This window comes from Emys orbicularis, chromosome 12 (genome assembly GCF_028017835.1).
Source record: "Emys orbicularis isolate rEmyOrb1 chromosome 12, rEmyOrb1.hap1, whole genome shotgun sequence".
NCBI classification, from domain to species: domain Eukaryota; kingdom Metazoa; phylum Chordata; order Testudines; family Emydidae; genus Emys; species Emys orbicularis.
In genome coordinates, this window is record NC_088694.1 from 621,684 (window position 1) to 871,080 (window position 249,397).

A 249,397-nucleotide genomic window follows, 5' to 3' on the forward strand; every position below is an offset into this window, starting at 1 on the left:
AACGGGGGTTGGGTTCATGAAATGTTACAGGGGGTTCTCAGGGAAAAATTCCCTAATGGTGGACAGAGCTGTCCCTAGGAACCCCGGGCAGCAAGGGACCAGCAGCCCGGAGCCCCTGGACTTCCAAGAGCTAAGCAGATCAAAGCAAGCCTATCTATTACACTGAGATTTAAACTTCAAGACTCCTTGTAAGAAATGGAAAGGGAGGTGGATATTTTTTGCTGTTTTAAAAATTTAATAGGCAGCTAGTGGTGTTTTTTAAATTATTATGAAGAACAAGTTTAAGCTTTGTTGTAATGTGCGTTGTTTGCCTGGACTGCTCAAGCCCCGAATGCTCGTGTAGGAGGAACTCCTTGAGTCGGCTTCTTAAATATCTTCATGCTGTTTCACATCTGATACTCCTTGATGAAACATAGGAGCCTTGTTTTATAACAGGCTTATTCAAAGTGATACAAGCTACGAAAGTGAGATCTTGGAAGAATGTTGCCATTTTCATAATGTAATAAAAATACTGTAATGATAAATAATAATTAATAATAGTGTGTAATAAGCATGTCATAAAAACAAATTTTATATTTCCAAGATCACTGCTTTTATAATTTATACTCAGGTAAAGGAGAAAATACCTGGAAATATTCATTTTTAGGAGGGGGTTCGCGAGACTTGACATTTTATTGAAAGGGGTTCACAGGTTGTTAAAGTTTGGGAACTACTGCCTTAGAGTATTGAGGCTGTCCTGATCATTCAGGGCTCTCCCTGGGGTGTTAGATTCTCTCTGTGAGATTGCAGGGATACACCAGCTGAATAGACTTGTCATGTGAATGGAGATGGTTCTGTAAGTGACATGGCCTGTGTTCTGCTTCCATCCCACTCACCCAGAGTAGTTCAGTCCCACCCGTTTAGAGGAAAGGGCAGTAGTTGACTTGCGTGGCTCGGTAACTATACCCCTCGGGGCTCCTTTAGGATGCCTGTGTGACGAAGTGGGACTGTTCTTAATGTTTCCCCTAATACTGTGTGGGTGCCTCGGTTTCCCCTATGCATTCCCCTGTGCATTTCTTAAGCCTCTAGGTGGTGGAATAAAGGCCAGTGTGCATAAATCACCGACCCTCTGAGACAGAGGGTCGTTGATTTATGCACACTGGAGGGTCAGTGATTTATGCACACTGGCCTTTATCCCATCACCTAGAGGCTTAAGAAATGCACAGGGGAATGCATAGGGGAAACTGAGGCACCCACCCAGTATTAGGGGAAACATTAAGAACAGTCCCACTTCATCACAGCCTGTTCAGATGGGCCTGCAGAGAATTCACCATTTTCTTTTCTCTTTCCAGCTCCATTGTCAAGACAGTCTCTCGGGGCGCCTTCGGGATCGTCTATGACCAGCCAGGCCAGCCTTCCAAGCTCTCAAACTCATCAGAGCACTCAGCCCCTGGTCTCTGCCACCTCTGCTCCAGTGTCTTCCACTAATCCCCAACAGGAGCTGCAGGCAAAAATCCTCAGCCTCTTCAACAGTGGGGCTGCGGCTGCAGCGGCAGCAGCTGCTGTAGCAAACAGCAGCTCTGCAGCTTCCACAGCCGCTTCAGGTGGCACTCAGAACCAAAACTATGCGAATGTAGCCAGCAATCAAGCTCGGGCAGTGCAGCTCAGTGCTGCAAGCTTAAACCAGTCTCAGCAGAGAACACAGGTCCCTGGTCCACAGCTTCCTGCCCTCCCAGGCTCCACAAGGAACACCGGCCCAAGACCTGGAGCATCTCAGCCAGCCCAGGTACATTATGGTCAGCACCAAAATCGTCTGCCTACCCCTAGCAACATAGCTGTTCAAAGGCCCGTATCCTCTTCAGGTATCAACTTTGATAACCCCAGTGTGCAGAAAGCCTTGGACACCCTAATCCAGAGTGGCCCTGCGCTCTCCCATCTGGTGAGCCAGACAGTGGCCCAGGGGCGAGCAGGACCCCCAGCCCCGCAACCCATGGGCTCCTACCAGCGACACTATTAACATCTAGCTGCAGAGCCAATTTCCCTTCCCTTCGCCATTACCATACTCGTAGCTGTTTTGAGTCTTTTGTCCTAGACCCAGGGCAAATGCCCTTGAAGATGCATGTCCTCTCCCTCTCTGGGTCCTTTGCTGTCCCTAGGCCACTTCTGCCTCTGCAGTGGCTAGAGCACTCACTCCAGTAGGATTGCTGTTGAGTGTGTTGCTAGTGCCCCTCTTCCCCTTGGTTTGGGTTAGCTGGCTTTGGAGACGAGCTCTGCTCTGTCAGCGACAAAGGAGTTCAGAAGCTTCTGTGGGTAGTTGAATTTTGGCCTCGATGGAAGTTGCTGCTATTCCAGCCCACCTGCGTTTCCCGCTCTTGGTGGTTGCCACTACAAGTAATGTTTGCACAGCATGTTACACCATGCCTGCAGTCTGTAGTCAAGTCTGGAGAGAATTTCACAAGGAGCTTATCAGAACAAAGTGGCTTCTTGAACTGGGTTTGTCTGAGACTGATTCCCCTCCCCCTTACAAGCATCTCTTGCAGGGGTGTGAACTCTAGGATGGTTCTGGATTGGGTGGCTAGTGGTTAGACCTTCCTCAGAGGTTTGGGTGGGCGGTATTTGTGTGTGGTTTAAAAAAAACAAACCATATGAGCCAGATATGGGGAGAGCTCCCTGGTGGTGCTGCAGCAGCTAAACTCAGGGAGCATGAGCAAGACTTGATCCCCCAGGTAAAGCTGGGCAGTGAGTGCAGTGTGGAACTCCCACAGCAGGGACTAAGGCTTCCTGGCTTAGTGAGGCCAGCAAGGATCTGCTTGCCATACCCAGGAGTGAGGAGCTTTCCAGCTTTTGTTCTGGGTACAGTGGCAAATCCAAACACCAAAACTTCCTACTCAGGCCAGGATAGGGAACTAAAAGACTCTGTCAATTCTCCTGGACTCAGCAGCCAAGTTTACAAGCAGTTTATTACATGTGACACAAGTTTTTGTTTGGTGTGGGGCAGTTGACTACTGTAACTTTATCAACAGCCCAACCACAGAAGCCCTAGTCTGTGTGCAGCTCCCCCTCCCAGAATTGGGTACAGCAGACTCCCTGGTGGGGGGTGGGGTCTCTACGCCCTGCTGGAGCTTTGCAGACTCCATTTTATTGCTGGTTAGGTTGGGTTCTGTCGCAGGTCGGGGAGGCAGTGCTGAGAGGGCTCCTATGTTTTTTATAAGTTTCCAAACATTTTAGTAGCAGCACTGGATGCTTTTGTGGAAAATCAGGCGGAGATTCCTGATCCAGTTTTTAACCAGTGATGCGTGTTGTTAGGGCATGTGGCTTCTCTGGCTAGATCATATCTAGTGCAAAAGGGAATGCATAGCCTCTTTAAAGCCTCTGGGGCTTCCTGGGGGAGGGCAGGAAGAAACTGTTTAGAAAACAAAGTTCCTGGAGCAGCAACTCTCTCTGTCCTGAATGGTTTGTGTTCTGGAGCGTTTTTCTTTCTGTGCTGTTAACAAGAGGACATTACTTTTTAATAAAATTGGCAGGAAAAAATATGATGTTGCGTGTTTGACACTAACCAGCTTGAGCATTAAATTGAAATAGATCTTCCCTAGGAGTTGCCAGTGGTCTGTTTCCTCAGTTAACCTGCTTTATGGCTTGTCTACATGGGGAATTCACAGGGAAGCTAGTGAGGGTGTAGACTGAAAACCAATAGCTATTCCTCACTTGTTCTCAGGTGGATGATCTTATTCTGCACTGAGTGCCTTTCTGTAATGTAGCTTGATGCACTATTAGCATGGAATAACAATATCCACACAGGGAGCTTTCTGGGCTTTTTCCTCTGCATCGACAAGCCTGCAGACACTGGCCAGTGCCAGATGCCAGTGAGAAAGTGTGAAAGCCCTTTCTTGCACCTGACTCTGTAATCCTATTGCATGGGGCATGGGAGGTTATGGGCTTGTCTCAATTCTCCTACTTAGGACTTCAAAGTGCTTTTCAAGCATTTATCCTCACACCATCCTTGTGAACTCCTGAATTCACATTGCCAATCTGTAGAAACCATTGGTCTGTGCCCACTTCTCAGCAGAGTATGAATGGGTGTGTCAGCAGTCTGGAGGCCCCCAGTGCACTGCTTGGGACCTGAACAGAGGGCATTGGAAGATGGGAGGCTAGTGATACCAGTGAGTCTCATTTCAAATGTCCAAAAGTTCTCTCTCCAGGCTGCTGTTCCTGCGAGCCCCTCTGGTTCCTGCTACCAGGCATGCAGCTGCCAAATGGAAAGCTAGTGAAGTGTTGGTCATGTGCTGCAGCACCCACAAACAAGTGGAAATTCCCCACTACAAGTGGTGAAGGGTGTAATAAAATCATTTTATTGCATTTTGTGCAGACAGGAGTCTAAAAAATTAATACAATAAAAGCTGTAAAGCATTAATGGGAGCATTCAACAAGTGAGGAGCCACTCCTCTGTTAATATCCACAGAGAACACAGGGGGGCGATATTGAGGCGGCCCAATACAGAATACTGAAACACTGGCACAGAAATTAAATGCAAGCCTATTACTCTTTTCTTTTGGTTTGCAACCTATTTTATTTACAGAGTTTAAACTTCTTTGCATTGCTCTGCACACAGATTCTTTAAAACACAAAGCATACTAGGTCACTACATGTCTATTGAAATATTGCACTTGGAATAAAAGTCATTGGAATGGATGTAAAACATCTAGGTACAGTGACTATAAAGTTTATTTAATGAATTGACTTTGTTGTGGTAACATTCATAACAAATATATTGCACATGTAGCACAGAAAAGTGTTTTGCAACCAACAAAACCTCAAACCTCTGGATCCTTCCACGTGTCAATCCTGCTATGCAGTGGAGAGCCTTGACTCTTATAGTGCAACTATTGTACCCTAAGCAGTATCCATAGTCACCTGAACCGCAGGAAGGATGAACACCATTGCCCAGTGCAGCCTCTGCCTACATCTGTAAACATGCTCTCAAAGGGTTTGTAACCTGGACCAGGGAATGCTTGGACTGGGCCTCACCCACCGGCTTGCACTGGGAGGCCAGGTAGCGGGCTGGGGAGTGGAGGTTGCCCCCGTTTTAACTTGTGAGGAACTAAAGAGCTTTCCTCTGCTCTGGCTAGAGTAATTAGAGTGGTTCCCTGAGCAGGGGGCCGAGCCTTGCACCCAGAGTGCCTGCTCTGCTGGAGGGGGAGGGGCTGTACTCATCCTTGCAGCTGCATACAAGGGCTCTCTGTAAAACAAGCCTCATGGGTCAAGACCTTCCTGCCCGCTCTGAAAACCCTGAACTGTCTCCACATGTGCCAGAAAGAGACTCAGGTTTCTACCACAGGACACTGTATCTTTACCAAGACAGAACAGTGGAAGGGTGCTCCAGAGGGAGCTGCACACTCACAGAGGCCAAACGTGCAGGGGCAGAGCTGGGTTTGTAAACTAACATGCAGTGCTCTCTCCAGCCCCGGGCATGGGGGACGTGCTGAGGAAACCAGCACCCTCTGCTTGCCCCCGAGGAGTTTGGCCAGGCAGTGCTTTTGAGAGGCAACAATGCACATGTGTGTTCAGAGCTGTAGCACTGGTCTTGCTGCGCCAGGGCCGGGGATGGGGGCTCCTTCGCCGTTCACTGTCTCAAGGGGGTCACTTGCCAAGGGGACTGTGTGCTACCCCCCAGCACTGGTGGGGTGACGGCTTTCCAGGGTGAGGGAGGGAGAGGGCCCTGGCTGCCATTGCTGTTATGAGCAGTGGATGTAGCCCTGCTCTGAGTGGGTCTAATGGATGCTTTGCTTAAAAGGGTGCCGGCAGCCTGTCTGCACTAGGGTTTCCAATGCCACAAGGCAATGCAGGGATGGGGGCAGGGTGTGACATGCCCACGGGTGAGCTCAGTGCTGCCGGCGGTTAGTGCTAGAGGAATCATGAGACAAGAACTGTTCAGTCCTGATTAAAGGGAAAGAGCCAGGACTGAAGATCATCTGCGCTGAGGGAGGGGGGACAGCACTGGGGATGGAAAGGAGAGGAAGGCGGGCTGGGGGGCAGCTTGGGGGCCTGCAGGCAGCAGCAAAAGCCAAAGGAGAGTTTTGCAAGTAACATCTATGACTTCCAGCCCTGGGCTCAGGCTGTGCTCTTGGGAACCTTGCTGCTACTGAATGCTTTGAGAACCAAGCCGTGGGCCTGGCTTATGGGGTTTTCTCACAGCAGCCACTAACTAGCCCAAGCTCTTGCGGTGAGAAGCAGCCATGAGCCCCTGACCCAAGCTTAAGGAAACCCTCCTCCAAGCAGACACCTGCCTGTTCATTTAAATGCAGCGTCCTTGGGGCTGAAGCACTCAGCAGAGCTGCTGGTCAGTAATTGTCCAGGGTTGGGCCGGGCTCCTGCATCACCCCCTTCCAGCCAGGAGCTGGGCCCAGTGCTCGTGCTCTGGGAATAGTTCGGCTTCACCTTGGCCTCGATTCCCCATTAACAGCGCGTGGGCACAGCAGCAGGCACACATCCTCTGCCAGGGGTTGAAGCTGGGGCTGCTGCACAGAATAATGCTGCCTTACGCAGAGCTGCATTTTCCCAAGCAGTGTGGCTGCCACTGGGGATGAGCCGGAACTGCTGCTGGGGGGCGGGGGGGGGGGGGGAGCCGGTGCTCAAGGGGCATAGCAACAAATGCAGATGTGAGGGCTAGTCCAACACCAAACCTGGCCTAGGCGAGCAGATGCTGGATTGTGAGCAGGGAGCTTCAGCCCAAATCACTTCCTGCTCCAGTGCCCCTCCCCTCATTCCCCATGGGGCCAGTGCTGGGGCGTGATGCCAAGGGCCCACTGGAGGAGGATTTAGGGCAGGTGCCCACAGAAGACCTTGTTCCCTCTGTCGCAGCTTCAGTGGGAAGGAAGTTGAGGGCTGGCACCTCTGTGGGAGCAGCTGCCGGGGGCATTCACGCCCAGAGGCTTGAGCCTATTGCCAGGGAGCGCTGGGCACTGGATGCTCTTCCCTAGAGCGCATTGAGCAAGGGCAGCAGGATAGGAAAGGAAGGGGGCCTACGGGGAGCCAGCGCTGTCTGTGAGAAGGGGCCCAGCTGCCTTCTCCAAGGGGAGTCATTGTACAAGACGTTAGCCCTTTACTGGCATCAAGCCATGGGCCTCTGAACCATCTTCCACCTGCAGAAGGCACAGGGCTGCCCCCGTGGCAATCGGCACGGGCCCATTCCCAGGGCTGCAATGGAGACTAAGAGGTGGGTCTGGGGCTCAGCTCTGGGCCACACGTCTGAGCAGTAAAGCTGCTCCCTCTCGGCTGGGGGAGAGGCCGGCGCAGCACGGAGAAGGCCCGCCGGAGCAGGCTGCACTCAGATTGGAAGCTCAAATCTGCTGTGAAACAAGTTCAGAAAATTCTGTAACTTCTTTTCCCTGAAAAGACTAAGCAGCAAAATTCAAAGAGAATGACCCCCTGAGCTGGCCTTCCCCATGGGATGCGCTATAGGCCAGAGATGCTGCAGCCTTCACCCCCCCGCATGTGAACGACGAGGAAAAGCCGCCCTCTCCGGGGGAGCAGCCTCAGCAAAACCTCTTGGAGCTCATGGGCCTGGGCCCCAGACTGAGCCTAAAAGCCGGAGCCAGAATTCACTGGCGCTAGCGACTCCTTGCATCTCTCAGCATAGATATAGATCTCTAGATATAGACTTCATCTGGGGCTAGGAACATAAATATGATCACTTTAAAAATACACATACAGTATTATGTACATTATATACAGCAGGGCAGGCGCCCAGGCTGGGCGAGCCCTCTGCCCTCCCGGCCTCCACGTCCGCTGTGGTTCCTAGAACTATTCACATTGGTTAAAAGCACCTCAGTTTCTCAGTAAAGTGAGAGATGCTGAGGGGGGAGGAGGGACTGGGACCAAGGTTTGACATGTCTAAACAAGCCCACAGCCATGGGCAGAGCTGCTCATGGGCCCATGTGACCTGGGGAGGCTGCATCCCAGACGGGGACTGTCAGTGACCTGCTGCTGGTACAGGGGTGGGCTGGGGTGGGGGGGTGAGATTGAGCTGATTTGCATATTTATAAACTTTGAATACCTATGGTCTTTACCCAGCAGCCCCTAAAGCAGCAACATGGCTTGGAGGAGGTTGCCATGGGGGAGGGGACGCAGGGGGCACAAGGCTGCAGGAGGGTCACAGGGAGGCTGTTCATGCCCATGCCGTGGGCGCTGGGCTCACGCCCGGTCCCATGCATGGTGTGGGGGGAGGGACACAGGCCTCCCGCCTGGAGCTGCTGTGCGGCGTGGCTGTGCATGGCACTAGCCAGACGTGCGCCCCTGCGTTCCCAGGGCTGTGCAACGCGTGCGAACAGCATGCAGTGAGCGCGCTGCCCCAGCCCAGCTCAGGCCCCACACCCTGGAGCAGGTGAGTCAGGGTGGTGCAGCCACGTGGGCCTGTGCTGAGCGGGGGGTGGGGGGAGGAGAAAAACTTTGTCCATGTCCCCAGTGACACTCCCCCTGCCCCCTGTCGGGATGCAGCCCCTGGCCAGGCCAGGCCCCTCTCACGCAGCCGGTGGATCCAGGGCACCTCACGACAACGGCAGCGTGGCGCTGTCCTTCGCTCCGACGCGCTGCAGGACCTGCCTCCTCCCTGCCCAGCCCTGCAGCACTCACCTGTCCAAACCAGCACTAGGGGGGCCGCAGAGTGTGGCTGTGGTTTCCAGGGATGGGCAGCAGGAGGGGCTGCGCTTTGCTGAGCCCACCTTGGCGAGAGGCCTGTGGCTGGCACTGCAGGCGCCTGGGAGCGGTGGGGCGAGGCGAGCATGTGGGTGGCCTTGCCCAGGCGAACGGGTTCCAAAGGACACGTCAGCAGGCGGGAGAGGGCAGCAAACGTGTCCCACAAACCTCCATGTGTCCAACTATAGCAGAGCGAGGGGAGGGAGCCTAGTCCTAAGGGGCCAAGGCACCCACGCCAGCCATCCGGGGGCTCCGCGGAAGCACTGACTGAGAGCCTGGCCAGCCCCCCTTCCTGCCCCACACGGAGGCCAGCGGTGGTGGTAACGCTCCAGGCCCTGGGGCTCAGGCTCAGAGCTACTGTCTCTATTTATATATAAACACCCACCGCAGGGCTGTGCTGGCGCGATGAGGAACAGCGGCGCTGGTGCTGGTTGCTCCTGGAGTATCCGGGGCTGCAGTTCGAATGGAGCGAGTGGGGGGGGCGTGGTGAAGTTTCTGAGCACCAAGCACAAGCAGAACCACCCTCCTGCCCCCCCCGGAGCCAGGTGCAAAGAGGTCGGTGGGGGTCTCTCAGGGTGCAAAAAAACTTCTTCAGCTCAGCAGTTGGCGTTTCAGGAGTAGATGGTGATGACTTCCCGGCCCCCGCCGCGCACCAGCATGACCCGGTCCAGGTGCTCCGTCAGCACCTCCAGGAACTCCATGTCTGCAGGGACGTGGCTGTCAAGGCGGAAACCAGACCCAGCTCCGGGCACGGCTCAGCAGGCACCATCTAGGGGACCAGATGGCCCGATTTTATAGGGACAGTCCCGATATTTGGGGTTTTTTTAAATGGATGCCTATTACCCCCCACCCCCCCGTCCCGATTGTTCACACTGTCTGTCTGGTCACCCTAGCACCATGGCTGGGCCCACCGGAGACCGAGGGGATGGGGCAGACACAGGGCCTGCCCGGCTGGCTTGGCCTAGCCACCTGGCGGCTGCAGCAGCTGAAGGGGCAGGACCTGGGCTCAGGGAAGCACTGGGCTAATGACCTGGGCTGGCTGCCCCGCCCCTCAGGGCATGCCCAGACCCTGGCACAGGAGGCACCTCAGGCTGAGCTTCAAGCACTGGGTGGTGGGCAGGGGCGGCTCTATGTATTTTGCCGCCCCAAGCACGGCAGACAGGCTGCCTTCGGCGGCATGCCTGGGGGAGGTCTCCAGTCCCGCGGATTCAGCAGCATGCCTGCGGGAGGTCCGCCGGTCCCGCACCTTTGGCGTACCCGCTGCCGAATTGCCGCCGAAGCCGCGGGACCGGCGGACCTCCCGCAGGCATACCGCCGAAGGCTGCCTGACTGCCGCCCTCACGGTGACAGGCAGGCCCCCCCCTGCGGCTTGCCGCCCCAGACACACGTTTGGAGCGCTGGTGCCTGGAGTCGCTCCCGGTGGTGGGGGCTCTGCATGCGCAACCCCGCCCCCCCTCAGGCCAGCAGAGGCACCTGCCCTACCCAGAGCACCTGGACCACTGATTGGCTGAGTTAGCTCAGCTGTCACAGGCCTCCACCAATCAGCTATGCCACACCTGCCAGTGCCCGGGCCCCCACAGCGCAGGGCCAGGGACCGGGACAGCCAGGTGCCACTGGAGCTGGTGCTGACCGAAACTGATGGGTGTGTGGGGGGGTGCACGCACACCCACAGCTGTGTGTGTGTGTGTCTGTGTCGCTGTGCGCGCACCCACGGCTGTGTGTCTGTGTCGCTGTGTGCGCACCCACGGCTGTGTGTGTGTGTGTTTCTGTCACTGTGCGCGCACCACAGCCGTCTGTGTGTGTCTGTGTCGCTGTGCGTGCACCCACGGCTGTGTGTGTGTGTGTTTCTGTCACTGTGCGCGCACCACAGCCGTCTGTGTGTGTCTGTGTCACTGTGTGCGCACCCACGGCTGTGTGTGTGTGTTTGTGTCACTGTGCGCGCACCACAGCCGTCTGTGTGTGTCTGTGTCGCTGTGCGTGCACCCACGGCTGTGTGTGTGTGTGTTTCTGTCACTGTGCGCGCACCACAGCCGTCTATATGTGTCTGTGTCGCTGTGCGCGCACCACAGCCGTCTGTGTGTGTCTGTGTCGCTGTGTGTGCACCCACGGCTGTGTGTGTGTGCTTGTGTCGCTGTGCGCGCACCACAGCCGTCTGTGTGTGTCTGTGTCACTGTGTGCGCACCCACGGCTGTGTGTGTGTGTGTGTGTCGCTGTGCGCGCACCACAGCTGTCTGTGTCACTGTGTGCGCACCCACGGCTGTCTGTGTGTGTCTGTGTGACAAAGTGGGGGGTTTTCTTGTTTTCTGTGGAGTTTCAATGGTTTGCATGCAGAGGGGGTGGGACTCAGTTTCCCTGGGTGTTACTGGTTTAACGAGGTGAGGGGAGAGGGAGTGTGTTTTGCAGAGGACCGGAGAGAGGACTTGGGGATCCGGCCGATGGCCGGGAGGATGGATACCCCAGCGACCGGTGACCTGGCGACGCAGGAGACGCAGCCAGTTCTGGCCAGTGGGAGGACAATGGGCTGCAGAGTGAGGAGCCAGTGACCTGACCAGCTGGTTCCAGCCAGAGGACAGAAGCGAGGAGACGAGGCCCCGGTTTACGACCCTGTTACCTGGAGAGAAGACAATGGACAGAGGCCGGGCTTGAGGCCGGTGATCTCAGATGCCCAGCTGGGAAGCAGGGGGGCTCGGGGCTGGAGAGAGGGAGCAGGCAGAGCCCACCTGGATGCAGAGAGACTGGGATGTGCTGGGTTGAGGGAGGCCAGGCCTGAGGGTCAGAGAGTTTCCTGTGCTGTGTTCAACTCTCAATAAACCCTCCTGTTTTATGCTGGCTGAGTGTCACTCCGGTCTAGAGAACAGGGTTGCGTCAACCCCTTCGGGGGTGGAGGCCCCGGGGGTCCAGAGCGATTGGACTCCCTGAGGGGGCCCAAGGGAAAAGACAGACATGCTAAGGCTCAGTGAGGTGCGGCTCCAGGAGGTGGAGGGGCCTGACCCCGAGAGAGAGTGGACCCCCGAGAAGGGCTGTCGCACTGACAGGGGCACCCCCCCACGGACCGCACGGGGCCAAGAGTGGGCACGATCTGTGAGTCCGTGACAACGTGGTGTTAGAAGTGGGATGTTTCGTGGATGCACCCTGTAGACGTGGGCTGCGAGCGCCGGCTCTTTGCAGTGAGTGGTGGCCAGCGATAGAACGAGGGTATTGAACGGAAGCAGCCTGGAAATGGCCTAGAACCAGCTCCGTAAGAGCGACCTGGCACGTCTGTGCAGGGAGAGGGGGCTGAGCGTGGGGAGGCTCACTAAGGAGCGGCTGATTGCTCAGCTTGTAGAGAATGACCCGTCTGAGGCGCAGGCTCCAGACCCCAGGGGGGCTCCCGGGGTGCCCAGAGAGCCGGGGAGTAGCCGTGGGGGCAGTCTGTATAGCGACCGGGAGTGGGTCAGACCTGACTCCCCGGTCAGTACAGGGAGACCCCAGTCAGGTTCCTCCCTAGAGGAGCTGCGGAGATTGGAGCTGCAGCTGAAAGTAAAGGAGCTGGAGCTAGAGGAGCGGAGGCTGGTGGACAGAGAGAGAGAACGAGCGGACCGTGTAGAACAGCGGAAGCACGAGTTGGAGTTGGAGGAGAGACGGGTCAAGAGGGCCTGCCGGGGGGTAAGTGAGGAAGGGCCCCGAGATGCCAGTGGTGTGGGGAATCTAGACATCAAACTGCTGCCCTAGTTCGAGGAGGGGGGGATATTGATGCCTACCTCACAGCCTTTGAGAAGGCTTGTGAACTGAACCAGATTGACCCCGCAGACAGGCTTCACTGTCTGACCCCCCTGCTGGGTCCCAAAGCCATACAGGCGTTCAGCCAAATGGATGGTGTTGAGACGGGGGACTACGACCTGTTCAAACAGGCTTTGCTGCTGAAGTTTGAACTGACCCCCAAGGCATACAGGAAACGGTTCCGGGGTGTGCGCAAGGCCTCAGGTGTCTCTTACAAGGAGGTCACCAACCTGCTGGGGGAATATCTCCGCAAGTGGGGGAAGGGCGCAGGGGCCACTACTGCAGAGGACGTGTATAACCTGGTGGGGTTGGAGCAGCTGTAAGACATCTGCCCTCCGGACCTTAAGATGTGGCTAGTGGACCGGAAGCCCAAAGATCTGCGCCGTGCAGGGGCGCTGGCAGATGAGTTCGTGGACAGTAGATCGGGGGCAGGGGGGAGACCCACATCAGGGACTCATAAGGGGAGTCATCCAGAGACCTCTCAAAGGTGGGACTCCAGGAAGCCCAACTCAGGGGTGCCCGGGAATGCCGGGGCGGGGCGACCCCCCTCGTGGGACTTGAGGGACCTGAGATGTAATTACTGTGGCCAAAAGGGGCACAAGATGGCACAGTGCCTGAAGATGAAGGAAATGGCAGCCAAGCAGAACCTGCGGGGTGTTAACTGGGTGGAAGCCCACCGAGAGGGGGCACCGCCGGGCCCAGGGGCTGCAGTCGAGAGGGCTGTGCCAGGGGGAGGGGACCGCCAGGCCAGGAGGGGAAGGCGGGGCCCCAGGTCCAGAGCACCCGTACCCAATCCGCCGGGTGAGCGTGGGACAGGCCCCGGGGGCCAATCGCCACATCATCCCCATTGAGGTGGTGGGAAGACGCGTCCAGGGGTTCTGGGACACGGGTGCAGAGGTGACGCTGGAGCGGTCCAAGGTGGTGGACCCAGACCAGCTAGTGCCCGATGCCTACCTGACCCTGAGGGGAGTGTTTGGGCCCCCCGTCAAGGTGCCTGTAGCAAGGATACACCTGAAATGGGGGGCTAAGGAGGGACCCAAAGAGGTCGGGGTGCACGACCACCTGCCTACCGAGGTGCTAATGGGTAATGACTTGGAGAACTGGCCGGATGGCACTCATAGCGCCCTGGTCCTTACCCGGAGCCGGAGCCAGAGCCAGCGAGGGGCGCGGGACCTCCCGAGGGGGGGGCTGAAGCGCCGAGGGTAGGGCTCGACAGGGCTGGGCTGGAGCCTCCGTCCCAGGGTGGGGAAACTGAGGCGCCACCAGCTAGGGCTGTATCCTCAGACCCAGCAGCTGAATTCCAAACGGAGCTGCAGGTGGATCCCTCCTTGGAGAAACTGAGGGCCCTGGCTAGCCACGACAGTGCAGGATCCCAGGGGGAGGACTGCCGGGAGCGATTCCTGTGGGAGAGGGGATTCCTGTACCGGGAATGGACTGGTTCAGGGCGAACTGAATCTTGGAAAGTCGGGAGGCAGCTGGTGGTTCCCCAGAGGTACCGCCACAAACTGTTGTTCTTGGCCCACGATATCCCCCTTTCGGGGCATCAGGGCATCCGGCGCCCCAGGCAGAGGCTGCTGCAGAACTTTTACTGGCCCGGGGTCTTTGACGCGGTCCAACAGTATTGCAGGACCTGTGACTCCTGCCAGAGGGTGGGAAGGGATAAGTGTAAAGCCCTGCTGAGACCTTTGCCTATCATAGAGGAGCCTTTCCAGAAGGTGGCCGTGGACATAGTGGGGCCCTTCAGCAGGGTGACCCGGTCAGGGAAGAAATACATCCTGGTGGTGGTAGATTTTGCTACGCGCTACCCCGAGGCGGTGGCCTTGTCCTCTATTGAGGCAGACACCGTGGCAGACGCGCTGCTGACCATCTTCAGCAGAGTGGGGTTCCCCAAGGAGGTCCTTACAGACCAGGGGTCTAACTTCATGTCAACCCTGCTCCAGTGCTTGTGGGAGAAGTGTGGGGTCCGACACACCTGGGCCTCAGCCTACCACCCTCAGTCCAACAGGCTGGTGGAGAGGTTCAATGGGACCCTAAAGAGGATGCTGAAAACCTTTATGGACCAGCACCCGCAGGACTGGGACAAGTATTTACCCCACCTGCTGTTCGCATATAGGGAAGTGCCCCAGGAATCCACAGGGTTCTCCCCGTTCGAGTTGCTGTACGGAAGGAGGGTGAGGGGTCCCCTGGACTTGATGAGGGCCGAGAGGGAGGGGAAGACCTCTCCCAATGGAGAATCAGTGGTGGAGTATGTACTGACTTTCCGGGAAAAGCTCGTGGAGCTCATGGGCTTGGCTAGGGGGAACCTAGCAAGGGCCCAAAGGAAGCAGAAGGTCTGATACGACCGCTCAGCCCGTGGCCGCTCATATGCTACCGGGGATCAGGTGATGCTCCTCATCCCCGTGAGGAAGAACAAGCTGCAAGCGGCCTGGGACGGCCCCTTCACGGTCATCAGACAGGTAAACGAGGTGAACTATGTGGTGGAACTGTCCAACCGGGCTCACAGCCACCGGGTGTATCACGTCAACATGATGAAGCCGTACTGGGACAGGGAGAAGTTGGTGCTGGCTGTGTGGGGGCAGTGGGAGGAGAAAGGAGAGGACCCCCTGGTGGGACTCCTCCCTGAGGCTGGGGCTTACCCCTCGCTAGAATCAATTCCCCTCTCAGACCAGCTAACCCCTGCCCAGCAGGCAGAGATCAGAGAGGTGCTGCATTCATACGGGCAGCTGTTCTCCAGCCGGCCTGGGCTCACTAACCTGGCTGTCCACCGGGTGCAGACGGGAACCAACCCTCCCATCAGGTGTTCCCCATTCAGGGTCACTGGGAAAACAGCCCAGGACCTGGAGAGAGAGGTCGGGGACATGCTGGCTTTAGGGGTGATCCAGCCGTCCGCCAGCCCCTGGGCCTCGCCCGTGGTGCTGGTCCCCAAGAAGGACGGGTCGATCCGGTTCTGTGTGGACTATCGGAAGCTCAATGCCATTACCGTGTCCGATGCCTACCCCATGCCTAGGACCGATGAGATCCTAGACAAGTTGGGGGGTGCCCGGCACCTCACTACCATGGATCTTACCAAAGGCTACTGGCAGGTGCCTTTGGACCCGGAGGCCAGGGCGAAGTCCACCTTCACCACCCCAATAGGGCTCTTCGAGTTCCTGGTCCTGCCTTTCGGCCTGAAGGGGGCACCTGCCACCTTCCAGCGCCTGGTGGATCAGTTACTAAGGGGGATGGAGGGCTTTGCTCTAGCATATATTGATGATATCTGTGTCTTTAGCCAGGTAAAGAGGGTGCTGGGTCACCTCCAGGATGCAGGACTGACCATAAAAGCTGAAAAGTGCAAGGTGGGGATGGCAGAGGTTTTATACCTGGGCCACAAGGTTGGGGGTGGCCACCTGAAGCCGGAGCCGGCCAAAGTGGAGGCAATCAAGGCCTGGCCCGCCCCCCAGACTAAGAAGCCGGTCCAGGCTTTCATTGGGATGGCGGGGTACTACCGGAGGTTTGTGCCCCACTTTAGCTCCCTGGCAGCTCCCCTCACGGAGCTGTGTCGAAAGGGAAAGCCGGACAAGGTGGTCTGGACTGAGCAGTGCCAGAGGGCTCTCTGTGTGCTGAAGGGGGCACTTATCCAGGGCCCGGTGCTGGGAAACCCGGATTTTAACAAACCCTTCCTGGTGTTCACTGACGCCTCGGACACAGGGCTGGGGGCGGTACTGATGCAAACTGATACCAAGGGGGAGAGACACCCCATTGTGTACCTGAGCAAGAAGCTGCTGCCCCGGGAGCAGCACTATGCGGCCATAGAGAAGGAATGCCTGGCCATGGTGTGGGCCCTTAACAAACTGCAGCCGTATCTATTTGGGCGGCGCCTCACCGTGTACACCGACCATTCGCCCCAATGTGGCTGCACCGAATGAAAGGGGCTAATGCCAAGCTCCTGAGGTGGGCCCTGCTCCTCCAGGGTTATGACATGGAGGTGGCCCATGTGAGGGGGAGTGCCAATGTTATAGCAGATGCTTTATCGCGGGGCGGGGACCCTGAACTTCCCCAGGTCACTGGCTAAGTGACCCTGCTCCGTTCAGCCTCGAAGCAGGGAGAGATGTGACGAAGTGGGGGGTTTTCTTGTTTTCTGTGGAGTTTCTGCGAGCACCCACGGCTGTGTGTGTGTGTGTCTGTGTCGCTGTGCGCGCACCCACGGCTGTCTGTGTATGGTCTGTTCCTGGCGGGCACATGGCACTGCTCTTCCTGTGCCGATGACCCTGCCTCCCAGCAGGGGGTGTGGTGCTAACGGCTGAGCCGGGCACTGGTCCTGAAATGCCCAGGGGTGGGTGTTTCCCATGCAGGCGGCGGGCAGGGGCCACCTGGGCCCAGCCACAGCCCTGTTGGCCCAGCCTGTCTCACCAGCCTAGCGAGGCTGGAGTGGGGGAGGGTGGGAGAAGCTGCCAGGTGGTGGGAGTGGGCACCACTGCCATGTTTTGATGGCGCTACCCCAGCTGCTGGCGGGTGGGAGGAGGCATCGGGCAGGGCAGGGAGGTGCCACTGGGGCAGCCCCTCATCCCTAGCACCCCCTGCCCGCCCACACCTGGGCTCCCCCTTCAGCCGCACTCAGCCAGTGCCTTAGGGCCCCACAGCCCAGAGCCAGCAACACCCACGGCAGGAAGATGGGGACCCCTGGCAGGGGGCCTACAGGGCACGTGGCTGGGTTTGCGGCTGACAGCGGCCAGCAAAGGATACAGTTCTCATCCCCCTTCCGGTTGCGGGGTGGACCTGGCATGTTCAGTAAGACCAGCTTGGCGTTCTGTGACTTCTTGACGATGACCTCGTTAAGCTTGACGGCTGTGTGCATCCGCCGCACATTGGACTGGTTCCTGGAGGAGAAACGGGCGGGCAGGCTTAGGGGGCGGGGCAGGGCCCAGGCCCTTAGAGCTGGTGGTGGTGTGGGGGGGCACAGAAAGCTCCACCCACACAGCTGTGTCAGATGGGGGAGGGGCACAGAAAGCCCCACCCACACAGCTGTCAGATGGGGAGGGGCACAGAAAGCCCCGCCCACATAGCTGTGTCAGATGGGGGAGGGGCACAGAAAGCCCCACCCACACAGCTGTCAGATGGGGGAGGGGCCTTCCAAGAACAAGCAACTCCTGCACGTCTCAAGAGGTGCCTGAGGCAGCGCTGGCCCCTGGCTGCCCCCGCCAATGGGGCAAGCTTGGGGCGCTGGCCAGTCCTGGGGCTCTGACCAGGCTCAGCCAGACAGGTTCAGTCTCTTCCCCCTGTTGGCAGAAAATGCTGTGTGGGGCAGGCGAGGACCCCCGGCAGGGGGCGATGTGTGGGGCAGGCGAGGACCCCGGGCAGGGGGCGATGTGTGGGGCAGGCGAGGACCCCGGGCAGGGGGCGATGTGTGGGGCAGGCGAGGACCCCGGGCAGGGGGCGATGTGTGGGGCAGGCGAGGACCCCGGGCAGGGGGCGATGTGTGGGGCAGGCGAGGACCCCCGGCAGGGGGCGATGTGTGGGGCAGGCGAGGACCCCCGGCAGGGGGCGATGTGTGGGGCAGGCGAGGACCCCGGGCAGGGGGCGATGTGTGGGGCAGGCGAGGACCCCCGGCAGGGGGCGATGTGTGGGGCAGGCGAGGACCCCCGGCAGGGGGCGATGTGTGGGGCAGGCGAGGACCCCGGGCAGGGGGCGGTGTGTGGGGCAGGCGAGGACCCCCGGCAGGGGGCGATGTGTGGGGCAGGCGAGGACCCCCGGCAGGGGGCGATGTGTGGGGCAGGCGAGGACCCCCGGCAGGGGGCGATGTGTGGGGCAGGCGAGGACCCCCGGCAGGGGGCGATGTGTGGGGCAGGCGAGGACCCCGGGCAGGGGGCGGTGTGTGGGGCAGGCGAGGACCCCCGGCAGGGGGCGATGTGTGGGGCAGGCGAGGACCCCCGGCAGGGGGCGATGTGTGGGGCAGGCGAGGACCCCAGGCAGGGGGCGATGTGTGGGGCAGGCGAGGACCCCCGGCAGGGGGCGATGTGTGGGGCAGGCGAGGACCCCGGGCAGGGGGTGGTGTGTGGGGCAGGCGAGGACCCCCGTCAGGGGGCAATGTAGGGCGCAGACCCCGCACTGGAGTGGCAGGATCCCGCAGCCCCCACCTGCTCCCCTTCGTGCTGGGACATGGAACACACACACACACAACTCAGACTTACAGGTTCTCCCACTCCCTGCGGCAGCACAGGGGAAAGAGAGAGAGAGCTCGTCAGCACCGCGTTGCCTCGCCCCGGCCTCCACCTCCTGGAGCACATGCTCCTGTTCACTGCTCAGCTCCCATGTCTGCCAGCCTCCCCCTTCCCAGCAGCCCTGGGCACAGCGCCGTGCTGGTCTCCACCAGCTCCACACCCGCCCTGCGCAGCCCAGATCTGCCAGGAGCAGGGCCGGCTCCAGGCACCAGCTCAGGAAGCAGGTGCTTGGGGCGCCAATGGAAAGGGGCGGCACATCCGGGTCTTCGGCGGCAATTCGGCAGCGGGTCCCTCAGTCCCTCTCGGAGTGAAGGACCCACCGCCGAAGTGCCGCCGATCGTGGCTTTTTCTTTCTTTCTTTTTTTTTTTTTTGGCTTCACCGCTTGGGGCTGTAAAAAAGCTGGAGCCGGCCCTGGCCTTGAGCTCCCCGGCCTCCGTCCGCCAGCTCTCAGGCTCGGCTCTAGTGCGGACACAGGCAGGCCCATGCCAACGCTGCCTGGGACAGGCCCGCTGGGCAGGCTGCCTGGCTCAGCTGGGGACCAGTGTCTGACGGGGGGTGCAGTGCAGGAGCCTGGGGGCCACCCCGGGGGCAACTTACGGCTTCATGTTGAAGAAGTCCTTGATGCTTTCGGGGCTGATGGGGCTCTTGCTCTTGTTCTTCTCCGCAACAGACTTTTCCTTGGTCCAGGTGAGATGCACCTTCTCAGGGGCCGTCTCCGCCTCGTCACCGGGTGACTGGGGGCTGCTGGCGAAGGCCGTGGCGTTCTTATCGTGGATGAGCTGCACCTGCACAGAGGGAGTGGGTGAGAGCGGTGTGATGTTATTAGTATAATATAATCTCTCATTGAAAGGTGACAGGGCCAGAAAGAGTTAATTAACTCACAGACTGACCTGACTCATGGGTGAACCTTAAGGACTGGTTAGGAAGATATGTAAATGAATAGAGCTTTGAAATGCAAGTCTGCATTGTTAGATATCTCAAGGGTAGATGTTTGCTCAGGTCTTGTGATGTAAGCAAACAAGTCTTGTCTATTGCTATAGCTTTAATTCAAAGATCAAAAAAGGAATATTAACATTTAGGATGATACTTGAGTGAAATAGTATTATTGTCTATATGTCTCTTTGAAGGTTGTGGTAACCTGTATCTGAACTGTTTAATGGATAAATTACCCTGTGCTAATTGCCGGAATGTTTGGGAGAAGGAGAGTTAAGCCTATTGTTTTCTCAGGCAGAAAGGCTGCTGGAAATGTATAAGAACCCTGGGACATGATCCTACTTCATCTCAGATCTGCTTTGGGTTTCAAGAGGGGGAAACTTTAAGCCACAAGGATTGAGATCCCCAGTCATTGACTGGAGCCACCCTGAATATGGACTTTGGACTATAACCTATGGACTATATCTAAAAGGACTTTTGGCAACTACAAAATCACCTCTGCTATGTATCTGAACCTCAAGAATTAAATTCAAGTCTGTCTGTATATTGATCTTTAAACCAACTCTCTCTCTTTTTTCTTTTTTAAGAAATTTTAGATTAGTTTATAAGAATTGGCTATAAGCGTGTATTTTGGGTAAGATCTAAGTTATAATTGAACCTGGGTATGTGGCTGATCCTTTGGGATCCTTTTCTTTTATATGATGAGATAAGATTCTCAGTAATCATCATCATATCTGACAGGTGTGTCAGGATGGAGGCCTGAGGCTGGGTACTTTAAGGGAACTGCATTGTTTGGACTTCTAAGTGACCAGTGAGGTACTATAGAAGCTGTTTTGTGCTGGCTTGGTAAATCTAAGTATTGGAATAACCACCAGCTTTGGGGGTTTGTCTGCCCTGTTTTGTTTGCAGTTCACCCTGATTGAGTGACCCCAGCTGGCTCCCACGGGCAGCACCGTCAGAAGTGGGGAGGGGTCTTCCCAGCCCCCCATCCTGCCATACCCCTGGGCCCCAGGCCCATGTCACTTGGCCCTGCCAGCCCAGACCCCGCAGTACTCAGCCCCACCACGCAGTTCACTGCCTCCATAGTGCCCCCTGGCCCCCCAGCACTTGGCCCCCTTTCAGGTGCTCGCTCCCCATAACCCCCCAGTTCTGCAGCGTCAGACCCCCAGCTCCCCATCCTGTGGGGCTCGGCCCCCCAACATGCAGCCTTACCTCCTCCTCCGGCTTCTCCTCGCTGTCGCCCACCTGCTCCTCCGGGACGCTCAGCCGCAGCCGGGGGTTGGCAGGGTTCTTGCGCCGGATGGAGCCGCGGGACTCGTCCGTGATGCTCTGGATCTGCGTGGGGAGGGATGGAGATGGGAGGTCACTGAGCAAACCCAGCTTGCCACGGGCCAGAGACCAGGGGTCCCTGCAGGGGGATCCAGCTGGGATCTCGGTGGGGAGCAGACTCAGCACAGAGCCCACTCGAGCTACTCTGTCCCTGCCCCACCCGGTGATGGGGAGCACTGGGGGGGGGGGGGGGAGGCACAGCCGAGGGCAACTCAAGGCTGGCCGGAGGGAAAAGAGTTCAGGTCTGGTTTGGTGGGGCAGGGGGTCACTGCTGGGGAGCTCAGGGCTGGCTGGGGGGGGTCACTGCTGGGGGGAGCTCAGGGCTGGCCGGGGCGGGGGGGGGTGTCACTGCTGCTGGGAGCTCAGGACTGGCTGGGGGGAGCTCAGGGCTGGCCAGGGGGGGTCACTGCTGGGGGGAGCTCAGGGCTGGCTGGGGGGGTGTCACTGCTGCGGGGAGCTCAGGGCTGGCCGCGGGGATCACTGCTGGGGAGCTCAGGACTGGCCGGGGGGAGCTCAGGGCTGGCCAGGGGGGTTCACTACTGGGGGGAGCTCAGGGCTGGCTGGGGTGGTGTCACTGCTGCAGGGAGCTCAGGGCTGGCCGCGGGGGTCACTGCTGGGGAGCTCAGGGCTGGCTGGGGGGAGCTCAGGGCTGGCCAGGGGGGGTCACTGCTGGGGGGAGCCACTGCTGGGGGGAGCTCAGGGCTGGCTGGGGGGGTGTCACTGCTGCAGGGAGCTCAGGGCTGGCCGCGGGGGTCACTGCTGGGGAGCTCAGGGCTGGCTGGGGTGGTGTCACTGCTGCAGGGAGCTCAGGGCTGGCCGCGGGGGTCACTGCTGGGGAGCTCAGGGCTGGCTGGGGGGAGCTCAGGGCTGGCCAGGGGGGGTCACTGCTGGGGGGAGCCACTGCTGGGGGGAGCTCAGGGCTGGCTGGGGAGAGCTCAGGGCTGGCCAGGGGGGGTGTCACTGCTGCGGGGAGCTCAGGGCTGGCCGCGGGGATCACTGCTGGGGAGCTCAGGACTGGCCGGGGGGAGCTCAGGGCTGGCCAGGGGGGGTCACTGCTGGGGGGAGCTCAGGGCTGGCTGGGGGGGTGTCACTGCTGCAGGGAGCTCAGGGCTGGCCGCGGGGGTCACTGCTGGGGAGCTCAGGGCTGGCTGGGGGGAGCTCAGGGCTGGCCAGGGGGGGTCACTGCTGGGGGGAGCTCAGGGCTGGCTGGGGGGGTGTCACTGCTGCAGGGAGCTCAGGGCTGGCTGCGGGGGTCACTGCTGGGGGGAGCTCAGGGCTGGCTGCGGGGGTCACTGCTGGGGAGCTCAGGGCTGGCTGGGGGGAGCTCAGGGCTGGCCGGGGGGGTCACTGCTGGGGGAAGCTCAGGGCTGGCCGGGGGGGGTCACTGCTGGGGGGAGCTCAGGGCTGGCTGGGGGGGTGTCACTGCTGCAGGGAGCTCAGGGCTGGCCGCGGGGGTCACTGCTCAGGGGTCTCAGGCCCAGCCCCAGCTGCGGAGCCTGCACCACGGTTACTAGCAGCCCCCCATGGCTCAAAGGGCCCAGCTGGCTCGGCAAAGCTGCTGCCCCCGGGGCACAGGCCCCAGCGTTCTGGGGGGGAACCAGCCCAGGGCAGAGGCAACGCCCAGGGAGCCCAGTTACCTCTCGCTCCCGCTCGGTCTTGGTGAGGTGCATCTGCTTGAGGATCTCCGAGCGCTGCTCCATCACCAGGGTCTTCTCGTAGGTGTAGGCCGAGATGTCGCTCTCATGCTGCAGGGACAGGACGCACCATCACCCAGGGAGGGAGCTCGGCAGCCCTGGGTCCCACATGGGCAAGTGCCCCCCGTTACCCAGGAAACACCTGGCTGGCCCTTCCCCTGCAGCCCCTTGGGGACCCCAGTGCTGGGCCTGGGCAGCTCTGCACCCACCTCTCAGGGCAGTGACTACGCACAAGGCCCAAGCCAGCAGCCAGCCACAAGGCCAGGGAGCCGGGCTAGGGAGGGGCTGGGCCGTGCGAGGGCTCTCACCATCTCCACCACCTCCACCTCGGCCGTGATGCGCAGGTGGTACAGGAATGTCGTCAGGTCCTTCTTCATCTGGATGCTGTTATCGTCCATCTGCGCCACCGTGAAGATGCGCATCTTACATTTACGCCAAACCTGCCAGGGGAGACGGAGCGCTGGCAGCTTGCCCTGCATGGAACCCTTCTAATTCCAGCCTGGCCGGTCCAGCAAACAGGGGGAACCGGCCCTCGATCTCAGCCCGGTCGGCTCACCACAGGGGGAACCGGTCCCCAATCCAAGCCTGGCTGGCCCACTGTGACGACATGGGGCAGTTTCTTGTTTTCCTTGTTTCCTATGGGGGATTCACTTGGTTTTCCTATGGTTGGCACACAGAGGGGGTGGGACTCAGTTTCCCTGGGTGTTACGGGTTTAACGAGGTGATGGGAGAGGGAGTTTGTTGGTACACAGGATCAGCAAGGGAACTTGGGACCCCAGCCACTGGTGGGGAGAATGGATACCCCAGCGATGGGTGACTGGCGACCTGGTGACCCGGAGGCCCAGCTCAGGAGTCGCAGCCGGTTCTGGCCAGTGGGGGGACAATGGGCTGTAAAGAGAGGACCCCGGTGACCTGACCAGCCAGTTCCAGCCAGAGGGGGCCAGAGGAGGGCTGAGAAGAGAGGAGGCCCAGGCGACCCGGTGTACGACCCTGTTTACCTGGAGAGAAGACAATGGACAGAGGCGGGGCCTGGGGCCGGTGATCTCAGAAGCCCAGCTGGGAAGCAGGGGGGGGCTCTGGGCTGGAGAGGGGGAGCAGGCAGAGCCCACCTGGATGCAGGGGAGACTGGGAAGTGCTGTGCTGAGGGAGGCCAGGTCTGAGGCCAGGAGAGTTTCCTGTGCTGGGTTCAGACGCTCAATAAACCCTCCTGTGTTACGCTGGCTGAGAGTCACTCCGGGCTAGAGAACAGGGTTGCATCGTCCCCTTCGGGGGGTGGAGACCCCGGGGGGTCCAGAGCGAGGGGACTCCCTGAGGGGGCCCACGGCAGAGACAGACGTGCTAAGGCTCAGAGAGGTGGAGGGGCCTAACCCCGAGAGAGAGTGGACCCCTGAGAAGGGCTGTCTCACTGAAAGGGCCCCCTCCCCACGGACCGCACGGGGCCAGGAGTGGGCACGATCTGTGAGTCCGTGACTCCCACCAAAGGGGGGAACCGGCCCCCAATCCCAGCCTGGCCGGCCCACCAAAGGGAGTGTGTGACAAATGTGGGAATCGTCTGTAATATCGATATGAACTGTCGATGGGCCACGTGTACGGATCACCTTGCCGCTGCTCCCCAGCGGGTACAGAAGGGTTACAGTGCGGCTTCTGGGGCTGCACAGGGTCTTGTAATTGTCTGGGGGGGGGGGGCGGGGAGGTATGAATGGGTCATTAAGGACTGCCTGGAACCCACCCATCCCAATGGGAACCCTGCAGAGACAATGGGATACTGAAAGCACCAGCCAGGACTTGCAGCAATAAAAAGATTAGCCAAAGGAACTAGCCAGACAATGGTGTAGCCCCCCCCACCCCCCCACCCAGCAGAGCAGAGTAGGGAGAGCGAGTGTTAAAGGAGGCACAGCTGACTGCAGGGCTGGGGAACGCTGACCAGGCCAGGAACTGGGGCCCACCCCAGGCCGGGGTCTTAGAGATGCCAAAGACAAGAGTGGCAGTAGCAGCAGTCACGGGGCATCCCCACAGCCCAGTTCCCCAGCTCTGGCACTGAGCGTGAAGGTCCTTCAGCTGGCGCAACAGAAACTGGCCGACTGTGAGAACCAGCGCAAACAAGAGGGAGCAGGGAAAGCAGCAGCAACAGCATGGCCTGGGTCTGGAGCCGAGGCGGAGCGTGAGGTCCTCCACCGGTAGTACATGGGGAGGGACCATGGGACGCCAGTTCTGCAGGGAGCCTAGATACCAATGTGGGGGGGGAGACGTTGATCCCTACCACAGGGCCTGGCACAAGGCTTGCTGTTTGCATCAGGCTGGGCGGCCCAGCGCTACTCTCACCCCGGCACTGCCTCCCAAGCGATAGAGCCGCACAGAATTGACCCCGGGCACTAGGAACAGGTCAAAGAGACTCCACTGCGCAAGTTCAGCCTGATGCCGGCGGCTTCTCGGAAAAGATTTTGGGGTGTGCACCAGGCCCGGGGGGGAATGTGGAAGTTACCGCAGTGCTGGGAGACTCTCTCCGTGATGGTGCAGATGTCACTACAAAGGGGTCGCTGTGTTAGTCTGGATCAGCAAAAACAACGAGGAGTCCTTGGGGCACCTTAGAGACTACCACATTTATTTGGGCATAAGCTTTCGTGGGTAAAAAACCTCACTTCTTCAGATGCATGGACTTTAAATGGGACCACCAAAGAGTTACCTTGGTGATGGCCCAGCCCAGGGGAATGCCTGTGTCTCTGTGCGGGTGCGATGGGCAGCGTCTGCTCTCAACCCTCTTGTGCTGGGGCAGCCCATTCACAGGGTGTGCGCTGAGCAAAAGCTTTATTATCCCTGTACAGCAGGCTGGGAAATGGGTCCAGGGACACTGGAACAAGGGTCTGCGGTGACTCTTGCATGGCCCGATGTGCTAGAACTGGCTCAGTTTGTGCCCAGTGAATATGTAATCACGAGGGCAGTGTCGGGACCGTGGGTCACGGGCCTGGAGCAAGGATCTACCTGAGCTGGGGAGGCCCAGGAGGGGCACAAAGGGGATGGGGGGGCAGGATCAGCTCCCTGCAGTGCTGCTGATGGGAAAAGCTTCCCGACTGGCCAGACGCTGCTCAAGTGTCCTGGTCCTTCCCAGAGCCAGAGTCCTCCTGCCCCCCCGCCCAAGTCCTGACCTCAAATGATGGGGCTAGCAAGCTGCTGCCTGTGGCTTGGGGGAATGTGCTTGTTGGGGCAGGGCTGAGACTCTGTCGACAGGTGGGGAAACTGAGTCACAGCCAAGCAGTACTGGGCCTCAGATCCCAGCCAGTGAGGATGGACAGGTCACACTCCTTACCCAGCAGCTGAATTTCAGAACAGGAGGGCCCTGGCTGGCCATGGCGCTGTCACCCTCTTGAGGACGGCAGGGGAAGATTCCCGTGTGAGAGGGATTCCTGTGCCAGGAACGGGGTCCCCAGGGAACGCTGACCCTGGGGGCATCAGGAGGCAGCTGATGGCTCCGCAGTGGTGCTGCCGCAGGCTCATACCATCCTTCGCTCAGGGGATCAGGGGAGCCAGTGCCCCCGGCTAGACTGCCGCAGAACGTGGACTGGCTGGAGCTTTTACTGCCCGCCTGTGATCCCTGTCCAGGCGAAGGGTAAAGCAGTCCTAGGGTTGCCAACCCTCCAGGATTGACCGGGAGTCTCCAGGAATTAAAGATTATGTCCTGTGATGAAACCTCCAGGAATACATCCAACCAAAATTGGCAACTCTACCAGCCCTGAGACGCTCCGAGCAGGACCTCTTCAGAGGGTGGCTGTGAACATTGTGGGGCCCCTTAGCTGGGCAACCCAGTCGGAAGACGGGTAGTTTGGTAGTGGTGGATTTCGCTACCCCACGGCGCTGGTGGCTGTCCTCCAGCTATGCCGCTGCTGACCATTTTCAGCCAAGTGGGGTTCCCAGCAAGGCCTGACAGAAAAAGGGTCTAATTTCATGTCAGCCCTGCTCCAGGGCTTGTGGGGGAAATGTGGGGCCTGCATCACCTGGGCCTCGGCACATCCCCCTCAGTCCAACAGCTGGTGGGAAGGTGTAATGGGACCCTGATCATGATGCTGAGGACGTTTATGGAACAGCATCTGCAGGACTGGGACAAATGCTCTCCCTCCCTGCTGTTCACTTATAGGGACGTGCCCCAGGAATCTACAGGGTTCGCCCCTTTAACTGCTGTATGGGGGAAGAGTGAGGGACCCCCGGACTTGCTGGGCTGAGTGGGAGGGGAAAGGCTCCCTCCGTGGAGACTCAGTGGTGGAGTACGTGCTGTCCTTTCGGGAAAGTTTTGCCAGGGAGAACCTAGCCAGGGCCCAAGGGAAGCCGGAGGGCTGGTATGACTGCACAGCGCATGCCTGCTCCTATGGCATCACAGGGAACCAGCTCATGGAGCTTATCCCCGCGTGGGGGAACAAGCTCCGAGCTGCCTGGGACGGGACCTTTAAGGTCATCACCCAGCTGAACGAGGTGAACAATGCCTAGGCCAGACGAGATTCTAGCCAAGTTGGGGGCGGGGGCGGGGGGGGCATTACCTCACTACTATGGATCTCACCAGGCGACTGGCAGGTGCCTTTGCACCCAGATGCTAGGCTGAAATCTGCCTTCACTACCCCTATAGGGCTCTTTGAGCTCCTGGTCCTACCCTTCGGCCTCAAGGGGGCGCCTGCCAGCTGTCAGCACCGGGGGGGGGGGGGCAGTTATTGGTGGGGAGGATTTTGCCCTGGTGTACATGGATAATATGTGTCTTTAGCTAGACCTGGGAGGAACCTGTGTCCCAGCGACGAGGGTGCTGGGCCGCCTGGAGGATTCAGGACTGACTATTGTGACGAAGTGGGGGATTTTCTTATCTTTTCGTGGTTTTCCAGTGGTTCGCATGCAGAGGGAGTGGGACTCAGTGTCCCTGGGTGTTACTGCTTTAACGAGGTGAGGGGAGAGGGAGTTTGTGGTTACAGCGGAGGGGAGAGGGAACTTGGGACCCCAGCCGATGGCCTGGAGGAGGGACACCCCAGCGACTGGTGACCTGACGACCCAGAGACCCAGCTCAGGAGTCACAGACGGTTCTGGCCAGTGGGAGGGCAATGGGCTGTGACGAGAGGACCCCATGACCTAACCAGCCGGTTCCAGCCAGAGGAGGGAGGGCGGAGAGGAGAGGAGGCCCAGGTGACCCTGTTTACCTGGAAAGAAGACAATGGACAGAGGTGGGGCATGGGGCCGGTGATCTCAGATGCCCAGCTGGGAAGCAGGGGGGCTCGGGGCTGGAGAGAGGAAGCAGGCAGGGGGCCGACCGGGATGCAGGGAAGACGGGGAATGTGCTGTGCTGAGGGAGGCCAGGCCTCAGGGTCAGAGAGTTTCCTGTGCTGGGTTCAGACACTCAATAAACCCTCCTGTGTTACGCTGGCTGAGAGTTGCGCCAGGCTAGAGAACAGGGTTGCATCAACCCCTTTGGGGGGTGGGGGCCCCGGAGGTCCAGAGCGAGGGGACTTCCTGAGGGGGCCCACAGCAGAGACAGACGTGCTAAGGCTCAGAGAGGTGCGGCTCCAGGAGGTGGAGGGGCCTGACCCTGAGATAGAGTGGACCCCCGAGAAGGGCTGTCGCACTGAAAGGGGCACCCCCCACGGACCGCACAGGGCCACGAGTGGGCACGATCTGTGAGTCCGTGACAACTATAAAGGTCGGAGAGTGTAAAGAGGGGGTGGCCAAGGTGTTGTACCTGGGTCACAGGGTGGGGAGCGGCTGTATATGGCCAGAACTGGCCAAGTGGTACTACCGGAAAGTTATACCCCCAGCTGCTCACCGCTCCCAGCGCCGCAGCGTCCAGAAAGGGTCAGCCGGACAGCATGGGCTCTCTGCACGGGAAGGGGCCCTAAGCCAGGACCCAGTTTGTGTGAACTCAGTACCAGACAAACCCTTCCTGGGGTCCGGTGACACAGGGCTGCGCGCGGTGCAGCTGCAAGCCAATGCCAAGGGGGAGACACACCCCACTGATACCTGACCAAGACACCCCTCCCCAGGGACCGGAACGGGCCACAATTGAGAGCAGGCCTGGCCACTGGGTGGGCTCCTAGCTCCAGCTGTGTCTATGGGGACGGGGCTTTACCTGAGCCCTCGCCTCTGGCGTGGCTGCAGCTGCTGGAAAGGGCTACGTCTGCCCTGCCAGGGTTCTGTTAATGGGACTGCAAATGTTCTCGCTGATCCTGTGCCACCAAAGGAGCATCCGCACTGTGCCAGGCCGGGGGAAGCAGAAAGACACGGGCACCGCCAAGGACTGAGCACCCGTGGGTCAGAGGTAGCGCTCAGCATGGGCTGCAGCAGGACACTGGAGGCTGTGCTGGAACGGGGCTCGCAAAGACCCCGCAGCTCCCACCTGGGCCTGACAGAGACCGGGTGGGGGAGGTCACAGCTTTCATTGGCCCTTTGCTTCTCTGTGCCGCACACGGGACTTCCCAGCACCGTGGCCAGGGATAATAACCCAGCTGCCTCGGGCTGAGTCCTGGATCCCCGAGGGGGTGAAAGTCTCTGACCAGGGCTCTGCACAATGGGGCTCCCTGGCAGACCTCACGGCGTCAAACCGGAGGGCTGGAGCCAGAGGCGTTGAAGCCACATGGCCGACCCTTGTGGAACAGTGTGACCCCGTTGGGTGCTGCCAGGAGATGGTCGACAGGCCGCAGAGTAGCACAGATCCTGTGAATCATGATGGGGCACCCAGCCCCCCAACCCCAGCCCAGCCCGCCCAATCCCAGCCTGGCTGACATGCCAAAGGGGGGAACACCCCCCCGATCCCAGCCCGGCTCACCCAATCCCAGTCTGGCTGACATGCCAAAGGGGAAACACCCCCCTCCCCGATCCCAGCCCGGCTCCCCACCCTGATCTCAGCCCCCCCAATCAAAGCCTGGCTGTCATGTCAAAGGAGGGAAAATCCTCCCCCTGAGCCCAGCCCGGCTGGCATGTAAAAAGGGGGACACTCCCCCGATCCCAGCCCTCCTCCCCCCTCCGGTCCCAGCCCAACCCCCCCTTCCACAGTACCTTATGGTGCCGCAGCAGGAAGGGCAGCAGCATCAGCATCCCCCCGTCGTGGACGATCCACCAGACGTCAATGTGGCCCTCGGAGAACCGCTCTTGGTTTCCCGGGAACATGGCAACATTCTTGGTGACCAGCAGGGCCAGGTGGCCGGCCGTGGTCTCCCGCACCAGCTCTGTGGGGAAGGGCAGTGGGTCAGGGCAGGGGCAGTGCAGAGACCAGCCCCCTCCCAGCAGCGTGAGGGGCTGCTGACCCACCAGTGCGACGTCCTCCTGGCCCCCACCAGGAGCGCCAGGCGCATCCCAGAGCACTGCATCCCCAGGGAGCACGGCAGGGGCTTCTGGGCTTCATCCGCCGTCCCTCTGCACAGTGCCCAGCATTTCCCGGGGGGGCCTGCTGCCAACGGGGAGAGGCCGCCAGTGCCCTGGGCCAGGCTGGGGCAGCTCAGCGCCAGCTGGGGGCTGCATCCAGCTGCTGCCTTGCTCCCACGCGCCCGGTACGAGGAGCAGGTGGACCCATGGCGGGGTGATCACGCCTGGCATGCACATGCATGCATCCAGCTGCTGCCTTGCCCCCACGCGCCCAGTACGAGGAGCAGGTGGACCCATGGCGGGGTGATCACGCCTGGCATGCACACGCATGCACAATCCACCGCTTCCTCCCAGCCTGCAGGCAACACCGCGGGGGGAGCTTCTGGGTGGCTTTGCTTTTGCTCATTTGGGGGTCTGTGGGTGTGCGCAGGTGTGTGCGGCTGTGTGTGCACACAGACCTTACTGAGGGGAGCGGTGTCTCAGAGTGGAGCTCTGCATTGAGCGCTGGAGGCAGTAGGGCTGGAGTCTCTTCTCTCCTGTGGCAGTGAGTTCCACAGGCCAGCTATGACCCCCATGAAGGTTCTGCCTCCCGCACTCCCCTCTTGGTCAATAGCTTCCTGGTCCCAGTGGGATGTGGCTGTCATGGGACGTCGAGGGAGCCGGGGCAGAGCCCAGCATGGCAGTGGCCCAATGCGAAGCAGGGCCTAGATGGCTGAGCGGCTCGGGGTCCCCAAGGAGAGGAACGAGCCAGTGCGTTCGCACAGGAGCACAGCTGGCGGCCACGGGAGTGATCCCAGGAACGAGACTGACCCCTCTGCTATTAGCGTGAAATGAAGAGGGGCCCCACAGTAACCCTCTGCAGTTACAGCAAGGACTGGGCTGGCTCTCAACAGTGTCCCACTTCCTGCTTTGGCCCACGCAGCGGCACCAGAACCAGAACCTCGCCCTCCCGGCCCAAAGCCCTGCTGCTGCCCTCCCCCGACCCACAGCCCTGCTACGCCAGCCCTGCCGCGGTCCCCCCCATCCCGACCCACAGCCCTGCTGCTGCCCCCCCCCAACCCACAGCCCTGCTACGCCAGCCCTGCCCCCATCCCAACCCACAGCCCTGCCGCTGTCCCCCCTCAGCCCGACCCACAGCCCTGCTGCTGCCCCCCCCGACCCACAGCCCTGCTATGCCAGCCCTGCCTCCATCCCAACCCACAGCCCTGCCGCTGTCCCCCCTCAGCCCGACCCACAGCCCTGCTGCTGCCCCCCCCGACCCACAGCCCTGCTATGCCAGCCCTGCCCCCATCCCAACCCACAGCCCTGCCGCTGCCCCCCCGACCCACAGCCCTGCTACGCCAGCCCTGCCCCCATCCCAACCCACAGCCCTGCCGCTGTCCCCACCATCCCGGCCCACAGCCCTGCCGCTGCCCCCCCCCCCCCAGCCCACAGCCCTGCTACGCCAGCCCTGCCCCCATCTCAACCCACAGCCCTGCCGCTGTCCCCCCCATCCCGACCCACAGCCCTGCCTCTGCCCCTCCCTCCCGACCCACAGCCCTGCTACGCCAGCCCTGCCCCCATCCCAACCCACAGCCCTGCTACGCCAGCCCTGCCGCGGTCCCCCCCCATCCCGACCCACAGCCCTGCTGCTGCCCCACCCCGACCCACAGCCCTGCTATGCCAGCCCTGCCCCCATCCCAACCCACAGCCCTGCCTCTGCCCCTCCCTCCCAACCCACAGCCCTGCTACGCCAGCCCTGCCGCGGTCCCCCCCATCCCGACCCACAGCCCTGCTAGGCCAGCCCTGCCGATGTCCCCTCCCATCCCGACCCACAGCCCTGCCGCTGCCCCCCCCCGACCCACAGCCCTTCTACGCCAGCCCTGCCCCCATCCCAACCCACAGCCCTGCCGCTGTCCCCCCCCATCACGACCCACAGCCCTGCTGCTGCCCCCCCCGACCCACAGCCCTGCTAGGCCAGCCCTGCCCCCTCCCCCCCCGGCCCACAGCCCTGCTATGCCAGCCCTGCCGCGGTCCCCCCCCCCATCCCGACCCACAGCCCTGCCTCTGCCCTTCCCTCCCGACCCACAACCCTGCTACGCCAGCCCTGCCGCGGTCCCCCCCAATCCCGACCCACAGCCCTGCTGCTGCCCCCCCCGACCCACAGCCCTGCTACGCCAGCCCTGCCGCTGTCCCCCGCCCTCCCGACCCACAGCCCTGCTAGGCCAGCCCTGCCCCGGTCCCAACCCACAGCCCTGCCTCTGCCCCTCCCTCCTGACCCACAGTCCTGCCACTGTCCCCCCCATCCCGACCCACAGTCCTGCCATTGTCCCCCGCATCCCGACCCACAGCCCTGCCGCTGTCCCCCCCGACCCACAGCCCTGCTACGCCAGCCCTGCCTCTGCCCCTCTCTCCCGACCCACAACCCTGCTAGACCAGCCCTGCCCCGCCCTCCCGACCCACAGCCCTGCCACTGCCCCACCGACCCACAGCTCTGCTACGCCAGCCCTGCCGCTGTCCCCCCCCCCATCCCAACCCACAGCCCTGCTACGCCAGCCCTTCCCCCCCATCCTGACCCACAGCCCCGCCACTGCCTCCCCCAACCCACAGCCCTGCTACGCCAGTCCTGCCCGCCCCTTCCGACCCACAGCCCTGCCGCTGCCCTTCCGTCCCGACTCACAGCCCTGCCGCTGCCCCCCCTCTCTCCCTCCCCACAGCCTCCTGGGCTAATTGAGGGTTTACACAGCACCAGGCACTGCTGGTTTGTCCCCTCCCCTCCTGCTCCCCCAAGCTCCAGATCCGCACGTGCCGGACCGGGCGGTGGCCGTGAACCCTGCTCAGAGTCACGGGCCCCCAGGCTGGCTCATACCAATGAAGTTCCTCCAGGTCTGGTGATCTTCCTTCTGCCGCCAGTTGCGTGGCCACCCCACCAGCACCGTGTTGTGCTGCAGGCCACCAAGCCCGCTGGACTGGATGAGGTGGGATACGCCATCCCGCAGGTTGGACGAGATCACGACCTGGCAAAAGCCTTTCACCTTCTCCGCTTCCATCAGGCGGCGCAGGGACTGCCCCGGGGAGAGACAGGGAGGGGAATTAGCGACAGCAGAACAGCACAGCGTCCCGGGGCCGTCCCAGGAGCAGCGGGGACACCGCAGATGCCAGCTGCACCCAGAACCCTCCATGAGCAGGGTCCCCTCCCCGGGTCCCCTGGAGCCATGGGCCTGGGCAGCAGGCGAAGCAGGCAGAGGTGTGGGCAGAGGGAGGGCAGCGTGCTGGGTAGAGGGCACATGCCAGAAGTTCACAAATCCCCCGTCAGCCAGGAGCATGGGGGCGCAGCCTTGGCACTGCCAGGCAGCATGCTGAGTTAGCGCGTGCCACCCTCACTCTCTGTGCAGCGCTGAGGGGCGTCCCTGTTGCAGGCCCGACGGGCAGGGAGCGCAGCCCTTAGAATTATTTACTCACAAAAATTATAACATGTCACCAAGAGGAGAAATTGTTTGATTACAAGCTCCTAATCTTATTAGGGGGAAGCCCAGCCGTGCGCTCCCCCGGCAACCCAGCGAGCAGGGCACGGAGCAGACATTTCATGCTGCCACTGGACACATCCCCTCCCCCTTTGCTGAGCCCCACGGCTTGCCCCGCCCCCCTCCCCCAGTTCACATCTCCTCCCCCATCTCTACACCCCGGCTCTCCCCCCCATGCACATCCCCTCCCCACACGCTACGCCCCAGCTCCCCCCGTGCACATCCCCTCCCCACACTCTACATCCCGGCTCCCCCCCCCCGTTCACATCCCCTTCCCCCACTCTATGCCCCAGCTCCCCCCATGCACATCCCCGGCATTCTGGTGATGCACATGTCCGCTGCCCCCCCCCCCGACCCACAGCCCTGCTACGCCAGCCCTTCCCCCTCATCCTGACCCACAGCCCTGCCGCTGCCCCCCCAACCCACAGCCCTGCTACACCAGTCCAGCCCGCCCCTTCCGACCCACAGCCCTGCCGCTGTCCTTCCGTCCCGACCCACAGCCTCCTGGGCTTATTGAGGGAGGGCAGCGTGCTGGGTAGAGGGCACATGCCAGAAGTTCACAAATCCCCCGTCAGCCAGGAGCATGGGGTCGCAGCCTTGGCACTGCCAGGCAGCGTGCTGAGTTAGCGCGTGCCACCCTCACTCTCTGTGCAGCGCTGAGTGGCGTCCCTGTTGCAGGCCCGACGGGCAGGGAGCGCAGCCCTTAGAATTATTTACTCACAAAAATTATAACATGTCACCAAGAGGAGAAATTGTTTGATTACAAGCAGGCTGGGGTCAGTGAGACCTGGCTCAGTGCGGACGCCGGAGTCCCAGGGCTGTGCTCCGCTGGGGCCGTCCGGTGCCAGCTGCTGTGAGCCAGCTGCGACCCATGGCAGCTGGCAAACCCGACAGTAGTGCCAAGCGGGGGGCGGGGGCAGGCCAGGCTGCTGCGGGTGTGGGGAGGGGGATCTGGGGGCTTTGCGAGGCCCTGGGAGGGAATGTGCAGCCAGGAAGTGTCCCAAGAGGAGGCTCTGCTCCCAGGCCAGCGCACCATGGCACGGAGCTCCTGTGTGGGCTGCAGGCCCTTGGGCGGGAGTAGCCCGGAGATGGGGGCGCCGGTGACTGAGGAAGGGAAGCGGCACCGGGGGCGGGTGTGACGTTGTGCGGTCTATATGATTTTATATAAATATGCTAACGAGTGAATATAATGTAACTGGAATATGCTTCATGCAAAAGGTCTCTTGTAAGGTATCATTACAAAGCTTATCATCTACTGAGTGTGATCATCCTATTTGTATGAATGTATCATTCTTGAATCTGAAGCTAGAAATATGAAGTATAACTCTGAGGTCCTATTGTAATTATGCAAAGTGTGGGCCATTAATGGTGGTTTGGAATCTTGATGACTCCCATTAACCAGGACAATTGACTGGATGCTCTGTTTGCAGGCCGGCCTTCCTGTGAGTCAGGCTGGAGGAATGAAGGCTTGGGGTCTTACAGTGACATGTGATCATGTCACCTGAACTGGAATCCATCTTTAACCTGGTGTCTTTCCATTGAGAAGGAGGGGTGGGAACCCAGAGAGGAACAAAGGATTCCTGCCTTGTGCAAAAGATATATAAAGGGGTGGAACAGAACAAAGAGGAGGGGCCATCATGAAGAATCCCCTAGCTACCACCTGAGCTGGAACAAGAGCTGTATGAGGGGAAAGAATTGTGCCCAGGCCTGGAAGGTGTCCAGTCCAGGGCCGGTGCAACCCATTCGGGACTATTTAGAAAAACTGGACGTGCACAAGTCCATGGGGCCGGATGCGCTGCATCCGAGGGTGCTAAAGGAGTTGGCGGATGAGATTGCAGAGCCATTAGCCATTATTTTTGAAAACTCATGGCGATCGGGGGAGGTCCCGGATGACTGGAAAAAGGCTAATGTAGTGCCCATCTTTAAAAAAGGGAAGAAGGAGGATCCGGGGAACTACAGGCCAGTCAGCCTCACCTCAGTCCCTGGAAAAATCATGGAGCAGGTCCTCAAGGAATCAATTATGAAACACTTAGAGGAGAGGAAAGTGATCAGGAACAGTCAGCATGGATTCACCAAGGGGAAGTCGTGCCTGACTAACCTAATTGCCTTCTATGAGGAGATAACTGGCTCTGTGGATGAGGGGAAAGCAGTGGATGTGTTATTCCTTGACTTTAGCAAAGCTTTTGATACGGTCTCCCACAGTATTCTTGCCGCCAAGTTAAAGAAGTATGGGCTGGATGAATGGACTGTAAGGTGGATAGAAAGCTGGCTAGATCGTTGGGCTCAACGGGTAGTGATCAATGGCTCCATGTCTAGTTGGCAGCCGGTTTCAAGCGGAGTGCCCCAAGGGTCAGTCCTGGGGCCGGTTTTGTTTAATATCTTTATTAATGATCTGGAGGATGGTGTGGACTGCACACTCAGCAAGTTTGCAGATGACACTAAACTGGGAGGCGTGGTAGATACACTGGAGGGTAGGGATCGGATACAGAGGGACCTAGACAAATTAGAGGATTGGGCCAAAAAAACCCTGATGAGGTTCAACAAGGACAAGTGCAGAGTCCTGCACTTAGGACGGAAGAATCCCATGCACTGCTACAGACTAGGGACCGAATGGCTAGGTAGCAGTTCTGCAGAAAAGGACCTAGGGGTCACAGTGGACGAGAAGCTGGATATGAGTCAACAGTGTGCTCTTGTTGCCAAGAAGGCTAACGGCATTTTGGGCTGTATAAGTAGGGGCATTGCCAGCAGATCGAGGAATGTGATCGTTCCCCTTTATTCGACATTGGTGAGGCCTCATCTGGAGTACTGTGTCCAGTTTTGGGCCCCACACTATAAGAAGGATGTGGAAAAATTGGAAAGAGTCCAGCAGAGGGCAACAAAAATGATTAGGGGTCTGGAGCACATGACTTATGAGGAGAGGCTGAGGGAACTGGGATTGTTTAGTCTCCAGAAGAGAAGAATGAGGGGGGATTTGATAGCTGCTTTCAACTACCTGAGGGGGGGTTCCAAAGAGGATGGAGCTCGGCTGTTCTCAGTGGTGGCAGATGACAGAACAAGGAGCAATGGTCTCAAGTTGCAGTGGGGGAGGTCTAGGTTGGATATTAGGAAACACTATTTCACTAGGAGGGTGGTGAAGCACTGGAATGCGTTACCTAGGGAGGTGGTGGAGTCTCCTTCCTTGGAGGTTTTTAAGGCCTGGCTTGACAAAGCCCTGGCTGGGATGATTTAGTTGGGAATTGGTCCTGCTTTGAGCAGGGGGTTGGACTAGATGACCTCCTGAGGTCCCTTCCAACCCTGATATTCTATGATTCTATGATTAGGTGACCTAGGCGGTCGCCTAGGGCGCTACAATTTGGGGGGCGGCGACCGCGGCGGTATTTCGGCGGCGGGACCTTCCGCCGCCTCTGTGGGAGGTGGCATTTCAGGGCGGGACCTTCCGCCGCCTAGGGCAGCAGAAAAGCTGGCGGCGCTCCTGGTCCAGTCTGAGGAAAAAACTTACTGAAGCATCTCTGAGAGTGAGATTATCTGTATTCAGTTTGATTAGACATAGATTTGCGTGTTTTATTTTATTTTGCTTGGTGATTTACTTTGTTCTGTCTGTTACTACTTGGAACCACTTAAATCCTACTTTCTGTATTTAATAAAATCACTTTTTACTTATTAATTAACCCAGAGCATGTATTAATACCTGGGTAGGCAAACAGCTGTGCATATCTCTCTATCAGTGTTATAGAGGGCGAACAATTTATGAGTTTACCCTGCATAAGCTTTATACAGAGTAAAACGGATTTATTTCGGTTTGGACCCCATTGGGAGTTGGGCATCTGAGTGTTAAAGACAAGAACACTTCTGTTAGCTGCTTTCAGTCAAGCCTACAGCTGTTAGGGGATGTGGTTCAGACCTGGATCTGGCACAGCCAGGCAGGGCACTGAAGTCCCAAGCTGCCAGGGCAGGAAAGCAGGGGCAGGAGTAGGTTTGCACATCAGGTGGCAGCTCCCAAGGGGGTTTCTGTGACCCAACCCATCACAGCGGGGGTCTTACTGCTGGTGCTGCCCTCACCTCCTCCGCCCGCTGGGCCTGCAGGTGATTATCCAGGAAGGTCCCTTCCAGCACAGAGCCCACGATCGTCAGCCCCTTGCCGGCCTTGAGCTGTGAGGTGAGAGACAGGAGCTGCGGGTGCACCACGTTCTGCTCCTGATCCACTCGGACCAGAACCAGCAGCTGAGGCCTGGGAAGGGAACACCCTGGGGTTAAACACTGGCCATGCTCAGCCCCCACACCCTGTACCACACCCGCCCCAGGGGATCAATGAGCCTCCATCCAGTGCCTGCCATGCGCCCCGGTCACACAAACCTTACGGCCCCTAGGGGCAGGGCGCCCCCATCCGTCTGCACCCCGGAGCTCAAACCCTCTGCCCCATGCACCCCTCCCCCTCCCGCCGCCAGTCCCAAGCCGCACCGACCCCGCCCAGGCCCCAGGATGTGAGCTCCTGGGCAGGGCTCTCCTCTGGAGCTTCCTAAGTGCCCGTCCTGCCCACCGCCCACTCCCTGCTCTTCGCCCCATTACTGGTAGAGGCAGCTCCAGCCCCTCGGCCGCCCCGCACTCACCTCCAGTTCTTGGTGTGCGGGGGTCCCTCCTCCAGCCGAAGCAAAGCGTAGCGTGCCGCGCTGAGCGACAGCCCTCGGATGCCATCGCCCCACTCCTTCTCCGCTCTGCCAGGGGAGGGACAGGGGCACTCAGCGCCGGGCAGGAGTGGAGGCCAGCCCACGCTCTGGGGGCCAGCTCCCCTCTGAGGGCAGCTGGGGGGTCCTGGGGCAGGCTGCGAAGGGCCACTGGAAGGCCCTAAGCACTAGAGCGCTAGTTTCCTGTCCCAGGGTGCCACCAGCTCTCTCCACGGCAGCTGGGCTTAGAGGGGGGAGCCAGAGGGGCACCAGGAAAGGCAGAGAGCAGGGGGGGCGCTCAGGCCTGCTCCCTAGGAGGGGGGACCCGCTGGGAGCTGGGTGGCTGCTGATTGACTGAAGCTCAGACAATCCAACAGCCTGACAGAGCCTGTGGCGGCTTGTGATCTGGGCAAAGCCCTGCCCTGCTGCGCCCCATCTCCCACTTCACTTGGGGCCAGCGTCAGAGCTCCTGCCGTGGGCCTATGGGGAGGGGTCTGGGGACCTCCCTGAGCGCCCGGTAGCAGAGCTGGGACTAGCAACCAGGGCTCAGGGCTCCCAGGGCTTGGCTCTTTTCCAGCCCAGGCGCCTGCTGTTTCCCAGCACGATGGAGCTTAGCGGGCGCTGGGTTTACCACGCTGCCGGCAGGGCTCTGGGGAACTCCTGCCCTGCCCTGCCGCGGGCTCCGTTCAGCCCTGTCGTGGCGGATGCCTGAGCCCAGGAGCAGCTCCCCCGCCCCGCATGCCCCGAGTCCGGGGTGCCGCACTCACCCCCTGTATTCGATGTACTTGTAGATGAGGCCGGCGATTAGCATGGCCACGAGAGCGTAGTACCAGGAGCAGATGAACATCAGGGCCAGGCAGAGGCTCATGCCCAGGAAGGAGAGTGTCCTGGGGAGCGAAGGGAGCTCTCAGCCCAGCCCCACGACACCAGCCTTCCAGCACGCAGAGTCCTGCCCCGGCACCTCCCCAACCAGCGCCCCAACCTGCCTCTGAGGTACTCCATGGCCCTGGCAGCCCCCGACGCCAGCCCCGGCCTGCCAGGAGGGACCTTAGGGGAAGGGACGCTGCTCCGGCTGGGAGTCTGGCTGCCTGGGCAAAGCGCAGGTCCCGCTAGCCCTGCCCAAGCCAGGCCCCAGAGCAGCCAGAGCCGGCCCAGGTGAGACCGGCCTCAGCTACCATTGCTCCTCCGGCCTCCATCAGCGCAGGACCCAGGGGGGCAGGAGCCGCCTGCCCTTCCCTACTGTTCAGGTGATCCAGCCCCTGGGAACCAACCTCCCCACTGCACACATGGGGAAACTGAGGCTCCGAGTGGGCCAGGCCTGTTCCACATCGCCCAGTGGGAGCAGCATCCTGAACTCATGCTCCCGCTCCCCTGCATGAAGCAGCAGGGCCCATTCCTGGACAGCAGCAGCGCCTGTCAGGAAGGGCAGGGCCCCGGGACAGGATCCTCCTGCAGGCCAACACCCACCAGTGGTAATATCGGAACCGGGGCCGCCAGTTGGGTGTCCTCAGCAGCGTCTGCACCGCGCACGCCAAGTTGACAAACATGTAGCACATCAGGAAAAACCTGCAGGCGAGAAACAGAGACAGTGCCTGAGCCTTTCACCCCAGAGCCAGTGGCAGCCTGGCCCCGGGAACCCCAGGGATGGGTGCGGGGAGGTACCATGCCCGCGCACTGGCTGTCCCAGGGGGCCCTCGGGGATCCCAGCTGCTGCCAGGCTCTCTGGAGGAAACGGCAGCTGGCAGAATGGTGGCCAAGAGACAGGGGCCGCATCCCACGTGGGACTGTCCTCTCCTGCCAGCGAGGGGCGCTCTCGCCAGTGCCGGAGCAGGCACATCTCCCTGGCACCCCCAGGCGCAGCGCTCCTTCAGCCAGGGCCTGGGCAAGCCCAGGCAGTGCCATACAGGCACAGGCATCACACAGCTAATCCCGACGGCACCGGCCGCAGGACAGGGGGCCGCACCCTGAGTGGGGGGAGTGTCCTGGCTGGCCCAGTCTCGGGGGGGCGGGGGGCGCAGCCAGAGCGCGCTGCCTACATGGAGAGGATGGGGGCGACCTCGTCCAGGGAGGCGATGAGGATCCCGATCTCGCAGATGCAGGCAGTGAGGAGCAGCGCCCAGGTGGGCTCCCCGTTGGCTTTGCCGTGGCCGAAGACCTGGGTGGAGAGCGAAAGAGACGAGCGTTAGGGTGCCTGGGAGGGGAGGGGATGACCCTGCCCATTTCCCATCTAACGCCCACCGGGAGGCCCTGGCATGGGGCAGGCACCCCTAGCAGCTGGCACAGAGGGGCCCCTGCTGGTGGCGTCTGCCCCACAGCCAAGGAGACAGAACGCCCCAGCTACCCCGGGGCAGGGCCAGGCTGCCCTACTTGGGCACCGGGCAGTCAGCCCCAGGGCTGCCGCAGGGACGCCGCACTCAGCTCCGGGGACGGGCACGAGACGCGGGGGCTGGCACAGGCCCACCCCTGCAGGACGCACGTGTTCACGGGGACGTGGCTCTCTCTGGGCGCCAGGGCCTGACAAGTATAGAGCGAGGCAGAGGCAGAGGCAGAGCCCCTGCCGAGGAGCCCGCACGCACTGGCACGGGTGGGAGGTGACAGCGCAGGTCAGGGACAGACAAGCGAGGGGCCACGAGAGGAGACGGAGATGGAGACAGGGCATGGACTGGGGGGCCCAGTGGTCGGTGGGTGCCTTGGCTGCGTGTGGGGACCTGGGGCAGTAGCTATGCAGGTGTCTTGTGGGTGTAGCCATGGCAAGGCCTGACCTATGGCTGTGGAGCAGGCCCTCCAGGCTGAAAGCAGGAGGCTCTGGGCCTGGCTCTGGGAGGCCACAGCCCGCAGGGGATGGCACAGCCTGGTTGGCCCAGCCATGCAAACTTCTCCCGGCCCTGGGCAACTCTGGCAACAGCCAGGCCCGGTGCAGGTGCCACCCATCCCCCCCACACATTGCCCCAGCTTAACCTGTGCCTGCCTGGGGGGCTGGGGGCTCGCCCCCTCCACTGGCCACCCCAGCACTCAGAGCCCTTCTCTGCTTCCCGCCCTGCCCCCTGCATTCGAACACCCGATCGTACTGAACAGAGCGCGGGGCAGCGCTTTGGTCACTGCCCATCCCCCATACATAGGGCCCCCCCCGACATTTCCACTCCATTTCCACTCCTAGCTACACCACTGGCTGTGCGGCTCAGGCAGCACCTGGGGGTTGAGGTGCCATGGGGAGGATGGGGGCTGAGGCAGAGCCAGGGGTCGAGGTACTATGGGGCAACAGGGGCTGAGGCTGAGCCTGGGGGTCGGGGTGCCATAGGGCAATGGGGGATGAGGCAGAGCGTGGGGGTCGGGGTGCCATGGGGAGGTGGGGCGGAGCCGGGGGTCGGGGTGCCATGGGGCAGAGCCTGGGGGTTGGGGTGCCATGGGGCGACGGGGGTTGGCACGGCATACTTCCCAGCACCACACGGTTCTGATGCCCGTCGACTGGCAGCACTGCTGGGCTCCTGCTGGGGACAGACCAGGCCATATGGCCGATGCTGCTCTCCGCTTCCCAGGGAAGCTGGTGCCCTGTTAACGGGGCGCAGGGGTGGAAGGGACCTGAACGCAGACAGCTCCACCCAGCACACTGGAAACGGCTGGGACGCTCCCAGGGCAGTTCCCTGTCCAGCCGCAGGAGCAAGGCCCCCCAAGGAGGCACCAGGTTGTCCCTGCCCCCCTGGGCATCCCCCGTGCAGCCCCACGCTGTCCCGCAGTGGGGGCCGTGTCTGAGAGGAGGGGTCCCGGGGAGGCAGAGCCGTGTGAGCAGGGAGCTAGAGGACACGTCTGCTTGCATTAGCAGGAGAGGCTGGGTTCCTCAAGCGAATGCTCAGAATATGGCTGGCAGGGCGAGGGAGCGAGTTTAAAATTAGCCTCTTCTTCCCTGGGGGGAGCTGTCGGTTTGGATTTGGAGAGATGAGGTTCTGGGAACACATCTTCAGCGAGCAGATGAAATATTAACCAGCACAACGACAGCGCGCTGGGCACAGGCTGATCTTCCCCAGCACGCTCCTCTCCTGCCTCTCCAACCTGCCAGAGCTCTGCGGCTCCCAACCTGCCGGGCCTCCCGCCCCAGGACTCCCGGCCAAAGCCCGGGCAGCTGCCAGGGCCCGGGCCAGGAGCAGGCACAGGGAGCAAAGCGGGAGCCAGGCTCTGTCTCCTCAGCCGCAGAGATCAGTAGCTCTGGTTCTGCCTGGCCAGGGAAATGTCAGGTGCCAATGGGCAGAGGCTCCCACACCAGCCCAGTGCGGGAGCGGCCATGCCGTGTGGATGGGGAGCTGGTATCTCTGCGAGCAGGGGTGGGTTGCCCCATCCAGGGCTGGCTTTAAGCCAATTCACCCGATTCCCTGGAATTGGGCCCCGCACCCGCGCCTAAGGGGGCCCCGCTCCGGGGGTCTTCGGCGGCATTTCGGCAGCGGGGGGTCCTTCAGTGCCGCGGAAAACCCGGAGCGGACCCCCCGCCACCAACTATTCCAGTCGGGCCCCGCGGGTCATAAAGCCGTCCCTGGCCCCATCACTGATCTCCCTCCCAGGCTGTTACGTCAAAGCCAGTTCCAGCAAGATCCAAGCCAGGGCCGAATCCCAGCACCGCGTCCCTGGACAGACCTCCAAGCTCACCCAGGTCACAGCAGCTGGGAGGCAGGAGCTGCCCTGCAAGTGGGCCCAATCCCCAGCTGCCAGGCAGCTATTGCACACAAGACCGGGCCTGCTGCACTAAAGTCTCGTGCAAATGGGCCACGGTGCAAGCTGGGACACAGATGTGCTGCGCAGACGCTGCCAGACCATGCTGGCTGCTGCTCGGCTGGGCACACTGGATCGCCAGAGAGCCAGCTGGGGGCTCAGCCAGCCGGGGGCTCGCTCAGGGATCCGGCCTCGGAGCAGCACTTCCTTTGTCACAAACCGTGTCAGCAGCCCAGCCGCCCTGCAGAGACCCGGCCCACGCCGGCGGAGGCACATCTGAGCTCAGCCCCTCAAGAGGGATTCAGACAAGGTGAAGGTGACTTTGCTCCTGCGGGAGCCAAGAACCTGCCGGTTCCCTGTGCAGCTACGTTTCCACTCCCAAGCTTCCGACAAGGCCCCAGTACGACAAAGTGGGAATTTTCTGTCATATTTTTATGAACCCTGTGTGTGCCTCAGTTTCCCCTGTGTTGTTACCGGGGTGGGGGAAGGACTGTTGCTCTCAGGGCAGGCTAAGAGACATAGGTATGAATGATGTCTAGCTGTCTGAGCTTGAATGAGTCATTAAAAAGGACTGGATGAGGCTGATCCCATATTAATGGAGAATGGCAAACCCAATCACCAGGACATGGCCACCTAGGGCCCTCGGCCCAGAGGGAGACGGGTCCTCACCTCTCAGCAGCACCGGGGGCGCGGGGGGGGGGGGGCTCACAGTGCCCCTCGGCCCAGAGGGAGACGGGTTCCCACCTCTCAGCAGCACCAGGGCCGGGGGGGGGGGCCTCACAGTGCCCCTCGGCCCAGAGGGAGACGGGTCCCCACCTCTCAGCAGCACCGGGGCCGGGGGGGGGGGGGGGGGCTCACAGTGCCCCTCGGCCCAGAGGGAGACGGGTCCCCACCTCTCAGCAGCACCGGGATCCCGCAGGGCCGGGGGAGGGGTGGGGGGCTCACAGTGGCCCTCGGCCCAGAGGGAGACAGGTCCCCACCTCTCAGCAGCACCGGGGCCGGGGGGGGGGGGGGGCTCACAGTGCCCCTCAGCCCAGAGGGAGACGGGTTCCCACCTCTCAGCAGGGAAGCTGGGCAGACCCCAGCTCGAGAACACGGGACGGGGATGAAGCGAGGAGGGGCTCAGCGTCGGCTGCCGGAAGGAGTCGGGGCTCTCACCTGGGAAGTGACCCAGCAGCTCCGACAGAGACCCAGAGCCTGAGCACGGAGGTCTCTCCAGCGTGCCTGGGCTTGGGGCTCACCAGAACAGTCTGTGCTTCAGCCTCCCTCTCTCTGGGCCACCCTACGGCCTCCCTGTGCCGTGTCCAGGGGACAACAAACCCGCCTGTTGTGCCAGCGCGGTGCGAGTGTCACTGAAAGGCGGGGCGAGGTGCGGTCACCCCGGCAGGGCGCACGAGTCTCTGCCAGGGGCTGGCTCAGTGGGACTGGCTGAGCGGAGCTCACGGCGCCAAGCAGGAGGGCAGGAGCCTGGAGGTCCTGTCTAAGGAGGTGGGGAGGCTGCACAGCCTGCCCGGGGCAGGACGAGGGAGACCCCGGGGGGCTAGGGGGCCTGGCACTGACGGGGCCTGTCCTAGAGACTGTTCCACGGCTGGGGCCGTAACACCGATCCTGGGCATCCGACACCCCGTCTCCATCCAGGCAGAGGGAGCCTCTGCTTGGAGGACAAAGGGCCATGAGGAGAGACCTGGCGACAGGGCAGGATGCCCTCTGGCGATGGGCATGGCAGTGGAGGTGGTCACTGCTGGCAGCCTGCAGCAGGTCAGCCCCAGGCGAGGAGGGCATGTGCCAGCCCCTATCCCGGGCTCCTTAGGGAGTGGGACAGAGCCGGTGTTAGCCGCAGTGCAGCAGGTCACTTACCCTCAGGAAGGGGACGATCCCGTCCCGGGAGATGGCCTGGAGGAGGCGGGGGGCTCCTGTGAGGCTCTGCAGACCTGCCCCACACGTGGAGAAGAAGGATCCGATGACAATCACCCATGGAGACGGCCAGGCGAGGGTGCCAACCACCAGGTTCCCATTGACAGCCTCGCCAAACCTGCAAGGCACCAAGCGTTACTGGGGCAGGTGCTCTGACCTCCAGCCCTAGGGTCGCCCCCCAGAAAGCAGCAGGGACAGTCCAGCGCGACCAGCTGTAATTGGCTTGGCGAGTCAGTCACCTGACCAGTCAAGTAACGTCAACTGACCGCCTGTTATCACCATGGTCAAATATCATAAAGTACTCCAGTAAGAATGCCCTGCTGCAGCAGTGCCCTTCCTCTTGGCTTGCATCCCAGTGCCATCCCTAGCTAGCCCACTTCAGTGTCCTGAGCACTCACCCGGCTCCCGGCTCCCGCCACCTGTTGGGAGAAGGGGGAGCCCACTCACTGCGAGCTGAGCAGCTGTATTGCCTGGGCCTTCCTGGAAAAACACTGCATGTGGGAATGTTCATCTTTGTCTGTGGATCAGGCCCTCCCCCCAGGGGGGTTTACAAAGCAAGTTAAAAGATATGGTCCCTGCCCCCATGGGCGTAGTTGGGGGGATTGCCCCCCCAAACTTCAAGCCTCGGACAGGCGTGGAACTCGCCCCCGACGTGTGCCCCCCCCAAAAGAGAACTCAAACTACGCCCATGCCTGCCCCGCAGACTGACAGCTTACAGTGACTGGCCAAGCATACAGCAGGGAGTCCCAGTCATTAACCCTGCTCCCCAACACAAAGGGAGAAGCTGCCCACTTTGCACAGCCATTGAGCAGTGCGAAGAGCTGCCCGGCAGCTGCTTGCCTAGCACACGTGCACGATGATTTGGCTTTGATAGTCGTTATGTGTTTGGTTTGTTTCTGGTTAATTCATTTTTCTTTTGTAACAGTTCAGTCGGGAGTGACATTGGCTATTGACACTCACATTTCAAGGCTAAGCTCAGCTAGCGCAGAAAGGCAGTGCAGGGCCACCAAGGATCAGTTCTGGCTTTAGATCTTCAGTTCATTGCGTTTCGCATTTTTCTGAGTTAAAATAACTCAGTTAAGTAACTTGGGTTTTGTTGAAGGCGAAAGTATCTAGGGGTTGCTCTACACCAGAAAATTCCATCGACCCAGCTCCGTGGCGCCGGGTGTGAAAACCCCACACCCCTGAGCAGCGTCGTTAAGTGACCTAACCCCGGTGCAGACAGCGCCAGGTCGCTGGGAGAATTCCTCCATCGACCTAGCTACGGCCTCCCGGGGCGGTGGATTCCCTGCGCCATGGGAGACCCCTCCCCTCGGTGGAGGTAGCGTCTGCGCTGCAGCGGCTCAGCTGTGCGGCTAGAGCATTTCACATGCAGACAAGCCCTAAGGCTGAGCCAGTGGAGACCAGAAACCCTTTGTCACTGCTCTGTTCTTAGAGCTTTTCCATATTTCACCATTTTTCACATTATTTGACCAATACTGGACTGGTCAATTGACCAGTCATGTTTGGACGGGTTCATTGTCCAGCCCTGAGCTTTAACCCCAGCAGCCTTGGCCGGCGGGTCCCAGGGAGCCTTGGAGAAGAGAGAGCAAAGGTGCCGTGGTGAGGAGAGGGGCAGCAGACACTTTAGTAACAGCCCCCAGCCCCAGAAGCCTCACAGCGCTGCAGATCTCAGCGAGCTCGGCCTCCCAGCCCCATCTCCTGGTGGGGAAACTGAGGCTGCAGCAGGGGCTGGGAGGGCATGGCCCAAGGCCATTCCCCCTGGGGCCCAGACCTCCCTATAGGGCAGGGAGGGGCTCCCCTTTCTCTGACAGAGGGAAGCCAAGCCAGGCTGTGCATCATTTGGATCATGTCTGTGTTGGCGACCCAGAAGCGTCACTGCAGCACGACAGGCAGCGCTGCCCTAGATACGCAAATCCAGGCTGCACGGCAGCTCCCGGCAAACAGCCCCCTGCAGCAGCAGGATTAGCGGGAGAAACCAGAGCAGAGACACGGCAGAATCACCCAGGGGTGGGGGGGTACACACACGGGAGCCCCCCGCAACTCCTAGTTCCAGGTTTAGCCTCTGTGGGCATCGGGGCCACTGCCCAAGGGGGTTCGATCACCCCCTCCCCCCAGCCACCCTCGATCCAACAACCCCCCCAGCCACCCCTCCACCTATCTGCTCCCCTCCACCCACCCCACCCCCCCTTACCCACCCCTTCAATCCAAACTGCCCCCTACACCCAGCCACCCTCCATCCAACCACCGCCCTCCATCCAACCACTGCCCCCAGCCAGCCCCCAGCCTGTTCCTCTCCACCCCCACCCCTCCATCGAAACCCACCCCCCTCCACCCAGCCACCCCCCACCCACCCCTTCAATCCAAACTGCCACCCTCCATCCAACCACCGCCCCCAGCCACCCCCCAACCTGTTCTCCTCCACCCCCACTCCCTCCATCCAAACTGCCCCCACCCCCCACCATTCCCCCTGTGCAGCCCTGTCGCCCCCAACACCCCACTGTTGGGCAGCAGCACTCACTTGTCACGGAGGACGACCCCCTCGATACAGGCGCCGAAGAGAATCACGGAGCTGATATCTGTGGGTGGTGAAGGAAAGACCAAGCTGTAGCTCCCCCCTCCCCCATGCCTGGGGCCCGCCAAGCGCAGCCACAAGGAGTAGGGGACCCAGGCCCACAGGGCTGAGAAGAGAGGAGCAGATGGCAGGTCCGGCACCCCATGGAGGCAGAGCCTTGTCAAGGGCCGTGGAGCTCCCGGGGGCCCAGGGGAGCATGGCCAGTCTCCACGGCAGAGAACAGGAGCGTGGGGAAAGCGCCGGGGACACAGCCCCTGCTGCACAAACCCCCCTCCGATGGGGCCTGCGGGACACGAGAGCACTCAGCACCCGCCCTGGCCACTCCGACCTACACAGGGGCCGTGGGGACCCGAGAGCACCCGGCGCCCAGCACCCGCCCTCACTGCTCCGACCCGCACAGGGGCCGTGGGGACCCGAGAGCACCCGGCACCCAGCACCTGCCCTCACTGCTCCGACCCGCACAGGGGCCGTGGGGACCCGAGAGCACCCGGCACCCAGCACCTGCCCTCACTGCTCCGACCCGCACAGGGGCCATGGGGACAGGAGAGCACTCAGCACCCAACACCCGCCCTCACTGCACTGACCCGCACAGGGGCCGTGGGGACCTGAGAGCACCCGGCACCCAGCACCCGCCCTCACTGCTCCAACCCGCACAGGGGCCGTGGGGACCCGAGAGCACCCGGCGCCCAGCACCCGCCCTCACTGCACTGACCCGCACAGGGGCCGTGGGGACCTGGCGCCCAGCACCCACCCTCACTGCTCCGACCCGCACAGGGGCCATGGGGACAGGAGAGCACTCAGCACCCAACACCTGCCCTCACTGCACTGACCCGCACAGGGGCCATGGGCACCCAGCACCCAGCACCCGCCCTCACTGCTCTGACCCGCACAGGGGCCATGGGCACCCGGCACCCAGCACCCGCCCTCACTGCTCTGATCCGCACAGGGGCCATGGGCACCTGGCGCCCAGCACCCACCCTCACTGCTCCGACCCGCACAGGGGCCATGGGGACAGGAGAGCACTCAGCACCCAACACCTGCCCTCACTGCACTGACCCGCACAGGGGCCATGGGCACCCGGCACCCAGCACCCGCCCTCACTGCTCTGACCCGCACAGGGGCCATGGGCACCCGGCACCCAGCACCTGCCCTCACTGCTCCGACCCGCACAGGGGCCATGGGGATCCGAGAGCACCCGGCGCCCAGCACCCGCCCTCACTGCTCTGACCCGCACAGGGGCCGTGGGAACCCGAGAGCACCTGGCGCCCAGCACCCACCCTCACTGCTCTGACCCGCACAGGGGCCATGGGGACCCGGCACCCAGCACCCAACACCCACCTTCACTGCTCCGACCCGCACAGGGGCCATGGGGACCCGGCGCCCAGCACCTGCCCTCACTGCTCTGACCCGCACAGGGGCCATGGGCACCCGGCGCCCAGCACCCACCCTCACTGCTCCGACCCGCACAGGGGCCATGGGGACCCGAGAGCACCCGGCACCCAGCACCTGCCCTCACTGCTCTGACCCGCACAGGGGCCATGGGGACCCGGCGCCCAGCACCCACCCTCACTGCTCCGACCCGCACAGGGGCCATGGGGACCCGAGAGCACCCGGCGCCCAGCACCCACCCTCACTGCTCTGACCCGCACAGGGGCCATGGGCACCTGGCGCCCAGCACCCACCCTCACTGCTCCGACCCGCACAGGGGCCATGGGCACCCGGCGCCCAGCACCCACCCTCACTGCTCCGACCCGCACAGGGGCCATGGGGACCCGAGAGCACCCGGCGCCCAGCACCCACCCTCACTGCTCCGACCCGCACAGGGGCCATGGGCACCTGGCGCCCAGCACCCACCCTCACTGCTCCGACCCGCACAGGGGCCATGGGGACCCGAGAGCACCCGGCGCCCAGCACCCACCCTCACTGCTCTGACCCGCACAGGGGCCATGGGGACCCGGCGCCCAACACCCGCCCTCACTGCTCTGACCCGCACAGGGGCCATGGGGACCCGGCGCCCAGCACCCACCCTCACTGCTCTGACCCGCACAGGGGCCATGGGGACCCGGCGCCCAGCACCCACCCTCACTGCTCCGACCCGCACAGGGGCCATGGGGACAGGAGAGCACCCGGCACCCCACACCCGCCCTCGCTGCTCTGACCCACACAGGGGCCATGGGGACAGGAGAGCACTCAGCACCCAACACCCGCCCTCACTGCTCTGACTCACACAGGGGCCATGGGGACCCGAGAGCACTCGGCACCCAGCACCCACCCTCACTGCTCCGACCCGCACAGGGGCTGGTTCAGTCACAGACAAGACCCTGCCCCTGCCGCCCTGTTCTTGCCCCGGACCCTCTGCCAAGGATACAGACAGCAGATGTTGTGGCGATGGCCAGGATGGTCCCTGTGGGGATGGATTTCTGAGCATCACGCAGGTCTCCTGATCGGTTGGAGCCGGCCATTATACCTAGGGAAGACAAGGGAACATGCTATGGGGCACCGTGCCATGGAGGGGCGCATGGCAGTGCAGAGCCCTGAGCAAGGCCACCGAGCACAGCCCCCTTCCCCAGGGCGCTGGGCTCCAGCCCGGCTCAGAGAGCAGCAGCCGGCAGGTAAGGCCCAGAGCACATGGCACGTGGCCTGGGGGAGCTGAGCAGGCCCTGCCACGGGGGGCTGGCAGAGGAGAGCAGACCCGGCTGCACGGGGGTTGCTGATCTCCCCTCTCCACACCCGACTCTCCACCCGCAGAATCAGGCTCCAGATGTGCTCATGTGGTTTCTCTCCTCCACCCTTGATTATCTCAATCTGCGAAGGCCAATTAGAGGCGAGCGAGGGGCTGTCCCACCGGGCGCAGGCAAGTGGGCAGGGGGCTGTGAGGCAGCCATGCCATGGGCAATGAGGAGGAGGGCAGGGCTCGTCACCGGCTATCAGCCAGGGCTGCCTGGATTCTCACTGCTGCGGGGAAGTGAGGGCCAGGCAGGGCTAGGAGTCCGAGCGGAGCCGACCACAGGCAAATCCCGGGTGCCTGCAGCGCAGCCGGACAGAGAGATGCCTCAGGAAAAGCTGCCACTTGTAGCACGGCCTGAATGAGTCATCGGACACGAGTCCATGTAAAAATCATGAAAGGCTGGTGAGTGAGCAGCGAGCCGGGGGCTTTCCTGCCCCGGGATTCCCCTGACGTCACACAGCTGGGCCTGGGCCTGGGGGTTCAGTTCAACCCTCCTGGTCCAAACTCCGCTGGCTCTGGGGTCCAGCTCACGGAGCGTGGAGCAGCAGGAGCGTGTGAGGGCCATGCTGCTCCCAGACACGGCCTCGTACCGCGGGCAGTCTTGGCACTGTCTTTGCCCCAGACCAGGCTGCTCCTGGGGGGCGGCTCAGGGGCTGCTTTGCTCAGTTATTTCCGCCCACAGGAGGGGAGCCAGAAATAGCCGAGTGGTGGTGACGTCGGCGCGGAGGTGAGACGTGCTGCCAGCCTGTCTGTGGGGCTGGGGGAGGAGGAGCTCTTTGACCCTCCCCTGCACCCCCCACGCAGTCACGCTCCGCACGGGAAGCAGAAATCAGAGAGGTGTGCAGCCAGCCAGACATGACAGAGCCCCTTGCACGCACACACGCATGTGCAGCCAGCAGGTGCGCACATATACATGGGAGCACATGCATACCCCAAACATGTGCCGGCACAGACAGGCGCATGCCCACAGAGGTGTGGCACGGCACACCCACACACCCCACACATGTGCCGGCACAGACAGATGCACGCACCCAGAGGTGCACATGGCACACCCACACACCCACACGTGTGCCGGCCCAGCACTCACAGATGCACGCACACAGAGGTGTGCACACCCACACATGCATTCGGGCGCTCGCCCCCGGCACCCAGCGGCTGCAGCTCCTACCTGTGACGGACGGGAAGTAGATGCCCACCAGCAGGGTGAAGTATGAGGTCATGTCGCTGAAGACGTAGGGCTGGTCCAGGTCGATAACGGGGTCCACGAGGGCCACCGAGGGCACCCCCTGCTTCTCCACAATCACCCCCTTGGTCAGGTACGTGCTCCAGAGATTCTCTGCAAGGAGAGCCGGGGAGGGGGGGAGGGCTGGGTGTTCACACGGGAGAAGCCCCTGCTCCAAGGGTGCTCTGCCATGCCAGCTCCTGCTGCAGACGCAGTGAGGCATCCCCACACGCCCATCACACAGCCCAGGAGACCCCACCCTGCTCAGCGCCCCTCCATCCCTGCACTCAGGAACGCAGTCACACAGACTCAGCCCTGATGGCCATCAGACATTGTGACGAAGTGGGGGATTTTCATGCAGAGGGAGTGGAACTCAGTTTCCCTGGGGGTTACTGGTTTAACGAGGTGAGGGGAGAGGGAGTTTGTGGTTACAGAGGACCGGAGAGAGAACTTGGGACCCCAGCCGATGGCCTCGAGGACGAATACCCCAGCGACTGGTAACATGACGACCTGAGCAGCCGGTTCTGGCCAGTGGGAGGACCACGGGCTGTAAAGAGAGGACCTGTGACCGAACCAGCCGGTTCAGGCCAGAGGACAGAAGAGAGGAGAGGAGGCCCAGTGACCCGGTTTACGACCCTGTTTCCCTGGAGAGAAGACAATGGACAGAGGCGGGGCTGGGGGCCGGGGGTATCAGATTCCCAGCTGGGAGCAGGGGGGCTCTGGGCTGGAGAGGGGGAGCAGGCAGAGCCCACCTGGATGCAAGGGAGACTTGGATGGGCTGGGCTGAGGGAGGCCAGGCCTGAGGGTCAGAGAGTTTCCTGTGCTGTGTTCACCTCTCAATAAACCCTCCTGTTTCATGCTGGCTGAGAGTCACTCCGGTCTAGAGAACAGGGTTGCATCAACACCTTCGGGGGCGGAGGCCCCGGGGGTCCAGAGCGAGTGGACTCCCTGAGGGGGCCCACGGCGAGAGACAGACGTGCTAAGGCTCCGAGAGGTGCGGCTCCAGGAGGTGGGGGGGGGGGCCTAACCCGGAGAGAGAGTGGACCCCCGAGAAGGGCTGTCGCACTGAAAGGACACGGACCGCACGGGGCCAAGAGTGGGCACGATCTGTGAGTCCGTGACAGACATGTCAGAGGGGGGTCTGAGAACACTGCAGTCGGTCCCCCATGACGGTCTCAGCCTGACCCCTGAGGATGTGCCTACACTGCAGCTTGGAGCGAGCTCCCAGCCTGGGGCCAGATCAACCTCAGCCTAGACCAGTCCACACAATCGGTCCACTTCCTAGACACTACAGTGCTAATAAGCGATGGTCACATAAACACCACCCTATACCAGAAACCCACTGACCACTGTACTTACCTACATGCCTCCAGCTTTCATCCAGACCACATCACACGATCCATTGTCTACAGCCAAGCTCTAAGATACAACCGCATTTCTCCAATCCCTCAGACAGAGACAAACACCTACTACAGAACAGGCCCAACAAAGAAAGTAACAGAACGCCACTAGCCGTCACCTTCAGCCCCCAACTGAAACTTCTCCAGCACATCATCAAGGATCTACAACCTATTCTGAAGGACGATCCCTCGCTCTCACAGACCTTGGGAGACAGGCCAGTCCTCGCTTACAGACAGCCTCCCAACCTGAAGCAAATACTCACCAGCAACTACACATCACACACCAAAAACACCAACACAGGAACCAAACCCTGCTACAAACCCCGTTGCCAACTCTGTCCGCATATCTATTCAAGGGACACCATCATAGAGCCTAACCACATCAGCCACGCCATCAGGGGCTTGTTCACCTGCATATCAACCAATGTGATATATGCCATCATGTGCCAGCAATGCCCCTCTGCCATGTACATTGGCCAAACCGGACAGTCTCTACGCAAAAGAATAAATGGACACAAATCTGACATCAGGAATCATAACGTTCAAAAACCAGGAGGAGAGCACTTCAACTTCTCTGGTCACTCGAAAACAGACCTAAAAGTGGCAATTCATCAACAACAAAAATTCAAAAACAGACTCCAACGTGAAGCTGCAGAACTGGAATTAATTTGCAAACTGGACACCATCAGATTAGGCCTGAATAAAGACTGGGAGTGGTTGGGTCATTACAAAACCTAAACTTAATTTCCCCAATACTAATTTCTCCTACTGTTACTCACACCTTCTTGTCAACTGTCTGTAATGGGCCACTCTCATTACCACTTCAAAAGTTATTTTTCCTCCCTTGGTATCCTGCTGTTAATTGATTTATCTCGTTAGCCTGACCTCACACTTGGTAAAGCAACCCCCATCCTTTCATGTATTTATACCTGCTCCTGTATGTTTCACTTCATGCATCTGGGTTCTAGCCCATGAAAGCTTATGCCCAAATAAATTTGTTAATCTCTAAGGTGCCCCAAGGACTCCGCGTTGTTTTTACAAATGGTGCAGACGTTACGGCCCAGCGAAGGCTCACCCGAGCTAGGATCCAGGGAGTAGGTGGGCTTGGGCCCAGCTGCTTAGCCAGAGCTGCCACAGGTGCCACATCAGCCACATGGCTACTATTAGCACACTACTGCAAGCCCTGCTAGCACAAGTCTGTCTACCCAGCTGGGAGACTCGCTCCCCACTGCCGTGTGGACACACCCTCAAAGTCAAAGGTCAGTTAACCTGTGAACTGCTTTGTCAGCATTAACTGTGATCACTCTGGACATTCATGATCTCCATATACACATCCAGTCCCTTTGGGATCTCTGTGACATCCTGTGGCAGCGAGTTCCACAGGTTAATTACACAATGTGTGAATAAGAATTTCCTTCATTAGTTTTGAATTTCCCACCTGTCAGTTTCACTGGCCGTTCCCTGGTGCCTGTGCTGTGGGACAGGGAGAATGGACGCCCCCTTTCTCATTGCTCTGCCCCATCCAGGACTGGATAGACTGGTATCCTGCCCCCCTCTGCTCCAACCCTCTCGAGGGTTACAATCCCAATCTCTGCCAGCTCCCCCACAGCTCAGTTTTCCCAGCCTTGCTCGTTCTCGTCACCCTTCCCTGACCCCCCAGCTGCGTGCGACGGGGGCCCAGCGCTGCCCACAGGATCCGCACCATCGATTGATGCAAAGGTGCTGGAACATTCCCCGCGTTATTCTCCACCCCGGTCCTTGTGCAGCTCTTCTGCCTGCAGCTGCGCATTGAGCAGAGGTCTCCATTGCTGTCTGCAGTGGCACCCAGCTCCCGTCCCTGGCAGTTAATCTAGCCCCCTGGGTGGTGTGAGGAGTTCAAATTCTCCCCTCCACCACACGTTACACACCCATCCTCCCTGCACCCAGCTCCCGTCCCTGGCAGTTAATCTAGCCCCCTGGGTGGTGTGAGGAGTTCAAATTCTCCCCTCCACCACACGTTACTCACCCATCCTCCCTGCACCCAGCACCTCCTGCCTGGGGGAGCACCCCCGATGGCACCCTGGGGAGACCTCCCCCTTGGGACTCCTCTCTTAGCAGGCCTGCTCAGCACAGCCCTGGGGATTCAGGGTACCCGGAGCCCGACACCCCCTCCCTGGCTGCTGCCGGGGTCTCATCGCTCTGACAAGGGACCCAGGACAGGGCCACTGGCCGAGATCAGCAGCTCCAGCCCGTCACCACACACACAGCTGATGGGGGGAACGGGACCAGGCCCTGATGCAGGCACCGGGGATCCCTGCACAGGAGAGCAGCCAACGGCAGCGGATCCCAAAGCCAAGAGGCTGGGGCTGAGCCTTGGAAGACAGGGAGACGCTCCACACCCCTGTGGAGATGCCAGCTCAGGACTACGTGCTGCCACTCTAGAAGCACATGTAGTGGGTCAGCACCATGGTGCCCTGAGCCACCTCGGCCAGGGGAGAAGGCCCCGCACAGCCCACGCGCTGGCCCTTTGGAAGATGCTGCAGGGGCTGGCTGGGTGTCCCCCTGCTGGATTCCCTACGGAGGGGCCAGGGAGGGATCCCAAATCCAGAGCTTGAGGAGAGGCTGATCCAGCCCTAGCCCCCACTGGGGGTTCTTTCAGCCCTTCCTCCTGGTCGCTTGCCCTCCCTTACCCGCTGTCTCTGCTCCTTGTTCCAGGTCGCTACCCTTCATTGCTGGGAAGAGACTGCCAGCCCCACTGAGCCGTCATCCTGCGTCAGCCCCAGCCAGGACTGCCCTCCGGGTGAGCCAGCCCAGCTCCCTGAACCTTGCCTCAGGACCGGGACCCATTCTGATGCCTGCCCTGCAGAGTCCCCAGCCCTGCCACACCTCCTCCCTCCTGCAGCCAGCGGCCCCGGCACCAACTCTCCATCTCTGGCCTGTCGCAGGCTGGGCCACTGGCTGTGGGCTCCCAGACTCCCCTGGACTGGCCAGCCTTTGCCATCCGCTGCCCACTCCCCGAGAACACCCCACCCTGCAGGAATCTGGGCGTGCTGCCCACTCGTGACCCTTCTGTCCTACCCACTAGGCAAGGGCTGTCCCTACCCCAGTAATCTGAGCTGCGGACACTTCTCAAGTGCATCCTGAACATCTAGTAAACGACGTCCATTGAATGCCCCTTATCTGCCATGGCAGCAATCGCCTGAGAGAGCCAAGCAGGTTAGTCACGCCTGGCCTCCCATGAGCCTTCGGAGAGAGACAAGAGCACTGGCAGAGCCTGGTGCCCGAGCTCCCCTGGCTCCGCTCTGCCCACGCACCCCTGCCGCTCCCCCCCAGCAGAGTCACACGCGCCAGCCCAGCGCAGAGTCGCTTCGAATGATATTTCCCAGGACACACAGCCAAGAAGTGCAGCCTGGCCGCCCTCTAGCACAAACCGCAGCACAGTGACTGCGCTGTAATGAACCAGCCACAGGAAGTCAGAGCGAGCTGGGATCTGTGTCAAACGTGCACCGAGGCCCAGGGAAGAGCGAGGTTAGAAGCCATGCATGGGAGAGCGACAGCTGCAGTACCAGGGCTTGTGACCAGCTCCCGAGCCTGAGCGCACAGCTTGGTGTAGGGCTGCTTCTGGACTGACATCCAGCTGGGCAGGTCTCCCAGTGACCAGGCCAGGGAACCCCCCAGAGCTGAGCCCAGAAGGGTCTGCAGTAAGAGGGGCGGCTCTCCCGCTGACTATCAGGCCTGTACCCGAACCGGTGACCTGCAAAGGGAGCCCCACGCTGGCCCCGTCCATCTCCCGGGGGCAGAGGGAGAAGCCTGAAGGGCAATCTGGGGTTGGGGGCACCTCCCCAGCGTGACTGGAAGCTGGGGGGCTGCAGGGGAAGGCTGGTTCATTCAGCCCAGCGCTGTAAGGAAAATGCAGCACTCCCCTGAGAACCAAGCTGCAGCTGCCTTCCAGCAAAACCAGACTCCAAATCCCGGGCAAAACACAAGCGCCGTGTTTTCAACGCAGCCAACAGCACCAGCCCAGCACCCTGCCCCTTGGCACCTCCCCGGGCACCGCGGAGATTGCCGGGCGGCTGCAAGGGACAGATCTGCCAGAGGCTTTGCTACAAGTCGCAGATCCGCGCTGAGCAGGCTCAGAAGTGATTGTTCAAAGACTCCTGGCGTTATTATTGTCCAGCTGCTTTGCCCCAGCCATGCTGCCGGGTGCGGGAGGAAGGCTGCTGTGCAGGCTGAGGGCGGGAATAAAATCCTCCAGCCTGTTACAATTCTGACAGGGCTGCAGGGATTTCCCTCGGACTCCGGTGCCCAAATGGGGTAAGTCTCAATGTAACTCCTGAAAGCAGCGAGCGTCTGGAACCAGGCCGCAGCGCCACAACCGCCTCTAGTGCCAGCACCACACGAACAGTGACCCCGGAAAAGCAGATTGTAAACAGCTCCTGCCACAAACTTCACCCGAACTTCCTCTGTCTCTGGCCCCATTCCAGAGGCCTGGGTACAGAACAGCTTCTGCTAATCTACATATGAAAGCAGCAGATAAGTAACACCAAGGGGGCGATTACTTCTCTCTGAACCTCAGATCAATATCAGGTCTTCCCTGGGCCAAGAGGAAACAAAGAGCCAATTCATTCAGCTCCAGCCCTGGAAAGGCTGTGGGAAGCCGATGCACTGTGTCTGGCTCGAAGGGCGAGCCCCAGAGGCACTGAATCTTGGTTCGCCCCATGGCTGTGGGAGATGCACCTTCCCAGGACAGCTACAGCCCAGACAAGGTTCTTCCTCACCAGTGACAACATCTCCACTGAAATGAGCAGGAAGAGACGCAGCGGTGAGCAGCCCTGCATGTCAGCGTGCCGTACTTAGGGGGGCAGGTCCTGCTGCCCCACAGAGCCACCCTCCCAGCCCCCCTGCTCCAAGGCAATTGGAAGGTGGGAAATGAGCTTTCCTCACCTTTCAGCTGCTGGCAGGGCTGGTTTCTAACATGCACAAACTTCTCATGATCTCCAGCACCTCTCCCGACCCATACACAGCTCTGCTGGTGCCCCTCAGGCCTGACCCACAGCCCCCGGCTGCTCCACTTCTGGGCTTTTCCTTCCCAGAGGCTGAGCCGGGCTCTGGGGCGACCAAGCAATAGGTCACTCGGGAGCCGGAGGGGGGCCTGAACCAGCGCTAAGCCCAGGTCTGCCCTGGTGCGAGCCTGGGTCTGCCCACTCTCCCTCCCCCGCGCGGCTGCTCATACCTTTGATGAGCGCACTGGCAGCGCCCGGGATGCCCTGGATCTCGGTCACGTTGTTCCTCAGGAAGTACTCGTCACAGGTGGCGTTGAGGAATTTGGAGGTGCAGAACAGCTCCCACAGCTTGGAGCCCACTGTCTCGTTCCCTTCCAGCACCAGCTTGGCACAGATGTCGAAGCCATGGCGCGACAGCGTCCTGTTACCCAGCAAACAGATCCTGGGGGGAGAGGACACAAGCAGAGAATGTACCAGAGCCATCTCCTGCCCTGCGGCAGCCCGGGGGAGGCGGGAGGGTGCTGCGCTGCTACTCACGGGAAGCTGGGGGGGTCGATGGCAGACTTGATGACCCCAGCGTAGATGGCCAGGATGGAGAGGATGACGCAGCCCAGGAAAAGCAAGGCAAACTTGTTGACGTACTTGACCCCGACGAACACCACCGTGGCCATGCAGGTGAGCACGCAGGTGCCGTAGACACGCATGTTGTTGAGCATGGCCGCGGCCTCCTCGCTGGCATCCTCTCCCTCGAAAATGGCCATGGCGGGGAAAATATAGGCCTGGGAGAGAGTCACAGCCAGCATCAGCGCCGGGCCCAGCGCAGCTCCCACCCCCCGGCTCCACTGGCCCAATTCTCCCCATTGATCAGGGTGATTACAGCCATGCCTCCGGACCGGCCAGGATCAGGGCCCCCGTGTGCCAGGCTCAGCACCTCACAAGAGCCAAAATCATGAGATTTTAAAAAATGACGTTGTGTTTTGTGGTTCCGACCCCCACCCCATCCCCAGAGTGTGTGGGTCTGTGAGACAAGCCGTGCTGCCCACGCCCCCACACATATTGGCTCTGGGGATTTGGGGAGCTCTCACCCCATCTGCCTGTCCCCTGTCCCCCCCAGCCTCTCCTCTGCTCCTCCGGGGCTCTGCCCAGTGGGGTCCCCATCCAAGCCGGGTGCTGGGGGGGGGACAGAAGCACCATCCTGCCCCCATTGCGCGTGGCTGGAGTGCTGGGCCAGAAGGTTGCTGGGTTACAGACCCAGGGGGCTGCAGGAACAGCCTCCCCCAGCGCCCGCTCAGAGGGGCCCAGCCACACTCACCAGAAGGATCTCGATGGTGCCCAGGATGTACATGGCTCCCGCGAAGGTGGTGCCCAGGTAGAAGCACAGCCCCACGGCCCCTCCGAACTCGGGCCCCAGAGAGCGCGAGATCATGTAGTAGGAGCCACCCGCTGGCAAAGAGAAGAACAAAGGGGGTTGGGCCCCACTGCAGGAGCCTGGCACGCGCATCCTGTCTCAGGAACAGCTCCCTTTGCCCCCTGCCGGGCAGCTCGAGGGCACCAGGGCTCTTTCGACCTGAGCAGCGCCGAGTCCCAGCTCCAGCTCTCCTTCCTCAGGCCGGGGGAGCCACTGTGGGTCCAGCTCTTGCCAGGCAGGAGAGGGCGAGGGGGCAGGGCGAGGACAGGGCCTGAGCTGTGGAGAGGGAGGGGCGGTTTAGGGCTGTCTCCCATCCCAGCAAGGGGAGGGAAGCAGGCCCCTGGAGACCCTGCCAGACCCTCGCACCTTGGCTCACGCTGAGTGGTCTCTGGCAGTGGCCGAGCTGCGGGAGCTGCAGTGGGGGCAGCTGCCAGGCTGGGCTCTGTCCCACCTATGCAGAGCTGACGGCAGCAGATCGCCTGCAATCCAGCAGCCGCAGGAGGCAGCAGCCGGGCCATGGACGTGCTCTGCCAGCTGCGGCAGGCTCTGGGTCCCGGGGAGCGTGGCTGAAGGGCCTGCTGCAGCGGGTGAGAAATCCAGTAATGACACCGCTGGACACAGCTGTCAGACCTCACTCAGCCAGAGCCAGCCACCCAGCCCGGCCCCGTGGGGACAGGACCCAGCTGCTCTAGCAGCTCCAGGCACCGGGTGCAGTCCTGGGACACAGGGTAACCCCAACCCTCTCACGGGGGGAGGGGCACAGACCTGCTCCCAGCATCATCCAGAGCTAATTCCTCTGCCCCGCTCAGTGCGCGTGTGGCTGGGGAGCAGAGAGCACCCCAGGAACACCATGTGCCGGTCTTAGCCCACTGCTCCCCTACAGCCCCCTGCCCCGACCCCAACCACCCTCCCTGGGGTCTCAGCCCACTGCTCCCCTACAGCCCCCTGCCCCGACCCCAACCACCCTCCCTGGGGTCTCAGCCCATTGCTTCCCCTACAGCCCCATGCCCCGACCTATAGCCCCTGCCCCGACCCCAACCACCCTCCCTGGGGTCTCAGCCCATTGCTTCCCCTACAGCCCCATGCCCTGACCCCAACCACCCTCCCTGGGGTCTCAGCCCACTGCTTCCCCTACAGCCCCATGCCCTGACCCCAACCACCCTCCCTGGGGTCTCAGCCCATTGCTTCCCCTACAGCCCCCTGCCCCGACCCCAACCACCCTCCCTGGGGTCTCAGCCCACTGCTCCCCTACAGCCCCCTGCCCCGACCCCAACCATCCTCCCTGGGGTCTCAGCCCACTGCTCCCCTACAGCCCCCTGCCCCGACCCCAACCACCCTCCCTGGGGTCTCAGCCCATTGCTTCCCCTACAGCCCCATGCCCCGACCTATAGCCCCTGCCCCGACCCCAACCACCCTCCCTGGGGTCTCAGCCCATTGCTTCCCCTACAGCCCCATGCCCTGACCCCAACCACCCTCCCTGGGGTCTCAGCCCATTGCTTCCCCTACAGCCCCATGCCCTGACCCCAACCACCCTCCCTGGGGTCTCAGCCCATTGCTTCCCCTACAGCCCCCTGCCCCGACCCCAACCACCCTCCCTGGGGTCTCAGCCCATTGCTTCCCCTACAGCCCCATGCCCCGACCTATAGCCCCTGCCCCGACCCAGAGCCACCCTCCCTGGGGTCTCAGCCCACTGCTCCCCTACAGCCCCATGCCCCGACCCACAGCCCCTGCCCCGACCCAGGGCCACCCTCCCTGGGGTCTCAGCCCATTGCTTCCCCTACAGCCCCATGCCCCGACCTATAGCCCCTGCCCCGACCCCAACCACCCTCCCTGGGGTCTCAGCCCATTGCTTCCCCTACAGCCCCATGCCCTGACCCCAACCACCCTCCCTGGGGTCTCAGCCCATTGCTTCCCCTACAGCCCCATGCCCTGACCCCAACCACCCTCCCTGGGGTCTCAGCCCACTGCTCCCCTACAGCCCCCTGCCCCAACCCCAACCACCCTCCCTGGGGTCTCAGCCCACTGCTCCCCCACAACCCCATGCCCCGACCCCCAGCCACCCTCCCTGGGGTCTCAGCCCACTGCCCCCCCCCCACAGCCCCATGCCCCGACCCCCAGTCGCCCTCCCTGGGGTCTCCACAATCTCCCCACCAGTCTTTGCAGGCAGTTACCATATGGCAGATTCAGCTCATTAGTCTTTTCTCCTCACTCAGCCACCTCCCATTTTCTTGCTGTTCTCTGGACCCTCTGTTGTGTCGCTATGTTCCTGGCAGCAAAGTGCCCAGCCCCAGTGGCTGGATCCTCTCTTCCCTGCTCATGGTGGGTCATTTACATCCATGCCAAGCCAGTGTGAATGTGGCTGCCCAAGGCCGTGCAGCTCCCCAGGGGACATTTCATAAGCTATTTTACGTGTAACCATAAACTCCAGCTTCAGGAGAACTGGGGGTACATGCAGCCCTGGAGCGACACCCTGAGTTTATCTCCAGGGCAGCGGAGGGCTGGCTTCCCCCACACCGGCCATGCCCTGCCTGGGGCTCACCGTGACATGGGGGCTGCCTCTGGACTGTAAGAACAGCCCAGTCTTCATGGTCCAGCTGGTTCTGTGCCTCCCTGCTGAGTCTGCCCATTAGTGCAGAGCGGGCAGGCGAGCTTGTGATGTGGGAACTGGTACTGAGACCCAGTACACACAGGGCCACTAAACAGCCACATGAGGGGACCAGCTGTTAACCCCCGCTGAGCTGGGCTGGATTCAGTCTGGTGCCCTGCCTGGGGAAGGCTCTGAAGCGTGACAGCGACTCCCTGAGACAGCCACTCCCTGGAGCAGTAACGGGCCACAAGCAAAGTTTGGGTTTGGGAAGATCAAGTGCCCTTTTGGGGGCTCACCCAGCCAGGGTCTCCCTGGTTTGCTCCCCCACTGCCTCAGTCTGCTTACAAACCCTGTAATGTTCCCCACCCTCTTCTTAAAGGGACAGCTCCCATTAACCCAAGTGCAGCACTAAAAACACCACAAACAATAAACAACATCCAAATTCACCCCTCAATACAATGTGCTGCAGCATAAAATCATTCCCAGAGCGATTCCCTGGCCCTCCCATTACATGCCATACATCCCACCCACACCCCTCTCATCCCACCAGTCGGCAGCACGTTTGAAAGCCCACCCTTCGGATGTGCACGCCGTTACTCTGTTCGCACAGCAGCCCATTGGGGGAGACACAGCTCACACTGTGACACCGGGATACACAGCTAGCTGGGAGCTGGCACTAGAATGCTGGGTCTCTGGCTTCCTGGCTCTGGGAGCAGCCTGTTGGCTAGTAGTTAGAGACACCACAGCCCTGTGTAGCTGTACCACTGCTTGGCTCTCTGCAGAAGCAGAACCTGGTCTCTTGGGAGCTAAAACTGCCACTTGAGATAAATGACAGCGCACTTTGGCGCAGAGGCAGTAGTAGATTAAAATGCCTATAGGTGGGCTAGCCACTGGCTTGGGGTAACTAGCCCCATAGGTGGGCTAGCCACTGGCTGGGGACCCTCTGTCACAGGGGTTAGACAAGCTGTGACGAAGTGGGACTGTTCTTAATGTTTTCCTCAGTTTCCCCTATGCAGTTCTTAAGTATCTAGGTGGTGGGATAAGGGTGTATGGTTGCTGCAGAGCAAAGGGCCAGTGTACATAAATGCCCGACACTCTGTCTCCTACTGATGGCCTGGGCCCCTCCTCTGCAAAGGTGCCAACTGAAGGTGTTGGAGACAAAGGGATCAGGTGACCTCCTGGCCTGGGAAAGAGACAAAGCCCAGAGAAGAAGGGGCTGGACGGGGGGTTGGAGTTTGGAGCTACCTGGGGACTAGGAGTGAGGGCAGACGTGGGTGTCTGACTCTCTGAACCCCATAATGGACCCGGCCGAGGGGTCCCGTTTGCCGCTGTACCCACAAGCTCTGTTTTAGACCGTGTTCCTGTCATCTAATAAACCTCTGTTTTACTGGCTGGCTGAGAGTCACGTCTGACTGCGAAGTGGGGGGTGCAGAACCCTCTGGCTTCCCCAGGACCCCGCCTGGGCGGACTCGCTGTGGGAAGCGCACGGAGGGGCATATGCTGAATGCTCCCAGGAGAGACCCAGGAGGTGAAGCCGTGTGAGCTTCTTGCCCTGAAGACGGTCTGCTCCGAGGGAGAGGAGGCTCCCCAAAGTCCTGACTGGCTTTGTGGGGAGCAGTTCCAGAGCATCGCCCGGGGACTCCGTGACACAAGCCCAGAATTCAGCACATTCCTTCCAAAAGCCAGCGGCTGATGCACTTTGGTCTCTCCCACCAGAGATTCAGGGTCTATGGCCGCTCTGCCTGCTGCGGCCCTGCCCAGCAGTGCAGGGTCGTAGCTGCGGGGGGTGGCTGCGGGGGGTGGCTGGGGGACCAGGCTGCTAAAGGCAGTCAGCACCTGATGATGCAGTCAGGGCAATGATGCGCAGTGGGGAGAGGAGCAGCCAGGCCCAGCCCTTGCCCTACCTGGCACGACGCCGTTCGTAGCGATGGCACTCATGGAAATGGCCGTCAGCATCGTCTGCAGAGAGGAAAACCACAGTGTTAGAGGCACCTCGGAGCCAGGCTGCCTCCTGTGCCCCAATGGGCCGGGGGCACCAGGCCGGGGGCCAGGAATAATGCAGCACCCGGGAGGGGAGCAGTAATTACGGACCTGGGGGAGTGTCACTAGTGAGGGGGGCCAGGAATCGGGCAGGCGTTTGCCTGTGTGAGTGACGCCAGTCTGACCATTTGTCGTGGGGCAGGGGACAAGCTGAGTTTTCAGACCTGGAAGCTGAATTCAGCCCCGGGGTTATTCCCCAGGCGCTCCGCCCCTGGGCTGTGGGTCCCATGCCAGCTCCTGCCCCGTGTGCTCCTGGGTGAGCTAAAGCTTCAGAGGTGATCCCCCCAGGACGGAGCTGGGACCCGTTAGAAGAGAGGCTCGCAGATTGCAGCGCATTGGAGGGCTGCCCAGGACTGCTCTCCTCACTAAGGTCTGGTCTGCGCGTCAGACTTATGTTGGTGTAACTATGTTGCTCGGGGTGTGAAAAATCCACAGCCCTGAGTGACGCAGTTACACCGACATAGCCCCCAGTGTAGACAGCGCCGGGTCCACCGACATAGCTACCGCCTCTCGGGGACGTGGATTAACTATGCCGCCGGGACAGCTCTCTCCCATCGGCTCATTAACCGCTACCACAGCGCAGCTGCGCCGATGCAGCTTTTGAAGTGTAGACGTGCCCTCAGCATGTGACCTGGCTTTTCCTGCTCCTAAATAGCAGAGGGCCAATGGGAGGGCAGGTCGCCCTGCAGCGTGGCCCGCACCAAGAAAGAGGGTTTTAACATGAGGGTTTCCTGGTCTCTGGCGACCCTGCTGCATGGGGGGGGGGGGCACCATCTTGGAAGCGGGGGCCCCTTGCCACCCAGCTGTAACACTGCCTGAACTGCACACAAAAGAGCTGTGTATCTGCTCTGCACAGGGCGGGGGACGGCCCACAAGAAGGGGGTGCTGGACTATCCGATTCTGATCCCAGGAAATAAAGTCCCCAAGAAGTAGCCGCTCCCCTCAGTGGGGCCCCCAGGCAGCACACTCCTGCCTGTCTCCAGGATCGATAGAACTGGGACCAGCTTCTGGCTTGTAAAGGCTGGTTTCCCAGCGAGGTGATGGGTTTTGGTCGATCAGCCGTGTCAGCATTCAGTGCTCCCATCTTGTTCCCTAGTAACAGGTGGCTGGCTGGCTCCAGTCCTCCAGGATGCTCTCTCTTTAGCTGCAGTCTCCCTCCGGCAGCACCGGAGTGGGGCTTCTTCCTGACTCCTAGGCTGAGCCATGTTCATGCAAACAGGGGAGGTGAATTATTCCTCCCTGCCGCTCCCAAGGAACTCCAACCCTTGACCTAGGCCTGTCCATTCAGTGCTGGGCTCTGCCCGTCTGGTCTAACCCCACCTGGACGGGACACTCCGCTGCCGGAGCACAGCAGAGCTTACAGGCCTGGGGTGACAGCTGCACGGCAGGGCAGGGATAACAGCATCACTCACGCAGGAGCAGCAAAGGATGACCATGCAGAACGACTCCATGATGCCAGCAATTCCCACCACCCAGGTGAGGCGCAGGAAGAGGATCACCCCAAAGATGTTTTGCAGGCAGGGCAGGTAAACGCCCATGAAAGTGCCCATCCGCGGAGCCTACGGAGAAAAGCACGGCGCCATTAGACACGAGGAAGGCAGCATCAGCTCCCCCACAGGCCACAGGGCCTTGGAAAGATTTGCCTGGGAGGGTCAAGTCTCTGGAGTCCTGGTGCAGAGACAACTGGGGGGGGGGGGGGGTCACGAACCAAAAGAAACGGGGGGGGGGCTCATTTGCTCCATGCCTCGCCATGGCAGCTGTGGAGAACGGTTCAGAGGGGAGGGCTCAGACAGAGCTGGCAAGGGGAGCTCCAGGGCAGCGGCCAAGGCAGTGTCTGCCTCCTGGCACAGGGCGTGCATGGAATAGGACAGGGAGAGCGAGTGAAAGAAGGCGAGGAGGATGCAAACATGGTTGCTGCAGAGGATCGCTACAGCCACCCTGCTGGAGACAGGCCTCTGCCACCCCTCTCTCTGCACAACTGGGGGGGGCCTTTCGTTCCTTCCCTGCTCCTCTGCACGGGGCTCCCGAGACGCCCCCAAACCCACCAGCGGGGATCGGTCTCGGGGATCAGAGCCGTTCGTTTCCCTGCTGAAACAGTGCCAGCTGCAGCCCAGGCTGCCCCTCGCCGTGCAGCTGCTCACACAGGGAGCCGGCAGGAAATCACAGGGACAGGGAACTTGTTCCCGGCTATGACACTTTGGAGCCCACGGTGCTGGTGGCTCAGGGCTGCCCACTTAGGGCCTGGCTACATCGCAGAGCTCCATGGTTTGCAATATACCTGGCTTAATCACAGCTCGCCCGGTGGTCCAAGCCACTGGTGGGGAGGCAGGGGGCCATGGCAGCTGCCCGGGGTGGCTGTGCCCATGACAGCCCGGGGCAGCCCGGGGCACTTCGGAAGGCCTGGTGCTTGGGGATCTCTGCAGGAAGCGATGCAGACATCAGGCACCTCAGAAGGGTCAGGTGCACCTGGGCCCATGGCAGCGCCCTGCTGATCTTGGCAGCAGCAGCATGAGCCATGTCCCACTCACCTGCGACTGCAGCAAGGACTGGGAGATGGGGGAGGGTCCCACTCCACGGAGGAAGGCCCAGCGGAGGCGGTAGGACAGGCCCTCCTGCTAGTGCACGCGAGATGGACCCTGCCCGGAGAGCCCTGGGAGCTGGAAGTGAGAGCGTGGGAATTCCTGAACTCCCACAGCCGCAGAGAACCTCGCTCAGGCCAGAAAATGCAAATCGAAACCAGGAGCCTCCAGATCCGGGCAAGCGGGAGCTGCTGGGCAACTGGCCCCTTGGCGGGAAGCCGCACTGCCCGCCCAGGGACTCAGCACCAAGCCTGTGAGTCCTGCAGGGAGAGGGCGAATCCCACTCGCTCGCCCGCTCCCTTGGCCACGTCCGTGTGGCTGTGCCATGGCTTGGCACTGACGTGCAGGAGCAAGTCCCTTGGGAGAGAACCCACGGCCCCTGAGAGCAGCCCCAGAGAACCCCACCCTGGCACTGCCCCATGCCAGCAGCCCCAGGGAACCCCACCCTGGCACTGCCCCTCGCCGGCAGCCCCAGAGAACCCCACCCCAGTGCTCCCCCACGCCGGCAGCCCCACAGAACCCCACCCTGGCACTGCCCCACGCCGGCAGCCCCAGAGAACCCCATCCTGGCACTTTCCCCCCACGCCAGCAGCCCCAGAGAACCCCACCCTGGCACTGCCCCACGCCGGCAGCCCCAGAGAACCCCACCCTGACACTGCCCCTTGCTGGCAGCCCCAGAGAACCCCACCCTGGCACTGCCCCACTCCGGCAGCCCCAGAGAACCCCACCCTGGCACTGCCCCTCACCGGCAGCCCCAGAGAACCCCACCCCAGTGCTCCCCCACGCCGGCAGTCCTACAGAACCCCACCCTGGCACTGCCCCACGCCGGCAGCCCCAGAGAACCCCACCCTGGCACTTTCCCCCCACGCCAGCAGCCCCAGAGAACCCCACCCTGGCACTGCCCCACTCCGGCAGCCCCAGAGAACCCCACCCTGACACTGCCCCACGCCGGCAGCCCAGAGAACCCCCCCAGGCCCCCCCACTCCAGCAGCCCCAGAGAACCCCCCCAGACCCCCCCACGCCGGCCAGCACTGGAGCCCGGTACTGAACCCCCTCACCTGCACAGGTTTCTTTTTGGCTCCATCGTTGTTCTCCGCCTCCTCGTGCTCCCGGCTGCCCTGCGGCAGGTTGGTGTAGTTCACCAGGCCGCTCAGCAGGGACGAGACCATGGGACTGGTGTCCATCTCTTCCTGTTAGGGGCAGCGACAGGTGAGGGCGAGGTACCTGTCCTGAGCTGGCCGCGCCCTCCCTCCACGCTGCCCCCCCCCCCCCCGCAGCCCCTCCTGCTCAGTGCCCTACCTCGAAGAGGGCCATGTTCTTCCCGTCGTACTCCTTGCCCTTCTCCAGATCGGTGCTGTTGATGAAGGGGCTGCTCTCCTTGGGGTTGCCATCGCCTGCAGAGACACAGAGATCAGGGCTTGGGCCAGCCACCCCCTCCCCCCAGCCAGCAGCCCCCACCGTGCGGCTCGCCGGCTCACCCACCCTGCTGGTGCTGCTCCCGGTCAGCATCGGCCGCACCGAGCTCCAGTCGCCCCAGCCACCCCCAGCATGGCCCCACCTGCCAGCAGCCATCGGGGCCCCACAGCCCTGATGCCAAGGGCAGCGCTGGGGTTCTCGGGGGCACGTGAGTGAGAGGCTGAATCCTCTTCCGAATGCACCCTCCAGAGCTGGCTCAGAGCCCACTGCCCCGGGCCATCAGCGCCCAGGGAGGGGTGCACGGGCACTGCTGGGACTGGGGGGAGAGTCACCACTCCTGACACCCAGCCATGCCTCGACTGCAGGGAACAGAGCCAGGGAAAGCAGCCAGCGTCCCTGGGCGGCCTGGCCTTCTCCACCAGAGTCCCCTGGGATTTATAGCCAGCACCCCCGAGCTGCAGCCCTCCTGCTCCTGCGGGAGCCTGAGCCCCCCAGCACCACTGCTTAAAGTCACTGGGCAGCCGCCAGGGCGGGAGGCCTGGTGGGTACTAGCCTCAGAGCAGCAGGCTCTGTGCCCTGAGCCCCAGCAGAGGGAGTCATGCCCCCAGCCCCCGTGCAAGGGGATTCACGCCCTGGTGCTAGCACTGGGATTCCCAGCCCCCGTGCAAGGGGATCCATGCCCAGGTGCCAGCACTGGGATTCTCACCCCCGTGCAAGGGAATTTCCAGCCCCCTGGGGTACAGCCCCCAGTGTATTTAAGGCACCTCTCCCGGTTTGCTTTGTGGGCAGTGAGTGCTGAGAAAAGAGGCAAAATCCTGGCTCCAGTGCACAGGTCGGTGAGTAAGAGGGCACCGGGGCAGCCCTGCCTGGCAACTGGGGCAGGGCTGTGACGCAGTAGGGAGTGGGGCAGACTGACCTGGGAATGTCATCTAGTTTTACTGGGACTGTCTGCATGGGGGATGGGAGAGCAGGGGGTCACTTTAGGTGAGGGACGATACCTGAGCCTGTAACCTGAGCCAGGAGGGGGGTGGAGCCAGGTGACACTTTGCCCGGGAAACTGGACAAAGGGAGAGGAGGAGCCAGGGGGAGGGGAGACAGTTGGCGGGAGGGGGTTTTCAGTTTGGGGCTGGCTGGGAAGATGCAGGAAACCCCAAGTCTGGGGTCTAAGCTCCTTGCCCCCCAGAGGGACCTGGCTGAGGGATCCTGGTTGTATCTACAAGCCTTGCTTGGAACTGTATTCCTGTCGTCTAATAAACCTTCGATTTTACTGGCTGTCTGAGAGTCACGGTGAATCGCAGGAAGCCGGGGGTGCAGGACCCTGACTTTCCCCACCCTCCATGACAACTGGTGGCAGAGGTGGGATCTGCTGCACCCCGTGGACGGTGCTTCCTGCAGTAAGTGACTGGGGAGCAGTAAAACGAAGGGGGATTGACAGGGACCAGGCGTTCTGAAGGCTCAGAGAGGGACGGTTTTGGGGGACAATTAACCCCTGGGAGTGTGTGACCAGTGAGAAGGACTTTTGCAGTAACAGGGTCCCCCTGGGGATTGCAGTGAGCAGTCCCAGTGGCGGAGGAGTCTGCAGCTCAACCCTGGCAAAGAGGTGGTGACCTCAAGAAGGGCTGGCACACTAGGGGTCTCCCTGGAAACTGTGGGGAGCGGTGAGCACCCAGGCCTGTGAGTGGCCATGCCAAGCGGCTTAAGAGCGACCTGGTGGAGCTGTGCAGGCAGAGGGGGCTGCGCAGTGGGAGGCTCACCAACGAACAGCTCATTGCCCAGCTGGAGGAGGGAGATCGCTGGAATGAACCGATCCCTGTCTCTGAGGGAAGCAGCCTGGCAGATGCAGCGCAGGCACCGGTGTCTGTCCCAGTGGGGAGTGAACAGATGACTATTGAGGGCTCCCCGAGACTCCACCTTCCTATGCCTAGGGGAAGGGTGGGGAGGAGCCCAGCAAATACCAAGGGCACCGTGACACACACACACACACACCCAGAGAGCAGGGGATCCTCCCAGCGAAGCTCCTCATCGCTGGAGCTGAAGCGGCTGGAATGAGAGAAGGAGCTAAAACTGAGAGAGCTGGAAGATCGCGAAAAACAGAGACAGCATGAACGGGAGGAGAAAGAGAAACAGAGGCAGCATGAAGAGAAACAGAGGCAGCATGAACTGGAGCTGGCGAGGCTGAGGAGCAGCGAGCCCCCGGCTGCGGTGAGTGAGGGGGGACCCAGGACTGCACGGAGCTTTGATAAGTGCATCCTGGCCCAGCATAAGTTGGGGGAGGACATGGATGACTTCCTGGATGCCTTTGAGACGGCCTGCGAGCTGCACCAGGTTGATCCTGCGGACAGACTCCGGGTTCTCACCCCCTTACTGGACCCCAAAGCCGTGGCATTGTACCGCCAACTGGAAGAGGCGGAGAAAGGGGACTACGAACTATTCAAAAAGGCCCTGCTACGTGAGTTTGGGCTGACTCCTGAGATGTACCGGGAAAGGTTCCGGAGTCAGGATAAAACCCCTGAGGTCTCATATCTGCAACTAGCCATCCGCATGGAGGGATATGCCAACAAGTGAGCAGATGGGGCCCAGACAAAGGAGGACCTGGTTAAATTGATCGTACTAGAGCAACTGTATGAGTGGTGCCCATCCGACCTGAGGCTGTGGTTGAGGGACAAAAAGCCAGAGAACCCGCGACACACAGGGCGGCTGGCCGATGAGTTTGTGAAGAGCCAGTCAGGGGGTGGCAGGGAGGAGTCCCAAAGGAACAGGCCGGCCACGATGCAGAGAGAGAGTCACCCGGGGACCTCCCAAAGAGGGAATATGGAGAACCCCCTCCCAAGGGGAACATCTGGTGTCAGGGCCAACCAACCGGCTCGAGGGGACCAACAGGACATGGGCTGCTATCACTGTGCCCAGAGAGGCCACATACGGACCCAGTGCCCCAGGCTCAAGGACAGACTGAGCAGACCGAACCCACACAGGGTTAACTGGGTAGGGACCCAGCCGGATGAGGGGCCGGCTTCCCGGGCAAGGGGGGCTGACAGCTTATCAACTGCTCAGGAGAGAGGAGGGCCCCAGGCCAACTCCTCTGCAGAGCTGGATGCTCCGGACACCAGGTTCTCCGTTTACAGGGTGGGCGCGGGGCTGTCCCTGCAGATCGAGTGCCTTGTTCCCCTGGAGGTGGATGGGAGAGAGATAGCTCAGTGGTTTGAGCATTGGCCTGCTAAACCCAGGGTTGTGAGTTCAATCCTTGAGGGGGCCACTTAGGGATCTGGGGCAAAATCAGTACTTGGTCCTGCTAGTGAAGGCAGGGGGCTGGACTCGATGACCTTTCAAGGTCCCTTCCAGTTCTAGGAGATGGGATATCTCCATTAATTAATTAATTAATTAAAAAAAAGGAGGAAGGTCAATGGATACTGTGATACAGGCGCGGAGGTGACGCTGGCCCGGCCCAAGGTGGTGGCCCCAGATTGGGTGATGTCCAACACCTACCTGACCCTGACGGGGGTGGGTGGGACCCCATTCAAGGTGCCTGTGGTGAGAGTACACCTGAAATGGGGGGCCAAGGAGGGCCCCAAGGAAGTGGGGGTGCACCAGCATTTGCCCACCTAGGTGTGAAGGGGGGAGGGGACCGGGAGGACTAAATAAATTAATGGAGACATCCTATCTCCTAGAACTGGAAGGGACCTTGAAAGGTCATCGAGTCCAGCCCCCTGCCTTCACTAGCAGGACCAAGTACTGATTTTGCCCCAGATCCCTAAGTGGCCCCCTCAAAGATTGAACTCACAACCCTGGGTTTAGCAGGCCAATGCTCAAACCACTGAGCTATCCCTCCCCCCAGGGTGCCCTGATCGTGACCTGTAGCCAGAGCCGGTGAGGGGCACTGCGCCCTGACCTCGGGGAGGATACCTTGCCTGAGGCGCAGGACCCTACCCCGGAGGGGAGAGAGCGCCCAGGGACACGGCTCAGAGGGGCTGCGGCCTCAGACCCAGCCGGCGAGAGGGAGCCGGTCCCCATCCCTTCCCCAGCTGCTGAGTTCCAGGCTGAGTTGCAGAAAGATCCCTCCTTGCAGAAGCTAAGGGACCTGGCCGACCTCAGTGTGGTAAGGAGAGGCTGCCTGGAGAGGTTCCTGTGGGAGAAGGGGTTCCTGTACCGAGAATGGGCTCCCCCAGGGGAAGTGGAGTCCTGGGGGATCAGGAGGCAGCTGGTGGTACCCCAGAAGTATCGCCGCCAGCTGCTGTACCTGGCCCATGACATCCCTCTTGCAGGGCACCAGGGAATCCGGCGCACCAGGCAGAGGCTGCTACAGAACTTTTACTGGCCTGGGATCTTTACTAATGTCCGACAGTACTGCCAATCCTGTGACCCCTGCTAGAGGGTGGGGAAGGCCCAGGACAAGGGGAAAGCGGCTTTGAGACCTTTGCCCATCATAGAGGAACCTTTCCAGAAGTTGGCTATGGACATAGTGGGACCTCTGAGTAAGACAACCCAACTTCATGTCGGCCCTGCTCCAGTGCTTGTGGGAGAAATGCGGGGTCCGGCACAACTGGGCCTCACCGTATCACCCCCAATCCAACGGGCTGGTGGAGAGGTTCAATGGGACGCTAAAGATGATGCTGAAAAGCTTTATGAACCAGCACCCGCAGGATTGGGACAAGTACTTACCTCACCTGCTGTTCGCGTACAGGGAGGTACCCCAGGAGTCTACCGGGTTTTTGCCTTTCGAACTGTTATATGGAAGGCGGGTAAGGGGGCCCCTAGACCTGATGAGAGACGAATGGGAGGGGAAGGCCACTCCCGATGGAGAGTCGGTGGTGGAGTATGTCCTGACCTTCCGGGAACGACTTGCCGAGCTCATGGGCCTGGCCAGGGAGAATCTGGCCCGAGCCCAGAGGAAGCAGAAGGTCTGGTATGACCGCACGGCACGGGCCCGCGCCTTCGCCACCGGGGATCAGGTGATGGTCCTCATCCCCATGAGGAAAAACAAACTACAGGTGGCCTGGGAAGGTCCCTTCAAGGTTGTCAAGCAACTAAACGAGGTAAACTATGTGGTGGAGCTGTCGAACCGGGCGCACCACTGCCAGGTGTACCATGTGAATATGATGAAGACATATTATGACAGGGGGAATGTGGTGTTGGCCGTATGTGGACATTGGGAGGAGCAGGGAGATGACCCTTTAGTAGATCTATTCCCTGGGATAAGAGCTGGTTCCCCCCTGGAAGCAATTCCCCTCTCGGATCAGCTGACCCCGGCCCAGCAAGCTGAGATCAGAGGGGTGCTGCATCTGTACCGACAGCTGTTTTCCAACCAGCCTGGACGCACTAATCTGACTGTCCACCGGGTGCAGACAGGATCGCATCCTCCTATAAAATGCTCCCCCTTCCGAGTCACAGGGAAAACTGCTCTGGACCTGGAAAGAGAGGTCAGGGACATGCTGGCTTTGGGGGTGATCCAGCCATCTTCCAGCCCTTGGGCCTCGCCGGTGGTGCTGGTCCCCAAAAAGGATGGGTCTATCCGGTTCTGTGTGGACTATTGGAAGCTTAATGGCATCACCATGTCTGATGCCTACCCCATGCCCAGGCCTGACGAGCTCCTAGACAAGCTGGGAGGCGCTCGGTACCTTACCACCATGGATCTTACAAAAAGCTACTGGCAAGTGCCGCTGGATGTGGATGCCAGGCTGAAATCGGCCTTTATCACCCCTCTGGGGCTCTATGAGTTCCTGACCCTGCCTTTTGGCCTCAAGGGAGCGCCGGCCACCTTCCAGCGCCTGGTGGATCAGCTACTGAGGGGGATGGAGAGTTTTGCTGTGGCGTATATTGACGACATCTGTGTGTTTAGCCAGACCTGGGAGGACCACGTGTCCCAGGTTAGACGAGTGCTGGACCGACTCCAGGAGGCTAGGCTAACCATAAAAGGTGAGAAGTGCAAGGTGGGGATGGCTGAAGTATCTTACCTAGGTCACCGGGTGGGGAGCGGCTGCCTAAAGCCGGAACCAGCCAAAGTGGAGGTGATCAGAGACTGGCCCGCTCCACAAACCAAAAAGCAGGTCCAGGCCTTTATTGGGATGGCGGGATACTATCGAAGGTTCGTGCCCCACTTTAGCGCCATAGCTGCCCCCATCACTGGACTATGCAAGAAAGGGAAGCCAGACAAGGTGGTCTGGACCGAGGAGTGCCAGGAGGCAATCCAGGCGCTGAAGGAGGCTCTGGTCAGTGGCCCAGTTCTGGCAAACCCAGACTTTGACAAGCCCTTTATGGTGTTCACCGATGCCTCAGACACGGGACTGGGGGCGGTGTTAATGCAGGAGGATGAAAAGGGGGAGAGACACCCCATCGTGTACCTGAGCAAGAAGTTGCTACCCTGGGAGCAGAACTACACGGCCATCGAGAAGGAATGCCTGGCCATGGTGTGGGCCCTCAAGAAACTAAAGCCATATCTCTTTGGGCGACACTTCACCGTGTACACCGACCACTCTCCCCTGACCTGGCTGCACCAGATGAAAGGAGCCAACGCCAAGTTCCTGAGGTGAAGCCTGCTCCTGCAGGATTATGATATGGACGTGGTCCATGTGAAGGGAAGTGACAACCTGATAGCGGACGCGTTGTCCCGGAGAGGGGGCCCTGAACTTCCCCAGGTCACTGGGCAGAGTGACCCCGCTCAGTTCAGTCTCGAAGGGGGGAGAGATGTGAGGCAGTAGTGAGCGGGGCGGACTGACCTGGGAATGTCGTCTAGTTTTATTGGGACTGTCTGCATGGGGGATGGGAGAGCAGGGAATGACTTTAGGTGAGAGACGGTACCTGAGCCTGTAACCTGAGCCAGGAGGGGGGTGGGGCCAGGTGACACCTTTGCCCGGGAAACTGGACAAAGGGAGAGGAGGAGCCAGGGGAGGGGAGTGAGTTGGCTGGAGGGGGTTTTCAGTTTGGGGCTGTGATGAAGTGGGACTGTTCTTAATGTTTCCTCTGAATACTGTGTGGGTGCCTCAGTTTCCCCTATGCATTTCTTAAGTCTCTAGGTAGTGGAATAAAGGCCAGTGTGCATAAATCACCGACACTCTGTCTCCTGGCAACAAATGGCTGGGGCCCTTCCCCCCTGCAAGGGGATAGCTAAAGGTGAACAAAGACAAAGAGATCAGGTGACCTCCTGGCCCGGGAAAGAGACAAAGGCCAGAAAGTAGGGGCTGGAGGGGGTTTCAGTTGGGAGCTGGCTGGGGAAAGAGAGGGAGGCCCAGACCCGGGGTCTGGCCTCCCTGGCCCCAAGATGGACCTGACTAAGGGGTCCAGTTTCTGTACCTACAAGCTCTGGTTTGGACTGTGTTCCTGTCATCTAATAAACTTTGTTTTACTGGCTGGCTGAGAGTCACATCTGACTGCGGAGGTGGGGTGCAGGGCCCTTTGGCTTCCCCAGGACCCCACCTGTACGGACTCGCTGTGGGAAGCGCATGGAGGGGCAGGGGATGCCGAATGCTCTGAGATCAGACCCAGGAAGGTCGAAGCTGTGTAAGCGTCTTGCCCTGGAGACAGTCTGCTCACAGAGAGGAGGCTCCCCCAGAGTCCTGACTGGCTTCGTAGGGAGCCGTTCCAGAGCATCGCCCTTTGTCTCTTTGTCTCTTTCCCGGGCCAGGAGGCCACCCGATCTCTTTGTTCTCCAACACCTTCAGTTGTCACCTTGCCAGGAGGGGCCCAGGCCATCAGTTGCCAGGAGACAAGGTGTCGGCCATTCTCTGTGCAGACAGCATCACATTGCCGCCCTGCAACAATCACACACGCCCATCCCACCACTCAGATACTTAAGAAATGCATGGGGGAAACTGAGGCACCCACACAGTATTCGGAGAAAACATTAAGAACATTCCCACTTCGTCACAACATCTCCATTCAGAAACAGCCCAAGCGGCCACACTGGAATCACCCACTCCGTTACTAATGGGGGAATCTCTGAAAACATGATTGCCAATTTCCTCCTTCGAGCCGCAGTGATGCTCTAAGGAGCAGCCAACAGCTCAGACCGAAGCAGGACAGACACCGACAGGGTGGGCAGCCTCCCCGCCCGGGAGCGCGGCTGACCGGGACACGAAAGAGGCAAACAGGAATCTGCCCACGGACAACGCTGCCAGGCACTGTGCACGGCGGCTGTTCACAGGCAGAAGCCCAGGGGAGAGCGGCAGGATTCCCATGGCTGAGCCCAGTGGGCTTCAGCTGAGTCAGGACCTGGAGGCCTGGAGAGGAGGGTGAGGGAGAGATCCTGCCATGATTCACCGGGACTCTCAGCCAGTCAGTAACACGGAGGGCTTATTAGACAACACGAACACAGTCCCAAGCAGGGCTTGTAGGTACAACCAGGACCCCTCAGTCAGGTCCCTTGGGGGGGGGGGGGGGAGCTTAGACCCCAGCCTTGAGGTTCCCTCCGTCCCCCCAGCCAGCTCCAAACTGAACCCCCCCCCCCCCCCCAGCCGTCTCACCCAGCCTTCCCCCGGCTCCTCCCCCAGCCTTTGTCCAGTTTCCCCAGACAAAGGTGTCACCTGGCCCCAACCCCCCTCCTGGCTCAGGTTGCAGGCTCAGGTATAGTCCCTCAAGTGAAGTCACCCCCTGCTCTCCCATCCCCTATGCAGACAGCCCCAGTAAACTCCCCTCCCACATCCCCAGGTCAATCCACCCCACTCCCTGCTGTGTCACAATGACTCCTTTCTGGGGCAGAAGGTTAATTTCATATAGAAACACAGAGCTAGAAGGGACTGAGAGGTCACTAGCCCAATCCCCTGCACCGAGGCAGGGCTACGTATTAGCTAGACCAGTGGTTCTCAACCCTTCTGTTCTGGTGACCCCCTTTGTGACCCACTTCCTTAAATAGCATTCAGTAAATTCTGAATAATACTCAGAGCCAGTGTTAGGGGTAGCAAGCAGGGCAACTGCCCAGAGCCCCATGCCACAGGGGCCCCCGTGAAGCTAAGTGACATGCTTCAGCCCTGGGCAGCAGGGTTCGGGCTGCGGCTGGAGGCCCCGCTGTGATGTGGGGGCCCTGGGCAATTGCCCTGCTTGCCACCCCCTAATGCCAGCCCTGGTGACCCCCCTAAACTTGTCCTGTGACCCCTCCCCCCAGGCTGAGAAACACTGAGCTATTCTAGACCATCTCTGACAGGGGTTTGTCTAACCTGCTCTTAAACACCTCCAGTGACAGAGATTCCACAACCTCCCTGGGCAATTTGTTCCAGCGCTTAACCACCCTGACAGTTAGGAAGTTTTTCCTAATGTCCAACCTAAACCGCCCTTGCCGCAATATAAGCCCATTGCTTCTTGTCCTGTCCTCAGTGGATAAAGAGAACAATTTATCACCCTCCTCTTTATAACAATCTTTGAGGTACTTGAAGACGGTTATCATATCCCCCCTCCCTCAGTCTTCTCTTCTCCAGACTAAACAAACCCAAGTTTTTCAATCTTCCCCCATAGGTCATGTTTTCTAGACCTTTAATCATTTCTGTTGCTCTTCTCTGGACTTTCAGGTAAGATGTGGACAAATTGGAGAAATGTGTCGCCCAGAACTGGACACAATACTCCAGTTGAGGCCTAATCAGCACGGAGTAGAGCGGAAGAATTACTTCTCGTGTCTTGCTTACAACACTCCTGCTAATACAGCTCAGAATGATGTTCACTTTTTTTTTGCAACAGTATAACATCGTTGACTCATATTTAGTTTGTGATCCACTATAACACCGAGATCCTTTTCTCTAGTACTCCTTCCTAGGCAGTACTTTCCCATTCTGTATTTGTTCAATTGATTGTTCCTTCCCAAGTGGAGTACTTTGCTTTTGTCCTTATTGAATTTCACCCTATTTATTTCAGACCATTTCTCCAAGTTGTCAAGATCATTTTGAATTCTAATCCTGTCCTCCAAAGCGTTCATGACCCCTCCCAGCTTGGTGTCGCCCACAAACTTTGTAAGTTTGTGTAACTCTCTATGCCATTACTCAAATCACTGATAAAGATACTGAATAGAACCGGACCCAGGACAGATCCCTGTTGGACACCACTCGATATGCCCTTCCAGTTTGACTGAGAACCATTGATAACTACCCTCTGAGTATGCTTTTCCAACCAGTTGTGCACCCACCTTACAGTAGCTCCATCTAGGCTGTATTTCCCTAGTTTGTTTCGGAGGTCGTGAGACTGTAACAAAAGCCTTACTAAAGTCGAGATATATCACATCTACTGCTGCCCACCCCCACCCTCACCGCCCCATCCACAAGGCTTGTTACCCTGTCAGAGAAACTCCCTCCTCATGGGCACCCTGGCTTTGGGGGAGGTGTGGCTGAGGAGACAGAGGGGAGCTTTGGGGAGGGCAGCCGTGGGAGGAGGCCCAGGGGCAGGAGCAGGAGGAAAGAAATGGGCCTGGGGCTGGTACCACTGGCAGAGCAAGGGGGGAGTGTGGGTGAAGGAAGGAAGAGCAAGATGCACATAGGAGCCCCAGGGGGCAGAGGCAGGTCAGGGTCCTACCTGGTGTCTCCTGAATGCCAGGGAATGAGAGGTGCAGGGTCAGCAACGGGATCCGCTCCTCTGTGGGCTTCCAGCCGCCAGAGGTGGAAACCCCACACAGCGGCTCTGGCTCTGTCCAGAGAACAATGCTGGCACCCCCACCCCTTGCACCAGTACCCTGCACCCATGCCCTGCTCTAGGCACTATGCTGCAGTCTCTGGAGAAATGGCTAGAGACGCTGGCCCCACTCCCCCGGAGAAAGCATCGCTGCAGGCAGCGCCTGCGGCTTTCTCCCTTTAGCGAATGGTGCAGGGGCTGGAGTCACACGATCACAACCAAACAAACAAGCAGAAACGAAGGTGAAAATGTCCAGCGAATCCCCACAAGCCCGGGGGAGCAGCACGGACCGGGTCTGGGAAGGGAGAGCAAGCGCCACAACTCGGTTCCTGCGATGCCAACAGGGCCAGTCACTCAGAGCCCTCTCCCCAGTGAGCCAGGGAGAGCAGCCAGCCCCTGGTGGGACCCGCAGGGCCGGCAAGTTAGGAATGAGCTCCCCTCGCCAGACCCCCGCTCTGCACCGGCCATACGGAGCCAGAGTTGGAACCCAAGAACTCCTTGTCTCCGTCAGCGAGCTGGGCCTGGGGCGGGGGGGGGGCGGGGCGGAGATGGATGCTGTGTGTCTGTTACATGACTAATCTCTCCCCAGAGCCTCGGAGAAGGAGACAACCTGCCTGGGGAGATCACAGATGCCATGTGAGTGCCCCAGGCTGCATTGCCCCATTCCCAGTGCCACCACAGGGGGATGACAGGTAGCCGCAGCCCCGCTCTGTGCAGGGGGATGGGGCGCAGGCCAGGCGCAGCCCTCCACCCCGTGCCTGGGGAACACGTCTCCAGGTGCCCTGCAGCGCCCCAGAGCCAGCGATTGCAGGATCCCACCCCATTCCCCCAACCTATTGCTGTTACGAGGCAGCGGAGAGAGCCCCAGAGAGGGGGCGAGGCCGAGGGAGCAGGGGGCTCCGGCGAGGCAGAGCTCGCGCTGAGAGCAGATGCCAGGGCAGAGCAGCTCCCTTCGCCCAGCACCTCGCAACGCGGAGACACGGGTCCGGGCCGCAGCATCCCCGGGCTGGTTTCCATGGCAACGGGAGAGCAGGAGTGAGCGGTGGACACGGCAGCCCTGGCTCCCCTGGCTCTTATGTAACGATAGCGCTGGCCCGGCCGTGGCCACCTGGCTTGCGCCTCGCGCTGGAAGGGTCTCGGGGGCTGCAGACACCCCTCGGGGGGCTCTGCACCTCCCCAGGCAGCCTCCACCCTGGAGCTCCCTGCACCCACCCACAGGTCACCCCAATCGTCCAACACAGGGCCTGCGGGGCCAGTCAGCTCCTGCTGCTCTGGTGTGTCACTGAAACCCCACAGGCTGGCACCTAGCCCCACATCTTACCCCCCCACCCCACGCGCCAGTCCCACATCCTACCCCCCTCTGCCAGCACCTAGCCCCACATCTTACCCTCCCCCCAGTGCACCAGCCCCACATCCTACCCCCCACCCCACGTGCCAGCACCTAGCTCCACATCTTACCCCCCCACCCCATGCACCAGCACCTAGCCCCACATCCTACCACCCCTCTGCCAGAACCTAGCCCCACATCCTACCCCCAGCCAGCCCCACATCCTAACCCTCCCCACCAGCTCCACATCCTACCCCCCCTCTGCCAGCACCTAGTCCCACATCTTACCACCCCACCCCACGTGCCAGTCCCACATCCTACCCGCCTCTGCCAGCACCTAGCCCCACATCTTACCCTCCCCCCAGTGCACCAGACCCACATCCTACCCCCCACCCCACGTGCCAGCACCTAGCTCCACATCTTACCCCCCCACCCCATGCACTAGCACCTAGCCCCACATCCTACCCCCCCCACCCCATGCACCAGCACCTAGCCCCACATCCTACCACCCCTCTGCCAGAACCTAGCCCCACATCCTACCCCCAGCCAGCCCCACATCCTAACCCTCCCCACCAGCTCCACATCCTACCCCCCCTCTGCCAGCACCTAGTCCCACATCTTACCACCCCACCCCACGTGCCAGTCCCACATCCTACCCCCCTCCAGCACCTAGCCCCACATCCTACCCCCCCACCCCACGCGCCAGCACCTAGCCCCACATCCTACCCCCCCACCCCACGCACCAGTCCCACATCCTACCTACCTCCGCCAGCACCTAGCCCCACATCCTACCCTCCCCCCGGTGCACCAGCCCCACATTCTACCCCCTCACCCCACGCGCCAGCACCTAGCCCCACATCCTACCCCCAGCCAGCCCCACATCCTAACCCCCCCGCCAGCCCTACATCCTACCCCCCACCCCATGCACCAGCACCTAGCCCCACATCCTACCCCCCCACCATGGGTGGTAAAAACCAGCCCCAAAGCCTCGGGGCAGCAGGGCTCACCAGGAGAGACAGGGGGCGGTCTCCCTGAGCTCAGGGCTGCCCCTCCCATGGGAATGGCTCGGGCTAATCCAGACCCAGGTGGATCCTGCAGGCCTTGTCCCCTCCGCCCCACACATCTCTGGCCCGGGAAATGCCAGGCAGCACCGTGGGTCAGTGCGGGAACTGTCTCCTCTGGCCATTGCGTGAGAACGATGCTGGGAATCCCCGACCCAGACACTCGCAGTCATGGGCCCGACGTGTCGAGCTGCAGCCCAGGGAATAGCCTGGCGTGCGGGAGAGACGCAGGCACAGCCTGAGCTCAGGGTCAGCTCTGTGCAGGGCCCTCCCCGCGTGCTCCCTGCTGGGTGCAGGGCCAGGCCCGGAGGGGAGAGGCTGTGGCACCCACAAGGCAAGAAGCCTTGTGCAGACTTGGAGGGAGGGAGCTGGGTGGGTCACAGGTGCTGCCCAGGGCAGTGTCTTAGGGCAGGCCTGGGCCAGGCAGGAGTCCCCGGGGAATAGCTAGTTTGGGTAGGATGGGCCCTACTGACACCTGCGGTTTGTCCCGGGGATGTGGCTGGGTTGGGGGGGGCTCCCTAGGAACTTGCCTGCCGCTCCATTCCCCAGCCAACCCCTCACGCTCGCTGGCAAGCTGGATAAATGGGAATCACAGACCTGAGAGGCGGCAGCGCAGGATGGGAGCTGTCTCAGCCAGAGGAGGCCCACATGGGACTGTGCCAATGCAATGCCCCCCAGAGTGCTCCAGTCAAGGTGTCCTCATGCACTGGCCCTGCCTGCCACCCCCCCCCCCCAGCTTGGATCTCCCTGCAGAGCCTGGCGGGGGCTGCACAGGCCCTCAGAGACCCCCCCTCCCCCGGGGCCAGCTGGGGAACAATGAGAGCGCAAGGCGGGGGAACTGCATGGGGTAGGAGACAGAGAGAGCAGTAAATGGAGCAGGACCCTGTGTGTGTGTGTGGGGGGGAACACAGGCTGCCAAGGGGTCTGAGTCTCTCCCCCTCCTTGCACAGCATGGTGCCCCCATGTGGGTCCCATGGGAGGGCCTGCTGGGCCCTCCCCCAGCCCCTGTGTCCGTCCATTCATTACTCGGGGCTGGAGACACCAGAGCTCACAGCCCCAGCAGCTCACAGCCATCCCGGCTCAGGAGCCGGTCCACGCCCCAGGCCCTGCCAAGGGATGCGCTGGGGGGTCTCTGTGCACTGGGCTGCCACCATCTGGAACCAGCATGCCAGACCGTCCAGCACACTCACACTGGCCTCTGACAAGCCCTTGGCCGCGGCCCGGAGAAGCCCCTGGGCTCTGGCTGCTCGCGCCAGTGACCATCAATCATGCTGCCAGCAGTGGGGAAGGCAGGTGGGAAAGCGGCTTCCCCATGCGGGTAATCAGGAGCACGGGCTGCAGGCTGGGGGTTAGGCTGCGGGGGTACAGGCCACGTTCAGCCCAGCCCAGAGATGCATACACGCTGCCCCCCAGCCAGGCAGTGCCAAGCCCTCTCGGGCTGGAAGGAGTTAAGCACCGCAGGCTGCCAGGGTCCCAGATGATGGATGAGCTCCCGGCTCCTGGTGGAGACCATTTTGCCGCAGAGGGGCTGGTGCAGCCTCTTCCCGGCAGCTCGTCACACCGTTTGTGGGCTGTGCGGGCACAGCAGGCAAACCAGGCACCGCAGCCCAGCTCGGATCAGCCCAGCCCCGTGCCCTCGGCTCCCAGCTGGGTGTCTCTGCCCCTGCTCCTGCTCCAGCTCGCACTGGAGTGACCTGACCTCAGCGAGGTCCTGTCCACTTGACAGGCTGGGCCACGAGCGTCTCCCCATGGGTGCAGTGACACAGGGCACTGGGGCCATGACCGAGACCCTCTGGCGAGGGCTGCCGGGCTCAGAACCCAGCTGGCAGCAGCCCCACGCTCAGCCGCCTGCAGGTGCCACCAGCCCAGTCCAAGCCCGAGGCACAAAACCCAGGGGGAGAAAGGGGGTCAGCAGCTTGGGAAGCTCCCGACACAAACCCCTCAAGGCTCCGTGGTGCTGGGAGCGTCACGGGAGCTGCCCAGGGGAGAGCGGGGTCGGAGCCCCGTGGCAGCTGCAGCAGTGAGCACAGCTGGGGGGGCACAGGGCTGGGCTGTCCCTGCTGGGGTGGTGGCCCTGAGACGAAGAGCCAGAGCAGCAAGCGCAGGCTTCCATTCCCTGCTCTAAGCTTCCCTCCCTCCCCTGGGAGCACTCAACCTGAATCGGCCGTTTAATTTGCTGTGGCGCTTGGCAGGGCTTGCGGCTGGATTACTGGCAGAGAAACAACAGCCCCAGCGCGGGTATCGGCTAATCCCCTATCAACGCAGGGCGAGCCGCCGGCTGGGGAGGGCAGAGCACAGAGCACGTGCCCCAACCTCCCTGCATGCCCAACTACAGGGGAGGGCGCATGAGCTGCAGCACACACACACACACACACCCCGCACCTGGCAGGGGCTCCTGTGGGGTTCCCCGACCTGGGCAGGGCAGCACTGAGGCGCTGTGACTATCTCTGCCACCCCCCAGCAGTGGGCGCTACCTGGGTCGAGGCAGGGCCAAGGCGGATGGTAATTTGCCCTCCTAACAGCTTTTCGTTCAGTCTTAAATTGGGCTGGAAACGTCACTGCCCACTGAACACGTTACATGGGGGGAGCCCAGAGCCAGACCCCTGAGGAGCTAACTGACCGGAGCAGATCCCTGAACCCCAGGGGTGGGGGGCCAGGCTGATGGAGCTGCCTGCATGCACAGTGGGGTCCGCATGCCCTTCCCTGGCACTCCCCCCTTGCTCGTGCCCAACAAGCGCCTGGAGGGGCTGCAGGACACTGCATAGATCAGAGGCAGAGCCAGCGGCTCCGAGAAGCTGAGACCAGGCGTAAGCAATGAGGGGCGGCTGTCTGGAGGGCCCATGGGGGTTCCACAGGGCGCAGCCAGGACAGGAGGGCAGGCCCGGGGTATGCAAGGCCCAGCCTGCATGCCCCTGTATTGCAACAGGGCCTGGAGTCTGGTTAACAGTGAGCCGCTCCCCAGGCCTGGCCTGGACGCTGGAATGGGGCTATTTATAGAAAGGGAACAAGGAGTCTGGTGGCACCTTAAAGACTAACAGATTTATTGGGGCATAAGCTTTCGTGGGTAAAAACCTCACTTCTTCGGATGCATCTACACACATCAGCAAGGTGCCCCCCGCCCGTTCTCAGGACAGCCCCTCCCCCACCCCACCCCAGTGGAGACAAACCATAGCAAGCTTCCCAGCTGCATTTCCCCCCTTGGCCATGAGCAGAGACACCCCTGCACCCTCTCCACCCCCCATCGCTTGCCAACAACCTGCTGCTTCTCCATTTAATCCCCTGTATTTACCTGCCTCTCGTCCAACTGCCCCTGCCCCCAGCAGCCCCTGCAGGCCCAGGAGTCGGCTGGCTGAACGGGGAGACTCTCCCCCGCCCCACAGACTGCTCACGGAGGGAAGAACCGTAAGCAGTGCACATGAATTGGCCACGGGTGCTTTCCCCTGTAGGAGTCACTGGCTCCCATCCAGGCCCAGGGCAGGGGACTGGCTGGCTAGGGGAGAGGAATGGGGCCCAGGGCCTTTCCCCTGGAGGGAGCAGGGCCTGTTTGGTGAGGCAATGGACTGTTCCCAGACCTGAGAGCCTGCAGACGTGGGACAGCCCACCAGCTCCACAGGCAGGAGCTGATTCCCCTTTCCAAGGGGACACAAGCCACCAGGCAGCTGCTCCTGGCCCAGGCAGGCTGAGGGCACAGGTGGGTTCTAGCCAAGCCCAGCCAATGCCCCTGGCCTACAAGCAGCCTTGCCTGGCCTCTCCTGGCTCCTTGAGGGGCTCTCTAGGCTACTGGGTACTTGGGGAGTCACCATCCGCATGCACTGCACTGCCCCAGTGTAGCGAGACCCCTCCCCCCGGCTAGCTCCCTCCCTCTCCCCCACCTCCCGACAGCCCCCGTTACAGGGACTTTGTGCCAAGGCAGGCAGCAGGCCCACGGGACGCCCATCATCGACTGCGATCCCCAACGGGGCCTGATCCTGGCTGGGCCTCTGCACACTCCCACCGACACATCAGAAAGGATCAAGTTTGCTCAGGACTGGCCCCCCAACCCTGCTTGGCCCCTCGCTGGCCCTGTGGGAGCTGAGCGGCTTTGCCATCCCATGCCCCAGCCAGGAACCAGCAAGGCAGAGCAGCCGGGGCAGAGGCCCCCCAGGAGAAAGCTGGGGCCCCAACCCTTCCCATTTCCCTTTATTTACACAGACCCTACAGCCATTTGGGGGGCTCTTGCTTGGAGCCCCCCCTCTGTCAGCCTTTTGTCACCCTGCACAATCTCTGGCCCCTGGGCTGGCTCCAAGCACACAGGGGGGTGTCTGCCTGGGGGGATGCGGGTGGGTCCCAAGGGGAGCGCAGGCTGTGCTGGGGGGCAGCTGGGCCCCTCCATTCCCGCAGAGCTGCCGCCCCCCCCCCCCCCCCGCCGCCGCGCGGAGCGGGGTCTCGGGTTCCAGTCTCGTTACCTGACCCGGCGGGGCAGCCAGCTCCGGATTGCAGCCCAGGCGCTTGGCCGGCTGCAGTTAAACCGATTCCCGACCTGCGCCCACTGGTGGACCCGCCCCAGCTCCCCGAGGGGCCGCCCGGGCTCACCTGGGGCTCTCCCGGGCAGGCCAGGCCACCTCTAGCCAGGTGCGAGCGCGGCCTAGACACGTCCGTGGGGCGGGGAGCGAACGGGCCGGGCCGCGCTGCCTTCGGGACGCCTCGCTGCGGCTCGGGAGCCCCGGCCCGGCCCGGCCCCCACCTGGCCGGGGACAGGCCACAGAAGGGAGCCGCGAGCCAGACCGGCCCCAGCGCTGGCCTCAGGGTCCCTGGGGCCGGGGGACAGGACCGGAGCTCCAGAGCGGGGCGCCGGCCCTGAGTCAAAGCCGGTCCCCTTGGGGCCGGAGCTGGAGCCCCCCAGAGAAACGCCGGATCCAGGGAGCGGGACCGGGTGTCCCCACCCCACACTGGGGCTCTCCAGCGAGCTGTGCCCCCGGGACCGGCGCCTGTCGGGCGGGATCCTGCAGCCCGGCTCCAGTGACCCTCCGCTCCCAGTCCAGGGTTCGCTCCTGGCGCTTGCAGCTGCGGCCGGGCCCGGTGGGGCAGAGCCGGCCCCACGGAGCATAAGGGCCAGGTGCCCACGGCACAGCTTCGGTCCCAACGAAAGCGCAGAGCGGAACGGCTCCCGGGCAGGGCGGGCTCTGGGGCAGCCGAGAACCACCCCCGCCCCGGGCTCCCCCCGGAGAAGGGCCACCCCCCCCGCGCCAAAACTCCCCCCCCCCCAACTCCGCTGCAGGCAGCCAGAGATTTCTGCAGAGCCTGCCCCTGCGGGCTGCGTGCGGGGCTGTGCGGGGCGATGCGGGGTCCGGTGCCGGCCCCTGCGGGCTGCGTGCGGGGCTGTGCGGGGCGATGCGGGGTCCGGTGCCGGCCCGGCGGGCGGGGCTGTGCGGGGTCCGGTGCCGGCCCGGCGGGGTGGGCTGGTCAGGCCCCGGGCTGGCTTTACCCAGCTGTGGCATTTACACACAGACACCTGCGGAACGCAACGCGGGCTCGCCCCGAGCTCTGCTGGCGGCTCGAAGCTGCGCACGAACCTGCAGGGCCCGGGAGTCCCGGCAGCGGAGCTGGTCCCTCGGGGGAGCCCAAGGGAGCGGAAAGGCCAATGCGGCGCGTCCTAGCTGCAGCCGCTGAACGGGAACCGATTCTGCCCGGTCCCCGGCCGCGGGGTGCCCGGATCGCGCTGCGCACGGGGCTGCAGCGGCCCCCACCCTGCGCACCAGCCCCCCCGCAGTGAGTCTGCAGCGCACGGGGCCGGGCGGGCTGGCGGGGGCCGGGCGCCCGCGGCTCGAGCTCTGCGGCTGCAGACCGGGGCGAGTCACACGCCGAACCGGAGCGTTCCCGGCACGAGAACCGGGAACGGGACTTCAGCACCTTGGACAGGCCCCGCTGCGGGGGGAGCCGGGGCGCTGCCAGGCGGACTCGGACCCACAAACCAGAGGCAGCGAAGCCCCCGCGGGGCCCGGCGCCGGGCTGGGGGACAGGCTGCCTGGCAGAGCCCCCGGCATGAACTGGCGGGAGCGTCCAACTGCACCATGCGGCAAGAGAGCCCGACCCCCCCCCCCCCCGCGCCCGCCAGCGCAGCCGGCCCGGGCCCCCGCCACGGGCACGCGAGGGCGGCAGCCGCGAGCATCGGCCAGGGCAGCCCCCGGGGCAGGAGCCCGCCCCCCCAGCCGAAGCTTTGCCGTTTTGCGGGCGGGCTGGGCTGCGGGTCCCGGGCACCTGCCGGCTGCGAAGCGCCGTTTGACGCCCGCACCGCCCGGCCGCATTCCAGCGCCCTGGCCGGGCGCAGCCACATGCCGGCACGAGGCGCGGGGCTGCCCCGGGGATCCGCGCCCCGACCGCGACCCCCCCCCCCAATTCCCGCCCCTACCTTGGGCCGCCCCCCCCTCGCCGTCCTCGCCCTCCGCCAGGCTGTTGAGCATGGCGCCTGCTGCCCGGTGCCTGCTGCTCGGCGGGGCTGGGGGGCCGGAGCGCGCTGCACCAGCCGCCGGCTCCGCGCCTCCGCCGGTGTGGGAGGAGGCTGCAGTGCGGGGGCCTCGGCGCACAGACTCGCTCGCTCGCTCCGGCGCGCGCTCGGCGGCTCCTGCCGGGCGGGGCGGGGCGGGGGGGGGAGTTTGGCAGCCGCTCTGCCTCGAGCGGGGGGGTCGGGGCGTTCCGGGGACCGCGGCTCCCCCCGGGCCGGCCCCGTGCTCGGAATGCAGCAGCGGCGGAGCCCCAGGTCCCGGGGGGCTGCAGCCCCCCAGCACAGGTCGCCCCAGGGAGCGAGGCGGACCGGGGCGAGGGGCAGGCCTGGGGGCTCAGCGCCGGGGGAGGCTCTGGCCGGGCTCTGCAGCAGGGCGGAGGGGAGAGACCCCGCTGGCCCCCCGGCTCTGGCCCCAGCCTCAGCCAGGCAGCTGGGGGGCTGCTGCCAGCCAGGGGGCCAGCGAGGTCTAGCCAGGGGGCGAGGTGGGAGTGCCCAGAGAACAGGTGCAGAGATGCCAGCTCGGCCTCGTCCAGCCAGCCCAGCCCAGAGGCCGATCTCCGACGGCCAGCGCCAGACCCCTGGCTGGGCAGTGCCCTCCTGCAGCGGGCACCCAGCCTTCTCCCGAGAGCCCGAGGGGCTGTGCCTTCAATGGCCCCTTGGCAGGCAGCAGCTGGGGCTCCCTGGTTGCTGCAGAGAGGGGCCCAGATGGGCCCTGGGGAGGCCACGGAGATAGACTGACTGTGCCATGCCCATTGCTGCAACCTGCCCAGGCAGGGACAGTGCCCCTGGGTCCTGCCATCTTTCCCCAGAGCTGCCGTGGGGCTCGCAGGAAGCCAGGCCTGGCTGGTCAGTGCAGGAGCCATCGCAGAGTTCTGGAGGGCAAGCTACACGTCAAGGCGGGAGGGCAGGGGTGACAGTCGACGCCCATGGAGCCAGCCCAGCCCTGTTGCTCAAGCAGGCTCGAGCCCTTGGCCACTGACAAAGCCCAAAGACCTCAAATGGAGACTGAATCTGCAACTCCAGCTTTGCTCTGGCCTAGTGCCTGCGCCAGGGAGCCCCGAGCCCAGGGGAGGCCAGTGACCGAGGTGCCCTGCCCCACAGAGGCAGTGGATGGGGGGGTGCAGCAGGAGATGGACTGGGTGTGTAACTCGCTGGCCTGCAGAGGGAGGGAGCAGGGCTTGCGAGTGGGGCGCTGGTGCTGCCAGCAGCCAGGGGGAGGTTCCCCGGCCGGCACAGACCAGACTCCCTCACGCTGTGAGCAGGGGGCAGCGATTCACCTCGAGCAGCCCCGGAAGTGTCACCCTTGGCCCTGCACAGGACACAAGAGGAAGTTGGCTGCACCGCAAGGAGCCCAGTGGGAACCCCTGCCCTTGGCTGCAGAGCATCCCATAGAGACAGCCCACGGGTGCTTCCTCAGCTCAACCCGGGCCTGGGGAAAGCCTCCCACAGCCAGACCTTGCTTCCTGACCTGCCCCCGGAGGTGGGGGGGACTGGTTCAGGGAGCCCCCTCCCAGCAGGGCCACCTGCTCTGTGCAGATCCATTGAGCTCCTCCTTGCTCCACCCTCAGCCTCTGGGAGTTTCTGGGGCGGGGGGGAAGGAGGCTCAGACCCGCTGAATCCAGGCAGCTGCCGGGTCTCCTGAGCTGGCTGAGATCGCGCCAGGCCGCAGGCGGCTGTAATTAATTGTTTACTTTCTCCTGGTGTGTGGCCAGCTGCTGTGCTGGCTCCTGGCTCTCGCCTTGCAGGGCTCACAGGTCCTGACCTCCCCGGCCAGCCCACTCAGCAGGATCCGCCCCCCTCGGCCTCAGCATGCCCCCCAGTCTGCTGCTGCTGGGTGCCCCGGAAGCGCTGGGTCTCAGCCGGGCCCATGGCTTGCAGGCTGCAGCAGCCTGTGTGCCCAGCCCCCTTCGTAGTGGGGACAAGACTCCCCAGCTTTGAGTGCTCATAGCAGAGCCAGGGCTGGGGCTCTGCAAGCTGCTAACTCCAGCCCAGGGCCCACCCCCTTCCCCGCTGGCAGCTCAGGAGTCGCTAAGGGAGGAGTGGGTCAAGCACACCCCTGGGCTCAGGGGTTCAGGGGCCCTCGGCCAGCTGCTTCAGCTCCGTGCCTTGGTTTCCCCACCTGTGCCGGGGGGATCAGGCCCCTCCCATGGGCCTGAACTGCTCCATGTCTGGGAGGCGCTTTGGGCGCGTTCCCAGCACTGCTCCAGGCTCACCCCACCCACTGAGGTTCCCTTGTCCTGCTCTCAGCAGCCCTTCACCCCTCTGCTGCCCCGGTGCTTTCCGTGCTGGTCTGGACCTACGCGGGCCAGGCTGACAGCCCAGGTGCCACGTGGCCGGGTGCAGTGTCTGCTCATCTCAGGCGCTCAGCATCTCCCTGCCCAGCCCACGGAAGGGCCCCATCCGCCCCCATTTCTCTGGATATTCCTGGCAGAAGGAGCAGCGCTGGAGCTGGCGCCTCCTGGGGAATTTGCCGGCTGCTTTGCGAAGTCACATTTCATCTCCTGAATGGTGAGAGGCCCTTGGGAGCCTGCTTTGCTCGGCCCCAGGAGCTGCCACCTCACTGCCACTAGACTCAGCCTCCTGCCAGGCAGAACCTCCCTAGCCCCGCTCAGCGCCAAGGCAGCAGCTGCAAGGGGAGGAGGCCCCTACCCGGAGAATAAACCCCAGGGAAATCCTGAGGCCCCAATGCCCCGGGGGGGGGGGGGGGAGATGGAGGTGCCAGGGTGTGGGGCAAGGGCTGAGGGGCAGGGTGACTCACCCCAGCGTTCTCTGTGGGCAGGCCAGGGAGTCCTGAAGCTTGTGACCTGTGGCCGTGGGCCTGGATGCCATGGTCACAGCATTGAACGACCCCCGGCGCAGTGCCCTGCCCTCCTGGACTCTGCTGCTCCCCTCCCCGGGAAGCTCCCTGCCCAGCCCAGGGGTGGATGTCACAACGCCCAGCCCGGAGGAGGCGCCTGGGGTCACCGGGAGGAAGGGCAGAGCCTCCAAGCGAGCTGAGGGGGAAGAGCTGCTTTGCGGGGCCCTAGTCACTGGAGGCTCAGGATTTGACAAACGGGCCTCGGGGGCCTCACGCCCTGGCCCCCCCTGTGCCCCACCCCTCTGGCCGGGCGGCCGAGAGAAGCCTTCACCCCCAGCCCACTCTCCCCCCAGGGGCGGGAGCTCCGACTGGCAGTGGGAGAGCAGGAGAAGCTCCAGTGCTTTGCACTCAGAGTCGGCCAGGCCTGCGCCTGGCGCCCGGGGTGAGGCCCCGGCCTGAGAGCAGGGCTGTGGCGGGCAGTTGGGACGGGCACCCCCAGACTCAATCCCTTTCCCCAGAGCCAGCACCTTGGGCGGTTCCAGGCCCCGGGAAGACAGACACACAGACAGGCTGGGCACAGGAGCGGGGCAGGCAGCCCAGCGAGCCCTGCCAGGCGTCCGGCCCCGAGCCACAGCGGTTTGGCTTCCAGGGATGAGGAGGTCACGGATCGGATCGTGCAGCTCAGCAGTGAAAAGGATTTTCCTGCTCCACCAGCTGGGGGAGGGGGCGTGAGCACGTGAGAGATTGTTAATCCCTAATCCCGATTAGCAGCAGCTCGCTGGGGCCTTGCCAGCCGCCCTGCTCCCCCTGCCCCACAATGGAGAGAGCCCCATGGGGCACGTCACACAGCATAGGGGGCATGTCACACAGCATGGGGGTGTCACAGCACAGAGAGGGGGGGTCCATGGCGCAGGAGGAAGGGGGGAGTCTATGACACAGGGAGTGGGGAGCAGTCCATGGTGTAGGGGGAGGGGCCACGGCAGGGGAGCTGGGTTTGGTTAAAATGACTCAAACCCTTGAATGTGCAAAGTGGAGTCACACCCCCAGGCTGGGGAAGGGTCCCATAATCCGGGGGGGGCAGGGTGGGGGTGAAGGTCAGAGAGGGAATCTCAGGGGAACTCCTCCACAGGGAGTCGGGCAGGCTGAGGGCCAGTGGGGTGGGGGGAGGGGGAAGGAGGCAGGGCTTGGGGCACACAAAGCCCTGTAATGCGCATCAGGGAACAGCTGGGGTGGGGGGAGCTGGAGCTGTGCCGTCATTACTGGGTACAATTCTAAGCAGGGAAAGCCATACCCAGGGGAGGGTCTGCGCCGAGGGGCCGTGCCACGGGGGAGGGTCTGGGCCGAGGGGCCGTGCCACGGGGCGAGGGTCTGGGCCGAGGGGCCGTGCCACGGGGGAGGGTCTGCGCCGAGGGGCCATGCCACGGGGGAGGGTCTGGGCCGAGGGGCCGTGCCACGGGGCGAGGGGTCTGCACCAAAGAACCGGGCTCTGGCAGACGCAGGGATGGGAGCTCTTTGGCCTGGCAGAGGCAGGCTGCTGGAGTCAAGCCACGGAACAACCAGCCCCCTCAACCATCACAACAAGCAAAGCACCTCTTCCTCCGCACCTGCGCACCGTCCCCGCAGCCCCCATGACTGGCCCCATCGCCAGGCCAGAAGCCACAGTGCTTTGCCCGACCCGAGCCCTACCTGCGGTTCAGCTGAACACAGGCGCAACCTCCTGCAATTCTCTGCCTCTCCGAGACACCTGCCCCCTGGGATCCCCCTGGGCCAGGAACCCCCAGGTGCCAGCTGCAGCTTGTGGCCAGGAGTCTCTGGTTCAGCCGTCACATCCGCCCAGGGGGCCAGGCAGAGACGAGCCTCACTGCATGTAACCCAAGTGCCCACCTCACTGAGGGCCTGTCCCGGGAGCTGCCTGGGGCCGTCTCTCCCTGCCTGGGCCATCTGGGGTTCACCGCCCCCTGCAGCAGGAGGGCTGGGAGCCTGGACACTCCTATCCTATTTTATATTACCGTCCACACTGTTTATACAAATGTTCCATCTTTAAAAATCCCTACTGAGCTCTTGGCCTCAGGAAGATCTTGTAGCAGTGAGTTCCACAGGTTAACAATTGTACAGTCTGTATATCTAATTGTATTGCTTCTCCATGTACTGCCTATAAACCATCTCAGCACAACAAGCAACTTCACAGCCCCCACTCGCTCTGCACCTACTGGATCTCAAACCCGGGTGAGGGGCTCGGGAACCAGGAGAAGGAACAGTTGTCACTAAGGGGGCTTTGTGTTGTGGCAGCACCTGAGGCCGTTGGGTGAGGGTCAGTAATGGCTATTCCTGCCACGCTGGTGCTGCACACAGCCCAGAGCCAGGCCCTACCTGCAGAGTTTGCAGCTCATGTCACAAGATACAACCCTTAAGATCAGCAAACAATGGGGGAGGGGAACAGGGCTCTGGCTGCAGGTGACACTGCGCTTTATGGTGCACGCAGCCGCATCTGGCCCGTCAGGAAGGGTTTGCTCTGAGTCTAGGTGAGAGTCAAACTCTGCCCCCAAGTGTGTCACTGCGTGTGTGTCACTGGGCATGTGTCACTGTGCGTGTGTCAGTCTGTGTGTGTCACTGTCAGTGTCACTGTGCATGTCAGTGTATGCGTGTGTCACTGTCAGTCTGTGTGTGTGTCAGTCTGTGTGTGTGTCACTGTGTGTCAGTGTGTGTGTGTTACTGTCAGTCTGTGTGCGTCACTGTGCGTGTCAGTCTGTGTGTGTCACTGTGCGTGTCAGTGTGTGTCACTGTCAGTCTGGGTGTGTGTCAGTGTGCGTCAGTGTGTGCGTGTGTCACTGTGTGTGTCAGTGTGTGTGTGCTACTGTCAGTGTGCATGTGTGTCACTGTGTGTGTCAGTGTGTGTGTGTGTGTGTGTGTGTGTGTGTGTGTTACTATCAGTGTGCATGTGTCAGGTGCGTGTCACTGTCAGTGTGCATGTGTGTCAGTGCGCATGTGTGTGTCACTGTCAGTGTGTGCGTGTCACTGTGTCAGTGTGTGTGCGTGTGTCACTGTTGGCGCGTGTGAGACGCAGCGGTTTCCTGTGGGTTACATGCTGTTCACACACATCTCAGGCCCCCAGGGCTACAGGCAGATTCCGATCGGGTGCCCCCCGGAGAACAATGCAGGAACACTCAGCATGGCACGCGGCGTGCACTACTCTGGGTGACAGCTGGACACTCACAGGGCCCGGCTGGCCACTGCAGCTGGGTGCTGCTATCCCTGCCCTGCTCTGTCAGGCTGGCAGTGCCGCCCCCATCAGCCCTCACCGCTCACCACAGCACGGTGCCATGAGCAGCAGCAGCGCTGGCACCAGTGGATCAGTAGCACAGGGAAGAACCAGGATCTGTCAGAGCCACGGACCTGGACCTGGCAACCTCCTGATTCCCCAGCCCCTGCCAGCACCGAGAGCCTCCCAGCCCCAGTGAGAACTAGGGAAGCAGGGGTCCCAATGTTATCGGGCCTCCCCCCAATATCAGGGCACCCCCCCCAAAAAATAGCGTCCGGATTTGTCACCCTTGCTCTCGTCTCCCCAGTCAGAACCTGCACAGAAAAGGCAGCTGCACTGGCAGCATGGAGGGCAGAGCTGGGCAAGAAAGGAGAGCTCTGGCTGGCAGCACCATGGTGCCCACCAGACCTGGGGTAGGCCTCTCGGGTACAAAAGCAGCAGGGCCTGGGGCTCCCCCCATTTGCCATGCAGAAAGCCCGGCAAGGCCCCATCCCAGCCCCCTGATGGCGCACAGGGCATGGGCAGGGCAGAGGCTGGGGTGGGGCCAGCAGGCCGCTGGCACTGGGGGTGACGCTGCTGCAGACGTATGATAAGGGGAGACGGCGGGCGGATTTACAGCCGTGGTGCTGCCTGCTCCAGTAGTGTCGCCCGCGCTGTTCCGCCAGGTGCGCTGGGGAGACAGGCAATAAATCTCCAATTTAATAACCTGGTCTCCCTGGCGCAGAGGCCCTGACCCCACCAACCCCGCCGGGACTGGGCCGAGTGGCTCCCGCCTCACAGCTCATTGGAGGTGCAGCTCACCACTTCACGGCTCTGCTGCCTGCAGGCAGACAGACATTAACCCTGAGCACCCCTGCTGGGGCTGGGAGAGACGGCCAACCCTGGGCCCCCACCCTGCACCATCAGCACTGCCTGCCGGTACCGGGAGGGACGGTAATGCAGCCATTAATCCTTAGCTGTTTCCTGTTCCTGGTGATAGGAATCACCCTGGCGCCGGGTCCTTCCCCGCCCCACACAGAGTTCACCACCGGCCCTTCCGGGGGACGGGGCGTCATTGCCACCAGCACAGGAGAGGGAGGTTAGAGGTGGGGACAGTCTGCGATCAGCCAAGGCCGACACCTGGCAACCAACTTCAACTGCGTGAGAGGCGCTCCCCAGGCACAGGGGCAGCATGGAGAGCTCTGGGCAGCACAGGGGGTTGGGGGGCAGCACAGAGGGCCCCTGGGGCCAGAGGAGAGCTGGCGGCAGCATGAAAGGTACCTGGGTCACAGAGGGTTGGGGGCAGAGACAAGGGCTCTGGGGGTCACAGGGGAGGTTGTGGCTGCGGGTCGGGAGTGAGGGGCACCGGCAGAGCTGGGGAGAGCCCAGGGCTGGGCTAGCAGGGGCTGCGGGTCGGGAGTGAGGGGCACCGGCAGAGCTGGGGAGAGCCCAGGGCTGGGCTAGCAGGGGCTGCGGGTCGGGAGTGAGGGGCACCGGCAGAGCTGGGGGGGCAGGGCTGGGCTAGCAGGGGCTGCGGGTCGGGAGTGAGGGGCACCGGCAGAGCTGGGGGGGCAGGGCTGGGCTAGCAGGGGCTGCGGGTCGGGAGTGAGGGGCACCGCCAGAGCTGGGGAGAGCCCAGGGCTGGGCTAGCAGGGGCTGCGGGTCGGGAGTGAGGGGCACCGGCAGAGCTGGGGAGAGCCCAGGGCTGGGGTAGCAGGGGCTGCGGGTCGGGAGTGAGGGGCACCGCCAGAGCTGGGGAGAGCCCAGGGCTGGGCTAGCAGGGGCTGCGGGTCGGGAGTGAGGGGCACCGCCAGAGCTGGGGAGAGCCCAGGGCTGGGCTAGCAGGGGCTGCGGGTCGGGAGTGAGGGGCACCGGCAGAGCTGGGGGGCAGGGCTGGGCTAGCAGGGGCTGCGGGTCGGGAGTGAGGGGCACCGCCAGAGCTGGGGAGAGCCCAGGGCTGGACTAGCAGGGGCTGCGGGTCGGGAGTGAGGGGCACCGGCAGAGTTGGGGGGCAGGGCTGGGCTAGCAGGGTCCGGAGGTCAGTAGTGAAGAGAGCAGCTGGGCCTTGGGTGGTGAGAGCAGGCCTAGGCCGACGCTGTGCCCTGGATCATGGACAGGTGGCAGGGGCAGAGTCCAAGCAGGGCTCCGGGAATCTGAGCCCCTTAGGCTGCTCTCGGGGTCCTTCCCGTGCCTCAGCACTGCCTCCCAGAGCCGCTCTCCTGGCACCCACCGCAGCCAGCTCACCTCTGCCACAAGCGCCACCTGCCCAACACAATCCCCGTCCCTGTCACTTCAAAGGAGGCCCCAGTCTCCCTGCTGGGGGCAGGTCCCATCCCAGGGGTGCCCGGGACTCCCGGCCCCGCCCTGGGGCTGGCTGGGCCCTGCCCCCTCCTGCTTTGCTTGCCCGCACCACACGGGCAGTGACTTGTGGAGAGCGTCTGCCCTGCAGGGACCTGCTCGGAATGGGAACAGCAGCAGCTGGGAGCGGGCGGCACTGGGAAATCTCCGGACAGCTGGGAGCAGGGAGGAGTCGCAGCTCAGCAGGTCTGGGGGGATTATGGGTGCCCCCACCCCCCCGCCAGCCTGCCTGGGAGCCCCCTGCCGAAGCAGGGCGCTGGCTTTTCCCCGGATTCTCCCCAAGTGTCGCAGAATCAGTCAGAGCGGGCCCATCGGCAGGGAACCCCAGGGCAGCCCCCCGCTCCTCCCAGGCCAGGCCCCTCCCCACAAGGGCCCCACAGGCCAGTCAGGCCCCTTGCCCCCCAGCTGCTGCGGGGCAGGCTCTGAGTGCTGCCCCTGAATGCCAGCATCACCTGCCCCGGAGCCAGTGGAGGGGCCAGGCCGCGGGAAGCTGAACTCGGGGGCTGGTGCCAGCGGCTGCCCTGTGGCAGTGACCGAGGGAGACTTGTGGCAGCACCAGTGCTCGCCCGGGGCAGAGATGAGGCTTTGCAGTGCCCCGGTGATGTGGATGGAGGGTTTGGGGGGCACTCTGTCACTCACCGGGTCCCCCCACCCCTGCCGCGTGGGGCCCAGCCTACCTAGCCCAGGCATCGCTCTGCGGTTTGGTTCTTCAGATGCCTTCCCTTGAAAGCCAGGACACCAGGGATGGGAGAGAAGGGGGGCAGGGAGCCAGGGCTGTGTCCAGAGCCCGGTGCTCCCTGGACTGGGCACATCCAACAGTGCAGCCTCATCTACCCCCGGCTGGGCAGACAGAGCAGCAGCCTGCGAGCGGCCTGAGGAGGATGGAGCCAATGGGGGGCTGAGGGTCCCTGGGGCAGCACAGCAATGCGGGGGGGGGGGGCCATGAGCCCCTCTGCCAGCCCACACAGCCTAGCCTGTCTCCTGCCCAGATGTTCGCCAGCAGCTCGGCAGTGACGTGGGCCTGGGCAGCCCCACTGAGCAGCAGACCTCTCCCACCCCACGGGCTGTGCTCACAGGGCGCCCCCCAGCCTGGGCAGAGGAAGGGGGAGGGGCAAGACTAGAGGGAATCTAGCATGTGCATCTCTCTCCTCCCACTCCGCCTGCACCTGCCTCTGGATGGGGCCACTGCAGCCTGGGCAGTGGGAGCCGGCTGCCGAGCCTTGCACTGCCCGGCTGACTGCTCAGGGCTGGGGGCCTGGCCCAGGCATGGGGGTCAGCTAACGTTTTGTTTAATATCTTTATTAATGATCTGGAGGATGGTGTGGACTGCACTCTCAGCAAGTTTGCAGATGACACTAAACTGGGAGGCGTGGTAGATACGCTGGAGGATAGGGATAGGATACAGAGGGACCTAGACAAGTTAGAGGATTGGGCCAAAAGAAACCTGATGAGGTTCAACAAGGACAAGTGCAGAGTCCTGCACTTAGGACGGAAGAATCCCATGCACTGCTACAGACTAGGGACCGAATGGCTAGGTAGCAGTTCTGCAGAAAAGGACCTAGGGGTCACAGTGGACGAGAAGCTGGATATGAGTCAACAGTGTGCGCTTGTTGCCAAGAAGGCTAACGGCATTTTGGGCTGTATAAGTAGGGGCATTGCCAGCAGATTGAGGAACGTGATCGTTCCCCTTTATTCGACATTGGTGAGGCCTCATCTGGAGTACTGTGTCCAGTTTTGGGCCCCACACTACAAGAAGGATGTGGAAAAATTGGAAAGAGTCCAGCGGAGGGCAACAAAAATGATTAGGGGGCTGGAGCACGTGACTTATGAGGAGAGGCTGAGGGAACTGGGATTGTTTAGTCTCCAGAAGAGAAGAATGAGGGGGGATTTGATAGCTGCTTTCAGCTACCTGAAGGGGGGTTCCAAAGAGGATGGAGCTCGGCTGTTCTCAGTGGTGGCAGATGACAGAACAAGGAGCAATGGTCTCAAGTTGCAGTGGGGGAGGTCTAGGTTGAATATTAGGAAACACTTTTTCACTAGGAGGGTGGTGAAGCACTGGAATGGGTTCCCTAGGAAGGTGGTGGAGTCTCCTTCCTTGGAGGTTTTTAAGGCCCGGCTTGACAAAGCCCTGGCTGGGATGATTTAGTTGGGGATTGGTCCTGCTTTGAGCAGGGGGTTGGACTAGATGACCTCCTGAGGTCCCTTCCAACCCTGATATTCTATGATTCTATGAAAGTGCAGGGGTTTGGGCAGCTGGGGCACCCTGCAGAGCCCCCCACCGGCCCCTGCCCGCCAGCTCCATTCCCTACAGCCAGGAGCCCCCCTGAGTAGCAGTGCCTGAGCGCCAGCCCCCTCTCCAACAGCGCTCACTGGCAGCCGCCCTCCCCAGCAGCACTAGGGGCTGCTCAGACAGCGTTAGGGGCAGCTGGGCTGCAGGGAGCAGGGCAACAGGCTGGCTGTGGGGGGAGCTGCCCCCTCCCCCCAGTATAGCGCTGCTCTGAGGACACTGCATACTCCCCTTTGCCGTTTTCCTCACCGCTGCCCAGGCCAGCCAGCCGCCAGTAAATCCAGACTGGGCCAGCGGAGACAGAGCAGGAGGGGTCTGAAGAAAAGTGGCAGAGAAGGCCAGTCCCCTCGCCCCCAGCCCCCTTCCTTCCAGATGCCAGGGCTGATCCCTTTCCCTGCAGCTCAGCACAGCGCCCCGTGCTGCGCCCTGCCCCACTGTCTGCAGCACAGCGCCCCCTGCTGCGCTCTGCCCCACTGCTGCCATCCGCAGCACAGCGCCCCCTACTGCACCCTGCCCCGCCACCCGCAGCACAGCGCCCCATGCTGAGACCTGCCCCACCGCCTGCAGCACAGCGCCCCCTGCTGTGCTCTGCCCCACCGCCTGCAGCACAGCGCCCCTTGCTGAGCCCTGCCCCACTGCCTGCAGCACAGCGCCCCCTACTGAGCCCTGCCCCACTGCCGCCACCCACAGCACAGCGCCGCTACTGCACCCTGCCCCGCCACCCACAGCACAGCGCCCCCTGCTGAGCCCTGCCCCGCTGCCCGCAGCACAGCGCCCCCTAACACCACAACAGGGCACTTTGTATCAGACCTGGTTACGGCACAGGGCTCTGCCGGAGGAGGACTCTGTCTGCCGGGGATAGGACTGTCCCTGGGTTTGGGGTTTGCTCCTCGTGTGCCCTGCTCACCTGACCCCCTGCCTCACATGCCGTGCCCAGCTCCGATTCCCCTGCACGTGCGGCAGGGCCCCCCTCTCTGAGCAGGGGACAGGCACGGGGCAGCTAATGGGGGGGACCTGCTCAGGTGGTGGAGGGGCTGCCTGCATCCCAGCCCTCTGCCCTCCCCTGGCTCAGCCTCATGCTCCCCCCCAGCCAAGCACCACCAAGATGGGTAGGCAGATTCCACTGACAGGCACACAGCACGTCTCCATGGTAACCACCAGCAACCCCAACCCCGAGCAACGGAGCCCTGTCACCCAGCCCCCCGGGTGATGCCGATGCAGCATCCCCTCCAGCTGGCCCAGCTCTGTGCCCAGCAGCCCCCACCCCACTCTGGACAGCACAGACCCCTCCCCCACCACAGGGCTGGCAAACAGCTCAAATGATCCCAATAACATTAGGGAACAGCGCGAGAGAAATGACACTGGGCCTGGTTTCCATGGAAACAAGAGAGTCTCCTTATCCAGTTTGGTACCATGGAGATTTCCATGGTGCCACGGCTGTATTTGACCATCTTTTCCGTACACCACGTTTGTGTGTCACCACCACCTGTGCCCGGGACTTTGCCTCCCCCATGCTACCACCCACCCTCGCCCACCTGCCCTGAACCCCCACGAGCCTCCCCACACACCCTGCCTGCCCCCCCATAGCAGCGCAGCGGGGAGCAGGGGCTGCCCATGCCGTGGGGCTGGGTCAGGAACAAGCTGAGCTGGCTGCGGTTAGTCTAGCAAACCCAAGGCTGGCGTGGGGTGGGAATCGTGGGGGGTGGAAGGCACATGCAGGAGACTGGGCCTAGGGCTCCCTCAGGTGGGGTGGACAGGACGGGCATCGGATTGGGCACCCTCCAGTCAGTGCCCAGCCCCCTCCCTGCCCAGCAGAGTCCGGCTCCCACCCCTGGAGAGACGTTCTGGATCCATGGTGCACAGGACCCACACCTGCCCCATGGCGCAGCCCTGCTCCCCGCCCCCCACACCAGCTGGGCCCCTTGGCACCATATCCCAAGCCAGGAATATGCCAGTCACGGAGCTCACCCCCCCCCCCCCAAGCGGAGTCAGGGGTTGCCACAGCAACCAGGTCCTTGCTGGGGCCAGGCAGCCTCCAGCAACTAGTTCAAGGCTTTATTTTAAGAATCACTTTGAATCTGAGAGTCTCCCCCGGCCGCCAAGGGAGGAGGGGATAACCCTGACCCTCCATTGGGCCCCTGATCTGCCCCTGCGCCAGGGACAGGGAGCAGCAGGACGGGGGCAGGCGTTAATCAGGCCCCACTAAGGAGCCTACCAAGAGCGGGATCCCTGCAGTCCTGGCTGGGCCTGGCAAAACCTCCCATGCAGGCCGGGGTGTGGAGGGAGGACAAATAGCAGGCGACACACTGCTCTGTGGGGCACTGAACCAACCCCTCAGCACCCGAGGAGGGGCCTTGCCCGAGCCCCACACAGCATGTGCCAAACCAGCTCCTCCCCTCCGCCCGGACGGCTGCTGTGACCCAGGCCACCGCCTGCCCCCGATCTGCACAGCGCCCCCCACGTGGTCATCCCCCCTGCCTGGAACAGCTCTGCCCAGCCCCCCATCACAGCCCCCCTTCCCCAGCTCAGCCCTGCCCAGCCCCCACATTCCCTGGCACAGTCCCCCCGCCCATTGCAGCCCTGCCCCATGCCACCCAGGCCCCAAGAAGAGATGGGGGGAGGGGACACACTGAGCCAGGTGTGTCTGTGCCCAAGGGTAACCCCATGGCAGGTTGGAGCCTCGGGGGGGGGGTCCTTCTGGACTCACTCCCACCCCAGAGTGCTGCAGCCCCTGGCCTGAGGCAGTTCTGGGCTCATCTGTGTTGGGAAAACCCACAGCAGCTGCAGGCAGTGGTGCCCAGCTCACGGGGCATGGACACGAGCAGTTGCCGGGGGGGGGGGGTAGGGACAGGGGGGTGCTGAGTGCACGGGGGGGACAGAGAGTTAAGGGCAAGGGGCAAGGAGAAGTGCAGAAAGATCCGGATAGAGAGGGCTGGGGGTGCAGGGAGGGGGTGGGGTGCAGGATGGGGTCAGGGTGCAGGGAGAGGACTGGGGATCCAGGGAGAGGGCTGAGGGTGCAGGGAGGTGGTGGGGTGTGGGTGCAGGGAGGGAGCTGGGGGTGCAGGGAGGGGGTGGGGTTAGGGTGCAGAAAGAGGGCTGGGGGTGCAGGTGCAGGGAAGGAGCCGGGGGTGCAGGGAGGGAGCTGGGGTCAGGGTGCAGGGAGAGGGCTGGGGGTGCAGGGAGGTGGTGGGGTGTGGGTGCAGGGAGGGAGCTGGGGGTGCAGGGAGGGGGTGGGGTCAGGGTGCAGGGTGCAGGGAGAGGGCTGGGGGTGCAGGGAGGTGGTGGGGTGCGGGTGCAGGGAGGGAGCTGGGGGTGCAGGAAGGGGGTGGGGTCAGGGTGTAGGGAGAGGGCTGGGGGTGCAGGTGCAGGGAGGAGGTGGGGTGCGGGTGCAGGGAGAGAGCTGGGGTCAGGGTGCAGGGAGAGGGGCTGGGAGTGCAGGGTGGTGGTGGGGTCAGGATGCAGGGAGAGGGCTGGGGGTGCAGGGTGGTGGTGGGGTCAGGATGCAGGGAGAGGGCTAGGGGTGCAGGGAGGCGGTGGGGTGCGGGTGCAGGGAGGGAGCTGGGGGTGCAGGAAGGGGGTGGGGTCAGGGTGCAGGGAGAGGGCTGGGGGTGCAGGAAATGGCATGACGGGGGTGCGGGGCAGGGAGGGCAGTGAAGCAGGTGCCTGGGGAATTGCTTTGTAATTGCAGCCCTTTGCTCCCTGCCCCATGTGGGGCTGGGGAGGGGATCCTGCACATCGCCCCTAAGGGATCCCAGAGACTCCCCCGGCCTGGCCCCTTCCCCCCATGGCTCTGTTGCCCCCACACGGATGGCTAGGCCCAGCCGCTGCCCCTCCAGTCCACCCCCAGGCCCTGTAGGAGGAAAGCCGCCCTGAGGAGGGGTGAGCAGGGGGCTCAGGGCAGGGCAGCGAGTGGCTCCCCCCAGCCCAGCTCCAGCCTGGCCAGACGGGGTCGCAGGCTGCATGTGGCCAAGGGTGACCCCTGGTGGCCAGGGAAGGAGGCTCCAGCTCTCACAGTTGGGGAGCAGGCAGGAGCCGGCCCCTCTGGGCTGGGCCGGGCCAGGGACCCTCAAGCCGCTCTCCAGCACCGCCAGCCCGAGGCCAGAAATCACCAGTCCCAGGCATGCTCTTGGGCTGTGATTTCCGAGCCCCCTGAGTGTGTGGGTGTGTGCGCTGAATGAGTGTGTGCACAGCTGCATTGTGTGTACAGTGTGTTGTGTGAGCGTGTGCACTGTATGCAGTGTGGGTGTGCATGTGCGTTATGTTGTGCACTCTGTGTGTTTGTGCATTGAGTGTGCACGTGTGCGTGCGACAGCTTGTGCTACAGCTCACTCACGTTCATAGGGCACACGGCAGTTTTGGTCCCGCTGACCCGTTGTTCCAGGTGCTGCCCGGTGAGAGGGCGGCCCTGCCTGGTCACAGTCTGGTGCAGAGCGTGGGGGGCAGTGGGTAGGAAGCTGGAACTGGGACCCACCAACCCCAAAGGGGCCCCCGAGCGGGGAACCGCTGTGAACCCTGCTGAGCTAGCAGGGGAGCAGGCTGCTGTCTGGAACAGCCAGGGTGGGTCCCCCCTCTCTGGCCACAGACACCTGCTCCATTTGCTCTTAAAGGAGCCGCTCCCATTACCACAGCTGGTAACACCACTGCCGAGGCTTGGCACCCCACACCTGCTGCAGGCCCCTCCCTTAGCCCTGACAACAGCTCTAACAATCACATCGGGGTCGCTCCTGGAGTCAAGTGAGCAGGAGAATCTCAGATTCCAGTTGTAATGAGCAGCAAGTTTCTAGCCCTTGTGGCTGCAAAGACACTCTGGGAAAGGTGGCCTGAGCACGGCCCGTGGGCCTCAGTGACGCAGCGGCAGAGCGAGGCCGGAAGTACCGGGGTTAACACCTCATAATCTCGGCGCACTCGGGGTCAGCGGTTCTACAGCGCACAGCTCATCAGCAGGGCTGGACCCTAAACCATCACTGCCCCAGCACTGACCTCGTCCACTGCAGCTAGCGGAGTGTGGTGGGGGCGGGTAGCAGCTGCTGGCCTCTCCGTGGGGCAGCCCCACAGGAACACCCCCCGCCCACGGGTCACCCTGTGTGAGGCAGCAGGGCTCTTGTGCTGCAGGGTGCAGGGCCTGGCCTAGCATTACAGACAACACAGCGGCAGGTACCACGCCCCAGGATGGGGCTGCGGGACCAGACCTGGCGCCTGTCAAAGTCAAAGCAGGAACATGGTCTAGCAGCCAGAGGGGGCCAAGCATTAGTCGGGGGGACAGAAGCACAAATTAAGGGGGACATGATAGCGGTCCTCAGATACCTGAAAGGCTGCCATAGAAAAGCTGGAGAAAAGCCGTTCTCTCTGGCCACCGAGGGCAGGACAGGAGGCGATGGGATCAAACTGCAGCACAGCAGATTTAGATTAAATCTCAGGTGGTCCATGTGAGGGGGAGGGCCAATGTTATAGCCGATGCTGCACCACGGGGCGGGGGCCCTGAACTTCCCCAGGTCACTGGCTAAGGGACCCTGCTCCATTCAGCCTCGAAGGGGGGAGAGATGTGACGAAGTGGGAGATTGTCTTGTTTTTTCCTTGTTTTTCCAATGGTTTGCATGCAGAGGGAGTTTGTTGTTACAGAGGACCGGAGAGGGAACTTGGGACCCCAGCCGATGGCCTGGAGGATGGAGACCCCAGCGACGGGTGACCTGACGACCTGGAGACCCAGCTCAGGAGTCGCAGCCGGTTCTGGCGAGTGGGGGGGGGACAATGGGCTGTAAAGAGAGGACCCCAGTGACCTGACCAGCTGGTTCCAGCCAGAGGAGGGCTGAGAGGAGACGAGGCCCAGGCGACCCAGTTTATGACCCTGTTTACCTGGAGAGAAGACAATGGACAGAGGCGGGGCTTGGGGCCGGTGATATCAGATGCCCAGCTGGGAAGCAGGGGGGCTTTGGGCTGGAGAGGGGGAGCAGGCAGAGCCCCCCTGGATGCAGGGGGACTGGGATGTGCTGGGCTGAGGGAGGCCAGGCCTGAGAGTTTCCTGTGCTGGGTTCAGATGCTCAATAAACCCTCCTGTGTTACGCTGGCTGAGAGTCGCTCCGGGCTAGAGAACAGGGTTGCATCGTCCCGGGGGGTCCAGAGCGAGGGGACTCCCTGAGGGGGCCCACGGCAGAGACTGACGTGCTAAGGCTCAGAGAGGTGCGGGTCCAGGAGGTGGAGGGGCTGGACCCCCGAGATAGAGTGGACCCCCGAGAAGGGCTGTCTCACTGAAAGGGGCACCCCCCACGGACCGCACGGGGCCACGAGTGGGCACAATCTGTGAGTCCGTGACACTCAGGAAAAACTTCCCCGCTGTAAGAACAGTCGGACAATGGGACAGACGCCTGGGGAGGGGGAGGCTCCTTCATGGGAGGTTTTCAAAAGGAGGCTGGAGCCGTCTGTCTGGGATGGGTCAGACCTTGGGGTCTCGTCTAACCCTATGGGTCTAGGGCACAGCTCCCCCCAGCGCCCGGCTCCGGGGACAGTCCCGGCACTTCCCGCAGCGGCCAGCAGAGGGAGCCCCCTGCCCAGCATTTACCCAGCGACAGGCTCCGAGCCCAGAGCTGCCCCAGCCCGCAGGGAACCGAGCTCCAGCAAGCGAGCTCCCCTGACCCCCACCCCAGACCCCCAACCCGACCCCCACAGCCCCCTGCCCAGACCCCCAACCGCCAACCCCCACAGCCCCCAACCCCTGCCCAGACCCCCAACCGCCAACCCCCTACACCCCCAACCCCACCCCCACAGCCTCCAACCCAACCCCCACAGCCCCCAACCCCTGCCCAGACCCCCAATCCCCACAGAACCCCAACCCCTGCACAGCCACCCGACCCCCACAGCCCCCAAACCACCAACCCATGCCCTGACCCATGGCCCCCAAACCCTGACACTGACCTCCCTGTGACCCCCAAACCTCAGCATTGACTTCCCTTCTACTCCCAACCCTAGCACTGACCCCCACAACCCCCTTTGCTCTGCCCCAGCCCACTGGGCTCCTTTGGGGTGCCAGGCAGGGCTTTATTGCTAACCTCAGCCCGGCCAGGGGCTTCAGTCCCTTCCCCCTCCCAGTGAGTCCCCTTGGCATGGGGGCAGGTCCCCCAGCAGAGCTGGTGCCTTCCAGCCTCTCGGTCGCTCCCCAGGGCTCTCGCCTCCATCTCAGCCCCATCTTCTCGGCCAGTGCAACCTGCCCACGCCCTGCCGGGCCGGCACTGCCTCCGTGGCCAGGCCAGAGCACAGGGGACAGGTCCACGGGCCACACAACACAAGCCGCACACCCACAGCTCCAGGCATGTGACAACCCGCCCCAGCCCCAGAACCACTCAACCCCCAGCACATACCCACCCAGCCCGGATCCAAAATACCCGCGCGTCTCTGCTCTGAGCCCCTTGGCCCTGCTGCGCGGGCCAGATTCACCAGGCGCCCTGCAGACGTCCCCGCCAGGCGCCCTTGGAGAGGGCACAACTCACAGCTCCGACGCAGCGGGCGAGGCGCAGCCCCCTGGGTTTCTGAGATCGATATGGCTCCAGTGACAGGGCCGGATGCGCAGCCAAGAGCCCTGTGCTCTGGGACACTGCCTCGCTCCAGCCCAGGGCCCGGAGCCATGCAGGCCCAGAGGGGGAGTGCAGCACCCCCTGCTCCCAGGGGCCAAATGCTGAGCCCTGTGCAGGAGCTGGCAGCCCTTCCGGCACGGAGACCCGCCCAGCGTAGGCCCCACTCCGGCCAGACTGGGACAATCCCAGCACTGCCGGCTTCTCACCCTGGTGAGCCTGGGCAAGTCCCTGCCCCTCACTGCCACCTGCATCACCCTCTACCGCGGGGCACACCACGCACTGCACCGGCCAGACATGTACTGTGCAAAGCTCCCTGGGACAGGGGCCAGGACTAGAACCCTGTCCTCTCCCCAGAGCAGGCCTCTGCGAGCGCCCGCAGCTGGCAGCAGCAGCCAGTGCCTTTCCTCTGTGGGCTACACGCAGAGCCAGGACTCACGGGGGCACATGCCCACGTGCACGTAGACCCAGGATGTCACAGATGGGCTCACATGTGCACGCACACAGCCAGGACGTCACACTCACACTCATGGGGGCACACACAGCCAGGACATCCCATGCACATGCACACCCACGTGCACGCACGCAGCCAGGACGTCCCATGCACACACACACACACGTGCGCACACAGCCAGGACGTCCCATGCACACACGCACACCCAGGATGCCACGGCTCCGACTCGCCACACAGACCCTGACAGACGCTGTAACCACCAACCATTAACTGCCAGGCTCAAGTCAAAGTCATGCACAGAAGCCAAATGCTGCCCAGGCTGTTGTCTGCTCCCAAAGACGGGCAAAATGGCAGCCAGTGAAGGGGGTGGCAGGCTGGACATCTGACCCACCGCCTCCCCAGGCAGACGCAGGCTGGTTGAGGGCCACACTTCGTAATGGTCTCACCCTCCACTATCGGGAGGCTCAAGCGGCGCAGTTAGCATGCTGGCCCATGGCTGACTATGGGATGTGTGTGAGCTGAAGGACATGGAGTCCAAGTCCTAGAAGTGAATAGCAGGGGGCTGGACTGGGGGGCACCAGCAGGGCGGTGGGGGGAGCCCAGGGCTGGGCTAGGGGGGCTGCAGGTCAGGACTGGGGCGGGCACCAGCAGGGCGGTGGGGGGAGCCCAGGGCTGGGCTAGGGGGGCTGCAGGTCGGGACTGGAGGACACCAGCAGGGCGGTGGGGGGAACCCAGGGCTGGGCTAGGGGGGCTGCAGGTCGGGACTGGAGGACACCAGCAGGGCGGTGGGGGGAACCCAGGGCTGGGCTAGGGGGGCTGCAGGTCGGGACTGGAGGACACCAGCAGGGCGGTGGGGGGAACCCAGGGCTGGGCTAGGGGGGCTGCAGGTCGGGACTGGAGGACACCAGCAGGGCGGTGGGGGGAGCCCAGGGCTGGGCTAGGGGGGCTGCAGGTCGGGGCTAGGGGGAACCCAAGGCTGGGCTAGGGGGGCTGTAGGTCGGGACTGGAGGACACCAGCCGGGCGGTGGGGGGAACCCAGGGCTGGGCTAAGGGGGCTGCAGGTCGGAACTCAGGGGCACCCGCAGGGCTGTGGGGGGCTGCGGGTCAGGAGTGAGGGGCGCTGGTTTGGCTGTGTGGAGAAGTTCATGTGTTTGGCTGCTGCCCGGAGTCTCTCGCTCTCAAGAGCCCTGGCTGGGGCCAGCGGGCGCTGCCCGTGGTGGGGTTTCCCCCCCCCCCAGCACATCCCTTGGACCCTGTGCCCATCCCAGCCCCTGGGGAGGCGGCTCCCGGTTCAGCTGAGAGGAGCCAGGCCCAGTCAGGCGGGTCCCTGTCCCCAGCGGGCAGGGATGGAAGGCAACTAGTGCCCGGCTCCTCTGGAGAGAGCCAAAGGTTACCCGGGGCAACCAGCCATCTCCCTGCCTAGCGCCCTTCCCCAGAGCGGAGCCCAGCCCCCACGGGACCCACAGGCACGTTCCCTCTTTCCAGTCACAGCAGCAACTTTTGCTCCAAGCCACTGGCCAGGCCACGTCAAAGGCTGCCAGGGCCAGAGCCCGGTCAGGCGCCAGTCACAGCCTCAGGAACCCGGCTCCTCTCAGACATGGCTGCTGGTGCAGCCCGCTGCCCCACTGCCCCAGTGGGGCAGCCAGCCCCGCCCACCCCAGCCCAGCACCGTCCCTGCCCCCCACTGGGAGGGCTCCTGGCAGGTCACTGTAGCAGCCAGCCCCTCTGTGCTGCCCCGGGGTGCCCGCACCGTGCCCGCCGAGCATCACTTACCTTTGCTGTCTTCTCGGGAGAGGCTGCCAGGCTGGGCCCCTTGCAGGGGGGCGGCATCTCCATGGAGAGCGGCAGCTGCCTCTTGGCAGGGGGCCCCCTCCTCCCGGGGCAGGGCCGTGACGGTGAACCTCTGGCTCATGCCCCAGCAGTGGCAGGCGAGCGCTTCGCTGGCTCCAGCCTCTTGTCTCCACAAGTGGCTGCCGAGGCACCGGCTGAAGAGACAGAGCGGCTCTCCCTCAGCCGCTGCCAAGGTCCTAGTGCCCTCCTGGCGCTGTTCTGCACAGGCCCCGGCACTGCCATCCCCACGGGGACCGCGGAGCCTGCGCACAGGAGCCACACAGCCCAGCCATCCCCTGGGACCCAGGCTCCCCGGCCAGAGCCAAGCCAGACTCTTCCCAGGGCTCCCGCAGCCCCGCTGAGGGGTCCGAGCTAGAGCAGCAGCACCCGCCGTGTCTGGGCAGGGCCTGGCGTCGGGCTCCGTTCTGGGGCCCCTGAGTCCGCAGTGCCCCATGGCCTGGACTTCCCCACCAGCCAGCCCTGCTGGGCACTGCAGGCACTGTGGTCAGGGCAAGGAGCTCAGCAGCTGGAGCAGGGGGCGGGGTGGGAGGCAATGAGGAGACAAGTGGGGCAGCCATGGCTCGGGGGGGTCAGTGGAGAGGGTCCAACCCACCGGCTCAGGGGCTCCCCCAGGCCCGGGCCGCTCACGATTCAGCTCTTCTCCGTCGGGCTGGGGGACAGGGCCTGGCTTGCGGCATTTTGCTCGTTAGGTGGCCCCAGGGCCAGGGTGAGCTCTGGAATTACAGCTCCAGCCCCATCCCGCCCCGCGTGGTGCATGAGGGTCAGATTAACCCCAGCTGGGCAGAGGAGGGGGGCAGATGCGCTCAGGCTCCACTCTCATTTGCCCAACGTCACCAGGAAACCCCCAGTCCTGACTGGGCTCCTTGGGCCGCGTGTCTGTAACGCCTGGGGGGGGGGGGGGGGGGAAGGCCGATGGGAGAGGGCTCAGCAGAGTGGAGATGCGCCTGCATTTGTGGCAGCATCTGTCTCCATGGTGACAGTGTGACATCAAGGACGCCATTGGCCAGGTTTCCATAAAGGGACTTTGCAAGACACGAGCGGGGTGTGTGTGTGAGAGGAGGTGACTCCACGGGACTGGCGTGGGGCAGGGATTCGCCCCCAGAGCCTTCGCGCCCGTTTGCTCTGCAGCCAAGACTGAGCAGAGCACCAGCTGTATGGTGATCAGCGGGCACAGGCCTGAAGGCCCTCATCCCAGGGCCAAGAGGATGAGACCTCCCAGGCCCACGTGGGGTGCACGAGCACCTCAGAGCCTCAGCCTGACTTCTCTGTTCTGCAAACCTTCCCCTTCCCCCATCTCAGCCTTATCCTTTACTCAGGGCCCCACCCCCACCTTGCTGGTCCATATGAACTGCCCCACAGGCAAGTACAACCTCCTTTTTCTCCCCAAACACCTACCCCCAGGAGCTACATCGAGCTTGGAGCAACACCTTCTACGGGAACATCCAGGCCCCACTCTACCTGCTCCCAGGCACCCACCCCCCAGACAATCCTACTCTGAGGAGCCTCGGGTCCTGAGACCAAAGCTGGGACCACTGGCTTCCTGCTGAGGGTGGCTGCATTCCCCACCAATTCAGCCCCTGGCTGCTCACTCTGGACCCCCACTAAGAGCCCTCTGGCCCTGGAGCAAAATTTACCCGGCTCCAGAGGGTGCAAGGGAGGGACGTGCGGCTGGGGCAGCGTTGGGCATCTGGCCATGCCTCTCTGATGAGTATGCAAATCACATCAGCCCTCAACTTTCCCCTATCACCCATAGGGGGAGGCAGAGAACACCATATGCAAATAAGCCTGGCAGCCCCTAGCAGCACAGCCTTAATCCTCCTGCTTCACCTCTAGAGGGCACCAATGAGCCGCCGTCCTGGCAGGCTGGGTAGTGCTGGTCCGTGCACAGCACGGACTCAGGCGTGAACACACCATACAGGCGTATTGGCGTGCAATGTACACAGCATGGCCATGTGCAACCCTGTGTGATACTCACTTCATGTGCAACGCACCAGGGCTTGTGCCTGGCCCCAAACATGTGGTGTGAGAGACTTGGCCAGGGCCCAGAAAGGCCTGTACACAATGGGAGCCTGCTGGTTGCAAGCCAGTCCCCGGTGTGACCCAGGCGCCCCAGGCTGGCAACGGACGGGGGTCTGCAGCTACGTGTGTAGATGCAGGGCTTTGCCTAGAAAGGCCTGTTTCCCCTCTGTGCTCCAGCGTCGCCATAGGGCACCAAGGGGCCGGGTGGGGCCTCAGCTGAAAGCCAACAGCTTGCTGGCTGTCTGGTTAGTGCAGGCTGGATGTGCGGGAAATACTGAAACTGTCACTCGTAGACTATTGTGGCCAAAGCTGCAGGGGGTGACGCTGGTGCCTGGGGTGGCACTCAGAGCTCCCCGCAGCGAGAGCCCGTGAGAACGACCGCCCCAGCCCAGCCACGTGGGGACAGTCAGACTCTAGACCAGAGAACTTTGCTCTGCTCCAAGGACTCACTCCGGGAGCCTAAGGGCTGGGCTGCAGATTGGCAGCCAGCAGAAGGAAGGAGTGGGGCTTGCGGAGCCAGAAGCGAGGCGCTGGTGGGCGAGTTTCCCCCAGTGGCTCCCTCGCACTGTGAGCAGGTGATAGCGATTCACCCTGTGCCCCTTGGGTCACTCTGAACATGTCACCCCCAGCCAGGGCACGGCGGCTGCAGACAGGTCGGGGTCTCAGGCCTGCTAGAACTTTGAAACCCTCCAGGCCAATTTCCTGTGCAGTGCGGGGGGGCGGAGATCCATGCGGCCGGGATGCCGGCCCTGCACCAGGGCAGGCCGCTGCCAGGAGACAGGGAGCATGCAGGGGCAGGCGGGAAGGAGTAAAACCGGGGGGTAGGGGCACCAGGAGACGTTAGAGGGGCATGGCAGATGGGAGGACGGGAGAGGGCTGGTGTCGGGGTGGTGCTGGGAGGGCGACACTCTGCGATGTTGGGTAGAGTCCCTCTGAGCTGGGGCTGGATGCCCAGCGGAGCTGAACTGTGACCCTGAAACGATCGGGCAGAGATTGGGGGGTGGGGAACAACCCTCAACAGCCAATGAGAAAATAAACCCTGGTGATTTGGGGTGAATCTCTTGATTTTTAGGCCAATTGCGGAAGCTTCTGGAGTCTCTCCTGAGCCGGGGATGCTTGGGGTGGCCATGCTGCAGCCCCCACCATGGCCCCCCACCCCTGCCCCATCTCTAGGCCACCCCCATCCACCTCCCCACAGCAACATGCCACCTTCACCTGTGGTGCAGCCCCCAGCCCCACACCGACACTCCCTGCACTCTCTGCATCCCCCCACCGCAGGGGGACCATGGTGCCGGAGAGGAGAGGCCTGGAAGCCCCGGCCCCAGGACACGGGAGACACTCTCCCAGCCCCCACCCTCCCTGGTGCCCGCCCCCAGCCAGCTCTGGGTGGATGGATGGACAGACAGAGCAGCACCACACGCCATGTTTCTCCAGGATTCTCTTTATTAAAAATGTGCAAGGTACAAAAATGGCAACAGGAGAGAGAGCGAGGGCCGCGCCCAGCACTCCCTGCGCCCACTGAGGCCGGTGGCACCCGCCAGGCCCCCAGTGCGCGGGCACCAGCTCCTGAGCAAACCCAGACAGACAGACACGGACTTAATCAACTTCGGAAAAAGACAAAGTCGCTTACAAATCTCTGAGCAGTTTGCACCAGGCAAACCAATCCGTGCAGCACACGCAGGCGGGGGGCCGCCACCCGCAGAGACCCGGGCCAGGGACAAGAGCCTTTAGCTAAAGCATCCTGTTCCCCCCACCCCACCCAGGATGCAGCTGGCGGGACCAGGATATTACAGCTCCCAGAGGCTGTCGCCTCTAGATCTCGTTTGCCCTGTCCCATTAGAGCTGCTGCCCAGAGTTTCTGGAAAGCAGGGCCCGTCCCTCCCTGGACCCACCTGGGGCTGGAAGGCAGGCCCTGGGCAGAGATTCCACGTGCCAACTCCTCCACTTCCCCTGCCGGCCTGGGGCTGCCACACGGAATGAAACAACAAAAACCAAGAGTCTGCAGGGATGAAAGAGCCACTGGCGGGGAGAGGTGCCAGCCGGCTCTGGTGCAGGGATGAACGAGCGGCTGGCGGGGAGAGGCGCCATCCGGCTCTGGTGCAGGGATGAACGAGCGGCTGGCGGGAGAGGTGCAGCCGGCTCTGGTGCAGGGATGAACGAGCGGCTGGCGGGAGAGGTGCAGCCGGCTCTGGTGCAGGGATGAACGAGCGGCTGGCGGGAGAGGTGCAGCCGGCTCTGGTGCAGGGATGAACGAGCGGCTGGCGGGAGAGGTGCAGCCGGCTCTGGTGCAGGGATGAACGAGCGACTGGCGGGGAGAGGCGCCAGTTGGCTCTGGTGCTGGTGAAGCCGCCTGGGCCCTACTGCTCCGGGCAGTTCAGGATGTCATATTTCACGTAGCCCACCTGCTCCACCTGGTAGCGCGGGGTCATTCGCCAGTAGAAACGGTCCTGGCAGAAGTGGTACTTTCCTGGGCCAGGGAGGAATGCAGAGGGAAGGGGTTAGCATGAAGGAGGAGCTGTGGGACCTGCCTGCTCCCAGGCTCCGGGGAAGCCACGCGCAGCCCCCACTCCCCAGCCCAGCTGAGCGCTCGGCCGGCTCAGGGCAATGTCCCAGAGAGCGTGTGCGGCCCAGGCCCAGCACCTTCCTGGAGCCAGCCAAAGGGCTCCGAAGCCACAGGCTCTAGTGTCTTCGAATGGCAGCGACAAGGAGCCACCAGGCCAGGCCTCAGCGAACCATCACCCAGCCACGGGGCCCCAGAGACCAGCCCCGCCTGCCCCCCCATTTCACTCCGGAGAAGTGGCCCTGGATAGCGCAGCCAAGGGCAAGAGCAGAGTGCTGGGTGGGGAGCGCAGCAGCTCTCAGGCAGAGAAGGGGGCGCTGTCTCCCCAGGACTCCCCGGCCCTGGGCTCGTGGCACCAGCCGATCCTTCCAGAGCCAGGGGAGGGTCAGACTGGGGGGTGGAGGTGGGGAGGGGCCGGCCCTAGAGCCGCAGGATCGGCCTGTGCCCAGGTACAGGGCCTGGCAGCCTAAGGGCAGTGCCAAGGTGCCATGGAGAGCTCCCTCGCCCGGCTCCGCAGAGCCAGGGCCCCGCACTCAGGTCCATCTCGGCCCAGAGAGAGGCCCCGCGTCCCAGAGCCCAGAACCCTTCTCACCTTGGTAGAGGAAGACATCGTGGGCATTGAGGGGCACGCCAGCAAAGGTGTCATCAGTGAGACGTGGGTAGCCCTTGTCCACCTTCTGGACTTTCACGTCCAGCCTGTGGGGAGAAGAGCAGCGCTGGCTCAGGCGCCCACAGACCCGGACATGGGGCCCTGCCTATGTGGGCCTCTGTCATAGGGGCAGGAAACGAGCGAATTCCCTGAACCCAATCGCCCCCCCGTCCCCGTCGGCCCAGCACCGACCTCGCACTCACTCACCTCCAGTACTTCTCCCCACTGAAGAGCAGCACTTTGCCGCGCCCCCTCTGCAGGGCTCCTGAGATCCGCTCTGCCTCCTTACCGATGCCCAGCTTCTCGATCCCGCGGGGGCCCAACACGCTGCTGCCCGTGTACACCCAGAAACGCCGACCTGCCACAGAGACACGGTGCTAACAAGACAGCCCCAGCCGCGGGAGAACATGCACCCACTCAGCCCACGCACGGGCACCACAGTCCAGCGAGCCCCCCAGAGGGAGCAGAGTGGCAGGGCACGGAGCTGCAGCCCAGGCTGGGGAAGGACCAGTCCCTCAGTCGGTCACTACGAGAATGACCACTGGGCCCCTCCCCCCACTCCAGGGTGCCCAGGGCTCTAGTGACCAGCTCGGCCCCGTCCCAAGCTGCTTGGTGGCCCCCAGAGAGAGGCGCTGGGGCAGATGCTGGCACTGACTGACCCCCCCATGCAGCAGCCAGCCCTGAGCAGCCCCCAGGCTTGCGGCAGGGCAGGGTGAGTGTGGGGAAGCCGAGGCAAGAACCCAGCATCAGTGCAGCAGGGGCCAGGCCAGGCCTCCAGTGAGGGATGCCCAGGGCACCAGGCAGTGGGTCTGTAGGGGGCCGGGAGGTCCTGGCAAGCTGGGCAGGTCCCAATCCTCACCCGAGAAGAAGAAGAGCTTCTTGGTGAGCAGGTCCTGGAAGGCAGCGTCGATGAGAGCCGGGAGCGCCGGCCATGTAGCCGAGATCCGGAATGGGCCCTGAATCGCCCCCTTCCGGGATACGGAGCTTTTCCAGTAATTCCTGAGGGTGCAAGATCCCAGTGTCATGCCGGTAGCATGGGGGTGAACCCCAGTGCCCCTCCACCCCCAGAGCCCCCTGCCAAGCTCGGCCCTGCTGCAGCAGACATGGGGGTCACACTCTAGGGGAGAGGGGGCCCCACTGACTCCCTTCATCAGCAGAGGGCTGGGAACGGCTCGGCTGGGAGCAGGGGCGACTCCAGGATTAAATGCCCATGTAGATACCAAGGTCTGGGCTCCCCTCATCCCTATGCCCCCCACCCCCGCCGCAAGCCGCAGGGCTCGCTCACCCGCCCTTGAAGAAATGCAGCTCCCCGTTGATCTCGGTGATGGCGTCGAAGGAATTCACTTTGCAGGCATCACTGCTGGGGTCCACAGGGCTGGGCTCAGTTGGCAAGGGATAGTCGTCATCCGTGGCTGTGTCAGGCTCTGCTGTGGTTGTGGTGTCCGCGGCTTGCGTGGTTGCCTGGTCAGGGATGTCTGGCGCCTGGGTCGTTGGTGCAGGACCAGAGCCCTGGCCTGGGAGACGGGAAGGAACATAAGGCCAAAGCCACAGGAGAGGGGCCCATCTGCTGGCGGGGCAGGTGATACCGGGGCCCCAGCAGGGCAGAGCGGCACAGCTGGGACAGGCCCCACGCAGGTTGTGAGCCAGAGGCCCCGGCTCCTGCTGCCACCACGTGGGTCACGCTGCCAGCGCTTTGGGCTTGGAACAAGCCTGTCTGGAGCAGTGGGGAGCTTGACGGGCTCCCATTGTGTGCCCTGGCACCCAATTCCTGCAGCGGACGCCACCCTTGACAGGGAGGGGCAGGGGAGATCTCAGAGACCCAGGCATGGCTCCCGAGCATGGGCTGCAGCCTGTCATGCATCCCTGCTACATTGGCATGGAGCAGTCAGGGTTGCCATAGAAACTGGCATCTCCATGAATACTGATGGAAACGCTGAGCCAGTGACATGTGCAATTTGGGGCCATTTCTCTTTCCAGGATCCGTGCCGTGGCCCTGCCCTGCCACCCACCCCTGTCCTGCTGCCCGCCTTGCCCGCGGCCCTGCCCTGCCGTCCACCCCGTCCTGCTGCCCACCCCTGCCCGCGGCCCTGCGCTGCCGCCCACCCCTGTCCTGCTGCCCACCTTGCCCATGGCCCTGCTCTGCCACCCACCCCTGCCCGTGCCCGGGCTCAGGGCACCTGCTCACCATAGAGGAATTGGATGCCGCTGACATCGTCTGGGTGCAGGTAGAAGTCCTTGATGTAGCTGTACATGGGGTACATCAAGGCCTCGCGGACACTCGAGTGGTCCAGGCCCAGAGAATGGCCGAACTCATGGGCAGCAACCAGGAACAGGCTGTAACCTGAAACCCCAGAACAGCTGTCAGGGTCCAGACAGACCCGCCCGGCCCCGGGGGTCTGACGCCCACCCCCCAGCTGCCAGCCGGCCCCCACTGGCCCCGGGGGTCCGACACCTGGCCCAGCCTTCCCCCACTGGTCCTGGAGGTCTGATGCCCCCCACACCAGCCAGCCCCGCCCGACCCCGGGGTCTGATGCCCCACCCCCAGCCAGCCCCACATTGCAATCCAGAGAGCCCTGACCAGCCACCTGCTGCAAACAAATGCCCCAGGGGGCTGAGGTGCAGCAGCTGTAGCTGGGCTGAGGCCAGGGTCCGTGACTGCTTCCTAGAAAGGGCCCTGTGCGGGGCAGAGGTGGGTGGCCTGGGGCCCAGGGAGCAGCCGTACCTTGGTCGGGACAGAAGCCCCACTTGTGGTCGGTGTCATAGTTGCTGGTGGTGGCACACCAGAGCTTCCCGTCCTGCCGCCCCTCGCTGGTGCATGCGCTGTACGTCTGGCCCAGGAAGGTGAACGGGAACACACACGGGTCGCCCTGGGAGTTCCCGCCAATCACAGCTGTGTCTGCAACACAAAACCAGCCAGGTGAGCAAGACTCCAGCGCCCTGGCGGGGCGGGGGGGGGGGGGCACCCCTAGGCTGCCTGGGCCCCTCTGAACAAGGAGACATCCTCTGGGGCAGCTGCCTCTGCAAACACAGACTCACTGGGGGGCCCCAGAGGGCAGGGGGCACAGAGTATGGGGAGGGCAGCAAGGGCCTGGCTTCTGAGGAGTCTGGTGCTAGCCCAGCTCATGCGCCTGCCCCAGGGCAAGAACCCTCCCGCCAAACGGTCCTGGGCAAAGAGGCCAAGGCCAGCAAGTGCCAAGTGCATGAGCCAGGGGTGAGTGAGCCGGGGGCTCCCAAATCCAGCCCCATCTCAGGCTTTCTGTGCAATTGGCCAGGGCGGAGGATGCCGTGGAGGATGCCGTGGGGCTGCACGCTGGCCGCTGGGCCATGCACTCGCAGCAGGGCAGGAGTACTGACAGCCCGAAGCAGGGCCCAGCTAAGCAAGAGAGGCGTCCAGGTTACAGGGCTGGAAGAGGCCCCTGGGCAGATGGGGAAAGCGCCCAGCTGCAGCCCTCCAATGGTACCCAAGGGAAGAGACTCCTGCAGAGCGCAGCAGGGCCGGGGGAGGTGCTGTGCCCTAGGGGAGCACCCCATCAGCTGACACGGCTATTGCCCGAACAGTCCCGCCCTGCGCCCCCCAGTACCTCTGTTGGGGCAGAACCCGTATTTCTTGTCCTGGTCGAAGCTGGCGGTGGTGGCGCACCAGCGGTAGCCGTCAGAGCGCCCGTCTGTGGTGCAGGCATCGTAGGACTTCCCCTCGAAGATGAAGGGGAAGACGCACTTGGCACCATCGCTGTTGCCGTCATAGGTGTAGAGAACTACCCGAGAGATACAGAGAGCGCTGGAACGTTTCCGCCAGGCAGGGGCCTCTGGACTCACAGCAACCCCTCCACCCCCAGTGCCAGGGAACCTGCCCCCCCGATATCCTCCCTGCCCGGGGTCCCGCCTCAGGGCTGCCCCAACGCGCTGGTACTCACGCTCGCTGGGGCAGAAGCCGTAGACCTTGTCCGTGTCATAGTTGGGGGTGGTGGCGCACCAGGGCAGCCCATCGGAGCGCCCCTCTGAGGTGCAGGTGGAGTAGGACTGTCCCTCGAAGGTGAAGGGGAAGTGGCAGGCGGCCCCGTTGGCATTCCCGTAGCTGGTTTTCACCACTGGTGGGGAGATAAGAGGGGTGTGGTTCAGGGGCTGCTGCTAGTGCCAGTGGGAGGGTGGGTTCCCCAGCCAGGCAGCGACCCTGGAGTCTGGCCTCACCTATCCCTGTTCCCAGCGTCCAGAACTCGTCGTCATCGAAGTGGGCATCTCCCTGAACCCCTTTGCCAGGGGGGAAAGCGTGGGCCAGAAGTCCGTCCTTCCCGTCAAACGGATACCCGTCACCGTGCTCTGGAGACAGAACCCCACAGTCAGCCATCCGCCTGGCTCCTGAAAGCCCCATCTGCCCAGAGAGAGCAGGGCGGAGATGGCCAGACCCCCCCTACAAACCCCACACATGCCAGCCCACGCGCCCAGCAAACACCATGCTGTCAGGGGCTGACAGGAGGTGTAATGAGCGAGTATAACCCAGGAAACCTCCCCCCGTGCCTGCCCTTTGGCCCCCTCACGAGCCCTGCCGCAGGCACCCCGCACCCCACCCACCTGCCCTGAGAGAGGGGCTCACCCTCGGTGCCAAACTGGATCATGATGTCGGCCTCGCCGCTCTGCAGCCGGGTGAAGGTGAGCGGGGTCACGTCACTCCACACCTTGAAGGCTCGTGCAAAGGCATCGTCTATCACAGAGGCGTCCAGGTCTGGGGAGTAGTTTATTACCCTGCCGGGGTGGGGGTGGGGAGGGAGGAAGCCGCACAGGGTCAGACCCGCAGGGCTCAGGTGCCCCAGAGTAACCCCCCAGCCGCAACTAACCACGCAGGGAGGGGACACCCGAGACACACAGGGGACCTGCTGCACTCACGGGACTCAGTCCAAGGCCTCAGGTGCTCCAGCCCAATACGGTGGCCAGCAGAGCCCAGTTGTGCCATGGCACAGAGCCGCTGCGACCCCCCCCCTCCGGCCTGGGCCTCCCTAGGCCAGGGGGCCTGCCGGGGACCTCAGCCCAAGCAGGCTGGAGGACATTACTGCTTAGTCAGAGCTGCAGCTGTAAAATCAGCCTGCATGGCCTGGGGCCAGGGCTCTCCCTCCCTGCCCCCAGGTGCAGTCCCTGTCTGTGGGGCATCGCTGGTCTTTTGAAGTCCAGGAGTGGCCTGGGGGGCGGGTGGGGGCTCACCGGTAAGTGAGGTCATTGTGATCCCACTTGAGGTCTCCTTCGAAGGTGAGGAATCTGCCCACGTCGGGGACGCCGCAGCGAGGGGCTCGCATGGCCTCCAACGTGCTGGCGTCCAGCTCCCCCGTCTCCTCCAGGCCCAGCTGCTTCTGCATCCTCCTGAGCGCCTTGGCCATGGACAGCTGCCTGCTGCGGCTCTGCCCCTCGGACTCCGTATAGCCAAAGCGCAGCAGGTAGCTCTACGAAAGGAGAGATGGTCAGAGGGGCGGGCAGCGCCGGGCAGGACTGGCAGTGCCTGCTGCCAGGACAGGACCAGCTAGGCTAACCAGAGGGAAAGTGACCCATCCCTCCCCATTCCCAAGGAGACTCCCAGCTTTCCCCGGCCCTGCTTCCAGGACACCCCCCTCCTCTCATGAGAGCAGGCTCACGGTGCAGCCCTCCAGCCTGCTCGCCCCCATCCCTCCTTTGCCATGGATCAGGGGAGACAGCCAAGGCCCTGAGAGTGGTCACTGGGCTCGTCTTGGCAGGGGACCCACGAGCCCACTGTCCTAACAGCCGACCCGCTGCACAGGCACCGGGCACCTCAGGGATGCCCTGCTGGGGGTCCCAGCCCTTACTCACTTCTGCAAGCTGCAGATCCGTCCGATTACTGACCAGCTCCCCCGGGAAAGTGATCACAGCCTGGGGCTTGGAGTGGAGTGGTGCAGCCCAGCAGCTCAGGGCCAGGAGCCCCATTAGCGGGGCCAGGAGAGTGAGCCCCATGGCGAGGCGGTGGGCTGAAGTTGCTGGGCTGAAGTTGCTGGGCTGTCTGTCTGTCTCTGGGTACCCGGCTGCCCTGCCGCTCTGTGCCGTGCAGAGCTGCCAGCTGTTATTTATGCTGTGGAGGGGGGTGAGTCACTCAGCCCCTCTCCCAGCCGAGGTGACTCAGGCCCTTGGGGCTTTGCTCAGCTCTTTAACTATTTCAACACCTTGTTTACCAAAACACGGCCCGCAGGAAGCAGGACATCCTGTGAGGCAAGAGCAGCGGGGGAGGGGCTGGACAGGCTCCTCCGTGCCAATGCGGTGCCGGGGCCGCCCAGCTGGCAAGCGGCACACCGGGGCCTCCTCCCCAGGCTTCGGCACTGGGACGCTCCCGGCCTCTGAAAGTCAACACAAAGTTTTGCTGCCCGAACCTGGTTCTCCCAAATGGGTTTGGGGCAACAGCTCCGCCCCCAGGCCCTGCCTGAATTCGGGGCGGGACTGGGGCCAGGTGTCTGTTCCTTGGCCCAGCTCCGTGGGGGTAAAACGAGCAGAGAAGAGACCCCCCTGAAGTGGGGAGACACCCAAGTTAGCACTGCTGCTTAGAGTGGAACCTGCAAAGACCTCATAGACCCACGTGCATAGTCAGATCCACCCGAAAACTGGCCTGTCAGGGCAGCATGAAGGGGGCAGCTTGTGGGGCACGTTTGGGGTAATTTGATGCAGGGGGCTCCAGATACCGGTCCCCCAGTGACCTATTTCGTAAGAACATTTTGACTTATAGGCCCTCAGGATGCCCGTCCAGCTCCCCATGGCTCGTCCAGCCCAGCCGCCTGCCTCGGCCGCAGCCAGAACCAGCTGCCTCAGAGGAAGGAGCAGGTCTCTTGTGCCAGGAAACGGTGCCCTATGGGAGGGGTGGGGGGCACGCTCAGGTGGAGCAGCGTGCCCAGGCATGGCTGACTATGGTGCTTTGTGGTACAGGGAAGGGAGCTGCCCACACGTGCACTGCACCAGTGCAGAGCCACCAGGCCACGGCTCCCACAGTCCTTTGCCGCCGACCCCCTTGGGGCCCCTGAACAAAATCACAAGATCCAAGACCCACGGGTCAGGCCAGGCCTCCTGTGTCACCAGCACTGGGCAGGCTCCCCAGGGTGGTCTGCGGGAGTCTCCCCTCCCTCACGCCCGCGCAGGGACAGGCTGGCCGGCGCCCTGGGGGAAGGGGCAGAGATTACCCCTCCCCCCGGCCAGCCCCTTTTCTTGCAGGTCACTTTTCCCCACGTGTCGTTTCATCAGCACAGACTCAGGTAGGCTCCGGCCCCAGCGAGTGTGCCCTCCTGGCGCAGAGCCAGAGGTCAGCCCAGCACGTGGCCCAGATGCTGCCTCGGCGCAAGGCTCCGTGGGCCTTTCCCACGTGTAACGACTGATCCCCCAGCCCCACTCCCTGCCCCGCCGGCTGCACGGCGCGTCACGGCCCTCCCTCCACCCTGGCCAAGGGGGCAGACGCCTCGGCCGTGGGTCGCTGTTTACACTTGGTGGGAACCGAGTGACGGAGGGGAAAGCGAACAGGGCAAAGGAGGGAAAGGAAGGTGGTGGCCGAGAGGCAGCTCAGGCCCCACTGACCAGGACTTTGGAGCATCGGGGTGGCCAGGCTGGAGCAGCCCAGAGACCGTCTGTCTGCTGCCCTCTCACCAAGAGGGGCCAGTGGCAGCTGCCTGTGAGGCTGGTGCAAGGCCCCTCCTGTGCCGTCGGGAGAGGCTGGCTCGCGCCCCAGGCAGGATGGTTTGGCGCTGGCTGTTCTTGGTACCCTCAGGGAACCCCTCTGGGCTACTGGCCCCAGAGAGATCTTGCGGCCTCACAGCCCGCAGGCTAGTTGTGTGAGACAGTCTGTCAGCTGCGGTGAGGGTCCCTCGCTCCCTCCCGCCTTGAGAGTGGGGGCCCACGCCCCAGCTGCCCTGGAGCTGGCCCCGCCCTAAGCTGAAGGTGTGATGAAGTGGGAATGTTCTTAATGTTTCCTCTGAATACTGTAGGGATGCCTCAGTTTCCCCTATGCATTTCTTAAGTCTCTAGGTGGTGGGATAAAGGCCAGTTTGCATAAATGGCCGATACTCTGTCTCCCTGGCAACTAATGGCCGGGGCCCTTCCCCCCTGCAAGGTGATAGCTAAAGGTGTTGGAGAACAAAGGAATCAGGTGACCTCCTGGCCCGGAAAGGGACAAAGCCCAGAGGAGGAGGGGCTGGAGAATTTAAGTTTGGGGCTGACTGGGGATGTGGAGTGAGTGCAGACGTGGGTGTCTGGCTCGCTCCCCCCCCAAAATGGACCCGGCTGAGGGGTCTGGTTCTCTGGACCTACAAGCTGTTTTAGACCGTGTTCCTGTCATCGAATAAACCTCTGTTTTACTGGCTGGCTGAGAGTCACGTCTGACTGCAAAGTGGGGGTGCAGGACCCTCTGGCTTCCCCAGGACCCCGCCTGGGCGGACTCGCTGTGGGAAGTGCACGGAGGGGCAGAGGATGGTGAATGCTCCAAGGTCAGACCCAGGAAGGTGAAGCCGTGTGAGCTTCTTGCCCTGAAGACAGTCTGCTCACAGAGAGGAGACTTCCCCAGAGTCCTGCCTGGCTTCGTAGGGAGCCGTTCCAGAGCATCGCCCGGGGACTCTGTGACAGAAGGCTCCCAGCTGGGTCACTCTCCACACAGGAAAGTCTCTGCAGGCCCCATCCTCCTCCTCAGGCCTGAGTCGGGCGGGTGCGGCCCAGCTGCAGCCTGAGGGATTTTCCTGGCTTTCCCCCAGGGGCCCTAAGGGGAGCCGAGCTGTTCCCGCAGCCCCCCATCTCGGCTGATGGGTTTGAGCCTCACCCCGCAAGGTCCAGTTGCTTACACCTGTGCCAGGCCCTGGCCGACACGGGGCACTGCCAGGGGGCCGGGGGGTGGAGAGGAACGGGTCCAAGAGCTCATTACGCGCCAGCCACGCACAGCCCCCGGGGAACTATCCCTCCCCCTTTAAGGGCCGGGGGGACCGTTGGCAGCAGGTGTCCAACACCTGCAAGCCAAAGAGCCCATCCTTGTGTGCAGATGAGCCAGGATTGCTGCAGGAGTCGTGGTTTTCCACGCAGCTGAGAGCCATGGCAGCCCTCCCCAGCAGTGGGGCGATGGCAGAGAGCAGGCCAGTGCCGGCTGCACCTGGCAAGGAACCCTCCTCCCCCTCCAAACACAGTGTGGGAACCCAGGGATGAGAAATGGGGCCGGTTGCTTCATCTCACACCACAGTCTGCAAGAGTGACTGGGAGGAAGTTACTAACCGAATGAAGAAAACCCTTCCTCCTTGAATCACTGCTCTGCACACACGCTGAGCTCATCCCATGGGAGCCCCCCGCCCCAGGAATCCCTTCCCAGCACTAAGCGCCAGGCACCTATAGACCCCCAGGTGCTCTGCAAAGCAACGGCGGAGACGCTCCATGCCGCGGGCGCTGCTCCCAACCTGGGCACCTGCAAACTCCACAGCCCAGGGAGCAGCTGGGGGGAGGGCGGCAGGCTTGGGGGGCTGCTTCAAGGCTCCAAGGCTCCAGCTGCAGCTGCAGGCCATGGGTACCTCAGCACATCAGGCCAATGGCCCTGGAACAATTTCTATAGTGTGGGTGGTGAGAGCCATTGAACCAAACTGTAAACCCTGTGTGTGATGGAAACCACTTCGAGCCAGGGGGTGCACCCCCAGCACCCCTAGTTCCAGCACCTGTGCATCAGGCCCAGCGCCAGCTCCCTGGGCTCGAGGGCGGGGGCAGCAGAAGGGGGATTATTTCCCTTCCCTTGCTCGCCCTCTGTGCTGGGAATCTGCCTTCCCGGGACACAGAGCCCAGACGGCAAACGGGCTGTAAGGGGGGAGCCAAATTCCACATTGAGACACTTCGGCCCCTGGCTGGTTCGCTGGGCACCTGGCTGGGAATCCTGCACACTGCCAGCCAGGGTGGTGCCCGCCCCCAAGTCCTTACACGAGGTGCCCCGGGCCAGCAAGGATGGCAAAGCCTCTTAAGAAAAACGAACAGGAGTACTTGTGGCACCTTAGAGACTAACAAATTTATTAGAGCATAAGCTTTCGTGGGCTACAGCCCACTTCTTCGGATGCATATAGAGTGAAACATATATTGAGGAGATATATATACACACATACAGAGAGCATGAACAGGTGGGAGTTGTCTTACCAACTCTGAGAGGCCAATTAAGTAAGAGAAAAAAACTTTTGAAGTGATAATCAAGATAGCTCAGTACAGACAGTTTGATAAGAAGTGTGAGAATACTTACAAGGGGAGATAGATTCAATGTTTGTAATGGCTCAGCCATTCCCAGTCCTTATTCAATCCTGAGCTGATTGTGTCTAGTTTGCATATCAATTCCAGCTCAGCAGTCTCTCGTTGGAGCCTGTTTTTGAAGTTTTTCTGTTGTAAGATAGCCACCCGCAGGTCTGTCATTGAACGGCCAGACAGGTTAAAGTGTTCTCCCACTGTTTTTTGAGTATTATGATTCCTGATGTCAGATTTGTGTCCAAAGAAACGTTTTGAGAAAAACGTTTCAAGACTTGGCCCAAACAGCCCAGGAATCTGCCCAGGGCGGTTCCATGGTTGGGCTATGCAGGCCAGACCAGATGGGCATAAGGGTCCCTCCTGACTTTGGATCTCTGAAACCACAGGGAGGCTCCTCTCCCCTGAGAACGTGCCAGTCCGGAGCGGCCGCCCATGCTCCAGCGATGTAAAACTCCCAGCGGAGCCACCCCTGGCCCCTAGAAACCCCTCGGCTAGATGGACCTTTGGTCTGACCCAGTATGGCCATTCTTATGTTCTTAGCCCTTCTCCCAGGGCCCCAGCCCGTCTCCTGCCCGGACTCACCTCTGGGGGTAATTCCATCCCCCCGCCCTCAGACCCCTGCGATTCTAGCTGGATCCGGGATTCTCCTCCCTGTCCCGCCCTGGCCTGTTGGGAACCCCGCTGGGAGCGGACAGACGCCCAGTGGCTGAACTGCTCCCTAGCGTTTGTGCAGCCTGGGGACTCTTGGCTGGGCAGAGCCGCCCAGGGGCCCGTTGTGGCATCTGAAGGACGCGTTGGGGCAGGGCACTGGCTCTTCCAAACGCACGAAGGCAGGTGCAGCCCATGCCCAGCCCCTCTGCACATGAGCAATGCCCAGCCTACGCTCGCCTCTGGCCGGGGCAGCCTGACCCCGCTGGCATGGGCCCTGGCTCTGCAGGCCTCCCCACGCGGGGAGGGGGGTTCCCAGACAGGCCTGCGCGTTCCCCCAGCGGGGTCTGGCTGGCCCGGTGAGAGCGGGTCAATCACTGAGAGTCGGGAGTGGACACCAAGACACAGTGCAGCTGGCACAGAGCCCGAGGCTCCCGGGATCCTCCCCGGGCCAGCCGCTCCCACTGACTCACAGCCAGGCTAACACAGCTGCTGCTGGCATCAGCACCTGGGGATTTTCGAGTGACTCCTTGGAGCCAAACAAGGAGAAGAGGCCAGGGCAGAGCAAGGGTAGGGAAACTTTGCCCCCTCTGTCTGGAGCTAGCGAGCCTCCATGGAGGGCGCCCGGGGAATTCCAGCACAAGCCCGGGGGCGCCTCCCGTCTGGCACACACCCAGCCCGCGGCGCAGGCCCAGCAAGCGAGGCCGCGGCCTCCAGGTGTGACGAAGTGGGACTGTTCTTAATGTGGTCTTTGAATGCTGAGTGGGGAGTATTGACCTGGGAAGGTTGCAGGGGAGTGTTGCTGGGACTGTCTGCATTGGGTGTGGGAGACTTTCCTTCAGGGAGGATACCTGAGCAGGTAACATGAAAACCCAGGAGGGGGGTTGGAGGCCAGGTGACACCTCTGCCCGGGAAACTGAACAAAGGCGGGGGAGGAGCCGGGGGGAGGCTGAGTGAGAGGCTGGAGGGAGTTTCAGTTTCGAGCTGGCTGGGGAAATGGAGGGGAGCCCAGATGGGGCTCTGGACTCCCTGCCCCCCCCCCCAAGATGGACCTAACAGAGGGGTCTTGTTGTCTGTACCTGCAAGGCCTGTCTTGGACTGTGTTCCTGTCATCTAAATAAACCTTCTGTGTTACTGGCTGGCTGAGAGTCATGGTGAATCGCAGGAATTGGGGGCGCAGGGCCTGGTCTCCCCCACACTCTGTGACACTAGGCCAGGCCAGACCCAGGTTCCAGCTCTGGTGCTGCACACCCCCAAACCAACAGAGCAGCTGTCTCTGCGCAGGGGAGTCCCAGGCCGGCCTCAGAGCCTGGGAAGTGGTCAAGATAAGCAGGCAAATGAGTGCCAGGGAAGGGGATCTGGCCCGGGGGAAGGGGGTGCAGGCAGGCGTTTCAGAGAGGGGGGCTGTAACTCGCCCGTCACCCACATACAGCACTGCGCCATCCCCCATGTACCTGCACCTCGGGGCCAGAGCTCCAGAGGGGTCTAGGGAGAAACGCGCCTGCCCAAAGGAAGGTGAGGAGAGCTGTGCAGAGGCAGCCAGGGAGCAGAGGGCTGGATGCGGGGTAGGAAGATTCGCTGTTTCATCCCAAGAGCACCAGGGGCAGGAGAGAGGGAGGAGGGACCCTGCAAGCCCCTGCGTGGACCTGCTCTGTCCTGGGGTTTGCAGTAGCCCAGAATCTTCCCAAGGCCCAAGTCACCAGAAAAGCAGCACAGCTCCCCTTCCTGCAGTGCGTCAGCCTGGAGTCCAGCTCCCACCAGCCGAAAGGGGAAGGAGCCCAGCGTCAGCTGCCCACCAGCCTCTTACTCACAGCCAGATCTTCCTGCCAGACACACATGTTGGGGAAGCCCCCTTCCACCAGCCATACAAGGGCCCCTGCTGCAGGAGGCTTCCTGCCCGCTGCTGCAGATACCCGGCTAGGGCCGATGGCTGGCTCCTGCAGAGGGTAGCATCTCAGGAACCTCCTGATCTTACACACGAATGCTGAGCGAGCACCCCCAACCTCCCCCAGAGGTGCAGGGGGGAGGGGCCTGAGGATTTCCGGCAGGCTCTGTGGAGCAGAGCGGGTCACCTGGACAGGAGCATTACAGCCTCCCCGGGCACAGCTCAGGGAACACGCAGGGGAGGCTGCACGCCCATGGCCCGCGGCCTGGGGGAACCCACTGGGGGTCAGAGGCAGGAGGCCAGCAGTTATCTGAGCCACAGGGATATCCTTCCCCCATGGCCAATCCCAGCATGCACAGACCAGAGGCAGCCCCCCGACTCTTAACAAGGGAGAACTGGAGGGGTGAGGTGAGCTGTGTTCTGCTCTCTGAGCTACATGGGTCACGTTCTCCAGCTTCTCTCCAGCACCAGGAAGGCTAGAGACTCTTTTAAAAGTGGAGTCATGGATTCACAGGGTCAGGGCTAAGGCCCCAGCACTGGAACGGTCTCTAGGAGGAGCCCTTCAGTGGGCCAGACCCCTCGTCTTCCTCCAGGCGAGCCCCCCGTGAGCTCCAGCCGCAAGTCCCACGGAGACCCTGAGGGAGACATGTACAGTCTTCGGGGACTAATGCCCCAGGCCCAGCATTGGCAGTGACACTCACACAACGCTGTCCCACAGTCGGGTTTATTTGTTAGCTGGCACATGGCCCAGGCAGGCCTGAGGGTAGCATAGAGAACTGAAGGGTAAAGCACAGTCCAGTCTGGTTAGCCCAGCACGCAGCCAAGCTGTAGGGACCCCTCGGTTCAAACTCCGTCTCTCTCCGTCTGTCCACCCTCCTTGGTCAGAATCCGGTGTTCCCCCTCGACTGCTTCAGAGCCCACACGTAACCCCCCGCCCTTTGTTCTCCAGCTGGGGAAATGCTGCTCGGCTTCCTGCCGAGAGGTGGGGCCATCCACGGTCCTTGGGTGCCAGCTGTCAATGACCAGGGAATTGGATCTGCCATTGTGTTTGCAAGAGCTCCATTGATATGGGACCTAAGACCCAGACAGCTGGGCGTCATTCACACCTGTGTCTTAGCCCGCCCTGAGAGCAAACCGTCCCTTTCCACCCACTAGGTAACAATGCAGCACATGGGGAGACCGGGGAACACACAATATTACAAAAAATCCTCACTTTGTCACAAATGGAAACTGAGGTTTGCATGTAATCACCTGACTCCAGGAGCTGGGGCTTTAAGAAAACACCCAATACCGCAAGACTTGGAGACCCTGCCTTCAGTAAGTGAAAATCCAAGCCCAGGGAAGCCAAGAGAGGGGCCACACTTGCTCTCTCCCGCTAATACACAGGAGGTATTTGGGGGGAGGGATAGCTCAGTGGTTTGAGCATGGGCCTGCTAAACCCAGGGTTGTGAGTTCAATCCTTGAGGGGGCCACTTAGGGATCTGGGGCAAAATCAGTACTTGGTCCTGCTAGTGAAGGCAGGGGGCTGGACTTGATGACCTTTCAAGGTCCCTTCCAGTTCTAAGAGATGGGATATCTCTATTAATTTATAATTTTAGGTAGCTGTGTCACAGATTGAGGTCTCGGGGAAGAGGGCTGGAACAACCTCATTGCGCTGGAACTGATCAGTTCCTGGGAGCAGAAAGTAGAGCCAAGAGCTCAGAGGGGGCCTAGGAACGAAGCGTCAGAGCTGCTAACCAGACCAGGCAAACTCATTACCAGCAGCTCCTGCTGCAGAGGACGGGGTAGCAAAGGTCGTGCTCGGAAAGGTGGGAATTGCAGGGAAAGTGGGACGGGGAAGGCTGTCAGGCAGCTGGAGAAGGGAGGGGATGAGAGCAAGGGGCCGGGGGCAGAGTCCTTCATGATCTCAGACCTCCATGGATGGGTACAGAGAAAGGGGACGAACTGCTGCATTTCGGAGCCCTGGGGAGCCCGTGCAGGAGGGAACCGCAGCGTGAGAACAAGGGGGTGCACGGAAGGGGAACAGCACAGTGCAGAGTCTGAGCAGGGAGTCAGCATCTTGTGAGGATGACACAGCACAGTGTCCGGGACAGAGCAGCTCAGGTTGCCACACGAAAGCAAAATCTGAGGACAGGAAGCATCTGTAAAAGCAGGCAATGTGCTGACGGCAAGGACGCCACTCAACACCAGCCAGGGCTGTGTGGGGCTCGGGGTGCAGCCAGGCACCCGGACCCTGGGAACGGCAGGGTGTGACTGTGACAAAGTGGGAATGTTCATAATGTTTTCTCTGAATACTGTGTGGGTGCCTCAGTTTCCCCTATGCAGTTCTTAAGTCAAGGTGGTGGGATAAGGGGGTGTAATTGTTGCAGAGCAAAGGGCCACTGTGCATAGGTGGCCGACACTCTGTCTCCTGGCAACTAATGGCCGGGGCCCTTCCCCCCTGCAAGGGGATAGCTAAAGGTGAACAAAGAGATCAGGTGACCTCCTGGCCCGGGGAAGAGACAAAGCCCAGAGGAGGAGGGGCTGGAGAGTGAGTCAGTTTGGGGCTGGCTGGGGACGTGGAGTGAGTGCAGACGTGGGTGTCTGGCTCACTGCCCCCCAAAATGGACCCGGCTGAGGTGTCCTGTTCTCTGTACCTACAACTCTGTTTTAGACCGTGTTCCTGTCATCTAATAAACCTCTGTTTTACTGGCTGGCTAAGAGTCACGTCTGACTGCGAAGTGGAGGTGCGTGCAGGACCCTCTGGCTTCCCCAGGACCCCGCCTGGACAGACTCGCTGTGGGAAGCGCACAGAGGGGCATATGCTGAATGCTCCAAGGTCAGACCCAGGAAGGTGAAGCCGTGTGAGCTTCTTGCCCTGAAGACGGTCTGCTCCAAGGGAGAGGAGGCTCCCCAAAGTCCTGACTGGCTTTGTGGGGAGCAGTTCCAGAGCATCGCCCGGGGACTCCATGACAGTGACGTTCTGTACCCCCAAGTTCATCCTTATAAAATGATTGTGTGGTATCCAGTGCAAAGTTTGTCATGTCGGGTGTCTTCGGAAGGCTCTGAGCACTGAGCATTGTTGTTATAGTGATGTTATAGTAACTGTTGTTACAGTAATGTTATAGATTGTAGTTTCATGTATATAGTTATGAGGCTGAAAATCTGTCCTCATGGCTTAAAACAGGCCCAGGCAAAACTCTCCAGGAGCAGAGGGGCAGTTCACACCTCATCAGGGCATGGATGGGACAAACCCAGCCCAGCCTCACAGGAGCAAAGGACACTGGCCTAGGCAGCAACAAAGGATCTGTTGGACTCTCCAGGGAGTCACCCCCTTCCTGTGGTCAGTTTAGGACGGCAATGAGGTGATGCTCACCTGACTCTGAAGCGGGGGGGAAGGGGCAAAGCCAAGAGGGAAGAAAGAACATGATAAAAGGGAGAGACGTTTGCCAGGCTCTTCCTCTCTCTTCCACCTCCATCTACAGACACCACCACCAAGCGACTGAAGCGCTGATCAAAGGGGAGAGCCTGGCTGAAGGGCAGCCAGCCATCCTGTGGTGAGAGGCATCTACGTTTGTAAGGGCATTGAAAGTGTTAAGATCAGCTTAGAATGTGTTTTGCTTTTATTTCATTTGACCAAATCTGACTTGTTATGCTTTGACTTAGAATCACATAAAATCTATCGTTGTAGTTAATAAATCTGTTTGTTTATTCTACCTGAAGCAGTGCGTTTGGTTTGAAGCACGTCAGAGACTCCCCTTGGGATAACAAGCCTGGTACAGATCAATTTATTTGTTAAACTGATGAACTCATATAAGCTTGCAGCGTCCAGCTGGCATAACTGGGCACTGCAAGAAGAAGGTTCCTAGGGTTGTGTCTGGGACCGGAGATATTGGCTAGTGTCATTCGGTTGCACAATCCAAGGAACAGCTTACATGCCAGAGGCTGTGTGTGAACAGCCCAGGAGTGGGGGTTCTCACAGCAGGGCAGGGTAAGGCTGGCTCCCAGAGTTAAGGACTGGAGTGACCTAGCGGATCACCGGTCCAGATAACACCAGAGGGGAACGTCACACAGGGATGCCACTCAACACCAGCCGGGGCTGCATGGGGCTTGGGGTGCAGCCAGGCACGCACAGACAAGGCACCTGGGAGCCCATCTTAGCCAATGCGAGCGCAAGCCAAGCACAAGCCAGACAAAAGGGCAGCAACCCCCCGCCTTCCCCTACCCCCAACAGCATGGCAAGCTGCATCAGACAACCTGCTGGGCACAGACACTGGAACAGGCTCTGGGCCATGGGGCATGCTCTCCCCCTGCCGCTGGGTGCAGCATGTTGAACTCATGCCCACGGGGACCCAAGGGCACACTCATTTTCACGGGGGCACTGGAGCAGAGCCCATCTGGGGGCAGCTCCTGCTGGCTCGGTCACAGAAAGGCTCGTGCTGCAGGTCCTACACCTTCAAGGAAACACACTAGGAGCAGAGGCCGGAAGCGGGTCAGGCACCAGCGCCTTGGCTCCAATGTCCTCGGTTTAGGACTCCAACCTACCAGCCCCAGCCCTGGTTCCCAGCTCATCCAGGGCAGGCTTAGAAGGGGTTTGCTGAAGGGGTGAGGGAGATCGGCTGGGATCCTTCAGTGCTTGTCACCCCTGTGACAGGCCCCCCAGTGAGCCCCTCCCCCGCTGCCTCCACCGCACACCTCAGCACCCTCCGGTGACAAGGGGCAGGGCCCCTGCTTGCCAGTGCAGAGCACAAGCCGTGGGGCTTTCGAGCAGACAGGTGCCCACGCTCCCTTCTGTGCTGGAGCAGCAGGGCCAAGGCGTTCACGCCATGCAGCACTGGCCTGAGGGGACCGGGAACCTTTGCCTGGTGGTGAGCAGCACAAGGCCAGAGCTCTGTGCCAGGGTGCAGGGAGCCAGGGCCAGCCATGGTCAGACACCCCGGGGAGGGCAGCTCCATGGCCCTGGCCTGTGGGTAAGTCCAGTGGATGGAGTACAGCAGGGTCAGCCCAAGGTGCCCACTGCAGCCACCCAACTGCCCCACACCCTTGATGCTCCTCACGATCCCTGACCCCTAAGAGGCCACGCCCCCTCCCCCGCTCTGGCAATCTGAGCCCAGGCTCTTCAGATGGGCTTTGTCTCCACACTCCTCTGCGATAGCCTTGGGCAATTCCCCTCCTGCAGCTGTGCCTCAGTTTCCTCATCTGTGGAGTGGGCTCAGTGACGCACCCGCCCCTGCAGGTGTGAGACGCTGCCTCAGCGTCGCTGCCCATCGGCCTGATCTGCTCTGGGCTGCCAGCGGGAACAGCGCAGCCTGCGCCATGGCATTTCCCAGCCCGGGCCTACCCCTTCTCCATCCCTCCTGCTCTGGAACCAGGGCAGAGCCATTCAGGAGTAAACTCTCACAGCAGGTGAAAGGGGCCCTGAGCCAACCCACCCATCCCCACAGCCAGGGGCTGACTCACTTCCAGCACCACCCTCAGACAAGGAAATTCCACCAAGCTTATCAACGACAGGGCAAGACTCAGCAACCGCTCCCCTCCCACCAGCCACGCTCCCCTGCCCCACGGCCCTGCTTAGATCCTGCAGCCCTCTTCTACTGCCACGTCCACACAGGGCTGGCTGTGCCGCGGGGCTCAGCACTGTTTGGCTGGGGCCAGCCCCCTGCCTGACCCTTTACAAAGCCGAGAGGGCCCAGGTCTCCCCTCTCTGCAGCTGGTGCCAAGGGAGCGCCAAACACCCTTTTGTTTCGATAGCACTGCACCCCCTGTGCCTGGCTAAGTGACACCCTGCAGGCGGCCATCTGCAGCATGGTGTCCGGAGCGATGCTCCCGGCCTTACAGCTGCTGCAGGGTGGTCCCTCCTGGGGGGCTTTTCATGTCAATTTCACACTGCAAGAGCTGGAGCAACGGCTCGGCAGAGCTAAGGGCCCCATTCCCCCCCCCCCCCCGGGACATGCCAAGCTGCCCGACCCCTTGGGAGAGCACCTCTGAGGGCCAAGGCACTGAGCTGGGGGCCAGGCTCTCTGTTCTCTGCTGAGTCTGCCCCAAAGGGGCCAGGCGCAAGCAGTGTGAAGAGGGGTTAGTGCTGTCAACGCTTCCCCTTGGGCAACCCACACCGGAGACTCCGACTTGTTTCCCAGGGCCTGGTGGCCATTGCCAGGAGACCTAGAGGGGAGAAGGTCCCCAAGCCCCCTCTGCAGCTCGTTCTTTCCTGCATCCCCCCTCCCCCCCCATCTTTGGGGACTAATGCACTTCGCCCAGTCCACTCTGCCATCAGTCGAGCTGGCACGATCCACACACCGCAGGAGAGGGAGGGCGAGGACAGGGTGTCACGGACCCACAGGGTTGGTGTACGGCCCCAGCTTGGGAACGGTCTCTAGGACGAACCCCTCTGATGTGCCAGACCCCCTAGGGGTCTCAATCTTCTTCCAGGGTAGGCCGTGCGGCTTACTGCCTCCTTAGACACCTCTGGGCTTGCAGCCCCCCAGCTTCCCCCCATGAGCTCCTTCAGCGGGTCCCTGAGGGAGACTCCTACAGATGCCCCTGGCCCAGCCTTGGCAGTGACACTCACACAGCACTGTCCCACAGTCGGGTTTATTCATTAGCTGGCACATGGGCCAGGCAGGCCTGAGGGTAGCACAGAGAACTGAAGGGTAAAGCACAGTCCAGTCTGGTTAGCCCAGCGCCCAGCCAAGCTGCAGGGACCTCTCGGTTCAAGCTCCGTCTGTCTCTCCTCCTTGGTCAGACCCAGGTGAGAGCCCTGACTCCATCCAGCAGCCAGCTCTCCCCACCTCCTCTCCAGTCCTCTGCTCGGGAGCTGGAGACTGTTATTCAGCTCCCTAGGAGAGGCGGAGAAGGCCACAGCCCTCTGGGCCTTGGTTGCTAGGTGTCAATGTCCTGGCGACTGGATTCGCCATTGTCTTCTCAGCCGCTCCACTGATATCGAGACCTCGGCCCAGACTAGGGACACTCACACCTCTGTCTCTTTGCCTGCCCTGAGGCATCAGGTCTAGACTACAAACTTATATGGGTATAACTGTCACTCAGGGATAATCCACCCCCCTGAGCCCCCTGGCATAGACAGCGCTTCTCCGCCAACATTGCCACTGCCTCTACGGGAGGTGGATTACCTACTCCGGCGAGAGAAGCTCTCCTGTCAGCATAGTAGCGTCTTCACTTAAGTGCTACCGTGGTGCAGCTGTGCCAAGCCCTGAGAGCAACCGTCCTTTCCCACCCCACCGGGTAACAATGGAGAATACAGGGGAAACTGAGGCACAAATACGACTCCAAAATATTACAAAATATTCCCACTTGGTCAAAAGGGGCAGGTGGTTTGATGCTCTCAGTCTAACCCGGGGGCCTGCGGCCCACACCGTTCCCACCTGCTAGAATATTAGCCAATAGATTTACTGCATGGCCAGCAAGTCATCTCAAAGGGTACAGACAGCAGCTTCCTTCTAGACCCAGAGAACAGCAATTCCAACAAGGAGCGTTAGCCTGACTGCTATGCAACAGATACAAAAGCCACTGGGCATATGGTGATATGGTAATGAGAGGAATTGGGGCTTCATGGAGAACAAATCTTGCCAGACAAAACTGATGTGATGTATTTTTTTACCTAAAAGTATAGAAGCAGTGGAGGAAGGGAAATGGTAGATACAACACACATGGATTTCAACAAAACATTTGACACAATGGCTCAAATTCTCAGCTGCAAAATTAATTCAGACTGGCTTGGATACAAACAAGGCCATATGGACTAACAGTGGCTGTGAGCCCAAGAGTAAACGGCCGAGAATCGAACCAGGGAGGCAGCAACTGGAAACCGCAGGGGTGTGCAGAGCCAGTCTTGCACTAACGATCAGCAAGGCGGCGTGCACACCACACTGTGCAGATTCTGGGAATGCCACCAAGGCCATTTGCAGGGGCCTAGAGATTTGAGAGCTGGGCAGAGAACTGTCACATGCACCTTTGGGAGGGGCGGGGGAAGAGTTCGGAGCTGCGCATCTCCACAGCAGACATGAAGCTAACATGGTTAAAACGTCTAGAACAGACGAGGCACCTTGCCTTAAGCACATTCAACTGGCGATTAAAATCTGCAGCAGTGCTAACATCACACCTTCAGCGGCTCTCAAACTTCTGTACTGGCGACCCCTTTCACACAGCAAGTCTCTGAGTGCGACCCCCCCTTCAAAATTAAAAACACTTTTTTATATTTAACACCATTATAAACGCTGGAGGCAAAGCGGGGTTTGGGGTCAAGGCTGACAGCTTGCGACCCCCCATGTAATAACCTCGTGACCCCCTGAGAGGTCCCGACCCCCAGCCTTAAATCCTAGTGTAGACGAGACCAGCATAGAGAGTGGATAGGGCTTGGTGCAGTGTATGCCACCTTCTGGGGAGATCCCCTCCAGATTCCTGACCAGGACTTTGGAACCGAAAGACTCCAAGGTGGGGGGGTGTTTGCTTTGGGCCCTGAGCAGGACTGCAAATCACACAGGTGCGGAGCAGCCAGCGCAGGCCGGCTGGTGCCAGGGGAGCTGCGCTGCTCAGCAGGGCAGACGCCCAGGCAGCAGGGATGTGCGGAACGAAGAGGACAGGGAGCTCCTTGGGCACCGCACGGCGCTCGCTCCCCTGGGCCCTGCAGCACACAGCCCAGCTCTCACTCACCTTGTTGTTTTTACTTATTTTTCAGTAATCTGCTGATTTCCCCCCTTTCCTAAGCTAACCAATGCTGATGAATCAGCAACCCCATGAGGGGCTGAAATCCGGTGGGCTGGGGCAGTGGCTCCGAGGTCTCAGGTCCTGGGAAGGAAGCCACAAGAACAAAGTCTAGGGGGAAAACCAGCCAGAAGAGCAGTTCCCTGTGTGGAAGGGGGCCGGGCCATGCTGCTGTTAGCACTTTTAACCCTGAGTGCAGCCTGAAAGGGCCTTGGCTTCCGGGCCCAGCGAGAGGGACTGACCAGCCAGTCTCCCAGGCAGGTGGCTTACAGCACAGCCTGGCACCCACAGCCATTCCCATACCGTGCTGCAGCATGGCTGGTGTCGAAGCACAGGAGCAAGGTTACGTGTAGGCAGGCAGGCCGGCCAGAGTGCACGCACCAGGGGCCCTCGCTCACTTCCTTGGTCCCTGGGTGCTGTCTGCTTCTGCCTTCAGCCTCAGTAGTTAAGGCCCGGGAGTCACATTTTGGGGCTCCCTGAGCACCTCTTTGGATGCATCTTTCCTCCTCAAATACTTTCACGGTTACAGTCCGTAGTGCAGCTCCGTAGGTCCTGCTGGGCAGTTCTCCACCCTGAGCTCCTACGCCCTCCTCCTCAGGTGGGGAACTCCTGCAACACAGCACCTACCTCATGCGTGCCATCCTATGCCACAACCTCACTGTCCAGGGGAAGAGGCGGCAGCTATGGCATTCCCTGTCTTTGCACCAGCCCCGTGCACACAAATCCCAGATGAGTGCAATTACATCATGTGGGCACAATCTCTCTGAAGCTGTAGGAGACGGCCCTTGGGCACGATTCACAGCAAGAGGCACCGAGAAACAGTGCCCAAGATGGGGGGGCCCGGCTTGCTCACCGAGCAGTATAGGAACAATCCCTGGGAAGCAGTCCTGGCATGCCCTTCTGGGAGGTGGTCTCTGCTGCTGGGAAGGGGCCGAGTGGTGAAGCAGCTGAGTGAAGCAATGTGGTGTGAGGAAAAACCCATTTCCTGGAGCAATGGTTGTTTTGCTCAACATTTAAAAAAAATGTGCTGATGCAACCGCCCTCTCCCCAGGTGGAATATAAATATAAGCCTTGTTTATGTAGCTGCAGGGCATTAATCCACTTCTCCAGCTCCTTAATCAGGGTTTTTCTGTTGTTGTTTTAAATACAAGGAACAAACATCACTGGTTACAACAGTCATAGCCTAGTGAGCAGTCCAGTGACAACTCACGCAGCTCAGAGTGTTAGAGGAACCACACTGCACTCAGCACTATTCTGAGACTGGGTCAGAGCCAGATTATACCACAGGGACTGTGACGAACTGGGACTGTTCTTAATGTGGTCTTTGAATGCTGAGTGGGGAGTTTGGCTGGGAAGGTCTGCATTGGGGGATGGGAGACTGGCCTTGAGGGAAGATACCTGAGCATGTAACATGAGAACCCAGGAAGGGGGTTGGAGCCAGGTGACACCTCTACCCGGGAAAGAGGACAAAGGCTGGGTGAGGGAGGCTGGAGGGAGTTGGAGTTTTTGAGGAGCTGGCTGGTAATGGAGGGGAGCCTGGACGGGGCTCTGACCCCCCAACGGGGCTGTGGTGCCCTTGGGACCCCAAGATGGACCTAACTGAGGGGGTCCTGTTTTCTGTGCCTGCAAGACCTGTCTTGGACTGTGTTCCTGTCATCTAAATAAACTTTCTGCTTTACTGGCTGGCTGAGAGTCATGGTGAATCGCAGGAAACTGGGGGTGCAGGGCCTTGTGTCCCCCCACACTCCGTGACAGGGACGCTACTGGGGTAGTTTCAGCCTCTCTATTTATAAAGCCACCTCACTCGTCAGCACAGCTGTCAGCCTCTGCTCACTGAAGCCCCAAAGGCGGGAACAGCTGGGGCACATTAGCAAAGCCGAGATTCAGAGTTGAAGGCCAGATGGGACCATCAGATTGTCTCGTCTGACCTGCTGTATCCCACAGGCCAGAGAACCTCCTTACCCCTGTACTGAACCAGTAACTTGTGTTTGACTAAAGCATCTGCCATTGGCTCCAGTTTGGATCTGAAGACATCAAGAGATGGAGAACCCACCACTTCCCTTGGAAATTTGTTCCATGGTTAATCACCTGCACTGTTAAACATGTTTCTTATTTCTCATTTGAATCTGTCAGGCTTTAACTTCCAGCCATTGGTTCTTGTTCTGCCTTTCCCCACTATGTACTGAAGAGCTTGTTAACCCAGTCTTTGCTCTGTGAAGTACTTATAGCCATGATCAAGTTCTCCCTTGATCTTCTTGATAAGCTAAACAGATTGAGCTCTTTAAGTCTCTCACTTTAAGGCACGTTTCCCAGCTCTCAAATAATTTTGGGGGCCCAGGTCTGGAACAGCAGGGGGTATTGAAGATCAGGAGGGAGGTGCATTAGCAGAGCTGGGGAAAGGCAGGGACAGGAGGCTGAACTATGCCTGGCTTGAAAATGCCATTAGTTTATCTGCAAGCACACAACATTTTAGAAGGGGGCCAGGCCCCCATGTCCAGCCAAGCTCTGGCCTTTGGGTTGGTGGAGGGTAAGGGTCTCTAAATCACACCAAGGGCCAAAGGAGTTGGGGAGCAAAAGGTGACTTAGAGAAGCCTATGGGGTGGACTACAGGAATAAGTCCCTCTAGCCTGTTCCACCAGCTGGGGGATACCAAAATACAGCCTGCTCCTGCCATGTCCCTTCCAGCCCTGGGATATCCCCTCCACCCGGGGAATCCCCAACTGACCCCTTAAGCAGCTGGGCAGAGGGCCATGCAAGAGGAACTAAATTAGTTTGCATCATTTGATGTCCAGTTCCCAGCCCAGGGAGCAGTTCATGCTCCTGTTCCACCCCAATCTAATCCAGCCCCAGGGCCCCAGCTCCAAGCTGTCACCCGCCCGCGGCAGGAAGACTGAGCTGGTGTCGTGCTCCAGGCTCTGTGCACAGACTGTAGTTTGAGGACTGTCAGGACAGAGCTGTGAGATTGTAAGTCTATTACACAGAGCATTCATTGCAAGGGGCAGCCACCTGTCAAGGGACCCCCTCACATCCCACACCAGAGAGGCTGCTTCCGCCTCCACAGACAGGACACACTGTGTTGTTATGGTGATGTCACAGGTCTGAGGGCTGCTTTATAGAAAAGCAAGGCAGATGAGATCCCTGCTCCCCAGGGGCCTCCAGCAAGACTGAGCTCTCAGTGCAAAGAGATTCACAGAGTAATGTGCAGGGCCTGATCCAATCACTCGCGCCTCATTCCAGCCCAGAAATTACTTTCAGCTCAGCTGTCCCATAGAGATCGATGGGGGCATAAACCTTTCAGTGATGTATTTAATTAGCCGGAATAAAAGCCAGATAAGAGATGCAAATGTAATTTGCTGATGGTACAGTGGAAGTTACTCTTCTGCCCTCTGGTGGGCACTTGGCATCTGCCAAGAAACAGGCTGGCTTCCACTCCCGTCCGCAGGAGTCGCAGGGCTGAGTCACAGGCTTACTGCCCCAGCCAAAGAGCTTCAGGTAGCAGAGCAGCTACAGCACATAAAGCCAGGGCTTACTGCCATCATGCTCTTTGGTGGTAAACTGACTGCTGCCCCCATCAGAAGGGCAACGTTGGCCTCTCACAGGGACAGTGCAACGGGGACCAGTCTGAGTGCGTTTCCCTCCATGGAGTAGGAGCACAGACGAGAGAAAGCCCCAAGTAGGGAGTGAAGTGAACAAGGAGCCCCCCCCCCCACACACACACACAATTTTTTACTAGAGCCTACGGGACCACAGAAGACCCATGAATCAATCACTCAAGTAACTGTGAGAAACTCTCTGAAGTCTTAATGCCAATTAACAAGACCATGAGATCAACATGCTGTCAAAAGAGAAGCCAGCAGAAGAACTCAGTCCAGGTTATCCTTCTGCCTGCAGAATTCAGTACCAGCTGAATGGAAGCCAAGAAGCCAGAAGAAATAGCTAACAGTGTCATTCTCTGGTGGGTAACAGTGGACCAGACCCTCGTATAGATGAGTACCTCCTGTTCAGGAAGCCCACACGGGTAGAAGACTGTGGGGAAGTTCAGGGTAAATGGCTTCCAGTCCCATAACCCCCCCCATGCTTAGCTGGAATAGTGAATAATGACACATCTGAAAGCCAGTTTCCCTCTCATCAACCTGCCCAGGCCCAAATCCCAGACTGTTTCCCCTCGAACATAGGCACAAAGGCAGGAAATCACCTGGGCCAATGATGCCATCAGCTGTGTGCACTCCAGTACCGCGGAGATGAGTGCAGCATGCTGGCCAAGACGGACCAACTGACCTCACTTAGAGGTTTCCATAGCACCCATCAGCATCATAGTTCAGATGTCGGACAAATGCAGAATGTGAACACAGGTCCTGGCCAGCAAGCGGGGAGAAACAATTCTATGTGTTAAATGTGATTATATTTGCATCATTGGCGATTTTGTATGTTCAGTTACTGACCAGGAATCTAAACAGATTAGGTTGCCTTCCCCATTCCGTTCCAACACACCCGGAACACGTGTTATCACCAGCCTAAAGCATCACCAACTAGTCCAGTGATTCTCAAACTTTTGTACTGGCGACCCCTTTCACATTGCAAGCCTCTGAGTGCCATCCCCCCTTATAAATTAAAAACACTTTTTATATATTTAACCCCATTATAAATGCTGAAGGCGAAGTGGGATTTGGGGTGGAGGCTGACAGCTCGTGACCCCCCATGTAATAACCTCACGGCCCCCTGAGGGGTCCCGACCCCCAGTTTGAGAACCCCTGAACTAGTCCTTCAACCCTACCCTCCCTCTGCCCTCTTGTGGGTGGAAAGCAACGACTTGCTCTTCAGATCACTACACCAGAGATTCCCTCCGCCCCAAGGGGGATGCAGAGCTGGAGCCCTGGCTACTACCCTGCGCGTTGGGGGGGTTAAACTCGATTTAAACACTGCTCCAGCTCAAACAGGTGGCAGTTAGTTCCCTCCCGAGGACTGGAAATGTAGTTTAAACAGGATTTAGCCTCCTTCACACTGGCTAGTCAGCCCACGTTAGACACCATCTGACCCGTTCCCTGGCAGGATAATACCCCGGACGCTGCTAACCCCGGGTGATGCACAGCCCGGGGGCTGTATGGATCACCCGACAACAGCCAAGAAGCTGGGACCGGCCAACTCGTTTCACCTCAGACCGCAGGAGTCGCTAAGAGGAGAACACGTGGCCAGAAAGCAGGTTCCAGACACCTGCTTGCTCCTGTTTCCCCCACTCCAGTCACTCCTGATTCCCTCCCACCCACCCACCGGCCGCTTCTTCAGGAGAGAACAAGCAGGTCTCTCCCTCGGCATTCACACACAGAGAGACACACAGAGATAGACACACACACAGAGACACGCGCGCACACACACACACAGAGACACACACAGACACGCGCGCACACACGCACACACACACAGAGACACGCGCGCACACACACACAGACACGCGCGCGCACACACACACACAGACACGCGCGCGCACACACACACACAGACACGCGCGCACACACACACACAGACGCGCGCACACACACACACACACACTTACAGCCGCTGCTGATCTGACCCATTGAACACAAGTCGCCGCTGCTCCGGTGACTGACTCCTCGGGCGCTGAGCCCGGGGGCAGCCGCGACTCCGGCCGGGGGGGGGGCAGGGGGGACGCGGGGCGGGTCCCCCCCCGGGCAGGTCGCAGCGGGGGGCATCAGGCGCCGGGCCGGGACACAAGGGCGGGGCCGGGCTCTGCCCCTGCTGGAGGGGGCGGGGCGGGGCCCGGTCAGCGCAGACAATCGCTCGGGCCCCGCGAGCAGGGAGCCGCCGCAGCCACGTGACCAGCGTGACCCCAACGTTCAGGGTCCGGCCATCACCATCCCCGCACGTCGTGACGTCCTGTGCGTGCGACTTCACAAATGAGCACTCTGATGCTTCCGCTGGGGAAATATAGTCCCGGGGAGGATTTCTCTTGGCGCGGGTGCTCGGAGCTCCGGGACCGGAGGCGGTTCGGTGCCGGGGACGGGGGGCGCCCCAATCGGAGGGTGTGGCCGTGGGAGAGCGGGTCCCTCCGCTCTCGGTGCGGTGAAGTAAGTAGTCCGGCGCGGGGTCCCGACGGGAAGATCCCTCCGCGGGGGATGGCGGCCGAAGGGATGCCGGGTCCGGGGGCGCTGCGGCCGCCGCAGCGGGACGCCCCGAGGGACGGGGCCAGGCACGGTGAGGGGGCGGCGCTCAGGCCCCGGGGCCCCGGCTTCCTCCTCCCCGCCGGCGCTGCCGGGCCGCCCGAGCGCGGGGACCCCGCGCCAAGATGGCGCCGGCCCGAGCGGGGGCGCAGGCAGCGCCAGGGGCAGCCCCGGCCCGGCCCTCCCTGGCGGGGCCCTGCGGGCGGGCGGCCGGGCCGGGGAAGGGCCGGGGGCGGCCGGGCTGTGCCGAGCCGGGCAGCCCGCCCCGGGCTGCGGGGTCACGGGCGGGCCGGGCCGCGGGGCAGCGCTGGAGGCCGGGTCCTGCCCTGCTGCATTGTGGGAGAATCCGGCCGGGCCGGGGCTCCAGGCTGCCGCCGCTGCAGCCCCTGGGGCCGGTGCCCGTCGGGAGCCTGCTCCTGCCTCTGACACGGACTCGTTCTGTGACCCTGGGCCCATCACAACCTCGGGCCGAGGCTCCTCCTCGACCCCCGGGGCTCTGAGGCTGCGCTCACCGGTGTCCGTAAAGGGCATTGAGACTTTCAGCAGGAAGGCGTTAGTGGAGGCAGAGTCCAGTCCTGCCTGGCATCCCCTGCCCCAGGCATTGGGGAATGGGCAAACGACAGACAGAGAAGCAGTTATTTACCCAACAGGGAGCGTCCACCTGCAGCACCCTTCACTAGCCGAGGGGAAACGCCATCTGCCAGGGCCCAAAGCACAAATCTTCTCTACAGTCGCTTTTAAAATTATGGAGCAGTGAGGTTTCTCCGTCAGTCACATAACTTGTGTATTCAGCACCATGCCATTAAGACTAGTTGTGGGTCTACATTTTGTCTGGCTCTGTACTGCACAAGAGCAGTGATTAAAGCAGGGAGACTTGGAGTCTGGACTCCTGGGTTTTTTATTCTTGGCTCCATTGCCTGACATGAGAACATAAGAGCGGCCAGACTGGATCAGACCAAAGGTCCATCTAGCCCAGTGTCCTGTCTTCCAACAGTGGCCAATGGCAGGTGCCCCAGAGGGAAGGAACAGAACAGGTAATCATCAAGTGATACATCCCCTGTTGCTCTTCCCAGCTTCTGGCAAACAGAGGCTGGGGCACCATCCCTGCCATTGATGGACCTATCCTCCATGAATTTATCTAGTTCTTTTTTGACCCCTTGGCCTTCACAATATCTTCTGGCAAAGAGGTCCACAGACTGTGCGTTGTGTGAAGAAATACATCATTTTGTTTGTTTTAAACTTGTTGCCTATGAGGAGTCCCAAGTCACTTCACTTTTCTCTCCTGTGGTGTATTTCTTTGTAAAATAGCAATAATTATGCTTTCCTACTTGATGGTGGTGTGTTATGAGGTTAAATTATTATTGAGGGGGCAGGAGTGTTTGTGATGCTCTGATGAGGCTCCAAAGATGGGCAAAGCATTCCCATTGCTTGTTTACTGAAATGTTCACCTCCCCATGAGTTCTGTGATCAGTGTCATGTGAGTTGGCTGGAGAGACTGTGGTTGCGGATCCCCAAGTAGATTAGTCATTCCTTATTCTGGGGGGGATGCAGCCTCTGTATTCGACAGCCCTGCATTCTCCAGCTGAGCCACTCTTCCTGCTAATATGGGTAAAAGTGAGTGAGTGCAGGCTAGGCTCCCACCCAACGCTCATCTGAAGTTTGGTTTTGCTTTTTCTCCCCTTGGCTAGGATGAAAGTTTGGCATTTCCTGGTTGCCTTCAAGAACAAGAGTAGGAGACGTGTCAGGCTGTAATAAGTCCTGAGATATTGCTGCACCGGTATGTTTCATGCCTGGACCAAGTTTTAGTGGAGTATGACGGGGGTGCCCAACCTACGTCCCATCAGAGCAGTTCATAAGGCCCACGGCCGCTTCATTAGCATTTTGTCATCATGTTTACATCATTTTAGTTTACACGTGTGTAAATAGACAATACTGTACATAGAAACAGCCTATCTAAATAATATAAAACAAGCTGAACTTCAAATATAAATCAATACAGGTGACTATATTTTATTAAAATATGTGGAATTTGTTTGGCCCACACAAGGTTGTGCTTAGGTTTATGTGGCCCTCCTGTGTAATAAGGTTGGGCACCATGGGAGTACGGCTGAAATATTGAGCTTCACAGCCTAGCTATGGGACAAGGGGAGGAAGGCATGGTGGCATGAAGTAGAGTCATTGGCTTGGTCTACACAACATACTTACTTTGGAATATCTATGAAAAATCCACACCCCTCAGTGATGTAGTTACACCGCCCTTAACCCCATGTGGACAGCGCTATGTCGGCGGGAGAGCTGCTCTCCCGTCAGCATAAAGCGTCTTCATCAGACACTCAATTTGTAGTGTAGACCTGCCCCTAAAGACCGATCGTGGTCTGGTGTCTCCTCTCCCTCGTGAGAGCACCCCTGCTGCATGCATTGGGATACCTATGTTATGTTGGTAGATTTATTTTGTGCCGATTACTGTGATATCTAGGTGCCGGTCATCTCAGGCGGGTGGAAGGCACGGCAGGATGTTCTGTGCCCACAGTGCACAGCAGGTCTGACTGCAGCACTTCCTCTTGCCTAGGTCACACTTAAGGGACCCAGGGAAATTGGGCATGGAGGCGGAGGAGAATGAAGTGGAGAGCAGCAGCGATGCGGCCCCTCATCTGGCACAGGAAGAACCTTCGGAGAGCGGGCTTGGTGTCGAGACCTCTGAGGCCATGTCCGCGGACAGCAGCGATGCTGCTTCAGTGCCCATCCTCTCAGAAGCAGATGAGTCTGGTGTGGGGCAGAGCTCAGACAGCAGTGGGGTCTCTCTGGTATGGAGTGGGTCTGGAAACCCCTTTGGGATGGAAGTGAGGAGGTGGCTGTGATTTTGTAGATGTATGTAAGTTGTCAGACTCTGAGAATACTGATAGTATCCTTCAGGGAGTTGGATCTCTGACCCAGCCTAGGTGGGAGCCAGCCCTACACAGCACAGGGCAGAGTGGACCACAGGGCCAGGTCTGTTTGAGAGGTCTTCTACAATATGGATATACACACCAGGTTTGTGCCTGCCAAGTCAAGGGGAAGAGCCCTGCCTACCTAGCTGGATTAGCAGGGAGGGGAGTGCATCTTGTGTCTCTGAGAGCATCTTCTAGCTATACCCCAGGGCTGAAGGGTCGTCGGCTTTTCTGGCTTCTGCCATTACTTGTCACCCTCTTGTGGGGCCCTTTGGGACCTCTCTTCTGGGCAGGTGCCTCCTGCGAGGCAAGATGCTGATGTGGCATGCAGCTACAGGTTCGCTCCTGGGGTGGCTCAACAGAGGCCTCTAAACTGAGCTCCCCGGCCTGTCTGTTTTCCAGGAGGAAGTGTCGGAGAGCAGCTCCAGCACAGATGCTATTCCTAGGGTCTACCTGCCAGACTCTTCCTCTATCGCCCAGTCTACCCTGGTCTCCAGCGTCTCCACAGTGAGCCAGTCCATTATGGTATCGGAATCCCCACAGGTCCTGGTTCACTCCAGCGTCATCACCGATGGGGCCACAATGGTATCGGACTCCACTGCATCCACCTCCTCGGACCTGGGCTCTGCCATAGACAAAATCATTGAGTCCACAATTGGGCCTGACATCATCCAGAGTGAGTGCATCACCAAGTCAGTTGTTGCCTGCTCCCTTTCCTGGAGCCCCAGGGAATATGGCCTAGCTCTCCGTGTCATGTGCCATGGGCTGGGCAAGGGGGACAGGCAGTGGGGAAGGAGCTGCTGCTGTAGTGAAGACTCAAGGAAACCAAGTCAGTCAAAAAGGAAATCCCTTTTAGTGGGAGACTGCTCTCCCTTGCTTTCCCTGACTATCAGAAGTGGTGCCTGCTGTTCCTGGCCTTACCACTGGGTGGTGAAAGAAGGGACTTGCAGGGCAGCTCTCCATCACGGCTGGAATGGGTTTCCAGCCTCAGTCCGTCCTGAGTTCACAGCATTAAGTCCATGCAGCAGCACCTGTGCAGCCCCCAGTTAACTTTCCTCACCTTCCCGCTTCCCACCCTGACTCCCTAGAAGAATGCCTTGTCTTGTTAATTATCAGCCTCTACAGTCGGTCCCCATCACCCTCTCGCTCTCCGTTCCCTTCCTAGGCTGCATCGCCGTGACGAGCGCTGAAGATAGCGGTGCCCAGACTACCCAGTATCTCATTCTGCAGGGGCCTGATGATGGTAAGTGAATGCTTCTGGGTCCTCCAGTGACATCTTCTGCTTCTGAGCCCTTTTCCCATTTCCATCCTTCTACAACAACAACGGCCAGAAATCCCTGGGGGGGAATTGTACAGAAGCACTGGTTGTGGGGAGAGTTCTTGGCTACTCTAGTCCCAGTTTCTCCCAGCAGGGGGCACTGTAGGCAGCAGCATGGGAATGCTGTGGGGCAAAGCTCCTTGTCACTCCAATCCCTTCCCCGCAGGGGGTGTTGTAGGGGGCAGGGCAGAAGCACTGGCTATGGGGAAGCTCTTGGCCACTTGAGTCACTGCCTAGTAGTGTGAAGTGTGTGTGTGTGTGTGTGTGTGTAGCCATGAGGGTTCGGTTTCCTTGGTGAGCTCTTGTTGGTGCTTTAGGTGCCCCCATGGTATCCCAGATGGCCACTTCTGCTCTGGCCAACAGTTTGGCAATAGAAGCCATAGCCGATGGACCCACCTCCACGTGCCTAGACCAGCCTGGCCCTTCAGACCCTTCCGAGCAGTCTGAAATACTGGAGCTGCCCACACAGCCGGATCAGGCCAGAGAGGCAGATGCTGGGGAGGAGCCAGACCTGGAGAGCTTGGAGGAGATGATGGAGGTGGTGGTGGTACAACAGTTCAGGTGCAAGATGTGTCAGTACAAGAGCATCTCCAAGAAAACTCTCATCAACCACATGAAGGAGCGGCACTTCCAGCCAGGTAGGGGTGCTGCCATCTCTGGGAGGCTTGTATACCAGGTGGGGGTGCTGTGCGGGGGAGGAGAGGAGTTTATATATCAGGTGGGGAGCAAGGTAGTTAATGTACCAGGTGTGGGCACCGCTGACTCCAGGGAGGTGGCTTATAATGGCTCTGTTGTAACTGGAAAGAATCCAGACTTACATCAGTGTAACTGAGGGCAGAATTTGGTTTTATGTAATTCGTTTACTGAGGACAAAATATTTCAGCCCTTAATTCTGAATTCTCCTGTTGGGGAGAACTTGGCTCTGAATACACCTCTACCCCGATATAACGTGACCCAATATAACACGAATTCCGATATAATGTGGTAAAGCAGTGCTCCGGGGGGGCGGGATAGCGCACTCCGGCAGATCAAAGCAAGTTGGATATAACACGGTTTCACCTATAACGCGGTAAGATTTTTTTGGCTCCCGAGGACAGCATTATATCAAGGTAGAGGTGTATATAATTACTAGAAATATGAATGACTAAATATCACCATCCACAGCTTCCAAAATAAAAATCTACTTTAAACAACTCTGTGAAAATAAATAATTTTAAGTCTGAAGCTTTTGATTTGGAGGGTAGTGAATGTAATGCCATTTTAATAATAATAATAATAATAATAATAATAAAAAAAGTCCAGAGGTGATCCTGGCAATAAGGCCAGTGAGCCTAACTTCAGTACCTGGCAAACTGGTTGAAACTATAATAAAGAACATAGAAACATAGATTATTAGGGTTGGAAGGGACCTCAGGAGGTCATCTAGTCCAACCCCCTGCTCAAAGCAGGACCAATCCCCAACTAAATCCCTAAATGGCCCCCTCAAGGATTGAACTCACAACCCTGGGTTTAGCAGGCCAATGCTCAAACCACTGAGCTATGCCCCCCGAATTATCAGACGTATAGTTAAACACAATTTATTAGGGAAGAGTCAACTGGGTTTTTGTAAAGCGAAATCATGCCTCACCAGTCTATTAGAATTCTTTGAGAGGGTCAACAAACATATGGACAAGGGTGACCCAGTGGATACAGTGTACTTGGATTTTTAGAAAACCTTTAATAATGTCTCTCACCAAAGACACTCCAACAAAGTAAGCTGTCAGTGGTAGTAAGTGCAAAGTAAGGAACATTGGAAAACATAATCACAACTATACATACAAAATGCTGGGGTCTAAATTAGCTGTTACCACTCAAGAAAGAGATCTTGGAGTCATTGTGAATAGTTTTCTGAAAACATCTCTGCGTGCAGCGGCGATCAAAACTGACTGTTAGGATCCGTTAGAAAAGGCAGAAAAATATCATAATGCCACTGTATAAATCCATGATATGTCCACACCTTGAATACTGAGTGCAATTCTGGTCACCCTATCTCAAAAAAGATATATTAGAATTGGAAAAAGAGAGAGGCAACGAAAATGAGAGAGTAAAAAGACTGGGACTGTCCAGCTTGGAAAAGAGAAGACTAAGGGTGAATATGGTAGAGGTCTATAAAATCATGACTGGTGTGGAGAAAGTGAGTGTTGTTTATCTCTTCACGTAACACAAGAACTAGAAGTCACCCAATGAAATGAATAGGCAGCAGGTTTAAAACAAACAAAAGGAAGTATTTCTTCACACCACACACAGTCAACCTGTGGAACTAGTTGCCAGGGGATATTGTGAACTGGGTTCAAAAAAGAACTAGATAAGTTCCTGGAAGATAGGTCCATCAATGGCTATTAGGCAAGATGGTCAGGGACACAACCCCATGATCTGGGTGTCCCGAAACCGCCCACTGCCAGAAGCTGGGAGTGCACTACAGGATGGATCACTCAATAAATTATCCTGTTCAATTAATTCCCTCTGAAGCATCTGGCCCTGGCTGCTGTCGGAAGCCAGGATACTGGGCTAGATGGACCATTGGTCTGACCCGGTATGGCCGTTCTGATGTTCTTTATAAACCAGGTAGGGATGCGGATGACTCTAGGGGTGGGAGAAAGGGGATTTCTATAGCAGGTGGGTGTGCTGCCATCTCAAGGTGTGTGAGTGGGGTGCTGCCGTGTCTGCGAAGGGATGGGTGGGGTGCCAGCTCCGTGACACACCCCAGCTTGACTGGTGAGAGCAGAGTGCTGCCCAAGTGATTCTCTTACTGCTTTCTCTGCCAGTGGCTGCTGCTCTGGCCTTGAAGAAGGGGCGTCCGCGGAAGGGGGAACCCTCCCCAAAGCCCCTGGAGGAAGATGTGCCGGAGGAGGAAGAGGAGGATGATATCGTGGATGCTGGAGCCATTGATGACCCTGAAGGTACAGCCCCTTCTCCCCTCTGGCCAGTGCTGCCAGCCGCTGCCAGGGTCTGTGTCTTAACGCCTCGGACCGTTCTCCCCACAGAGGACAGTGACTATAACCCAGCCGAGGATGAGCCGCGTGGGCGGCAGCCCAAGTACAGCCGCATTGTCCCCACGTCGAGTGAGGAGAGGCCACGCCGGCGGCCGGGGAGACCCCGCAAGTTCCCTCGCCTAGAGGACATGCCGCAGCCTGAAGGTAGGGGGTTGGAGAGGACCAACAGGCCCAGGCTGGCGGAGGGTGAAAGCAGGGATGAGGCTGACCCTGACGTGCTGGGTTGCTGTTGGGCAGGTGGTGAGGAGGAGCCCTTAGTCACGTCCCAGAGCACTCTGAGCAGCGAGCTGCAGAACTCCGAGGCAGCCAGCTCCTCCGTCCTGGAGAACGGGGCCAGCGACAGCCTCGTGGAGCCTAGCATCAGCCAGTCGGACTCGGAGAACAAGGATCCATCCTCCAACACAGGGCCTGAGGAGGCTGAGACCGTGCCCAGGAGGCGAGGCCGGCCCTCCCGCCGCTTCCTGGGCAAGAAATACCGCAAGTACATCGGACGCAGGTGAGGGGTGCTGAGCTGTGGTTGTACCCGCGGCCGGGCTGAGAGCCTGGTTACTGTCACGGCACTGAGCACTGGCTCTGCTTTGCAGGTACTACTACAAGTCCCCCAAGCCTCTGATGAGGCCCTACCTGTGTCGAATCTGCGGCTCACGCTTCCTCACACACGATGACCTGCGCTTTCACGTTAACTCGCACGAGGCCAATGACCCTCAGCTCTTCAAGTGCCTGCAGTGCAGCTACCGCTCCCGCCGCTGGTCCTCCCTTAAAGTGAGCACGGCCCTGCCCTGGCCTCACCCTGGGGGTAGCCGCTGGCTCGGTGCCTCATGGCCTGCTGTTTACCTCTCACAGGAACACATGTTTAACCACGTGGGCAGCAAGCCATACAAGTGTGAGGAGTGTGACTACACAAGCGTGTACAAGAAGGATGTCATCCGCCACTCAACGGTGCACAGCCGGGACCGGTGAGTAAAGTGGGGCCATGGGACTGATCCCTGTGTCTTGGCCAGGCAGCCCCTTCCCTGTGCCCAGCTCCCCTCTGCCCCCATGTGCTGAGCCAAGCAACCCCTCCCCCATGATTCCAGATGCAGCCGGTGCTGAGCTGAGTCGGCAGGATCTGCTTCTGTTCCCTTCTCAGCACCAGGGGCCCTCTTGGGCAGTCACTGGGTGGGAGGGTTGTCTGGGTGGGCTCTCAGACTCGGGGAGCGTCTGACCCAGTTTGTTTTTCTTCTCTCTCTCAGGAAGAAGAGAGCCGACCCGGTGAGTTCCCAGCTCCCTGATGGCTTGTGTCTTAGGCCCAGTTCTCACTGGGGGCCTCCAAAGCGGGGGCTACCCCGGCAGGCTTCTTTCTGCTCCCACTGCCTGGTAGATAGGGATGGTTCTGGGCTGACTGGAGCCCCAGATCTGGCTGGTGAGGGGGCTGAGAGAGGCTGTCAGTGGCTCTCTCATCCAGATGGGCTCATCTCTGTGTCCTCTCTCTCTCCAGCCCCCAAAGCTGAATTCGTTCCCCTGCCCGGTGTGTAGCCGAGTCTACCCCATGCAGAAGAGGCTGACCCAGCACATGAAGACTCACAGCACGGAGAAGCCACACATGTGTGACAAGGTGGGGGGGGGGCATGGGGGGAAGGGGGGGGCAAGATGCACCCCAGGGCCTGGATGGGCAGTGAGTGCCGCTCTGTTCTGTTGCAGTGTGGGAAGTCCTTCAAGAAGCGCTACACCTTTAAGATGCATCTGCTGACGCACATCCAGGCCATTGCTAACCGCAGGTAGGAGCAGGGGATTCCCGGCCTGTGTCGGGCTGGCCTTGGGATGGCCAAAGCCTGCTGGGGTCACCCCTCCCAAAGAGTTCCCAGGCATCCTGCCCCGAGTAATGGGCCAGTCTCCGTCCCTGGCAGGTTCAAGTGCGAGTTCTGTGACTATGTCTGCGAGGATAAAAAGATCCTGCTGAACCACCAGCTGTCACACATGAACGACAAGCCGTACAAGTGCAGCTTCTGCAAGTACTCCACCTTCCGTGAGGACTTCCTGGTGTCACACATGGCCGTCAAACACACGGGTGAGAGCAGCCCTGCCTCCTGGGCCTTGTGCCAGCCCCTCCCCTCAGCTGCTGGCTGACCACTGCCCCCCTCTCTCTGGCTGCAGGGGGGAAGCCGTTTGCCTGCGAGTACTGTCACTTCACCACCAAGCACAAGAAGAACCTGCGCCTCCACGTGCAGTGCCGCCACGCTGACTGCTTTGAGGAGTGGGCCCAGCGGCACCCCGAGGAGCCCCCCTGCCGGCGCCGCCCCTTCTTCACCCTGCAGCAGATTGAGGAACTGAAGCAGCAGCACAGCCAGGTGCAGACTCCCACAGAACCCGCAGCCAGCCCACCAGTGAGTACTGTGGCCCCCGGCCTTCCTGCCTGCCCCCCTCCCCTCAGGCTTGGGCATGCTCTCAGCTGTTTTCCTCATCCAGGTTTCTCTTGGCCCTGTGACCTACCACACAGTGCAGCCCCTCCCGACGGTGGAACCCTCCATCCTTTCCCAGGATTCCTTGGGGGGAACCACCATCATTTATGAGCAAGGTGAGCTCCCAGGGAAGAGAGGGGGGCCTACCTGGGCAGGCACAGTGCATCTCACCTGCTCTCTCTGCCTCTCCCAGGTGTGGAGGGATCGGCAGAGCTGGCCACGCAGACAGCGCTGGATCTCCTGCTGAACATGAGCAGCCAGCGGGAGCTGGCCACAGGCTCCCTGCAGGTGAGGTCACAGTCCCCACCACAGTTGTGAGGGGAGCCCCAGGCTGGACCCCAGCTGACCCCCTCCTGTCTGTTTCCTGTGCAGGTGGCCGTGGTGAAGTCCGATGGCTCTGGAGTGGCGCAGGCCCCCGAAGACCAGTCACAGCAGGAGGAGGAGGCAGATCTGGATTCCACCGGGCAGCAGCAGAAGGTGGTGACGCTGCATGTGGCTGAGCATGGAGAGGCCTTAGTGCAGGAGGCCTATGAGGAGGCGACCCTGGGGAGCTCTGAGCTGCAGCAGATCACCATTCCTTTCGGGAGCACAGCGGAGTACAGCATCATCACGCCCGTCAGCGAGGAGATCCAGGCCCCAGAGACTCTCTACAGGTCAGTGCCAGCTCCGCTTGGAGGTGCCAAACCAGCTGCCCCTGCCCTGGGTCCCAGTAATCCGATTCTGCTCCTGTTCCGAGTATGTTAGTCATGTGGCTGTCCAGGGCTGCCGTCCCTGGAGGAGAGTGCCCCTGCTCTCACCCTGCCGCCATGGTCAGGGTAGCCCTGTGCTCGAGGGGAGTGGGAGAGCCCTGGGGACCCCTCTGACCCTGCCCTCTGCCCCTGTAGCGAGGAGGAGAGCCCGACAGAGCCCACCCATACAGTCGTGGTGAGCGACGCCATGATGAACGAAGCGCTGAAAGAGCACAGCAGTCACTACATCATGTCGGCCAGTTTCCCAGGGAGCCAGCTCCATCATGTCGAGGTAAGAGGGGCCCGGACTCCTGTGTCCTGGAGGGGTGTAAGCCAGTGTAACGCTCAGGGTCTTCTCTCCCAGCAGCTCAGTGGGGACCCTGCCCTCTCACCAGGGGAAGGCCAGGAGGCCCAGGCCTCGGGCGGCAAGTGGCCCATGCTGCAGTGCCTGGCCAGGCAGCTCCGAAAGAACTCTGCCTTCTCCCCAGCACCAGAAGGGCAGGCAGTCCCGTCCGCAAAGGTCAGGTGGCCCGCGCTGCAGGGTGTGGCCAGGAAGCTGTCCTGCAAGATTGCTACAACTAAGAAGCTGTCGTGCAAGATTTCCACAACTAAGAAATTCTCGTGCAAGATTTGCACAGCCATGTTCACCGGGAGAGCAGAGATGGAGAGTCACAAGAGGGCACACGTAGGGCCCAACACCTTCAAGTGTCCAGACTGCCCGTTCACAGCAGCTGTGTGGCTGGAGGTCCGGGTAGGTTGGCTGGGCACCCAGGGGCTGGGTGGGAGTCGGGCGTGGGCAGCTGGCTGATCTCGCGCTCTCTCCTGCCTCCAGAGTCACATGGCACAGCACGCCAACCTTCGACCCCACAAGTGCTCCCACTGCAGCTTTGCCTCCAAGAACAAGAAGGACCTGCGCAGACACATGCTGACGCACACCAATGAGAAGCCCTTTGCCTGCCAGATCTGCGGGCAGAGGTGGGTGAAACCAGCCAGGGCCCTGCAGTGCCTCCAGGAGGGCTCTGCAGCAGCCCCCTGGCCCTGGACGTGCCCCTCCCACTGGGCCTCTGGTCTCTGAATGAGCCTCCTGTTCTCAGCCTGGCCCCTCCTCCTCATTTCCAGCTCCCAGATCTTGGCAATGCAGAGCTGGAAATGAGGAGCCAGGCCTCCTGCCCTGTGCCTTCCAGGGAAGGGAGGGTGTGAGAGGCCCCGCTGCCCTCAGCAAGCTCCAACCCCCACTCTCGCTGTCCTTGTAGGTTTAACCGGAACGGGCATCTCAAGTTCCACATGCAGCGTCTGCACTGCTCTGAGGGGAAGCGGCTGGGGCAGCCGGCAGCCACCACCCAGCAGACCATCATACTGAACAGCGATGAGGAAGCGCTAGCCACGCTGCAGAGTAAGATACCTGCTTTCCCTTACGGTGCAGGGGTCTGTGCCCAGGGTTGCCTGCTGTCAGACCATCTTGGGCTGAGCACTTGACGCAGTTCGTAAGCTAAGCGGGATTGGACCTGATCAAGTCTTGGATGGGAGATCCCCTAGTGAAGCTGCAGGATGCTCCAGGGAGCAGGCGGGAGCGCTCTCCCCTTGCAGCCAGTGCTGACCCGAGTGTCCCAGCACGGTGCTACGGGACAGGGGGCTGCAGAGCAGTGTGGATGACTCAGTGGGGGGCGCTCTCCCTTTGCAGCCAGTGCTGACCCCAACGCCCCAGTGCAGTGCTACGGGGCGATGACCGCTTTCTTAGGGTCAGTTCTGGGGGGACAGGGGCACCCTGCTGCAGCTACTACTGCAAAGCCCCCCTTGTGGTTGGGATGTGAATGGAGGTCTCTGCTGCCTTTATTGTACGTGTCAAGGTCTTAGCCCCAGCATCCTTGTTACCTTCCAGTTTGGGCCGGTTCCATTTGACCTCTTTTGCTCTGGCTCCTGAGCAAGTGAGGTTAATGGCTTGTCCCCAGCTTGCCTGCTGGTGTGCCTCCTGGGATTGGGGGTAAGGGAGGGGGTGGCGGGGTTGTGGGATGGGGGATAGTGGTGGCTGAGGATGGCTTTCTCTCCCTTCCCAGCGGCTTTGCAGTCTGGCCAGGCAGTGCTGGCTCCTGAACGGCTGCAGCAGGCTCTGGGGCAGGAGCACATCATTGTAGCGCAGGAGCAGAGCATCACAAGCCAGGTGAGTCAGCCAGATGCCTTGGCCAGCCACACAACCCACCCACAAGCAGTGGCCTGTGTCCACCGCTCAGAGGGGCTGGGCGCAGCTACTGCAGTGACTGGCTGCAGCTTCGCTGTCTTGCAGGAGGAGGCCACGTACATCCAGGAGATCACAACGGCTGACGGGCAGACGGTGCAGCACTTGGTGACCGCCGATAACCAGGTATGGGGGGAGCTGCTGTCCGTATGGCTCTGGCACCTGTACGTGGGGTGCTGCGGAGAGCACGCGAGTCTCCTGCAGGGGCTGATGGGAGTCTCCTGCAGGGAGCCCCAGGGGAGGGCCGGTGGGGACTTGACTGGGGTGAAAGGAACCAAAGGGAAACTGCGGCTGAATCTCAGCATGGAGGTGACCCAGGGAAGTGGGGAGCCCCAGTGCTTGAGCATCTCCATGCCAGGCTGGAGAGACGCTGGAAAGGTGCAGCAGGGCTGCGTCCCGTGCGGCCTGCGGCAATGCTGTGGGCTGAGGCGGGGGCTGAGTCTCTGTTTCCCCTGTAGGTTCAGTACATCATTGCCCAGGATGGCGTGCAGCACCTGCTCCCCCACGAGTACGTTGTTGTCCCCGAGGGGCATCACATCCAGGTAAGGGCCCTGCTGCCCTGGCCCTGGCTAGCGGCCAGATCGTGTCCTAGGTTGTGGAGTCCAGGATGGAGCCTGGGGGCGGGAGTCCCTGTTCCCTTGAAATCCAGCAGGTCTCCTCCATGTGGATGAAGTGATCTGGCCGGGGGGGGGAGAGGGGGAGGTCTGAGGAGCTCCCCTCCCCTTCCCAGCTCTCACTCCAGCTCTTGTCTTTCAGGTACAAGACGGCCAGATCACCCACATCCAGTATGAACAGGGCAGCCAGTTCCTCCAGGAGCCCCAGGTAATGGGAGCAGCCACTGGCTGGGACAGGCCTAGTGGGGAGTATGCATCCGGAGGGGGAGGGGATCCCACGGCGTGGGCATTAATAACTCAGCAAGAAGGTGAATCGCAGGTTAAACAGCTGCTGCTTTAGCTAGCTGTGTGAGGGGCCTGCGCGGCCTCTGAGGGCTCTGCTGCAGCCAGAGGTAAACAGGGCAGGGTGAGCCCCCCGTCTGCTTCCTGCCTGCCCAGTCTGATCCATCTCCCTCTCTCTGTTCCCCAGCAGATCCAGTACATGCCGGTTTCCCCAGAGCAGCAGCTGGTTACCCAGGCTCAGCTGGAAGCCGTGGCGCACTCGGCAGTGACAGGTACAGAGGCAGGGCTCCCTGCTCTGAGCTGAGCCCAGGCCGTGGGTTCTGGCATGCTGGGTCACAGGAAAGGCTTTGCCCGGAATCCATGGCGGCAGATTCAGGGGGTGTCCCAGCCCCAGATGGTGGTAACATAGTTGTTCCATCTCCCGGCTGCTTTGACACGAGCTAGTGGTCTCAGTCACATGCTGCCTTCAAAAGCCGTCCACCACGGTTGCTAGCAGGCTTGGCAGGGCGGCTGTGGATTGGGCGGGCTGTGGTTACCCAGCTGCCCTCTTTCTGCTGCCTTGGCAGGGCACAGGGAGCGTGGACCAAGCCTGCTTTTCTGCTGCCTGTGCGCCCTCACTTAGGAGAACAAGCCAGGTTTGCTGCTGCGAGGGGCTGTGCCTGGGAAGTGCTGATTCCCTGCGCTCAGTGTTGTGGGTGCCCCAGGCAGCTGTGCTGACGCCCAGGCAGAGCCCAGCCTCTTGCTGCTATCCCCTCTCTTTGCTGGATGGAAACGCCTCGGGCGGACCCGGCTTGGCAGGTGGTGATTGCAGGCCAAGGCCAGCACATCTCCTGGAGCCACAGAGCGTTGTAAAAATGCTTTCTACACCCCTCTCCCATGCAGGCTTTGGCCACCCCATCTGTCCTGTGCGCCTGGCAAAGCAGTGGGTGAGGGGCCCCCAGCAAGGGCCCCCTTCCCCGCCTCCTGGGCTGGGGCGGCAGCAGCAGGGCTGATGCCGCTCTCCCTCTCTCTGCAGCAGTGGCCGATGCTGCCATGGCCCAAGCCCAGGGCATGTTCACCACAGAGGCAACGGCTGAGCAGATCCAGCAGCTGCAGCAGGGAATCCATTACGATGTCATCACGCTGGCGGATTAAGGGCTGGGCAGATGCTGTGGGCCAGCCATCCACTAGCCCGGCCGAAAGGGGCTACAGGGGACAAGTCTGAGCACCCTCTGGCTGGGGTTTGCTATTGACTTGCCGTGTGCAGCAGGAGCGCCGGGTCCTGCCTATCTGCCCCTCTGCGGCGGCTGCTGCCTCCTACGCAAGGGCTGCTCCCCTAGCAGTCATGTGGCTGAGGGGCTGGGTGGGTGGCGGCGTGGCCCTGCCTGGGGCTGGTCTCTGTCGCACCTGACAGTCCCGGATCCTTTTTCCTGCGTCGTGTCCTCGAGTTGCGCCTGCCTGCCATACAAGGTCCTGGCGTGAGATGGACGCTGACCCCAGCTGTGTCGTGAAAAGGCTGGGCAAGGACTCCTGCTGTTCGGTTGTAGCAGCCGTGCTGCCTGCCCTTGGGGTGTAGGGCTCACGAGCCTGGCACTGAGAGTGCCTTCCCCCTTCGGCTTTCCTGGCCTGCAGGCAGGCATTTCTCAGACTCTGCAGGGGGAGAGCAGAACGACCTGGAGAGGGAACCACAACGGACGAGGCACTAGCTGAGATGTTCTATTTTTCTTCCAAACAGAGACGGACTCTGCTGGAGAGAGCTGGTTTGTACAGGGTGGGGGAGGGGGATCAATGTGAACCATCTGAAGCTTTGAATCTGCTTATGAATAAAAAGGCATCGGATTCTGCCTGGCCCATGTGTGGAGTGGGGCTTGGGGCCGCAGGGGCCCTGCGCCGACATGCAGCTCTCTGGGTCTGGCACAGCCTCCCTCCTTGCACCCTGGGCCTGTGTGTGTCTGTCAGGGGGTGGGCTAGTAAAGTGCTTCCCTTGCAGCCGTCACCTGACACCATCTGCCGGGCAAGAAAGGGCCCCGTGGGCCTGTGTTGGAATTCCGGAGGCTTGAGCTGCTTGGGGACGGGTGCAGAGGGGCAGAGCCTCCCACGGTGGGTACGAGCCCTGCGGGCTGTAGCAGGCAAAGCTCACTCGCATGATCGGCTGCCCCCAGCCGCAGTGACCTTGACTGTAGAGCGCTGAGCTGGGCTGCCCTACACGGCCGCTGGTGGTGTGTAGTGATGAAATTAATGGAGTGGTAAACAGCCTAAATCCCCTGTAACTCAGGCCCAAACTACACATGCTGCCCCTCCCTGAGCGGATTGTGGGGAAGTATTTACATGTGATTATAACAGCTAATCTCGGAGTTTTAGTTCTGTCCGTTTGCATTACACTGATTATCCATAGAGGGGGGAAGGGGCAGCTCCCTAACTTCAGTGTGAGCCCTCCCCTGGCCTCCAGCCCTGGATGTTCCTGCAGCTGAACAGCAAAAGGCTGCCCCCTCCCAGGGGGGGCAAAGATGAAGCTGCTGCCGAGTAAGAGTTGGGGCAAGTGGGGGTATGTATCTTCCACCTAGGAACGGTGCTGGCTTAGCATGAGCCTCAGGTCTTCCAAGGCCAGGGCCAAGGGGGAGACAGTAGGGGCCCTGTTTTCCTCTGGCTGCCCCAGGGGTGATGTATTCCTGGTGAGCAGCGTGTGGGCTTGCAGAAGTCCCAGTTGCTCCTCCCTAGCTTGGCCAAGCCTCGTGTGGCACTGCGATGGGGAGCTGAGCCAGGCCACACGTTTGGGTTTGAAGATGTTTGCGAGGCAGTTGTGCTCCTCAGCCCAGCCGGCCTGGAGATGACAGCATGGCTGTGCTCTCACACCAGTGCCGCACCAGCTCCAGGGTCTGGACTGGCTATTTCCTCCCTGCCCGCCTCAGCGGTGCAGTCTGGACAATGGCCCTAAGGCCATGCGGTGAGAGGGGCTGGGCTCACTCCAGTGCTTTGAAGAGGGACAGGCTGTGACGTTCTGGGATACTCGCCAGGAGCTCTGCTGGGTCACAGGATAGACCCCATAGGCTCCCAGGCTGCAAGAGCCCTCAGACACCACCACCCCCTTCCTGCTCCAGTCAGGAGCTCCCCAGCACCTCTGACCCATCTGGCTTTAGTGGGCAGGGAAAACCCCACTGTGGGCCGCGATCCTGCTTCTTGCGTCAAGCCAAGGAAGGGGTGCGCCCTCCCCTCCCCAGCTGCCCCCGCCCTTCCCCTGGGGCTGGGCAAGAGACTTTGTTCCAGCATGTACCAGGCCATGAGCTCACCCCACTGCCCTCATGCCAGCGCGGCAGTGCCTGGCCTACAGCCGGGCCCGAAGGCACCAGCATGGCCCTGGCCTGCCCTTCCAGAAGCGAGCGGCCTGCGGCAGGGACCTCGGCCAGGCTTCCCCTCGCCCTGCCGGCGGGAGGAGTTTTCCCTTGGCCTTGGGGGGGCTGGTGCCTGAGCCCCTGCCCAGCTCACTGCCGGCCCCCGCCCTGGACGGACCAGCCCCATGCCTGGCTCCTGCTGACAGAGGTTCCCAGCCCCCCCTCGCAGGCTGCCCCCCAGCCCCTAGGCTGCAGCCCGCCCCCCCCCCCCCGCAGGCCACCCGAGCCCCTAGGCTGCAGCCCCCCCCCCGCAGGCCACCCGAGCCCCTAGGCTGCAGCCCCCCCCCCCCCCCCGCAGGCCACCCCTAGGCTGCAGGCCGCCCGCCCCCAGCCCTCAGGCTGCGCCTGCCCGGTTCTCGCGCTCTGGGCGCAGCCTGTCCCGCGCGCAGCGCCCCGGGGCTGCCTCCAGCCCGGCCGGTCGCCGGGGGCTCTGGGAGCCGGGCTGGGCCGAACCCGACGGCTGTACTCGAGCGGGGCTCGGGGCTCGATACCCGGAACGGGCCGCTCCGGGGCGCAGCGTCCTGGGCTGGACCGTGCGCGCCGGGCCCCGCCCGCCGCAGTGCCCCGGCCCAGCGCGGAGCGCAGCTGCTGGAGCAGCACCGGCCGCCGGCCCCGCTCGGGGACCCCGCTCCCAGGTGGGCCAGGGCTGGGGGGGACTCGGGGAGGATGGTCCCTAAGGAGTCCCCACATCCCCGGGCACCGCGGGAGCTTCCAGCCCTGCCTTGGCTGCCCCCTGCCCGGCGCCGGGGGACCCGGGCCCCAAATCCAGCTCGGATCCAGCATTTCAGCCGCCGCCCCAGGGAGAGACTCGCAACTCCCCCAGGATCGGTGCTTGGCCCCCGGGGAGACCCCCCGGTCAGTGCTTGGCCCCCGGGGAGACCCCCCCCCCGGTCAGTGCTTGCCCCCCGGGGAGACCCTGGGCCCATTGGAGACACCCCCCACCCCAGCATTAGTGTTCAGCCTGGGGCTCAAGCCATGATGAGAAACTGGAGGGAGTTAAGAGAAGAGCCAAAGGGCCGGGGTTCGGGGCTGAGACGAGAGCCTTGGCCCCCCACGTGGGTGGGCGAAGCCTGGGCTCCAGGGGCACCCGGGTACACGCCAAGCGAGCTGGAGCAGAGTTGAGGGCAGACTATGGGGCTGTTGCCAGGAGCCATGGGCTGAAAGGCCGCCCTTCGTGAGGGGGCGCTTGGCCTGTGCAGGCCCCCCCAGGATGGTGTCACTGCTGAGTGTGGGCCGTGCGCTCGGAGCAGAACAGGCGGAACGTGCTGCCAGACGGGACTGGGCTTCTCTTTGTGTTTGGCCCAGGGTGCTCTGGCCCTAGGACAGAATGGGCGAGAGGCCTGTCGTAGCTTGGGGCCATGCTGAAGTAGTTGGGGGGGGCTGGCCCTAGGAGGGGCAAGGGGGGTGTCATGCTAGCTGTGCTGTGTGCACAGGGTCTGGGGCGGTAACCCCTGTGCTAGGCAGGGTCTGGGCCTCCACCAACTCGGGGCAAAGGGGGTGGCAGTGATGGAGTTTGTTCTTACCCTAGGAGAGCTGTGGAGATCAGCGCCTGGAGACACCGCCGCGCTTGCTGCTCATTAGCCTGGGTGACCTTCCCGTTCCCCGTCCCTGGCCAGAGCTAAGCGGGTTTGTTACATGTTTAATATCCTGAGAGTGTGATTAGTCGGTGTTTAATTACGGATCCAACCTGGGAGATAATCCACGTCTGAGCAGGGAGTCGCGCCGGGCGGGTTCCCATCTGGGCGCTCCTGACTCCCAGGCCCCTGCCCTAAAACAGCTGCTCACAGCTGCCTGAACCAAGCCTCTCCTGGCTGCGCCCCAAATGCTCAGCTCCAGCCCCCCTTGCCTGGGCTCCTTTGTCCTGTTTCTTCTGGGACAGTTCCCAATGGAAGCCGGAAAGTCTCCGCCTCCTCCTCAGCACATCCTGCAGAAACGGCCCAGGCTGGGGGGGCTGCAGTCAGGGCAGGATATAGGGGTTTGTGTTCCCCTCTTATTTGTTCCTTTGCCTCTCCCCTGTGCTAACAGGAATGGAGGTTGGGCTGAGCAACCGATTCGTTAACCATTTATCAGCCCCAGCCAGAGTGTTTCCAGCCCTCGCTCTGACCACAGGCTTCTGAGAGAGATGCCGGCTGCCTCTCATGGACTGTGGGCGATTTCAGCCAGCAGTGGCCCCTTTGGCACCCTGGGTGTGTGGGGGCCAGCCGGCTCACTCTGGGGCTCCAGGCAGGCCCTTCTGGCCTGGATCCAGAGCTGGCAAAGGTGCTGTGTCCCCCGCCTGGTCCTGTGCGGGGCTGGTCTGCACACACAGCTGCAGTGGTTTAAGTGAAGGTGTAACTTGAAATGGATCTTGTGATCCTGGTGCAGGCCTGTGTCGGGAAGGGGAACCGGGTGGCCTCATTCATTTCGATTCCAACGTCTGGGTGGATGAGGTCGCACACAGGGAGCTACTAGAGAGGCTCATTGTTGTCACGGGTGAGAGTAGAGCAGGGAGGAATGGTCACAGTTCTCACCATGTCACAAGGTCAAAGCGGGCTGCAAGGTGCTGTGCTGGGACCTGTGTTGTTTAATCTAGTTATTAGTCATGTGAGCAGGAGCTGGGCAGGGTGTGGGCAAACGTGGCAGCTGACGGGAAGGTAACTAGTCCAGACCGGAGAGGGCAGACGTAGCCAGGGGAATGGACGACACAGTTTGTCTCACTTCAGCTGCCAGCTGGTGGGTGCTGGTCAGTGGGCGTGCTGAAGTTAGACAAGTGAGGAAATACAGCGTAATTTTTCAAAAGTGAGGTCGTTTCCCATTGGAACGACTTCCCGGGGCCGAGGTGGGTTCCCATCACTGACTCCTTTAAATCCAGATGGGAGGTTTCTCCAGGAGCTCTGCTCTAGGAATGGTTTGGGGGCAGGTCTCTGGCCCGGTCAGACTGGATGATCACAGTGGTCCCTTCTGGCCTTGGAATCCAGGAAGATGGTGGCAAATGGGATTCAGTGGCGATAAACACAAAGTGATGCACATTGGAGGGGACAATTTGACACCACCCAGGGGTCTAGATTAACTGCCAGGGACGGAGCTGGGTGCAGGGAGGATGGGTGAGTAACGTGTGGTGGAGGGGAGAATTTGAACTCCTCACACCACCCAGGGGGCTAGATTAACTGCCAGGGACGGAGCTGGGTGCAGGGAGGATGGGTGAGTAACGTGTGGTGGAGGGGAGAATTTGAACTCCTCACACCTCCCAGGGGTCTAGATTAACTGCCAGGGGCGGGAGCTGGGTGCCACTGCAGACAGCAATGGAGACCTCTGCTCAATGCGCAGCTGCAGGCAGAAGAGCTGCACAAGGACCGGGGTGGAGAATAACACGGGGAATGTTCCAGCACCTTTGCATCAATCGATGGTGCGGATCCTGTGGGCAGCGCTGGGCCCCCGTCGCACGCAGCTGGGGGGTCAGGGAAGGGTGATGAGAACGAGCAAGGCTGGGAAAACTGAGCCACAGCACAAGCACCAACGAACGGCCAGTGAAACCGACAGGTGGGAAATTCAAAACTGATAAAGGAAATTCTTATTCACGCATTGTGTAATTAGCCTGTGGAACTCACTGCCACAGGGTGTCACTGAGCCAAGAATTTGGCTAGATTCCCGAATCTCCAGAGATGTCGCAGTTAATGCTGACAAAATGTTTGGAAGAGTTCCAGAGTCTGAACTGATCTTTGACTATTGGAGATCAGGGTGAGACCTTTGTGGGGGTCCGTTGACTGACTGTGGGATCCTTGTGCCTCCCTCTGACATGTCTGGGGCTGGCACTGTTGGAGACTGGGGCAATGGGCCTTGGGGCTGAGCCTGTCTGGCCGTTCCTGTGTCCCGCCTGGTGCCCTTTCAATGTAAACCTGGCAGGTGCCAGTTCAGTGTAAGAGTGGGGCTCGTCTCTGGGAGCCGCGGCTTCACCCAAACTGGCCCGGCCCCGCTGGGGGTAGAATATGGGTGACGGCTCTCTGGTGTGCACTGGCTGAGCCGACCCCCTCGGGCTGGCATGGCAGGTGCTCCCGGAGGACACTGCCTTGGGGGCTGTTGAGCAGGGAGTGGCTGGGCCCCCGGACCCCTTCCAGCCCCAGGGCCCCTGTGCAAGGGGTCACTTTGAACCCAGTGCTCCCTCCCCTCCCCCCCGGGTAGCTGTCAGCTGGCAAGTCTGGGTGGAGCCCTGGGAGGGGGTTCCTGTCTGGATGTCTGCTCTGGGGAGATAGGGCTGTGTGTGATCCCAGCCAGGCCAGCCCTCCTCTCCAGCACTCTCCCCAGAGAAACCCCCGCAGCCAGGGGGTCCTGGCAGCTCCCTTCTGCCCTGGGGAGCAGCTTCCAGCAGGTACCAGCACACTGAACTAGTGACCTCAAACTGCCGTGGGCTGCTGGGCACTCCAGCCTTCCTGCCTGGGGGGTGACCCTGCCTGCCCGTGGGGCTTTGGGGCTGCCTCGGGGGGGTAACCCTGCCTGCCCGTGGGGCTCTGGGGCTGCCCAGGGGGTGTGTGACCCTGCCTGCCCGTGGGGCTCTGGGGCTGCCCAGGGGGTGTGTGACCCTGCCTGCCCGTGGGGCTCTGGGGCTGCCGGAGGGTTACCCTGCCTGCCCGTGGGGCTCTGGGGCTGCCCAGGGGGTGTGTGACCCTGCCTGCCCGTGGGGCTCTGGGGCTGCCGGAGGGTTACCCTGCCTGCCCGTGGGGCTCTGGGGCTGCAGGGTGGGGGGTGACCCTGCCTGCCCGTGGGGCTCTGGGGCTGCTTGGGGGGGTGACTCTCCCAGCCCGTGGGGCTCTGGGGCTGCCTGGGGGGGTAACCCTGCCTGCCCATGGGGCTTTGGGGCTGCCCCGGGGGGGGTGACCGTGCCTGCCCGTGGGGCTCTGGGGCTGCCCGTGGGGGGGTGACCCTGCCTGCCCGTGGGGCTCTGGGGCTGCCTGGGGGGGGGTGACCCTGCCCGCCCGTGGGGCTCTGCGGCTGCCTGGGGGGGAGTGACCCTGCCTGCTCGTGGGGCTCTGGGGCTGCGGGGGGGGGGGGTGACCCTGCCTGCTCGTGGGGCTCGGGCTGCCGGGGGGGGTGGTGACCCTGCCCGCCCGTGGGGCTCAGGGGCTGCCGGGTGGGGGGTGACCCTGCCTGCCTATGGGGCTTTGGGGCTGCGGGGGGGGTGACCCTGCCTGCCTGCCCGTGGGGCTCAGTCCCATGCTAGCTGCATGTTCGCTTTGGTCCTGCTGGGCGCTGCGCAGAGGCTCGGTTCGGTGCTGCGTAGCCCCCAGCTGTTAGCTCTGGCCCCCGGAGCTACGTCTACACAGGGCTAAAACCCCGCGGCTGACCTGGGCTCTGGCTGCGGGGCTGAAAATCACCGTGCAGACGCTCAGGCGCCCTGCGGGGTGGGAGGTTCCCAGGCCTAGTTCCAGCCCGAGCCCAAACGTCTGCATGGCGATTTTTTCGTGCCGGAGCCCGAGTCAGCTGGCCTGGGCCAGCCACAGCCATGGGGCTTTTATCCCTGCGCAGACGGACCTGGGTCTGCTTGTTCCGGTGTTTGTGGCTGGGTGACCAGGCACTTCCTCAGCCTGGAGCAGGAGCCGGAGAGCCCGGCCCAATGGGGAGGGGAGCTCTGCGCTGGGAGATGGGGCAGGAAGGGGTCAGTCAATAGAAGGGAGTTCTTCTCGGCATGATCTTGATGTTGTCCTGGGGGACTCACCGCCACAGGATGTTAGGGAGGCGGGGGTCCCATGGGGCTGCTCCAGCTGCAGTGATGCTGGCTGCCGGGATGCTCTGGGGAACAGGAGATTTCCAGCATTTCGTGCCTTGTTCTGGTGGGAAAGGGGCCAGAACACGGGAATCCAGCTGCTGCCAAGAGCCTGGATGGGGGCAGCTGGACGGGACCCCACTGGGGAAGGGACTGTGGGTGGCCCCCAGGAGTCCCCGTCCCAGGGAGGTCTGAACAGGCCCTGCCCTGCGTGACCTGGCCCTTGTCCCCACAGCTCAGCCCCACGAGGCCTTCATGGAGTTTGGAAAGAAGCTAGCCCTGGTCCGGCAGGGGGAGGTGACTGTGGGCATTTCCTGGGCTAAGCTCAGCCCCCGCCCCCGGGAAAGGCTCCGTGAGGTGGGCATCCCCGGGGCCCAGCGGGGGGAGGGCGCTGGGGGCGCCAGGCCGTGACATGCTCTGATCTGACTCGCAGGGCGAGAAGTACGTGGTGCTGAAGCAACGCTCCCAGGAAGCAGCGCCTGGCCCGCCGGCCGGCATGGCCCTGTGGGAGGGCCCGCGGGCAGGGCCAGAGGAAGAGGCTGCATTGCCCCACATCCTGGTCACTGACTTCAGTGCTTCGGTGAGATGCAGGGAACCTTCACCCATGGCTCCCTGGCCCCTCCCCACCACAGCAGCCCCCCACATCCCCTGCCCTGGGAGCTTGGGGAGGGCTCTGGGCCCCAGGGGGAGGGGAAGGGGGAGAGCTCTGGGCCCCAGGGGGAGGGGAAGGGGGAGAGCTCTGGGCCCCAGGGGGAGGGGAAAGGGGAGAGCTCTGGGCCCCGGGGGGAGGGGAAAGGGGAGAGCTCTGGGCCGGGGCCCCAGCATGGAGCCCCAGGGGCTCTGTTTCACTACAGCCCCCTCAGCCCCAGGCCCCTGTGCTCCCAGCTAGTGGTGGGGACAGACCCACAGGCAGCTCATCCTGAATTCCTCCCTTGGCATGTCTCCTGGGGGGCAGAGCACTGCAGCCTGGGGCAGCCTTGAGGGGGTCCCTGCTACAGCCCCCGACCCACAGCCGGAGTCCGAGCCCCCAAGAGCGGCAGAGGAGGATGCAGAGAGCATCTCCAAGGTGAGGGGTGCCCGGCAAAGTAGCCAGTGGCGGCAGGAGGAGCCGGGTGTGGGCCCCCCAGGGACGCCCTGGGTAGAAGGTATCTGACCCGGGGGGGCGGGTGTGTGTGCTGTGGGAGACACCCCCGGTGAATGGGCAGAGAATGGCGTGTGTTGGTGGGGGACCGTGGTCTTGGGGGCGTGGGCAGCAGGGGGCACTGCGGGGCGTGGGGGAGCGGGTTAGAGCCCCAGGTGTTTGGGGGGCGCTGCAGACGGCGATCCCGAGCAGGAGTCTGGGGTCACTGGCAGCTGCCAACGCCCGATTTGCCCTGCTGGCGGGATACGTGCGGGAAAGGGGAACCCGACCCTAGTGTCTCCAAGGCCACGTGCTGGGTGCTCCACCAGGAGGCAGCGCTGAGGCCTCCTGGCGCTGCAGACGGGGAGTGGCTGGGAGCTCCTGGGCGCATGGGGGTGCTCTGGGCCATGCTGTTGAGGGACTGAATGGGGGGGCTGGGGAATTGCAGGGGCTGGGCCGGGCCCTGGCAGGGATTCTGTGTCCCCTGCAGGCCCCAGCACCCGTGGGGCAGCCGGGGCCCGGTACCCCTGGACATGGCAGTATTCCTGGCCCCGCTCCAGGGAGCAGACAGATCCCAGGGGCCTGACCCCAGGCCTGGCTCTGCTGGTCGAGCAGCTCGGCAGCTCTTGGGTCACTGCCACACGGAACCCGGGTAGGTCCTGGGCTGCAGGGAGCCTGGCACCCGGCCGCAGGGCTGGCAGGCAGGACAGGGAGGTTCCCCAGAAGTGGGCAGTTCTCCAGCCCCTGGAAGGTGGGGGAGGAGGTGGGGCTGGGGACTGCCCCCAGCTGTGGTGTCCCTTGGTGCCGTCAGAATGGGCAGTGGGCACTGGCTGCAGCTGCGTCACTCCCCTGGCCCTCCTGGCAGCCCCGTGCACCTCTCTCCCTCTGCTCTCCCGGCAGCCGGAGTCGGAGCAGGATGCCTCCGAAGATGGAGGGAGCAGCCTGGGCTCCAGCTCTGTGGCGGTGAGTAGTAGGCAGGACGGGGTGTCAGATGCCCAGGATCGGTGCTTCGGCCCCAGCCGTGGAACAGTCTCTAGGACAGGCCCCGTCAGTGCCAGGCCCCCCAGCCTCCCGGGGTCTCCCTCGTCCTGCCCCGGGCAGGCCGTGCAGCCTCCCCACCTCCTTAGACAGGACCTCCAGGCTCCTGCCCTCCTGCTTGGCGCCGTGAGCTCCGCTCAGCCAGTCCCACTGAGCCAGCCCCTGGCAGAGACTCGTGCGCCCTGCCGGGGTGACCGCACCTCGCCCCGCCTTTCAGTGACACTCACACCGCGCTGGCACAACAGGCGGGTTTGTTGTCCCCTGGACACGGCACAGGGAGGCTGCAGGGTGGCCCAGAGAGAGGGAGGCTGAAGCACAGACTGTTCTGGTGAGCCCCAAGCCCAGGCATGCTGCAGAGACCTCCGTGCTCAGGCTCTGGGTCTCTGTCGGAGCTGCTGGGCCACTTCCCAGGTGAGAGCCCCGACTCCTTCCGGCAGCCGACGCTGAGCCCCTCCTCGCTTCATCCCCGTCCCGTGTTCTCGAGCTGGGGTCTGCTCAGCTTCCCTGCTGAGAGGTGGGAACCCGTCTCCCTCTGGGCCGAGGGCCACTGTGAGCCCCCCCACCACCACCGGCCCTGCGGGATCCCGGTGCTGCTGAGAGGTGGGACCTAGGGCGTCGATTAATCGCAGTTAACTCACGCAATTAACTCAAAAAATTAATTGCAGTTATTCGCACTGTTAATCCAATACCAATTGAAATGTATTAAATATTTTGGATGTTTTCTACATTTTCAAATATATCGATTTCAATTACAACACAGAATACAAAGTGAACAGTGCTCACTTTATATTATTTTTATTACGAATATTTGCACTGTAAAATGATAAAAGAAATAGTATTTTTCAGTTCACCTCATACAAGTGCTGTAGTGCAATCTCTTTATTGTGAAAGTGCAACTTGCAAATGTAGATTTTTTGTTACATAACTGCACTCAAAAACAAAACAATGTCAAACTTTAGAGCCTACAAGTCCACTACTTCTTGTTCAGCCAATCGCTCAGACAAACAAGTTTGTTTACATTTACAGGCGATAATGCTGCCTGCTTCTTATTTACAATGTTACCTGAAAGTGAGAACAGGCGTTTGCATGGCACTTTTGTAGCTGGTATTGCAAGGTATTTACGTGTCAGATATGCTAAACATTCGTATGCCACTTCATGCTTCGGCCACCATTGCAGAGGACATGCTTCCATGCTGCTGGTGCTCATTACAAAAAATAATGCATTAATTAAATTAGTGACTGAACTCCTTGGGGGAGAATTCTAGGTCCCCTGCTCTGTTTTACCCGCATTCTGCCATATATTTCATGTTATAGCAGTCTCGGATGATGACCCAGCACATGTTGCTCGTATTAAGAACACTATCACAGCAAATTTGACAAAACGCAAAGGTACCAATGTGAGATTTATAAAGATAGCTACCGCACTCGACCCAAGATTTAAGAATCTGAAGTGCCTTCCAAAATCTGAGAGACGATGTGTGGAGCTGCTTTCAAAAGTCTTAAAAGACCAACACTCCGATGCAGAAACTACAGAACCCAAACCACCAAAAAGAAAATCAGCCTTCTGCTGGTGGCATCTGACTCAGATGATGAAAATGAACATGCGTCGGTCCACACTGCTTTGGATCGTTATCAAGCAGAACCCGTCATCAGCATGAACGCATGTCCTCTGGAATGGTGGCTGAAGCATAAAGGAACATATGAATCTTTAGTGCATCTGGCACGTAAATACCTTGCAACGCTGGTTACAACAGTGCCATGCAAACACCTGTTCTCACTTTCTGGTGACATTGTAAATAAGAGGAGGACAGCATTATCGCCTGTAAATGTAAACAAACTTGTTTGTCTGAGCGATTGGCTGAACGAGAAGTAGGACTGAGTGGACTTGTAGGCTCTAAAGTTTTACATTGTTTTATTTTTTAATGCAGTTATTTTTTGTACATAATTCTACATTTGTAAGTTCAACTTTCATGATAAAGAGATTGCACTACAGTACTTGTATTAAGTGAATTGTAAAATACTATTTCTTTTTTTTTTTACAGTGCAAATATTTGAAATAAAAATAATAATATAAAGTGAGCACTGTACCCTTTGTATTCTGTGTTGTAATTGAAATCAATATATTTGGAAATATAGAAAACATCCAAACATATTTCAATAAATGGTATTCGATTATTCTTTAACAGCGCGATTAATCGCAATTAATTTTTTTAGTTGCTTGACAGTCCTCGTGGGAACCCATCTCACTCTGAGCCTAGAGCCATTGTGCAGCCCCCCTACGGCCCTGACGTGCCCCAGTGCTGCTATCTGTCACTCACTGTGTCTCCCCCCCCAGCTGGACCCTGTGGAGAAGGAGTGGCTGCAGGGGGCAGCCAGCGGGCACCTGCTCACCCTGAGTCACCTGCTCAAACAGGAGCCGTCCCTGGTCACCAGGAAGGCAAGTCTGGCCCTCATGCCTGGCCTGATCTGCTCAGCTGGGCTGGGGAAAGTGGGAGGGGCTCTGGGCCAGACCCGCTGCTCTTGGGCAGTGTGGGGGGCTGCTCTGTGTCCCGGAAAGGGGGGCTGCCCCAGCCTTAGCCTGAGCTCACCCATTTTCTCTCTCTCTCTCTCTCTGCTCCCGTGGGACGTGCTGCAGGACTTCACCTCGGTGAGTACAGGGCCATGCCAGACCCATGCTCCCTCCAGCCCTGACCGGGCGGCTCAGGCTGCAGCTGGGGGTGGGTCGCGCTGCCTTGCGAATCCCAGAGGGGCCTGGGGCAAAGTCAAGCTCTTGGGACCCCAAACTCCTGCGAAATCCCAGCCCCTCCTGCAGCTAATGAACCCACTGCCCCACACCTGCCTGTCCCCTCCCCGCCCTCTTGCCCACCCCCCCATCTACAGGCTCTGATTTCCTGCTCTCTCTCTCTTCCCCGTTGCTGACCTGCTGGGCTCTGGTTCCGGTGCGGCTCAGGGGGTAAGTCGGGGCAGGTGGAGCTGGCTGCTCCCACAGAGGCTCGGGGCGGGGGGTGTTGGGGTTGCTGCAGGTTGGTTGAGCCCTGGTCCCTGCCGGGAGCCCCGATGCCCAGCAGGGAGCCCAGAGGGTCTGGATGGGAGCTCAGCCCAGCCCTGGGGGCAGTAGCAGAGCAGTCCAGCCAGCAGCCCGGTCTGTAGGGAGAAGGGGGCCCAAGGCCCGAAGAACAGCTCCCTCCAGGGGTTTCCAAATCCAGATGTTTGGTGGCTGAGTTTCCTGCCCCAAATGGAAGGTTTTGGCTGCCCTCCCCCACGCTGGACCAACACCCCGCTGGCTCCGGGGGCCCCATGCGATGCTTCTAACATGTCTCCTTCTCTGCCCCGTCCCTATCGCCCATCCCTGCTGGCGCCGTCTCCGCTGCCCGTCCCCGCTGCCCATCCCTGCTGGCGCCGTCTCTGCTGCCCGTCCCCACTGCCCATCCCTGCTGGCGCCGTCTCCGCTGCCCGTCCCTGTCGCCCGCCGTCCCTGCTGGCGCCGGCGCCCGTCTCGGCCGGGAGCAGTTTGTAAGTATGACCCTTCTGGGACCCCAGGATCAACCTCGCCCCCTCCCTGCTGCATTCCAGGGCCGGGCTCCCTGGCTCCTTTCCTGGGTTCTGTTTATGAACATAGTGACCCCCCCACCCCGGGACAGCGCCCCCTCCAGCCCCACGGGAGGGTGCCATGGAGCCGGCCAGGGGAGAGGTGCCGGTGTCTGTGTTCTGCCCACGTTCCCCACTGGAGGTGCGATGCAGGTAGATCCTCTGCCCAGGATGAGTGGGGCTGGGGGGTGGGGCAGAGGTGGTTCGGCCTGAGCCCAGCATGGTGGGGAGCAGGGTGAGCGAGGGTGGGCTGGGGGGGCCAGCAGGGGGTCTGAGCCCAGCATGGGGGGAGAAGGGCTCTCTCGGGGGATGGGCGAGGCTTGGGGGCAGCAGGGGGTCTGAGCCCACATGGGGGGAGAAGGGCTCTCTCGGGGAATGGGCAAGGCTTGGGGGCAGCAGGAGGTCTGAGCCCAAATGGGGGGAGAAGGGCTCTCTCGGGGATGGGCGATGCTGGGGGGCCAGCAGGGGGTCTGAGCCCAGCATGGGGGGGAGAAGGGCTCTCTCGGGGGATGGGCGAGGCTGGGGGGCAGCAGGGGGTCTGAGCCCAGCATGGGGGGAGAAGGTCTCTCGGGGGATGGGCGAGGCTGGGGGGCAGCAGGGGGTCTGAGCCCACATGGGGGGAGAAGGTCTCTCTCGGGGGATGGGCGAGGCTGGGGGGCAGCAGGGGGTCTGAGCCCAGCCCGGCCTCTCCCCGCAGACAGCGCTGCACTGGGCGGCCAAGCACGGCAAGGAGGACTTGGCCTCGCTGCTGGTGGCTGCAGGAGCCGATGTGAACACGCGCTCGGTGAGTTCCTGGCGGCCGAGGGGAGGCGGGCGGGCGGGGGGCTCGGGGCCCTGTCCAGCCTCAGGCAGCAGGTCCCAGCAGGGGCTCTGCCAGCCCCAGGCCCATGGCCTCCCACCTCCCTGAGTGGGGCCCGGAGGGTGGGGTCCCCGGCCTGGGGAGCTGAGTGCCGAGTGGGGCAGAGCCCTGGAGGGGCTGTGAGCAGCGGGGGGGCAGTGATCCATACGTGCCTGGCTCTAACGGGTTCTCCTCTCCCCCTCCCCACGCTGCTCCCCATGCTCGGACCCAGCACGTGAGTACCTGCTGTCTTCCTCCCCAGCTGCTGTGCGGGCAGGAGAAGCCGGGGGCTGCCGGGGGCTTGCCAGGACACCAGGCGGAGGGGGCTGTGCTGGGCGAGGGCCTGAGCTCCGGCGGGATGGGGCATGTCGGAGGAGGGGTGGCGGCCAGAGCCCAGCTGGTGCCTGCACTGCATTGGCAGCGTGGCACTGCACTGGCAGCATGGCACTGCACTGGCAGCGGGGCACAGCATCGGCAGGCACTGCACTGGCAGTGTGGCACTGCGCTGGCAGCGGGGCACTGCGCTGGCAGCGGGGCATGGCATCGGCAGGCACTGCACTGGCAGCGGGGCACAGCATCGGCAGGCACTGCACTGGCAGCGGGGCACTGCACTGGCAGGGTGGCACTGCATTGGCAGCGTGGCATGGCATCGGCAGGCACTGCACTGGCAGCATGGCATGGCATCGGCAGGCACTGCATTGGCAGTGTGGCACTGTGCTGGCAGCGTGGCACTGCATGTGCGGGGCATGAAGGGTTAACTGGAAGTGGGTCCAGGAGCCCTGCACTAACCCTGTGCTCTCTTCCACCCCACCCCCCCCAAGCAGGGCGTGAGTATGCAGGTGCCCGGGGACGGACAGACGGACGGACCTCGCAGCAGGCTCCTCAGGACAGATTAGGCAGTGGGCACTGGTGCCCGGGGGCGGGTGATTGTTGCTGGAGCAGGACTGGATGCTGGGGGGTCTCACTGGGAAGGGTGGGGGTGGGGGCGGGGAGATCACTGGGGGCTGTGCTGTGGAAGGGGGCGTTTTTCAGGGCCAGGGGGCCGCTCTGAGGGGGTGATGCCCACGTCCCCCGGGTGGGGAGATTGCTGGGGGGGGGGGAGTCTCCTGGGCAGCCCCATTTCCTTCCTCCAGGGCTGGGCCGGGGGTCTGACGCCACCGGTCCCTCGCGTCCTGATGCCTCCGTGTCCCCCCAGGGCTACACCCCGCTGCACATCGCTGCTCTGCATGGACACCACCAGGTCATGGACCTGCTCATCCGCAGCTACGGTGAGCAGCCCCCACCCCAGGGACCTGCCCCCCGGCCTGCCCCCTTCTCATGACACCGCGGGCACGGGAAAGCACTGGCAAGAGGGGTGGGCGGGGCTGAAGCCAAGGGCCCGCCCGCTGGGTGACCCGTGTTGGGGAGGGGGTCACGGCCCAGGACTTGGAGCCCTCTTGGTGCATTCTCCATCCTGGGGCCAGGCCGCCGGGGGGGGCTGAGCCCGCTGGCGGGGGGGCTGAACCGTGTGTCCCGGCAGGTGCCAAGCAGAACGTGCGGGATCACAGTGGACACCTGGCCAGACACTACCTGGGAGCAGAGAAGCCGCTGGACAGAGCCGCCACGCTGCCCCGTGAGAAATGCCCTTTGTCTGTCTATCTGTCCACCCTTCGGGGGCCCCCTCTCCCTGCGGGTCCATGGAGGGGGGCCGCAAGCAGCGTGTGCATGGGGGAAGGGGCACACAAGTGAGGGCGGGGCTTAGCCTGGCTGCCTGGGGGGAGGGGCCGTGCAAAGGGCTGGGCACTCCCTGCTCGGTGCCACCATGTGCACCCGTTGAGCTCAGCTGTGCCCCAGGGCAGGGGACAGGACAGGGGCTGCCAGGGTGTGTGTGTGGAGGGGGCTGGGGGTTGTAGCCCTGCTGGGAGGGGGCCGTGTGTCCTGCCCTGACCCTGCCCTGCCCTCTCTTCCCCCAGAGCTGCCAGCGGTGCGTGGCAGGAACAGGGCGCTGGCCTGTCTGCTCTTGCCCAAGGCCAGCGGCCAGGCCCGGAAGCGCTGGGGCTCTGCCGAGGACCTGACGGAGGAGGAGGAGCGGGGGCAGGCGCAGCACCTCGCCGTGCCAGCCTCGTACCGCGCCGTGCGCAAGTTCTCCCGCTAGTGGGGCTGGCTCCCGGCCCCTGCCAGCGCAGCCCTAGTGCCACCCACTGCCGGGGGCTCAGGCTGCCCCGAGGGCAGTGGATGGGCCCTGCTAGCGTCTGCCCGGCCGGAGCAGGGGCAAGAGGCGCCGTGTTTCCCAATGTTCATACTAACACAGCTCCGCCCCCCGCCCATCCGGATGCCCCTCAGTCCTGACCCGCAGCCCCTGCTGTCCCGCCCTGGTGATTCCCATCTCCACCGACGGGGCGCTCACTCGGTTACTGCCGGGTCTGCCAGTGCCAGGCGCCTCGCCCAGCCCGGGAGCACCACGCCCCTGCAGCTCTGCTGTTTTCTAATGGATCCTGATGCTGAAATAAATCACTACGTGCAGCTGTGGGTCCACGTCTGTGTCAGCCCTGGCCGGGGGGCAGAATCTGGAAGGGCCCTCGGGGTCAGGGGCCCCTCCCGCCGGGGACTGAGTGAACGGCGGGGCTGAGGGCAGCGGGATTCCTGCGACCAGAGCCCTCGGGGGCAGGGCGGGTGGCCCCAGGGTGCGATGCTGACGTGCACACGCCCGTACCCACCACCTCGCCCTGCTGCTGGGGTCTCTCCTGGCACGGCCGAGCAGCTGCTGCTGTTTGGAATCTGTTTCCCAGGCCCCCCTGCCCCTGCCCCTGCCCTCCAGGGCTCATCTGCCCCCTCCCTGCAGCCCAGCTGGGGCTAAGCCCAGCTCAGCTGCACCCCCCTGCCTGGGGAGGTCGCAGCTCAGAGCGGTTCTACCCAGGGCTCAGTGATGGGTCCTTCCACCTGGGCCCCTCTCGCCGCCCGCAGCTGGGCTCAGCGCAGCCAGGTAGCCCAGGGCGCTGCCCTGAGGATCCCCAGAGCTATGGCTGCAGCGGGGGTGGGGGACCAGGCAGCAAGGTGGGTTCTCTCCCCTGCCCCCACAGCAGCCCTGGCTCCAGCCCCCGCCCCCCCACTGGGCAGGGCCCAGGCAGCTGCAGGGCCTCCCTTCCTGGGGGGGCCCGCTGGGCTGTAGGCCACAGGCGGCCTGACTCCTTTCACCGCAGGCCCCCCCGGAGCACCAGTGCCAATACCACCGGCTTCTCCAGCCTCGCCCCAGCCCTGGGCTAAGGCGTGTGCCACCCCAGCGCTGCCTCCCCAGGCCCACCACTGCTGCCCTCCGGTCACCCCCATGGGCCCCAGCGTGGGCCATGAGGCCAAGCCCATCCCCCCTCCAGCCCAATGGGGGCTGGCCTGGGGGATTGGGGACGGTTATGCCCCATGTCTTGGTGTAGCAGAACCCCACCGTGCCAGCCGGGCACTATCGCCATACGCACGGGGCTCCTCCGGCCTGGCGCCACGTGTCACCCCCGGGATGGCCGACACGGGAGCGCGGTCGTGGCATGACCGTGGCATGTTGGACTTGCAGGGAACCAGCCGTGCTGGGGGATTTACCACCCAGACAATCTGTGCGGGCGCTTTAACGGGAGCTGGCACCAGACTGCTCGTCCTTGCTAAGCAGCTGTCAATCACCCTGCTGGCCCCACACGGACCCTCCCCCCCAGCCCCCTATAAAGCTTTGGGCTCTGGGCTCCCTCCCACTGGTCCCAGCAGCATGGCAGCAGCACAGCTGGTGTGGGGGGAGGCTCAGGCTGGCAACAAGCCAGGGGGCCCCAGAGGGGTGTGGGGGGCCCCAGGGCTGCCGCCTCCCCCTCACCACGCTGTCCTGCAGCTGCCCTGCGCCTACCCGGCACCACAGGACACCAACCTGCTGCCACCGCACCTGAGTCTCCTTGCACAGCCAGTAAGTGACGGGCCGCCAGGCCTGGGGTGTTGGGGGGGGCAGGGGGCTGTCGCCGCCCCTCAGGGGGTGCCCTGCACGTGGCCCCCACCCCAGTGGGAAAAGCAGGGGGCGGGCAGTTCGCTGCACCCATTGTGGCTGGGAGGAGGGCAGGTGCTGAGCACCCACTGGCAAAGCGTCTGCCACCCTGAGCTCAAACGGGAGAGGAGGCTAGTGGGTGGCTCAGGGGCAGGGAACCAGGATTCCTGGGGGTCTAGCCCTGGCACTGGGGGGGCATTGCGGGCGAGTGGTTACAGCCGGGCATCACTGCCCACTCTGCTACTCACGCCTTGGTCCCCTGCAGCCAGCTATACACACGCTGCCCCAGAGACTGGGACTTGCCTGCCTCCCTTCCCTGTGGGGTAGCAGCTCTCCCTGTTGTGGGGTGGGTAGCTGGCTGTAGGGGCCCGCTGAGCCCCCCCACACACACACCGAACAATAGTTCCCAGGAGCTGTGGTCTTGCCCTGCCCATTGGCTCCGGTGGGGGCCACAGCGCTATCCACAGGAACAGGGGTGGGTGCTGGGAGCCCCCTCCAGCAAACCCCAGGGGGCTGCCTGTGGCTTTCAGTACTCTGGAGTGGGGGGCAGAGCTGGGCCTGCCCCACAGACTGTCTGTCCCCAGGATCAGCTCAGTGGGTCAGGGCTCTGATCTGGCAGGGCTGGGACGGTCCCATGTCGTTCCCCCACCACCACCACCACCACCGCTGGAGCAGGCCCAGCAGAGCAGTGGGCTAGCCTGGGGGTGTATCCATAGAGCCCAGCCTGCCCCCAGGACAGAGCCTAGAGGGCAGGGGGGCCGCTGAGGGGCACTTCCCAGTGTGCTCAGCACAAGAGCGGACAGGAACTGGGAGCCCCGGCAGGATATGGGGGAAGGACACTAGATTGCCCGGAGCAAAGGCCCTGCTCTCCCCTCGGGGAGCAGATACCAACAAATGTGCCAGTCCCATGTGGCTGAACACGGGGCGCTGCTCTGGGGCAGGGCTGGGAGCTCATGGCTTGGGCAATCCACCAGCAAGCCCCTTCCCTGCCCACGCCTCGGCAGGGCCCTGCAGCCACCTCTGCACCGAGGGCTTCACCGCCCTGTCCTGTGCCTTCCAGGTGACGGCTGCTTACAACCTCCAGCCCCTGCTCCTGCCCGGCCCTGTGCTGTGCGCCCCCTGCTTCGGCCAGGAACTGCCCGCGGAGCTGTCCCGAGCCAGGGCGGCCACCTCCCGGGAGAGCACCAGTGCCCTGAAGGCCTGGCTGGGCCAGCACTTGAGGAACCCCTACCCCAGCAAGGGCGAGAAGGTCATGCTGGCCATCATCAGCAAGATGAGCCTCCCCCAGGTCTCCACGTGGTTCGCCAACGCCCGCCGGCGCCTCAGGAAGGAGAAGCGTCTGCGTTGGGCCCCCCGCAGCAAGTGGGACAGAGATGCCAGCAAGGGCGAGGCGGAGTGCGAGCAACAGCCCGGGGCGCAGGGCGAGGGGCCGGGTGGCAGCCCCAAGGGGGTCAGCCCCGGCCCCTGTCTGGAGTCAGAGCACCAGCAGCCAAGCCCCAAGCCCAACGCTGCTGGGCTGACACCGGAGACGCAGCCCCAGCAGCCCAAGCACTGGTGTCTGGCTGAGAGCGCGACATGCCCCCGGCAGGAGCAGAGCTGCCGCCTGCGGCTGGAGGTGGCACCGCCCGGCTGGGGCCCTGGGGGAGCCACATACGTCCTACCCCCACAGCTCAGCCTGGCCCTTCCCTGGCGCACCGAGAGCCACCGGACGCACCCACTGTGACGGCAGAGCCCGGGCAGCAACCGGCCTGGGACTCACAGCGGGGGGCAGGGGGCTCTGCCCACGGGGACCCAGGCTGTGGACAGGCCCTCCCAGGTGTTCAGCGGTGCAAGAGGCGGGGGGGGGGGGGGGCTGTAGATTTGGGGGAGGCTCTAGGGTAAAGAGTGAGTCTGTGGGGCGACGAGGGCCTGGGGGCTGGTTCCTTGCGTGGCTCCCAGAAGCCAATAAAATATCTCGGGGGAGGGGGAGCCAGGAGGCCAGAGGGCTAGAGCCTGCGGCTCAGGGGATGGTGGGGGAGGCCAGGCAGCGTGGGTTTGAATGGGGCCCAGGCCCCAGCCTGGGCGAGGTTGCTCCCATTGGGCTGTTGCCAGGGCTCTCACCAGCCCCACAGGATGGCAGGTGACAGGGCCAAGGGGGGCAGTGGGGCCAGCCCCACGTGCTCAAGCCAGGAGCCTGCACTTCAGCCACACTGTCCCCAACCTGGTGCCCCCCAGCGCTCCCCTGGGGGGGCTCAGAGCCTAGCTGGGGGCCCGGGGGCGGTGCCCACACAGCCAGGGCACTTGGGCTTTGCCGTGTTCTGTCTAATAAAGCTGAATAAGCAACTTGATGTCACCAGCCTCTTCCTGGGCATGTGGTACCAGCCAGCGGGCTCCATCAGCCCCCCACCCCGATCTAGGGACCCTACTGCCAAGAGCTGGGGGCGGGTGTACACTGGGGGGGGACCCCCATCCGTGGCGTCAGGAGGGCTGCAGCCCCCAGTGGCTTGGCCTCCACTCCACTCACAGCTCAGCTGGGGGCCTGAAGCCCCCCCAGGGGCTGCGACAGTTTGTAGCGTGGGGTGCTGCCACCACTGAACAAAATTGTAAACCCTGGGTGTGATGGCCCCATGTCCAGCCAGGGGGGTGCAGCACCCCCAGTTCCCTCACCGCTGCCCCCCCCCCACTGGCCTGTGGGGCTCAAACATCCATGGGGCAGGAAAAGCCTGTGGAACAGCCTGTCACAAGAGGCCTCCCAGCACCCAGGTGTCTTGGGCAATGGCTCCCCCCTAGTGGCCTTGGGGGTTACTCCATGGGGCGGGCTGGGGGCCGGCGTTGAGAGCTAGCAGGGGGTCGTTGCAGTTTCTCTGGCAGCGGAGAGCGCTGCCCCAGGGAGCTGACCTAGCTGGGCTGATGGGAGCTGACCGGGGACCCCACAGGCCAGAGGCAGCGCCGGGGCCGCTCCATTCCGCGCTGCCACTGCCTGAGTTTTGGTCAGGTCTCCCCATGAGCTCCTGCCCCCAAAGTCAGGGGCTCCCTCTCCCAGAAACATGCAGCAATAGAGCTGTTCCACCACGCTCCCCTCTGCAGGCCCAGCCAGCCCCACTCCCCACAGACATCCCCATGGGCAACCCCCAGCCAGCGGAGCGGCCTGGGGGCACTGAGAGCTCAGCAGCAGAGGGGCTGGAGAGACCTGGAGAGGCTGGGCTGGGGCAGGTTTCAGGCTTGTGTGGCTTCAGTTCTCACTGGTGGCAAAGGGGAACTTAGCCTCAGGAGCAGCACGAGCTGGGGGGTGGAGCATGGAGACCCAGCGATGTAAACCCCCCTCCCGCCCCCTCGCTGATGGCTGCGGGTTCCTGGCACACGGGGCTGTTCCTGGGCTGCAGGGTGGGAAGGACAGGCATCCTACTGTGGGCAAATGCTTTGCACAGCCCTCCCTGTGACAGTCAGCAGGAGTGCAAACATGGCCATGAGCCGGGCTCTCCGGGGCTGAGCTCTCCGGGGCTGAGTTCTCCGACGCCCGGTTCTCCGGGGCTGAGTTCTCCGGGGCTGAGCTCTCTGGGGCTGAGTTCTCCGGCGCCCGGTTCTCCGGGGCCGGGCTCCACAGCTCCATGGCCGTGTGTGGCTCACCAGGGATATAAACCCTCCTGCGACTGCAGCGAACAGTCCATTACTGCACGTGGTGGGGTCTAGATTATAGCCCTGCTGCGGACCGTGGAGACCATGCAGCTGCTGGGGAGTCCCAAAGCCAGCAGGGCAGGACCCAGCCTCACCTCTGTAGAAGGGTCTGGCAGGCCAACAGCACCAGTAACATGCAGCGCAGACATGGCTAGCAACAAGCCTGTGGTTTGCACCGGAAGACGATCCAAGACATAAAGAGTGAAAATAATGATCACATGGGCTGGGGGCTTCCTCCTCCATCCCCCCCATGCTCCAGCAGCCAGGTCAGCGAGCTCAGGGGCACAGCAGGAGAGAGCAGAAGAGGGTGAATCTGAGGGCGGGCAGGGCAGGCCCTGCCTCCCACAGACAGTCCCCGGCCCCACAGATGAGGAATAGCACCGACACCAAGGGGAGCTGTAATGCTGGTTTTTAATGTCCCTAAGAACTAGGAAACAAAAATCAAAAATAGACTTTACTTTGCTTTCTTTGATAAAAGTAATAAAACGGTTAGTGGTGTTAAATTAATCCTTAAAAAACAAAACCCAAGGAGGTTAAATAAAGCCCAGAGGGCTCTGGGTAAAAACCACAACGACTACAAAACAGCTGCAAAGACGTTTTTACACACAAAAAGAAATTCCTTTTCTCTGCTTTTCTTGTATACGGTAAACAGCTTCGGCAAACACGGAACTCGCACATGTGGAAAGGAAACATGGATGCTACGGAAACAAACCCTGCAGGGAGCACGGTCGCCACGGACAGAACTATTTACACGACGGACACGGAGCTGGGTTATGTGCCCGGCCAGCAGGAAGAGCCTCTGGCCTCTGCCGGCTTTTCTCTTGGAAAAGACAGGCTTCAGCCAGCTGCCAGGGATCTTCTAGGCCACAGCTCTGTCTGTCAGTCCGTCCGTCCGTCCGTCCTTCATCCGTGCAGCCGTCCCAGCTCCAGCTGCCTCTTCCTCAGAGCTTTAGTGTTTGAAGGGGCTGCAGACTCTTCCTATGGCTGCGACGTTTGGCTTCTTTGCCCCTCGTCTAGGGCAGCAGCCGATCTTCTTCCCACGGGGCATAAGGCGAGGGAATCTCCCTCGACTCTGGTGAGGAAAGTGGCCTTGCAGGTTTACAGAGGAAAGCAAGCAGTGTGGAGCTGCCTGAAGAGAGTCCCCCAGGCCTGGCACTACACAGCCAGCAGTCTCTCCACCTGCCACATCAAACCTCCCCTCCTCTGGAGCACTGTTACCTTCGCCCCCTGCTGTCTGTCCCCGCACACTGCCCTCTGCAGATTAATTGGCATTGGTCTCCCGGCTGGTGCTTTGCTCTCCGCCCGTCTCCCGATCTTTATCTGCTGTCGAGGAAGAAGTGGAGGAGGAAGAGGAGGTGGAGGAGGAACCCATGGAACTGAGGGTCCGTCCCGAGTGCTTATAGGCTGTGACGAGCTCCTGCAGCCGCTCTGGCGTGGGCTCCCACTTGGTGAAGCCTGCGTTGTTTTGTAGGAAGATGATAGCAGTGTTGTGCACGGCTTTGTAGTACATCTCCTCTCTGCAAGGGAAGACAACAGGCGCTCAGTACTTGCTTCGTGGGCCTGTCCAACCAGTCGCTCAGCTGCACCTGGACCCTCCCACACTGACATCTCCCGTCTCCCTGCAGTAACTGTGGGGGCTGGCAAGCCCTGAGAGGGGATGCTCTTGGCCAGCCCCAGGCACAGGGCACAGCCTCGGGGAGGTCCAGGCTGTGCAGGGCCAGTGCCTGGTGCCTTCAGGACACAGGGGAGCAGCAGGCTCAGGTGGAGGGGAACTCGAAGATCTCACGGCACAGACACTGGCAGAAGCTGTAGAAGACACAGAGAATGAGGGTGGAGGGCACCAGGCTGACCAGCACGATGCCCAGGTTGTGGCGCTCAATGAGCAGGAGGTAGATGCCGAAGGGCAGGGAGCTGAAGTAGATGAGGCAAAGCATCCAGAGGATGAAGTGGGGTATGGCATGCCAGGTGCAAGAGCGGCATTTCTGGATGGGGCCGCGGCAGGGCAGCGAGTCCAGGCTGGTGGGGCGGTACAGGCGTATCATGTCCAGCATGCCCAGGCCTTCGGGGGGCGCCACGTCCTCTGGCACCTCCAGGATGGTGATGACCAGGCAGTCAGAGGAGCTGTGGGAGGGCTCCAGGACGCTGGGGCACAGGATGACCTCAGGGGAGGGCAGAGTGCCACGCTTCTTTGCCCGCTCGTGGTATGTCAGCACTGCCAGCACCTTGCTGTCATCCTGGAGCAGCTGCACGTCCTCCTCGGGGACCTGGGTCTCCTGCCGGCAGAAAGGGCAGCTGAGCAGGCGGGGCGAGGACTCCCCCATGGCCACCATCTTGCGCAGGCACTTCGCGCAGACCCGGTGGCAGCAGCTGAGGAGCTTGGGCTTGCGGGCCCGTGCGTCGTAGCGATTGTAGCAGATCTTGCACTCCAGCTCGTGCGCCGTGAACACCAGCGGCTGGCAGCTCTCCAGCTCGCCATCCTTGTGGCTCATGGTCTCCCTTCCTGAAGCCGCTCGGAGCTCCTGGAGAGAAGGTCCTAGAGCCCAGCCTGGGGAGAGGGACGGGAGACCTCCATGAGTAAAGGGTTTGTAAGCAGAGTCCCAAGTGCCCTGCCCCTCCCTCAGGGCCTCCAGCAAAGCCACCCCAGGCTAGAAACAGGGTTAGGGGCCTCGTTCTGGGCAGCAATTCAGGGGGCTCTGCAGTGCAGGGAGCCAAGGAGAGCCCTTCCCTCGGACCCAGCCCTATCCCGCCTGGGCTGGCGTGCGGCCCCGGCCTCATGGCAGGTGTGCACATCACAGGATGTCATCAGAGCTGGCCCCTGCTGCCCCTGCACCGAGCCGTGGCAGCTGCCCGGGCAGAGGCTCTGAGCTCCCTCCCTGATGGCAGCTGGGGCTGCGGGCGGCAGTGACCAGCCCCCCGGCTCAGCCAGGGCCCAGCCGCTGGGCGACCCAGGCTGGGACACTGCAGCGTCTGCGGGTGCCCGGCACGGCTGGGGCATGGCGCGGCGAGGGCTGCCCAGCTCCCCGGGCACCGGCCGGTTTCGAGAACCTGGGGCTGCCGCCTCTCAGATAAAAGCAGGAGCCCGCGCCAAAGGCCAGGCCTGGCAAGCTGCTGGCAGCGCCGGGCACCCGGGGCCCCGTGGGGAGGGAGGCCGAGGCCTGAGACCCCCGTCTGCGCCTCTCCCGCCGGACGCGGCGCTGGAGCCGGGCAGGGCGCGCCGGAGCGGCCCGGGGCCGGGCGGGGGAGCCCGGCCCCCTCCTCCCGCGGCCGGCGGGTCCCCCCGCGGGCCAGGGGCGCTCACCTGCTCGCCGGGAGCCCGGGCTGCGGCGGGGCCGTGTGCGCGCCCCGTGGCGCCGGCCGAGCCCTGCCCGGCCCCGCGCGCAGCCAGCCCCCGACGCACGGAGGCTGCGAGCATCCGCCCCGGCGTTGGCATGGCAGCGAGGAGCGGAGGGGCTGGGGGGACCCGGCCCGGCTCAGCCCCCGGGAAGGGAAGGGGCCGCCCCGCCACCCGCCGCTGCTCCAGCCCTGCCCCCCTCGCCAGGACGCAGACGGGCTGTCGGGCGGGGGCTGGGAAACGAGCGCGGGGGGGGGGGAGGGGTGGCGATTGGTAAAACGCCGCTTGAACCGTTACTTGTATTGCTCAGACCAGGGCCCCGCTGTGCCCGGCGCTGTACAAACCCTAACTCCCACTCCCGCCCTTCCCCGCTCAGTGGCTGGCCTGGAGCAGAGGTGGCTGCAGGCAGCACCAGCAGGGCTTGGCCCAGCGTTGCTCTGCAGCCCTGCTCACCGGTGAAGCAATGGGGCTGGAGACAGGGCTGATAACGACTAACCCATGGGCCCCAGTCATCCCTCCAGCTCTGCAGGGTAGACCCAGCCTCAGCCACGAATGGCAGGCCTGGAGGCGAGCAGGGCCACAGGTCCCATCCTCAGAGCTGCACTCCAGCGGCCTAGGGGCACGTTATGCAAGTGCAGAATAAACCCTCTTCATTTCCCAGGCCGAGGGTCCAACACATGCTGCTTTCCCAGAGCTACGGTGGTGCTGTGCCACCCCCCGGGCCGGGCCAAGGGAGGTTCTCTGAGCGCAAGGCTTTCACTCCAGGCAGAGCCAGCACACCCCATTAGGCGACCTAGGCGGTCGCCTAGGGCACTACAATTTGGTGGGTGGCGAACGCGGCGGCATTTCGGCAGCAGGACCTTCCGCCGCCTCTCTGGGGCGCAGCATTTCGGGGCGGGACCTTCCGCCGCCTAGGGCGGCAGAAAAGCTGGCGGCGCTCCTGACTCCAGGAAGATATTGCAACAGACAAGCCTGAGCCCAGTCCCGCCTGGCAGCTCCTCGGTCTCTCCTCCCAGGGGCTGCAGGGAGCCCCCACCAGGAACGAAAATGGAAGGGGCTCAGGTGACTCATACACATGCCATCTGTGCATAGATCCCAGACCTGAGAGACTCCACTCAAAGCACCTAGGATTTCTAGGGAACTAAAGAGTCCCACACCCAGCACAAACCTGCCTGCAGCCTAGGGACTCCATCACCGATGTAATCTACCACTGCGGCATCCAAGCTCCTCCACGGGACTGAGGCAGGACCATGGCCCAGCTCTCTGCCCTGGCCCCCTTTCCCCCTTCGCCCACTGCACTTTCGCTGTCGAGTTTCTGCCGGAGCTCAAACCAACCCAATTCCTTTTCACATCCCTCTTTATGCACCAGGATCAGCTCCGGGCAAAGGATGTCAGGCAGCCTGGCTCCCTCAGGTGGAGGGGCAGCTGCAGCAGCTCACACCCAGATCAGTTCTATTGCACATTTGGAGTGAAATCCAGTGCTGATGAAGGTGCTGGATCGACAGCCCTACAATAGACAGAGGCTGAGACAGCAGTGCAAACAGCCCTCATTGCCAGTACAGCTGCCAGGGAGACAGCACAAAGCTAGTGAGGCAGCAGTGCTGAGGACAGGAGGGAGAGAGTAGAAACTGACCTGAACACCTAAGTGCGGGGGGGGGGGGAGGGGAAGAGTAGGAGATGGGTGCATAAGTATCCTCATTTCCTAGATGGGGAACTGAGGCACAGAGAGGCTAAGGTCAAAACTTCCCACTAATTTTGGTGCCCAATTTGAGACACTGGTATCTGGTTTTTCAGAGTGCTTAGCATTATAGAGCACTGTTTATGTTCAAAGCATAGCTCTCGGTGACTTCAGTTCAGCTCTGAGCACTGCACTCCTACAATTCAGACCCAACCATCTCACACCAGACACCCAAAAAATGAGGAATACAGTTAGTGGCCACATGTGAAAAGTCTGGTTTCAATGACTTGCCCCATGTAACAGTAAAGTACTTTGTGGCTCAGGCAGGGACAGAATCCAATTCTCCAGGGCAGCATTCAACTCCCGTAACGGTGCGTTAAAGGGGAGACTACCACGGGCCGTACTGAAAGGTGAATGGTCAGGCTGGAGGGAGTGGAGTTCCTCAGGGATTGGTCTTGGGACCAATCTTATTTAACATTTTCATTCATGGCCTCGGCGCAAAAAGTGGGAGCATGCTACTGAAATCTGTGGATGACACAAAGTTGGGAGGCACTGACAATACAGAGGACGACCAGAATATCATGCAAGAGGATCTGGAAGACCTTGAAAACTAGTGTAATAGAAATGGGATGAAATTTAATAGTGCAAAGTGCAAGATAATGCAGTTAGGGACTAACAACAAGAATTTATGTTAGAAACTGGGGACATATCACTTGGAAGTGGCAGAGGAAGAGACCTGGCTGTACTGGTTGATCACAGGATGACTATGAGCCGCCAATGTGATGTGGCTGTGGAAAAAGGCTAATGCAATCCTAGGAGGAAACAGGCGAGGTATTGCCATTATACAAGGCACTAGTGAGACTTTATCTGGATTACTGTGTGCAGTTCTGGTTTCCCATGTTTAAAAGGCATGAATTCAAACTGGAACAGGTGCAGAGAAGAGCTACTGGGATGAACCGAGAAATGGAAAACCTACCTTAGGAGAAGTGGCGCAAGGAGCTTGGCTTGTTTAGCCTAACCAAACAAATGCTGAGGGGAGAGGTGACTGTTCCCTATAAATACATCAGAGAGACAGACACCAGGGTTACCTAAGTAAAGGACCAGTTGGCACAAGAACAGATAGATACAAACTGGCCATCAACAAGTTTAGGCTTGAAATTAGAAATCAGAGGAGTGAATGTCTGGAACAGCCTCCCAAGGGGAGCAGAGGGGGGCAAAAAATGTAGCTGGCATCAAGATTGGCTCGATTATGGAGCCGATGGTATGATGGCACTCCTACAATGGCATGTGCCCCATCTGTGACTGATAGCAGCAAATATCCCCAACAGCCAGAGATGGGGCACTCCTTGAAGAGGGCTAAGAGTTACTAGATAATTCTTTCCAGGTGTCTGGCTGGTGGGTCTTGCCCACACGCTCAAGGTCTAACTGATCACCATATCTGGGGTCAGGATGGAACTTTCCTCCACGTCTGATTGGCAGAGAAACTGGGGATTTTTCACCTTCCTCTGAAGTGTGGGGCACGGGTCACTTGCAGGTTTAAACTGGTGTAAATAGTGGATCCTCTGTAACTTGAAGTCTTTAAATCATGATTTGAGGACTTCAGTAACTCAGCGAGAGGTTAGGCATCTATTACAGGAGTGGGTGGGAGAGATACTGTGGCCTGCGGTCAGATTAGATTATCATGATAGTCCTTTCCAGACTTAAGTCTGAGACCATCCTTTCTTTTCCTGAAATTCCCTGCTTCATTCACTACACACCTTCCAACTTCTGCAACAAATGAGGCAGACACATCAGCCTCCTTCCCTACACCTGCGTGATTTATCCCCAGAGCAGGTCCATTCTGCACACTGAATGAGGCAGGGTCCTGGGGGGGGAAATAGTATGTGATCATGTAATTGAAGACTGTATCATAATGCATATGCCCAAGAGGGCAGAGTTAAGGTTCCATGGGCAACCTTATTCTGGTATTTACTCGTTTTTGAGTGCTTGACTTTGCAACCTTAATGTTCTTTTAATGTAGTTTGTGTGTGTGCGTGTGTGTGTATATATAATTTCCTAGGTATTTAAAAGAGCAAACAGAAACAGTCCCCCCTCGAAATTCCATCATGTGGCATCATAGTGACATTGGCATGGTTCATCAGTAGGGCTAGAACCTGTATATCCACCACAGACCTCTGCCACTTAAACTAACGGAGTAACCGATAGCAGTAGTGGGTTGTCATCTTCCACATGGCCCAGCACTAGAGAGGGTGTCACACTTTGCCAGTGGATTTCACAGCTATTCAGACAGCAGAGGAGTGGTGAGACTCGTAGATCTTGGGTTCCATTCCACACTCCGTAGAGGCGTGTGCTGTAGTGCACAGATGCTTCAGCCCATTCTCCCTAAGTTTGTCTCTTCCACAACCCTGGCTCCGTGTCCCCAGCTCATTCCCCTTGCCTCTCCAGTCACAGTCACTACTCTTCAAGTTTCTCATCCCAGTCCCAAAGCCCAACCAATCATAGCTCCCCCCCCCCAACTCCGTTTCCTTCTCTTAGCCAGTCTCAATACCCCTCCTAGCACCTCATCTCTTCCCCTGCCACTGACAGACTTCCTCCAAATCCAATCTCAAGCATCTCCCCAAACCCCTGCCCAGCTCTTGGTTCCAGTCTCTTTGAACAGCAAATCCCAGTTCTCTCTTCTCCTCTCCCTTCCCACTGGTTCCTAGTTCCAGTCTGCTTATCCAGCCAGCAATTCCTCCCCCCGCTCCCTTGCCAAGCCATCTGATCTGTCTTGTCCCCCCATTTACCACACTGGCTCCCCAGTCTCCTTGCACAAGCATCCCTCCCAGACTCCTGGTTCCAATCTACTTTTCATCTAGCTTTTGTCCCCTCTTCATTCAGATCAGTCAGCTGCTGCCCGCAGGGGGATCACTGAGGGCACAGGAGAGAGGCTCCCTGCTCTCAGTTCCAGTGCCCAGCCTGGAGCAGATGGGAGTAATCATTACAGGAAACTCCTGTACTGGATCATGCTCAGTCACTTGTGGAGCTGGTGCACGGGCAGTCCAGTAGGAGCTGAGAGGAGGGAACATGCTCGATTGCTCTGTGGAGAAGGCACAAGTCCACTCAGTGAGGATGGAATCTTGAAACAACTGCTAAAAGCAAAGAAATCTCTGCCAGGCATGTGCAAACTGCCATTTCCCCAAAGGTTCACAGAACTTGGCCACATTTGGATTTTCACAATAACGGCGTAAAGGTCCATCCTTTCCACGACACTGCGGTTACCTGCCTGACGTAGTTTAAGTGTCTGCTCCAAAACAGGGAGGTCCTAGAGCTTTTCAAAGGAATGGTGTCAGAATTTATGAACATGGGCAAAACAACGTATTTCCCCCTTGCTTTGTTCTAAGGAAGGGCTGAATCATTTTGGCTGAAATTTTCTAAACATTTCAGCCTGAGGCAGACCGCTGTCACTGCCTCCTCCTCTATAGAGCCACAAGGCACTCTGCTCTCTTATCTACCCTCTCCCCCAATGCACGAGATCTTTGCCTTTAACCTTCGCTACCCCCTTGTCCTGACAATACTCAGGTGCATATTTAGGGATCTCCAGCGACTCCATTACTGGATACTGTCTTGTTCTCCTGGCCACACTTAAAAAGGATCCTGAAAAATCTGAATGGTTCAGAAAAGAGCTACAAGAATGATTTGAGGCCTGGAAAACCTACCTTTACACCTTACAGCGTATGACCCAAGAAGATCAATCCATTTAGATAATCAGAGAAGATTAAGAGGTGACTTGCTCAGTCTGTCAGTACTTACATGGGGAAAAGGGCTCTTCAATCTAGCAGACAAAGACAGCACAAGATCCAATGGCTGGAAGCAGCCTGGAAATGAGGCACACATTTTAACACAGAGGAGAATTAATCACTGGAACTTACCTAGGGATGTGGTGGATGCGCTATTATTTGGAGTCTTTAAATCTAAAAGATAAGCCTTAGCTGAGCCAGCCGTTATGGGTTTAATGCAGGAAAAGGCAGGATTATACAGAAAATCAAATCAGATAAACACAATGGCCCCACCAATCTATAAATCCTCCCGGACTGCCCTCTAGGCCTCTCTGACCAACATATCTGTGGCTTTATATCATTTCAGTTAAATGTCCCAAACCCCAAAAAGCTGCTCTTGGGCAGGTGCCTCCCCAAGCCAAGCTCCACCCTCTCATGTGTCTCTGGCTGCCATCACTGTCTCCAGTCCTGACATCATCTTCACCTACATTTGCACCCTGGCTGAACATGATCTCATTCACAATGGTCTCAACTACACTGTATCAGGCCTCTCCTCCTCTTGCCTGAACTATAGCAATTTCCTCTTCCAAGACCTCTGTAAGTCCCAGTACCTCAGATTCCAGCATATGCAGAGTGCTTCTGCCCCTTTCTCCTCAAATACAAAGAAGTGAGCTCATGTCACCCACAATCCTCAGCACCATTAGCTGATTCCCCCGTTATTCTAAGAGCCAGTTCAAATTTTCCCTACTCTTGACTTCACTAACAGAACGCTGATACCTCCCCCCTCCATGTCCTCTGAAACATTCTTTCTACTACTGGAGTGAAAGCCCCTCTCTGGCGTGGCTCTAAGGAGCCTATGGCCGATGTATTAGAGTGCCTACCATCTCTCCCTCTCACTGACGTGCCATTTTAAATCTCAGCAAAATGGTCTCTTTTCCCTTGCCTATGCCTCAGTCTCTGCTATTTATCGTTGGACCAGTTTTATTTAACTCCCAGACATTTTGGATATACTGTGTTTTAGCAATGCTGCACACAACTCTGCCCAACTCAACCCACAAACCCTACAGATAAACAGATTCAAAGTGTAATTCCGTAAGAAATGATCATTTTCCTAGAGTTCACCCAGTCCAGGGGCACAGGAGAAGGCAGTGAATCTGAGGGCGGGCAGGGCAGGCCCTGCCTCCCACAGACAGTCCCCGGCCCCACAGATGAGGAATAGCACCGACACCAAGGGGAGCTGTAATGCTGGTTTTTAATGTCCCTAAGAACTAGGAAACAAAAATCAAAAATAGACTTTACTTTGCTTTCTTTGATAAAAGTAATAAAACGGTTAGTGGTGTTAAATTAATCCTTAAAAAACAAAACCCAAGGAGGTTAAATAAAGCCCAGAGGGCTCTGGGTAAAAACCACAACGACTACAAAACAGCTGCAAAGACGTTTTTACACACAAAAAGAAATTCCTTTTCTCTGCTTTTCTTGTATACGGTAAACAGCTTCGGCAAACACGGAACTCGCACATGTGGAAAGGAAACATGGATGCTACGGAAACAAACCCTGCAGGGAGCACGGTCGCCACGGACAGAACTATTTACACTACGGACACGAAGCTGGGTTATGTGCCCGGCCAGCAGGAAGAGCCTCTGGCCTCTGCCGGCTTTTCTCTTGGAAAAGACAGGCTTCAGCCAGCTGCCAGGGATCTTCTAGGCCACAGCTCTGTCTGTCAGTCCGTCCGTCCGTCCGTCCTTCATCCGTGCAGCCGTCCCAGCTCCAGCTGCCTCTTCCTCAGAGCTTTAGTGTTTGAAGGGGCTGCAGACTCTTCCTATGGCTGCGACGTTTGGCTTCTTTGCCCCTCGTCTAGGGCAGCAGCCGATCTTCTTCCCACGGGGCATAAGGCGAGGGAATCTCCCTCGACTCTGGTGAGGAAAGTGGCCTTGCAGGTTTACAGAGGAAAGCAAGCAGTGTGGAGCTGCCTGAAGAGAGTCCCCCAGGCCTGGCACTACACAGCCAGCAGTCTCTCCACCTGCCACATCAAACCTCCCCTCCTCTGGAGCACTGTTACCTTCGCCCCCTGCTGTCTGTCCCCGCACACTGCCCTCTGCAGATTAATTGGCATTGGTCTCCCGGCTGGTGCTTTGCTCTCCGCCCGTCTCCCGATCTTTATCTGCTGTCGAGGAAGAAGTGGAGGAGGAAGAGGAGGTGGAGGAGGAACCCGTGGAACTGAGGGTCCGTCCCGAGTGCTTATAGGCTGTGACGAGCTCCTGCAGCCGCTCTGGCGTGGGCTCCCACTTGGTGAAGCCTGCGTTGTTTTGTAGGAAGATGATAGCAGTGTTGTGCACGGCTTTGTAGTACATCTCCTCTCTGCAAGGGAAGACAACAGGCGCTCAGTACTCGCTTCGTGGGCCTGTCCAATCAGTCGCTCAGCTGCACCTGGACCCTCCCACACTAATGTCCTCCCCATCTCCTTCCCTTCTGTCGTACTGAGGAACAGCCATTCTCTCTTAAAAGAAAGCCATACCGGTGAGTTAAAATTCAAAGACGCAGCACACAGCCCCTCACTTGGGAGGTATCTGTCCTGACGTGCCAATACAGCTATATAGCTAGGACCCCACTGCGAGCTCTGTGGTGCCCACATGGGGTCAAGAGGCTTCCAAAGGAGAACCTCAGAGAATCAGTGTGTGTTACTTCCCATGGACACTACAAGGGCTGCTCTGGCTAAGCACATACTGCAGTACCATTAGCTCCTGGGGAACAGGAAGATTGCAAGAAGCTCAACAAGTTAGAGAAGAGGGAACACTGTACAGATCTTGCAGCGTAGCTCCTACTCCAACATACACAGCTGGGAATTCCTACCATCCCAGCTACGAAAAATCATGTTGTCAGACATCCTGGGCCAACCAACTTGCTGCCCACCAAGCAAGCTGTTAGCCTGCCATACAGACGCCAATGGTGAAAACTGGCCCAAGCTTCTGCTTCTTTTTAACTGTTACTGAATGGCAGAGGCAACAGGACATTGACAAGCCCAGAAAGCTACTCTCCTCAGACTGTATGCTGGCGAGTGGCACATGGCTCTTCTCCACAGTACAATCTGACATACACAGGTCAGAAACATGTCCCTGAGGGAGAGGCTGACATCAATTTTTAATAGTAGGGAAATATACACAAATATGGTGAGCCTTGATACTGTCTGTTGAGCCCAATCTGAGATGTGCTCGAGGTTCATTTTGGATAAGTCACTTCGCTTTTTTCTTAGCCTGTTCCATACCCCTAACCAATGTCACCTCGGAGAAGGGGATTCCTGCCAAGGGCCTCTCTAAAATGCAGTACATCTCAAGAGCATCCCAACCAAGACTTGCGAGAAAGACATACTTTTTGCAGATATGCTGAGACCCGCTGCGGTATTCATGATCGAAGGCTGGCAGGATGAGCTGGTGCCGCTTGAACTTGCTTTGCTCCATGCGGGTCAGGGCTGGTGTCGGAGGGTCCCTCCACTCAGGGATGAAGACAATGAAGGAGAGGGGCTCATTGGAGCTCTCCAGCAGTTTCTAATCCACAAGGAAAAGAAAAGAAGAGTCTTATTTTTGATCAAGTAACGACAAGCACGACAGGCTCTGTGAGAAGGAAACGCACCCTTCTCTGAGACCAGCATAAGAGCTGCCCCAGTCCTCAGTGACCTGCTGATCTGTAACCCTGCCATGGGGATGCGGGATAGCAGCAGAGGAGAGAGAGAGAGAGAGAGAGAGAGAGAGGACTGTCCCAGTCCAAGCACAGTGACAGGGATAAGTGAACGTACCTCAAAGTGAGAGACCATGGCATCCATCAGTTCCTCACAGAATGGAGGATTTGCCTCAAAAGAGCCACTTATGGGGAAGAAATCCAGGAATGGGCTGAAGGGAACAAGGGAAAAGATCCCAGTTAGGGAGGACCAACTGTTAATTCAAACATCTTAGAAACCATCAGCATCTGTGAAAGGGCAGCCACATGCAACCTGACTTCCTAGCAGGGCAGGGCCTGCCACATTTACTTCCCCTGTGGCACAAACGGTCACCAAGGAGAGACACTTCACCTGGGAACCTGCAGGCCGACATTCCTTGGCTCCAAGTTCACTATTTTCAATCTCTTGTTTGAGGCTCCCTCTTCCTTCAGAACGAGAGGGGCCTATATTCACAGACCTAATGAACAAGCCAAATCCAGGGCCTGCAACACAGTCCTGTTCATTTCATAGCCAATCCATGCCCATATACCCTCACAACCAGGCCTGAAGTAAATCATAGAAATGTAGGCCTGGAAGGGACCCCAAAAAGTCATCAAATCCAGCCCCCTGTACTGAGGCAGGACCAAGTAAACCTAGACCATCCCTGACAGGTGTTTGTCAAACCTGTTCTTAAAAACCTCCAGTTATGCGGATTCGACAACCTCCCTTGGAAGCCAATTCCAGAGTTTAACTACGCTTCGAATTAGAGCGTTTTTCCAAGTATCTAACCTAACTCTCCCTGGCTGCAGATACTTCCTATCCAAGCTCTAGCGGACATGGAGAACAATTGGTCAGCCTCCTCTGTAACATTATTCACATCTGTAAAGGGCTGTTCTAAAAAGTCCCCCCTCAGTTGTTTGTTCTCAAGACTAAACAGGCCCAAGTTTTTTTTTAACCGTTCATCATACAACAGGATTTCTAAAACCTTTTATCATTTTTGTTGCTTGCCTCTGGACTCTCTTAAATTTGCCCTCATCTTTCCTAAAGTGCGGTGCCCAGAACTGGGGACAGGACTCCAGTTGAGCCCTCACCAGTGCTGAGCAGAGCGGGACAATTACCTCCTATGTCTTACATACGACACACCTGTTAATACGCCCCAGAAGGATATTAGCCTTTTTCACAACTGCATCACATTCCTGACTCTCATTCAATCTGTGATCCACTATAACCTCCAGAACCTTTTCAGCAGTACTACCAGCTAGCCAGTTATTCCCCATTTTGCAGCCGTGCATTTGATTTTTCCTTCCTAAAAGAAGTACTTTGCACTTGTTTTTACTGAATTTCATCTTGCTGAATTCAGATCAATTCTCCAATTTATCAAGCTCATTTTGAATTCTAATCCTGGCCATCCAAAGTGCTTGCCACCCCTCCCATCTTAGAGTCATCCCCAAATTTTATAAGCACATCTCCATTCCATTATCCAAGTCATTAATGAAAATATTGACTAGTACCAGACCCAGGACTGAATCCTGTGGGAACTCACTAGATACATCCTCCCAGTTTGACAGCGAACCATTGATAACTACTCTTTGAGTACAGTCCTTCAACCAGCTGTGCACCCACCTTATAGTAATTCCATCTCTAGACCACATTTCCCTGGTTTGCTTATAAGAATGTCATGTGGGGCCGTGCCAAAAGCCTTACTAAAAATCAACATATATCATGACCCACAACCAGTAGGCCAGTAACCCTGCCAAAGAAGGAAATTAGGTTGGTTTGACATGATTTGTTCTTGACAAATCTATCCTAGCTATTCCTTATTATATATTTGCTATTATCTTCTAATAGCCTAATTTTGACACTATTAATCAAATTGTAAGCAATCTACTGTTTCCCAGGTCCTCTTTGTTCTCCTTTTTAAAGATAGGTTCAATGTTTGTCCTTTTCTAGTCCTGTGATACCTCACCTGTCCTCCAGGAGTTCTCAAAGATAACTGCTAAAAGTTCTGCGATTGCTTCAGATTCTTTAGCCTTTTCTTTCCGTATTTTGGCTTGTGTTCTTTCCCTCTTGCTGTCCATATTAACTATTTGAATATCTGGTCACCACTAATCTTTTTAGTGACGACTGAAGCAAAATAGCAATGAACAACTCAGCCTTCTTGATGTCATCAGTTATTAGCTGTCATCAATGAGAACTTAAGTCCAGGATAGAGTTCCCACCCCAGCCAAAAATGCACGCACATAGGTATACATATGGCAAGGGCAACAGAATGCAAGACTCACCCCCTGGATCCAAAATACCCATCTGTGTCCAGGAAGGCCGAACAGTATTGTTTAAAATAGCAGTTCAGGGGCGAGGCAAAGCATTCAAAACTCACTCCAAAGAGCTTGTGGAGGGCTTCAAAGACATGCACCGGGAGTGCCCCCTGCAGGCCAGTTCCTTCATACAGACCAACACCAAACATCATCTGAGGAGAGCAAACCCTCTGTGAGTGATTCCCGTAAGAGCTGAGCGCCACCACTGCTTCCCTCTCACTGCACTCTGACCCAGGGCCACATACCCCATTCCACCAGGCTGACAGCACCCCTTCTTTGCCCCACACTCTCAAGTCTCCAGAACAGTCAAGACTGCCCTCTAGACACTTCGTCCAACTGGGCCCCACCATCACACATCACCAATCACCACACATTCCTTTCTAGGAAGCTCCCCTCACCTGGAACTCAGGTTCATTTGGTAAATGTGTGTACTTCTCCAAGCTTGAGGGCTTATGTCAAGACAACGTGATAGTTCCCCAGCGTAGCACCCTACCCTAAAATCTCAGAGAAAACCCTGTTTTAGCCCAACTTTGCTCCATTTCTGGATCGATTGTTCATAGTTTTCTGCTGGGTCTCCCAGAGCACTGCTCACAGTGTCAGTATTACAATTCCACCAGAGCTGCCTGCTGCCCAAAAGCTGAGAAGGAACCAGTACCTGATATCTACGGAGAAGGCACCAAACCCTGGGCAGAAACCTCTCACAGCCAGAGTCGTCAATGCAACTGTACCGATAGAGAAGCCACTGGAAGAGAAACCCAGGTAATTAAAAATAGCAGTAAAGGAAGCAGGAGAGTTCGAGAGCCACAGGATGCTGACTGAAGTTATAAGGAATCAGAGATGGTGGATGCTAGTACAATCCCATCCATTGAGCGAAGCAGACACTGAGGTGATGGGAGAGGTAGAGACGTTAGAGAGCTTTGTAGCATTTTTCAGGAACTCCTACTTTTAATGTGGCACACTGCAGGCTAGACACTAGAGGGAACTTACTTTTCACCACAGACCCCACATCCAGAGTGGGGCTTGCTGTGGGGTGGGCATGTGACACAAATCAGGACCCTGGGGGCCTAACACCACTCTTCAGATAAGCCTCCCAACAGACGGTAGGAGCTGTCCTGACTTCAGCAGGTATTATTATTTAACACTCCTGTGGCAGTAGCAGCTAGAGGCTTCCGCCAGGTCAGGGGCCCACTGCGCTAGGCACTGGACAAACATGTAACGAAGAGCCGGCCCCGCTCCATGGAGCTCATTGTTTTTAAGATTCTTTTCTCCCTCAGGGCATGGACTGTCCCTCATTATACATTTGTGCAGGCCGATCATCTCTAATCAGACTACTGGTCCGTCGAGTCCTGCACAGGCAGCCAATAGCTGATGCTTCAAAGGCAAAAAGCTAATGAGGCACCTGGCCAACTGAGCAAAGTTGCTCATATGGGGAGGGCGATTCCTTTCTGACCCCACCACTGATCAGCTAACACCCTGAAACAGGTGAACTTGTGATTTTAGTTTGCATTATTACATGTTAGTGGTCATAAAATGACCTAGCCATGGTCCTTCACTCGGTGACCAGTAATGACACGTGTTTCACAGGATGCCTACACATGGAGGAATTGCTGCCTTTTATTGGCTCTAAATACACTGCACTCTAAGTTTTAATGGATGGCCTTTTAACGAGTGGCCTAAGACTGAAGGGCTGGGTAACAGCAGGCAATGATCAGTTTTCACTTAGACCCTTCAGCATTCTGAGCCCATAGGCCAGTCCATAAATACTTCATTGTTTGTATAGTTCCCTGTCATAGACTGAGGCCTGCTTTGGCCTCTACATTCTTCCCCACACTCCCCGCTGGATCTCTGAATTCTCAAACTCTCTCTCAAAGTCAAGCAGCCACCACTGGGCAGAATTCCCCTGGCAGTGTGGAAAGAGACCATGCTGTTTCAGAGTCCCTCTCAGAAGGCAAGGAGAAGGCAGACCGCTCCCATTAAAAGGCAATTCACAAGGGTGAGTGTTTCTCTTGCTCAGCAGGATTGAAGTACAGCCCTTACCAGCTTGCTGAAGTAGTTGCGGCTCACTTTCACCATCTCCCCCTTGTACCGAACACATGCCACATTGTTCTCCACGTGCATTTCTACATTGGGGACTGGTGGGGAAGGGATGGCCAGTCTCACTGGGTAACAGTATACAAGCCGGTCCTGGACCTCTGGTGCTTCTACCTCGGCTATGTGGGAGACAGAGAAAGACAGTCACATTAGAACCCAAGCACACTAAGGGGACAGGCCCCACCTCCACCCCAAAGACAGGAGTGATGGGTCTGGAGCGACGGCAGTAGGCCCCACTCCAAACACATAAGGAGACAGGACTGGGGTGGTCACATCACAGGTCAACCAGGCAGTCCACTCAGGCACCCAGTTAAGAGCTGAACCTGCAGCTTACTTTAAACACTTGTTGGCCAAGTGAAGCAAGACCCTACACTCACCTCAATGGCACTCCTCTGGCTGTAACACAATAACTCTAGACCAGGGGTCGACAACGTTCGGCACGCGGCTCGCCAGGGTAAGCACCCTGGCGGGCCGGGCCAGTTTTATTTACCTGCTGACGCGGCAGGTTCGGCCGATCGTGGCCCCCACTGGCCGCGGTTCGCCGTCCCGGGCCAATGGGGGTGGCAAGAAGCCGCGGCCAGCACATCGCTCGCCCACGCTGCTTCTTGCCGCCCCCATTGGCCCGGGACGGCGAACCGCGGCCAGTGGGGGCCGCGATCGGCCAAACCTGCCGCGTCAGCAGGTAAATAAAACTAGCCCGGCCCGCCAGGGTGCTTACCCTGGCGAGCCGCGTGCCGAACGTTGCCGACCGCTGCTCTAGACACTGTAGCCAATCAATCCCAAGATTTCAGGGAATGTTCTGGGCATCCATAGACACAAAGCTATGGCTTTTGATGTAAACTGGAACACTAGACAAGCCAGATTAAGAGGAAAATCAAGGCCCCCAGGCTGGTGCTGCAAGAAGAATCTCTCTATTGCCCCCTGCTGATGCCTATGCAGATCAGCAACAGCTGCTTAATTTGCTGTGGGGCCCAGGGAAGATTGTAACCTGGAGTCTAAGGCCATGTCTACACTAACACTTATGTCAGCAAAAAACTTATTGCTCAGGGGTGGGGAAAAAAACAAACAAACCCCATACACGAGTGACTTGGCAGGAGAGCATGTCCCGCCAGCATCGCTACTGTCACTCATTGGGAGTAGTTTAATTATCCCGTCGGCATAGAGCGGCTACACGGGAGACCCCACAGGAGTGCACCTGCAGCGGTACAGCTGTGCCGCTTGTAAGATCACTAGTGTAGACACAGCCTAACAGAAATAAGATAGCAGGTTTGTAAGGGAGGAAGTAGGGACCAGGAGGAGGGAATGGAGAAATGGTGGGGCAGGAAGCAGACATCTGGGAGGCATTAGAGGATACTGGCCATCTAGTCTTCAAGATGCAGGTGGAAGGTGGCGGGGAAGGAAGGAGAACCAGACAATGCTCTCCTACTGTGCTATTGTCACTTGAGCTACCACTGGACCCACCAGGTCTACCCTAATCAAACATGGCCCCTAGGATTCAGAAAGCACACCGCCCCGCACTACAACGAGTTGCATTTGAATAGGACAGGCTAGGTTGCATTCCATCATTCTGTTGTCATGTGCTGCGCTGTACTGTGCCTCTTCAGAGCTTGCTGCCTACCAGATATATTGTGCTCCTTGAGGATGGCAAGATGCTTTTCCCGGATCCGCTTGACATACTCGAGCGATATGTGGTAAATCTTACTGCAGATGCCTTCAACAGAGTCCTTGGCTGCAGCAGACACATGGGGCCCACATTGCTTACGTAAGTGCTCTAGGCGGTCCTGCAGGGTCAGAGAGAGAGAGAGGCCCTTACACACCACAATCACCAACTCTCCATCAGCCTTTCACCAAATTCACACGGGCTTCTAACAAGGTGTCACAGACTCACAGATTGTACCCATTCTTGGCCCCATGCGGTGTGTGGGGGGTGCCCCTTTCAGTGAGACAGCCCTTCTCCCGGGGGTCCACTCTCTCTCGGGGTTACACCCCCCCACAAGGCTCTCTCCTCTGTAAGGATAAGGCCTTTGTCTGCAGCCATATTAGGAGAGCAGCAGCCATTAGCCAAGAAGCAGAAAGTCACATCCTCACATTCCATCTAAATTGCATCAAATCAATGTAATATTGGATTATTAAGAAGGCTCCTGTCCTAACAGTACCCACCATCACCAGATAAAGAAACAGATCTTAAGATGGTTAAAGAAAACTTTGTTTGATTTCGTTCTGTCGGGCAAGAAATCACTTAACAGTTGTGATTGTAAAATCTATACTTTATTGTTTTGCCTTTTGGTCCCTATTTCTCTGGTTTAATCTGTATGGTCTCTGTCTGGTTCTTTGATATGTTAGGATTGGTTAGAAAATTGTTTAGTAATATTTTAGTAAAATGAGCAACTCCGGGACACAGCCCCAAGATCAGCTGCCAGACCTCAACACGCTGCCAACCACCACACCGTGCAGAAGCTGGAGTCCCCTAGATGGCCTGATCCTGACTGGCCATCATCTGCCTTATTGGGAGTGGTGAGCATTGTCTGCGTAGCGTGTGCATTCTGTTTTGGTGATTGTTAATAAATAGAGGTTAAGCAGGATATTACCGTGTAAAGCTCTTTCACTGGTAAAAGACCCCGCAAACCCACAGAGTGCAGGGTTACACCAGAGCCCTAGGAACAGGGTAAGGGTGGGTGCCCCTAGAGCTTGTGAGTAGCAGAGAATTTTGTGCAGGTAACACTTCTATCTCACAAAGCAGCTGTAAGTGAGAAGACAACCACAAACTATCCAACGAGGGGCTTTTCCTTGCCCTCTACCTTTTCTTCAATTCAGTGCATTCAGTTGTACCGAGCTGGAAAGGGGATACTGACCATGTAGTCCTCCTTAGAGGCTGAATGGTCCCGTCGCAGCCAGCTGAAGGTGTCCTCCACATTCCATTTCACAACTTTCCTACTGTCTGGTGATGCACTCCTGCACACAATGGGGAAATAGGAATTTACCCCACAGCTGCTGTGACATGTCCCTTCCCAACACAGGCCCCGCTATCAGTGGGGGAAATGTGGCAGCCGTGTCTTCCGCAATGCAGTGCCCTCTCACTGCCATCCAGGATTCCTGTGGGCAGTTTCTCAGACGCCTGCCTGATCAGGACCTGCCATGCTGTCTCCAAGACAATGTAGATGGCTGCTCTCCTCTCTGCAACAGGAGAGGTAAGTGAAGGAATTGTCCTAACTGACTAATGGTCCTTTCATCTCCAAAGGTGTCCACTACTGGAAGCGTCAAGGGAAGGCATAAAATCCTCCACTCCCCAATGAACTAAAATTAAAACTGAATCAATGGAAGCTGCAACCTTCTACCACAGGGGTCCCCAACGTGGTGCCCGCGGGCGCCATGGCACCCGCTGGGGCATCTAAGTGCACCAGCGTACTGGCCGGCGGACAAGCATCCGCCGAAATGCCGCCGAGAAGCAGCGTCATCCAGAGGTGTCGCCGCCGAAATGCTGCCGATTTTCGGCGGCGATGCCTCTGGATGACGCTGCTTCTTGGTGGCATTTCGGCGGCGACGCCTATTGATGTTGCCGCTTGTCAGCGGCATTTCAGCGGATGCTCATCTGCCGCCATGGTCCTCCGTGGCTCGTCTGGCACCCGCCAGACGAAAAAGGTTGGGGACCCCTGTTCTACTATGTCTGGACTGGACTATCTGTATAGGGTTTAAATTTTGAGCTCCTTGGGGCAGGGCTCTGCCTTGCTTCAGCCACCAATGCTGCTCAATGAAAAGTAATATGGCATCTCACTGTGCCATTCTGTACCTCAGCCAGGAATTTGTTCTTTCTTCCTGATCCTGAAGGATCTTTAGCTCTTATCATTTTTAACCTAACTTGTGCACATACTATCCTCATTAATAGAAAGCCTAGCAAAAATAAAGGATTGACCTATTTGTCGCAATACTATCCTGTAATGGAGAGTTCCACAGAGCATTCACACGCTGTGTAATATTACCTTTTATCCATTTTAAATTGGTTGCCTTTTCCTACCATAGGTGCCTACTGTTCTTGTCTTATCACAAGGATACACAGCACCCAGTTGGCCTTCTCTGTGCCAGGCATTTCACAGATTCTCACTATCTCCTCGTCTTCTTTCCAATCTCAATAGCATAAATCTTTCCAAACTCATGCCCTACTGATCTGCTCCCCCACAGGATGCTGCCGATCATTTTCATTGCCTTTCTTGGGGGTCTTTTCTAGTCCTGCTTTGTTCTTACTGAGAAGAGGTGACCAATACTGAGAAGAATTCAAGGTGGGGATGCAACTGCCACTTCTAGAAAGGCTTTAGAATATTCTCTGCTCTCAGAAGCTGATAATACAAACTGCAAGAGACAATCCCAACCTGGATTCAATAAGCCGTTTCGCAGCCTCGGCATATTTGAATAGCAGTCGCTTGGCTTCCTCACGGAACTTGATTCGGGATAATCTGAAACAAATACAAATACACACACATCACAGTCAGCTCCCAGTTACCACACCAAGCAGGAAGCATCAGGGCCAGCTCCCACCCTTCACTCAAGCTTGCTGCTTCTCCACTGGGGAAAGTGAAACTCAGCAGTAAAGAATCCCCTAGGAAAACCCCTAGAATACCCCAAGAACAGAAACCCCACAGGTGCACTTTGCTTGAGCAGTACCTGATGGGAATGTCATTCATGATTTCTCTGAACATGGAAGGAGAGACTACTGGCTCACAGTTGCTTGGTAACAGAGGGTCTGTCCCTTTATCCACTACCTTCCGCTCCAACATCCAGCGATTAAATGATTCCCGTGGAGGGTCAATCCCTAGAGGATAAGAAAAAAAGTTTGCTTATTACTATTTAATATTAGTATTATGGTTAGGGCCCTACCAAATTCACAGCCATGAAAAACGCGTCACGGACTGTCAAATCTGGTCTTCCCCCAATGAAATCTAGTCTTTTGTGTACTTTTACCCTACACTATACAGATTTCACGTGGGAGACCAGCATTTCTCAAATTGGGGGAGCTGACCCAAAAGGGTGTTGTGGGGGGGTGCCGCAGGGTTATTTTAGTGGGGTTGCGGTATTGCCACCCTTACTTCTGCACTGCTTTCAGAGCTGGGTGGCTGGCGAGCGGCGGCTGTTGGCCGGGCACCCAGCTCTGAAGACAGCACCCCAACAGCAGCAGCGCAGAAGCAAGGGTGGCAATACCACAACATGCCATCCTTACTTCTGCCTTCAGAGCTGGGCTCCTGGCCAGCTGCCACCGCTCTCGTGCTGCCCAGCTCTGAAGGCAGCGCCGCCGCCAGCAGCAGCACAGAAGTAAGGGTAGCAGTACCGCAACCCCCCTACAATAACCTTGCGACCGCCCCCACAACTCCTTTTTGGGTCAGGACCCCTACAATTACAATGCACTGAAATTTCAGATTTAAATAGCAGAAATCATGAAATTTTGATTTTTAAAATCCTATGGCCATGAAATTGACCAAAACGGACCATGAATTTGGTAGAGCCCTAATTATGGCACTGCCTAGATGCTTGGATCAGGGTCTCATCCTGCTGCATGCAAGCTCTGCTTGAGAAGTCTACAATCTTATGCTCTTTGACACAATTTTAGAAAGCCACATAAGGAAGGCAAAGAACAGGGAAGAGGAGAGACAGACTAGATGGGCAGATGAAGATGAGACAGAAGGAAGGAAAGCAAGGCACTGCAGTGGTAGGGGGAAAGAGAGAGAGAGAGACACAAGAATTTACCCTCTCGCTGCTGGCAGAGCTCCCGGTAATGCTGCCGCAGCTTCAGTATGAGCTGGGATCGAAGCAGCTCCACCTCGGGGTGCAGAGGCAGCACTTCAGAGGGTGCCCTCTGCTTAATCACTGCATTTGTTTGGATATCCAGGTCCCAGTATACTCTGCGGCAGAAGCAACGGTCGTCAGGATGGTCAGATATTTAACCAATTGTCTCCCCTTAAAGAAGTCACCTTGGGACGTACCAGCAGTCAGAAGACTGAACCACCCAGCCTTCCCCAACCTGGAGCCTGCCAAGTTCCCCTTCACAGGCATGGGGGAAGTCTGCTGTCCCCAACTTGGTAACAAGGAAAGAGCAGAAGCAAAGAGGAGACAACTCACTCAGTTGGTCGTAAAAGAGCTGCCTGTTGTTTATCTTCGGGTGTAATACCACACAACTTTAAAATAGGGGTTCCTGGAATACTGGGAGAACTGGGGACTGGCTGGGCAGTAGGGGTCCCTGGAACATCCACCTGAGAGTGAGAAATGCCAGTCATTACCCTAGAAAGTAAGGCACTGGCGCACCATGCCGATTATCCCCCAAATCACTCCCTCAACAGTGCAGAACTCAGGATGCCCAGCTGATTGCTAGAGACAGAGTATGTTCACGTTGCCTCTGGCATACACAAATATGGGCACCTACATTACCCCATTGTTCAGTCATAGCCCATTTCCCAGCACAGAGGCACACACAATTCCCTCACCGCCACAAGTACAATAACTATTGGGTATAGGTCTGAGTCCGATTTTCCTGTTCTTTGGGTGCCAGGCGACATGGGGCTGAGTTACTAGACAGTAACTGGGGCTGTCCTCTGACCTTGAACAGTTCAGGTGACTCTTTGAGATCAAGTTCCAGGCCCCCTTGATTTCTGTTTCTAATACAAGTCTCACACATGGAAGGAAGGGACACACAGTGAAGACAGTGCCTTTGTACAGAGATTCCTTTAGGATTACTTACTCTGTGCCACTCTAGGAATTCAGGCTAATGAGGCTTAAATATCTTTTCCTGTCACAGCGCAGCGACCACCACTTTGTAAAACTTCTGAACAGAAACATTAACTCTTATCAGCAACAACTGAACATCTTTCATTTGAACACAATTATCTCAAAGCTTACCTTCAGCTTATCCTCCCATCGTATTCCTATCCTTACTCCTCCCATTTACTCAATCCTCAGAGAATGTTGCAATTCACAGAGATTCACTCACAGATTCTTGGCTGTAAAGTCCTCCAGGACACCTCCCTAACATGTTCTCTTTCACAGCCCAGTCACCATCTCACAAAAATAACAGCTAGGAAGAATCTTCTCTTTGCCAACTGGTTTGTGCTTGCTAATGCTCCCAGATTCAGCTGCTGCAGTTTTGATCAACAGCAGCAAGATTTGTGTGCTCTCTCTCTCACCGTGGCCTGTGCTTTTCAGCCCTCATCACCTCCCTCAAATGAATGCCTCACTCTCTCTGGGACACAGCCTCCCGCCTCCCATCTGCTGTGCACTATGGAATCTGATATCTTTGGCCTTTCATTACTGGAAGCACCTTTCGGTTGACTTCCTGGTTTGGTAGGAGTGGTTACTTTCAGGCTGGTTTGACAGGAGACCTTCCCTTTAGAGGCACAGCATGCAAGGCCAGAAACAACCACCAGATCATCCAGTCTGACCACCTGTATATCGCAGGCCACCAACACCAGTCAGCACCTGCACACTAACCCAGCAACCAAAATTTGATTAAAGTATCACAGCCCACAGGAGACCAGACTGTTCTGTGCACGGGGAAAGAATAGGAGGGAACTAGGGGCACAAGTGCCCCAGGCCTCTGCAATGGCATAGACATGATTAAGTGAGATATATCCAGATAATCCTGGCAAGTGACCCACACCCACATGTTTCAGAAAAAGGCGAACTACCCCTCCCTCCCCAAGATCACTGCCAACATGACTAGAGGGAAAATTCCTTCCCAATGCCACATATGGTGATCAGTTAGATCCTGAGCATGCCCCTTTCAGGCTCAGAAGGCTGATACACAAGGCTCTGCCCACTTGCTGCACTGTACTTAGACACATTATCTGTAGTAGGAGACAGTCAGAAATTTGGAGTCATCCTGTCACCTTAATCCCTTTTGTAGGCGTTTCTCTGCTCTCCAGGCATTCAGCAGCCTTAGCCCAGTGCAGACTGCCTCAGTTCCACTCCCTTTTCCCTCAGCAACCCAGGTTTTTCCTCAATATTCAAAATGTGTCGCCACAGAATCTTCAGTTCTTGTAGGAGCTTCCATGAGTAACTCAGCTCTGTCATCTGCTGGCCAATTCTTTAGTAGCCGCCCTCCTTCTGTCTAATCTTAAACTATATTTGACATTAATTCTAGTGTTTAGTCCAACCTGGATGTGCTTAAGGACACCTTACAGAGAACTAGGACACACCTTAGCTTTCTTCACGCTGTTACCACTGGGCTGAACTTCCTCAGAGAGTCTCCTCTTCCTTGGCTTGCTCTCCGGAGTGGTTTCCAACACTCCTCCTTCCGCAGGCATTGGAGCAGCATTCAATCCCAGAGGATCCGACTAAGAGGATAGTTACAACAAGAATCATTAGTTCACAAGCCTTCCACAACTCCAACTGGAGAGAACAAGCTCTCGTCTTCCCCATTTCATTGCCCCAATCTCTCAAGTGGAGAGAAACTGGGGCATTATAGGTTGACACATGAAGAGAGTAGGTAATTCCAGCAGTGTCCCCACCCCAAAAAGAGAAATGCCTAGCCAAGGCCAGATAAGACACTTGTAGCAGGGTAAGCTGCTTCCCCACAGTGTCCTGCCAGTACCAGACACCTTCATCCCAAGAGAGGAGCAGACCCTCAGAAGAGGAGCTCTCTCTCTATAATCCCACTCCAACAGGAGTGCCATATAAATCCCAGTAGGGCATCCCCGCATCACTATGACCACCTGAGGCAAACAGTTACTCACAATGACATCGTGCTGTCCCAGGACAGGCATCTCCCACAGTGACTGGTTGGTGAAACGGTTGAAGTAGTAAGGGCGATTCTCCCGTTTGCTCCAGCACTTCTCCCAGCCAGCCTGCACCAGCTCATCTAGGAGAGAGGAAAAGTATCAGCACAAGAGCAGCCCTGGACAGCAACCCTGCTGCTCCAGTCCCCATCACTGTCACAGCACATGCCAAACTAGGGGTGGGGGGTGGGAAATATCATCCCAAAATCCCCTCTACCACTCAGAGAGGCTCCTTACCCTAAACTTTCCCCTCTCCCTCTCTGCTGCCACAGGGCTCCAGAATCATATCCCTGACCCCCTAAACAGCAGAACAAGTACCTGGCAGGTCCTGCACCAGTCGGATGGGTTTCGGGGAGCTGGGCTGGTTCTGGTTAGAGGTACCAGGTGAGTGACTCATCAGAGAAGCTTCCTCCCCGGGGCTGCCGTGATTCTCATTGGCCATTTCTCAGCACATGCACTAGAGAAAATATACACAAACAGCACATCAAAATATGATTTGTGCAAGGCTGGCCCTGTGCCCAGAGCCAGTTCAACAGCTTAGCTCTAGCAATACAATCCTGTATCAGCAACAACAGAGGGCTTGAAACTGGGTGGGGGAGCACCTGACTCCAGGGCAGAAAGCTGTTACAGATGGCTGTTAACCTAATTACACACTGATTAATAGGAACTTTTAACTCTGAACAGCACACAAGAGGGGAATCACTTAGCAGCATTAAAAAACACACAACTTACAACTAGACATCAGAAAGGTCAAGTGTCTGATACCCTACTGGCCTACCTGGAAGAGAAACCACTTCTCACCTGAGAACATATGCAGCCCTCCCCCATCTCAACCATACCAGGAACAGAGTGCACCCTCATCTGCTCCCATAATCTTTATAAGATAGCATTGGCTTAAAACAATATATACACACACAAACTTTGTTAGCTTTAAACTTGAGGCATCTATTAAACATTCAAGTACTACATAAAATAATTCCACTGCTCTTAGAAAGACAACCAGTGAGATCCACAAGCAAACACAGGCTGGGAGGCAAGAACTCCTTGGTCCTGTCACTGACTTGCTCCAGGGCTTTGAACAAGCTACCACACCTCTCTGTACTTCAATTTCTTGAGCTGCAAAATGGGGGTGACACTCCTATCTCTCTCCACAAAAGGGAACGTGGAGGTTAATTAGGTCATACTGCTAAAGCATCCTGTAAGTATTATTAAATGTTGTCAGTTGGAGAGACAGGCTCTTCTCTTCTCAGTCAACCCTCCCTGTGAAGCTATCAAAACACTTGTCCTGGGTCAAGTATCAGAGATGGCTTCTCTATCAAACCTAAACATGCTGGCTCTACAGTGAAGCAAGGAAAAAGGGATGAATGTTAAGGAGTTTTCAGCAGTTACCCCCGTTTTCCCAACTCCAACTGGGCAGGTGCCTTTGTATTTCACCACCCTTCTGTCCCCCCCAATTCAGTATCTAAGACAGTGGCACCTCTTTGCCATTAAAGAAGTTTATTTAAGTGGCACTAATATAAAATAATAGTGCAAAGTGACCATGCTCTCATCTTTCATCTATAGAGACCCATGTTAAAATCCTAGGTCACGTGATAAATCTGGTGGTCACTCAGTCTACTCCCTTCCTGCACACATCACAACAGGCAGTACGTTCAGCAGAAGTGGAATAGAAGGAAGTTCTACGAATCAGGAATGAGCACTGGCTGCCTGTAACTACAAAAGGAGAATATGGTGCAGGTCAGAACTGAAGTGTATTGGTAGGCATGCCTGGCGGGGGAGGTGCCACAAAGGGGGAACCACCCTCCTTCCTTCTCCCCGTAAAGGCAATATAGTGGGTTAATGGAAGCGCCAGTAAAGGCAATATAGTGGGTTAATGGAAGCGTGCAGGTCTTCTAGAAGTCTTGATTCTCCAGAGCCAGGCAAGAGACAAGCCCACAGCTGAAAGGCTGTATATTATCCGAGAGCACCTATTAGCCTGCACCACAGCATACAAATATTTAGACCCTTCAGCAAGTGGAGAAGTTATATTAATTTTGCATATCTGTGCTGTGTTTCCTCCACTCTAACCCCAGGGTGACTTCTACAGTCATCCTAACCAGGAGTGAGCAGAGGCTGCAAAACTAGCTCAATCATTTTGCAGGAAAAAAGCAACAGCTCAGCCCCACGCTAAAGTCACGTTTATGCACCAGACCATAGCTGGAATCTGTGTTTCACAGGGCTCCGGCCTCACAAGCTTCATTACATAGTCCATTAATCACCCATCTTGTCTGACTTTTAAAAGCTTTTATTCCTTCCTCTTTAGAAAAATATGTAAAAGACCCAAGCCTATGCTTATTCAATGTGATTGCTGGTGTGTCCTCCGTTATAGATTGTGTGCATTATACTTAAATGTAGTGGGGTAAGGCCCAAAATAAACCAGGTGTGTACTTCAAGAAGCTACAGGTATTTACAGGCTACAAAGTGTTAAATAAAATGACAGAAGTTGGTGCAAGGTTTGATATGTGGCGTATATAATAATATTTAGCTAATGCTTTTCATCCATAGAGTTTAAAGCACTTAACAAATGAAGTGCCATCTCCATTTACAGACAGGAAAATGGAAGCAGAGAGAGTGATTCTTCCCAACTCACTGAAGAAAGTGTGGCTGAGTAGACTATAAACCCAGGTCCCTTATACCCAGTCCCCTTCTCTCTCCAGTGGGCCATGCTGATGGGAATATTTGGAGGAGCAGTTTGGCCTGTATCTCACCAATGCTCGGACTTAAAATGGATCCAAAATAACCATTATATATTGGTTATGTTATCAGTGTTGTGTACAGTACTTTACAGACATAAGATCTGGTCCCTGCCCCAAAGAGCTTATAACCTGGAAGTGGTAACTACCAAAACAGAGTACAGTAAGGTGGAAGAAGACACACAGCAAGGGAGTACAGCCAGAAGGAGCATGATTTGTTCCACTTCATCAATAGGGGATTTTACATGTTTCGCTCTATAATCAGACAGAAGGACGGATGCGGCCATTAGGAATTAGCAGCAGAGGGGGGAGACATTTTGAAGATAGTTCCTGTCGGCTGCTCGCTGGGGCTGGGAAAGTTGAACACCATCACAACTCATTTCCGCACTGCTTTTGGGTGTCAGTCTGGCAGCACAGCCTATGGAACTGTAATTGCTCAACCCCAGAGTGTATCCATCCTAGCCCCCGGGCTATTTCTATTGAGAATGACACTGACAAACTAATGATTTGGTTGTTGTTTTTAATGGGGAACACATGGGAAGGTCATTGGTAAGAAGCAGAAGAATGCACTTGTGTTAACTCACATGAACATCAAACAGAAATGACACGAGCCTAGCGTACAGTCTGAAAGAGCCCGTGACAGCGAGAGGCAGTGCGCGCCGGGAGCGCGGCGCGGCGCAGCTGGTGCAGGGTCAGGCAGAGCCGGGCACTTGGGCTGCGGAGGCGACGGCGATACCCAGAGGCGGAGGCAGGAGGCTGGAGATCCCGCGATCGGAGGCGCCGTCCCTTGCCGGCCAGGAGACGCGGAACAGCAGGGCCCGGCTCCCCGCTGCCGAGCGGCGTCCAGCCGGGCCGGGGTCGCGGAGCTCCGTGGGCGCCGCCGAGCTACTTACAATTGCGGGTTGGGTCGCGGGCCTCGCTCTCCTCTCCAGCCACGCCGTGCGCTGCGCGGGGCTGCGGCCGCATCTTCACAGCGGGCGGGGGCGCGCCTGGCCCGCGGCGGGCGCTACGGGGCGAGAACAGGCCGCATTAGTGCCCGCCCGCCCCTGCCCCGCGCCGGGGGCCCGCGGCCTGCTCACGCGCCCGCGCTTGTTGCCCGGCTCCCGGAGTGCGCAGGCGCGGGGACGCGGTCCCGCTCCCGCTCCGTCCCCGTGCGCGCTCCCGGGCCCCAGACCGCGGCGGCAGAGGGAGCCCGCGGCCGGGCCTCGCGCGGACAGCGGCGGCCGGGAGCAGGGCGCGCAGGACTCTAAGATGGCGGCCGAGGACCCGGGGCCGCCTCCCCCTCAGCCGCGCGGGTCCCTCACACCCCCCTCCCGGCGGCGCGGCCCCGCCCCGCCTCATCTCCCGGGGCGCGGCCCCTGCCCACCCGGGCGCTGCCGGTACCTGCGTGTGAGGTCAGGGGCTGGGGGCACCGGAGAGCGCTCCGCTTCCTGCTAACGTCCCGCCTCCGCCGCGCCCTCCCCTCCGCCGCCATCTTGTATCGGGACCCGGAGCAGCCAGTGCGCAGCCGCTGGGCCGCCCCGCCCGGGGTACTGCGCAGGCGCCGCTGTCGAACTCAGACACTGCGCAGGCGTGACTCTCTCCACGCCCCAGCCTCAGGCAATGCGCATGGGTAAAAGCTAGACTCGCTCTTCAGGTGCCAACAATACGCATGCGCTAATCCAGCAGCGCCCTGTTGCCTTCCTGGCGCCATCTTTAGTGTGGCCTTATTGGAACTCCTGGGAGGCTCCTCCCCTCTGGGCGGGGCCAGGCACGGAGGCCGGCTGGGGGGCGGAGCTCTAGTCCCCAGGACCAGGGCTTCTATATCCTGGGAAATTTCCCAAACTCTGGGAATTTTTGAGTAAAATGTTTCAACTTGGGAAATTGGGAATTTTCATTCAAAACCTAAATAATCCTGGGAAAATTTCATAAAAAGTAAAAGACTTTCCAAATCTCAAAAATCCTGGGAAGTTTTCATAAAAAGTAAAATATTTGCGCTTCTTTTAAATTTCCCTCAAAATGTGTTCTTCGATTGGTGAATATTTGTCACGTGATTTTCATAAAATCGTGCCGCTCTCCTATTGGTGGTGCTTCAATGTACTATATCATGATAGCACAAGTGAAGTGACAAGTGCGCACATGCACTCGCAACAAACCAACCTCAGCAACAGTTGGCTGGCAGGTAATGAGGCGATGGTTATCAAATTTATCTTCTAGGTAAGGTTTCTTCCAATAATTAAATATATTGCAATACTTACTGATTATGATTAGTTTCTTGATCTGTCATTAAATCCCTAAAATTTTGTATTTCGTTCTTGCAGTTGCACAGAGAATGTGGACCAGAGCATTCAGCTGTTCATAAATTTGTAACAGCACCTTCCTCCAGGCAAATATTAAATATCTGCGCCTACTGGGTTAGGTAATAATATATAATATGTTCCCTTCTTTGATTTAAATATAAATTGAAATATACATTATACTAATTATCGCATTCCATTATTTCAGAGATCTCTTTCCATTTTTTATCCAACATAAAAAATGACTAAAGGGACCAGTACGGCTGGTGAGAAGAGGAAGAGGACTGCAGGAGTAGACAAAGATCTGTCCATGTCGAAACGAAAACAACGGGATAGCACCCCCAACAGAGTATTGAAGACTCGGGGTGAACTTCCACCAAAAGAGAAGCCATCTACTTTCAAAAAAGCCTTTCAAGACTCGTGGCTTCAAGAAGGTAAATACAAAGACTGGCTGCAGAAAGTAGAAAACAATCGTTTTTTAGCTTATTGCAAATGTTGTGATGTAAAAATCCAGGCAGGTACTAGTGCAGGAGCCGGCAATGTTCGGCATGCGGCTCGCCAGGGTAAGCACCCTAGCGGGCCGGGCCAGTTTATTTACCTGCTGATGTGGCAGGTTCGGCCGATCGCGGCCCCCACTGGCCGCGGTTCGTTGTCCCGGGCCAATGGGGGCGGCGGGAAGCCGCGGCCAGCACATCCCTCGGCCCGCGCTGCTTCCTGCCGCCCCCATTGGCCCGGGACGGCGAACCGCGGCCAGTGGGGGCCGCGATCGGCCGAACCTGCCGCGTCAGCAGGTAAATAAACTGGCCCAGCCCGCTAGGGTGCTTACCCTGGCGAGCTGCGTGCCGAACGTTGCCGACCCCTGTACTAGTGAGTTAGATAAGCATGCTAATGGTAAAAAACGTAAACAAAAGGTTGAGACAGTATCTAATACAAAGAAAATTGATGATATGTTTAATAAACAAGATTGTGAAATTAAAAAAGCACAAAAATTTGAAGAGCAAGTTAAAAATGCAGAGATTAGAATGGCCTGTTACTTTGCTAAACACAATGTCAGTATTCAATCTGTAGAACACTTGACTGAAGTAGTTAAAAAATGTTTCCCTGATTCCAAAATTGCTGAGGCAGTAACATTAAAGAAAGATAAATGTACTGCTATAATTAGCAATGTTTTGGCGCAAACTGAGACTGAGGAACTTGTAGAAAAATTGAAAGTTAATGAATTTAGATTATTCAGGTCAATTCATGTTTGCAAATATATCTGAACTGGCTAAAACAGGTTTTCACATTACCGCATTCAAATGCAGCATGTGAAAGATTTTTTTCCATGGTAACTGACATAAAAACCACAACAAGAAACTGTATGACAACCAAACACTCAATTCTAGTGTAGTTATAAGGTCAGCTTGGAAAGCAAAGCAAGAGAAATATTTTAATTTTGTAATTACTATTAAGCACTTGTACTTACATTGTAAAAATATGTACAGGAAAAATGATAGTGATAAAACTAGTAAAAATATTAATGATGGTAATGATGTTCCTAGTGATGACTCAGACCATGAGTCAGAAAATGGATAAAACTCAGAGATTATAATAATAAGGAAAATTATATAAAAGAGTGTTATTTGTTCTGTTTGCTTTTTTATCTTATTTTATAATCATATGTTTACTTTTTATTTTTTCAAAGTAACTTTGATGTACAGTTCACTGTAGGGCACATGCTGTACTTATTAATACTTTTATTTTTAAAATAGTGAAATTTGTGTAAAATACATTGTTTTCTATCATTTCGATCCTACTCCTCATGTGTTAAATATTTTATTTACTGTATAAGTAACAAGTTTAAAATTGAAAAACACGTCTATATGTATAAAAATTATAATAAATGTGAAATATCTTGAACGAATAAGAAGAATTTGGATATAATATATATTATATAGTTATTAAAAACACACATATTACGTTCCTTTGAGATTTTGAAATAAAAAACTTTATCTGGGAATTTTTCACCAGATTTGGGATATTTTTAGCGCTAGGTTGGGAAAAGTTGGCATCACGATATAGAAGCACTGCCCAGGACTCCTGGGTTCTCCTCTGGGCTAGTGATTCGTAGAGTCGAAGGTTGCAAGCGCCATTGGGTCGTGGAGCCTGATCCCTGCGCCCCTGCATGGCACATGGGAACTTGTGCGTCCCTGGGGCTTGGCCTGGGTGAGACACGAGGCTACTTGCCCAAGCTAAGCCTCACTGTTCACACTGCCATTTATAGCATTTATTTATAGCCATGCTAGCTGGGCGTGCAGTGTAGACATACCTTAAAGCATCTTCCAGAAAGGCCTCTAGTCTGGCTCTGAAGGTGTCAAGAAGTGGAGAATCCTGCACTTCCCTTAGTAGTTTGTGGCAAACTGTCCTGCAGTGGCTCAAGAGTGTGAGTACTAAGCTCAGGGCAGACTGTTCCCAACCGGCGATCAAGTGCAAACTCCTCGGGCTCCGTAACAGCCTAACCAGAGCATCACAGCGTCTCCGTGGGCACTCTGGTCTGTCTCGCCACCCAGGGGACCCTGCCTTTGTGACACGGTCCCTTACATTGAGTATCACAGCAACGTTTGGGTTCAAGGACCAGTCACTTACCCAGGTCAATTGTACTTTAGATCTCACACCACAGACAATGCTTGTAGCCAATACTATAATAACCCATCTAAAGATTTATTAACTAGGAAAAGGAAACAGGAGTTATTTACAAGGTTAAAGCAGGCAAACACACACAAATCTCAAGCTTCAAAAATAACAGGAACTTCTACAATAAGCAAGCTCTAGATGTCCTTTAGGGTAACCCAAGCAAAGCACTGGGAATTTTTTGCTTATGCCTAGAAATCTTGTCCCCACAGTCCAAGCAGCATAAAGATACTGTTCCTCCTTGTCAGGGGTTTTTATTCCCTTTTCCACTTCTGCTTTGAACTGCAAGCTCAGTTGATGGGAGGAATTCACTTGCAAGCGGGGCTTAAGTTCTCAACAATTATTTACTGGAGCCCCATTGGGGGGGGGGGGGGCTCACATTGGGGCTGAAGCCCTGAGCCCCAGCACACACTGCAGGGCTGAGGCCACAAGCCCTGGGGCCTTCTGCAGGCTGAAACCCTGTGGGAGGTGCCAGGGCTCCTGGGAGTTTGAAACTATTTACCAGAGCTCCTGCTGCAGTGGGCTCCCACTGAATTTAAGACGTGCTTGCAAGAGGGGAGAGTAAACAGCAAACTCTGTATCCTCGCTAACATTCCACTTCAGTCCATCTGGTGTTGCTAGGGTGACCAGATGTCCTGATTTTATAGGGACAGTCCCGATATTTGGGGCTTTCTCTTATATAGACACCTATTACCCCCCACCACCCGTCCCGATTTTTCACACTTTCTGTCTGGTCACCCTAGGTGTTGCTGGGCCTTCCCTGTTGGGCAGGACATAACATCTGTTGGAGACCAGCATTTCACACTGGTTCATGTCCCTCTCCTACCTGGAGAGTTACAGTTACAACGGCTTACAATGCAAATGCTCAAGCATTACCTTACAGTATGGGATACAGATGCTACATGTGAGATTAATGCCCCAGCCTTCAATAGACTAAACTCTCAACACGTTCCTATACTTCCTATTTTAACATTACTAACACCCAGGCGGGCCGGACTGGCTCCAGCTAGGTGTCTGTCAGGGTTCAGTTGAGGGATGGGGACCTTGGCCTGAGCTGGCACCTGTCTGCCAGTGTCACAGTTTGTTCCAGTGGTTAATCCCCCTCACTGTTAAATACCTGTGCCTTATTTCTAAATTGAATTTGCCTAGCTTTATCTCCCGGCCCCTAGTTCTTGTTATCCCTTTCTCTGTTAGACTGCAGAGCCCTTTACTACTGAATATTTCCTCCCTGTGAAGGTCCTTGTACACCAGAATCAACCCTGAGAACCCATGTCCCAAACATTAATTAATCCCATAAATCCACCATGAAGTGGTATCATCAGCCCCATTTCAGAGAGAGGGGAACTGAGGCGAAGAGTTGTGAAATGCCCTAGCAAGCCTTTCAGATGGGAAACCCAGTCAACTGCCTCTGTGCTCCTTCTGCTCTAAACACTTTACTTCACTTTCCTCCTGAACCTGCCAATGGAACCCAGGCATCCTGACCCCAGACCCATGCCTGGACCACTAGCCCACCCTTTGAGCTTAAAACGTTGCAGCAGTGCAGCTCCCCTATGTAGCGCTTCAATGTAGACACTCCCCACACCAAGAGGAGGTGTTCTCCTGTCGGCGTAGGTAATCCTCCTCCCTGAGAGGAAGTAGCTAGGTCGACAGGAGAATTCTCCTAGCGTTGGGCTACCCTGGGGGTGAGGTCGGTATAGCTGCATTTTTCACACCCCTGAGAGATGTAGCTATACCAAAGTAAATGCCTAGTGTGGACGAGGCCTTCCTCTCCAGTGTCTCATTTACTAAAGCAGATGAAGGTTCACTTTAATGCAATAGTGCAGAGTGAGGCTAGCTCAGCAACCCAAAAAAACAGGAGTGTGGCTGGCTGGGTGATAGTATTATTTATTTGTATTATCAGAGCGCCCCCAGGGGCTAGGTACTGTACAAATACAAAGGACAGTCCCTAACGCAAAGAGCTTACGATCTAAGGCCTGTCTACACTAGGAACTTATCTCGGTGTAGCTACAACTCTGGGGGGGTGAAAAATACACACGCACCCCCCAGAGACCCAGCTAGAGTGACCTAGCCCTAATGTAGATAGCGTTCTGTCCATGGAAGAATTCTTCCGCTGACCTAGCTGCGCCTCAGAGAGGTGGTTACCTAGCGATGGGAGAAGCCCTCCCATCTGCATAGTGTCTACACTGAAGCACTACATTGGCACTGCTGCAGCATTTTTAGTGTAGACACCCTGAGTAGAATGATGGGGGAGCACAAGGAAACAGACAGTATGGGGCTGCGTGATGGGCAGTGGGCTCAGCTCACAAGCAGCCCAGCCTCTGTGAATTTTTGTGTAGGCCTCACAGCAAAGGAGAGTTTGGACACGCTGGTGTGCACCTGGCCCTGGGGACCTGGGATTATAGTGCCATCCCAGTAAGGGCCTGCCCTGCCCTCGTGGTTAGGGGGAACTGCAGCATGTACTTTGCAGGTGGGGGCAGAGTGCGGTGTTCTTTGGAGAACCCACAACCAGCTGCTCCTGCGGCAGCACTCCAGTCTATTTAGGGTTGTGGAACCTCTCATTTAGCTAACGAGCGCCCTTTGCTCCGTCCCTGTGGTCACATTCAATGGGCTGGTTTCTTTTCGGGATTTAATTGTTAGATCCCTGGTAGTTTAACGTCTAGAATTAAAACTTGGTCCTCTCCCGCACCTTGAGTCTCTCTGCAGAGGGAGGCTGAGCCCACACATGGCTGCTGCTCCACTGGACTTTCTGCACAAAAGCCACTGGGCTTCATCACGTGTCTCAGCCTCCTGCTGCCTGGATGGGAGGTTCCCCTCACACAGATATAAACAGAGGGTTAGTCTGCAAATAGCCAGTTGACCAAAGAAGCTTTGAAGTCCTGACAGCCAGCCTGTAGGAGTGAGCTGGGGCTGCCAGCCAGGGAGATGGAGAGAGTGAGACAAAGCACTGTTAATGGTCTCCTCTGGGTCACACCAAACGGCAGCCTTTCCACCATTGGCTAGGCCAAGTTGCGCCAGGAAACCACATCAGCATCTCCTGAGCCCTCAGATGCCCACACTGGTCATTACATCCCTCTGGAAAGTCATACGTTCTACATACAAATATCCTAAAGGGATTTTCCAAACACCCCTCACCGCTTCTGGCAGCCCTGTCGTTGGGAACTGCTCTTTTTGTGGTGTTTCCCAGTGGGTTCCCCAGTTTAGCTACTTTCAAATGCACCTAAAGTTGAACACAAATTAGTAAGATTTACCTTGCAACAACCTGGGAAGTCACTGTTTTCCTCCGGCTTTCCATGGGAATGGGATTCCCTGAGCTCTCCCTGCAGCACCAGACCTGGCAAATAGCAGTTTGCTGTTTATTTGTTAATTCTCCTTTTGTTTATTAGGCTCTTAGGATCAGATTTTAGGCAACATGAGCTGTGCTAACGCACAAGCAATTACTGTGATGTTACCACAAAGACTCCTAATTAGTCCTGCACTTATCCAGCTGCACGTGATAATCGTGTGCAGATCAGACACAGACCCATGTGGACATTTGCTTGCACAATTGTTCTAATTGTGTGTGTGTGAGATGAAGGGAGGGGGATTTTCTTAGTGTTTTGCATGAACACTGTGTGTGTCTCACTTTGCCCCATGTGCTGTGTGTGTAATGAGGTGGTGGGAGAGGGTGTTTGTTGTTACAGAGGACCAGGTGTGACTCGCCTAGCAGCCTGGACCCCGGACAATGGCCTAGACACGGTGGGTAAGCAACTGGTGACCCGGAGGCCCACCCCCTTGGAAGCCAGCCGGTTCTGGCCAGTGGGAGGACAAAGGGCTGAGGAGAGAGGACCCTGGGGATCTGGAAGGCAGCTGGTTTTGGCCAGTGGGAACAAAGGAGGGAAGAGAGCGGGCCCAGGTGGAGGAGGGGCTAGGGAAGGGGATATAGGGTGGTCAGTTGGAAGGAGGTTGCTGCTGGATGGAGGCAGACCCAGATGGATGGTGCTGAGTGTTTCTAGGCCCGAGGGCCCGGAGAACTTCCTGTGCTGTGTTCGGATGTACAAGAAACCCTCCTGTGTTACGCTGGCTGAGGGCCACTGCAGGCTAGAGAGCGGGGGGGCATTGCTGCCCCTGGGTAGGGAGGCCCCAGAGTGAGGGACTCCCCGGGGAGGCCCACAGAGAAAGCTGGGCGTGCAGAAGGCTCAGAGGTGCTGCAGTCCCAGGAGGTGGCCTGGCCAGAGGGTCTAACCCCCACGGAGGGCTGTCACCCTTAGTGGGGTTCCTTCCAGGGACCATACGGAGCCAAGAGAGCAGGGGGCCTGGCAGTCTGTGACTGTGTGCAGTGCAGGGACAGGATTGTGGCCAGGAGCAGAACTCCCAACAGGTTGTTTCTCTCCGTACAGTCTGTGGCATCTGCACTAGTGTCACTGAAGGAACCAGCAGGAGCCATCCCAGGGAAACCCCACTTGGGGAGCCTTTCCCTGTGACTGTGAGACCCCGGGTGTGGGGCAGCTCTGGTATGGAGCATGGACATTCCTGGGGTAGCCCTGGTGACTGCGGGGTTAAGAACCTCAGCTCTGCCCTTGGCACCTCCCTGTGGGCTCATGGGGAGCAGGCAGAGGTGGGGCTGGGAAGAGGAGTGTGTCCAGAGCCCCTAGGGAGCTGACTGCGTAGCACCACTCGGGTGGGCACAGGCTGCTCCCAGCCTGGCTCCTGCCTCACGAGCAGCACAAGCTGGCCCCTGTTTCAGCCTCAGCGGGGGCCCAGCCCATCGGTGTTCGCCTCTGCCCCCTGGAGGTGGCCCCAGAAGGTCAGTCCTGAAGCATGGAGGTGGGACGCTGATTGTGCTGGGCCCGCTCTGGGGATAGGCTCGAGGGCCCCGGCACCAGCACTGAATTCGCTTCAGACACGCGAATAGAGGGGAGCGTAACGCGAGTCTGACCCCTAAGTGCAGACATAGCCCCCACCCTCACCCCCGGCTGCTTCACACCCCCTCCACCAGAGCAGGCCAAGTGCTGCTGTGGCCTCGGGAGCATGCGCCGTGTGGTTTGCACACGTGCTCACGGCCATTGCACACACACGCTGAGCAATTGTGTGCCCCAAGGACCAGGGCAGGTGGCTGCATGTTTGTGAGCCCAGGCCCTTTGTGCCCTGGGCAGGCAGCCCGTGGGCAGGGGAAACTGGCTTTGCAGAGTCTGGTCTGGGCATGCCTGAGACCTGCATCCTCTCAGCCTCTCACTACCTCCCAGGCCCACTGTCTCCTCCCAGCCCTGGGCTCATGAGGAGTGGCAGACAGTGGGATATATAAAGGAAGGGGAAGCACAGCCAGCCCCTGAGAAACTGTTGGAGCCAGTGGTTCTCTTCTGCCCTGCCTCCCTCCACGTGATTCAGCCTCCCAGCACCGGGAGAGCCAGGAAAAAGTAACCCCAGGGGACTGTAAGTACAAGAAATTAAGCTGGTATTGTGCAGCCAGGCAAATCCCCAGGCCCACACAAAGGGGGCAGGCACAGGCAGCCCTTTGTAACCAGATAGGGAAGTGTGTGTGTCTGTGGGGGGTGCCCCAAAGTTCTTTCCATGGCCAGAGCCCAGTAGACGCTGTAGAGACCAGTGAGAGAGAGAGGAGGGAGAGGGCCCCGCTAGAGGGGGGGGCCCTGTACAGTGCCTGCAGGGATCCCGAGGGCCAGTGCTAGCTAAGGACCCTGCTCCTGTTACAACCCAAGAGGGGCAGCTGGGGGTGTTTGTGGAAGGGGCTGTGTGCACAGGGCGCCCCGTTGGAGGTGTCCGGATGGATGGGGGGAATTCCTCATTGGAGAGCTGAGATTTTCACCTCGTCCCGAGGTGTGAGCGCTGGCTGCGGGTGTGATTGCTAAGGTGCGGGTTGGACTGAGTGGGGGTGAGGCTGTGAGAAGGCGGATCTGGGGGAGAACTTGTTCATCAGGTGTCCAGCACAGGGCAGGGGATGGGACGGATCTCTCTGCGCTGCTGCCAGTGGCCAGCCCAGCCTGGTGCCGGTGCCGGGGATGGTGACAGCACCCATGGCTGCAGCACTCTCCTGCTTGCCATGGCGTGTGCTGAATCCTGCAGATTCATGAGCACGTGCGTGGACCAGCTGGCTGCTCCCAGCCCAGCAAACGGGCATGGAGAGGGGTTATGCAGAAGCTATGCCTGGAGACCAAGCTCAGCCAGCTCCCCCTGCCCTGTTTCTGCTTTCTGAGTGTGCCCAGCACTACAGGACGGGGCCCCTGCTCCAGCCCCAGCCTGGTTTCCAGAGCACGTCTGGGTGCAGGGGCTGGGGAGGGAGTCCTGGACCTGGCAGCTCTGGTGGAAGAGCAAGCGACCTGCCCACAGTGCCTGGGGGGAAGGGTGACACAACTCTGGCCTGTCACAGCTGTGGATAATCAGCCCCCAGAGGGGGCCAAGGATTCAAGGGGATTTTCAAAGAATGTCAATCTGCCCAAATCCGCTGGCGTTAAAGCCAGGAGCACGTGAGGCAGCAAGGGGGAGGCAGGGGTGATGGGCCAGCTTGGACAGGGAACGAGGAGTGGGGCGCTGGGGCAGAGTGTGGGAAGCTCTGGCCAGGGCAAAGCTCCAAGCTGCTCCACGCAGTCCTGATCAAACCCAGATACGTACAGCGCAATGCGCAGCCCCTCGCAGGAACAAAGCCCAATGGACTGGGTGGCACAGGTGAGCGGAACCCACCCTCTCTGCTCCACTTTTAACCTGATTCAATTGCATCCAGGACACCTGTGTGTAGAGCAGGCCCCCCTCTGGGGGTGCCCATCCCCTCCCAGTCTGGGCATGTCCATAGCCCCCTCTGGGGTGCCCATCATCCCCTCTGGGGGTGCCCATCATCCCCTCCCGGTCTGGGCATGTCCAAAGCCCGCTCTGGGGTGCCCATCATCCCCTCCCCTGCGGGGGTGCCCATCCCCTCCCCCTCCCGGTCTGGGCATGCCCATAGCCCCCTGTGGGGTGCCCATCATCCCCCCCCCGGGGGTGCCCGTGGCCCTCCCGGCGCTGCTTCGGGGAGCTGGCTGGAACCAGCCATTTGTTTTGCACTCCGAGCCCAGCGCTAGTTCCCCTGGGGACAGAGGCAAGTGCAGGCGAGGGGCCAGGCCGCGGGAGGGGCGGGCTGCAGCCGGCCGGGGGGTGCGGGGGCGGCGGGCTGGACGCGGGTTCCGCCCCTTCCCGCGGCCCCGGGCCGTGGCTCCGCGCGGCAGGCGTGAGGCCGGGGTGGGGGGCGCAGGGTGCCGGGGCGCAGCATCGGGCCCTGCGGCAGGGAAGGGGCCGGCGAGCCGAGCCCCTGCCCTGCTCAGGCGGCCGGGAGATCGGGGCAGCGGCTGAACGCGGCTCGTCGTGCCGGAGCCCGCAGCCAGAGGCGGGGACCCCCCGTGCCCGGGACTCGGGTGTGGCACCAGGGCCGGCGGCGCACAGCACCCCCCCCCCAGCTCGGCCGGGCTCCCCCCGGGCAGCTCACACAGTCCGCCCCGCTGCGGCTGCCCTTGTCCCTCCCCGGGCCCCTCTTGGGCTGGGCATTGAGACCCCTGGCGAGGGGGCCCTGGGGGCCCGGCCCGGGAAGCCAAGTGACCTGCATGGGAGGAAGGGGAGCCAGTCACAGGGTGCCACCGAGGGAGCATCTGGGCAGGATGCCAGAGGGCTCTGGCCAAGGCTCCCTGCCAGGGGGAGGGAACCACGGTGCTTGGGGGGCTCCCAGGGTCCGGGGCGAGAGTCTGTTAGCAATGGATGGTAATGGGCTAGGAGGCCTCCTTCACCCCAGCCGCCCGCGCCCACCTGGGGAGCCGGGCGCACTGGCATCTCCCACCAGCGGGAAGGCGCAGTGACGCGGCGCCTGAGAATGGTGCCCGGCTGCCTGCTCAGCTGGTCTCAACAGCCCTGCTCTGGTCTCCCCCAGGAAGAGACGTGCCATGGCTCTGGGCAGCCTCCTGCTCCTGACGCTGCCCTGGCTGGTCACTGCAGGGAGAGCTGCTACCCCTGGGTGCAAGATCCGGATCACCTCCAAGGGCCTGGAGCTGGGTAAGGAGCTGGGGGAGCCAGAGTCAACTGGCCTGGTCAGGAACCACAGGCTGCTGGAGCAGCACCCCCAGGTGGCACCAGATCAGGGCGTGCCCACTGTTCTGGGGTTCCCCACAACGGGACGCTCCCTACCGCTGGTGCTGAGCCGGCGGGGTGGAGCAGGATGTTCTGCTGTCCTTAGCCCACCCTCCCTGGGGAGGGAAGGAGCCCAGCGGGGCTGGGGCAAGTCTGGGCTGTTTACATACATCTGGGTTGCCAGGAAAAGGATTTGCCTGGCCTGGCCAGTGCCCTGGGATTGAAGGGTGGATTGGGGGGAAGGGCCGTGGCCTCCTTTCCTCCCTGTGGAGCCAAGGCCGGGGCAGAGAGCAGGGCTGTTGTTTTGCAGTGAAGCAGGAAGGGCTGCGCTTTGTGGAGCAGGAGTTGGAGCACATCAGCATCCCTGACCTGCACGGGAAGGAAGGGCAGTTCCACTACAACATCAGCGGGTGAGTGAGGGCCGGGAGGAGGGCAGGAAGAGGCAGGACCTGGGGCTGGAGGGGCCCGAGACAGCAGCATGTGTAACGGGCTGGGCCTGCCAAGGAGCAAGGAGCCGGCAGGTGGGTGTGACTCGGGGGATGGGCGGAGGTGGGTGGAGGGAAGGTGCCAGGGAGGGGCTGGTAGCACTGGACTAGGTGCAGCCCTAAAGAGCCAGGCTTTAGGGCGTGATGCCGCCCAGGGGTGCAGGGGCCTCTCCCATTGCAGTGACTCCAACATGGCTCAGCACGAGCCCAGGAGTCACGGCCACAGCCGGGGCGGCAGAGCCGAGCTAGAGATGCTGGGGACTGGGCTGGGGCATGGGCCTGATGCTGCCTGTGCCCCTGCAGGGTGAAGGTGACGGACCTGCAGCTGGCGCTCTCCAACCTGCACTTCCGGCCCCCGCAGCACCTCGCCTTCAACATCAACAACGCCTCCATCAGCCTGCGCTTCCGGCGCCAGCTGCTCTACTGGTTCTTGTGAGCTGCCACGCCCCCCCCCCCCCCGCCCTCCCAGCGCGGGGTCAGGTCCCCTCCCCCTCCGCTCCGTCCCCCGTTCCCCCCCCCCCCCCGCGCGGGGTCCGGTCCTGGGCCCTCTCCCTATTCCCCCCCCAGGGGCGGTCAGGCCTCCCCCTTGTTGGGATCAGACGCTCACTCTGACGTTTGCCTTCAGGTTCTCGATGCCCACCGTGCTGGGCCTGTGCCTGGGCTCTGGCTGGGCCAGCCCCCCACCCCTCAGCTCTCTCACCCCCACACAGGCTCTGGGGCGGCGGCTCCCCGGGGAGGTGCCTGTTTGCTTGGGTGCTGCTCACCTGGTTTAACCGTTTGCTTCCCAGCTACGATATTGGCTCCATCAACGCCTCTGCCGAAGACGTCAACATCCGCACCCGGCTGAAGCTGTCCATGGACAAGGTCGGGCGCCTCAAGATCTCCAACATATCCTGTAACGCCTCCATTGCCAGGATGCAGACTGGCTTCACGGGCACACTCAGGTACTGCCTGGGGGGCCACCCCACGGTGCCCTGCCCCCCAACCACTGGTCAGCAGCCCCATCGCCCCCCATGCCACCTTTGCTCCCATGCCAGGAGGCTCTCTGGTCCCCTAGCAGGAGGGCAGGGGGTTGAGGACTGTGATTCTGTCTCCACAGGAAGGTCTATGAATTCCTGTCTACCTTCGCCACCACAGGAATACGCTTCCTTGTCAACCGGCAGGTACGCTGTGGGCAGAGACATCCCCCTTGGGGCGGGGGCAGGGCACAAACAGTGGGGGCGGAGCAGGCAGGGAGTGGTATCAACTGCGGGCACTTCCGCCTTGCAGGCCCCCAGCCCCAAATCATGAACTGTGGTCAGCATGAGGGCAGTGGCTGCAGATCGGGGTGGTGGGGCGCAGGTGGAGCGGGGGCAGGCGGGGTGGAAGGGGACTGGGGTTGGGATAGTGGGGTGTCGGCAGAACAGGGGCAGGTGGGGTGGAATGGGGCTGTGGGTCGGGGTGGTGGGGCGCAGGCAGAGCGGGGGCCAGGCAGGATGGGAGGGGGCTGCGGGTCGGGGTGGAAGGGGGCTGCAGGTTGGGGTGGTGGGGTGCAGGCAGAGCGGGGGCAGGCAGGGTGAAAGGGGACGGGGGTCGGGGTGGTGGGGCACAGGCAGAGTGGGGGCCAGGCAGGATGGGAGGGGGCTGCGGGTCGGGGTGGAAGGGGGCTGCGGGTTGGGGTGGTGGGGTGCAGGCGGAGCGGGGGCAGGCGGGGTGAAAGGGGACGGGGTCGGGGTGGTGGGGTGTCAGCAGAACAGGGGCAGGTGCGGTGGAAGGGGGCTGCGGGTCGGGGCGGTGGGGTGCAGGTGGAGTGGGGGCAGGCAGGGTGGAATGGAGCTGTGGGTTGGGGTGGAAGGGGGCTGCGGGTTGGGGTGGTGGGGTGCAGGCGGAGCGGGGGCAGGCGGGGTGAAAGGGGACTGGGGTCGGGGTGGTGAGGTGTCAGCAGAACAGGGGCAGGTGGGGTGGAATGGGGCTGTGGGTCGGGGTGGTGGGGCGCAGGCGGGGTGGAAGGGAACTGGGGTCGGGGTGGTGGGGCACAGGCAGAGCGGGGGCCAGGCGGGGTGGAAGGGGGCTGCGGGTCCGGGTGGTGGGGTGCAGGCGGAGTGGGGGCAGGCAGGGTGGAATGGGGCTGTGGGTTGGGGTGGAAGGGGGCTGCGGGTTGGGGTGGTGGGGTGCAGGCGGAGCAGGGGCAGGCGGGGTGAAAGGGGACTGGGGTCGGGGTGGTGAGGTGTCAGCAGAACAGGGGCAGGTGGGGTGGAATGGGGCTGTGGGTCGGGGTGGTGGGGCACAGGCAGAGCGGGGGCCAGGCGGGGTGGAAGGGGGCTGCGGGTCGGGGTTGTGGGGCGCAGTCGGAGCGGGGGCGGGTGGGGTGGAAGGGGGCTGCGGGTCGGGGTTGTGGGGTGCAGGCGGAGCGGGGGGCGGGCGGGGTGGAAGGGGGCTGCGGGTCGGGGTGGTGGGGCGCAGGGAGAGCAGCCTGGGAGGAGCTGGTGCTTGGTGGGGGCAGCGAGTCCTGTCCTGTGGCTTTGACGCACTAGGACGAGTAGCTCCTGGAGCCACGGGCAGGATGTTCCCGGTTCCCATGGGGGTCGGTGGCTGGGCCCCGGGAGCGGGAGAGGCTCCCATGGAGGCTGCAGGGACACCCGTCAGGCGATCCCGCTCCCTGCCTGTGTGCTGGGGCCCCCGTCCCGCCGACCCCGACCCAGCCTGTGGTGTCTGTTTCAGATCTGCCCAGCGCTGCGCTACGCGGGGCTTGTGCAGCTGAACTCGTTGCTGGACACCGTGTCGGGTGAGTCCGCGTCCCTGCGTCCGCCACGGGGGCTTGGGCTGACGAGACCAGACTTGGGCCCGGCTCAGCCTGGGCCTGGGTGCAGAGCTGCACTGTGCTGCCGTGCTGGGGCCCAGGTCCACGCTGGGGGGGCAGTGGGCTGCAGCCGTGGTAACAGGCTAGGCCCAGTGGCTGCTCTGCTCGAGAAGCCGGGGGCAGGACTGAGGGGCCCAGAGACGGGGCGGAGGGGGCGTCAGCCTGGCTGGGCCGAGCTCAGGCCTCGCTGGGCGACTGACTCTGCCTTCCTTGGGCACAGTGCGCAGCCCGGTGGACGAGCACATCAGCATCGATTACTCCCTCCTCAGCAGCCCCGTCGTCTCCCCTGACACCCTCGATCTGGACTTCAAGGTAACGGGGGGGGGGGGGGGGGGGGTTCCAGCGTGGCCGAGGGAGCCACTGGGCCACGTCTGTGATGCCCTGGCTCCGGGGTACGCGGAGTCGGCCCACCATGCACGCGGATACCAGTGCGTGGGACGCCGGGGGCTGCAATGGCTGAGTGCCCAGGGGAGCCTGTTCTGTGGGGCCGGGGCAGGGGCCGGCGGGGCCGGGACTCACTAGCTCTGTGCTGCCCAGGGCATGTTCTACTACCGGTGGAACGAGACGCTGGCGAACCAGGCGGTGGCACCAGTGATCAAGGAGACGGAGCGCATGGTCTACGTGGCTTTCTCCGAGTACTTCTTCAACTCTGCCATGGATGCCTACTACCAGGCGGGGGTGCTGAGCATGGAGATTGCAGGGGAGGAGGTGAGGAGGGACGGGGTGGTGGGCGTGCAGATGGGGGGAGGGGCAGGGGTGCTGGGTGTGCAGAGGGGAGAGGGGGAGGGGCATGCTGATGGGGGGAGGAGGGACAGGGACACTAGGAGTGCAGATGGGGGGAGGGGCGGGGTAACAGCAGTGTACTGCGGGGCAATTTCCTTACCCAGGACGGTTGCGTGTTTTTCAGGTGCCCAAGGATCTGGAGGTTTTGCTGAGAGCCTCGTTCTTCGGAAGCATCATCATGCTGGTGAGAGCGGTGGCCGTGGGGCGGGCGACCCTGGGAGGAGGCCGTTCCCGTGGAGGGGGTGCAGCTCCTTGGGCTGGAGGTCCAGTGTGGGCCCAGGAGGATGGCAATGGGGCTGCTAGTGAGAAGAGCCAGCTGCCTTCAGGGCCCCGGCTCAGTCCTGAGCTGCCTGCCCCCTGCTCCCCTGACCCTGCTCTCTCCCAGCAGAGCCCCGCTGTGGTGGACGCGCCCCTGAAGCTGGTGCTGCAGGTGTTGGCTCCTCCACTCTGGACAATCAAGCCCTCGGGCACCTCCGTCTCGGTCATTGCCGTCCTTAACATCTCCCTGGTGCCCGTCGACCACCCCGCCATCCAGCTCTCCAGCATGACCATGGTGAGCTGCTCCCCGGGCGGGCGGGCGCAGCAGGGAGCCCAGCCCCACCTGTTGCAGTTCGTGCAGCTGTGCAGAACCTGGTCCCATGAGCCCATGGCCAGCAGCGTGGCATGGGGCAGGGCTGTCTGCTCTGTGGGGTAGGCAGTAATGGGGCTGTGGCCTTGTCTCCCCTCCAGGATGCCAAGCTGAGTGCCAAGATGTCTTTGCGAGGGAAAGCGCTGCAGGTGCAGCTGGATCTGCGAAGGTAACTCCCCTGTCCCTGGGAGCCCCTCGCTGGGGTGTCTGGGCAGCGTCCCAAGGCCAGACTGCAGAGCCGTCCCAGGGCTGGACCTCGAAGCTGTGCTCACAGTGCTCTCTCTCTCCCCCGGGCAGGTTCCGGATCTACTCCAAGCAGTCGGCACTGGAGTCCCTGGCGGTGAGTGGGGCAGCACGGCCTGCATGGAGCCCAGGGCATCAAACAGATGGGCCCGATCCAGCAGAACCGGGCTGGGCGGGAGCTGGGATCGGAGCCCCCCCCAGTGCAGCTCCCAGATGGGGAGCCCCTGGCCTTGTGGCACAGCCACAGGGGACCAGCTCTTCTCCCTCCATCCCCAGGGAAAATCCACCAAGGGCTTTGGGGAGAGCAACGGGAGGCCCCTGCGGTGGTGAGGGGAAAGAAGGGGGAGTGGGAAAACATCCAGGTGTGTGTGTGTGGGATGCCTAAAATGGGGCAGCGCGTGGAAAAGATTGGGGGGGGGGCTCTCACTTAAAAAAAGAACCCCCAGCCCAAGGCCTGCAACTGCCCTTGCTTGGCCCTAAACTGCTCTGCCTTGTGCCCTGACCCCAACGCGGGCCTCGGTCCAGCAAACCTATTACCCAGGCCAAGCGCAAAGGGCACAAGAACAGTCCGCCTGGCCCAGTGGCCAGCGCCGGGCGCTTCAAAGGGAATGAGCAGAACAGGCAATTACTGAGTGATCCATCCCGCCTGGCAGTCAGAGGCTTAGGGACACCCAGAGCATGGGGTTGCATCCCTGACAATCTGGGCTAAAAGCCGTTGATGGACCTGTCCTCCAGGAACTTATCCAGTTCTTGTTTGGACCCAGTTATAGTTTTGGCCTTCACAACATCCCCTGGCAACGCATTCCACAGGCTGACTGTGTGATGTTGTACTTCCTTGTGTTTGTTTTAAACCTGCTGCCTAGTAATTTCATCAGGTGACCCCTGGTTCTTGTGTTATGTGAAGGGGTAAACAATGCTTCCTAGTCACTTTCTCCACACCAGTCATGATTTTATAGATCTCTATCATATCCCCCCTTAGTCGTCTCTTTTCCAAGCTGAACAGTCCCAGTCATAGAATCATAGAATATCAGGGTTGGAAGGGACCTCAGGAGTCATCTAGTCCCACCCCCTGCTCAAGGCAGGACCAACCCCAACTCCGGGCCTTAAAAACCTCCAAGGAAGGAGACTCCACCACCTCCCTAGGTAACGCATTCCACTGCTTCACCACCCTCCTAGTGAAATAGTGTTTCCTAATATCCAACCTAGACCTCCCCCCAGGGCAGGTGCAAGGATATTTTGCGCCCGAGGCGAAATTTCCACCTTGTGCCCCCCTCCTTTCCCCCCAGAGCATCGCTTATTATAAACTTTCAAAAATGCGTACTGCATAATGTGGCATTGTTCATTAGAATTAATATAAGGGGGTCAGAGGAGATGATCACAACAGTCCCTTCTGGCCCAGGGGAACCTATGAGCAAGGAGGAGGCTGAGAATGCCCCCAGCTCGCAGGGTCTCTAAACATTCCCAGGCTCTGAGTACTTCGCCCTCCAGGGGCAAGGAGGGCAGAGCCAGGCTCTCCCAGGGAGCAGGTAAGGATCTCCCTGGGGATCAGGGCCGGCTCCCCGCATTGGCACAGTGCCACCAGGGGGGTTGGCGTTTGGAAGCGGCACCTGCGCCAGCCCTTTCCCCTCCATCACGCTGTGGGGTTTAGTTTCACTTTCCCTTCCCCCCTCTTCTGTGAAAACTGACCATTTATTCCTATCCTTTGTTTCCTATCTTTTAACCAGTTACCAGTCCATGAGAGGACCTTCCCTCTTCTCCCATGACTGCTGACTTTGCTTAAGAGCCTTTGGTGAGGGACCTTGTCAAAGGCTTTCAGAAAGTCCAAGTACATTATATCCACTGGGTCACCCTTTTCCACATTTGTGGACCCCTCAAAGAATTCTAATGGAGGGGGGAGGCATGATTTCCCTTTACAAAATCCATGTGCCTCTTCAACATATTGTATTAATTTATGTGTCTGCTAATTCTGTTCTTTACTGTAGTTTCAACCAGTTTGCCCGGTACTGAAATTAGGGTCACTGGCATGTAATTGCCAGAATCACCACTGGAGCTTTTAAAAAAAATTAGCTATCCACCAATCATCTGGTACAGACATAGGTGCTGACTCCGTGGGTGCTCCGGGGCTGGAGCACCCATGGGGAAAAATTAGTGGGTGCTCTGCACGCACCGGCAGCCAAGCTCCCCTCACCCCACCTCCTCCCCTGAGCGCGCTGCGTCCCCGCTCCTCCGCCTACCTCCCAGCACTTCCCACCCGCCCGCCCGCCGCCAAACAGCTGTTTGGCAGTGTTAGCAGGCTCCGGGAGGGAGGGGGGAGGAGTGGGAACGTGGTGCGCTCAGGGGAGGAGGTGGGGATTTGGGGAAGGAGTTGGAATATTGGCTGGGAGGGGGCAGAGTTGGGAAAGGGGTTGGAATGGGGGCGGGAAAGGGGTGGGAAGAGGCAGGGCAGGGCCTCATGGAATGGGTAGCGTGGAGGCAGGGCCAGGGGCAGAGAGGGGGAGTTGAGCACCTACAGGAAAGCGGGGAAGTCAGCGCCTAGGGGTACAGAGGCTGAATTAATCAACAGGTTGCATAGCAGTCAGTAGTTCTGCAATTTCATATCTGAGTTCCTTCAGAACTCTTGGGTAAATACCAACCAGTCTCAGTGACTTATTACCATTTAATTTAAAAATATGTTCCAAAAGCTCCTCTACTGGCACCTCAAGCTGGGACAGTTCCTCAGCTCTGTCACCTAAAAAGAATATCTCAGGTGTGGGAATCTCCTCACATCTCTGCAGCAAAGACCGATGCAAAGAATTCATTTAGTTTCTCTGCAACAGCCATGTCTTCAGGCCCTGGCTTGTCCAGCGGCCCCACTGGCTGTTTGGCAGCTTCCTGTTTCTGATGTACTGAACTGTCAGCTTTGTGCGGCTTTTGCTAGTTCCTCCTCAAAGTCTTTTTTGCCCTGCCTACTTATACTTTTGCGCTTGACATGCCCGAGTTTCTGTTCCTTTCTCTGGTCCTCAGGAGAATTTGACTTCTAATTTTGAAAGGGTGCCTTTTTCTCCCTACCCCCTCTTTTCCTCGGGTTAGCCAGGTGGCATTTTTGGTCCTCTTCCTGTTTTTATTTGGGATTTACAGTTCATTTGAGCCTCTCTTATGGAGTTTCCATGCAGCCTGCAGTCATTTCACACCCAACTGTTACTTTTAATTTCCATTTAACTAGCTGCCTCATGTTGGTGTAGTTCCCCTTTCTGAAGTTAAATGCTACTGGGATGGGTTTCTTTGATCCGCCCCCCCCACCCCGGATAGTAAATTGAATGACATGATGAGTGCTGTTACTGGGCACCTGTCAGTCACCTCTTGGTCTAGATCTGGGCACTACTGGAATTGCCTCCTCTTGTGACTTCTAGGACTAGCTGCTAGGCTAGAAATTTGGTCTCTATCCCACCCTGAGGCAAGATGTTCCCTGGGACTGTGGGGAGAGTTGAAATCCCCCCTTATTCTTGGGTTTCCTGTTTTCGTGGTGACTCGGCTTGGGCCAAACCGGCTGGCCCTTCCCGGGGGTCGGGGTGTGCATGCAGGGGGAGCCATGTGGCCCACCACAGCTCTAACGCTTCTTCCTCTCGCCCCCAGCTGTTCCCATTGCAGGCCCCCCTGAAGACACTGCTGCAGCTGATGATCATGCCCATCCTTAATGGTAGGGACTTGTGTTGCAGGAGGGGGCTGGGCACCGGCCCCAGGACACTCTCTCAAACGCTCCCTTTTCTTTTCTGCAGAGAGGACAAAGAAGGGCGTCCCGATCCCCCTGCCTGAGGGCATGGACTTCACCAAGGAGGTAGTCACCAGCCATGTGGTACGTCTGCCTCCTAGGAGGGGCCCAGCACCTGCCCCAGGGAGGGGGCCCAGTTACCATGCAGAGCTCAGGACCCCACGGTGCTATCCTGAGCTCTCTGCAGCCCCCGCGGCCAGCCCAGTTCAGGCACTGAGGTGGCACAGTGCCAGGCCCCTGCGACTCTTTGGCTCAGGGATGGTGGGGGCAGAGGTGAGGCCCCTGCTGGGCTAACGCTCCTTCCCTTCTCACTCTGCAGGGATTCATCACGGTGGGGGCAGATCTCCATTTCTCCAAGGGACTTCGGGAGGTGATTGAGAAATACCAGCCTGCCCGGGCCAGCCGCCTGCCGAGCCAGGAACCAACAGCCCCTGCTGGCTCTGAACCTCCCCTGCCGAGTTCCTTCAACACTACGGGGACCCAGGCCAGCCTTAGCTAGAAAGCAGGCACCTGCTCAGCCTGCGCCAGGGCGACGGTAGGAGCCAGCTCCTGCAGCCCACCACTGGCCCCTGGCTGGAGCTGCTCTGGGAGGCATGGCAGCAGTTGCAGTGTGACACTAATAAACAGGGTTAGACACTGCCTGGGCAGTCTGGGCATCACTGGCTGAGGGGCCTTTCCCAGCAGCTGTCAGACTGCTCCCCCTGCCCGTACAGCTGATGGGGGGCCTGGGAACTGGTGCTAGAGCCAGCTGGGGGACATGGTGCACCTACAAGCCCCAGCAGCTGAAGCCCCCCCATGATTGGGGACTGGAGACCCAGATTTCCCCAGAGGGCTCTTCTCTCCCCCCCCCCCCCCCACCCCCAACCTTCCATCTCAGCTCCATGCTGGCCCCAAGGAGCATAGCTGCATTGGCAGGGTAGCTCTCAGAGTCCAGAGGGAGGCGTTCCTTTGAACCCAGGGCCTCTTGCGTGACTACCCTCAGCCTCTAGAGCTAGCCCCTATTGCCACCCCATCCCAGCTGTAGGGAAGAGCTATTAGCTCTGGGCAGCTAGCACGAGGAGCCCAGCTGCTCCCTCACCCCACTGGCTGGAATGGCATCACCCCAGCCCTGCTGCAGGCTGCCTCCTTCACACTGGGGCCCTCAGAGCCATTCACAACTGCTGCAGAGGCTTGCACTGTACTGCCCAGCAATAGCAGCAGGGCCCTGCTGCTAGGGGCAGGACAGGGCCAGGCTGGGGTAGAGGTGAGGCCCAGCCAGCCTCCCTGCCCACAGCCCCTCCCGCAAGGGCAAGTGTGGGGGAACATGAAGGTCTCCCCCAGCCCCAGGGGAGCTGCTTCTCACCTGACCAAGGGAGCTCCTATTCCTTCCACTACTCCTACCCTTAGCTCACGGAGGGCCCTAAACATCCAGGCTCCCAGCCCAGGCACCATGAGCTGGGCAGAAATGAGCAACAGTCACAAGGATCCAGGTTCAGCTGTGACATTTTATTGCAAGGCCCAGGGAGCAGCCCATGCCCCAGGGAGTGAGTGGGGGCAGGGCCAGGAATGTCTTCATTTCACACCTCCTTCATCAGGACACATGAGAACTTTCCCAGGGCAGACCTGAGACACAGCACAGGTGACTGCTGGCTACAGCAAGGCCTGCTGCAGGCACAGGAGGATGCCTAAGCCAGGCCCATGGGACACGTGCAGGGAGCCTCGGAGCAAAACAAGGCCATGGGGTGGGTGCTGTTCCACCCCCAAGGTGAGATGGCAGCTCCAGGTCCCAGGGCAGGAGGCAGCAGAGCCCCAGGAGGTAAAGGCCACAGCAGGAGCTCTGGAGGAGTGAAACCAGCAGCTGCCCAGCCACTCCGCTCTAGCCCCCACCCCCACAGTGCACTGGTACCAAGCCTGCACTGCCTACAGGCGGGGTCCCCATTAGAGGTGAAGGGCAGCACCTCCCCCCAGAAGCATGGAAACCCAGGTCAGTTTTCCCCTGCTGGAGGAGTTAGGGAGCAGGAGGACACCCACTGGCCTGTGCCAGCACCCAGAGGCTTCGCCTCAGCACTGTGGAAAACCCGTATCTGCTGCAGTTGCTGAGCAGTGAGAGGCCCTGGTCCTGCCAGGCAGTGGCCCGTGGCCTGGGCGGGGGTGGGGAGCTGCCCCAGGCAGTAGTGCAGGCCCTGCTCTGCCAGGCTGTCAGTAGGGCTGCTGTTGAATGAAGCGTCTGAACATGGTGAAGGCGGCTTGCGGTTGGTCTGTGGGCACCATGTGACCAGCTCCCTGCAGAAGACAGGTGAAGGCACCGGGTCAAGGCCAGCCATGCAGGGCTGGAGGAAGCATCCAAGCAGCCTCAGTGGGGGGGGGGGGGAGGGGGGGGGGCGCGCGCGCTACTGATTCTCAACCTCTGCCAGAGCCCAGCCAGGCCCCCACCACAAGAGATCCTGACTCTGCAACTGGCCCAGCCTCCCTCCTGCCTGCAGGGCTGAAGGAGGGTAGGTCCCAGAGACAGAGGCCACAGCTCCAGCTCCCAGGCCTCCCCTCCCAGGCCAGCTCTGGGGGATGGCATGGCCTCAGGTCAAAGCACAGAGGAGCTACTGAATCCCACCCCGGCATGAGGATGAAGGGGCCCTGCCCCCTCATTGCCAGTTGGGGAATGTGTAGGGCTGCTCAGCTCCCAGCTGCTGCTATGAACATGTTGCCTGCAGCCCAGGGTCCCACCCTGCCATGCCGGGGGCTAGTTACCTTGATGGTGAGGAAGGCGATGTTGGTGAATTCCTTCACAAAGCCCCCGATCTGGTCTTCAGTCCCATCGTTGTACAGCCAGGGCCTGCGAGCCACTTGCACCTAGAACCAGAGCCCAACACCCTTAGAGCGGCCCCTCGCTCTCCCCAGGTGTCACCTGACCACAGTTCTGGGCAGGGCAGGCCATTCCCTGGACCCTCCTCCTGCCAGTACTGGCTCTTTGGCTATGTCTTTACCCTGACGCCGGTCACTGCAGCAGTCCCAGGGGGCTGCGTCCCATCAGCACCTCACTGCCCAGCAAGTCCCCCTCCCCTGCCTACCTTCTGGTCCAGGGAGTCCACGAACCACTCGTCCCCCAGGAAGTTGCAGGCCATGTCGATGTCACCATTGTACACCAGGATCCGGTATTTCTGCCAAGAGCACAAGGGCGTCACCTGGGCTGGAGGGGCAGCAGCTCCACGCCTCACCTCGGGATCTGCTCAGAGCAGCCGACAGCCAAGGGCAGGGAGGGCTCAGCAGCTGACGGGTCAGGTGAGGCTTGTGGGGTGCCCCGCCTCAGGTATCACTTCTCCCAAAGGGGCCAGGCTAGGGTTTGGGATCCCCCAAACTCACCATGGTGCCAAGCAGCTTCAGGTACTGGTCGTTCACAGTCATGTACTGCCGCTTGTAGCTGTGGTTCACCTCCGAACTGTGAAGGAACAGGTAGAGTTACACTGGCAGAGACCCACCCAGTCCTGGCCAGGAGGCCGTGTCCTCTCCAGGCCAGAAACCTCCCCACCTGCATATACGCCACTCAGGCGCCTCTGGAGAGATGTGCAGCGCCTGCCTCACTTCGGGGGTGTTCAGGTAGGTGGTGGAGGCTGTGGAGTTGGTGCAGGGGGGTTCTAGGCGAACCCCTTTCTTGGCTGCTGGCATCCGGAGCAGATTCTGGGAGAGGAAGAGTTATGAGAAGAGGAGAGAAAAGCTGCGGCCGTGGGGCAGAGACCCGATTCCCTCAAGCCCCCTGCCCAACGCAGCAGGGAGAGTTAACCGCCTCTGCCCAGGCCCACCATGGGCAGCACTGCAGGCTGGCCAGAGCCAGTGCCAGCCCCAGAGCTTGAGACACTGCCTGCCCCTGCAGTCATAGCAGGTTAGCACAGCAGGACAGGGGCAGGCAGGTGCCCGTTCCCCACACCCCAGGGAACAGGAGCCCTGACTCTTACCTGCCTCCAGGAGTATTTCAGGGGCTGCTGGATGAAGGAGATGCCCAGGTCATGGCTGATGAGCTGGTCCTGATCATACCTGCAGCCAGGGCGAGAGCAGCCTAAGAACAAGTGGCTCCACCCCCACCCTCACTTGCTCAGGTTCCCCTTTCTAGGGCAGAGTATTAGACTCGGCCATTGGCCTCGGCATCCTGCTGAGGAAGGACAGAGCCCCAGACAGCAGCCGGGAAACCCCAACCCAAAGCCCCTTCCTGGAGGGATCCTCTCCAGGGCCCTTGCCGAGATGGCCAGCAAGGATCTATCTGCACTCCCACCTGCTACTGGGCCACAGGACTTTGGAGCGGTGCCAATCTCTCCAGACTCAAGTCAGCCACCTGGAGGGGCTGTAGCCAGCTGTTCCTACCTGTAGCTTCCAGGGACACCACCAGCACATGGGGCATAGAGATTGTAGATGTTCAGGCCCGACTCCTCCACGATCTGGATCATCTCTTGCATCTGGAACAAGCCATGGGGGTTGGAATCCAGCAGGCATTACAGCAAGTCATGGCTCAGGTGCTACCATGGTCTGCAGGGCATTGACTGATTTGAGGAGCTGCCATGGGCCCCATCTGCTCAGCCACCTGCCCCTTTAAACCCTGCCCTTGGATCCAATCCCTCATGGAACCACACCTGTTCAAACAGCCAGGGAAAGGACCTTGCTGCTGGTGCAGAACCCAACAAGGGTGCAGGGATCAGCCAGACTCTGCTCTGCCCTAGGGAATGGTAGCACTGCTACAACAGGCTATGTGGTACTCCGGGGCCTCCCCAGCACTCCCTGGCCCATACTCACCCTGAGTGTGCAGTTCAGGTTGGAGTTTTTATGGAAGTTGCATTTTCCTTGGGAGCAGCAGAAGCGCTGCAGATCTGTCCACAGCCTGGAGCAAGAGACCCTTGTGAGTGCAGGAAACAGCAATGCAATAGGCCAGGACATGAAGCCACCAACCCGTAGGAAACTCCAGTGACTACCAAGCGCTGTAGCACTTCTCTGCTACACAGGCTCCATGGGCACATCACCCCTGTCCTCTACTCCCACAGGACAGCAAGGAGAGTCCTTATCTTCAAGGCACTCATTGGCCTGCATGCAGAACACCTACGAACCTAAGGCTCTGGGCTGACAATCATGAAGGATAACTCCACTCCTCAGGCACAATGGAGCTGTCCCAGGGAAAAGCAGGTGACAGAGCTGCCTCAGGAGTGGCTCTAGACTGTGGGACAAGGGACCACCCAAACCTCCACACCTCCTGCGCCAAGTGCCAGGCATGCTGCTCCAACCAGCCTTCTCCAGTATAACAGAGCAGCGCCAGCACAGAAATCAAATCACCCCTCCACTGCACACAACCCTCCCCCTGAGGAGTGGAAGAACAAGCCCCACGTGACAGATGTCAGTCACATCACTCAGACACTGCAGAGAGGAGGGTGGGAGGAGACCCCAAGTAGAACAGAATGGAATTCCCACTCCCAGCCAGCAAGCACAGTCCTGAAGGGCGTGGGCCAGTCCTCCAAACCCTTTCACAGCAGATCCCTTTCCCTGGAAAGGCTGCAGCCCCCCAGCAACAGTGAGGAACTGGCCTGCTGGTGCCCCAGCTGTGCTGGGGTAGCCAAGCTTCAAGGGCAGCACCCTGGTCAGGGAGGCTGGGCCAGAGCAGGGAATGGCCACCAACTCCCCCATCTGCACTCCGATCCCGAGTCCCAGTCCACAATCCTGCATGCTAGAGGCCAGCGCCCTCTAGCTGCGACTCAATAGCCCACAGCCCCAGTACCTGCACATTCTTACCCGGTTCCCAGGAGGCCATGGTAATAGGCAAAGTAAACCAGGGAGTTGTCATTGATCTCATAGGAGGAGAGGCCATTTCCCACGGCGAGTCCCTAGAAGACAGGGCGCAGCAGTCAGAACTTGTGGCGCATTCCCCACACCAGGCAGAGCAGGGACCAAGGCACCTGCTGAGCAGGAAGCAGTTGCTTTGGGCGGGGAAGGGGGGCAAGCTGGCCTGGACAATGGGGTCTCCACAAACCCCACACTGGAGATGGATAGCCCGGAGCACAGTTTAACACCCCCCAGCATGGACGTAGTATGATGCAAAGCCATATGGAGAGAGCTGTCCCCTTGGCACACTCTTCTCTGCCGGAAGGCATCTCCACTGAGGCCACCTGGTGTCCTGTCCACCCCACCCCCATCAGCTCAAGGACTAGCCCATGTTACAATGTGCAGCAGCAGGAAGAAACTGTGGGGTTAGTAGGATTCACATGGCTGCCCCCTCTCCTCACCATACGCTCCAGGGAAGGGGTCAGAGCCTGCATGTCCCTTACCTTCAAGTTGATGCTGGAGTCCTGCATCACCCACTCAGCCAGCGTGGGTATGTAAATGCCAGCGTAGCTCTCCCCAGTGAGAAATAACTTGTTCTTGCTGTACTCCGGGAAGAGGCGGAAGAACTCCTTCAGCGCCAGATAATTATCGCGGGCCACCTGCAATCAGAAAGGAGGCAGAGGCAGGCTGTGCTGCAGGCACCCCAGCTCTGGAACCAACTCCTTGCTGCTGGAGATGGGCAGTAAGGGAGGGGACAGGTGTCACTGCCAGCAGCCCCAGAACCTCACTCACCTGGGTGTCATTAGTGGCATAGTCTTTGTCATCAGAGTAGGAGAAGCCAACACCTGCTGGGGACTCCAGGTACAGCATGTTGGCAATCTGCAGAGACAGCCACAGATCACTCAGGGAGAACAGGTAACAGCCAAGACCCTCCACTCTGAGGCCCTGAAGGTGCCAGATCATGGTACTAGCTTGATCTCCAATCAGGACAAGGCAGCATCTAACTGTAGCACCTGCTAACATGGTCAGGTTAAAACCTCTGTCTCACTTGTTTCTGGTGTTGGCTAGAATACACTGGCTAACTTCCTAGCACCACAGCTTTACGTCCTAGTCTAGACAAAGCCTAGGAGGCAAGATAGAGGTAAATAAGGGAGAAGCCTGCCAGAGGCTCCATTTCTATGGGAAAAATGAAGGCAGGGCTTAGTGCCCCCTCCTCCCCCCCGCCCCCCAAATGCATATAAGGCCCAGCACCCTCCTTGGCCTACACCCCAGCACAGCTGTTGCCAGGTGCACAGGACAGGCCGTTCCAATGGCAAAGGGGGGGGGGGGGGAAGAGAGGAGAGAAGAGAACACTGTCCCTTTCAGGAAGTGGAGTCCATACCTTATTCCAGGAATAGTCATTGTACTGCAGGGTGGTCCCATCCGGCTGGATCTAATAAAGGAGAAGCCTCGGTTACCGTAACAGAAGAGCCAGTGCAGGAGATGCATCGTCAGGCTGGCCAGCCTGTCCCCCTTGGAGGAAACAGGGGAACCATCCCTGAACCCAGTGCCTAGGTGGCTTGAACCAGCAAGATTCAGGAGACCGTGAGGCTCCCCCTCCCTGCAGTTACAGCCCAGGCACCGCTGCCAACCCTTGGAGGGACACTGTTCCCAGCAAACCAGGGCAAGGGCAAGGGCATTGGGGGGGGGGGGGGGGAAGGAAAGAAGAGAGAGACTTAGGGTGGCTCAGGCCAAGGAGAGGGATGGTGGTGACTTACCGTGAAGGGGCCATGCTCGGTCAATAAGCCAGACATGGAGCTGCAGCCAGGTCCCCCGTTCAGCCACAGCACCAGAGGGCTGCTCTCAGGGTTGTTCTGAGCCTCTGTAAACCTGGAGACCCAGTGATACTCAGACCTCAGTGGTTCAGGAGTCAAATTAGCGATCAATATTACCCAAAAGAGTCAAGGATGTGGGAATTCGTTGCTTCGTTTACTATAGCACTATCGATTCATATTGAAACAGTAGGACATGGAAGTATTTCATGTAACATAAGAACGGCCGTACTGGGTCAGACCAAAGGTCCATCCAGCCTAGTATCCTGTCTACCGATAGTGGCCAATGCCAGGTGCCCCACAGGGAGTGGGCCTAACAGGCAATGATCGAGTGATCTCTCGTCTGCCATCCATCTCCACCCTCTGACAAGCAGAGTCTAGGGACACCATTCCTCACCCATTCTGGCTAATAGCCATTGATGGACTTAACCACCATGAATTTATCCAGTTCTCTTTTAAACGCTGTTATAGTCCTAGCCTTCACAACCTCCTCAGGTAAGGAGTTCCACAGGTTGACTGTGCGCTGTGTGAAGAAGAACTTCCTTGTATTTGTTTTAAACCTGCTGCCTATTAATTTCATTTGGTGACCCCTAATCCTTGTATTATGGGAAGTAAATAACTTTTCCTTATTCACTTTCTCCACATCACTCATGATTTTATAGACCTCTATCATATCCCCCCTTAGTCTCCTCTTTTCCAAGAGGAAGAGTCCTAGCCTCTTTAATCTCTCCTCATATGGGACCTGTTCCAAACCCCTAATCATTTTAGTTGCCCTTTTCTGAACCTTTTCTGTATAGATCTTATTCTCACAGCAAAATGACTGACCACGTATTGTATCAACTACAACTGGCTAACAGCCACAGGCAGCAGGTATCACAGGCCAGGTCCTGCCCAAACTCCACCCCAAGGCTCCCTCCTACTTCCTGCTCTTGCCCCCCATGGCCCAGCACTCGGGGCGGTTCCCCCCTCCCCAGCAGCTAGGGTGGGGGACTCTGGGCTCTAGCAGGAGATGGGGGGGGGGAGAGAAGGACTAGCCTCCCCCAACGGGTAGCACCACGCATGTTAACAACATAGTAAAGGCAGCCTGGTTGGTTAATAGTTAAATCCCGCCGTGTTTTAGGATCAGCGGCTGGAAAGAGCCGCCCCCAGTGAAGTATCGCTGCTATGGCCAGAGTACCCCATGAGCCCAGCCCCAACCCACGCACCCCTCTGATCAGCGAGGCCCCTCGCCCCGCACCTACCAGTAGTGCAATCGCTTGTGCGGGTCGATGCGGAGGTAGCCCGAGTAGTGCCGGAAGGAGGACTGCTTGGCCAGCCCCGGCAGGTAGGTCACCTCGTCGGCGGAGGGCGCAGCCCCGACGCGGGGGGCCGCCAGCAGAAGCGCACAGAGCAGGACAGGCCCCATCTGCGGGCGGAGAGACGAGAGTCAGCCCGGCGGGGGAGCCCCGGCCCGGCCCAGCCCAGGACCCCACAGCGCGGCCCAGGACCCGCTCCCACCAGCCCGGCCGGCAGCGGCCCGAGCTCCCCCAGCCCGGGCGGCGGCGCCTCGAGCTCCCCCAGCCCAGGACCCCCAGGCCGCGACCCGAGCTCCCCCGGCCCAGCCCCCCACAGCGCGCCCCAGGACCCGCTCCCACCGGCCCGGCCCAGGACCCGCTCGGCAGCGGCCCGAGCTTCCCCAGCCCCGCCCGGCTCTCACCTCCCGGCAGTAGGTTCCCCTTGAGTAGGGAACAAGGCACGTGACTCCCGTTCATATGAACCAAGGCGGTCACGTGACGCTGGGCGCAGCTGATCGCGGAGGGGCAGGGCCAATCTCGACTAGAGCCAATCAGAGCCCAGCGGCTCCCAGTCTCCGCCCTCAATTCCGGCTTCTGCCCGGCGCGCGAGGCCCTGCGGGAGCAGCGCCGCCTGGCGGAGGAGTCAGGCGCTGGCCGGGGTAGCCACACGAGGCGGCGAAGGACCCGCCCCGGCACGTGGCCTCGGGCCGGCTGAGGGGGGGGCCCAGTGCAACCTGCCCCAGGTCTCCCTCTGGCTGCAGAAGGGGCCGGTGGGGGGCTGGGCCTGTGCCCCAAGCTCCCGGGCACAGCTCGCCAGGCCCGGCGTCACTCTGAGCTCCCCAGTGCAGCGAGCCTGGGCCAGCCCGGAGCCCGGCAGAGCAGGGGAATGGCGGTAACAGGCTGGTCTAGCTCTGTGCCCCCCACAGCCCCAGGAGTGAGGTGGGCTCCGCCCTGCTCAGGCTGACAGGACACGAGGCTGGTTCATTTTCTCCAACCGCTTCGCTCAGGCTCTCAATAGCACTAGGACCCTTGAGAGCTTCAGTGGGGCTCTGCTTTCCCTATTAGGAGTGTGCAAATGTCACCACTCTCCCCACAACAGCTGTACAGAGCCAGGTGCTTGAGCCTGACTGGCCCGCTTAAAAATAGCCACAACCCCGTGCTCTCGGTGAATGCCACAGAGATGGCTGCTGCTGCCTGCCACCCACCCACCCGATTCCACCACGTCCATGGCGCCAACATCTGCATCGACCCCTCGCACACTCAGGCCACCAGGGTGGAGAGCTTTGCCAACGGGCTATGTTTCAGCCAGGAGCCCCTGGAGCCTGGACAGATCTTCCTAGTGGAGATTGAGGAGAAGGAGCTGGGCTGGTGTGGCCACTTGCGGGTGGGGCTAACAGCACATGACCCAAGAAGCCTGGATGTGGTGCCAGAGTATTCGCTCCCAGACCTGGTCAATATGGGGGACACCTGGGTTTTTGCCATCACCAGGCATCACAACCGTGTTACTCCAGATGGCTCGGCGGCTCGGCTCCAAGGCTTCCTCTCAGACCCCTACCTGCTCATAGAACAAGTCAGGATTCCCCGAGACAAGCTGGTGGGACGGAGCAGGCCCAGCCAGTACAGCCACATGCTGGATGACTTGTACAAGACAAATGTGCTGCCCCCGACAGCCCGGAGGAGCAGGATTGGGGTGCTGTATGCCATCCGGTCTGACGGGATGGCAGACATGCACATCATCATCAATGGAGAGGACATGGGACCGAGTGCCAGGAGCCTCCCTTCCTCCCGCCCACTCTATGCAGTGATCGATGTCTTTGCTTCAACCAAGAGCGTCCGTGTCATCCAAGTGGAATATGGCTGTAGGTATCTGTGTTTCCTCCCCTCCCTGTAGAACCATCCGGGACAGGCCCCCTCTGGCTGGATAAGAGCTCAGGGAGATCAGAGTGGGGTGGGGCTCAAAAAAACTACTTAAATCCAGTAAGATTAAATGTCACAGTCTCCAAGGGGCACAAGCTCAGATACCATGGTGCTGAGCACAAGACTGACAGATTAGATGGGAGAAAGCACTCATTTCCTGCTGCATACAGCTTCAGCCCTGAAAATCAGAACCTAGCTCAGGTTCCCCAACACTCATTTCTCTGACCTTCCAGCCTCTTTTCTCTACACTCCTGAGGCTCTCACATCTGTGTCCTGATCTCCATGGCTCTAATTTCTGCCTCCCTGCCCTGCCCTGCCCACCTATCATCTCTGAGCTCCTGACTGCTCTCATTTTTGTGACATTTCCAAGTTGGGATCAGTTTGGAGAGGCAGTTGTGGGCTGAGGTTTGGGTGCAGGGAGCAGAAACAGTGTGTTGCCATTTATGTCTTGCAGAACATCCAGGGACTCCTGTGTTACGGCCTCTGGTGAAGATGTTCATAGATAGGGATAGTGGGTATGGGGCCATCCAGCCCACTCCAGTAGTGGTAAAGTCATTTCCATCGCAAAGCTGTTCAGTGGACGAGGTGTGAAATCAGTTTGGTGTCTCAGTCAAACTCCTGATGGGACAGGTGGCCATGTCACAAAATCCACCATCGCTAATTAGCCACCTCGTTGGCTACCTTAGAGAGGCCAAGTACTAAGTGAGACAAGGAGGCTGTGGAAGAACTCCTGATATGTTAATGGCTAGTAACATAAGAATTGCTATGCTGGCTAACATGCCACATTTGTTGTAATGGATCAGTGCTTATTGGCTGATACCTGGATTCTAGATGTGAGGCCACATGTACAGGACTACAATAAAACCAAAGAACAACTGTAACTATGGAACAGGCAGAAGAGTGACTTATCGATAGGGAAGCCTTCCCTTGTTTCACTGGCTTAAAGTTCAGATTATTTTGGTACCAAGGCTAAAATCCAGTGGTTTCTCTGCTAGTTGTTTTGAGTTAGTTCTGTGAATGTCCAAACACAGGGAGATAAGATACGCTCTGCTGTGCAGGCTTTTCAGTCCTAGGATGATATTTTGAATCTGACTCATGTATTTGCATGTGCAATTATCAATCATTAAACCTACTTTGATCTAACAGGACCCCAATGCTCTAATGAGCGACTTTGGTAGCAAGCAGCCTCTCATGTTATTCCTGGACTGGACCACACCTTTTGTGGAGGGCCTGTGTCCAGCTCAGAATGTGAATCAATATCTTTTTCCCCGTCGGCCCCCTAGGCTGGAAGCTGTTGGGGGGAGTTGCAGTACCAGGCAAGTTGCCTCAGAATGTTCACTAGGGCTTCGTAAGATGGCTGGAACTGATGCAGGAGGCAGACTCTGGCTCTTCTCTCACTTAAGGCTTCAGTGATTTCTATTTCTGCAAAGCTTTCTTAGCATATAAAGAGAAGTTTTACTGTTTATTGGCCAGGAGACAAGTTGCAGAGGAAACATAGAACGAACAAGCTGCGGCCACTGGTGACGCTTGTGGGTCACAAGGGAGATTCAGGGCAAGTGGACATGGGGAGGAAGAGATTGCTGCAGATAGCGACAGGGACACTTCTTACCTAGTCCCCTAGTCATAACAACCCCAGAGCCCAGTGCCTCCAAGTTAAGGTAAACAAACTATTTGAAAATACTCCCAAGGTCAGACACATCCTCTAAACAGTGGTAACATGTTTGGGCTCAGTACTGCTCTTATATCTCTGCCTCAGATTGCGCCTCAAATTCCTAGAAGTCACCAGCACTTAAGGCAGCCATTTTACACAGAGACATTGAGCAAGAGTTCAGATTAATCACAGCTGACAGGTTCTTAACCACAGGGCTGACACAATGGCCAGATCATTCCAGCCTTTGAACTCTCCATCTCTCCTCCCAGAGAGGTAGTCAGGGGTGGGGCACTGTAGCAGGATAACATGAGGTGAGCAGGCCCTGCTGCTGCCTGGGCTGTACTGTGGATAGCGAATTCATGCTCCAGGATTCTCTGGAGACTTTTACCAGCACCAAATAACTCAAAGAATTAAGAAAGAAAAGGTCTAGAAGCACGCTGTAGATTTTATTTTTTCTGTTGAGTGTCGAGAGCCTTACAGGAAATCCGATGGGACTATGTGGGGGGTGGGATCAGAGCCTGCGGCCCAGCAGGAGCACTGCTGCGAGGGAACAGAGAACTCACTGACTAAACCAGCTCTAACCAGTTAATCGTAACACTGTTGTGAAACCAGTCTCTCTGGGAAACCCCAGCCAGACCTCAGAGGGATCCAACATTCAATCCTGCTGTGTCTGCTAACTCAGGGACAGGAAGAGAGAGAGAGGAGGGCTGGGGATCAGAAGTTCACGCAGCGTTTAGATGAATTAATAGGGCCTTTTCAAAATCCATCATGAAAATGCACCAGCACAGGCACATAAACTGCTCTCCTAGCCTTTACGGGGAGGATAGAAAAGTAAGTACTTCCATCCTTCACTCTCATGTTGTGCTTCTCAGCAGTAGCTCTCCCAAGGAAAGCAGGAGAGCTGTGCCCCAGCGTAATCAGCAGGCAGATCTTTGTGAGGCTGAATTAATGGTGTCCTTGAAGCATATTAATCTGCTGCTGTCCCAGAACAAACTGCCTTCCAGGAGCCACTGGCCCAGTGGCTCTTCTCTTCTGTGACAGAGCCACCTGCCTCCTAAGGTTGCCTCAGAGCAGCAAGCTCAGCTTTTTCCTTTCCTTCCTCTTTCAGTCCCTTCCTTGCAGACCCTCTGTCGACTGGTCATCCAGAAGCACATTGTCCACCGATTGGCCATCGATGGGCTGGACCTGCCTCCGCTCCTGAAGAACTTCTGCAAATATGAATGAGATGGCAAGATCTCCCTCAGCAGGCAGGCCCTTCAAACTTGCAGCCCCTGTGAGTGACCAAGAATGGCCTTCCAGAAAGAGATCCATGCTTCCAGAACTGCTCTTTCATCTTCACCCAAGGAGCCCCAGGAGCAGAGGTGGTCCCCCCACTTCACAGCAGCTGACTGGAACCTCAGCAGTTACACCCATCCTGACATACATTGTGCCGTGGAAGTGTGCAGTGCCATAAAATGGCACAGAGACCACTGGAATGGCAGAGCCTTACAGCACAGACAGTCAATAGCAGAAGGGAAGGAATAGCAGCAATGGGGGGATTCCCTGCACACAAAGGGACACGGAGGGATTGGTGCATGTGCCAGATTGTTGTAGAAATGAGAGGATAATAAAGTGCTTCAAAACAGAAGCAAATTGTTGGGAGTACTGACTGGTGTGGCCTAGTCTCAGACTCCTCCACATAGCAATGGAGAGAGGGTAGCACAGAATATCCCTCTGAGGTTGTCTCAATTGCTGTCAGCTACTTCAGAGTCACATAATTCAGTGACGATAAACTTGCCCTAACCAAAGGGGTTGGGGGATGTTCATTTCCCATCAGCATCCTGCACAAGAAGGTTCCGAAGGGACAATCCAGGTAAATGTGGAGCCCTGGCTGCTTCTTCCAGGCACAGAGGGACTCAAGAGCTATTAGAAACGAAATAGATGAAGCAGAGGGATAGTTCCCTGCTTTGTAGGATCTCAGTGGGGGATGATAGAGTTAGAATTGTGGCATAAGCAGGCAGGGAGGTCAGCGGCTTGCTGGTTCCAGTGTGAGGTAAGGTCAGGGCCTGTGATGCTGGTTCTAGAATGGGGAGAGGTCAGTGCTGGTACATTATGGGAAGAAGAGGCACCAGCCTGATTCCTACACTGGCAATGTCTTATTTTGTGAAGGAAAAAGCTTCTTCAGGTTTTTTAACTTCCATCCAAGGTAACTGCTTTTCCTTCCAATAGGGAAGCATTTTGTACAGAAACCAGAAAGTGATTGGAAGGTGACTCAAATATCTGTTTGCTGCATGGCAAATTTACCCATCAAATAGGAGATTTAGGATTAAGGGCTTGTTATATCACAATCCACACTTCATACGGAGGCCCAAATAAAATGCCATCCCGAGGTGGCACGTAAACAGGACACGACTATATCATAATTATCTCACCAATCCCTGCTCTGTACAAGGCCTTTCCATGGTCCAGGAACAGTTATAATAGTACAGTCCTATCTGCCCTGCATATTAACTGTGTTGGAGCTCCCCGTAACTGAGCTCTAATCCTCCATCCCAATCTGGATGGGAGGTGATTCCACCCCCCTTCCCCGCCCCCAACCTAGCTGTAGTTTAGCTGGTCCATTTTTACAGATAATACACTCTTGATGGGTCAGCATCACTCTGTCCCATAGAAGGGCAGCAACGTCCAAGTCTGCAGGACCTTCCTTATTAAATTCCGCAGGAAAGCCTGCCTCATACCCCTTAGAATTAAGAGCATGCTCTCCATGTTCAAAGCACTGCAAACGTGAACTGACTCTCACCACACTACAGAGAGGGGGCTGAGAAGAGAGGCTAAAGGCCTCAAGCCGGACTCCTTTCTTTCAGCTGGAAACAAAGAGAGCCAGCATCATGTGAGGATCAGTTCTTTGCAGACTAGGTCTGTCAATCCCACCAATGGCAGGGCAGGTGTTTGCACACACAAAGCAAGCCTCTCTTTGAAAATTGGGCCCTAGCTCACTAAGAAAGAGTGCAGAAGAGCTGGGATTGGAATGCAGCTGCCAATGCAATGTGCTATCACTAACCCATGCGGCTTCCAGCTCACAGGGCGGAGTGGGATGCAGGAGGAGAGTTCTCCTGAGCCCTGCAACTGGAATGAAAATTACAGCCTAGTTCTCATTCCACTGGTGTAATTTCTCTTAGGAAAGATGTTTACTCAAAAATAGTGGTGACTTATTTCCAGTGTTGCACATGGAAAGGTGGATGAAATCGACAGCCATGTGGTATGAATGCAGCGGAAACCCTGGTACAAACTATGTATATTGTAAATCAATTCTGCCACAAACTGACTTCTTGCTCTTCAGGCACCTATCTAGGAACATGCAGGACAACCTTTTCAAACCTAGGCCTCAGATTTGCAATGCCCAGTGCTGGGGCACACCACAGAATGTTAATGTGCTCAATTAGAGCACAGCAAGACCCCTCTGAAAGCATGGCCCCTTGATTTCAGTGGTTGAAAGGCTGTTTATGCAGAGACCTGTCTTAGCCCTGGAGCCTACCTGTTGAGGATTGGCAGAAGCACAATATGCTATTAATAATCAGTCTGCTCCTACATTTTCTCTTTTCCTTCCCCCTCACAGATGCCAGCAGACAGCTCCAAGTGGCAAAGAGCAATCTACTAAGTGTTTATCAGTCTGGGGAGACATCTCTTCCTGCTGGGGTTTTGGTTCCAGGAGTGCGCAGAAGGAACACACAGGAAATTGCAGCTCCTTCACATGTAGAAGCAACCCTTGTGTATCAGGAGAAGACACTAAAGCAGCCTTGTAGTGGTGCCCAGCAGAGTCCAAGGTTCCCTCTCAGTAGCAGATCAGGGTACAGGGACATAAGGTGGGAGCCTTATAGTGGACACTATTGTGGAAGGTATTCTAGAAAGTTTCCCCAGCATAAACAGGATGAGATCTCTATATGGGATTATCCATCTGAATGGGTCAGAGACAAGCAGCCATGTGGCCCCTCTGGCATGTATTCAAGTGCCTCTGTGAAAGGATATCCTCCAACCCAGCAAAGGAATGGGCAGCACGTTGGTGAGCTGGGCAGCCCAGGGGGAGACTTCCCACTGGCTACCTGTGGATTTCCTCCCAGAGGTGCTTTTCTTATGCCCATAAAACTCAGTAAGAACAGAGGTCGACAGTCAGTGCACAACCCTCCTCCAGACATCTGCATTCTCACTCTTGCCATGATGATAGCTGGCATCCCCACAGTGCCTGTGCCAGGGATTAAAGAGGAGGATCTGATCAGAGCTGCACAGAACTTCATGACAGAGAATCCAGAGCAAGGTGTACAGGGGGAGATAACTCCAAAAAGGACAGGGGATGCACAGTTCTGGAAGACAGACAGACAGAGGAAGAGACCAGTAGACAGAGGCTTCCAGCCCCCTTCCATAGCACACTTTGAGAAGTAAAGCCAAGGAGAAATTCACAATTCAAAGCAAAAGGTTTTCAGGAAAATATTTGATGCTATATTTACATAAAGGAGTTTATATTACAGAACTCTAGCTCAAAAGGAAATCTTTGACCATACAGTAGTTCTGTTCCTGTGAATGGAGTGTTGATTCTGATGTTAACAAAACTGTGACTGAACCATTGAGCCAAAACAAACACAAAACAAACCACAAACAATTTGACATGACATGAATAAATCAGGCTGAGCTAGGGTGGAACAAATTACTGACCTAAATAGCACCTTCTGTCCTATTCCCTCACCACCCCCTGTTGACTGGTACAGAAAATTATATCTACATCTCCCTGCCCCCAGGGTCTCCTTGCCTGAAGGTGCCAGAGAGGGACCACGCACCAACCCATCCATATATCCCCATGTCGTGCAGCAGCTCTTACTGGCTGGGACTGTGACTGCTCTCTCCTCTGCATGCCCCCCTTGGCCCACTACAGTACATTTAAATCTCTGATTTCTCCACTTCGCTGTTTGTCTTACCGTAACTCTAATTTCAGATTTATGTATGAGAGGGGGAGCCGTGTTAGTCTGGATCTGTAAAAAGCAACAAAGAGGCCTGTGGCACCTTAGAGACTAACAGATGTATTGGTGCCACAGGATTCTTTGTTGCTTTTTACAGATTTATGGTAACACTGTTTTGTTCCCTCCTCCCAGGTCAGTGACACAAGCCTGTTGACGATAGAGGGCAGGTTTATGTGGAATTAAGAGCTGCCATAACCAGCCAAACCACTCCAGTGCTCCTAGCAGAGGCTGCAGACAGTAGCTCCCTGGTAGCATGGGTTGCTACCCTCCGGGGTTTGTGGCTCCTTAACAAGCAGGTTCAGTTAAATAATTAGAGGCAATGAAGTGAGAAGAGAAAAACAAAAGACGTGGTTTCAAAACAGGTCTGACTTCACATGAGCAAATCCTGCTCTACCAGACTAGTAGGAAGCCCCATGTCACCATGACAGGAAAGGGAAGGGAACCACAGGCTGGCTCAGATACACATCCTGGGACTAAACCACATGAACCCAGCTTCCACAACAGATAGCAAAAGGATCCCATTAGTGTCTGAATGCATGAACTATGGTTCAGGCAAGTTAACCTGGGACTATTACCCTCCTCCCCTATTCCATTCCCAGCTGGGTTTCCTGTTGGCTGGGCCAGAGACAGAATTCCTACCTAAGTCCACCTCCTTAGGTCTCATAGCAAGAGGAAGTGTTCACCCAATAGACATTTAGGATCTGAAGCCAAAGGGGAAACTACCATGATGCAGATTTAAGACCCACATTTATACAGTTTCTAAGGAGAATAAAGTGGAAGACATACCACTGGAGTAATTACATTTAAACAGACATTTTTATAGTATTTCACACCTCACTTCTCCCAGAGGCCCAGAAAGCAGGAGAGTCACACCTCGAAGAGGCTGAGAGCAGAGGCACGGAGCTCTCAGTTCTGAACTACAGCTTCACCTGAACATAAGGTCCAATCCAGCTATCGGCCAATTCTCGGAGGGTGTTGTATCTCCGATCAAACTCCTCACTGCTGCACTGGGTAAGAAGCCGGCTAATCTCCGCTGTAAGAAAGGACACTGCTAAGGATTTATCCAGGGACTCATTCCAGGAGCTTTTCAGAACCTCCAAGAGGCCATCCGCGCCATTTTGCCCTGCCTGAGAGATATTAGGTTCCTTCTGCCATTGCTCACTCAGCATCTCCGGCTGTAAGATCTTCTTATCAGAGTTCAACACAGCCAGGATGTGCCTGCAGGGCAGCTGGAAAGCTTGACTGAAGTGGCAAGTGCAGCTTTTCAGGCCCCTTTGGTTCACTTTGTGGGTGTCTTCGAGGATCTGTATATTGACTATGTCTTCATTGGTGCCTATTAGCTGCACAGACTTCTGTGCCACTGCAAACTCGTTCAAGCATAGTCTGGCTGCAGGCTCTGTGCAAATGTCTCTCAGTGACTGCCTGATGCAGTCTTCAGTCTCTTGGTTACACTCCACATCTTGGTCACCCTTTGGGTCTTCAGTGATGATCTCCAGTTTAATGTCATGGGATAAAGGATCCAAGGGGCTCTGAGGGTTTGCTAACTGGTTCTGAGGAAGCAGAGGACTCTGAGGGGCGGGCAAGGGATTCTGAAGAACCAGGGGATTTGGAGGGGAATTCTGACCTGGCCATTTCTGATGAGCTGCTGTGAGATTGAGAGAAACTGGTGAAGAATACTGAGCTGGCTGGTTCTGAGAAGGGAAGGTCTGAGGGGCTGCCAGCTGATTCTGAAGAAGCAGGGGGCTTGGAGGAGCTGGCAGGGGATGCGGAAGAACCACCAGGGGATTTGGAGGGGAATCCTGACCTGGCCATTTCTGATGAGCTGCTGTGAGACTGGGAGAAACTGGTGGAGAACTCTGAGCTGGTTGATTCTGAAGAGCTATTTGGGGGTTGTGAGAAGTTGGTGGCGAGTCCTGAGCTGGCAGGCTCTGAAAAACTGTCTCAGTAGACATGGTACTGCTAAGAGGGTTAACAGAGAACAACACAGCATCAGGGGGCCTCTTTGAAACACACTTCTGGTAGTGTTTCGCTAGAGAAGTGATGCAGATCTCCAGAGACAGTCCAGTGCAGAAGACCTGGCTTAAGCCCCGTGTGATGATCTCCAAGTCTTTAAAATACTGATTGCATTCCATCCAATTCCTCCATCTATGCATAGCCCATATCTTGTCATTGAGAAGCCAGTGAGTATGAAGCTGGGGAAGCAAGTCTGGTTTCACAAAGTCACTCAGGATTGTGTGCATCATTCTCAGGTTGCTTTCAGTGGCTGCACACATAGTGTTCCTCAAGGCATTTAAGATCAGTCTCTCCGAGATGCATTCCAAAGACATCTGATGAATCTTCTGCTGCAGGTGCTTGCATACATGGAAAACAGATAGCTGCACCTCTGCAGATGGGAATGCTTCAGAAAGAGTCTGCAACAATCGAAAGTGTGGATCTACCAGAAAGGTCTTAATTTTCTTCCACTCAGGGTTGAAGGCCTTGAAGGTCCTATACATGTGAGCCAGGCTTTCTGCAGATTCTTTAGATGGGACAGCAAAATGAATTACCTTAATCATCTCACCCTGCAGCTTCAGGAAAGGTCTGTCCACCATGAACATATACAGAGCTTTGCCCCTGGGATTGTGGGTTCTGTGGATGAATATGACATCAGGAAAATGCACAAATATGTTTCTCATGAGGACAGTCTGGAAGCTGATAGAGTCCAGCTGAGAGTTTTTATCTAATTGGTAAGCTACCAGCGAACCACAATCAAAGCTCAGCAGTTCCTTCACGGTAACTAGGGCCATTGTTAATATGAGGGGTCTATTCCCCCTTTTGTTACAGCATTCACCACCTGATTCTCTTTGCGACTGGGTGATTCCCTATGATCCAGCCACGTTGGGAATGCCAGCGTCCTGGTTACCATCACAACATCCACACTGCCTCAGCCAGATTCATGCTGCACTGTATGGTGATGGGCCTATTGGGAAGGAGGAAGAAGGGTGAGTAGTTAGATAGTGGGCAGGGCAATGAAATGCAACACTTTCCCACACTGGCAGACAAGACTAGAGATTAACAGAGCGATGCCCAAACTTTGCCCAACGGAGTGGGTGCAGTCTGCAGGGGGCAGCACTTCTCTGGCATAAGGACAGATTGCAGCCCGTGGAGCTGTACTATGTGAGGTGGGGCCAAGCGAAGGGAGAGGTCCCAGCACCCACTACTCCAGTCCTACTCTAGTATGTCCCACTCCCGGCATGCACTGCTCCAGCCCCGCCCTAGTGTGTGTGGAGGGGTGGGCGGCCCCCCCTTCCGGCATGCACTGCTCCAGCCCCGCCCTAGTGTGTGTGGAGGGATGGGCGGCCCCACCTCCCGGCATGCACTGCTCCAGCCCCGCCCTAGTGTGTGTGGAGGGGTGGGCGGCCCCCCCTCCCGGCATGCACTGCTCCAGCCCCGCCCTAGTGTGTGTGGAGGGGTGGGCGGCCCCACCTCCCGGCATGCACTGCTCCAGCCCGCCAAGCCCGGACCCTGCAAGAGGCCTCCGCACGGGGTCAGAAGGTCCCGGCGTGCCCCACTCCCCGGGCCCGCCCCGCGCGAGGAGCCGTCCTGGCCCCTCTCACCTTAACGCGGCGCCTGGCCCGTCATCGCCGCCATCTTCGCTTGGCCCGGGGGACTGACTGATAGCCAACCAAACCACCAATCATAAAGCGGCTGTTCCGGACCCCCAGCCAATCAGAAGAGATCCCGCTCTCTGCTGGCGAATCCACCAATCAGAGTACAGAGAGAACGGACAGACTAACCAATCAGAGTATAGCATGGCTGGGAGCGGGAGTCTGGTCGCCATGGTTACACGTCTTCCAATGGGAGCGGCGAGAAGGTCCCAGCAACTTTTCCCGGATCCGGCGCAATGGCTCCGGCAGCGCAGGGCGGTCACGTGACGATGGTGGACTGGGTCATGTGACCCCCCCAGGCGTTTACAGCCGGCAGGCCCAGGCCCGTGTCCGGCCCACCGGGAGCTGGGGAAGGGGGGGCTGGCTCTGGCCGCCCTCTGCCCCCAGCAGAGGCGGATTCAGGTTTTGTGGAGGCCAGAGCATTCCCTTCTGCCCCTTCACCCACTGTGGCTCCAAGCCCAGAGCAGCTCTGTCATTCCCTGCCCCAGGGGGCTGCGAGAGCGACCCTCGTCCTGCGGCCACAGCAGGGCGCTAGAGCTCCCCCAGTCCTGGGTCTGGGCACTGGGGCTTCCCCCCACCAGCACTTCTGCCGGGGAGCAGGGGCTTTCCCTGCCCACCTAGCACTCCAGTTGGGGACTGCTGCTGCTGGGAAGCAGGGGTGGGGCATGGGGGCTCTCTCTGCTCCACTCCTGCCCAGCTCTCTTGCCAGGGATTAGGGAGCCCAATTGGCCAGGGCCCTGGGCACAGGCCCAGTCATCCCAATAGCTAATCTGCTACTGTCCCACCAAGGCATGGCCCTGGCCTTGGCCTGCACTGGCCCTGCTTCAACCCATACCATGCAGCTGCTGCTTCAGGGAGGCCCAAAACTA

The 249,397-nt window shown here is 59.5% G+C and overlaps 11 protein-coding genes across 20 annotated transcripts in view; 5 read left to right on the forward strand and 6 right to left on the reverse strand.

Moving 5' to 3' along the window:
• NCOA5 (nuclear receptor coactivator 5) overlaps positions 1-3,508 on the forward strand; it is a 23,067-nt gene extending 19,559 nt beyond the window's left edge. For all 3 annotated transcript variants that reach the window (XM_065414404.1, XM_065414402.1, XM_065414403.1), the window contains one exon: positions 1,332-3,508. In XM_065414404.1, coding sequence (XP_065270476.1) covers positions 1,332-1,996 — 665 coding nt within the window. In that variant the 3' untranslated portion in view covers positions 1,997-3,508. The remainder of the gene's footprint in view (positions 1-1,331) is intronic.
• Positions 3,509-9,281: 5,773 nt separating this feature from the next.
• SLC12A5 (solute carrier family 12 member 5) lies at positions 9,282-107,674 on the reverse strand. Of its 2 annotated transcripts, XM_065414916.1 has the most exons (26): positions 75,310-75,331; positions 67,503-67,597; positions 67,262-67,393; positions 65,037-65,183; positions 63,489-63,543; positions 58,902-59,032; positions 58,127-58,368; positions 57,820-58,031; positions 51,154-51,321; positions 49,626-49,724; positions 47,204-47,261; positions 44,626-44,800; positions 40,107-40,225; positions 39,538-39,636; positions 38,838-38,957; positions 38,017-38,121; positions 37,469-37,637; positions 32,755-32,950; positions 29,601-29,770; positions 22,892-23,023; positions 22,527-22,634; positions 20,773-20,895; positions 19,225-19,412; positions 18,597-18,611; positions 17,152-17,285; positions 9,282-9,373 (listed from the first exon to the last, which is right to left on the reverse strand). In XM_065414916.1, the coding sequence occupies exons 1-26, from the start codon at positions 75,329-75,331 to the stop codon at positions 9,282-9,284; spliced, it is 3,306 nt and encodes a 1,101-aa protein (XP_065270988.1). The 2 variants fall into 2 exon arrangements, with proteins under 2 accessions (XP_065270988.1, XP_065270987.1); XM_065414915.1 differs by lacking the exons at positions 18,597-18,611; positions 75,310-75,331 and adding an exon at positions 107,536-107,674.
• A 3,391-nt stretch (positions 107,675-111,065) lies between these two features.
• On the reverse strand, positions 111,066-118,866 carry MMP9 (matrix metallopeptidase 9). The gene is made up of 13 exons (XM_065414195.1): positions 118,653-118,866; positions 118,035-118,270; positions 117,433-117,581; positions 117,030-117,158; positions 116,756-116,929; positions 116,423-116,596; positions 115,564-115,737; positions 115,027-115,182; positions 114,127-114,355; positions 113,701-113,840; positions 113,049-113,199; positions 112,785-112,888; positions 111,066-112,099 (listed from the first exon to the last, which is right to left on the reverse strand). Exons 1-13 carry the CDS (start codon positions 118,791-118,793, stop codon positions 111,990-111,992), a joined length of 2,067 nt encoding a protein of 688 aa, XP_065270267.1. The 5' UTR covers positions 118,794-118,866; the 3' UTR covers positions 111,066-111,989.
• A 22,470-nt stretch (positions 118,867-141,336) lies between these two features.
• ZNF335 (zinc finger protein 335) lies at positions 141,337-155,864 on the forward strand. 5 transcript variants are annotated; one of them, XM_065414332.1, is made up of 29 exons: positions 141,337-141,499; positions 142,154-142,242; positions 143,035-143,269; positions 143,795-144,068; positions 144,558-144,635; positions 145,028-145,348; positions 147,515-147,649; positions 147,734-147,886; positions 147,980-148,238; positions 148,327-148,504; positions 148,586-148,698; positions 148,975-148,993; positions 149,220-149,336; positions 149,423-149,499; positions 149,629-149,789; positions 149,876-150,105; positions 150,188-150,296; positions 150,374-150,468; positions 150,553-150,833; positions 151,065-151,200; positions 151,273-151,659; positions 151,741-151,883; positions 152,162-152,301; positions 152,963-153,066; positions 153,190-153,267; positions 153,600-153,683; positions 153,898-153,963; positions 154,228-154,309; positions 155,053-155,864. In XM_065414332.1, the coding sequence occupies exons 3-29, from the start codon at positions 143,066-143,068 to the stop codon at positions 155,169-155,171; spliced, it is 4,143 nt and encodes a 1,380-aa protein (XP_065270404.1). In that variant the 5' UTR covers positions 141,337-141,499; positions 142,154-142,242; positions 143,035-143,065; the 3' UTR covers positions 155,172-155,864. The 5 variants fall into 5 exon arrangements, with proteins under 5 accessions (XP_065270404.1, XP_065270400.1, XP_065270402.1 ...); XM_065414328.1 differs by having other exon boundaries at positions 147,734-148,238; positions 154,225-154,309; XM_065414330.1 differs by having other exon boundaries at positions 147,734-148,238.
• Positions 155,865-161,690: 5,826 nt separating this feature from the next.
• Positions 161,691-170,622, forward strand: LOC135886896 (ankyrin repeat domain-containing protein SOWAHB-like). The gene is made up of 8 exons (XM_065414674.1): positions 161,691-161,750; positions 163,576-163,722; positions 164,098-164,208; positions 165,163-165,225; positions 167,636-167,737; positions 169,586-169,672; positions 169,989-170,093; positions 170,551-170,622. Exons 2-8 carry the CDS (start codon positions 163,639-163,641, stop codon positions 170,620-170,622), a joined length of 624 nt encoding a protein of 207 aa, XP_065270746.1. The 5' UTR covers positions 161,691-161,750; positions 163,576-163,638.
• An 8,506-nt stretch (positions 170,623-179,128) lies between these two features.
• LOC135886463 (E3 ubiquitin-protein ligase RNF182-like) lies at positions 179,129-179,860 on the reverse strand. Its single transcript, XM_065414187.1, has one exon. It carries the CDS (start codon positions 179,858-179,860, stop codon positions 179,129-179,131), a length of 732 nt encoding a protein of 243 aa, XP_065270259.1.
• A 6,492-nt stretch (positions 179,861-186,352) lies between these two features.
• PCIF1 (phosphorylated CTD interacting factor 1) lies at positions 186,353-207,217 on the reverse strand. 3 transcript variants are annotated; one of them, XM_065414222.1, is made up of 17 exons: positions 207,104-207,217; positions 206,614-206,726; positions 203,307-203,445; positions 202,947-203,071; positions 202,410-202,547; positions 200,341-200,471; positions 199,969-200,123; positions 198,892-199,039; positions 198,600-198,683; positions 197,088-197,187; positions 195,854-196,016; positions 194,182-194,354; positions 192,800-192,886; positions 192,112-192,296; positions 189,929-190,022; positions 189,505-189,680; positions 186,353-188,496 (listed from the first exon to the last, which is right to left on the reverse strand). In XM_065414222.1, exons 3-17 carry the CDS (start codon positions 203,428-203,430, stop codon positions 188,241-188,243), a joined length of 2,139 nt encoding a protein of 712 aa, XP_065270294.1. In that variant the 5' UTR covers positions 203,431-203,445; positions 206,614-206,726; positions 207,104-207,217; the 3' UTR covers positions 186,353-188,240. The 3 variants fall into 3 exon arrangements, with proteins under 3 accessions (XP_065270294.1, XP_065270295.1, XP_065270293.1); XM_065414223.1 differs by lacking the exon at positions 206,614-206,726; XM_065414221.1 differs by lacking the exons at positions 206,614-206,726; positions 207,104-207,217 and adding an exon at positions 206,305-206,503.
• Positions 207,218-218,561: 11,344 nt separating this feature from the next.
• On the forward strand, positions 218,562-227,970 carry PLTP (phospholipid transfer protein). The gene is made up of 15 exons (XM_065414675.1): positions 218,562-218,670; positions 219,056-219,155; positions 219,534-219,662; positions 220,019-220,174; positions 220,330-220,393; positions 221,931-221,994; positions 222,290-222,381; positions 222,607-222,777; positions 222,977-223,036; positions 223,241-223,405; positions 223,582-223,649; positions 223,778-223,820; positions 227,336-227,399; positions 227,479-227,555; positions 227,791-227,970. The coding sequence occupies exons 1-15, from the start codon at positions 218,562-218,564 to the stop codon at positions 227,968-227,970; spliced, it is 1,542 nt and encodes a 513-aa protein (XP_065270747.1).
• A 967-nt stretch (positions 227,971-228,937) lies between these two features.
• On the reverse strand, positions 228,938-236,796 carry CTSA (cathepsin A). The gene is made up of 15 exons (XM_065414389.1): positions 236,748-236,796; positions 236,293-236,456; positions 234,998-235,109; positions 234,622-234,672; positions 234,033-234,119; positions 233,744-233,899; positions 233,211-233,302; positions 232,227-232,311; positions 231,801-231,892; positions 231,398-231,476; positions 230,974-231,122; positions 230,808-230,883; positions 230,516-230,605; positions 230,196-230,297; positions 228,938-229,733 (listed from the first exon to the last, which is right to left on the reverse strand). Exons 2-15 carry the CDS (start codon positions 236,454-236,456, stop codon positions 229,650-229,652), a joined length of 1,419 nt encoding a protein of 472 aa, XP_065270461.1. The 5' UTR covers positions 236,748-236,796; the 3' UTR covers positions 228,938-229,649.
• A 604-nt stretch (positions 236,797-237,400) lies between these two features.
• NEURL2 (neuralized E3 ubiquitin protein ligase 2) lies at positions 237,401-241,182 on the forward strand. Its single transcript, XM_065414997.1, has 2 exons — positions 237,401-238,184; positions 241,002-241,182. The coding sequence occupies exons 1-2, from the start codon at positions 237,401-237,403 to the stop codon at positions 241,115-241,117; spliced, it is 900 nt and encodes a 299-aa protein (XP_065271069.1). The 3' UTR covers positions 241,118-241,182.
• Positions 241,183-245,625: 4,443 nt separating this feature from the next.
• On the reverse strand, positions 245,626-248,530 carry ZSWIM1 (zinc finger SWIM-type containing 1). The gene is made up of 2 exons (XM_065414641.1): positions 248,478-248,530; positions 245,626-247,840 (listed from the first exon to the last, which is right to left on the reverse strand). The coding sequence occupies exon 2, from the start codon at positions 247,665-247,667 to the stop codon at positions 245,799-245,801; it is 1,869 nt and encodes a 622-aa protein (XP_065270713.1). The 5' UTR covers positions 247,668-247,840; positions 248,478-248,530; the 3' UTR covers positions 245,626-245,798.
• Positions 248,531-249,397: the final 867 nt, after the last annotated feature.

What these genes read in the sequence shown, in the direction of transcription:
- SLC12A5 (XM_065414915.1), bottom strand. Translation starts at nt 107,674, where the DNA reads ATGAGCCAGAGGTTCACCGTCACGGCCCTGCCCCGGGAGGAGGGGGCC. An exon ending in GCACCATCGAGATCCTTCTG is followed by an intron (nt 58,369 to 58,901) that starts GTGAGTGTGGCT and finishes ACTCTCTCCCAG; the next exon opens with GCCTATATTTTCCCCGCCAT. An exon ending in CCGGAAGGGGGATGAGAACT is followed by an intron (nt 9,374 to 17,151) that starts GTATCCTTTGCT and finishes ACGTCCCTGCAG; the next exon opens with ACATGGAGTTCCTGGAGGTG.
- MMP9 (XM_065414195.1), bottom strand. Translation starts at nt 118,793, where the DNA reads ATGGGGCTCACTCTCCTGGCCCCGCTAATGGGGCTCCTGGCCCTGAGC. An exon ending in GATCCAGTTTGGCACCGAGG is followed by an intron (nt 117,159 to 117,432) that starts GTGAGCCCCTCT and finishes TTCTGTCTCCAG; the next exon opens with AGCACGGTGACGGGTATCCG. An exon ending in CGGCATCCAATTCCTCTATG is followed by an intron (nt 114,356 to 115,026) that starts GTGAGCAGGTGC and finishes CCCGTCTCCCAG; the next exon opens with GCCAGGGCTCTGGTCCTGCA.
- ZNF335 (XM_065414328.1), top strand. Translation starts at nt 143,066, where the DNA reads ATGGAGGCGGAGGAGAATGAAGTGGAGAGCAGCAGCGATGCGGCCCCT. An exon ending in TCTGCAGGGGCCTGATGATG is followed by an intron (nt 144,636 to 145,027) that starts GTAAGTGAATGC and finishes TTGGTGCTTTAG; the next exon opens with GTGCCCCCATGGTATCCCAG. An exon ending in AGTTCCTCCAGGAGCCCCAG is followed by an intron (nt 153,964 to 154,224) that starts GTAATGGGAGCA and finishes TCTGTTCCCCAG; the next exon opens with CAGATCCAGTACATGCCGGT.
- LOC135886896 (XM_065414674.1), top strand. Translation starts at nt 163,639, where the DNA reads ATGGCCCTGTGGGAGGGCCCGCGGGCAGGGCCAGAGGAAGAGGCTGCA. An exon ending in TCACTGACTTCAGTGCTTCG is followed by an intron (nt 163,723 to 164,097) that starts GTGAGATGCAGG and finishes CCTGGGGGGCAG; the next exon opens with AGCACTGCAGCCTGGGGCAG. An exon ending in TGGGCTCCAGCTCTGTGGCG is followed by an intron (nt 165,226 to 167,635) that starts GTGAGTAGTAGG and finishes CTCCCCCCCCAG; the next exon opens with CTGGACCCTGTGGAGAAGGA.
- LOC135886463 (XM_065414187.1), bottom strand. Translation starts at nt 179,860, where the DNA reads ATGAGCCACAAGGATGGCGAGCTGGAGAGCTGCCAGCCGCTGGTGTTC.
- PCIF1 (XM_065414223.1), bottom strand. Translation starts at nt 203,430, where the DNA reads ATGGCCAATGAGAATCACGGCAGCCCCGGGGAGGAAGCTTCTCTGATG. An exon ending in GCAACTACTTCAGCAAGCTG is followed by an intron (nt 192,887 to 194,181) that starts GTAAGGGCTGTA and finishes TTTCTCTTCCAG; the next exon opens with TGGCTTCTCTATCGGTACAG. An exon ending in TCTCAGCATATCTGCAAAAA is followed by an intron (nt 188,497 to 189,504) that starts GTATGTCTTTCT and finishes CTTCCCTTGCAG; the next exon opens with AGAGGAGATGTACTACAAAG.
- PLTP (XM_065414675.1), top strand. Translation starts at nt 218,562, where the DNA reads ATGGCTCTGGGCAGCCTCCTGCTCCTGACGCTGCCCTGGCTGGTCACT. An exon ending in CAGCTGCTCTACTGGTTCTT is followed by an intron (nt 219,663 to 220,018) that starts GTGAGCTGCCAC and finishes TTTGCTTCCCAG; the next exon opens with CTACGATATTGGCTCCATCA. An exon ending in TCGGAAGCATCATCATGCTG is followed by an intron (nt 223,037 to 223,240) that starts GTGAGAGCGGTG and finishes CTCTCCCAGCAG; the next exon opens with AGCCCCGCTGTGGTGGACGC.
- CTSA (XM_065414389.1), bottom strand. Translation starts at nt 236,456, where the DNA reads ATGGGGCCTGTCCTGCTCTGTGCGCTTCTGCTGGCGGCCCCCCGCGTC. An exon ending in ATGACTATTCCTGGAATAAG is followed by an intron (nt 234,120 to 234,621) that starts GTATGGACTCCA and finishes CTGTCTCTGCAG; the next exon opens with ATTGCCAACATGCTGTACCT. An exon ending in GGTGTCCCTGGAAGCTACAG is followed by an intron (nt 231,477 to 231,800) that starts GTAGGAACAGCT and finishes CCCTGGCTGCAG; the next exon opens with GTATGATCAGGACCAGCTCA.
- NEURL2 (XM_065414997.1), top strand. Translation starts at nt 237,401, where the DNA reads ATGTCACCACTCTCCCCACAACAGCTGTACAGAGCCAGGTGCTTGAGC. An exon ending in CATCCAAGTGGAATATGGCT is followed by an intron (nt 238,185 to 241,001) that starts GTAGGTATCTGT and finishes TTCCTCTTTCAG; the next exon opens with TCCCTTCCTTGCAGACCCTC.
- ZSWIM1 (XM_065414641.1), bottom strand. Translation starts at nt 247,667, where the DNA reads ATGGCCCTAGTTACCGTGAAGGAACTGCTGAGCTTTGATTGTGGTTCG.